This window comes from Pholcus phalangioides, unplaced genomic scaffold, assembly GCF_987345545.1.
Source record: "Pholcus phalangioides strain wild (caught in Gottingen) unplaced genomic scaffold, Ppha-v1.0 ptg000029l_1, whole genome shotgun sequence".
Classification (NCBI taxonomy): domain Eukaryota; kingdom Metazoa; phylum Arthropoda; class Arachnida; order Araneae; family Pholcidae; genus Pholcus; species Pholcus phalangioides.
Window position 1 is genome coordinate 4,905,299 of NW_028301619.1, and position 288,358 is coordinate 5,193,656.

Here is a 288,358-nt window from a genome sequence, read left to right on the forward strand (position 1 = left end):
AATCTCTGTAATGAAATACGTGTTTGATATTTTTTGTATAAAAATCAGTTAAATAAAATTGATAAATTTTTAATTAATGAGTTATTTTTTTGAATGGAATCATTTTATAGAAAAATAATTGCGGAAAATATTTTGTGATTTTATTGATTTTATTTGAATGGATTAATTATGTTTTCAAAATTTTATTGAAGGATTTATTCACAGATACGCGTTACGTTTACGGCAATTTCCTTGAAAATATTGATGTTGATTTTTCTTTTCATTTTCACTTAAATATCGTTTTAAATATCACTATGTTCATTAGAGCGTTATTTAATAAACATTCGTTTAGAAAATCGATTTAGAAAACAATCAAAATACATTGTCTTCCTGAGATTAGTGGATTCAGATGAAAATATGATTATAAAATTTAAAAAAAGGCATGGTGATTGAAATATCTAGTTATTGGTATCTTTCCCCATCACATCGTACCCCTGTTTATAATGCGATAAAACGCAATTGAAAATAATACGTAATCAACTAGAGCGATATTATATTATTTAGCATTGCTTTTGTTATCGTCGAAAACAAACAACTTATTGTTGTAGATACGTATACAGGCTATCCCAAATTGTTTGCATGCCAGATATTTCTGCAACCGTTGACTTTAGAAATATCTACTTTCAGTTATTCAATTCAAGTTTTTTCGAATGATGTGCAATTTCTTGATACCTCGAGTTTTGTTTGAGGGGTCGTATGCATGAAAAAAATAACGAAATTAACTTTTTACAAAGTCCCAGTATGCCGAAAACTTCTGATTATTGAACTGTAGATCCCGTTCTGAAAATTAATTCGCAAAAAAGTTTAATATTTTTAAATGCCACATTCATTGAGATATTGATTATATAAAATTACAAAGGTGTATATGTTAGCATATACAGTATATCGTAACATATAAATATATCATATATATGTTTTAACATTTTTTCACTGTGCTGGCAAGTTTTCATTGGCTCCAAAGTTGTAATTTTTGGGGCTGTATAGAAAAAATGAACTCAACAATTTCATTTTGTTATTAACAATGAATAGCAATTGAATTTTTTGACAATATATTTTGTCAATGACAAAACTTCCACATATTTGAATTTAATTTACTTTAAGCCATTTCTGAACCACACCCTCAATCATTGGCGACAAATGCTTGAAAGTCAAACATCTTCGTTAGCATTGCATTTCAAAATATGAAATTCTTTTGTAAATGATTTCTCAGAGCCGCGCTTACATTTCACTAATTGGAAGTTTTAGCACAAAGGGTCTACATAAAAAAATAATTTTTTCTATTGTTCTTATGTATACGACCTCTTGTAAAATTACAGACATTTTGAGTAACTGTGCGCATTTGAAAACATTTTTCAATTGAAAGTATGTTCCTAAAGTCAACTGTCGCTTTGCAAAGAGATATCCGCTTTGCAAACAATTTGGGACAACCTGTATAAATCTACTACATATTGTAATTACGAAAACCTTTCTGTCATCATCGAAGGGAAACGCTATGTATGTACATAATAGCTAGAACCGTTTTGACATAAACAGAAATGCACGTGTTGGATACAAACAGAATAATGTCATAGATACGACTGTTACACTACCATTTTTGAGTTGTGTCCCGTTGAGAGCATGGTATGACATATTTTTGTGATCTTTAATTTATAAATCACTCTTTGAATGTAAAATAGGGCAGGTTACAGAATTTTACTGCACGGTAAAACACTGTAGGTAATTAGAAATAGCGAAATGGGATATCAAAATCTCAATGATGCAGGGTTGTTATAAATAAACTGGCACTGCTCAGACATATGTAGTGCCCCGTTTTGATGAAACTTGATATACATGTTATTCAGATCATGGGGCGGGGTGAAGAAAGATTCATTAAAAAATAGTTTAGTTTTGGATCACCAGAGGTGACAAAGTGGCGCTTTTTTATCGCAGTTATCTTTTTCCATTTCCCATGGCCCAAATAACGTATATACCAAGTTAAAATGAAATATGTCCACGGCAACGGGAGTTATATAGATCACAGTAGTGTCAGTATAATTCACCTGATTCTACGCAGATTAATTATATTTATATAAAATTAAAAGAAAATGAAAAAAAACGAAGAAAATACAAAAATAAATGGAACAATGAGGAGGTCGTTCTCAATGGAACACCCTCCCCCCCCACATTTTCCCAAGAAGCAAAATTGTTTGTGATGATGGTAAGCCAAAGAAGGGCATAGAAGTTCAGTTCCCCGACATTTGTGCGAAAACAAGCTTTGGAAATCAAAAAAGCAAAAATGAGAAAATACAAAAATTGAAAAAAAAACTAGAAAGACACGAAAAGTACATTAGTAGCACAATATTAAATGAACACTTCCACAAAAGTATGTTCAAATAGTTGGTAATGATAGGAAATTAAAAAATGTAAAATCCTACCTGAAATTCAACTCTTTAATGGTAATGTCACAAATTGTGAGCCACGTGGCAAGTTTGAAACCCATAAAGGAAGACGGATTACCGTTGCCACTCAATAAATATATTTATATATATTGAGTGGCAACGGTTATATATATATATATACCAAGTTTCATCAAAATAGGGCGGCATCAGAATAGGCGATACATACGCCCGAGTCGTATAAGTTTATTTATAACCATCCTGTATTTGTTATAATTAATAATTCAACCTCAACCCTAACATAACGCACTTTTCTCCTATTTTATATCGGGTTTCGTTTTTCTCTGAAGCCAATTTCAAATTACGTTCAGCACTCGTTGTCGAAATTGTTCTATTTAGACAAAATAAGATTCCGCAAGAGAAAATTTCTATTACAATTCTACGTTCCGTGATTGGGATGCTGCTACACTGTGGTTTGTTTTCCTTAAAATGATTACCAAGCAACCAAGCAGTAACTAGCGATTTGTCTCTTACACGCATGTGGGCCATGACAATGATTGCCAAGTAAGCTAACTGAATTTATTCTTTACTTTCATGTGTAATTTTCCCAACGGGATTTTGCTTTAACCTATTTAAGGAAAATGTGATCATGAAGTACGATTACATACAACGCATCAAACAGTTGTGAGGGGCATCAGTTGGTTCGTCTGTCATTTTCAGTAGCAATGACAAACCGAACGATATCTCAGGTTCATATTTGGAGAAGCTTTTGATGGATGACTTGAAAGACTTTCGATGATAGCATCGATGGTCCGTATTGCATGGTTCGTTGATTGTTGCTTGGAAACATCTTCTCTGAAATGTTATTAAAGATATCTTCAGTGATATGTTTCGGTGATATGGAACATCCTCTTGTCCAAACGGAGAGACTTGCGGTAAAGGAAATTCACCTAACGTTTCTTTTTCATTTTTTTACTACGCCGAATGCGACAACTTTTTACCGTTTCTCTTCGTATTACAGCCAATTCGTCCATTTATCCCCAGTCTTCCAACGGAATCATTCATTTTGATTTATAACTTTCTAGGCCGCATCATTCGTGTGCCATTATATAGTGAAAATATCCTTTCTTTTGTGGGCTAGTATAGTTTTCTATAACACGTCATTGTATTTACTGTAGAAAAACAACATAAAACAGAAATCCGAGATATAGCAAAATATATGTTACGTTTAACTATTAAAATCCCTTATGTAAAAATCTCTTGAATATTTCATTCTCATTATAATTTTGCGCTTCAAGCTTTCATTTAAGAAATGCCATAAAAAATTGTGATATTCGTATCAATACTCGGTCTCATGTTTATTTTTATATGACGATCACCTTAGCTTGCTTACAACAGTACTCACCGACAGGGTTTGAACAATAATCTTAGGTTGCGAACATAGTGTAGGCAGATGTTCCGATTCTGACAGTCGTAGAGCTACGGATTGGTTAAAAACTTTAAATTCAGGTTTATTTTAACCAATTCGTAGCAGCTGACTGTGAAAATCAAAACATCTGCCTACACCATGTTTGTAACCTAAGATTATTGTTTAAACCCTGTCGATGAATACGGACGTTGGTTCAAGCTGTTTACGTGCATAGACAAATCGAAAATGGATGGCATTGGCAACAGACAGTATTTGAAAATGTTCCGGGAGACTGGCGCAAGTTTTGAACTTACTATTTGTAAAGCTTTAGGCTGAGCGCACACCGGCTAAAGAAGATAGCTTCAACAAGCTATCTTGTCTTGTCTAAGCCAAACTTTATACAAGCTAATTCATTATTGTACACGTTGATTTGTATGGTGCAACACACACCGGTTAGTCATAGAAATTGAAACGTTGCAATGTATAAATCAACGTGAAGAACAATGACTACGCTTGTATAAAGCTGTCTTCTATAATCTGTATACGCCCAGCCTTCACTCATATGATCTGATGAAGTGTCATAGGTGAAAAGAATAATCACTCTATTTGCTAAGTTTGAAAGGATGTGATCACACCGATTCAGACAAATTCATTCATTTTATTTGTTAGACATCAGTTTATGGTGACCTGATTCAAGTAATCAACTATTTTTTTTGCATACAGTAGTTTATTTGTTTTGAAAACTTGAGTTTGGATTCAAAGACAAAGTGAACGCTTCTTTTTTATTTATGTTTGACATCAGTTTAGGCACAAACCTATCGGGAACGTTTAACTTAACAAACACGATCGTAAGATATATTCGGGAGATGATGCTGATTTTTTCAAACTTTTCGTTGTTCTGTTACAGAAATAAACCAAAAATTGATTTACAGTGAAACCTCGCTACAACGAAACTCGATATAACGTTAAATCTCTCTACAACGATATTTTTTTCAAATTATGTTTGGCATGTCCAATGCTAAACCTCTCGCGATACACAATGATATCATCTACTACGATAAATCCTTCTATAACGATATTTTATAAGAGATTTTGATACAGCTCCGAAAACAGTGTTTTTTTTAGATTTCACTCAAAATTGTCTTGAATTCAATTTCAACTTCGTCACTTGTTTTCATTCTTCCGAGAGTGTCTAATGATTACCGAAAGCATTCTGAAAGTTGTTAGTATATTGATACTTTCTGTGTAAGATACGTAATTGCAATACAGTAAGCTTCCTTACAGGAGCAATGCATCTAAATAAATTATGGTTATGGGCATCTTTTTTCAGCCAACTCGTTAGGCATTTTGCCTGTTGTGGCGTTGTATTTGTATTTTTATTTATTAATCAACCAATCGATTCCAGTTTTTCACGGCGAATAAATACAGGGTGGGCAAAAAGTACATAGAAACTTTAAAAATTCATAAAAACCGGTAAAATAACCTAAATAAAAACGGTTTACAGGGTTAACATCGCTATGTCACGAAATTATTTTTTAAGACAGGAAAAAAAAACTAAAAACAGCCGATAGGCGGCGCTGACGTACACAAAAGGGTACGCAAATAACGAACAGAATGCCTCCAAATCGTTTATTACAGCAGTATGTGTTCCACATGACCACCACCACACACAGGGGATAACCCATTGCTGGTGAGTCACTAATCCAGCATCACAGTCCTGACAATGTCAGTTAGAAAATTTTTGTCCTGTCTCTCTAAAGGCTATCAAAAATATTTCACGTTTCTAAGTGCAATACACACAGAGATATTTCAATTTAAAAATTGGAAGAAAGTTGGGAAAAGAACAGCATAGATGAGGTAAAGAAGCGTTGTTCGTCAGTTTTTTCTCCAAATTTTCAATTCAAATATCTAACCGAATATTTTTTGTTGGCCTCAGGCGAGAGAGGGCAACAACTTTCTAATCGGGTTTTTGATTAATGCTTTATCTGAGGTTCACAAGTTATTTGGATAATTTTTCTGATTGGAAGCATGCCACCAGGATCAACGGTTCGCCAGTAAAATGTGGCAAGGGTAATTAAGTAATCACCCTGTATAATCTTCACGGATGGATCCAAATTGGATACTGATGATTAGAATGTACCTTTACTTATGTAAATACTGTACTTTTATTCTTTTTCAGTGAACAGAGAAAAAATTATGTAATGCATAGAATTGTGGAAGGCAGGTTTGCGTGCTCAAAGAAGAGAGTACGGAGTTTTCTAAGGCTTACTTCAACCCTGAGAGATGGGGAGTGTACGTGTTACAAACTCACTACATTCACCTACATTCGTTTTTTTTTTCCACCTAAATATAGCCCTGGCACATGTTGATATATTTTTTTAACACGCATACAAAAGTTAAGCTACAAGTATGAAAAAGAAAACCTCGTTGTTTCTAAAAGCTTTCGTCCATTCTCTTCTCACGGAAAATGATTTCTCGCCAAGCAACAAAAGGAATATTTGTGCGCAAAAACATGAACTGTAAAAAAAAATAAAAATGAATAAAGCTTCTATGTTTATCTGCGTAATGTTGTTTGGACTTGATTCAGAGGGATTCGTATTCGTGTTAATATATTGATCGCTTCCATGAAATAAGACTTGCGAGTTGCTGTCAAGTTATGAGTGTTACCGTAGAGCTGAAACACTTCACTAACTACTCGTAATATTCTTACCAAAGGAATATAATTTATTATTATTATGGGAAAGTACTTAAAAGCAAAAGTATTAGTATAGAAAATACAACTTAGTTTCGGTGAATTCTCATTTCGATATCGTGATATTGCAAAACTGCATGATAAGATCATAATAATTCACGATTTCTTTTTTCATATTACATAATTATGAATTTTTTTCTTAAACTTTGGTTTTTTTAGAACACGTTGCTACAAAATACAGTTAAACTTGATTAATTCAAAGCCAAAAGAGTCACTGAAAAAAAGTTAATCATTCAAAATTCGAATTATCCAATTAATCTATCCTGGATGACTACGAATTTCCACCATCAACAATCATATAGGATAATATTAATGAATTATTAAAGTTACGTGAACCCGTTACGGAACTGTTTCCCACAACTTTAATAATTTTTAATTATAATACAGGGTGGGAAAAAATCCGTAGAAACTTTAAAAATGCATAAAAACCGGAAAAATAACCGAAATAAAAAACGGTTCGCAGGGTTAGCATCGCTAGCTTTAGAGACAAGAAAAAAATAACTCAGAAAACAGACGATAGGTGGGGTGGGTACGAGCTTTGAAATCCCGGGTGTATCGGTCCAGTCCATCCAATGTCGGAACTTAAATATGTGATCCGTCGAGAATTGTCATGTATACATCCGGACCTGCTGCACTCGGCTGTTGCTGGATTTGTGACTCGCCTGCAATGTGTTATCCCCTGTGGTGATGGTTATGCGAACATATAGTGTTGTAATAAACGATTTAGAGGCATTCTGTTCGTTATTTGCGTATCTTTTCTTTGACTTGTGTACGTCAGCGCCACCTATCGGCTCTTCTTGAGTTATTTTTTTTTCCTGTTTTAAAAACTTCCCGTGACCTAGCGATGCTAACCCTGCAAAACCGTTTTTTATTTCGGTTATTTTTCCAGTTTCTACGCACTTTTTGCCCACCCTGTAATTGGTCTAAGCTGCTACGTTGTTCCACTGTTCTGGAATCAGCATCACTGCAGAATTTCTTGATCGCGTTCAAATCATGATTTACAGAAACACTTCATGATCATCCGTTATGAAACTTTCTCAAATTTTGATTATCATTCTTATTTATGAAAAAAAATACTTTCATTAACGTATTACAGTTTGTACTTTCCAGTAATTTTCATACTCATAATGACAACAGAAACATTTAGATTTTGAATGTTACACGTTGAGCTGTAGATTGAACAACATAATCAGTATCAAGTGGTAAAGTCTCGGTGCACTCCAGCTGAACAATGTTAAAATGAGCATTGAATTATCAAAAGCAAAAAAAAAGTGAGAAAAACCGAATTTTCGAACTTTTATTAGTCTTTTAAAAATTTGTTGTTCAACAACTTGATTGATAAAAGCGAAGTCTGGATTCTTATAGAATTTCTCAAAACTAAATTTGCTCGTACAAAAATCATGATTTTTTCCACAACTGCGAATTATCCAAAAAATTCGGAAAAAGTTCGAATTAAACAAGAAATTTTAACATTAAAATAATTAGAAAACTCAAGGATATAGTTCGTAAAATTTTGATCTATCTAAACTTCGAGTTAACCAGTTCTATTGTATTCTAACACATTTCGGAAAATATTTAATGAAAACCAAGATACTTCAATTTAAAATTACTCAAATATGAATTTTATACGGTCTCCAGTCCTCTAATTTCCAATTACAAAGTTGGTGCTCTGTCTCACCTGGGGCCAACAAAACACATAGCCACAGAAAATTCAAGTCACCCGTGACATATCTACAGATCACTTAAGTGGCCCGCAACATGCCGGGTGTTCTGTTAATGGACCGACAAACTCAAGGGGTTGTTGGGTTGTTAGTAGACATCAAGAGAAACGAAAATCGCAATGGAACATAGTGTCGCAAACCGCATGCAGGCTTCGACGTGAGCTGCAACCGCTCGTGTACTTGTCGACGGGGAATCGGAAAACCGATGCAGCACGGTTTCTGCCATTTGAGGAGTGCGTACATTGCGCGGTCTGGACCCGGCGGCTCTGCCAGCAGTGTTTTTCCAGCATGGCCCAGCCGCAAGATAATCTGCTCATATCCCGCAAGGGACAGAGCAGGGGTCATGTTTGGTTTGGTGGTGGTACATCCGTTGTGCCCTTAAGCGCACATTGCCATCTGCTCGACCGTAAATCAGATGCATATCAGCGTATTCCTCGTGCGTGGAGTCGAGGAATACGACGCAATAACGCTAATTAGCGCAATATCGCTAATTTATGTCGTCCGTAGAGCGTGAACCTACCCCAGCGCATGCGTTTCGCGACGCTGCTTACGTCAGATATAGTGAGCGAACCCACGAACGTATTCAGCGATCAACTGACATCCACCTTTCGTCTCCTCTTGACTCAGAGCCTGCATGCGTTTTTCGCGATTTTCACCCTCTCAACATGGTTTGCGACACCATGTTGCATTGTAATTTTTGTTCCTCTTGATGCCTACTAATAACCCTCTGAGTTTGTCGGTCCAATAAACAGAACACCCTGTATTTACAGATCACTTAAATACCGCATGCACAGTTGGAGATCTTTGAAGTGACCAAATGCGGTTTTCCAGATCAATTAAGTGATCTGCGGCAACTTTACAGATAACTAAGTATCCAGCTAAAGTTTTCAAACCAATAAAGTGGCTCACACTCTCCTGAAGTTTGAGCACCTCTGATTTTAGGGGTTTGATGCACGTAAATTTTTACAAAAAACCACATTTTAGAATTTTTTAATTTCAAATACTATGAAATTTTCTGCGTCTTACTGTGTCAAGTTTTTGGGCTCTACCCGTGCACTAGAAATAATTTTAAAATACTTCAATATAAACTGTTGACCAGCATTATACAGGGGGTTTACGGAAAATTCACCGCCAACAATTCACCGCCGGAAAATTCACCGACAACAATTCACCGCCATGCAATTCACCGCTAGGAAAATTCACCGCCATGCAATTCACCGCCAGGAAAATTCAACGACCAACAATTCACCGTCATGCAATTCACCGACCAACAATTCACCGACGACAGTTCGATGCGAGTCAGTTAGCGAGGGAATGGGCGATTGAGTTACTGAGTGAGTGAGTGACCCAGTGAGTGACTGAGTGACCGAGTGAGTAAGTGATTCAGTGAGCGAGTGGGTTACTGATTCAATGAGCGAGTAAGTCAGTCCGTGAGTGAGTGAGCGAGCTGCTAAGTGAGTGAGCGATCTAGTGAGTGAGTGATCTATTGAGTGAGTAAGTGCCATGTCCTAAAGATATGGCGGAAAGTTTAAATAATGACTTTATGAGAAGAAATTCAGATGATACGGATTCGGGTTGCTGTATTTTTGAAATATATGACATCCATATTTATGGTGGGCATCTTTTTCTCAGCCACCTCGCTGGGCATTTTGTCTGTTGTGGCCTTGTATTTGTATAAATTACAAATTGCTGTTGCCCAATACAAGATAGTATATTCAACAAAATTCCATTAACTCGGTTTTACTCAAAAACTTCTAATGAAATGTTAAAAGGGATAATAACAGAATTAAAAGATAATAAAGTAAGTGGATACGCGATGAATTAACTTCCTAAAAATGCTTAAAATCATCTCCTGTTATCACTTTGATGTTATAAAAAACATCGCTGATCATCAGTAACCAATGGATTTTTTTTATAATGAACTAGCTGTTACCCGCGATTTCACGTGATGAACTTTCAGAAATCCCGCCTTAGTGCGTATCTACTATATGTACTCTATATTTACTATATACGTGTATATATATACTTCCTATGTAACGGAAATTAGTGACGATTTTTTTATTACGGGAGTCGGTGACGTTTTTTGAGTGATGGAAATCTGTTACGTTTTTGTGTTACGGAAGTCGGTTACGATTTTGGGGTCAAGTTTTCATTTAACTCTTGCATATATCGGGACCCATTTGACACATCGGGACCAAGTAATGTGCACGTACCCCGAGTTTCCCACATCCTACAGCAGGCCCCCTAAGCTGAAATGGATGGCGGGCCCCCAAACCAGCTTTTTCACGGGCCCCTCTGTGCTTAATTTATAGTGTGAAAATATCAAAAAGCGATAAGAAACGTTCCGGCCCCTGTCAGCCCTGCCCTCGTGGGGGTCATGCCGAGAGGTATGTATACGTAAAATATACATATATCACCAGTGCTCCCAACATACAGGGTCGGGGTACCCGGGGCATTGCACATATACCTTCATGGGGAAATTAAAAGGTTTCATTTCCAGGGGTACTTGCGATAGTGGAAGCCCAAGGTATATCCAGTCTGGGACCCCATAAAATTTGCGAATTCGGTCAAGGGTAAATTCTTTAATCTCTGCGCAGAGTCCCGGTATTTCTTTCTCCTAATCAATGTGATGGTTTTGTCCACTTACAATTTCCTCCATCCGAACTTCATTCAAACTCTGTTCTCTTCTTATGACACTGATGAACTTCCATATATCTGGGTGGTGAACAGATAATTGCTGTTGGAACGCTCGATGCCATCCTTCTATAGAATTGTTGGTATTAGGGAAACCGTTACGTGTTCCTTGAAAGCAGTTCCAAATGTCGATGTCAAAGCGTGGCTGACGACGACCACCACGACGAAGAGGACTCCCGATCCAAGTGTCTTCAAATCTACACTTCATCATAAATACGTTTTCGGAACAATAGAATTTTTTAATCATTTGTGACACTACTAGGATAAAAACTAACTAACTAACCAATTCACTCACTCCCTCACTCACTTACTGACCAATTCACTCACTCCCTCACTCACATACTGACCAATTCACTCACTCCCTCACTCACTTACTGACCAATTCACTCACTCCCTCACTCACATACTGACCAATTCACTCACTCCCTCACTCACATACTGACCAATTCACTCACTCCCTCACTTACCAATTCACTCACTCCCTCACTCACATACTGACCAATTCACTCACTCCCTCACTTACCAATTCACTCACTCCCTCACTCACTTACTGACCAATTCACTCACTCCCTCACTCACATACTGACCAATTCACTCACTCCCTCACTTACCAATTCACTCACTCCCTCACTTACCAATTCACTCACTCCCTCACTCACTTACTGACCAATTCACTCACTCCCTCACTTACCAATTCACTCACTCCCTCACTCACTTACTGACCAATTCACTCACTCCCTCACTTACCAATTCACTCACTCCCTCACTCACATACTGACCAATTCACTCACTCCCTCACTTACCAATTCACTCACTCCCTCACTCACATACTGACCAATTCACTCACTCCCTCACTTACCAATTCACTCACTCCCTCACTTACCAATTCACTCACTCCCTCACTTACCAATTCACTCACTCCCTCACTTACCAATTCACTCACTCCCTCACTCACTTACTGACCAATTCACTCACTCCCTCACTCACATACTGACCAATTCACTCACTCCCTCACTCACTTACTGACCAATTCACTCACTCCCTCACTCACATACTGACCAATTCACTCACTCCCTCACTCACATACTGACCAATTCACTCACTCCCTCACTTACCAATTCACTCACTCCCTCACTCACTTACTGACCAATTCACTCACTCCCTCACTCACATACTGACCAATTCACTCACTCCCTCACTTACCAATTCACTCACTCCCTCACTTACCAATTCACTCACTCCCTCACTTACCAATTCACTCACTCCCTCACTCACATACTGACAAATTCACTCACTCCCTCACTTACCAATTCACTCACTCCCTCACTCACATACTGACCAATTCACTCACTCCCTCACTTACCAATTCACTCACTCCCTCACTTACCAATTCACTCACTCCCTCACTTACCAATTCACTCACTCCCTCACTTACCAATTCACTCACTCCCTCACTCACATACTGACCAATTCACTCACTCCCTCACTTACCAATTCACTCACTCCCTCACTCACTTACTGACCAATTCACTCACTCCCTCACTTACCAATTCACTCACTCCCTCACTCACATACTGACCAATTCACTCACTCCCTCACTCACATACTGACCAATTCACTCACTCCCTCACTTACCAATTCACTCACTCCCTCACTCACTTACTGACCAATTCACTCACTCCCTCACTTACCAATTCACTCACTCCCTCACTCACTTACTGACCAATTCACTCACTCCCTCACTTACCAATTCACTCACTCCCTCACTCACATACTGACCAATTCACTCACTCCCTCACTCACATACTGACCAATTCACTCACTCCCTCACTTACCAATTCACTCACTCCCTCACTCACATACTGACCAATTCACTCACTCCCTCACTCACATACTGACCAATTCACTCACTCCCTCACTTACCAATTCACTCACTCCCTCACTCACATACTGACCAATTCACTCACTCCCTCACTTACCAATTCACTCACTCCCTCACTCACTTACTGACCAATTCACTCACTCCCTCACTCACATACTGACCAATTCACTCACTCTCTCACTCACTTACTGACCAATTCACTCACTCCCTCACTCACATACTGACCAATTCACTCACTCCCTCACTTACCAATTCACTCACTCCCTCACTCACTTACTGACCAATTCACTCACTCCCTCACTCACATACTGACCAATTCACTCACTCCCTCACTTACCAATTCACTCACTCCCTCACTTACCAATTCACTCACTCCCTCACTCACATACTGACAAATTCACTCACTCCCTCACTTACCAATTCACTCACTCCCTCACTCACATACTGACCAATTCACTCACTCCCTCACTCACATACTGACCAATTCACTCACTCCCTCACTTACCAATTCACTCACTCCCTCACTCACTTACTGACCAATTCACTCACTCCCTCACTTACCAATTCACTCACTCCCTCACTCACTTACTGACCAATTCACTCACTCCCTCACTTACTAACCAATTTACTCGCTCGCTCAATCACTTACTCACTCGGTCACTCAGTCACTACTGGGTCACTCACTCACCCGCTCAATCACTGACTCGATCAATCACTTACTCACTCGGTCACTCAGTCACTACTGGATCACTCACTCACCCGCTCAATCACTTACTCACTCGGTCACTCAATCACTTACTTACTCGGTCACTCAGTCTCTCACTGGGTCACTCACTCACTCGGTCACTCAATCACTTACTTACTCGGTCACTCAGTCACTCACTCACTCGATCACTCAATAACTTACTTACTCGGTCACTCAGTCACTGGGTCACTCACTCACTCGGTCACTCAATCACTTACTTACTCGGTCACTCAGTCACTCACTGGGTCACTCAGTCACCCACTCAATCACTTACTCACTCGGTCACTCAATCACTTACTTACTCGGTTACTCAGTCACTCACTGGGTCACTCACTCACTCGGCCACTCAGTCACTCACTGGGTCACTCGGCCACTCAGTCACTCACTGGGTCACTCGGTCACTCAATCACTTACTTGCTCGGTCACTCAGTCACTTACTTGCTCGGTCACTCAGTCACTCACTGGGTCACTCACTCACTCGGTCACTGGATCAATCACTCCGTCACTCAATCACTTACTCACTCGGTCACTCAATCACTGACTCGGTCACTCAGTCACTCACTGGGTCACTCAGTAACTCAATCGCTCACTCCCTCGCATTGAACTGTTGTCGGTGAATTTTCCTAGTGGTGAATTGTTGGTCGGTGAATTTTCCGGCGGTGAATTAATGTCGGTGAATTGTTGTCGGTGAATTGCTGGCGGTGAATTTTCCGGACACGTATACAGGGTGGGTAAAAAGTCCGTAGAAACTTTAAAAATGAATAAAAACTGGAAAAATAACCAAAATAAAAAGCGGTTTCCAGGATTAGCATCGCTGGTTCACGGTAATTTGGTAATTTTTTAAGACAGGAAAAAACTCATAAAACAGCCGATAGGTAGCGCTGATACGAGCGTCTTCGGTGGAAATATACAAATGAGACGGTTATAAGAACTTGCGCTCCTAATCCACACCGTTGTAAACCGTGTATGTGGACCTGCTGCACTCTACCGTTGCTGAATTTGTGACTCGCATGCAATGTGTTACCCCCTGCGCGCGCGCGCGGTGGTGGTCATGTAGAACACATACTGCTGTAATAAACGATTTGGAGGCATTCTGTTCGTTATTTCCGTATCTTTTCTTTGACTTGTGTATGTCAGCGCCACCTATCGGCTGTTTTTATAGCCCGTGTGAAATTCCCGTGATTTCCGGTTTTTTTATGAATTTTTAAAGTTTTTACGGAGTTTTTACCCACCCTGTGGCATAATTTTTTTGTTAGATAAGAAACATATGTTTCTTCGAAGACCACCCATTGAAATATTTTGAAACGTACACGAGGATTTTTATTAAAATTATTTGAAAAATTTTATAGCAAAAAACATGGGTAAATTTTGGTGATTTTTGAAAAAGTTTCATGTTATTGAAATTAAAATCCGAGAAAAAAAAATAACCAACAATATATAAATCCTAAATATGCTCATGCTAAATTACATACAAATATATAATATTTGAAAGAAAAAAAAGAGCGCTTAAAAAGTGAATAGAAAAATTTTTTAGATGTTCCTTGTATAAAAACGAAGGAAATTTCTTCCACGGGAAGCCAAGTACGAACCCCCAATTTTGAGAGGACGGAATTTTCATCGAAACTATCCAACATACTTGTGGAACGAATCAGTTCCGAAACCTATCTCAGATGAAATAAAAAAAGAAGTCATTGAGAAAATTTGAAGAAAAAGTCACTATTCACGAAGCGGAAAATCACGGAGCACATATCGTGTCTGAAAAATCAGATCAAAAAGATACATATCTATCTCAACAATAAAAAAATAATGATAATGTGCACGCGCTAGACTTTACCGATGATTGAACACAAATTGATCACTGGAATCAAATGTACAAAAAAAAAAAAAAAAAAACAGGAATTTTTTACGGCCGTAAAGAAAGTTCAAAGACACTCATGATAAATTATAAAGAAAATTTTTTCCTTGCCTTCAATGAAATGTTGTTACGTGGGAGGAGAAGACATCAGTTGTATCTGTTGTCGTCCATCCGTCCAGTTGGGGTGTTTTTTCCTTTTTGGAAACAAGTTCTTTTTTAGCAAGAAGAAGCGTAGATGGTCGGTCGTGGTGCGAGTTCTTTTAGAAGAACTGCGCATGCTTCCGCTGCCGCCTGAATTCGAAATTTCAGTCAGAGACCGGCTCTCATCCTGAGCGGTTGGGAGTTTGTTCTCATCTCTTCATCACCATCATATATAATAACTCTTGCTTTCTCTATTCGACAAAAACACACTGAAATATATATACATACGCACACTCGTCTCTCATCAGAGTTTTTTTTTTTTTTTATATTACTCCCGTGAGGAAAAGCTTATGATTTCTTTCCAGACATTTTTATTAATTGATTACAATCTAGTGTGTTCGGTGTAGTTTTTATATTAAAAGACAGTGCATCGTGATTGTCACGTCAAACAATTGAAATCATGTGGATATTATCTCATTTACTTCTGTTTTGTGCCACGATGTGGGCAACAAGGGGTGAGTGGTCTTTAGTATTTAATGTCATTGTTTATATGTATGGAATGTTTCTTTTTTTTTATTTGGATTAATTTAAACACGTGCTATTTTTAATGAGTAGAAAAAAAATATTTTTAACATTTAAGCGGCAAATTAGAATTCCCTTAAGTCCCCTTCAAAATGCCATGCCTTTTTTAATGAAGTAGTCTTTCTTCTGATTTTCATCAGGTGCAGACCAATGACTATACAGGGAAAAGTTTTCAGTTAAGAGTTTACAAAATATCTGCGCTTGTCGATGCTAAAATAAGAGGCTTTTATCGAGGCGAGATATTTCGTCGTTGCCGCTTAGACGGTTGATAATACCGATTATTGTTGCTTCATTCCTTTGTCGTGTCTCGTCGAGAACGTCGTTTCTTTCTTGATCGAACGTAAACTTGAATAAAATAATTTATATTTACTTTGGGATAAGTGTCTTTGGAGCGTGAATTTCCGCTGCCGTCTGAATTCGAAATTTCAGTCAGAGTTCGGCTCTCATGCTCAGCGTTCGGGGGTTTGTTTTCATCTCTCCATCATCATATATGATAACTCTTGCTTTCTCTATTCAACAAAAACACGCTGAAATATACAGGGTGCGTTGGTAACAGGGCGTATGACATTCTACTGGCGAACCATTGATCCTAGAGACATACTTCCAAGTAGAAAAACCATCTAAATAACGTGTAGTACTCAGATACGTCATTCATGTTGCAAGGGGTTGTATAGTTATTAAAGTACAAATGCGAACTTTTTACACGGACACCCTGTGCTCAAAAACCCAATTATAAGCTTGTTACTTTGTCTTTCCTGATGTAAACTTAAAAACTTCCGCGTTTCTAAGTGCGATATTCCGATTCGAAAAACGAAGGACAGATAGAAAAAAAAAACAGCATTAAATGCTGATAAAATGGTTTTCCCGCATCTAGTAATGTTTTTTCCTATTTCCCTCCTTTTTTCGAAGTCAAATATCTCAGTGAATATTGCAGTTGGAAACGTGGAAATTTTTCGTTAGTCTCAGGACAGACAGGACAACAACTTTCTAATTTGGTCTTTGTGCACACGAGGACGGTATTAAAAGTTAATTTTTTTAATAACTATACAACCCCTTACAACATCAATGACGTATCTGGGTATTACACGTTATTTGGATACTTTTCTTGTTAGAAGTATGTCTCTAAGATCAACTGTTCACCAGTAAAATGTCATACGCCCTGCTACCTATGCACCCTGTATATATGTTACTGCGAAAGCCCGAAATTGCCCAATTCTCGTTAGGGCAGGCCACTTCGCGAATTGGCCAATTTCTTTAAATATTGACCGGACCAATGTCCGAAATTCGGACATTGGCCGGCCAGTTCACGAAGTGACCGGTGATTCCTGGACAAAGTCCGATAAAAGAAGACATGATTCGGGATCACCGTCAAGTTGTTGTATTTTTTCGCTATAATTATGTCCACACGCGCGTTAGCTATGGCAACCCATGAACCGCAGTCACGATGCGGAAATAATTTTTTCTCCAAAATTTGACCCAAAAAACTATATGTTTATACAATTATTTTTAAATGTTTTTTTTCTCAAATTTCACTTTTTTTCGTCTCGTCTCACATGGAGTTAATCCAATAACAGCTGCTATATATAGACATGCAAGACATTTTTTTTTTGCGATAAAAAATATGGATTTGGTTCCTTTCGGGCCGTATTACATCACGGTTTGGTTAAGGTTCTTTGGCCACTTCACGAAATGACCGGCCAAAGTCAGAGTCATTTTAGCAATTCGGACTTTAGCTAAAACGTTTGGCCAAATCGTGAAGTGGACGCACTTCGGGCTTTGGCAGTAACATAACACACACGGAAAGAAATCATCAGAGGTTTTGTTATATTCTTCCCCTGCGCAACAAGAAGATTATTATTTATTTTTCGACAATTTTATTCATTTATTATAATCTAGTGTGTTCAGTGTAGTTGTTATCATCGTGTTTGTCACATCAAACAATTGAAATCATGTGGATATTATTTCATTTACTTCAGTTTTGTGTGTCACGATATGGGCAACAAGGGGGTGAGTGGTCTTTAGTACTTGATGTCATTGTTATGAATGTAAATATTCCTTTTTGTTTGTTTGTTTGGATTTAAATTAAAGTGTTACGTGCTGTTTTTAATGAGTAGAAAATATATTTTTTAAAAACACCGATTATATAGTTGCTTCATTACTTTGTCTTGTCTCGTCATGAATGTCGTTTCTTTCATGATTGAACATAAACTTCTATGGATAAAAGAGTCTTTAAAGTGAGTTTTAGTTTCAAAAGTACAGATCATATATATTTTTCATTTTAATTATTTATTATTTATCTAGATTCTGATTAATTATCATACGAATCATGTTAACATCTTAAATATTTTGATTTTTTCTCGTTGCAACGTAGTATTTATTTTTTCAGTACTTACTCATTTAAAACTAACTCGAGTCCTATGGAATTAACTTTTCATTGATTTGGGTGATTATGATGTAACATATTGGGACATTTTGAAAAAAAACCCCAGAAAAACCATGTTTTGATAGCAATAAAAACAATTGACGTGAGTGAATTTGTTATCATAAAAAATTAAAATATTTCATTTATTTTGTTGAATTCTATCCGTTGAATTTTCTAGATCAATGCGTGTAATAAAAGCATCATCTCATATGAATGAAATATTGCTTTCTAGCTGATTCATTTCTCGAATGCCCCGCTGAAAATAACTCGACACATACAGCGATTTTGTGACACCTTTCACCAAACATTTTTAAAGATCTATCTATGCGTTCTTCCGATAATATATCGATGTCCACGTTTTTCTTCTTCTCGAAAGACTATCTTCATCCAATATATAGGCTATATCTGGAAGGAGGATATATTGGATATGATATATCGTGCAAGCTGTGTTAGGAAATACATCAATAAAGTTTATAGCTGTTTAACAGCTTCATAAGGCCATAAAAATGGCGATGTACTGGAAAGTAACAATACAAGGACTAGGTCTGCGACGCAGATGTTTAGTCAGTTCAGAGTACTTAAATTGATTGTATTTTTGGGAGAAAACGCTGCTTTCTAATGATATAATATTTATATAGGTGATAGAAAACTCTATGATATTCATTTTTATTTTATACGCACATAATATCATTTCTAATTATGTCTATCGGATTACTTCATGGAGTGAACGTAGGCATTGAATATAAAATCGTATAGAGAGTAGTTTCCATAGTGGGTGAGAAAAATACTGAAAAAACAATGTTCGTAACATAAGTATAATAAAATCCATCTTTTGCGAAAACCGGGCGGGTTAAAAAATTCGTCTGTAAAAATGTAATGACAGAAAAAGGGTGTTGTTTCGGAATCCTTTAAAATACGAATTGGTTTTTATTTGCCCATAAAAGAAAGGTTACCGTGCTTGCGGGGTGACCGCTGAAAGGGGTTTCACCATATTTGTAGGGATGCCCATAATACACCAACCAAATATGAATAAATAATAAATGATAAATTAACAAAGAAATTAAAAACTTTGAAGAAAGGGATAATATATATACACTGCCCAGAAAAAATAATTGTTTTCATCTATGTGTGTATTGTTTCTCAATTTTTGTCCCCATGAATATCGTGGTTCTTTCAAAACATGTCCATCGTGGTCGAATTTACAACTACAGAATGGTTAGCTGTTCCATTTATTTACAACCTTCTTGTAAAAAAAACAAACAAAACATCCTCATTTATCTCCTAATCAGCTGATACTAGTGTCGTGTTTATCACAAAGCACCAAATTGACGGTTCTTAGTATCTCATTGTCCATCATATCCATCCCATTGAAAATCTTGAATACTTCAATCATATCTCCCAGACACCAATGCTCTTCGAACGAAAACATATTAACCCTTAACTGGCACGGGTGGGGGGTCATCACGCGTTGTTCATCTTTGCCAAAGAAATGCATCTGGGACATCTTATTTTCAGTACCTTTCTAGCTAGTTGTTTACACGTGTTTGACAAATTTATGATGTTTTTCTACTTTTTTCTCCCAGTATATCATTGATCAAAGTTTCCATGAGTCAAAATGACCATGATACAAAATTATGATTTCCCCCCCCCCTCCAACTTCGAATTATTCAAAAAAAATCGAAAAAAGTTCGAATTAAAAAAGAAATGTTAACATTAAATTAGGTGGAAAAATTCAAGGGGAGTTCGTAAAAGTTCTAATTATCCAAGTTCTACTATATGTCTATAAGACGCGAAAAAAGAGCGTGGGACTTGGTCTTCCGATCTTGAATTTGTTGAAATCAGGCAGAAACATTGAGCACTGATAAATGCTTCAGTGAGCATTGTGAGCAATGGGTTTAAAATGCTTGCTTTATAGATTCACTATTATGAGTGGTTTATATAAAGTGATTCTAAATTCATGGGACAAACTTCAAGAGGTGGTATGAGACTCTTAAACATGCAATTTCGGTATTAGAATGTGTGATCGAATCGCAGTAGCAAAGGCGGCAGAGGGTGTTTTTACAGAATGTACTACAGCACTTCACCAAACGCAAATATCATATTTTTCTGTCGGATTTGCTGCAATAAATGTAGTCAACCATTCAAGATTGCATGGTATTGTAATGTGGTAGGCCTTCTCATGGTGCAACCTGGGAAATGCAAATTGTACCACTAGTCGTTATACCGCTTGGTCATCGTTTGGCGCAGCATAACTTTGATGGTCCTTGCAACAATAAATAGAAAACTCCAATCTAATCCGCAGGTGCAGATGAACCCTGGAATGAATGACACATATCATAGCACATATCGCAGCAAATCCGTCGGAAAAATATGATATTTGTTTTTGGGGGAGTGCGTGCATGCGTGTGTGAGTGCAGGCAACTTTAAAAATACACCGTCTACCGCCTTTGCTATTGCGATTCGACTGCATATTCTACGATCAAAAATGCTTGTTTAGAAGTCTTACATCTTCTTTTGAAGTTTGTCCGATGAATTTATAATCACCCTGTATACAAGCTACAACTCACCGTTGCCATACACTGACGATATATATTTTGAATTTCAATCTTCTAATTAGACACCTGACAGGGAACCAAAATAACTCAGTCACTAGAGAAACTGGTCAAGGCATAAAACAATGTTAATCAAGTTTTTTGTAGGTTTGAATCCAGTTTGAAAAGAAAAAATATATATATTTTCCAGAACAAAACAAGATGATATAAACCCCGGGGCAATAGTTAGTACCCACTCCCATACGTAGCGAAGGTGATTGCCATCAAAGAGAAGAAGTTTGAATTTATCAACACAACTCGTTTCTTCAGAGGAAAAACAGTAGTAAATAGTCCCATGGCAATAGGCCAGAGTTTGATATAGTCTAGAAAGATAAATAATTTCAATACAGAAGTTTTTAACAGCTGGCTGATGTGCGAAGATATATTTTTGGAAAGAGAGAAAATTCAACTGCTACTGCGGGGAATCGAACCCATCTCCTTTCACTTTCCGGGTGAACGCACTAGACTACAGAGGCAATGAATATCTCAATCTTTCCTTTGAGCTTGTATGCACTGAACGGGACCGTACATGGATGGTCGGACCTAACTCAGGCCAAAGCTCACAATTGCTGATAATGCCACCAGATGGCGACTTATCCGAGGATGATGTCACTCTTCGCTATCTATACAAAAGTTTTTAACAGCTGGCTGATGCGAAGATATATATCTTCACATAAGTCGCCATCTGGTGGCATTGTCAGCAATTGTGAGTTTTGGCCTGAGTTAGGTCCGACCGTCCATGTACGGTCCCGTTCAGTGCACACTAGCTCAAAGGAAAAATTGAGATATTCATTGCCTCTGTAGTCTAGTGCGTTCACCCGGAAAGTGAAAGGAGATGGGCTCGATTTCCCGCAGGGGCAGTTGAATTTTTCTCTCTTTTCAAAAATACATCTCCGCATCAGCCAGCTGTTAAAAACCTTTGTATGGATAGTGAAGAGTGATATCATCCTCGGAAAAAAGTTTTTCCATTCGATCTGAGAATATCATTTAAATCTTTATGCCCTCGATAATAAACCATGATGCCGATAAAAAATCGTTGCAGGTGTCATATTATCAGTACAGCGGGAGAAGATTTAAACATTCTAAAAAATATGAAATCAGCATTAATTGGTAGAAGTATGTATGAAGGAAAAATCGAAGCAAACAAATATATGTCGCAAGTTATAGTCTTAAGGTTCTCGTTTTCAATGTTTCCACATCAGAGATCAAAGAAACACTTCGTTAGGTTATATTCAGACCCTGCAAACACTCAAACCACTTAAAGAGATTTACCTCCAAAAGATCTGCGTTAATGCACTTCGTAATCCCTTCGGTAGCAAAAAAAGGCAGTTTTTTTTGTTTCATTTTTCTTTCCCTGGCATCCCTTCCAACACTTTCACCAATTTTTTTTTTCCTTTTTGATGGTGAACCCTTTCAGAATATTGACCAGTCTTGTCGGAAATGTCGTTTTTACTCTTAATTTCGTTGCAAATAGTAATGCGTTTTTCTTAAGGTAGAAAGAGAAGTGTTTCCTTTTGGAACGTACGATGTTTTTCCCCGGATATTTTGACCATCAATCGTATGAAAGTGCTTGAAATATAGAATCGTAGTATAAAAAAATTCACAGGTTTATATAGCACATGAATAGGCTCTCTGTTTAAACATTCCCCTTTTGGAAATCCAGCCAAATCTGAACTTGAATTCATTGCTGAAGAAAACTTTGTTGTATTCAAAAGCTGTCTAAAGTCCAGGACAGCTATGATTTTTTGCTTTGAAAAAAAACATTTTTTTTTTTTAAATTTTACACCATTAAATTGTTTGAAATCATTTAAGAGCAAAATCTTCTGGATGTAACACGTAATGCTACAAGTTCAAGAAACATACCAAGTTTCTAGACATTTGAACAAGTCGTGTTCGAAAAAATTTTCCTTATCTGACAAAATCATAGTTTTTACTCGAACCAGAAAATTTGAATGGAACACCTGTGGTAATCAATACATGCCAGCACCATACATATAGTGCAGAAAAAAATTAAACGCAGCTGGAGGCAGAATAGTTTAAAGTATCAGAAAATTGCAAAAACGAGTTTTTCGGTGAATTTTATGCGAAAAACCTTTTTGTGAAAAATTTTAGTGCACCAGAGTACATATACTGCCACTTGAAAATAAATCATTTTTTAAACAGTTTCTCTAATTGAAAGAATGCTTCCAGCTCCACAGTTTTGGGTCACAAAGTTAAGTGTCACAAAGTAGTGTTCACAAAGTATAGTCACAAAGTTAAACTGTGTATAAGGGACTTTAGTACGCACCATGTATCATAAATTATGATTCATTTCCTGCTATAAACAGTTTTGTTCAAATTTGTTCTGTGTGTGTGAGTGGGTTATGATATATTTGTTTTAAAGATATTAAAAAAAGCTGTCAGATTTCGTTCTTTGAAGAAATGGATCAAATTATAAAATTAAGCAAAAATTCGATATTATTCGGAACAACGGAAATTAGTAGTCTCCGTTATTCCAATTAAAATTTAGGAACAGATTTTTTTTTGGTCACCATCCAAGTATTCAAATAAAGAAATTACAAAGCTTGTGAAAGTCCGTGATGTATTAAACATTGATTTTGGAAATGTGGGGCTTGTAACGCGATTTGTGATTAATATTTTAAAACGAGGATTTCCATCAAAACGAAATACTGAATTCGGCTAGTTTTTTTGTGATTTGAAATAAAAAGAGGAATGACCCTTTTGAGGTATCGGGCTTTACGCAAAACAAAAAACGACGCAATCAATTAGAAGAATCGCCAAGGAATATCAGAGAAATAAATATCTGAAAATTTTCATTCGTTACAAGATCCAGTACATATGAAAATACATCGCAAATTTATTTCGTTTTAGACACCATTTTGTATTGCCATATACTTTCCATTTCCAGAGTTATTTTTAGTTTCAAATCACACGTACAGGGTGATTCAAAACTCAACGTACAAACTTTTAGAGGAGATAGAAAACACAAAAACAAAACACAATCGCATAAGAATGTCCGGAAACCCCAACCTGATCAGCTGGAGGATAAACAAAGATACAGAAATGACAAGCCAATAATTGACGGAAAAACTTTTTATTTAGCAGTACTTTACACGAGGACAGTACGTGCACACGTCAAGTTACACAACAAGTGCTCAAAGTTCTTACCATCCACACAGTTACGCACAAAAAAATAATTGAGACACATTCCTATATATATGTGTGCGACTCTGTTTTGGTTTTTGTGTTTTCTACCTCTCTCCCCGAAAAGTTTTTACGTTGAGTTTTGAAACGCCCTGTACATCCAAAGATTGTATACAGCGTAAGTATGTACGGTGTCCCGTATGCGCCGCTGTGGTGGTCGAGTGGTTATAGTGACGGACTCGCGATGCGAGGATCCGGGTTCGAACCCCACAGTGGTGGTCGGCTGAAGTTGGTTTTCTGTGGTTCCCAACTTCAAGGCGCAAATGCGAGCCGATCTTCCCATTAAAAAGTCTCGCCACAGAGAGCATCAGTCCTACAACGATAAATCATTCAATCATAACACTTCACTCATAGTTAGAAAAACTGGTGGCAGATGGCCGCACTACACATAACAAGCATCACAGAGAAACAAAAAAAACTTCACGTCAGGTTTCACTACACGTACACGCACATTCCCGCATGTTCGGGGATTCATGGATTCCATTAATGTCTTCAGTGACATGATCTAAATGAATTTTCCGTGGGTGACAGCTATTCGGTAACTTGAATTGCATGAGAAAAGTCAATGAATTGTCATTTTGTCATGTTGACCCCATGCAGTACGATTTTTCTCGCAACCATTTGTCTATAGACAATCTCCTCTATGAGTGCATAACTGGCGTTTTAACCTTGTTAAAAATATGATGCACCTACAGATATAAATATCATAAATGGCGCAGAAAATGTATTACAATAACAAGTCAAAACAATTTTTTGAACGTTGTAAATTCACTAACGTGAGGCTGGACGATCATGGAGTTTTTCTCATGGAGCATGCAGCACACAAGGTTTTAGAATAGCTTATACTGAACAAGCTACTAGCGTTAAATATTAGCCAGATAAAACGTCATTAGTTGGGAGATGATGTCACTATCATTTCCCGCTATTACTAAGTTTCGAAAGAGTGACATCATTTTCGGATAAGTCGTCATTTGGTGGCAGTGTCAGCAATGTGAGCTTTGGCCTGAGTTAGGTCTGGCTGTCCATGTACGGTCTCTTTCAGTACTCTAACGAGAGAGGATTCATTGTCTTTGTAGTCTAGTGGTCTAGGTCAGTGTTTCTCAACCGCCGGGCCCTGTCATCAAGCAAACCGGGCCATGAGTGGTTCGCCGTTTCATTTTTATTCGTTTACTTCTCATTAGTCTTGTAGATGAAAAGGCCTTCCACTCACAAGAAATAAATCAACTGGGCCGCGGCTTTCAAATGTTGAGAACCACTGGTCTAAGGTTCTCACCCGGCAAGCGAGAGGAGATGTGTTCAAATCAAGGGCAGTTGAATTTCCCTTCTTGGATTTATCTTCGCATCAGCCAGCTGTTGAATCCTTCTCATCAGTTGTATGAAAAATATGTATTCGAAAAGAGCCTGATGTCAAAAAAATCTCCCGAAAAAGTACTGCAATATTTTTCCTCGTTGTTCGAATATTGTTATTTAGCATGCTGCAACAAATGTTAATTATCTGTTACATAAATGGAAATACAGACTACAGAAATGGAAATACAAGGCCACAACAGACGAAATGCCCACCGAGTTGGCTGAGAAAGAGATGCCCATAACAAATATGAATGACATATATTTCTAAGACATAACTATAATTTAGTCAATTGATGCTTCTTGCTTCCAAATTTATATTTCATTGTATGTTAAGTTACTTACATTGTGTGAAATTGTAGACGAATACACTGTGTTGAACTGATTTAGACGCACACATCTGAATTCTCTAATTATTTCGAGCAAGGTATTTGCGAAGTTTAAATCTATGGAGGATAGTTCTGAAGACATATTATTACTTGGTGAGACGGCAACGTGTTTGCATCTTTCTGGACGAGTGGAATACAAAGGCGTGTCCGGCCTGCGCCAGAAGTGATTGATTAAGGAAGTGAAAGCAAACAAGCTATAGCGTCTACACTCTCTAATTCACTGTGTAAGCAGAAGCTGGCTTAGTTCTTGGGGGAAATTAATAGCAGAATCCCGATCCAGCCCACTGTAAACATTTGCTGCAGCAATTCAGATTAAAGTGTTAAAGTGAAATGATTATAATTTCGGTTCACAAACTCCAGCAATGTTAGCCTTTGAAATGCGTATAGACGATGAAACACTGGAATTAAGCTTAGTGAGCAAATGTTAGTATAGAGACATGCTGCATGTCAGGTAGAGTAACTTAACTATCTCTCCTACATGAATTCCATTGGAAATATATCTCCGTGCTTCCCAGCATTAACAAAAAAGATCAAATGCGTATAAAGCAGTAAAAGAACAGTTCGAAAATTCATAGGGTAAAATGAACAAACAATACACCAAATATATGAAGTATATACATATCAATTCACCAAAATATGCAACAATCAATTCTTTCAATTGTACCGTGAGGCATCTTGAAAACCCAAATACACACAAATCGCGATATTATCTCCCGCCGATAGTACAGTCAATAGCGTGAGGGTATGTTACATTATGGTTCTCGGGTTCGAATGTATGTATCGTTACATGTTGATTTTAGAATGACGGGCGTTTTTGGATTTGCGATATACGTAAGTGTTTATTATTACTCTAAACTTTTTTAAATTTTCATTGCGTATTTTTTCGACGATTTAAATTTTTTCTCTCGCTTCATTTAATTTTCATTGTACTTTCGCCAGATTTTCCTGTTGTCTTTTTGTCGATAGCCATTTTTTTTGCTAGGGGCTCGTATTAGGAGGGAATATCTGTTTCTTTGTTTACCGCCATTTGGCTGTTTTTCCGGCTTCATTGATGTAATTTCGTAGCTTTTTGGAGGTTAGTGTTAAGAAACGCTCTATTTTTTTCCCAGGCATTCTCAGTAATTTTTGTTAATTTGCTTTCGACCTAATTGTTTTGGTGTGAGGAAATAAGACAGCTAATAGTTATAAGCATAATTTGCATTTTGAACCTTAATATTTTTTAGGGGTGTGTGGTATTTTTTATACGTATATTTCTTCGTGGTTAAGTGTTGAGAATTTTATTTTACTTATTTTTTCGTGTAATCTTTTACGCGTTTTTTGCATTGTAATATATTATGTTGTTAATTTTAATTAATATTTTCTTTCAATTTTCTCGTATTGCAATGTATCTCCTGTTTTTTTTTTAATTTTTTATTAACGAGTGTCTTTTTCTTATTATCATAAGTGCTAGTAATTTCTCTCCTTATCTAGCTTTAGCATTAGTATGTCTCGACCTCGATTAGTGTTTTGTAGGGGTTGCGACGGGAGGTTTCCCTGAACTGGGGGGGGGGGAGTTAGTAGCCGATAGTTTCAGGTGTAAGGGTTGTTTGGAGAGGGCAAGATTGCAGCTCGAGGTCTAAGCGTTACGGGAGAGAGTTAGGGTTTTTTTGGGGGGGGGCGGGTATAACAGAGTCACCTGTAGTCAAAGAAGCAATCTTCACGAACAACGAAAGTTTAGAGAGGGAATGAGTAGTTGAGGATGAGGTAGAGGGGGATAGTGATAGATGTGAAATTATCAGTGATTATAGAGTTAGGGTACTTTGGAGCAGGGTGATTATGGATTTTCGGGGTTTTGAGCACTGTTGTCTTCTTATGGGGGGGGGGGGGAGAGGAAAGATTAGCAACGTTCGAGACGTTTTTCATCGTCGGATGTTCCCTGGGCGGATAAACCTGTGGGTGGGAACGAATCAGACAGGGGCGAATATTAGTGAGTCTCTGTCAGAGTACTGGGACTTACTATTATCCGCTCAGGGAGGGGGGGGGGGTTCAGATGTGGCAGTGATACCCGTACTGCCAAGGGGTAATAGGGCATTTAAAAGTTGGGTCCAGCATTTCCATTCAGGCCTGAAGGACTTTTGCTTATCACTAGAGGTCACGTTCTTGGAGCTTTCCACAATCACCGACAGGTGGCTTCACTGGGTTGGAATTCACCTGAATAAAAGTGGATTTTGGTTGGTTTACGATAGGTTTAGACCAAGTTTTTTAGTCCCATACCATGTAGACGAGAATGTGGGTTGGTTAATGATAACAACAACAGTATAGACGGGGAATTAGCCGCCTCTGACTTGTGTGGCTTCTCGATTGACACTAAATCACAGGGCAAATTAAAAGTATGCTAATAAATATCAAGAGTTCGGGAAATAAGAAATATTTTTAGAAACTATGATAGCTGTGGCGGGCCTGAATCTCATTTATAGTCATTACAGAATCTTGGGCTAATGATGAGGATGAATCTTTCTTACACATCTCAAGATACAATACTTTTTCCAAAACTACATCTGATAGGAAGAGGGGTGGAGTCTTGATTTTCGTGAAATCATGTTTGAAGGCTAGAGATTGTAACGTACAGAGATGTGATATTGAAACTACATGGATTGAGCTTGAAAACAAAAAGCACCATAAGATTATTGTAGGAGTTGGCTATAACCCACCGAAAAGGGATCCAAACTACATCTTCAAGCTTCATGAAGAAATTTCGTACATGTGCAAACGTAAGAAGGTAGTAATATTAAAGGATTTTATTTGTCCCGGTGTCGATTGGGAGAACCTATCTGCTAAGGGTCTTGTATTTCTTGTATCAGCAAGTATCAGAAGCTACTAGGGGGGGGGGGACTTCTATTTTGGATTTGATTCGCACTTGTTCTGAGGATCTTGTTGGACATGTTTCGGTTGGAGACAACTTTTCTTCTAGTGGTCATCGAGCTATTAACTTTTTCTGTGGCTTTTTCGCGGATAAACCGAACAATAAAAGAATGGTTCCTTGTTTCCAAAGAACCAGCTTCGAATTTTTGAAGGAAGGGTTGGGATTAGTTTTCAAAGAACAGTTATTATCAGTGGGTGTGGTAAGTTAGTGGGAAGAATTCAAAACAAAACTTTTCTCTGTTTCACAAAATGCCATGCCCTTTGTTAGTAAAAAAGCGGATTTGTCAATCGCAATCTCTCCGGTTTATGGATAACATACCTAATCTTCGTCAAAAAAATATAAGGGCATTCAGAGATTAGAAAAATGAAAGAAGTGTCCAGTCACCATTCACTGAAAAAAAGGCGTTGAAAGCAATAAGTGATAGTAAAAAGGAAGTTGAGTAAATGTTGGCAGATAACATTTGATCTAACCCAAAATCACTTTTCAGGTACGTCACTAATGGATAATGAGGAGGAGTAATAATAAGGAGACAGTTGGCCCTCTCTCGATAGAAGGATCTAGGGTAGTGAGCAATGTAGGCATCCGGGAGTCATGAATTCTAACAATTGACAAGTTTAAATAGAAATACGATAAACATATTGGGATAAATCGAGAAGCTATCCATACTTAGATGAGGCAACCATGATGATTTTTATGGGTGTATGTATATTTATATTTCATCATAATTATTAGTTTTTTATTGCTCTTATTGGGTTGCTGTATTTTTGATATAGGTTAGATATGTATTCGACATCCATGTTTTTTATGGGCTTCTTTTTTCAGCCCCCTCGTTAGGCGATTTGTCTGTTGTAGATTTTGTATTTGTTTAGTGCTTTCAATGAGTTTTTTTCATCAGTTCGTAATAGAGAAAGTGATATCCAAAGTACGGATGTGTCATGGGGTGGTAAAACCTTCAACAGTAATCATGTGGAAGATGTGGAAGTACAGAAATTTCTACAAAATGTGCGTATAAACAAAGCACCAAGACCAGATGATATTTATCCTAAGGCCCTCACGAAATGTGCTAACGAATTTATTGGGTCAGTCGCACAGATTTACAGGAGTAGTGTGGCTGAGCGTATCGTCCCAAGGGATCGGAAGCTTGCTAGTGTGCTTCTGATATTCAAAAAGAGTAGTAGAGAAGCCGTGTCTAGTGAGCTTGACAGGCGCCCTCTCGAAAATTTTAGAAATCATTATAAAAAGGCAATTGGTGAAGTGGATAGACGAGAACAATGTATTGTTGGATAATCAGCATGGGTTCAGAAAGAAGAAGTCATGTGTAACCGACTTTCTTTGCTTCTATGATCACGTAACTAAGGCTTTGGGTAAGGGCAAAATGTAAATGTTTTTTACCTTGATTTCCAGAAGGCATTCGATCGGATTGAACTTATTGAACTTTTCAAGCGTTTACACGAAATTGGGGAACTTGCGGAACTAGACAGAGTTGTGGTTAAGAGATAGGTCAGAACAGCTTATGGTGAACGGGGAATTCTCGAATGTGTCACAAATAGTCACAAAGAGAGTATAAAAGTAGACGAGGTGACCTATCATTGTTTACTGATAAAAGAAGACTGTTGAAGAAAGCGATAAGGGATAGTAAAAAGCAAGTTGAATCTAGGTTGGCAGATAACATTGGCTCTGACCCAAAATCATTTTTTCGATACGTCAATAATGGATGTAAGGGGGCAGTTGGCCCCCTCTCGATAGGAGGCTCAAAAGTAGAGAGCAATGTAGGCATGTGTAGTGCTTTCAATGACTTTTTCGCGTCGGTTTTTAATGGAGATAATGATATTCGATATACGGGTGTTGCATGGGGTAATAAAACCCTCAACGATATTCAAGTAGAAGACGTGGAGGTCCTAAATCTTCTCAGAAATGTATGTGCAAGCAAAGCACCAGGACCAGATGATATCTATCCCAGGGTTCTCAGGGAAAGTGCTAATGAATTGTTGGGGCCAGTCGCACAGATATACAGGAGTAGTGTTTCTGAGGGTATCGTCCCGAGAGATTGGAAACTGGCTAACGTTGTTCCGATATTTAAGAAGGGTAGTAGAGAAGTGGTGTCTAATTATCGTCCAGTGAGTTTGACGAGCTCCCTCTCGAAAATTTTGGAAATTATCATCAAAAGGCAGTTTGTGAAGTGGATAGACGAGAATAATGTATTGTCGGATAATCAGCATGGGTTCAGGAAGGGGAAGTCATGTGTAACTAACCTCCTTTGCTTCTATGATTATGTGACTAAGGCTTTGGGTAAGAGCAAAAATGTCGACGTTGTTTACCTTGATTTCCAGAAGGCATTCGATCGGGTCCAACATGGCAAACTCTTGAAGCGTTTACACGAGATTGGAATAGGGGGCAACTTGCTGAATTGGATAGAATCGTGGTTAAGAGATAGGTCGCAACGAGTTATGGTGAACGGGGAATTCTCTGGTTGGACAGACGTCACAAGTGGAGTTCCTCAGGGAAGTGTCCTTGGCCCCATACTTTTTTCACTTTTTATCGATAAACTCGATCAGGGTATCGATGGAATTACTAGCAAATTCGCAGATGATGTGAAGCTAATAGGGGTAATCGGGAATGAAAGCGATAGGGAGTTGCTCCAGACCAACTTAAACAAGATTGCAGCATGGGCAAATGAATGGAGCATGACGTTTAGCGTAGATAAGTGCATGGTCGCTCATTTTGGTTCGAACAACCCACGGTTCTCTTACGAGTTGAATGGTGTCACTATCCTGGATGCAACTAGAGTCACCGATTTGGGAATTCTCATTGACGAGCGACTTAAGTTTTCTGAACATTGTTCAGCGGTTGTCAAAAAATCGAATAGAATGCTTGGTCTCATTTTCAAAAAGGTCTCTTCGCGTTCTCCTAAAGTCATTCTTCCGCTTTTTCGAGGCTTAGTTCGTCCTGGACTGGAGTATGCTGTAAGGTTTTGGAGACCATACCTACAGAGGGACATAGACTTGGTTGAAGGGGTGCAGAGAAGAGCTACGCGTGTCCTTATTGGCACACAGGGCTTGAGTTATGAAGAAAGACTTCATTTTTTGAATATGTTTACATTGGATGAACACAGGTGTCGAGGAGATATGATCGAAGTGTTCAAAATTTTCAATGGGATGGATAGGATGGACCATGAAGTTTTAGTACACCGCCAATCGACTGCTTTTACAAGGGGACACCAGTATCGATTGGTGAGGGACAATGCAAGGTTATGGTGTCGCAGGGAATTTTTCTCCAATAGGGTTGTTAATAAATGGAATAGCTTACCCCCGGAGGTAGTAAATTGTAACACAATTGACACGTTTAAAAAGAAATACGATAAACATGTTGGGGTAAATCGAGAAGCTATCCATTCTTAGAATAAGACAACCATAAGTATTCTTTATGGGCATTGTATAATATTTTATCATGTGTATATATTGTTTGTAATTTGTGTTAATTGCATTTTTAATTGGGTTGCTGTATTTTTGAAATATATGACAACCATATTTTTATGGGCATCTTTTTATCAGCCACCTCGTTGGGCATTTTGCCTGTTGTGGCGTTGTATTTGTATTTGTATTTGTATTTGTATAAATGAAGTTTCTCAAGGATGTGTTTTTCGCCTCATACTTTTTTTTAACTTTATATCAATAAATTTATCAAGGTATCGATGACATTGTTAGCAAATTCGCAGATGACGGAAAGCTGAGGGGGGGTAGTCGGAAATCCGAGCGATAGGGAATTTCTCTAGACCAACTTAAACAGGATTGGAACATGGATAAATGAATGGAGCATGACGTTTAGCTCTGACAAGTGCATGGTCGCTCATTTTGGTTTGAACAAGTAAGAATGAAGTCTTCAAATATTCACACAAACCACTATATACGCCATCAAACCGTTAGGGACACACACACTCACACTTCCGGTACAACTCAATCAGTAGTAAATTTATCATGGTGATAGACCGGAGTTGTGCTCGGTTTGAAAGAAAATTAAAGCCAAATTGTCAGTTCGAACCCCACCGTCATCACAGTAGAGGGGATTTCTTCTTTAAAAAGTATCGATACACAGAGCAACAGGCCTACAACGGTATAATTATTTAATCATTGCACTTCACTCATGGTTTTAAAAATTGATGGCAGATGGCAGCACTACACATAACAAGCGTTAGACAGTAACGAACTTCACGTTAGGTTCACAACACATACACACACATTACAATGTGTACCAATTTCTTAGAAATTCTACAGAGGAATGTGGACGAGGTGCATGTGTGGTTTAGTAGTAGTTGTCAAATGATTAATAAAAAGGCTACTGTTACCTTGTGGAACTTTCTCGTACTGGTTGACTAATATAAGGTGTGTCCCAAAATGACATATCCACCTGTATTTTACCGTTTCTCCAAAATATAATTTTATCCCGATGAGAGCTGCTGTTAACACCCATAACTACCTTGTATATTAAATATTTTTCAGTGTTTCAAATATTTGTTGAAGTTTCAAAGGACAAAAAAAGTATTGAATATCATCTTTTAAAGAGTGTCCCAATGTTATAGAGACATCTAGGTTTACCGCGCAAATTTTTCCGCGTATGTGTGGTGAGTCATCGCTACTAGACTGGATGCAAAGAAAAAAAACCGGTTTTATTGTATCGGCAACTGCGTAGTTTTCGGTCTGAAATTTTATTTTGCGTGTTTTCATAATGGGGAGAGAAAAATTTTTAACAGCTCAGGAATGAAATAAAATTGATGAATTGTATTGGAATAAGCTGTCATTTCGAGCGATTGCAAAGTCAATTTGCCGATCCCGAGCAGTGGTTTCTAATTATTTGAAATTGAATGGACTGTATGGCACGAGAAAGACTAAAAATCATCCTCTTGTGTTGACGAAACTCTAGAAAGAGTGATTCTACGCAAAGTAAGTAACCCTCATATAAGTTTAAGGAAAATAGCATCTTTTCCTGACGTGAATGTATCTAAATCTACAGTTCATCGCGTTCTTCAGCGTTATAAATACATCTGTCATCGAAAAATGCTTACTCGTCTGAAACTAGGCGAGCAACTTAGTGAGGAAGAATCTCTGAGTGAATATCATATGTCATGGACTTTCAAGTGGCATAATGTCATTCGGGGTGATGAAAAAAAGTTTAATTTGGACGATTCAGATGGCTGGAAATATTATTAGCATGATATCAGAAAAAGCACTAAGCTACCTTTAGCGTCAACATGGAGGCAGAGGTGTAACAGTCTGGGGTGCGTTCAATGCTAGTGGAAAAGAGCAGTTAGCTGTTATATCTGATCATCTGAATGCTCAGACATATCAGGAAGCTTCCATTTTTTTTAAATCTCAAAATTGCTCCACAGCTCAATTTCAGCAGGACAGTCCCCCACACAATGCAAATTCGACCTGGGAATGGTTCTTTGCGAATGAGATTCCAGTGATGGACTGGCCCGCATGTTCTCCAGACCGATCCGATGGAAAACATGTGGGCTGCAGTGTCACGTAAAGTGTATAAGCATGGCAAGCAATATAACAGGGTTTCGGAACTTCAACGAGGGATCTTCAAAGTGTGGCAAGGTATTCCTCTGAATTATTGCCAAAAACTTGTTGAATTGATGCCAAGACGAGTGTTTGACATTATAAAGAACAATGGGAAATTTATTGTAGTTGGAAATATAATTGAACATGAGTTCCTTTTGAGTGGCTTTATCATTTTGGGACTGGTTTGCATTCTACTATTCGATCTATTTTTTATGTCATAAGAAATTCAGATATATGTTTGATTATTATTATAGTTTTAATCCTGTGCAGTCAGGGATTTCTAATTAAAAAATAATTTTCTCTTATGTTATGTTATTTTATAGAATATGTTATTTTATAGAATATGCTATTTTATATAATATGTTATATAGAATTATGTTATTTATAGAATATATATGTGGATAGATATTAGAATATATAGAATATATGTATGTGACTTTATCATTTTGGGCCACACATTAGAAAATTAACAAGTGACTATTCGAAAAATAATCTTTTCACAAAAAATGCATTCGATTTGAACAAAGAAAGACCCATTGAAATATTTCTTGCATTAATCCGAGGTTCGATAAATAACTTACAATTTTCTCTGCTTCCTACGCGATCGATCTAAACCGCATTGATGAATTTGAAAGAAATTGTTCATACGCTCTAAGCTAACTTGTATTTTGGTCATGATTAATGACTTCAAGCTTCAACATCATTGACGCCGGAATGAGATTTTGAGGTAGAAAAGTGAAACAATCTTGGAATTATTAAATAATTCACGCTAACGGGTGTAACATATTTACTACGTTCGTGTCGATTCTCGAGCTGACAATGCAAGTATATCCATCGCTGTCATCTGGTGAGCATGTTTCTAACAGTTTAGGAATACAATGGATATTGGACGCGTGATGGTAGCTGTTAACAGTTCTTTCTCCGATATCCTGTTTGTCTGAAAATATTTCACCAAAGCTACGTGACGATGTCTCAAAGGGAGTTCGTTCACACATTTCTATTTTTTATATATAATATATTATATTCTTTTTCAACTGGATTCGTTCATAAAAGTTTCTTTTGACTTTTTTTGTATTTCTTTGGTCATTCCATTACTTAAAATAAAAAAAAATGTGTTGTTTGACTGCGTGGGAAGTTTATAGTCAAAAGTCTCTATAAGATGTCATTTATTTATATCAGTTACTATGAGTCAAATATAACTAGAGCCCGGACGTTTAGGCATAAAAGTGGTCAAAATAGGCAGGCAAAAAAGCACTAAAAATGCTTAAAATATGCACTAAAAAGGCATTTATAATTAATGGAAGAGAAAGAAAAATAACTATATATATATATAAAATCCTCTTCTCATGGTGCAGCCTGTAAGTAGCCATGTTTAACACGTGGTGAACGGACGCGGATGGGCTTCCTCCAACCCGCACTGGCCAGCGTGGAAGATTACGGCCAAAAACCCTCTAAAAAAGAAATAATAAAAAAGGAATTAAAATAAATGGAGAATTTCTCAACCATTTGCATTTTGCCGACGACATTGTTACTATCAGCAGTAATCCAGACGAACTAGAAGAAATGATACAAGAACTGGCAAAAGCATTCAGGTGGGTTTGAAAATCAATCTACCCGAGAAGATCTTGCTCAACAACACAAAGATTGAAGAAGTAGAAAAAGCTACATATATACCTGGGATAAAAAATTACACCATGGACGAAGGAATCATTAATGAAATAAATAGAAAAATCAGGATCGGATGGAGCAATTTTGGGAAAAACTGTGTAATTCTGAAGAATCACATGTCATTATGTATGAAAAGAAAAGTGTTTAACCAGTGTGTGCTACCAGCACTGACTTAGGTTTAGACAACACAAAGGAGCATGGAAAGATGTATGCTAGGCATTACAAGGAGAGACAGAAAACGAATCACTTTGATAAGGAACCACACAGAGGTATATGATATAATGGAAAGAATCAAACGTTTGAAATGGAAATGAGCTGGACATATTGCAAGAAGACAGGACAACAGATGGACCACAAGTATTCTAGAGAGGTACCCCCGTGGTGTTAAACGTCCAAGAAGGCGTCCCCCCGCAAGGTGGATTGACGAGATCAGGAAAGTGGTGGGAGTCAACTGGATGGCTAAAGCATCAGACAGAGCAGAATGGAGAAATTTAGAGGAGATCTTCATTCAGCAGTGGTTTGAAAATGGTTGTTGTTGATGATGATGATATAAAATCCTAGATATTAAGTGTCCGAAAACTGGCTAAAACTTGGTTGCACTTACTCCGTCTACTGTTTCAATTTTATTGTTTCCAGATTACGATAAATGCATTATTTTCAAAATTAAATTGATTTCATGCCAGTCCCTCCAGGATTAGATAGATTCCAGGGCCGGCATTACCAGACGCGGAGCCCGTAGAGAAAATGATTGTGGGGCAGACAATTTCATAAGAAATTCAAACTAGTGGGCAACTTTGAAGAAAGGGCATTCAATGGTATGGCAGGAATCATAGCCATTGCCGGAAAAACAATAGTGGTCAATAAGGATTATACATTTTTACTCTTTACTGGTGGACCAACCCCCCAGTTAACGTATTAAAAAAAAACTTGTTGTGAGGCTCCTTCGAGTTAGGAACGGTTCTCATTTACTTGTTGCATTATTTGAAAAATTCATTATCATTTTTATAGTTGAAACACAATTACTATGTTTACTGTTGTAATTTTTTTTTCATCCATAGTAACATTTCACTACTACTATTACCACATATGCGGACATATACATCAAAGGCCGGTGTGGCCGCACCTGTCACAAGGCCCTGAGGAAGTCTAGTCAATTCAGTCGAATACTGAATGCGTTGTTTGCAGTGCATTTGCGGAAAAATAAATGAGCCAAGACGTCAACTGATGACCTCTATGGATAGCGATCGGTCAGCTATAGATATACAATGATGTCTAATGCATAAGTCAAGATATGTTATAAGGAGAAAAAACTTCCAAGCTCAAAACATCCAAGTTATATACAATCTCTGAAATTCACGAACAAACTTAAAACAATGTTAAAATAGGCATTTATGGCACGAAAAATTCAATAAAGGGGTTTTTACAAAAAAGTTCGAAAATAGACAAAAATAGGCGTTTATTGTTTTTTACCTGAATTTCCAAGCTCCAACTATAGCACTATAGCATTCCTTAGCACTTATCAAGTAAAAAAATCGGATAAAATATTCATAGAAATATTTATGCTGCTACAATTCATTTTAAACATTTACAGACTGACGTTTCCATCCAATCTTTTGTATTCAATAATTTTTACTCTTAGAAATTTTCTGAAACTTTGACAGGTTTCTCCATGAAAAAATTCTTATACATTATAGTCTTTAGTAAAAACTTTAACTAAGTTTCCAAGGGAATTGCCAATTTCCTCCGCTAAAATCTTTTCAACTGTGTTGAAACGTTATAAATACTTTTGAGTATAGAAATAAAAACAAACACATATGGAGAATAAATAATTTCAAACGTCAAATGTATTTTTAAACGACGAGATGGAAACATCGTGAAGAGAAATTTGCAGAATAACAACAACGGTGGTGAAATGTATTCTTGTTTCTATGATATCACGATGGAACCCGTCAAATCTTCTCACGAAACCGACTTACATTCGCATAAATAGATGGAGATTTACATATCAATGGGGAGAACACGTTCAGATATTGATGTCCATACCACCATTGGAATAATAACGAGTTTCATCAAAAGCGGAGAGGTTTCTAAAATATAAAAATAGGCATACAAGAAATGAAACAGACATTACACACTTAGATCTCGGAAATTCAACATGTAAAGAGATTCACTGAGATAATCAACAAGTCAAAAACAAATCAAACAGAAGTTACGTTAATTCTATCGATCAAAATAATAGCTGGGTTCGTCGAAAATAAGTTTTGTAGTTATTGTAGATTTCCTGAGATGCAATGCATTACATTGTTTTTGCTCATATCTTTCGTCACTCAAGATTCTCTTGAGATTAATCCAGAATTCAAGGATGATGTCACTCTTCGTTATACATTTGAAGGTTTCAACAGCTGGCGGGTGTGAAGATGAATTCAGGAAAGAAAGAAAATTCAACTGTTTATCCGGGGAAAATCCAACCTACGGCCTCTCACATACCGGATGAGCACGATAGACCAATACGCTACAAGGACAACGTTATCGTTCCTTTGAGCTCTTGTGAGCTGAACGAGCCCGTACATGGACGGTCAGACCTAATTCACAAGGAAAGGGTTCCAAGGTGTCGTCCTCAAAAAATTATGAAAAAAAAATTGAGTGCATCCATCTCACACTGAAACAAATAAAAACAAAAAAATTAGTGGCGGAATGCAAGCCGCAAAAAAAATTATTTAAAATGATAACAGTTGGCTACTCATCACTTCTTGTTGATATCTACAAAAAAAATTCTTTTCACTCTCCTTTTCTTTTGTTCCTCCAGCTTCTCTGTTCTAGAGAAACTAGTTATTACTCTTTTTTCATCTTTCTTTGTCTGTGCCGTACCTTATCATGTGTAGTTTGAATGACATCAGTCTAACACTTTAGGGTTGAAGGATTTTTAAATTCAGTCTTGGCCTCTATTCGCGTTCAAAATATAGAAATTTAAATTTTTTTCAATGGCCCATAATAATTCTGCTGCATTTTTTATATTTTTTGTACATTTAAATGAGCAAAATCAGTAGTAATTTTTTGAAAGACGTTTTCTTGGGATCGTTTCCTTCTCATGCCACTGCAACCAGACGGCGACTTATCCAAGGAAGATACAAGGCCATATAATAAGGGCTGTCCCATGACGCACAGGAGTCGGTACCAGCTGACGTGATTGCCCTGATAGATCGGTTAATTGGCTACCCTGACAGTTCAAGGTAGTTCTTTAGTTAAAAGTATTAGAGCAGTGACGTCACGCATCTCATGAAAGACTACGCCCACTTAGCCAAGGCGGCAAAATAAACTTCAAAGGGATGAGATAGCCCTTACTATATAGCTCTGGTATGATGCCACTTTCCGCTATCCATACGAAGGTTTTATCAGCTGGCTGATGCGAAGATGAATGCAGGAAAGAAAGAAAATTCTACTACCTTTGCAGGAAATCAAACCCATATATCCAATCGTATGGATAACGGAAAGTGACGTAATACTTGGATATGTTGCCATCTGGTGGCAGTATCAGCGATTTTAAGCTTTTGCCTGAGTTAGATATTCGTTCATGTACGGTCCCGTTCAGCCCACACGAGCTCTAAGGAAAGATTGAGGTTCACTTGTTCTTGTACGTAGTGGTCCAGCACGCCCCTCCTTATTTGTCCGCACATTCCGATCATTTTTGTCGCATCACGGAAATTTTGTGCACCCGAAGACAAATTAGACAGGGACCTGCATTTTTTTTTTGCCAGCGTTCGACATTTTCTTTACTCGCCGAGAGGTTGGTGCGTTAACCTTTCGATGTGCAACTCTCTGTGGTAGCAATATTTTCTACGGTCATGTTGTCACCGTTTCTGTTGTACCTCCACGTCAGAAACGTTTCTGACAAGGACGAATCGGCTATCGAACTCGCGACACCTCTAAACATCTTTTCGTACTTTAGACGAGTTTCTTATCGACTTGGGCTACCCACCCTCTTCTATTCCTAGAAAGGCACACCACTCCAGGCATTCAACAGAATAAACGTTTGCCCTGGGTAAAAATGGGGACATTATTTTCAAGTCAAAAAAGGAAATTTCACCTCTGAATATCCATATTATTTAAAGCTGCTATGTGCTATATATTTGATATTTGATATTTGAGGGGTTCATAACCATAGTAGACCAAGTCCATTTATCTTTATTATGGATAATAACATCTTAAAAATTTTGTAAAAGAAGGGCACTAAAAAATGATAGTTTTAATCGAACTTTGACGTATTTAATGCCTTCACATCACTCGAACTGAATTAATTATCTATCAAATACTTTAAGGTGTTATTATCCATAATATAGATAACTGGACTTGGTCTACTATGGTTGTGAATCCCTCATTTGATGAACCTATTGGCTGAAATCAAATTAAAATATAATTAATTTTCTAATTTCCGATGTATTTCATTTCATTTTTAGGGAAATAATTTTGGCATATTTTTACGTCTTACCGATTTTAATCTCAGAATAAGGAGTTTCATTATAGTAGGACATTTTCTGTACAATGCCTGCACGCAAGTAGATGTGAATTAAAACTTTTATGAATAAAAATATCTAAAAATATACTTGGTTTTTTTTTTATCCGAATATATTACATTGTTTTCTACCTCTTTCTCTCAAGAATCAGAATTCTTGAAATGAACCAAAATAGCATTTATATTTCTGTTGCTAAAAAGCTACAGAACTATGTTTACCCTGAACATAGATTGGGGCATTACTAGCCAAGTATATTAAAAACAGAAATTTCACGTCTGGATGTAAAGTCTTTATTATTTAGAACTGTCGTTATATCAATGTTGGTTATATCAGAATATGTTTGTTGTTTTCTACCGCTTTCTCTAATCAGAATTCTTGAGATTAATCCAAAATTGTTTTTATCCTTCTGTTGCTAGAATGTCACTTCACCCCCCCCCCCCCCAAGCGTTCTACGAAAACAAACTACGCGTGTTTACTCTGAACACAGATTGGGACATTATTAGCAACGTATATTTTTTTTTAACTTTTTTTAACAAATTTGGATTATCTCTATTTGACGAATCGGCGATAAATCTGTTAACCTCGTCCAAATATCTGAAAAGGAAGGGGCAAGAAATGAAATGGAAAAGGAAGAAATATAATGGATAAGGTAGATAAGAGAGTTTTTTAGTCTCATTCTGCATGTTCTCTTTCCCCTCTTACATGCATATAGTAGAAAGATACATCTAGTGTTTAGAAAAAAAATCATTAACAGGAATATAGAGAGAAAGAAAGGAAGGAAAAGGCAACTTCAATTGTTAGGGTTACAATAAAGCTTCACCATCGCGAAGAGAGAGGAAAAAAAACACAGAGGACTTGTTTGAATTTATTCCACTGGCGAAATATTACTTCCGTGATCGTAAAGGTGTTAAAAACAGAAATTTATTCTTAATATTAAAAACTGCCATATAAATTGTCAAAGCTGTTTTTTTTTTTTTGGTATGTGATGAACCTGAAATCGAATGAAATCCTATGTGATTGCTAAAATCGAATTATAAAATAGAATCATATCTTCTCCTTTTTGATGTATTTAATTTCATTTTTATGGAAATAATTTTTGACGTATTTTTCCGTCTTATCGATTTTAATCTCAGAATCAGAAGTTTCATTATTATAGCTCATTTTCTGTATGATAAATGCACGAATAGGTAGCCCATAAACTTATAAATGAATAAAAATATCTAAAAAAGTACTGATTTTATAGAAACTGTTTCCAATAGGGGGGAAAAGATCGAAAACCTCAGATTAGAAAGAAATCTATTGACTTATCTCGGTAAAATGGTTCATAATATATCTCCAGATAAGTCATTTCAGCAAGAAGGCGAAAATCTTGGCTATTCGATAGTTTCTTGATCGATTGGTTGCTATTGATCTGTACACTGACATTCAACATCTAGAAGCAGTTCCGAAATTTGGTCTTCATATAAATGCAATGACCTAAGAACGAGATGTTTCTTTTATAACCAAGAAGTTGTAATTTTCTTTCCGCCTCTTTATAACAAACGTCATAGCTTTCCTTTCTTTATGTTATGATGTTCACGTAATGTTGACCAGGACGGACACAATTGTTCGAATGAAAGTTCTCCCATCGATTCACGCAGCATTGCCCCAATGGACATTACTTGAGATTCATGGTTGGAAACTCCATTCAACCAACATTCATAACTTTCCCATCCTAAAGATATATTTTTTATGTACCAGTTCAGCCTTTTTATCCGTTGAACTTTTTTCGATACGTTGTGATATATTTTCCGTTTCTTTATCCAATAAGAATTGACAAATTTATCCAGAGCCTTCCTTAGGGAATGCGTGACAGGTGCGGTCCCACCGGGACCCTCACTCACGGTAAATTATTGGCAGGTTTCACCAATTCTTGAATGATCACTTGCATTATTCTGAATTTTCACCAATTCTGGAATTATTTCTTCTATTTTAATTGTGAATTTGCATAATTTATCTCCAATATAATTATTTATTCTGAATATTTTTCCGTTTCTGGAAGTATTTCTTCATTTATTATGAATTTGCGTGGGCATCAATTTTGGAATTATTTCTTTCATTTGTTAAGAATTTTCATTATTTTAATTTCTCAATTTCCCCCTTTCGCACAGAATACATATTCCAAATCGGCTGTAAGAGGATCCGAAATTATTAAAACACTTTTGACCCCGCTATTATTTTGCTCAACCGCCCCGCGTACGGTAAGAGCGGCCCCGAATTTATCTAGGAAAGCTAAAAAACTCAACACTTACGAGAAGTCAGTTACAGTGAAAATTTCCTATCTTTCTTCAAATAAAATATCTAGACGATTGACAAATTAATTTCAAATTTATGATAACTTTGAATTAGTTGAGTTATTTTTGAGAATTTCGGTTCGTTTATTAATATTAATAGACATTTTTATTGAAAGATCAAAGGGCAACTCTAATTATATGGTATAGTTTAAGGAAACTCTGAAGCTTTTAATAATTAATTAATTGAAAACAATTTTCTTTAACAGTGACAAGTATAGACTCTTCTAACTAATTGAATGGAATTAAGGATTATAGTAATTAAAAACGGGAAGTTTGAAACATTCTCGAGAAATGAGAATATTTAAGCTCTCCACTGGATGAAAAATAGGCCCAGTGGAGAGCTTATTAAAATATTATAATGATAGTTTATGTATATATGTGCGTACTGCTTATATGATGCCCTGGCTTCAATATAAGAGATACTTCAATCTTAGACAAGAGCTGTGTAATAAGCTGTTACTAAAAAAACCGGGGTATTTTCTTTCAAGATGCTCATTTTAAATGAAGGTTTTAAAGGTTTTGACAAACAAACCTTTAGATATTGATAACATACTGAAAATTATTATGCATTTACATTTAACTTCTCCGATCCATATGAATTGGAAATTTTAATCGAGTTATTTTGCGATTGTTAAATTGGAGTCAGAACCATAACAATTTGTCTCTACTTCGATTACAATGGGATAAGCTCATTAGGATGCGTTAAACGCTACTGGTCGGTTACTGAGGTGAATTGGTTTGAAGTGAAGCAACTCCTCGACATACGAATTTTTCGTGTTGCGAACCGGAATATTTAGCTTCGTGAATCCCAGATTGACTTTGGTTATGGGATTGATTTGACTTATATTCGTTCCGGAACTATGTGTTTTTATACAGTGTTTCTCAACCTTTTTAAGCCTATGGCCTCCCCCCTTTGGATCATATTTTCTTTTCGTGGCTTCCCTCCCCGGTCTTATCAAGGCCCCCCAACCCTCATCCAAGAGCGCGATCCTTTCTAGTTATAATCGAAGAAAGGATCGCGATGAAATGGTTTTTCGGAGGTCGGTATGAAATACTATTTATTTTTATTTCTCCTTTTATTTTTTCCCAGCCAACTTGTTGGGCAATTTGCCTGTTGTGGCTTCTAATTTTGTATTTGTATGTTGATTCCTGCACCTAGGATCACCGATCTGGGTATTCTTATTGATAAGCGGCTTAGGTTTTCTGAACATTGTTCAGTGGTGGTCAAAACATCGAATAGAATTCTCAGCTTCATTCTCAAAAGGGTCTCTTCGTGTTCTTTTAAAGTGATCTTTCAACATTTCCGGGGCTTATTTCGTCCTAAATTGGAGTATGTCAGTAGGTTTTGGAGACCATAGTTGCAGTGGGAAATTGAATTGGTCAAGGGGGTGCAGAGAAGAGCCACGCGTGTTCATGATGGCTCACAGGGCTAAGCTATGAAGAAAGACTTGATTTTTTGAAAATGTTGACATTGGATGAGCGCAGGTGTCGGGGGGATATTATTGAAGTGTTTAAAATTTTCAACGGGAATGGTAGAATGAACCATGAGTTATTAATACATCGTCAATCAACTGCTTCGACGATTGATAAGGGACAATTCTAGGTTGTGGTGTCGCAGGGAGTTTTTCTCTAATAAGATAATTGTGAATAAATGGAATAGCTTACCTACTGTGGTCGTGAATTCTAACAATTGATGCATTTAAAAAGAAATACAATGAACACATTGGGGTAAATCGAGAAGCTATTCATACTTAGATGAGGCAACCATAATTGTTATTATAGGCGGTATATATATTTATATTTTATCATAATTATTGGTTTTTCATTGCTCTTATTGGGTTGCTGTATTTTTGATATAAGTTAGATATGTATTCGACATCCGTGTTTTTATGGGCATATTTTTTCAGCCATCTCGTTGGGCATTTTGTCTGTTGTAGATTTTGTATTTGTTTAGTGCTTTCAATGAGTTTTTTTCAGAATTTTTTTTTCCGTCGCCTCCAACGCAAGCTAACCCATAGGATTTTATGTTATATACGTAGCTTCTACCACCGCCTTGGACCATTTTATTGGTGAATCTTACTGAATACTGCTGTAGAGAAAGTCATGATGAGGCTGTAACTCGTCTTGAGCATGGCAGGTATTCTGGGTGGGCAGATTGAGAAGGTGCCATCTATCGGTTGTCGCGCCAGTCCCAATAGTAGATGACCTTACATATATATGTCTTTCTCCTCCTAACCAGATCATGAGCACCGCTCTGTCTCAATGACGAGATATAAAAAGGTGGTCGAAAATGACCTGGGTGATCCTGGAAGCTATGCGTGTGTGTTGCGAACCTAACGTGAAGATTGCTTCTGCGTAATGCTTATTATAGTGCTGCCATCTACATTTGGAACTGTGAGTGAAGTGTGATGATTGAATATTTGTGCCGTTGTAATCCTGATACTCATTGTGGTGAGCCTTTTTAACGGGGTGAAGAGATCGGCTCACATTCGCGCCGGTCACATTTGATGTTGGAACCACAGAAAACAAACTTCATCCAGCCATCACTGAGAGTTACCAGGGAACTGACACGCATTGTGTGCATCATTAGAAGAGCTACAACGCATAAAATTGTAGCGTAATACAACTCAGGATCATCCCAAAGCATGTATGTTCGCGCTACAAGACGAATCATAAAACGATTTGGTTTTAATAGCCTGTGACCAACAAGAGTCTCTTTGATTTCGCTGCAAAACCGAAGAAAACGGCTTTTGTGGGCTAGAGACAGTCAAAATGGAACACTTCATAAATGTAAGGAGGTTTCAGGTCTCACGAGTCAAGATTTCTTCTTCATGACGTTGATGTCAAGAACCATGTTTTGCGCAAACAGCACGAAGCCATGGATTCGGCATGCAACATGACAACTGTTCAAGCGGGTGGCGGCGGAATCACCGTCTGGGGAGTATTTTTCTGGTATACTTGTGTCCGTTATTTGCATTGGAAGCATCCGTTAATTCCAGCACCTACCTATACATCATTGCTGCCCACGTGCACCCGTTTATGGCCACAAAGTTTCCTGATGATGATGGCTATATATTTCAGCAGGACAATGCACCCTCCGATGGGGCTAGAATTTTCTCAGATGGGTTTGAAGAACATGATTCAGAATTTTAATTAGTTCAATATCCCCTTTAGTCACCCGATCTCAACCCAATTTACCATTTGTGCGACGAGGTTGTAGGCCCTTTACTGGGCGTTTGAGTTTGCTCATGCCATGCGTAATATAACATCCGGATAGGACGAGGTGAAGGCCCTTGGACCAAAATCTTTGGTTCCCAACTCCCCCAGTGTATGAAAATTATTTGCAAAGAAAGTATTAAAAAAATACGAAAACAATTTTAAGGCTACTGACTATTGAAATGACGAATTTTTCGAAAATGGTTTTATAAATTTATTTGAAAAAATACTTTGCACAGAATACAAAACTGTATACATGCGGTAAATAAACACAAAGTTATTACTGATTAAAATCACCTGGAACAATGGCTTCAAAGGCAACAAATAATTTTCAAACTCTTTTTTGAAAATTAATTTTGTCGTTACTTTATTCCACGAGAAACTAAATTTTTCATAAACTATGCAAGATATTCTTGCATAGTCTGTTGATATGCTGTTGAAAGTTTTTCAACAGCATTTCAAATAACATTAGCTGTGCGATGAACTATGATCTCGGCTATATGTTCAGACTTTAATATTTAAGCTGTTTGAAAAAATTTATTGAATTTTTTCGTCAAAATTCACGTATTGTTTGACAAAAATTGCCATATCTCAGTTAATTTTCAGCGTACCTTAAAACTTTTAGTTTATTGTACAGATAACAGTCATAGCAACATACAGTACCAAAACTATTCGAATGTATGCTACTACTACTATTACTTTTTTAACCGTACATACACCTCGTACACATTCTGTTGTGGAATTTCCAACGAATCGGCACATGCTGGAACGTGTTGTGTGTGTATATGCGTGGCTCTAACGTATTTATGTTGTGTGCGTGTTTCGTGTTTGTGCTCGTACTGCCAACTGCCTTAAATATATTTTGGACTGCAGATGGTGAATGCTTGAATTTTCATGTTATGTAAGTGTGATGTTGAAGGTCTGCCTGCTGTCTGCCGGAAGACTTTTTAAATGGGATATATTCTTGCCTTCACGCCTCAAAGTCGGGTATATGCTGTAAATAACCTAATTTCGAGAACATCATGTAAAATATGTTAAAAAAGTTTTAGAAATATTTTTAAAAAAATCACTGGATTTCCTTGTGTAATACGGTATTATGATTAAAACCACATGTTTTGCAAAAAAAAAAAAAGGTTTTGAAAAAAAGTTGCCTTAAAGCTTCGACTTACGGAGGATTCTCGGAACGCAACCTGTTCGTAAGTCTGGAGTTATCTGTATTCAATCTCGCACGAAATCAGGAACGCGATAAATAACCCCACCAAAGATTAGTTCATAGTAAATAAGAAATTTATTATAATCAACTTATTATAAATTTAATAAGCAACTTCATTATTAATCTTCACTCTCTAATATTCGTGGGACAAAAGTTCTTCTGTTAAAGATAATCTTTCGTTTGTAATCAAAGAAAAATAAATATTTTAATAATCATTGCAATAATTTCCCCAAAATTACTTATGCTTACTTTTCCGACCTTTGAGTAATCGCTTTTTTTTGTTCAAGAATCGCGTTCTTTCGTGGAAAATTAGTGTTGGCAACTGAAGTAATGAACGGGCTGGCGGAGGAACTCGCACACTGATTACAACCACTCCCAAAGGAATTTTCCATACCCATGATGAAAAACAAATAGAACAAAAATGTGATTAGGTCAGCCTCATGGCTCCCGACTCACCCTCTAGTTAGTCTTTTGTTCGTGATGCTTGAATCCGTGGAAGTTAGAAAATTTCTGCGACTCAGAAAATGTGTCTGGACGATATTTTATGGAAGATTTTCCATCATAAACGAAATGAAAAATCTACTTCCAGATAATAAGGTTCCCACAATTTTATTATCAACTGTTATAGACGATAAATAATTATTGAAATAATATCTACAGATTTCCTGACTTGCCATACTTATAATACATCTAGTACGTAAGGGTCTTTACTTTTTGTTACGGTTTTGTCTTTTCCGCACGAACTTAAGGACACCGATGAGTTTTTCGTTCTGTTCATGTTCACATACAAGATGTCCAATAAATTCATAAATAGTTTAAAAATTCATAAAAATTGAAGGAATTGCTAAATTCGAATGAGGTTTGCGAAAAAGTTGTTCTCGCAAAGAATTTTTTTTTGTACAGTATAAAATTAGTTCAGTTTTTTGTCGATAAAGGGCCAGGGACACCAGTCTGGTACGAGTAATTGGACCTGAATCTTTTTCAATCTCTTTGTGTCCAAAACGTTCGTAAGGCTTCAACAGGCGATTCGTAAAAAAGTCTTCACCAATAGTGCTTTACCCTCCATAGTTAACATCACAATGAAAACCTTATGTAAGTGCAAGTAACCGGAAAATTCAGAAATGAGCTGTCATTCCTACACCCTGCATTTTATAGGACTCTAATTTGTATGTCTCTGGTCATTTGCTTCCGTGCAGCGTTCTCTATCTACAAAAATACGAATTAATTTTCCTTTTTTTTTTGTGTACCAAAATAAATCACCCTTCGTGAGAATGGCTTTTCGCAAATCGCCTTAAAATATACCAGTTTTTCTCAAAGTGTGCGTAGCTGCTCCTAGTACCGTCGCGACGAGATAGAGATATTCATTTATGTCCCTATTCACGCTTCGAATTTGTTATTTAATAACTGAAAATATCTACTAACCTATATTCTGGGAACCGTGGATGAACCATTAACTGAGCAAGGGAGTCGCGTGTGACAAAGTTTTGATAAAAACATTCAAATACACCAATTTCTTCAATTTTTATGAATACATTTTTTAAAATGTTGTTTTTGAACTAATTACGAATTTATGGGACACCCAATGCATTTACGATAAAAAAAGGAGAAATATCTTTATATATAACCTTGCAAAAAATATTTTCCCACACACATATACCTTTAGACCAGGAATCTTCAACTTGTTGTTCGCGAGCACCACGGTGCTCCCTGAAGTACCTAGAGTGCTCGATGCTCGTGTCCGATTTCGTACTCGCGAGCACTTGATCAACGTTCCAATTAAACATATTGGAAAAATCACATTTAAGGATTGGAATCATCGTCATTTTTCATGCATTCGTATGGAGCCGTTCAAGTATTACGTAAGCAAATTTTTAGGCATTTTTCACCCCCCCCCCCTTTGTCAGCAAAATTTCGTCATCAGCTCTGCCCCTCTGAATCCTAACGCATATTGGTGGGATCAGAGACGTACACGGGGGGGAGGAGCATAGGGTGTTCGCGCCCGCCCCCTGACGATCAAAATTTTATTTTTTCAATGGAAAAAAATAATTTTTTAATTGAAATTTCGGAAGAAAATACCTTTATATGTTATTATAATCAATTTCTGTTAATTTCAAAGCCATTTGGAGGCTATGAACTCAAAATTTATCTTTAATAAATTCATTGCAACCCTCCTGCAAGCTATATAATGATAAATCGCATAAGGTCCCTTGGCCCGAGGACCAAATATGGCCCTGGGGGTTATCTGATGCGGCCTGCTTTCATCAAACCTAATTTTGTGAAAATGAACTAAGCGGCACATTTTCAGATCACTTAAATGACCCGGGACTCGGTTGTTCCAGAACACTTAAACGACCAGAGACACATTTAGAGATCCCTTGAGTAACATGTGACTCATTTTTAAAGCACTTAAGTGGCCCCCAGTGCGGTTCTACATCATTCAAGTTACCCGCGGCACATTCTCAGATTATTTAAGTGATCCGCGGCATATAATTACGGATCACTTGAGTGATGCGTGGCACAGTTCCAGAGCACTTAAGCGGCACGGACACTTTTCCAGATTAATTGGATAAGCAAACATTTAGAGATCACCAAAGTGGCTCTGTAGGGCACTTATCAATAGGGGGAAATGTTACTTGAAGTGCCCACAAACTATCGAAAGGTTTTCTCGTTTTTGGCGCACCGAGTAAGATGTCATTAAAAGTATTTCATATTTTCATAAAGGATGATTGACGACGTAAGCATCATTCAACCCCCCCCCTTGTCATCAAAAGTCATCAAATCAGAACCCCTCCCCCCCCCCCCCATCGATGCTGACATAATACTTGAATGGCCCCTATGTTAAACTTGTCGTAAGGGTGCTCTTCTTTTTATGATGGGTACAGGCAGTGCTCGGGAAAAGTTGAAGACCCCTTCAAAAAAAGGGACGATATTTTACGTCAATAATTATTGCCTGTGAGTGGAAGGAGAATTTTTTTCTGTCGGCCTATACAAATAGAAATAGAAATACAACGCCACAACAATCAAAATGCCCAACGAAGTGGCTCAGAAAAAGATGGACATTCATAACAAACATGGATGTCATATATTTCAAAAATACAGCAACCCAATTAAAAGTACAATCGTAAAAACTACAAACTATATGTGTGTATACAAGATAAAATGATATAAAAATAAAATATTATGAAATGTCCATAAATGCATTTATGGTAACATAATGCCCCACATGTTTATCGTATTTCTTTTTAAACGTGTCAATTGTGTTACAATTTACTACGTCCGGGGGTACGCTATTCCATTTATTAACAAGCCTATTAGCGAAAAATTCCCTGCGATACCATAACCTGGCATTGTCCCTTACCAATCGATACTGGTGTCCCCATGTAAAAGCAGTCGATTGGCGGTGTACTAAAAGTTCATGGTCCATCCTATCCATCCCGTCGGAAATTTTGAACACTTCGATCATATCTCCTTGACACCTCCCCTCATCCAATTATCTGCGTTCATCCAATGATGCCATTCATCCAAAGATGTCAGCAAGGTTTCCATATTTTGACGAAATTTTGAAATAATGTAACTAACACACGTATTTTGCAAATAAATGGGTTGGGACACCCATCGTGTGTGTGTGTGTGTGTGTGTGTGGATTACATCGGAAAAGTTGTTTTTCTTCACTTTCGCGGTGTAAATCTGGGACATCAAGTATTTATGAATTCCTCAAATCTAATTATTCCACGTATAATATAATGTACTATAAAATACATTAAAGCGACACCCTGTTGCAGAGTTAGGCAGGTTGAAGCGCTTTTTTTCTTCCCCCATTGCCGAGATTGCCCACGATTCTTTTCAGTTCGGGACAAAGACGTCTAAAGATAATTTATACTAAAAAAAGAGTCTTCTTTAAATCGTGTTAATTTTGTGTCGCTACTTAACATGGTGGAAAGATGTCCATCCTTGTCAATGTTTTTCTTTGGGGGCGATCAGGAAAAGAAAAAAAAGGTGGCAAAGTAGAGAACTTTTCCTTTCACTCATTAGCGCTATTTTATGGGTTTTGTTGCTGCTGCGATTGCGTTTGGAGATCTTGTTTGCTTCTTTTAGCTTAATGGACAACATGAAGAATTTGTTCTCTCCACAGCTGCGTTACTCACTTCCATCCATCTTCTTTTGTAGTCGGCCTGCCCACCAACTCGCATCCAACTTGCTCTAATCGCGGCGCTTTTTCTTGCAAAGTTGCTTCTTCAGCGTTTAACTATATTGTTGTGGGTTATTTCGGATGTCGAACTTTTCCCTGCGCTGCCCTGTGCGATTGCGTCGTGTGTGTGCTTTCAAGCTTTGATGGATTTCTGGTTTAGTATTTGAAAATTAAAGGGTTCGACGATTAAATCCTTTGGAACAATTTGTTATGGTAAAAAGTCCGCGTCTGTCAATATTTTTTGTAGATTTTTTGCTGGGTGAAAGAAAATTAAATAATATATATATATATATATACAGGGCGATTACTTAATTCTCCCTGCCACATTTTACTGGTGAACCGTTGGTCCTTGAGGGATACTTTCAATTAGAAAAAATATCCAAATAAAGTGTATAGTACCTTACATATACCGTATACGTTGCAACGGGTTGTGTAGTTATTGAAATACAAAAACTAACTTTATATACGGGGGGACATCCTGTCCTCAAAATCCAATAAGAAAGTTGTTTCCCTGTCTCTTCTGGTGCCAACTAAAAAAATTGCATGTTTCTAAGTGCAATATTCGCTGATATATTTGAACTCAAATGTTGGGCAAAATTGCATAAACGAACAGATAAAGCTTCTTTCCCTCATTTATGCTGTTCTTTTTCGCTTTTTCCAATCAAACATTTTCTGTTTTTTTGGATCGAAATATCACAGGAAATATTGCACTTAGAAACGTGGAAGTTTTTTTTTTTTTGTTTTCCTCAGGAGAGACAGGACAACAACATTCTTATTGAGTTTTTGAGGACCAGGTATTAAAAGTTTTTATTTTCTTATTTCAATAACTATGCAATTCCCTTGAGACAAGGATGACTTACCTGAGTTCTACTCATTATTTGTATACTTTTTTCTGACCGGAAGAATGCCTCTAGGATCAACGGTCCACCAATAAAATATGTATATGTATGTAGGTATCTGAGTTTAAGGGTTGGCATCGATAGAAAATAGTTACATAGTAAATAGTCAATACAAAACATTTCAGGAAAATGACATCCATACAGTAATTTGGGTAGAGTAAACATGCAAACATCATTTCCTAATTTGCTGAAATTTGTGGCACATTCTGGTTTCTGCCACAAAAGGAACGACATCCTGTGAGAATAAAATGTTCTACATATCTCCAACAGTTTTAATTGGTTCAAAATTTTAATAGTTTAAATTTCCAAAATAAAAATTGAATTAACACCTTTAGTTTTATTACACAATTTTGACATCAGTTTCTTTTTTTTTCGAATACAAATTTTATTCAATTACATTCATGCCATGCTATTTTGCCATGCACGCAAGTTGTTAATAATGCATTTTTCGAAAATTTGCAAAAAATAACTATTGGAGATGATGTAAAATATTTTGGTAACATAGGATAGAATATACAATCAACAATATGTGTACTAAATTTAAAATAAATCAATGGTTAAATACTATGTTTAATGATATTTCTACTAGAGCTACAGTTTTTTATGGTATAAGGTAGTAGACCTTTAAGCTTCAAGTTCTAGCAAATTATAACATCATGTAAGTTATTGTGAGATAATTCTAAAAAACGTCACTAAAATACTTCGACCGTGTAGCCTACTGTTTTCTGTCGGAATAGCGAAAACAGATGAGATGATAAATACAGGGTGAGCAAAAAGTCCATAAAAACTTTAAAAATGAATAAAAACCGGAAAAATAACCAAAATAAAAAAGTGGTTTGCAGGGTTAGCATCACTAGGTCACGGGAATTCTTTCAAGACAGGAAAGAACCTCACAAACAGCCGGTAGATGGCGCTGGTACGAACGACTTCGGTGGAAATATGGTGAGACGGGTATAAGAATTTGCGCTCCTAATCCACTGGCAATTCACCGTTGTAAACCGTGTATACGGATCTGCTGCACTCTGCCGTTGCTGGATTTGTGACTCGCCTGCAATCTGCTATCCCCCGTGGTGGTGCTCATGTGGAACACATACTGCTGTAGTATTTTTGAAGTATATGACATCCCTATTTTTATGGGCATCTTTTTCTCAGCCACCTCGTTGGGCATTTTGCCTGTTGTGGCGTTGTATTTGTATTTGTATTGGATGCATTCTGTTCGTTATTTGAGTATCTTTTCTTTGACTTGTGTACGTCAGAGCCACCTATCGGCTGTTTTTGAGTTATTTTTTTCCTGTCTTAAAAAAAATCTCGTGACCGATGCTAATCCTGCAAACGGTTTTTTATTTCGGTTATTTTTCCGGTTTTTATTCATTTTTAAAGTTTCTACGGACTTTTCACCCACCCTGTACATAACAATTAAAAAGATGACTGAGTGATAAAGTATTTTCTCATTCAGATTTTAATTATGATTGAGCTTTGATGAACAATTTTTGACAATAAACGACGTAATTATAACTGGCTACTTACTCAGAGGAATCAAGACCGTTGTAGCAGTATCTGGTAGCCTAGAGTATAAAGACACAACACTATCGGACTTCCATTTTCCTTTACAAACTATGCCAGAAAGTTCCACCCTGTGCATAAGAGAAATACGTGTTCAGCGTAACATAATCTAACCGATTTCCCTGATTCTGAAAGTAAATGTAATTATCTTTTAATGAGATATAAAAGCAAACAATAGCATCAAAATTTCAATTAATGAGATAAAGTGAAAACGCGAATCTTCAGTATAAATGGATGAAATCCATTTTTATAAAGCATGCGGTTACGAGGGTTCAAATAAATATTATTCATTTACGATCACGGAAATCATTAGTTTCAAATTTGATACAGCATATCTCCATGACGGAGAGAGAGAGAGAGAGCAATGATTTTTAAAATATTTACGTTACCCACAAGGCTTGAGAAAAGTTCGTCGATCCCCAGCTGCGAAAGTCTGTGTTGGAGAGCCGAAGAACATATTTGTTTAAACATTCAAAATCCAAATTCAAACTGTACATCTTGGTACGTTGAATGCAGAAAATAATAATAGCCCTATAAAATGTTGACCATTTCTATTTTTTTATGTTTTCTGTTTCTATATTCAAATTTCTGTTTTTAATCCTAAAGAGAAATGGCTGATCATTGAATGAAATTTTATGTGAAAATATTCTATTGTCTTTTGGTGAAGGAAAATAACTAGGTATTCAAAGAAATCGATATTTTTTAATACAGTATTTATTATAGAAATCAATATGTTACAAGTATACAAATGCAAGGGCCACAGCAGGCAAAATTCCCAACGAGGTGGCTGAGAAAAAGATGTCGATAACAAATATGGATGTCACATATTTCTAAAATACAGCAATCTCCAATTGAAAGTGCAATTACAAAAACTAAAAACTATATATACAATGATGAAATATAATACAATGCCCATAAAGAATACTTATGGTTGTTTTATTCTAAGTATGGACAGTTTCTCGATTTACCCCAACATGGTTATCGTATTTCTTTCTAAACGTGTCAATTGTGTTAGAATTTACGACCCCCGGAGGTAAACTATTCCATTTATTAACAACCCTATTGGAGAAAAACTCCCAGCGACATCACAACCTAGAATTGAACCCTTACCAATCGCCGCTGGTGTCCCCTTGTCGAAGCAGTTGATTAACGATGTATGAATAACTCATGGTCCATCCTATCCATCCCGTTGAAAATTTTGAACACTTCGATCATATCCCCCGACACCTGCGTTCTTTTCCAATGTAAACATTCAGAAAATGAATACTCTCTCTTCATAACTGTGTGCCAGCAAGGACAGATGTAGCTTCTCTCTGCGCCCCTTTCAATCACGTCCTTCTGTAGGTATGGTCTCCAAAATTTTACAGCATACTCCAGGACGGACTAAAAATCGCAAAAGCGAAAAAATGACGTTACACTTTAGGAGAACGTTTTTGAAAATGAAACCAAGCATTCTATTCGCTTTTTTGACCACCGCTGAACAATGTTCAGAAAACCTAAGCAGCTCGTCAATGAGAATTCTCAAATCGGTGACCCTAGTGACACCATTCAACTCATGAGAAAAACGTCGGTTGTTCAAACCAAAATGAGCGACCATGCACTTGTCAGAGCTAAACGTCATGCTCCATTCATTTACCCATGTTCCAATCCTGTTTAAGTTGGTCTAGAGCAACTCCCTATCGCTCGAATTTCCGACTACTCCCATTAGCTTCCCGTCATCTGCGAATTTGCTAACAATGCCATCGATACCCTGATCAAATTTATTGACATAAAGTAAAAAAAAAAACATGAGGCGAAAAACATCCTTCAGAAAATCCACTTGTGACACCTGTCCAATCCCTGTTCACCGTAACCGCCAATCGCTTAGCAAAGCAATTTATTTGAACATGGAGAATATCATTGAAATGACATTATATGAATATTCATGAATGCCAAAATAAATTATTCCTATCCGTTTATATATTTTAATATTTCTAATTACAATATGCTCTGAAAAAAAAATATTTACCTTGAATTCAGAAAATGTAGCTGAAAATTCTACAATAATGAGTATAAGTACTGTTTACCGAATTCCAATCGTATTTAAAGTGCGATTTTTGACGAAGGCGATGTGCGTGTAGGTGGATGATTCTCTGCAAAACACGTATATTCCGAAATCAGAAGTAGAGAATTTCTTAATGTTTTTTTTAAAGAAATAAGAGCAGTTTAGCCTTCGAGATCAGTCAAAACGACTCTGAAAAGCGATTTCGATATCCGGAAAAATATGCATTAAAGTTACTGGTTTTCGATAAAGAAAAGTAATTTTGTTTTATTCCGAAACAACGAACGATCAGCTCAAAGTTATTGAAGTTTTGAATATGGAAGGTCATTTTTCTAAGATCTTGGCATATTCGTATTTTTTCACCTTAAGGAGACGGCTTTTCTGCCTTTTACTACAGAAATTAACGGAACACGAAAAATCAAGACGACCATGATAGGCATAATAGACTTTCTATTAACAAATCGATATAATTTGACAAGAAATGTAATTTTCCAATAAGACGTCAATGAACTGTATACTGCATCGAATTTACAGAGGTTTTAACAGCAATCGCAAAATCATACTTTTTTACGATCATCGTATCAGTGCTGTAGCTTGCCTTCTCGGGGCCACGGGCACTTTTCCTCGGAACCCTACTTGAAAAATGTATTATAAAGGTCAGTTTTGGTGTCCCCCATTTGGCTCGGGGCCATAAGGCAGTGCCTCGATCACCCCGGCCTAGTTGCGAGCCTGTGTGCGTTCAATTTTTTATTACAGTATATTTATTTACTCATATTTATGTGACTCTCCATATCATCATGAGTAGGGCCAGCACCTGCTGGTAGGGCTCGGATTTTTATGATGAGTGATAGAACTCCATGAAATAGATTACGCAGGTGTTCGATGAAAAAGTTTTCTCAAAAATAATTCGTGTTTAGCATTATATTTCAATAGCATATACAGTAACATATAAGCAGCTTACAAATCCCATTGAAAAATATTGTTAATCATTGTCGAAGATATTTCAGTGAGTTTAGGGAGATTTTAGGACCTGTCATTGTAATGACAATGCGCTGGGATATAAATGTAAAACATTTATTTATACGAGGTGATAAAATAAAAACGTCAAAGTATTTTGATTTGAGTTATTTCCCCCAAAATATGAAATCGTTTTATGAAAATAAAGTACCGAATATCGGCACTGCAAATAACTGAAGTCAGTAATCAAAACTAAAAAAAACTTTTCGAAAAGTTGATTTTTTGTAGACCTGTGTTATGCGTCAAGCGCTGACTTTTGTTCTAAATCGCTTGTTTTTGTTTTCTGGTTTGAGCAGGTGAAAATTTTTGATTGAAATGATAGATTTCACTTTCTATCAAGATTTCACCAATGCCCATCGGAGCTGCATAAAATTCGTGATTGAAGTAACACAAGTGATCATATTTTTTAGCATATATTAAAATAAATAAATAGTCAAACTACATTTCAGTTTTTAACAATTTCTAGCCGGACATCCTTTAACATTGTACGATATTAGATATCTCGATCAGCTAAATATTTGTTAGCTATATTTCCCAGCGGACTCGTATTCTTGGAAACTGAAAAAATTGCACACACGGATAGTGAAAGTCTTTTTCAACAGTTCTAGAGTTTCGTCGTTTTTACTTCAGACAAATAGTTGGTGAAGAAAAGAAAATCAAGAACTGTGCTCCAAGTTCTTCATTCGTGGGGATTTTCCATCGTACTTGTAGATATACTGCTTAGAATTTCTTCTTTGCTATCAGATTCTTTTCTCACATCATCGAGAATCTATCAACAGCCAAAGCCCGAGTTTTTCAAAGATTAAGAATGTCCTGTCCGTGTTGTAGACTTATTTTCAAGCTGCAGAGAAGAAAACACTCCGTGCACTAAGGATAACGCAGGAAAAATCTCAAACATTTTTGTTTCCTATTACTATAGGTGTTTTTTTTATTTCAAATAACATGGTGCGTGTATACAGGGTGTCCTGTAAGTGCTAATGTGGCCTTTATCAACTGCCTGCCGTAGAGATATGATGCCAATATAAAACTGCTCAAAATTACCCTGTATCAGTTCAAAGAGTGAGAATGCAATGCGTCACAAAATAAGGAATATAAATTTGTATACGGTTTCCTTGTCCTTTAACTTCCAATTAGAAAGTAGTTGCCCTGGCTCTTCTGAGCCTAACAAAAAAAACTCCCATGTATTTAACTGCAATATTCACCGAGATAATTCAATTAAAAAGTCAGAGAAAAGTTGCGATATATAACAGCATAAAGAGTTACGGACAACGCTCTTTTCCTTCATTCATGCTGTCCTTTCCCAACTTTTCTCCGATTTTTGAATTCGAATATCTGTGCGAATATTGCAGTTAAAACATAGGACCTCTTTTGTTTGACTTAGAAAAGACAGGGCAACAACTTTTTAATTGGAAGTTATGGACCGTATAAAAATTTAAATATTCCATTTTTTGTGACACTGTAGTTTCACTCTTAAAACTGGTAGAGACCTATTTTTGAAACCATTTTGAGCATTTTTTAAATTGAAACCATACCTCTACGACAAACGGTTGATTCGATAAAGGCCGCATTAGCTCTTACAGGACACCCTGTATAGTTTCAGACACAAATAAATATCAGAAAATTTCATGTCGTGTAACATATACCGTATGCAATTTTATTGAAATTCGAGAAGTTCATTAATTTCTTTCATGAAACGAGTTATCGTAAAGTCTTTACAATGATAGTTACATTTCTCAACCTATAGTCCACGACGATGGCATAAGTGATCCACAGGCAGACTTGATAAAATTATTCGAAATGAAGTAATCGATATTGTTAATATGCAAATGCGTTCAAAAAAATGATATTCTCTTTCATAAGCTGCTGTGGTGGTCGAGTGGTTATAGTGACGGACTCGCGATGCGAGGATCCGGGTTCGAACCCCACAGTGGTGGTCGGCTGAAGTTGGTTTTCTGTGGTTCCCAACTTCAAGGTGCAAATGCGAGCCGATCTCCCCGTTAAAAAGTCTGTCTCGCCACAGAGAGCAATAGTCCTACAACGAAAAATCATTAAATCATAAGACTTCACTCACAGTTTGAAAAACTGGTGGCAGATGGCAGCACTACACATAACAAGCATTACAGAGAAACAAAAAAAAAACTTCACGTCAGGTTTCACTACACGCACATTCCCGCATGTACCGATTCGTTGGGGGGTTCCGCGGGGGGTTGTGGGCGGGGTGCATGTGTGGTGTAGCAGTAGTAGGTAGGGCTCGTAGGTAGGATAAAAAAGGGCTCGGGGATCCATGATGTTCTTAAGACAGCCACCTCGTTGGGCAATTTGCCTGTTGTGGTGTTGTATTTGTATAACTCAGGTTCACCATACATCATCGAGGAGAATGCAGGAATTTGAGATCAGGTACGATCACTAAATTTTCTAAAAAAATTTCGATTCATTGCTTTATAAATGCAATTTCCGAATTACTTTTAAAATTACTGAAGTTGTTGAAATAAAAGGCTGCTACAAATTGCAGTAAACAAAAATGTATTTCACGAAAAAAATATTCAAATGATATGGTGACCATATTTCATTGAGAAAAATAAAATTCGGTTAACTGGGATCTTGCATAATGATCCACAAAATACGGGACATCGCCAAATGTCGTCATGTTCCTTGTGAAAAGTATTCACAATCCAATCACCAATCGTAATTAAAATTCCAAAAAAGTTTGAGGATAAAACATTAAACCTAACCAATATGCGAGATGAATATTATTTATAAATTTTGCCATAATTATCATAATACAATTTATATTATGAAAAGGATGTTTGTGTATTCACGACTTAGGAAACATTACAAATCCAAATAAATATCGCTGAAAAAACAAAACAAATGTATAAAAAAATTAGTGCTACGAAAATTACAGTAATGTCACGTAATCCGGGACACAAGTGGTCCGTCAAATAGTTTCAGACATTTTATTGGTCCTTGTTTTCAGAAAGATTAAGACATACTGAAATATGATAACTATGGAAGAGTAGGTAAATTTTGCCTAATAATACTCAGAAAAATCGCCAATGAAAAAGGCAAATACAAGGAAAATACAAAACTCTTTTGGTAGGAGTTTTGTATTTTCCTTGTATTCACTTTTTTAGTTGGTGATTTTTCTGAGTATATGATAACTAACATTTTCAAACATCCTGCTGTCTTCACATGGCTTTCTTAACTCTGGTTTTAGAAGAAGATTAGATTGATTCTCATAAGAAATTTCCGAAAAAAAGATGACTTTAGATTGATGGCTATTGTGTGTGCGCATGAAAGTCACCAAAATACGTAAAGGAACAGTAATCTTTTTCCATGGTCATCTTCTGAAATGAAAATTTTCAAAAAGGAATAATACTTTTTTTCTTCCTAAAACGTAGGTAATAACTGCCCGGGAAGTCATCAATATCGAAGAAGTGTTGAGCGATGACAGTAAGGCGGAAATGATTTTAGCTTCTTCCGTTCCTTGCACACATACACGGAAAAAATAGAGTATATACAGAACATATAAGAAATTTTTCAAAAAGGAAAAAAATCTCACAAATTACTGTCTACTTCTCTGATTTTGGAATCTGAAGTTTTGTAGAAACTATAGAAAAAGTAAGAGTAATTTTTAAAACTTTTCCTTATAGGTCGATAAAATTTCAAAACTTGGCTGATGCCGAAAGAAATATAATCATAGATGAAAATGAAATATTTCAAAAAAAACTTTATTTTAATATTTATTTTTCGTTGTAAAGCTGAAATAATCTACACCGTCTTTACAAAAACTTTTGATATGAATTTTTGTGATGGTCTGGTGTTTTTTGCGCGATTTGTTAAATGTCGATGGTGCGAATTATAGGAATGTTGTATAATTCCTCGAATATTCGCATTGTGTTAATTTTATTCAGTGATAAGTTATAATCGTTTTTCTCCATGGAATCTTTTAGCGTTGCAATTGTTTTTTCGTACATTTGAACAGAAATAGAGGCAGCGGCCCTTAAGCCTCGGTTTAAAACTTAAAATTTTCTCTACAAAATTGGAGGTGTCTGAGGCTTTCATGGCCAGCCTACAAATGGCCATGGCCTAGGGCATTTTCTTCTTGACTTTTCGCCCACATCTCTGGCAGGCATCTTCTGAGGTTAAACACACGGAGGCTTCTGCGACAAACGAGAAAGGCGTCGTACGGCCAGTGCCGTCCAGTTATTCTCTATATAGACTTCTGAGGCTTTATCGGCCAGAGAATAGCCGCATTGACTGGACGTGTCGTGCTCTGTTTGACTGTGCGTGGGATCTAGTCGGTTCAAGCTCAGAAATCTATATAGAGAATCGACACTCAGAGCACGTCAGATCACGACACATCCGCTCAAGCCAATCAATGCGGCTCTTCTGCGGCCGATTAAACCACAGAAGTCTGTGTAGAGAAGAACTCGACGAGAAACTAGAAGATGGCTGCCACAGATATGGGCGTAAAGTCAAGAAGAAAATGTCTTATACCATGACCTAACAGCCCGGGAAGTAGTTTGTAACTCAGAGCCCCCTGAGTTTGTAACTCAGAATTTTATTTTATCTCCATCATACGTATCTGATGTAATAAAACAATTTTTTTTTCAATGCGAATAAATACAGTAAAACCATCTCTCACGGTCACATCCAAACAACGATAATCTCTAAATAACGGCCACATTTCGTTGGAACCGAACACGTCCCGTAGACATGACATTACAGATAAGCACCGAAGAACAATTTCCTAATAACGGCCACTTTGAAAATTGAGACAGAAAAAAAATATACGCGCTTACGTTTAGGTATGAGAAAAATATTTTTCAAGCTGATTTCAAGCGAGTTTTTTCCCCCCGAACTCTATGGGGGGAAAAGTTATGTATGCTTTCTCTTCCTGGATACAAATGATAGATTGGTATATTGATGTCATTGGAGGGGAGAGGGAAGTGCCACTTAAATGATCTATAATTCTATTACGGGCCACTTAAGTGATCTAAGAGTGTACTACTTTGGTTCATTCCCACAAAATCAGGTTTGAGATTGCAAGCCACATCAGATGACTCCGAGGGCGACATCTGCCCCGCTTGTCATGGGTTGAACATGTATGGTCTAGTCCAGTGTTTCTTAATCGTTTTTTGCCCTTTGAACCATATTTTTTTTCTCGTGGCTCCCCTGTCTTACCCAGATTTTTTAACTCTCATTTAGAAGCAAGACACTTTATACGTATTGAAATGATTTTTTTCAGTGAATTTATACTGAACAAAAATTTTGCAAAGAAAATTGGCCTCCAGACCAGTAGCCTAGAATTTATTGATCTCCCCGCAAGTCCGAGTTCTATCAGGACCGTCTCAATATCATGGGGGGCCCCCTCCATAGGCAAAGTGATGCTTTGGTAGTCCCATACTTAAGCTGGAAATAAACAGCCCACATATTTCCTATTTATTTTCAAAATGAATTGTACTATACAAAATATCATAAGGTAGGGTCATTTATGGGCATGAGGCCCCTCACAAGAGTGGGACTGACAGAGCTACAGCCCGGGGCCTTTTCATCATTTTTTTTTGTTTTAGCCGGGGACTTGAGAAAAACCCCATCCTAGGGAACTTGTTGCAAAATGTAGGTGGTGAGGCCTGGGTGGGTCCATGCCCTAAAGAAGGCCCTGGTTTCATGGGTGGTTTTGTTGGATTCTCTCTCTCACTGTAAGTGTTAGTCACTAATATAAAAACTTTATTTCTTCACACCTTAATTTTTCTTCTCAGCTCTCCAAACCATGGCCCTGTCATGGCCCCCGGTTGAGAACCACTGGTCTAGTCGATCGTGGGTGGTAATAGAGAACTATTTGGGGGGGATTCTGGTACACCGTCTTGGTCTATGTGATTTCTTGTCAAGCCGTTTCTGTTGTGTTCTGTCTGAGCACTGCAAGCCTAAATTTTAGGATGCCAAAATAGCACTGTATATCGATTAACAGGGCCGCAACTAGATGCTTGGTCAGCCGAGGCAAACACACATTTTGACGCTCTTGTGATGCTGAACGAGAGTTTAAAAAGAGAGCGTTTAAAATTTTTATTCGCGCCTCTTCTGGTCCGGCTTCCGGGTTTTCCAGATCCACCTGATTTCCCTCTAGTTGTGGTCCTGTAGATTAATCAATTATCATATTATTACAATATATCAATATAATCACATATTCTAATATAATCAATTATATAATTACCGTAATCAATTACAGAACGGATTATCATATTACATGTATATAGATAGCAAATTTTAGTTGTTTTCTTTTCTTCAGAAGTAAAACGGTCATTCCAAATAACAACCACTTTTTCAGTCCCGTTAGTGGCCGTTGTTCAGAGGTTTTACTGCAAATGACTCAACTGAGCTAAGATGTTTAGTAAGTTGACTTTTAATGGTGAAACTGAACAAAACTCCTAGTTACATCACAGTATTGCCACTCTTAGCTGTTGATAAGGTTTCAGTAGAAATTTTGATTTTTTTTACGCAAAAATATTGGCTGTAGTTAAAATGCTTTTGGTGAATAATATTTTTGGGCGAACAAAAATTTAGTGCACCTTATATCTCTATATTATAACTGTTGTGGCTTATAAAAACCCAACTATATCTTCAGAACGTATCGGTGTATGAGACAAAACAGTTTAAACGTCTAAAGATTCATCTTATCCACTTTATAGCCATCCGGAGGACCCTATTTCTGAAACGTTGTTTAACGGGATGATCAGAGAGCTCCAAAGATTCCATTAACATCACGATGCTTGAACGTTAGAACATAAAAGCAGGGACCATCTCGTGCTCACAAATGATAAGAAACCCGATGCAGGAATGTGCGTACTTAAAGGCTAGCTCACGCCAGCCATTCAATTCATCCAGCACGTACCCTCTTAGTGAAACATTCAATAGTGGCATGAAAAGTAAATGTGTTCTAACACTCAAACAAATGCGTAATTATCCTGTGCGTAGGAAAATATTATGCAAAGTATCAATCACATTGTGGAGTTTATATCACTAATTTATAAACTTCCATACGTGTGTGATTCAAAACACGGCATTGACTATTTAAATCACTCGTTTAGCACGGAAGCACACGCATGTGGTGCAACAGACCCATTCGTTATAAAAATTGAACTCTTCCTCCACACACACGAGCTTCTTCATTCCTTCAGTGACTGCGTTTAAGATCGTTATCTTTACAGTACTGTTAAAAAACACGTGGCAGTTTGGTCATAAATTCGTGTTTTGATCAGGGAAACAATTCCGTGTGTGGCAACTCAAGGTACCAAGGAAACATTTTCTGGATATTATGCTAAGGTGAACTCAAAAAGAGAAGTCATCTTATCTCACTGAGACTCGAACCCAGGACCTCTTTCAAACCGGGCAAGTTCTGGATAAGTTTAAGTAGGGCGTTTTAAATAAAGAAAGTAGAACAAATGCACATTTCCCTGTACTTCAATAATATCCCCTAAAATGAACATCGGAGTCTGACAGACACCAATATACTCAACACGCGTGTTCTTCAGAGTTATTTCTCATACTAAACTTGTCGCGGCTGTGCCACGAACATATCATAATTAAAATTAAACAACACATGCAAAAACTTCAGGAAACATTAAACGTTGTAAGCCACAGATAAACTCTCTTTAATTCGGTCAGTCAAGTTTCAAAACAATTTAATTAAATTCAACATTAAACAATTCTACTAAGGTTATTGAAAATAATTCCTATACCGAAACATAGTTTATATCAAAAAAAATTTATGTACTTTCTTTGAAACCGAACACGGCCTAGACTGTATCGGCTTTAGCCAATTTTACCCATTGCCCCTGTGAAGGGGCGGGACCGTGTCGGAGAAAACTTTTTATTCACAGTCAAATTGTGTGTGTGTGACAGAATCACAAATAGAATAACAAATAGAAACACAAATAGACAATACATAGACAGAATCTTATGCACACAAAATATTACAGCACAAAAAAATGAAAAAAAAAACAATGAGTAAATAAAAAAACACAAAAAAAAATATATAAAAAGCATTGCAAAAATACAAAAAAACACACACACATATATATATATATATATGTTTATGTTGTAAGAGGGGATAGGTACAAAAAAATAATACAAAAATATATATACATAGAAATAGAATTTGCCATCGAGAGGGAAGCAAATTTGATAAGGAATGAGACAGCGCTGAACGATTAACTCCTAATCACTCAAGAGCCCCACGTCCTCAGACTCCTCTACATATGTAAGAACCGGTCGTCTGATTCTTGAGGATTTTTGGGGACTTATCGTGATAGTGCTTGGTTTGACTGTTATGGTCGATGGGTCTCTTCGTACCAGATTTGGATTTTCTTCCATAAATTTCACCAAGTTTATGATCATTATTAGAGCTTGCCTTTCTGGCATCTGTCTCCTCCAACTGTCAATATTTCTGATTGCTGGAGCATGTTGGTGGTATGGAGCAGTTGCCGGACATTTGGTGGCGTAATGCAAATCGTTCTCGATTTCTCTGCATCTTCAGTCAGGGCTTCTGAGGATTTCGAAGCGGTGGAGGTGCTCTGGAAAAGGACCATGTACTGTTAGGAACATTATGACTTCTACTTTTATGTACCGTACACATCTTACGTATAATTTTTTAAAACATAGATAAAACTTTGATGGGCAACTGCCCGACTGATCCTCACACATACAAAGAACACCACAGAGTGACATTATCAAGAACCCCACCTGAAGATATTTTCTATTCGGGGATGTGTATCGGATAGCGCAGCAAAACCAGACAATTTTTTCTGAGCCCCTTGATGTTGGCGTTATTCCATCTTTCATTTTTCCATCGAAATGCCAATTGAAGAATTTTGCTTTTATGGGAATATAAAGAGATGCAGAGAAAATGTGTTTTGATAAGTGAATTGTCCGAGTAGTCAACCTGTCACCAGAAGTGTGATTATAATCGCGTGCGTTTACAAATTACTATTAGTACCATTCTTCTTCGAACTTTCCAGGGACACATTCTCGCCCCACTCAACACATTCAGAAAATATAGTTAAAAAAGTCACCAGAATCACTCGCGAATAAACGTTTAATTATTAGTAAACATAGTAAACAAATTATAGTTTATAATTTGTGTTAATTTGTGTGTGCATTTTTAATTGGGTTGCTGTATTTTTGAAATATATGACATCCATATTTTTATGGGCATCTTTTTATCAGCCACCTCGTTGGGCATTTTGTCTGTTGTGGCGTTGTATTTGTATTTGTATAAAATGTTCGACTTTCACCCGATTTCCACTAATCGCCTATTGTCCAAAGGTTATCACACGGTGATTCTTTTCATAATTCGACTAGGCATCACAGAGAAACAATATATTGTGTCTGCAGTCAAACACAGTAAAACAAGGGTTTGGTAAACAGGACTCAAAAGGCTTCTGCCGAAGATAAGAAGCCAAGACAGGTCGTGGATCGGCAAAAGAGAGCAAAGGAAAAAATAAGTGTAAAATTCTAAGATTGATTGGAAGAAATTAAATGGTCTTACAGGAAAATGCTCTCACGACCGACTTGCAGTTGAAATATAAATTTCTGTGTGTGGAGTGTAGTTGTATGCATAAAGTGTCAATTTTCATAAAACCGTGGTAACGCTCCAACTATAAGGCTCCAACGTGTATATCATTCATCACGAATAGTTAACGAGACAGTGTGCGATCGAATGATTACGATGAATCGCATTCACGAATTTCATATTCAACGAGGACGGTGACTGGATACAATCCACGGTCCATTCGTATGCACAACCACGCTGAGAATAGCCATCCACGTCCGATATTGCTTCGAAATTGATCAACGCGTGTGAATTCGACTTGTCCCTGTCTCGAAATCTCGTTAGTTTCCACTTTCACAATATTGGATTCCTCCACGAGGTCGATTCTGTTTGACCTTGAGAGTGGAAATCTGATTTTAGTGCAACCAAGAAAATTTTCTAGATTTAGAAGCGGCATTGAACTCAATCCCTCGTTTCCTTTAGTACAAAGACAGCCGGACGACTGGTTGTCGAATCGATATTTCGCTCCATGTTAGGGGAATGAGAGTGAGAGAGAGAGAGAGAAATGTCTAGAAGAGAATGAGGATTCATCCTTTTCCCATGAAGTTTTTCATTGCAGCAGCAGGGAGAACATCGGGGTCACAGCATTTCCACTATCAATGTCTTGCTACAATTGATTGATGCAACACCTTCGGCTGTTAAAAGCCAAGTCTCGGTCTAAAAAACCGACCGAAAGTATTTTCTAAAGAAAGGAATTTTTCGGACAAAAAAATTTTTTAGTAAAAAGTTGGAACTTTATGATGTAAGAAAAAAAAATTGGGGTAGGCTGCGTCATAGAGCAGCAAGTTTTGACGTGAATACGTTTTTTGGGCCTACCTTTGCGTGGTAGGCAGGATACTGATATAATGGAATTGGTATAATCGGATTTGCCCTCGTAATAGCTAACAGCCGATACCAATGTTGTCTATTTGAGTAAATATAGTGTAAAACAATTTCGTCACGAATGCGGACCGAGTAGCTTGTGTCTATTCCGAACAAATTGAAACGAACGAACTGAGCATTGAAACCAGAAGTGTTTCAATGAGCATTAATTTTGTCTTGTCCCAGAGCATTAAATTTGTCTCAAAAATGCCCATCCGAAAACACTATTGGCTTTTATTTGCATTGCGAACCTCTCGAGATATAGCGTCAAGCAATTTCGTGAAGAAAGCGGGTCACAGTCATGGTGCCCAGACCCGAAGTGGGAGTAATACCAGAGTAGCAAGCACCAATGGATTTTTTTTCCAGAAATGCCCATCAAACCACACAATAGCTTCTGTTCGCGTTGCAAAACTTTCGAGATATTTTTTTAACTCTTTTACGATCATGGACGTAATATTACGTTAAAACGCCAGTGGAATAAATTCAAACAAGTTTTCTGTGTTTTCTTTCCTCTCTCTTCACCATCACGAAGCTTTATAGTAACCCCATCATCTAAAGTTGTTTTTACTTTTCCACTTTTCCTTCTGTATTCCTGTTATCGAAAATCCCCCACACATATAATCTAGAAAATATGCATGTAAGAGCGAAAGAAAACACGTAGGGTGAGAGTGAAAAGAAGACTATAAAACTCTTTCTTTTTTTCTACCTTATATATCAACCTTTTGTCTTATATGTATATTTTCTTTTCCTCTTCCTTTTTTCTAACGAGTGGTTAGGTGAGACGAGGTTACCAGATTTATCGCCGATTTGTCGAATAGAGATAATCCAAATTTCTTGTCAAAAGTTTGTACGGGAAGTGGTTAAGAAAGCGAACCGCGAGCCTACTGCCCATACCAGAAGGAGGGGTGTACGCAGGATCGACCTTTAGAGGGTAAATTTTGAGTTACCACCCTTCAATAAGCATTTAAATTAGCTTTGCTATTCTAGTATATTAACAATTTTAATTTGTTAATATAGCATATAAAGGGTATTCTGTTTAAATATTTTATTTTTTTCAACGAAATATAAATTTTTTCAAACAATTTTTTGTTGGTTTGAGAAGGGGGCATGGGCCCTCTGAGCAGCCTCTTGTGTACGCCTCTGACCAGAAGAGTTATTAAGTATCATTGGTTTTGTCTTAACGAGATCTACCTGCAGACATACAAAGAAAGTGATATATTCATTTATTTATTTGCTCATCTCTGCAGGCTGAGCCAGCACCTCCTAGAGATAGAATTCCTCCGCAGTCTGCTTGTGACGTCAGTAAGTAGTCCATTTTCCCTCAGAAATATTCAGGAGAGAACAAATTCCTTGCTCGTGCCAGTATCATCGTTGTGAGGAAAAGAAATGATCGGGCTCAAAATTGGCGATTTCTATGCCCCACATCCAATCACTATGCGGTATTTGTGAGCCAATCAGGAATTCTACGCCAAAATAAGAAGAAACGAAATAGGATGCTGTGTTTCAAAATGTGGCAAACTTGCTAGGTTGTCTGAATGACGTTCAATGGCAACCCTGGAGGCCTTCTGTCTCTAGGAGGTGCTGGCTGAGCCCAATTACACAGATGGAAAACCATCACGGTCATAACTAATACCAAAAATCCAATGAAGTAATGGAAATATAAAAGGGAAGCAAAATAATAACAATTTGATTGGCAACAACTAGAAGAGTGGTCGTGTATGATTAAGGTTTTCTCTGTAATTTATTTGTTGTTGTTTATTATACAGGGTGTCCTATAAGTGCTAGTACGGCCTTCATGTCATCAACCGTCCGTCGTAGAGGTATTATTCCAAATTGAAAAATGCTCAACAGACGTTCAAAAATCACGCTGTACCAGTTTTGAGAGTGAAAATACAGTGTGTAACAAAAAAAAAAAATCTAAATTTTCACGGTCCCCCTGTTCTCTAACTACCAATTAGTTAATCAACGAGTGATTAAATGATCGTGTAAGCAAGTGAACGAGTGAAACCGACTTATCACTAGAGATAGAGAGAGCTAGCTTGCTCTCACTCCCTCACAATGTCACTCAGTCAGTCACTAGGTAACTCATTCTATTACTCACTCACGGAGCCGCTCTCTGTATCACTCACTAGGTCGTTCATTATATCACTCACTCAATAGGTTGCTCATTATATCACTCACTAGGGCGTTCATTATATCACTCACTATATAGGTTGCTCATTATATCACTCGATCACTAGGTCACTCACACATTCCCTAGGTCACTCACTTGCTCACCAGGTTACTCCCTGGTGCTCCCTCACTAGTTTTCTCACTCATCACCACTAACCACTCGGTCACTCACTCACTAACTATTGTATGATTTACTGATTCACTACTCTGCCATTTCTATGTCACTGACTCATCTTGAACTGTTGTCGGTGAATTGCGTGGTGGTGGATTGTTGTCGGTGAATTTTCTTAGCGATGAATTGTTGCCGGTGAATTTTTCGTAAACCCTCGCAAAATGGGTGAAGTATCTAAAATGTTCGTGCGTGCTCGAGCTGAATAAAAAACATTGCGGGAACTATGAGCCCGTCGCTCACGAGATATCTCACGGAGATGTTAGGTTCGTCAAATAAGAGTCATCAATTCTGCCAGAAAAAAAAGTCTTACGTAGAACTGACGGTTCTTGCATTGTACGTCTGCTATGCGACAGATCCTAAGAAGGAAAGAGATCCTCAGTAGGTGTATCTGAAACATATACATACCAGAAACCTTCCGGAATTATATAATCGCAAAACTTTTTTCTGTACCCATTCAATACGCACGCCCATCGCTGTAGGAATATGGCTCTACATATTACACTGTGCCATACTCGATTGTGGGTGAGACATGTGCGAAATACAGTCGTACCATCGCTGGAACAGAGGTGAATGGTCTAGCCGATCTAACGATAAAACCAAGTGTCTTGTTGGACTTTGACATGAAAGACACTTTCCGCGTCAGCGCCGAAGTTCAAATCACACTTGAAAATTACCATGTCCACACATTACCATGTTCTTTCTTTCTATAACTGTTGCATCTACGATGATACATTCTGAATACTTCCTGAAATATAAGCGTTTAACCCTTTAAGCGGTTTTTAAAATTTTCCTGATCCGCATTATAACTGCCACATCTAAACATATAAAATTGATTTTCATGCTGTGCGTATCTTCTGTATACATATCTACAATTTCGGATCGATCATCGCCAAATTTTGCACATATACCAAACGTGGCTCGATTGGTACGAGTAGTCTATCGATTGAACGATAGACTACTTTAAAAGTTTGTCAGAGCTGGGCTGGGCAAATGCCCGAAATTGGCGAAAACTGTCGGGCAATAATGGTTCTTGGGTCCCAACAATCACTTTCAAAATGTTTACTTTGATTACCGTGGTTCCCTAGAAATGTATTTCAGACATGCATATGCCTTTAAAATGGTTCGTCACTTCTTTAATGCTGCCAGTATTATGTATAATAGTTTATTCCTTTATAATGGTTCGTCACTTTTTCAATCCTCCCAGTAATCGAAGAAAACATGGGCGGCGCCGGGTATTACAGCTAGTTGGAAATAAAAGCCTGTTAAACCTTTATATACTTTGTGTTTTTAACTGACTAATTGTTTGGAAAACGTTTTTTTTTGTCTTTAATTAGAACCAAAATGACCTACCAAATAATTTACATGATTTATGACGCCCCCTGGCAGTCGAGTGGTTAGGGAACTAGCTTCTCACTGTGCAGGTCTGGGTTCGGGCATGGATGTTTACTAACACTAACAAATTCCCTGGACGGATCATGCTGATCCCTTGGGAATACGTGCGGATCACGTTATTATTATTTATTATTATCATTACATTTATACTTTCATTTTAATTTATTATAAATTTGTTTAATTTCATTCTTCACAATGGCGGATATAAATTGTTAAGAAACCGAGTTATTCAAGTTTGACGAGATATCTCGGGATTGCCGCTGTAAGGGTTAAATTATTTCGTTACGGAACTTTTTGCGAATGTACCCAGCATTCACAGATGATTTAAAAGAGGTATTCACGTCAAAAAGTCTAGTGGGTTATCAAGTTTGAGAAAGTTATTTTCGTGCACTGCAGGTAGTGATTTATATAAAAATTGAGATAAGCATCTTTTTGTAATGTCTCGAGGGGGTGTAAAATAAAAATATGTATTTTTTATTATTATTTATTTACTGAACGAAGAAGGGGGAAAAATGTGAAAAATGTAAATCTCAAATGATTTTCTTCCCAGAAGCCGATCTATTTCCCATTAGCCGTTCGCCATTCCTTTATTTTTTGCTCGTTAAACGAGATGCTATAAAAGACGAAAGAAATATTGAAAAGTCGTTTGAAATGGAGCACACGCCCATTTCCTTACTTTTAAGGGCCCTTTGCAAAATTTTATGTATTTTAGTTTTTTACACTTTAATACTCGTTTCGATATTTGCAATGCATCTGTTTCTAAGGAAAAGATGGATTAAAAAGAATTTTTAAATCTCTCTCGATAGACTTTTAACAGATGTTTTAACTTTGACATAATTTATTGATTTCTCTGATTTTGTGTAAGTTTTTTTCATTTCTTATTTTCTCCAGGATTTCTGAACTTTTTCATTTTTTTTTGTTTCTCGGATGATTTTTTAATTAACTTAAAACATTTGTTTTGTTTTTGCTTCAATTACTTTTTCTCGCTCCATCAATTCCCTGGTGTTATTTAATGTGGCATTTATATGTGGCATACAAATGTATGGCATTAACATTTTTTTTTTTTTTAACAGTGATGATTTTATTGGGTATCGGTCACAGGATGGAACGTGTAAGGTTAGACTGTCGGGTGAATGTTACAGGCCTTTTCTTTTATTAGGAGATAGGTTTTTGAGGCATGTGTGGATTCACTTCTGCATAATAATGCAATTACCAGATGTTCTTTTTGCTTTATGGCAGGGATCTTCAGTATTTTTTAGGGTCACGAGCATGATGTATAACTAATATCAAAAAGACAAAAAAAAACAACTTTTTATGGTGACTTTGGCAGATGCTAAAACTGACTGAAATCAGCATAATTTTAATCCTTGGGTAGAACGTGAATAGTTTGTTTAAAAAGCGATGGTGATCGGTACCTCCTCACGAATGCGAAATGGGGCATAAACATCGAGTTTTCTTGGATGCTCACAAAAGAGTTTCCGTTCCATCAACTACCCCTTTCAGGCTGGGCCACAATGATGAGTAGAGCCCGAAATCTCATGCAAAATGCCATAAATGCCTCTTTTTGTCTATTTTTAAACTTTTTGTAAAACAATGATTTTTATTTTTCTTTTTCCTGCAGTAAATGCCTATTTCGACATTGTTTGTTTTTCTTTGAATATTAAAGACCATATTCTGTAAAACTCGGATAGTTCAGGCTTCGAGAACCTCAAAGGAATTGCTTTGTATGAAAATGTCAATTCTTAAGGCTCCAACGCGTTCATTAATTCTTATCAGAAAGCGTCCCCTCCCCCAGCTCCATTTAAACTCAAATAGGCGTTAATGCCTGAGAGATAGACATCTGACGGTCTTTATTTCATCAACCGTCCATCGTAGAGGTATGATTTCAATTTATAAAATGCTCAACAGGCGTTCAAAAATTACACTGTAGCAAATTTGAGAGTGCAAATATAGTGTGTCGCACAAAAAAAAAAAAAAAATCGGAATTTTTACATGGTCCCCGTGTGCTGAAGAACCCAATTACAAACTTGTTTCCCTGTCTCTCCTGATGCCATAAAAAAAGAATTCCATGTTTCTAAGTGCAATATTTTCAGAGATATATTCGAATTCGAAAAACGGAGGAAAGTTAGGAAAGAACAGGGTTAAACCGGAAAATCAGATTACTTATGTGACTCGCGGCACAGTTCCAAAACATTTAAGCGGTCCGTGGCACATTTAGATCCTTTAAGTGACATGTGACACCATTTTAGAGCACTTGAGCGGCCTGCAGTGCAGTTCTACATCACTCAAGTTAGCCGCGGTACGTTCTTAGATGTCTTACGTGATCCACAGCATAGTTATGGATCACTTGAGTGACGCGCGGCATAGTTATGGATCACTTGAGTGACGCGCAGCATAGTTCGAGAGCACTTCAGCTGTCCGCGACGCATTTCTAGAGCACTTGAATGATCCGCGGAAGATTTAGAGGTAATTAACGTAGCTCTATAGAGGACTTATCAATAGGGAGAATGTTAGTTCAGGTGCCCACGAACTAAAAAGGTTTTTCTCGTTTTTAGCAAACCGAGTAAGTTAAGGATATTTCATATTTTTATAAAGGATAGTTGATGACGTAAGCATCATTCAGACCCTCCTCCGCCCCCTCGTCATTAAAAATCAGCAAATCCGAACCCCTCCCCCATCGATGCTTGAGGTAATACTTGAATGACGCCTTACCTCGCTTAAAACCATTTATACGTACCGTTCCCTCTTATGTATAAGGGATCATTCAAGTATTACGTCAGCATCGAGGGGGGTGGGGGTTTCGGATTTGCTGACTTTTGATGACAGCTGGGGGGAGGGGGGTTTGAAGGTTGCTTACGTCATCAACCGCCCTTTTTGAAGATATGAATTATTCTAAGCTGCTGACGAAATTTTGCTGGCAAGGGGGAGGGGGGTCAGTGTTTTGCTGACTGTTGCTGACAAGGGGGGGAGGGGGGTCACAAATGGCTAAAAATATGCTTACGTAATACTTGAATGGCCCCTAACGTCTTTGACTACGACTGAGACTTATGTGTCCCAAGCTTGGTTCGAATACCACTTGGTGAAAAAATCCCAAACACTGAATTTGTTAAATTTCTGACGTATTTTGTTCATTTTTATAGTAAATGAGGTAAAAAAAAATGAAGCAAAGGATTAAAAATTTCTTTCTTTTTCCCTGAAAAAGAGATATTCTCCGCACAAGTTACATTTTTGTTTTCAAAAATTCTCCAAATACATACTGTTTTCCTTGTGACCAAAAATGTGAACAGTCAGCGATTTGCAACGATCCTTTTATAAGCATTAGGATAGATTAAGGTTATAGAAATGTCATAAACCGGATACCACTGTGGAAGTAAAAGTTCGCATTAAGGGAAAAAATTCACTGAAATTGAGCGAGTTAGTATTGCGTCCTTTCTAAGAGTTGGCTACTTTACGGACCGTTGTCGAACATTTGTCTGATGGTCACGTCCAGACGTCATATCCCACATACCGACCGACCAAAAGAAAAAGAGCTCTTTCCTAACCACCTCGACGCACATTTTCTCTCCTCTTATCCACAATTTTCTCCTACGTATTTTTTTTTTTCAACATTGCAAGAAAAATGTCTTCCTCAGATTTTCTTTGTCTGAAATTTCGTTTTCTGTTTGATATTTTGTTTCTTTTCGGTTTCTTATCTGCCAGTTTTTCACTTTTGATTTCTTTTGAAATTCCACAATTTCTGTGTTTCTATATTATCTCGATGTCGTTAGGAGGTGTCTGGAATTTCTTTTCGGCTTTTAACTTCAGTATCTATAAAAGTATATCCATTTTTGATATTTTTAACAAGTTTTTGGAAACCTCAAAAAACATCGAAAACTTGTTTTTTTTTTCCAGTATGTTTGTGAAACACGAGTTACACAAAATACTAAAGATATACCAATATAGGCGTTATCAGATAAATATGCATGTTACTATACGATGTATAGTAGATACAATGAATGCATTATAATATATAAAATATGATGGTGCAAGGATGTGATTCGTGGGTAAAAAGAAGGGGCTGCATTAAAACATACCATACCACGGAAAGCTTGTAGTGAATTTTGATGATAAACTCGTGGTTATGGTGTGCCAATTCAAAAACTTACGGAACGAGGTTCCATAGAAGGATGGGTTATTTCGAATTCATGAGGGAACGCATTATGGGAACCCGTTCTAAAAGTGATATTTTATGCGTACTGTATACATATTACCTAAATGTGAGGTAGCGATGGTTGTAAATTTCAATTTGAGTGCTAGGGACTCGTGAAATAAATTCCGCGCATGGAAACAAGTTAGAGTATATTCCTTTCTTTTTTTTACCTCCCCGTCATGTGACTCTGGCTATTTCTAAATTTCTAGTATAAGAATAACGACATTATGCATTATTTGTTTTATTTATAATAAAATAAGTTTGGAAAGATGATGAAAAATTTATATCTGTTATACATGCAAACAAAAATTTTGAGGTTATACACTGAGTGGTAATATAAGAAAGGAAAGCTTAGTTCCTGAGACGGTAGTATAGGTGAATTGTTTGTGAAGATATGGGGGAGATAAACGTGATTTTTACGGACTTTGAACGTGGAATGATTATAGGAGTTCGAGCCATGGAGTGAGTATCAGCAAAACCGTCGCATTTGTGAAAAGTTCAAGGGCGTTGTAGTTAAAGACTGGATTGCTGGGAAAAAAAACCTAGATGTCAATATGCAACTTGTGGTTGTCACCGACTGCTCGGGGCGAACGGAGAGTCTCAGACTTGTGAAGACAACAGAATGGTAACAGTGCAGCAAATTGCAGAAGATCTTAGTCAAGTATCTTCTCAAAAGGTCTCTGAACGCCCTGTTCGCCGTACAATGGGATATGGAATAGATTCGTCATCGATGGGATATGGAAGCCGAAGGTCAGCTCAAACACCGTTGCTGTCTGCAGCTAACTAGAAAAAAACGTCTCGATTTCACTTAGTAGCTCAAGGACTGGACAGTGGATAATTGGAAACAAATTATGTGGTCCGATGAATCACGTTTTCAGTTACACCATGCAGATGGGCGAGTGGGCGGAAACAGCACGAAAACATGGACGCCAAGTACATAGCTACAACCCTTCAAGCTGGTGGAGGCCAATGTGATTGTTTGAGGTATGTTTTCCTGGTGCTTTCGGTCCTTTAATTTTTGTTCATGAACGTGTCTGAATAAGATATATTATCATATCTAAACACCATTGCTGACCAAGTAATTGTGTTATGTTCATGGTCTATCCCATAGTGATGACTACTTGCAACAAGATAATGCGTCCTGCCACAGTGCTGATATTGTACGGGATTGGTTTGAGCAACATGAAGGAGAGCTTAATTTGCTCAGGCGGCCTCCACTCCACCCCTATTCTCACACTATTGGAAAGTGCTATTCATCAAGCATGTTCTCATATTTCACAAACGTCCTATCTAAATCTTCTATAGTCCATGCTAAGAAGAATCAACGCTGTATTAAAGGCAAAATGTGACCCAACGGAATATTGTCAAGGTGGTCATAATAAAGTGACCACTTAGTGCATAAATATAACCTCCTATCCAATGAGATTTTCACGGCCTTTGTCAATAGAATGCACGCAGTATACATTCAAAATGTTCATCGGTTAAAACTTCATGTGATTAGTAATATTATTTTTATTTTATCCATTTACATTCTGAACATTTTCAGTATAAATGACTAGCGTGGACAAATAATTGGATGGCAGTCGCATCAACTGAGTAGGCGAAAACGATGGGGTTCCGAAACTTACCAATTATTTATTAACTCTATTCTACACAGTAAAATAGGGGAACAACTTTTGAAATTTTACGATTAATCAATTTTTCAAGTAGATAAAACCACAGGCTTTCGAATTCAGTGACCGGTTGATTGGACAACACGCAAACTAACAAGTTCTATAGCTGTTAGGCCACACGACACTAATTCGACGTCCTATGACAGTGGTTCTGAAACTTTTGTCAACCGCTGCTCCTTTGCCCAATTCATGGCTCATCTGCGGCTATCCAAAATACTTCAGTAGATATTTTCACTAATAAAAGAACCACTTCAAAGCATAAATAGGCGTCCGAATGAATATCCCCAGCTCGCCTGATAAAGATTGGGGACGCTCGTAGGAGCCGCGACGTACGCTTTGAGAGACATTGTGTTATGAATATGAACTACCAGTCTCACGAGTATAGGAATTAACCTATGAATATAGCTATAGAAATAACTGAAAAAAATGCATACAGCGGAACCCCATGGATAGCGAACACTCATTGAACCAAAAATTTTGTCCGCTAATGAGGTGCGATAGCCGTTGGAACGTCATTTATACGACGTTTGGCTTCGGTCGTAATTGGTTCCTGTAGATTTTTATGTTAAAATGTATATGTGTGTTATTGTGTGTGAAACAGTGATACACCGGTAGTCACGCATAATCACCAATCTTTTCGATAAAGAATGTTTGAATAAATTTCACTACATTTATCACTTTTACCGGCGATTATGCATAATTCCCAAATGAAGTTGGGAAGTCTGATAAATATGAAAAAAATTTATAACCTTTCTTCTCTCCATTAAACTAATTAATTATTTTTACTCTCGCGCGCGCGTACATGATACGTGCACTACATATATTTTGCACTGCAAATTAAATTTAATTTAAACAAGTTTGAAGAAAAGAAACATTCGTAACAATATTTTTAATCTTGTAATGTTGACTATCCTCACATGAAACAACAAACAAAACCAATATTACCATTCGAATTTACCATCCTGGACCATAGTTATGTTCAGTTAATTAAGTGATTAATTGATGATTTATAATATTTACCAATACGAGCTCGGGATGGAACATAATCTAAGTTGAATATGATAAATTCTCGGTTTATGATAAAAAATGAATTAATAAGAGTTTCGAAAAAAAAACCCGATAGTTTGCCTGATTTTACTTCCCGTTGTCGAGAAATACAGGCCCGTAGCTACGCTATGGTAAACGGTGCCGTTCCTCGGGGTCCCGTGACGAATGGGGAAATGGGGACAAAAAATTTACATTTATTTTGCCCAATAATCTTTTCAAGGGGCGCTAAGAAAAAGGCCACCAGAAGGCACGCTACAGACCTGCCAAACTACTCCAAGCTTCTCAAGGCGGAAATTAGAGGAGTGTGAGGGGCTTCTGGGGCTTCAGACCCCCGGACAAGTGAGAACCTAAATTCTTTCTTTGCCTTTATTTTTTTTTTTTTGACAGCTCTTGAAAAATTACTGAGTGGGACTGACAGGGCTTCAGCCCGGGACGATTCTCATCAATTTTTTTTTTTTTTTTCACACTATAAATTCACGGTAAAGAGCCCCATGAAAAATTTTGACCCTGGGGGCGCACCAAAGATAAGCCGAGAGGGCCGACGGGTGCACCACACCCTCTTGCACTCTCGTTTAAACCACCCTGCTACTCTGTATTCACCGTTGATATTCGAAATAAATAACACGGGCGCGTTCACAGACAAATACAAAGGCCACAACAGACACATCATGGATTTAGGTAATTTTTTTGGCATTTTCCAGCGATAGACTTGAAGCAAATTTTAAGAACGGAGACACACGAGGGAGCCAATAAAGTAATAAAAAAAAATACTTTCTGAAATCTTATTATATGCTTAAAGGAAAGAAGTTAGAAGGATTAGGCAAACTGGAAATAGGAAAAGGCCTTTGCTTCAAATTAGGTTTGCTGTGGGAAAGCGAAGCACTAGAGGAAAACCTTGGTCTTGATGCTCAGGAAGAGACGGAAAATACAAGAAAACTAAAAATGATAAAAAAGTCATGCGAAACACTCTGTGAATTCTAATGACCTTTGCGTCGGAAAAAGGAAAAGCCTCTTCTAGGAAACGAGAAGCAAAAAAATAGAACTTTTGGTCACCGCAAAATAAAGGAAAAAACTCCAGTTTCTCTTTAAAAAACCTGAAAAAATATAGTCTCGATGAAATGAATTTTAAGAGTTCTATTTTTATTTCTATTTTAAATATTAGAGCTAATTAAAATGAAAATACTCAGTAAGTGTAAAAAATATTTTTCTATTCGCAATTAATTCTGTTTTTGGAATATATAAAGTAGCTGAAATATTTGTATCGCATTCCCCCGCATCAGCCGTCATGCCGTGAAAATCGGGGACACCAGCTTTCTAGATGTTGGAGTCTGGTACATTTTCGGTATACTGAAAAAAGTGAGGTTCAACAAAATCATCTAGAGAAATGTGCAATGAATTTATATTAAATACTGAATTAACACACGAATCGGAATAAAATAATAGTTTTCACTGTATCAAATGTGTTTTGTGAAGAAATTTGAAAATAATAATGGAAATTATGCGTTTTTACTTATAGCTCTAACCTAACTATCGCATTCGACGAAATACTGTACTGTATTAGCACGTTTTTTTTTACATGTTCAGAGATTGCAAAAATATGCTGTCGCTTTTGTATTACAATACAGCAGGGGTGGTTGATTTTGCGCTGGCCGTGACTAGGTAAAATTACTATGCATAAAATTGAATTTCTTATCGTTATTTAAGCCAGTGATGGGCAAACTTTTTTAGAAGTGGGCCAAAAAAGAAAAAGGAAAAAATTTGGCGGGCCGGACATATTCGGACACTGATTCATACCGTATTCCCCCGCATTAGCCGGCCTGCCGTAAAATTTGAGGGACATCAGCTTTGTGAATGTCGCGGTCTGGTCCGTTTGCGGCAAGCCCGGAAAAGCGAGTTTTAATAAGGGTCACAATTTGCATTTAGCCAATTGAATGGATTTTTAAAATAAAGATCAGTATTTATAAGAATTTTTTAGAATTTGTGACTCGAATTTTTGGTCATATGCTGGTCTCTCCCGCTGTTTCCTAGCATGCCGGATAAAGAGTGGGGGGATACGGTAGCTCGAATTTTATGATCAGAGATGAAGTGAGCAGAATGTGTAGTCTTTGAAGTGTAGCACGGTTTTATTGTAAATGAGACAATATGGGTTACACTTTACAACTGCGAAAAAATAAATACAGTAAGTACGTATATTTCAACAACTTTTATGCACATTTGTTGCATATTTGTGTCCCACTTTTTTGCTCATGTAAAAGTTTTTATAGATCAATTTCTATTTAAATTCTCAGAACTATGTTTTCCATATGCAAAAAGGGGATCATCCCATTTAATGAATTTCTTTAAAACACTAAAATTGGAAAACTGTTGTTTTGAAATTGGCGGCGGGCAGGATAGAACTTCTAAGCAGGCCGCATGTGGCCCGCTGACCGTACCTTGTCCATCTCTAATTTAAAGCCATCATTTTCCACAGCAGACCTGCTTAACAGAATACTTACATTCATTATTTCTAGTGACGATAGTAATTAGCTATGTTCTCATCATTGGCTTTTCGTACACACGTATTGCTCTTAAAGTTTGTTATGGGCATTTCGGTATCATTTCTTTACGCCACCTCTCGTTGGGTAACTTGCTTTTTTTGTGGCCTCTGTATTTGTAGCTTAAATGCATATTTGGTGCTCTGCTCACTGTGACGAAACCTTTTTGAAGTGGATTCCAATTCACACGTCGAAATTACAACCAACTAGGCTGCGCAGATACTGATAATTACAAAGAGCAAAAATGGCTCATATTGTATGGTCAGATTCATATTGCGCAGTTGAACAAAATTGTTTTATCCTTTCACATCTACGGATAGTCCGCCTGGTTCATGCGAAGCTAGTCCGTTTTATCTTAGTACCATCACGGATTTACTCATTCTGGATGATCAATACTATCCACAACATCAGCTTTTTGGCACGCTTTGCATCCCAGTAATAAAACTCCTCTCGAAGTCTACCGTCGCGTGAATCAATTTCTTGGGCGCTATTCAACCCGTGCGCCCCCAAAGGAGTTGCCAAATCAGGAGTAGGCTAAGGGATAAAAATAATTACAGAAAAAATGTTTTGTTTGTAAAATTTCAAACCACATATGTAATTAAATGGACTAATTTGCGAAAGAAACATTAATTTTTGATGCATTGGGGGCCAGATAAACAATGGAAATACATAATTTATGAAGAGGTGGTGCCCGGAAGAAAATTTTAATTGCCAAATTGCAGGTTTTACACAAATATTACTTATAGCGCAGACAAATCTGCGAGTTTTCTGGGTCATTTTACTGGTGCGGCTTGTACACCAAAGTGTTGTCCCTGGTGCAGCCCGCGACACTGAAGCTAACCCTTATGTGGTCTTGAACAGTGAGAAGTTGGCCAGCCGTACAGTGTCATGTGTTGCAGTGCAATTTAATTTTGCTCTGCTTATTCGAACTTTAAACACATGATCAAAGAATACAAAAATAGTTTGCAGTCTACTAATTTTTCCATTCATCACATCTAATCTACGAGAATGGCGAGAATTAGCATCCGGCATTTGCAATAAGATAATATTCATGTCAATAATAGTAAACGTAAAATTCGAACTATCTCCAACGCATTTCGTACAACACGAAGAATCCTAAGGTCGGGATTGCACTGTAAAAGTACTGGAAAAATTTTTATAAAACTGGAAAAATGCAACAAATAAGCGTATTGGTTGCATTCGAGCAAATGTAACCGAAAGGCATATCGGTTTTTTTTTTCAAGTTTTGTAAAACATATTTCATCAAACTTTTACTGCGTAATCCCGGCCTAAAATTCAGAGAAAACACACAAGTTTCAAATCAGCCAATTCGATTCATTCTTCGAATACAGATTTTGAGACCAGAATTTAAGAATTTTCTGGAATCTCTGATTCGAATTTCCCAGCATGCTGGAAAATACGGGTAATGCGGAGGAATACATTATTAGGTATGGTTAGACGTTAATTAGTAGTACATACTAGAAAATTTTGAATAGCGATATAATATTATTATTATATATCCACTATATCGACTATTGGTATAACTATTTATGTGCATTGTTGCGTGATAAGAGATAGGTAATGCCTACTTACAACTTTTTCTGTTTTCAATAAACTCAGAGTTATCTGTATTGATACAATGATAGCTTTCCCGATAATTGCTGAAACGAATATCCATGATTTGTTTAGTACCTCCAGAAATTAAATCAATTGATTTTTTTTTCAGTTACAACAACAAAACTCACCAGACTCTCTTTTCTCTTTTATTTATCAGTAATTCCAAACCATTTAGTACAACTAGTATCAATTTCAATGAAGAAAAATAGCTTATTAGATGAGTTTTTTATTGGTTTTTTTTCCTCTTCAATCTTCCGATAGACTCTTAATTAAATCTTACAACAGTAGGTAACCTATATGATGTTCCGTGTGCAATGAGTGTTTGTATTTTGTTTCGGTAAAACGATATCTTTTCGATTTGGTGATTAAAGATCAAGTTTCTCCTCAATTCCGTGGCGTAGATAAAATAGATTCTGGTTGAAGGAATATAGAAATATATTTTATTTTTGTGTGCTATTGTATTACTATGTAAGAAAGACTTTCGGTTGAAAGGAAACTTATTTTCCTTGTTTAAAGAGGGTCTCCTACCTTTTAACATGGTAAAAAACTTTCTTATGTTGAAATATTATTAAAAATATTACTTATGCATTGATTTATTTAAAATTTTTACCAAATATATTTGATTGTATATGCTATTCTATGCTACTGTAGTACAAAATTTTGCATATAATTAATACTTAATTTTTTTAAACAAATTTCAAAAAAATGTCACTTGGTTCTATTTAGATAAAAAATCCCACCTCTTTCAATAGTTCAGATGTCGGTATATCTCAAAAAATTTAAAAAAATAACGCTTTATTCCTTTTATATACACCGAAGTGTCAAAAGTCATGGGATACCTCTTAATATTGCTGCACTTCGCCGGGTAAAAGGAGGTCCTACACGATATTAAGAGCTATGCCATGACTTTTGGCACTTCAGCATTGAAGTCATGGGATACCTCTTAATATTGTGTGGGACCTCCTTTTACCCGCCGCAGCAATGTTAAGAGGTATCCCATGACTTTTGGCACTTCAGTCTAAAAGCCGTCCATATATAATATACCTATCGAATGAATGTATAAAGCAAAATCTGGTTTTCTTTTGTGGTAAAATAAATGAATATTTATGCAACCGTATTATTCATCATTTCTCAATTGTTTTTTTTGACATTAATTGTAAACGAATAGTGCTGACGGTCTTTCAAAGTACCTGGTCATTTAAATCGTTGTGTATTAAATAATGTTTTGAAGAAATTTTTTTTTTGTTTTTAGGGTTTAATTAGAACTGAAATGACCTACGAGAACATTTACATGATAACTATTTCATTTTTGCATAACGTCGTAGATAACTGGTTAAAAAAAGAAAGGTCATAATTAGGGAAAATACAGGAATATCTCGAGAAAACGGGATGTATGATCACTCCATACAGTCCCGCAAAAATCCCTATTTTCCCCTTTTATTTGTGACATGTTTTTTGGCAGTGAAATATTTCGTCACGCGAGAAACTACAGATTTTTCAAGTTTGGGAATTAGCACCTATGCATTATTTATTCATGAAAACGACAGAACATTACAGTTCTTTGAAACTGTGTATGCTTGCATCTTAATTCGTCTGCAGTAGAAATTTCCTCTACAGTAAAATTCAGTCTATTCATATAAATACCAGCGTATACTCTTAAACGTGTATGACAGCTTCTGTTTTAATATCGTTCGAATTGCTGACGAGGATACGCTCCCAGCTCACAGCTTGAAAAGGAGGCTCATTGAATAGCATTTGGATTCGGGATTTGAATTCTTGAACAAGCTTATTCAACCTTTCCGTTGAAATATCTGACTTCCGTATTCTGTCTTCCTCTTCTCTGGTAGAGAGAGTATTAGAGACATTTAATACTGACCGGAAGCAATTTAGCTCACTTCCATCCGAGACTATAATTACACGGCACGCAAACTTGGACTTCACAAAGCCTCTTCGGTGCCTCATAGAAGAGTTTCAGACTTATTAATTGCAAGATAAACAAGGTATTGTATGCTTTGAGCCAACTCAACGCCAACCACGTGCCAGTAATTTGTTAAAATTTTGCTGACCGCGGACATTCGGTGTTGTTAGTAATTCACTGTGAAATCTGGAGAAGGATTATAAAGGAGTTTAACGTTTATTGTGTATCTAAATGTTTGCCTGGTATAATAATTCTTACAGAATTGCTTAAAATGTTTCGATCATTTAAAAAGGACCACGTTTGATTTAATTTCAGAGAGTTTTCATGACTAAAAAACTTTTAGAAACTGTATACGTATATTTATGTGCGTATATAATTTAGAGAAATATAACAATTTTTCCCTTGGAAAATGTTCTTATGAATTTATGTAGGGTTTTCCATTGGATACGTGTTATATTTCCTCAGATCCCAATAAATATTATCATGACGATTATTTTGATATGCAGACAGGCACCACCAAATATACGTATCGCCATATTGCAATTTACTGTTATTAATGAGATGGGTTGGAAATGAAGGTGCTATCGATCGTGGTCGCCTCAATCTCGTTAGGAAAAACAACCTGGGAAAACAAACCCAGGTTTGAACCTGCGACCGTGACGGCAACCTTCACGGTGGTAGACGAGCATCTTACCACCACGCCACTCTGGCGATTATTTTGGCATGCAACAAGAGGGGTCTCTGAATATAACATCATAGTCTAAGTACAGTAAAATTAATCTAGACACGGATCTTCAACGCAAGTCCCGCAGGCCATATTTGGCTCAGAGCTTTTTGTCGTAGCCCGGGATCAGAAAATAGCTGAATACATTGAAAAACGATTAATTCTAGAATTAATGAAAGGAATAGTTTCGGAATTCATGAAAGAAATAATTCTAGAATAAATGAAAAAAAATAATTCAAGAATAAATGGAACAAATAATTATAAAATAAATTAAAGAAATTCTTTTCCGAAACAAATCAATGGAAATTCAGAATTACTGAAACAAATAATTTCAGAATTAGGGTAAAGCGTCGCGTGCAATACTGAAAAGGATTTGCGATTATAATTAATCAAAAACTTTTTCAGAATTGGTCAAAAAAATTATTACAGAACTCATCAAAATTGATAAACAAATGTAAGAAGATGAAACAAAAGTTATAAACAAAGTGATAAAATAAGTAATTTCAGAAGAAATGAAAGTCTTCAATTATTTTAGTCCGTGCTTATAACCCGGGACGTCATTGGTTCCTTCTATCAAGTGTCACTGAATTACATAAGTTGTTGGCCCGCGGGCTTCGTGAGAAGTTTCTATTTAGCCCGACGTGTCTGAAAGATTAAAGGCCCCACTATAGGCTATGACGCAATATTCAAAGATACACCATCTTAAACATCTAATCGCTGTTGAAATCCGATACTGCGTAAATATAAGGACACCCTGTATTGATATATAAGGTTTTCCATAAATTCTCGTAATTAGTTTAAAAACTCAGAAAAATTGAAGGAATTTGTTTAAAATATCAGTTATATTTAAATTCAGTGAGCGAAAAAGCTATTCTCATGAAGACGATTTCATATTTTTGTCGATAGAGGACGTTGCACGAAAGCAAATCACTGGAAATATGCAAATCAGTCCTATAAAATGCAACGTTTGCGATAGACAGTTTATTTCTGAATTTTCCTGTTACTGGCGCTTACATAAGGTCTTCATTGCGATGTTGGTGTTGGTGGATAAAGCAATATTGTGACGTTGCTTTACCCCAACCACGAATCACTGGCTGACTCTTTACGTACGTTTCGGACAGAGAAGAGGTTATAGGAAGGTTTCGTGAAGGTAGTCTGTTGATTTTTTTTCGTATAGCGCCCTCTGTTTACAAAAAATCGAACTGATTGTGTGCGACTAAACAAATCCCTTTTCGTGAAAACAAATTTTTCGCAAACTGCATTCACATATACTAATTCCTTCAATTCCTCCTCCATACTTTCATTTCGTGGCCCCCTGACTTATACACACCCGCCTATCATGAAGAAACTAGACCCTTTCTATTTATAGAATAACTTTTTCAGTAAACTTACAGAGAAAAAATTTTATCCCGTATAAGTCCATATACTGGCCCCTGGGCAACGTTTTGGTAAACTTACCTCCTGTGACGGGAAGGGGGGTTCCCATATTGGGCCGTCGCAAAATCGTAGGTCCCAGGGAAAAAAAAGGTGTTTTGGGGGCTTATTGCCTTATATATTAGATACTCAAGCTCGATAGTATCGGATATCATCGTATAGGCCTCCTATGGACATGAGGCTAAGACCGGCTGGGGCTCGTGGATTCATGGGGAAATTCTGATGGATTCTGAATATAGTCACAGCTTTTCCCACATTGTTTAACTTAAAATATTTATTTCTTCAGATATGATTCTTTTTTCGAAGCTCTCTGCGGCACCCTTGAACACCAGTCATGCCTCCTTTTCCACTCGATTTTCACCCGTTGCCCCCGTTAGAACATTCCAGTACCGCAAGGAGCCCAAATAAATAAATAAATAAATAAATAAATATATATATATATATATGACCTTAGATTAAGAACTACTACTATAGACTGTAACGCTATGTTCGAATACTCCACTACGTTGCATACCAAAATGCTCGTCTTAATGATCGCTGTCGAAATCAAACGCTACTTAACTAATGGAACACCCTGTATATTGAGGATATTAAGAAAAACAGATTTTAGGCCGTGGGTTTCTTTGTGCCTAGAAGGTGCAATCATAATTTTTTGCAAGGGCAGGACGCAAATATAAAAATTGATTCACGAAAATTATTTACATAATGCTTCTGTAACGTTCTTTCCAGGACATAATTCTAATGATAATTTCACAATATTTGAAAGTCGAAGAATACAAATACAGCAAAAGATCGCACGAATGAATAAAAACGAGATAAATAAAGGAAAAAAAATTAATTAATTTCAACAAACCGAATTGAAATGAAAAATATGTAAAAATAAACAATGCGTTGCTGGAAATATATCATTAATAACGGCACGACTTCATTATTCTTAAATGAAAAAATTCATATCTGAAATTCTTAGTTATAATTTAGTTTCAAATTTAATTTTCCGCAGAAATGCATGTTTTTTTTTTCATTTCAAATTTCTTTCTTCATTATATTCAAATAAAATAAATATAAAGAAAAATCTTCATTTTGAAAGCCTCCTATATACGTAGATTAATATCTTAACTCGCTGCTATATTCTTGGAAAATTAACAATATCGCGGAATTTCTTTGTTCCTAAGAGAATCTGTAAATTCCAAGTGACAAAATTAAAATACAGAAAACCGAATATATACTGAAATAAAATTAAAAAGAAAATTTTCTTTTTCCTCTTTTCAATGTTTATCGAATATCACAGGAAATTGAGAAAATTCACGAAAAGACTTCTCGTTGGGTTTTATTATTATTTTTCTATTTTTTTTCGATTATTTCCTTCATTTTACCTTTTTAATATTTCTCAAAGAATTCCATTAATAATTAGGAAAAAATATTTACTCACAAATGAAAAAAAAAAGGGTTTTTTTTTCCGTTTTTCTAAGAGAAAAAGGTTTGTAAAGAAACCGTTGCCAATCTTTTATGGATGTGCATAATCAATGGGATCACTCAACGTTGTGAAAGCAAGCTATGGATGGAAAATGTTAAATTTCTTAGTAGTCTCGTAGTAGAAATTGTTTGGTTTTTCTTCTTTTCTTGTAGATAAATGAAAAGGTATGCCATTCGAATATTCACGATTGCATCAAGTACAAATAATAATATAAAAAAAAATGTTTTTAAAGGCTCATATACCTCCAGCGTCTATCGATAAACTCAACTAGAAACGTCTCAAATAAATAAACAATGACTTGTGTGTGGAATTTTTGAAAGTTGTATGAAGAGAGAAGTAAATTTCTCGAGGAATGCTTCATACATTTTTTTTTTTGTTTTTCTGTGTGCAACATGAAAACATGTTTGAGAATAACACGGTTTTTCCACATCTAGAAAGGAGTTACAATTTTTTCAAAAAAAAAAAATATATATATATATGTATATATATATATTTCTATGAATAGCGCTATTTTATTTAAAAAAATTATACATCGTTTTTTCGAGAAATTCTACAAGTTTTTTGCTTCATTTAATACGTACGATTTAAATTTTTTATTATTATTTTATAAGAATAGTAAATGTCTAGTGTGAGAAGCTCTAGCATTTTCTCTCAAATGATGGTTATTTGACGAGAGTTCACCTTAACCTAGAGCATAATAATTTCATTACTTGTCTCATTCGTTGATGTATAACTTAATACTATCTTTAAATATTAGATTGAACTCGAATCCAGTTTTTACTTTCGTTAATTTGATTTGGAAGGTTTGCTCTCTCTTGTGTCTTCTTTTTCTCCGTCTCTTTTTTTTTAAACTTAATTAAGTAACTTTAATTATTTTCTCCCTTGAACCTTCTTTTAACTATTTTTGGAGGTATTTTCATCTCAATATATCGAGTTTAAAAAAAATGAAAAGTGTGTTTCGAGACGGTAGTTTTTTTGTGTTGTTTCGTGATTGAATGCGAGTATTGAGAAACTACCTTGAGATTAAAAATTTGAAGAAAATCTCACAAAATTATAAACCTTTTGATCTCTAACAATTCAAATAATCTTGTTTCAAATGGTATTAAATTTTTTTAATAATAACGGGATCTTCACGTATTCCCAAGGGATCAGCATGATCCGTCCAGGGAATTTGATTTATTTTCATTTTTTTAAATTTTGAAAAGTAAAATTCTGTTGAGAACTTTTTTGCGATATCAAGGGTAACATTATATTTATATGAAATTCGTCAAACATCTCTCTTTAATATATTTTCCTGCTCCGAGCTTGTGCCTCATGGGGTTGATGGTTGAGATTCATTTAAGGTGGTAGATCTTTTTAATATGGACCTTAAACGGCAAACTAGATAAGTTCATTTCATTTCATACGGTAAAGCCCAACGTCAAGACCACTGATTCCCAAGAAGTTAGCCGTGATATCAACCAGAGTTGTCAAGAGATATTTTGACGATAAAATCACAGAGTGCATCAAATTATAAGTTTAATTCGTTTCTGAAAGTTACTCGTATAATGAAAAATTCGTATATCTCGAAGCAGTTTTTCCATGTAAAGTGATGGATATCTATTTTATTTTCGTGCATTAGTCTCAGTAATATATTAGTACACAAATAAAAATCCCCACGGTGGTGGTAGTTTTCCTTACAAAACAGCACACGATCTTTCTATTTCTGAAATAATCTCGCTTCAATGTATTTTCCTGCTCCGAGCTTGTGCCTCATGGGGTTGATGGTTGAAAATTCATTTAAGGCGATACAACCTTAAATAAGGACAGCGGATCCTTAAAAACAGACCCTAAAATAACTTCTCTTATGGTAATGTCTAAGGAATTTTACTTTACTTCTCTGTAAATAGAGTTCCGTATTTGTAAATATTGAACACCGTATATAAAGGAACCTTACAACCACTCTAATACTTCAGTGCCTTCGTTTTGACATACTCACGTTTTTTGTGTACCAACAGATTTATGTATTTTTCAAAATATCCGTTTCATATTCCCTGCAAAAAACCAAGTAAGATTATTTTATGGAGGCGCTTCACGTCAAAAAGAATTTATTTTTACCTCAATGTCGGTAACATACGGGATGTATTCAGTTATTCGGAAGAAAAAAAGAACAATTCGTTCAACTAGAATCATTCTCTGAAAACCAGTTTTCTTTTCGAATAAATACTTCATGATACAATCCAATTGATACATTGAATGCAAATCTTGGTGCTTCAGCTATCTACCATTGATAAAATGCAAGCAATCTTTAAGGTTTGTTGAGAAGATAAGTTTGAACATCCCCATGCGATTGAGATATATTTTTATTTAAACTTACAAAAGTATTCCGTAAATCGAATCACTTTCTGTAAGAGAATATTGTACGGTGGACTGATTAATATATATGCATATTTGAAACAATGAATACAGTATTATGTCGGAATATATTGTTCACATTTAATTAAAATACCACAATCTCAATTCGATATCTACATAAAAAATTCACACACACACACACACTTATTGTCTATCATACTTATTTATTTATTTATTTATTTATTTTTATTTATTTATTTATTTAATACCACGCTACAGAAAACAATCCAATTACAGCAAGGTATGACCGAAACATTGTAAATATAATAAAATCAAACAGAATAGAATGCAATACACAGATATGAAACATATAAAAAAAACACAAACACTAGTCAATACCACATAAGTAAAATAAAGGTCTGTATAAAATCACCGGATCAATTAAAAATGAAAATAAATAAAAACACACGAGACGATTAAAAAAAAAAAGAAAAATGAATAAACAAAGAAAAGTAAATATTTAACAGTCAAATACAAGAAATCACTATTTAAATATATATATAAAAAAAAAAAAAAATCGCTGATCAATCGGAGAGAAGAAGCTGTTTGAATTTACCAATAGGAGTCGCAAATATATCAAATTCATCAGGTAAGCTATTATACAAAATACAAAATCTGTTAATAGCACAAGACATACCAATCAGTGTCCTAAAGTGAGCTACATAGAATAATTTATTTGACCTTGTGTTGTACCGTGTGACCAAGAATCCAATTTTTGATAACAGAAAAGAACAATCGACATTACCATTAACCAACTTCCAGAAAAATTTCAAAAGTATGAAATTTCTTCTCTTTTGGAGACTGGTAATTAAAAAAATTTGTCGGAGAAAAGTTGTCGAAATTGTAATGTCATATGCTCTAAATTTCTTAAAATACAAATATCGCATAAATGAGTTTTGTATAATTTCAACATCATCAATAGCATTACTGTAATGAGGATTCCAAACAATAGATGCATATTCAAGTTTAGATCGTATTATAGAATTGAAAAGAACAATCATTGTATCCAAATTGGTGAAATCTTTAGTTATTCTTTTAAGGCAACCGAGTTTGCGATACGAATTACTACAAATATCGTTAATATGGTCACGAAAGGAAAAATCAGAGGTGTAAATTACACCCAAGTCGGTAGCAGAATATCTTCTCTGTAAAATATCAGTTCCAATATAATAAGAGTATGTGATAGGATTTTTCCTACGGGTGTAAGACATAACAAAGCATTTGTTAATATTCAAGTGTAGATGATTTTCGATACACCAGTGGTAAATGTGGGTTAATTTATCTTGAACAATAGAACAAGATTCAAAATTTACAATAAAGTCAAATATTTTAAAATCATCAGCAAATAATAAGCAACTATGAAAAGCAGCGGCAAGGTCATTAATAAAAATAAGAAACAATAGCGGTCCAAGGACAGACCCCTGAGGGACTCCAGATGTTGCACAAAATCCATCACTAAGAGACGAGCCAAAAGATACAAAAATCAATCTGTTTTTTAGATACGAAGCAAAAAATTTACATGTATCATCGCAGAAACCAATTTTTTTTAATTTGTACATCAATATAGAGTGGTTAACACAATCAAATGCTTTAGCGAAATCTGTGTAAATTACATCGAGCTGGATTTTATTAGCTATGGCTTCAACAATATGAGTATTGAGGGAAGGAAGATTGGTAACCGTAGATCTATTTCTAACAAAACCATGCTGATTTGGGGAGATACAGGTGTTAATTTGCGCATAGATTTTATCATATAAAATAGACTCAAACATACATTTTTTTTTCAAATTATACTCAATTTATTCACCTCGAATAGCACGTTAGATAGGTTCCTATGATTAATTCAGAAAGTCAAGACCAGTAGTTCCAAAGAAATGTGCCGTGATATCAACCGTCGAGTCGCCGAGAATATCTCTCCGAGAATATTTTGACGTTGAAATCACAGAGTGCGTCGAATTATACGTTCAAATCGTTCCTGGAAGTTACTCGTACTGTGAAAAATTCCTATCTCGAAGCAAATTTTTCCACTTAAATTGATGGGTATCTATTTCATTTGTGCATTATTGTCAATAGAATTAATACACAATTAAAAATCAGTACAGTGTTAATTTGTTTCCCAGACATTCGATTTATTTCGGCTTCGACTATCTCTGAAATGTAATTAGTTTTTTCTCCTACTTTGTCAAACTCGTAAATAAAACATTTGCTGTCCAGCCAGCATCGAGATTGACCATTTCCCATAGTATCGTTGTTCTATGGCCCTTATCACTCTTTCACCATAGAAAAACGCTCGTATAAAACGTTTTAACGGTTAACAAGGTAATATCTTAAAGACAACAGAGGATAAAACTTTTTAATGGTGATATTCGTGTTTAGCCGGCCAAAATCATTCGGAATTTTATATTTTCATGTCGGACGCGATTCGATTGTTGTCCAGTGTAACATTTCCAACGATGACGCGAACGTAAAACAATTGAGAAAATTCTGTGGACAAATTGGTAAAAACACATTTATACCAAAAACTTAAACTCGAGTTGGCTCCACATTTCGTTTTATTTTGTCCATAGGCATAATCGCATTAAACATGAGTCATCCTCAACCAAAATTCGGGATACTTTGTGTGTCATATCCCACACCACCGTATTTTTTTCGACATTTGTTACATGCCATTATGCTTCCTACATTTTTATGACTTGGTTTCCACATTTTTTGGAACATTGTTTTTTTTTTTACTCTTCTCACGGATAACGAGATGAATTAATTTTTCTTCAACCTAATTTCCAAAAATACTAAAACTTAATAGATAATTTAAAGTACCAGCAAGGATGGTAAAACTATTTAATTCCGAAAGCAGTTTTTTTAATGCTTTTAATACCTTATGAGAGGCGCAAAAGAGCTTGAAATATTCGAATATCCAAGACGACAATGTTCTTCATTAACGAGGATGGTATAAGTTATTACTACGACCGTCCTTTTTATGAACTTCTAAAAAAAAATAGGATAAAAAAAAAAATTGCATGATGTGATCGGTATCTTTTAACGCCAGCATTGAAAGCACTCCTCCATCGTTCAAAAGTATTGGCGGCGTTATTAAGAAAAATGCCCGTCTATAAAGAAGTACAGTGAAGCTGAATAAAGGCAGTAATTAATACGAGGTAAAAATAAATCGGCAAGGCCACACAAGCAGGCTTTTCTCTCTCTCTCTCTCTCAAAGTATCAAGGTAGCTTTTGTGAAAATTTGTGATTAAGTAGTTAATGAGGTTTCTTTCTTTATTCTAGGTTCTGGTACTTAACATGTAGGGAGCGATTAATACATAACCTCCTACCTTTTTTTATTAGTACCGCACACGCTGATTGATCGCGAACTATTAAATAAACGAGAAAAATAAGAATATACGTAGAAAACTTATTTTTCTATAGAAAATTTCTAGCTAAATAATGTTCTAAAATTTACGAGATTTTTTTTTAGTGTTGGGTCATTTGCAGTTTATATAAAAAATTTAGTCTTTGTTCGTTTCAAACTGAATTGCGATTTGATCAATAAGATTCATAGATTTATGATAATAACACTGCTCAACAGTGATTTTGTTCTCAAAGGATATTTCAGTGATTTTGAGGCACTGATTCTGAATCTGGCATTGGTTTTGGCAGATTGGCTCTAGTTTTTGAGGTGATGTGTTGATATGTAAGCAGCACGCAAATCACAGTCGGACTGTGTGTTATAAATAAATACAGTAAATCATTGGTAAAGCTATTTTAATAATTTTAGGGTGATTTTGAGAGTGCTGGGTCCGAATCTGGCATTGGTTGTTTGAGATTGGTTCTAGTTTTTGAGATGAAATGAAAGTTAAATTTCAGTGGTAATACATAAGCAGCATACAAATCACATTCACAGTTTGCAAAATGTAAATCGATAATAAACTTAATATCATTAAATAAATACCACTGATATCTGATCATGAAATAAATGTAATAATATATTGAGTAAAATAGGAAAATAAATAAAAAATTGAAGGTAAGAATTGGACGCAAATATTAGTTGCTGCAAACTGTGTTTAAATGTTGAGATGTTGAATACATATGTATTATATCTCTCAAAAACTAGAGCTAATTTGGCAAAACCACCAAAAGTTTTGAAATCGTCATCTCCAAATATACCCTAAAACCACTAAAATTTCTTTAGGAGCATGAAATTTTGTTGTTGTTAAACAGTGTAATCATATTTTTTTATATATTACTTTAATGTTGATTTGAATTTTATTTTCCAGGTGAGAAGCCAGCAGTGAACTCCCAGATGTCTCAAGGTAAATTTTGATTACTTTTCTATAAATTTCACTAAATTTATTGCTTTGGTATTAAATTTGTATGAAAAACTCCTGGCTTTTAGGTTGAATATAAAATAGTAATACGAAATTCAAAAATATAATTTCTTATGCGAAAGTTTTTAACAGCTGGCTGATGCGAAGATATATTGAGGAAAGAGAAAAAATTCAACTGTCTTTGCGGGGAATCGAACCCACGTCCATTTACTTTCCGCGCGTTCACCCGGAATATGAGAATATATAAAAAAAAAGCTCCGCGTCTTCATTAAAATCACCTGCGGACCATACTGGTAGTTATATATAAAAATGTTACAATTCGTTCTCATGTACATAATTTGCATAGATATAAAAATGTATGCAATTCATCTTCATCAGATATAAATGAATCAGTTTTCATCAATATTATTCAAAGAGTTTTGATGAAAATTATCGTGTGTGGTATATATATAAATGGAAGTGTCAGTTTTTCAATAAATTATAATATCCGTCATATAATTATGTAGGGATTGCAGTAAAACAAAGATGACTACTTAAAAAAAGACTTCGGATACGATATTTTAGAACTATTCTTCAATAGTATTATTCCATTATGCATGTATTGTACAGGGTGTCCTGTAAGTCCGATTGCGGCCTTCATCTCATAAACCGCTCGTCGGTAGAGTTATGATTACGATTTAAAAACGGCTCAAAATGTGTTCAAAAATAATCTTGTACCAGTTTTGGGAGTGAAAATACAGCGTGTCACAAAATACGAATCTAAATTTCATACGGGTCCCCAGTCCTAAGAAACTGAATTACAAAGTGTTTGCCTTGTCTATCATGAATAATTGCATTTTTAATTGGGTTGATGTATTTTTGAAATATATGACATCCATATTTTTATGGGCATCTTTTTATCAGCCACCTCGTTGGGCATTTTGCCTGTTGTGGCGTTGTATTTGTATTTGTATTTGTATTTGTATGAGGTGAGGTCAACAAAATAATTCCACGTTTCTAAGTGCAATATTCGTTGAGATATTGGAATTGAAAAATCGGAGAAGAACAGCATAAACTAACGGAAAACTCTTCTTTTTCCTTATTTATTATGTTCTTTCCCAACTTTTATCAAATTTTTAATACAAATATATCAATGAATATTGCACTGAAAAACATGGAATTTTATTTTTGGTCTCAAAACAAAAACACAGGGCAACAACTTCCTAATTAGGTTATTTTAGGACAGGTTGTCCATATATAAACATTTAGATTTTTTTATTTTCCGACACCCCGTATTTTCACTCTCAAAATGGTACAGGATGATTTTTAAAAACATTTTGAGCAATTTTTAAGTTGGAACTATACCTCTACGACGAACGGTTGATAAGAAAAAGGCGGTATCAGGACTTACAGGACACTCCGTATATACATATATACAAATACAAATACAACGCCACAACAGGCAAATTGCCCAACGAGGTGGCTGACTTAAGAACATCATGGATCCCCGAGCCATTTTTTTTGGAGGCTCTACCTAATACTGCTACACCACACATGCACCCCGTCCACCCCCCCCCCCCGCGGAACCCCCCAACGAATTGGTACATGCGGGAATGTGCGTGTACGTGTAGTGAAACCTGACGTGTTCTTTTTTGTTTCTCTGTAATGCTTGTTATGTGTAGTGCTGTCATCTGCCACCAGTTTTTCTAACTATGAGTGAAGTGTTATGATTGAATGATTTATCGTTGTAGGACTGTTGCTGTCTGTGGCGAGACTTTTTAACGGGGAGATCAGCTCGCATTTGCGCCTTGAAGTTGGGAACCACAGAAAACCAACTTCAGCCCACCACAAATTCCCATACACTCATGTATGGACATTTATATGAGTGTATATATACACTCATATCCATAAATTAAGGGTAATGCCAGCTCCGGCAAATAAAGGTTCAGAAACGAAACAAACGTTAGTTATTCATAAAGCCCATTTATTAAACAAAAGATAAAGAACAAAAACGATGGTGTATGTATGATACCATTCATAAAAACTACGATTTCTGCTCCTTGGAGCAATTGTAAAAAATATCTCCTTTACAAAAACTTACTATTACATGGTTGGTATGATGGTAAATACATTGTATGTCTCCCATGCGATGAAATACAGTCCGTACAACGCCTAAGCTTGCTGAGTATCAAATTATCGATCTGATCTTGGGGAAGATCACTCCACTCAGCAAGCAATGCTCTCCGAAGTTCCGGTACACATGTAGGAGGTGGTTGACGAGCTGCAACTCGTCGGCCAAGCATGTCACACACATGCTCCATCGGATTCAAGTCAGGTGAGAATGCTGGCCATTCCATACGGGTTATATCCTCAGATTCAAGGCATTCGTTTTCGATGTTTGCTCGGTGAGGACGGGCGTTGTCATCCATAAACACAAATTCTGCGCCCATGGCACCCCTAGACAAAAGTACATGTTGTTCCAGAATGATGTCCCGATAAATTTGGGCTTTCATGGTTCCGGTTTGAACATGCAGATCTGTTCTGGAACCCAGTATAATTCCACCCCAAACGAGCAATGCTGCACCACCGTAACGGTGCCGTACAATGATGTTGTCTTGGTGGTAACGGGTACCTGGCGTTCTCCATATGAAAGTCCGACGTGAATCAGACTGCAAGCTAAACCTGGACTCGTCGGAAAACATCACACAAGCCCACTGTGACGATGTCCACATTGCATGTACTCTACTCCAGGCTAATCGCTGCCGACGGTGAGTTGCCGTGAGCGGAACACATCTGACAGGCCTGCGAGCATATAGACCAATATCCCCCAAACGTCTGTACACGATTTGCCTTGAAACTGTGGTACCCGTGGCTGCAGATAGCTGACGAGACAGGTCGGATGCTGTGCTCCGTCTGCTTCTTTTGGCAGTTACTGCCAAATACCAGTCTTCATTCGGCGTTGTAACTCGGGAGCGACCTGTACTGTAACGTCTACTGACATTTCCGTTATCTTGGAATCGTTGCCAAAGCCTAGAGATGACACTTTGGGCAATTCCAAGTTTCTTGGATACTTCCATCTGAGTACGCCCACATTCCAGGCGGCCGATAATTCTACCACGTAAAAAATCATCCACATGCGTCGTCTGTGTCATAACTATTCGCTTATGTGCACTGAGCGCCTTACAGAACTCTTGTGAACAATTTTACTTCTTTCCCACCATTTCTTATATACCCCCCTCTTACACTCTCGTCATTGTGACGTACTATCGGCATCATCTGGTGGCTTCCTGAAATTTGCATATCATTCTTGCAGATGTGTGTGATAATTCTACAGGTGAAATTTTTACTTTAGATTTCGATTTCCGTGTGATTCTGAATTATCCTTAATTTATGGACATGAGTGTACATACAATTATGTCGGTATTTTAAATATTACGATCCTCACGTATTCCCAAGAGATCGGTAACATCTGTCGAGGGAATTAATTGAAATGTTGTTGAATACCATTCAAGAATACGAATCTAATTTTTTAACAATTTTTTAAAAGGAATATTCATATTTTTCATTTTTGATTTCAATGGGTAAACTATTATACTGCTTTGGGGGAAAAGTAAATGAAATTTTTGTATAAAATATTTATATCCTGTTTAGGATTTAATTCTGTTGCATTCGATTATGAAATCAAGTTAAAAATGTTGGTTTCGGAAATAAAATTATTTTACACAAAATAAGATTCGGTCTAGATTTTGTGTTGAGTTTCCACAATAACAACGGTCATGAAAAGTTTCTGAATCACACGTGGGCGTGATTGGAATTGCCATTTTTCACGCCTACATGACGAAAGTGAAATGACTTTTATGCGTCATGAATAGGCTATAAGACCAAGAAGAAGTTCCCGACTTGCTCCACCAAGGTCAATGCCTCTCGGCGTGGTTGGTCGTTGCTTGCGAATTGCATAACTGATGACAGGATTGCACACCTAACAAGGCGAGCTACTTATTTTCTTAGCTGCCTACACTGGAGGTACAACGTGGGTGCTCGTCATGTAGGTTGAGCTGGTTTTCTTTTTCTACCTGCTGAATCTTCTCGTCCTGCCAGAGACTTCATCATCACTAAAAACGACTGAATGACGCATTTCTGGGTAGCGCCACATGATGAAATACAGGGTCTGTCTGTCTATTAGGATTTTTCGACTATTATATGCTGTACTGACAGACAGTGTAACGAACTTTTCTTTCTGCATGAAGCGGAAACTGTAACAACATGAAACAGGCTGTGATTATACTCAACTTCATTATACTTTCAAATGAGCATCCTGTTGCTCCTTTTTTTTTATTGGCAGAACTAAAATGAAGAATAATAATAATCAAATGCTTTACTGTCATCGAATAGCATTGGATTCGGAATTTGAAATTAATACACTATACAGGTTGTCCGAAATGCCTTGCCCAGTGGATATCTCTGCAAGCATTGACTTTAGAAACATACTTTTATTTGCAAAACATTTTCAAATTACCTGCGGTTACTCTTAAATTTTATAAGGGGTCGTATACATAAAAAATATAAAAATTAAATTTTATGTATACCCTGTGTGCTAAAATTTCCAATTAGTGAAATGTAAATGCTGCTCTGAGAAGTCATTAACAAAACAATTCATGTTTTTAAATGCAATATTAATGGAAAAATTTGTCTTGGAGGTTTTCAGCAATAATTGCCAATGATATACGGTGTTATTTACAAAGTGCGAAGCTTAAATTAAATTCAAATTTGTAAAAATTCTGTAGCTGTCAAACTTGATTGTCACAAAAATTAATTTTTATTTATTCATATATTATATATTGATTTTATTATTGTAAATAAAAAATGAAATGGTTGAGTACATTCTATTTGTGCACAGTCCCGAAAACTGGCAACTTTTGAGCCAATGAATACTTTCTTAAACAGTGATAAGGTGGCAAAACATAGAGGTTTTATGTATTGAATATCTCGATAACTACTGCATTTAAAAATATGAAATTTTTTACAAATGACGTTTTAAAACTGGATTTGCATTTCATATAATATAGAATTTTTAGTACACGAGAATTGCATAACATTTTATTTATTAATTGTATAAACATTTTATTTATTAATTGTATAAACATTTTATTTATTAATTGTATAAACATTTTATTTATTAATTGTATAAACATTTTATTTATTAATTGTATAAACATTTTATTTATTAATTGTATAAACATTTTATTTATTAATTGTATAAACATTTTATTTATTAATTGTATAAACATTTTATTTATTAATTGTATAAACATTTTATTTATTAATTGTATAAACATTTTATTTATTAATTGTATAAACATTTTATTTATTAATTGTATAAACATATTTTAATTTTTTCATGTATATGGCCCCTCAAACAAATTTTAAGTAATTGCACGTCATGTGAAAGCTTTTTATAATTGAATATATGGTTCTAAAGTCAACGGCTGCAGAAACACGTGCTGTGCGAAAGTTAGTGTTCACACACACTGTTGAGTTTGGATATTTTTCGAATTTCTAAAAAATATTTCACGAATTGTCCGGCACCTGCTATTTTCATATAAGTCTCCTATAAAGTTCGCTAACAAATTTTGAAAGAAAAATAAAATTGTATCGCTCGCACATGCGTACGTAAAAACTATTTTCTTCAAATTCTTATATCTCACTGAATTCAGAATGTTTTATTGCGAAATTTCCATGACCTAGCTATGCTAACCCTGCAAACCGTTTTTATTTTGGTTATTTGTCCGGTTTTTATGAATTTTTAAAGTTTCTACGGACTTCTTGCCCACCCTGTATATTTTTTATTTCTCACTACAGTAGAACCTCTCGATAACGGACATCCATAGGACCAAAAATTTTGTCCGCTGACGGGCAGTGCCCGCTAATAGGGATGTACGATATACAGTGCAACCTCGTTTATACGACTTTCACATTTATACGACGTTTGATTTCGGTCGTCATTGGTTCCCGTAGATTTTAATGTTAAAATGCATATGTTATTGTGTGTGCAAAAGTGATACACTGCAAGTCATGCATAATCACTAATCGTCTCGATATAAAGAATGTTTGAATAAATTTCACTACATTTATCGCTTTTACCGGCGATAATGCATAATTTTCAAATAAAGTTGGATAATCTGATAAATATGAAAAAAAAAATATAACCTTTCTTCTCTTGATTAAACCAATTAATTACTTTTATCCGTACATGATACGTGTACTACATATATTTTGGAATAAAAATTCAATTAAAATAAGTGTGACGAAGATAAAAACATTCATAATATTGAGAAATTGAATTTTCTGGATGTTATGCGGAAACCAATATTTGGAAAGAAAAGTGATTTGTCCCTTTGCATGCCGGGCAAGTGCACTAACCAATACACCAGAGACACACTTTGCAGTTCCTTAAAACACACATTAGTAGCGCGAAGCGCTGAATGGAGACATAGCAGCCTCCCTTAACTACAGCAATTTTCGCCCCAGTTGGCGTTTTTGTATTAAGAGAGTGTATTTTTTCGGCCCGAAATATATGAGAAATTGAATTTTCTGGATGTTATGCCTCTGGTGAGACCAGAGGTCTGGTACACCAGAGTCTCTGATGTATTGGTTAGCGCACTTGCCCCAGATATGCAAGTGGACTCGGGTTCGATTCCCAGAGGAAACAAATCACATTACTTTCGAAATATTAGTTTCGGTATAACATCCAGAAAATTAAATTTTTCAGTATATTTCGGGCCGAAAAAATACCATCCGTTAATTCACAACATGATCAGCCTTGTAAAGTTGGCGTTCTTCCCACGTATCAACAGACCAAACCACCATTACCATTCGAGTTTACCATCCTGGACCATAGTTATGTTCAGTTAATTAATTAACCAGTTGACGATTTATCATGTTTACCAACAAGAGCTTGGGATTACATATAATCTTAGTTGAATATGATAAATGCTTGGTTTATGACCAAAAATTAATAAATTAAAGTTTGCCTGATTTTACTGCCCGCTAACGGCAAGTGAAATACATTAAATCCCTATTCCACGGGACCGGGGATCAAAAAAGTGTCCGTTAACGGGGAGTATCCGCTAAGGGAGGTGCCACGGTAATGTGTCATGTAGAATTGGCTACATACATATCAAAACAGGTAAACATACACTGAGCATCATGAGAGTTTACTTCATAAGAGTATTTCTGTCATTAAAAACTATTTGTGATGAACAATCATAACAAAGAGGCTTCGAACTTGAGTGTTATCGTCTAAACTACTTATGTCAACATGTTAGTGGATGTAGAAGCTGAAGAACCTCTATCGAATAGCTCAAGAGTTAGCTGAATCGAATCTTGTTGGGAAAAAAAATCCATCAAGAGCTTCTTGGAGAATTAAGCTATTTATTCTTTCTACTCTTACCATAAGATGATTTTTCGTAGCAGATAAAAAAGGATTCCGTGGCTCATTTACTCGGTATGTTCGGAAGTCAGGTCTCAAGAAACCAGGTAATCGTAAGCTGTCAACCGCTCATTAATTGAATGGATAAGCTTCTGTTTCGAAAAAGAAAAAATAATGAAAAAAAAAAAACTAAACAAAAAATAACAAGACACGTTGTACGCCCCTTTAACCTTCCGCCATTATCAGGCTATAATCATCAGTTACCTTTCAGAACAAAATGGATGAATAAGAGCTACTTTTACAGCTGGTGACTCCTAAGTGCGTATTTTTATCAGTGTCACCCGCGATCTTCGCTGAGATAGAAATGGTTCTTCAAATAATCAGCTAAAAGCACACACTGCATTCCTTATTCAAAAAAGTACTTAGCTAAGAAACTTCTTCAAAAATACTTCGGCAATAGTTATACTGTTCCGAGATGTTTTATATTTTCCACATGCCGTGGATGTTTTAAGAGAGTATCTTTCTTCCCTTACAGTGATTCAAAGATGCGGTATTTTCTCAAAATTGAAATTAATGATTTAATTTCTCTTTAGCTACACACGTTGAAATGAGAAGTAGTTAACTAACTACATAGTCATTCATTTTTCAGGAAACAAAGCCCTTTAATATATTAACCCTTTCAGTTCTGACGGTAATTTAAAGCAGTGTTTTTCCACTTTTCAGCCCACGGCTCTCTTTGGACAATATTTCATTCTCGTGGCCAGTGGCGTATTTACAGGGATTCTTCTTAGTGGGCTATAGCCCAGGGTGGCAAGTTCAGAGGGATGAAAAATTTCAGGAATGAGGGGCCGAGAAAATTAATAGAATGGGAGAAGGGTGCAAAACTTGTATAACTAAATAAATCCGTCTCTGCGGGTAGTGCCATCGTAATGCATGAGGCTACCCGGGCACGGCCCGGGGTCCTCAAGAGCAAATACAAATACAACGCCACAACAGGCAAATTGCCCAACCTGGTGGCTGACTTAAGAACATCATGGATCCCCGAGCCATTATTTGGAGGCCCTACCTACTACTGCTACACCACACATGCACCCCGCCCCCGGCGGAACCCCCAACGAATCGGTACATGCGGGAATGTGCGTGTACGTGTAGTGAAACCTGGCGTGAAGTTTTTTGTTTCTCTGTAATGCCTGTTATGTGTAGTGCTGCCATCTGCCACCAGTTTTTCTAACTATGAGTGAAGTGTTATGATTGAATGATTTATCGTTGTAGGACTGTTGCTCTCTGTGGCGAGACTTTTTAACGGGGAGATCGGCTCGCATTTGCGCCTTGAAGTTGGGAACCGCAGAAAACCAACTTCAGCCGATCACCACTGTGGGGTTCGAACCCGGATCCTCGCATCGTGAGTCCGTCACTATAACCACTCGACCACCACAGCGGCAATACAAATACAATGCCACAACAGGCAAAATACCCAACGACGTGGCTGAGAAAAAGATTTCCATATCAATATGGATGCCATATATGAAAAGAGAGAAAAGGCCTTTTTATTTGTATGAATAAATTACATAAATGAACATAACGGAAAAACAACGCAACGCATAAACTACACACAAATCATCTCCCCAAGGTATCATCTCCCAAGGGACCTATGTCCGTCCAGGGCAGATCCACCAAAATGTCTTCTCGTGGCAACACATCGCTTTGTATGTGTGAACACATACACACACAATTATATATTGGTTTGCCCCCACGGTTTTTTAGTATGTGTTAATTGATTTCGCTTAAAACTTTATATACTATTTATGATATTCGTATTTTCCACATATGTTTTAATCAGACTTTTATATTTTTTAAGCATTTTCTAATTTTTTATGTGTGAATCCAAGATATTGTAAATTTTTGGTCCTAAATAGACATGAATTGTTTTTTTATTATTTTACAAGGAACAATGATTTGAAATTGGGTTCCATTATTCTGATTCCATTATTTCATTCCATTATTTCTGATATTTTTTTGAATTTTTCTTATTTTAAACCAATCTGTATCTGAATAAAAAGAGTAATAGTCTATAAACATAAGTTTTACGGATATTTGATCTATAGTAATTTATTTGGATATTTAATGGATGATGAGTATTAGGCGTGATTATATTTAAACTTTTTGTTATTGTTTCATTTAGTAATTGGATATTACAATCATAATCTCCTCCCCATACATAAATTCCATAATGAACAGTGAACTGGATCCATGCATTGTACATATTTGTTAAAAAATTTTCTGATACAATATTTCGTAGATTATACAGGGTGGGCAAAAAGTCCGTAGAAACTTGAAAAATTCATAAAAACCGAAATAAGAAATGGTTTGCATTCGTGCCTACCCTGGACTAGAGAAAACTGAGCATCCTTTTCATGTAGGTTTTATGCATGGCCGTCATTGGTCATGGCGAAGTGATGTTCTGGGGCCTCCACATTTAACTGGAAGTGAAAGCTTACATGTTAACATACTTACGAATATCATAGTACCAATCTTATCATGTAGGCGGAAATGAATATGAGCCCACGGGCCCGTGGATAAAAATGACCATAGTTCTATGAAATGCTCTGCTGGATTATCGTCCAGCAGACATATTATATAATACAATATAATATAATATAATAATATAACATTATCGTCCAGATATGTCACTTGACAGCTGCTTTAAACTACCACCAACGTTTAACCCCCGTAACACCCCTTATATACGTTGTTAGGAGTTGGGATTTTGATTATGAAAGCCGTATACAGTAAACCCTCGGTTTACGAACGTCTGTTTGCGATATAATTCGGTTTCCTAATTTGTCTTGGCTTACAAACATGCCAGTCGGAAAAAATTGGACTACATCCAAAGGAACAATACAGAAATTGAGATTTCTATGGCCACGTGGTGATTTTTTTTCAAGTTCCTTTCACTGAATACGACTCCTCTTGTACAGCTCATGGATGAACATATCTCATTTCAAACTTTGAGAAGAGGGGTTTACATTAAACAAATTTTTCAGAGATATTTTTCAACAATTCCTGACAAAGAATTAACACTCACTGACTCGTGGAAACATCATTTTAATGTCCTATATTAATCATAGTGCTTATTGACAAAGCTTAGCAGCAAGTGGCTTACAGAACCATGAATTTGGTTTAGATGGCATTGTGGCCAGATTGCTTTGCAGGCAGAAATTTCGAGGGCTTTGACACTGAGATTAATAGATCTAATCAATGAGAGCAGACATGGGCTCGGCTCTGCTCTCGAAGAACATCATAGAATATAATTCCGTTATCTCGTAATTTTGGGATTAATGCTCTCTAGGAAAAGTGTTTTCACAGTATCAGCATGATGATTTCAGTTTGTTTTATGTTAGCCCCTTGAGCGTAAAGCAATGTTGTAAAAATTGACACTAGAAATCTTTGGAGTCCCAAGTACATATGTAGCGCTCATTCTGATATAGGTGTTTTGATGAAACTTAATATATAGAATATATTAACTATGGGGGAAAAGAAAGATTCAATGAAAAAAATAGTTCAATTTTTGACCACCTGGTCGGTGAAAAAACTGATTTTTTTTTTATCACAGTTATCTTTTTGCTATTTTCTAGATAACGTATATACCAAGACTTAATGAAATGCCGTCCACCGCAACGGGTGCTACATTGGTTGGAGTAGTGTTATAATTTAAGTGACACTACTCGGCTCATACCAAAGCCTCTTAGATACTACTTCTAGGCGGCTTTGCTCATACTGACATTACTCCGACCTATGTAGCGCTCTTTGTGATGGCCATGGGCGGAGATACGGGGGAAGGGGCATTTCCCCAGCGTCAAATCAAAGGTGAAGTCGACTGATCTAATGTATATATGTATATATGAATTGGCATGTATCATCATCATCGTGCCCCCCCCCCAGCAATAATGACCGTGCCCCCACAGACTGCCAAGTCTATCTCCGCCTATGGTGGTGGACGTATTTCATTGGAACTTGGTATATATATTATTTGGACCATGGCAAAAAGACGACTGCGATAAAAAAGCGGATCTTTTCACCTGGTGGTCAAAAATTGAACTTTTGAATGAAATGAAAATGACAATGAAATATTTTCATTGAATCTTTCTTTTACCCCCCCCCCTTATGGCTCATATATCCTATATACTACGTTTCATCAAAATCATCAGAATTCGCGCTACATCCGTCTGAGTAGTGTCAGTTTATTTATAATCGCCCTGTACTAAGGAAATAATCGAGTTAATGCATAATATTATTTTTCCTCACTCTAGTAATTGATCCATATTTCGTTTCATGTCAGCATTTTTTCGTAAAATAATACCTATATGTTTCAAATACCAAGCACATTGACGTGACTGATACTTATACAAGTACCATCAGTGCATGGTGAGGTGTCGATTGTATGCAAACAATTGTGAACCCAAATTCAATTATAATTTGAATGTGCGTTTTTTTTAAATTTTAGAACTAATAAATGAGATTGAGGATACTTTGTGGGCTAAAAGAAAATCCTAAAAAAAAGATCTACAATATTGATTAACCTTGTATCGGGAGGCAGACCATCATCATAGTGCATTACTAGATTTATACGGTTTTTGATATATTTTATAAATCCAGTTTTCATAATGCGGTACTGAAATTGTTAATGTTGAACACGTTTCGACTAATACTGCTTCTGAATCCTTGTTATTCCAAAAGTTGGAAAAAAAAAATTACTAACTAATATTCAATATCCGAAGATGATGTCACTCTCCACCTTCCATATGAAGGTTTTTAACAACTAGTTGATGTGAAGATGAATTTAGGAAAGATAGAAAATTCAGCTCCCTGCAAGGGCAGTGAATTAGTGGCCCGAGTTAGGTCCGACCGTCAAAGGTACGTTCACGTTCAGTGTACACCAGCTCTAAGGAAAGATTAAAATTCGTTGCCTGTGTAGTCTAGTGCGCGCACTCGGCAAGTGAGAGGACATGGGTTCCATTCCCCGTATGGGCAGTTGAAAATTTGCTATCTTTCCAAAATTCATTTTCTCATCAACTAGTTGTTAAAATGTTTCGTAATTCTCCATAGATGATTCCAGAAAAATTACGATCGCCAGAAGCAACATTTTTGGGTTTATTTGACATTTTCAAATTTTCTCCGAGTAGTAATTAAACATAAACGTTTCTTGATGACAACAAAAATTTGCCTCTGGATAAGTACAGACAAATGCAGCCCACGTGAAATGAGTGAACGGATAAATAAAATAAACAGAGAAGTAGAAGGATAAGTTATTTTCATAATATTCCATTTGCCTGTGGAAAAATCGGGCTAATCGAACAGAAAATTAATTCTACGATTACTTACATCGATATACAACATATGCCCTTAGGCTTATTTATCCGATGCGAAAATGAGGAACAATTTTTATTATAAGACATTTCTGAGTTTTGCGAGAGTGGTTTCTATATTTTCCCTTCATCATCTTAATGGCGAAAATCAGATATAATTCAAAAACAAAAAATAATAATAATTCAAAGTTTTGAAGTTGTTTTAATGACCAATGAAGATTTATGAAAGGTAAATCTAACATGATCCAGACATGATAATCAAAATAATGTCTTATTGCAGATATTTATATCATTAATCTAATACCCCATTATATTACAGGAATGATAAGAACCATAACAGCTTCAATTGCTGTCGTTCTGTGTGTTGCGTTATGCAATATTTCATGGGAAAATTTTTTTTTTACGGTTTATATTATACAGAATGAACCAAAAGCATGTGTGCAGCTGTTATTTGTTGAGGCATTTACTGTCAAAACTCGTTAGCGGGTCACTCGGATAACAAGTCACTCCACTTGCTGTGTCACTTTTTAACAATTCCGGTCGTCTTGAATGACATTTTTATGTTATTAAACTTCCGATATGCGTTTTCACACTCCGCTTAACCCTTTATATCGACATTATGGAAAGTGGAATAAGAAGAAAATTATAATAAATTAAAATAAAAGTATAAATGTAATGATAATAATAAATAGTTATGTAAATTATTTGGTAGGTCATTTTTAGTCCTAATTACAGACAAAAAAAAAAACAATGCTTTTGAAACAATTAGTTTAAAACAAATTATCTAACCTGATATTTTAAAGTACTGTCAGGATAAAAAGGGTTAAGGGCAGTGGTTTTCAAACTTTTGTCACCCGCGGCGTCTCCCTTACCCAATTTATGACTCATGTATGGCTCCCCAAAATAGTGTCGTAGATATATTCACTTATAAAAGAACCACTTCAAAGCATAAATAAGCACACAAATAAATATCTTCAGCTCTTAGTGATGCCCCTGACCAAGGTTGGCAACAACCCTAGGAGCCGCGACGCACACTTCGAGAAACACTGGCTTAAGGTGTCTCCTACGGTTCAACATGGTAAAAAACTTTCTTATGTAGAAATATTTTATTAAAAATATTATTTATCTATTGATTTATTTCAAATTTTTACCACATATATTTTATTGTGTATGTTATCCTACGCCATTACAAAAATTCACATATTTTCAATACTTAATATTTTACAAATTACGAAATAATACATTAAAAACAACTTGCATGCATGACCTGAAATCAATGTAATTGAATAAAAAATGATTCAAAATAAAGAAACGTTTTCAGTTTATAAAAGGATGTGAGATTTTACTAACTCAATCTTATTCAAAATTAAATTTTAAATTTGAAAAATTGAAAAAAAAAGTTAAAATGAACACAAGTATTTATGAATGGATCTCAAATATTTGATTATGGATGGATCTCAAATATATAGCCATTTTATGAATATATATTGAACAGTATCCTTTATTTTGAACCAATTTCATTGATGCCATGTTATTTTCATGCGCTAAAGCTGTTTTTAATGATTTTTTTTGAAATGAAGTTGTTTTTTGAAAATTTGTAAAAAATTGAGTATTACAGTTACTCAATACAGTAATTAACAGTTACATGTTAAATTTTGTAGTGGCATATAGGCAAGCATACACAATCAAATATATTTAAATAAGAACACATAATGAAATATATTGAAATAAAAATACACAATGAAATATATTGAAATAAAAATACACAATCAAATAACATTTGAAATAAATCAATGGATAAATAACATTTTTAATAATAATTCTACATAAGAAAATCTTTTTATCATGTTAAAAGGTAGGCGACCCATCCAAGGGGGTTATGGAAATGACGTTCATAAATTTTCATAGAAATCAGATATTACAATGTACACGATAAGCTCGATGCGTTCTTGTCATGGTTAATCATAAATCATTTCACGGTAAAAAAAAATGCGAGATTGAGGAGACTAACACATTGAGAAACATATTTTTGTCGTGGAGTTATTATTGCAATAGGCGCATTGTACAGGCTGTGGAAAGTCTATTACTGTTTGGTATATTTAAATAGATATTTAATAGTGTTTAACAGAGTTTGCCGGTAATGAGCACTTTGGGAAGAGTATGAAGTGATTTGGGGGGGGGGGATTCTTTGTTTTTCTAAAATTTTACCCAAGAAAATTTATAGAAATTTGAGTAAAATACATAATATATAAATTTTGGGGCCCAGGGCAAATGCTGATGTTTCTCCATGTGAAATCGGGTCCTTCCCCACACGAGGTTTGACTGTACCAACATCTTAGAGACCAGAAACATTTTACAGGCTCTAGGAAAAGCCTCGGATAAAAAAATGCATTATTTCTCTCGTGTTTTTGCTATGCATCGTCTCATTGAGTATTCAGCAGCATTCAGCACGTACTGCGCGGAAGTTTTAAGAACGTCCAATGATTTTTCGCAGCCATTCCCTATTGAGACTGCTTCGGATCACACACTACCTTATGTGGCATAGTTATATTCTTTATTATTATTCTTATTATTCAGGGGTTCGAATCGTAGAGTTAAACTTGACCACGGGGATGCTAAAACTGCTCATGTTCCAAAACTATTCTTTTATTCATGAGTTGTAAAAAAAAGCGTGAAATGTGCGTGGCTCTTAAGGTTGATATTAACAAAGTTTTTCAACTAGATTTTTTTTTCATCTTTGTGTGTGTTACTTATTCATTTTTGCCTGTGGCACATTTCCAGATCACTTAAATTTCTCGTAACACATTTCCAATTGACTTAAACTTCCCATAGCACATTTCCCACAGCTCTGGAAAGATCACTTAAATTGCCACTGCACATTTTCAGATCACTTAAATTGCCCGTGGCACATTTCGAGATCACTTAAATTGCCCGTGGCACATTTCGAGATCACATAAATTGCCCTTGGCTAATTTCGAGATCACTTGAATTGCCCGTGGCACATTTCGAGATCACATAAATCTCCCTTGGCTCATTTCCAGATCACTTAAATTGCCCGTGGCACATTTTGAGATCACATAAATTGCCCGTGCCACTTTTCTATATCGCTTAAATTGCCTGTGGCTCATTTCGAGATCACTTAAATTGCCCAGGTACATCTCCAGATCACATAAATTGCCCGTGGCACTTTTCTATATCGCTTAAATTGCCCGTGGCTCATTTCGACATCACTTAAATTGCCCAGGCACATCTCCGACCTGCGGCACATTTACAGGTCATCTAAGTGAGGTACACATTTCTAGATAACTCAAGTGTGACCAGCGACCCACGTTCCAAACCAATAAAGTATCTCGCGCTCTCCAAAAAAGGTTGAGCACCCTCGTTCACACAGGATCAAAAAAGCCTCGACTCGAAAACAAAAAAAAGTGCATTACTATAACTATTATTATTTTTTTTTTGCATCATCTCATTGAGTATTCAGCAACATTCAGCACGTACTGCGCGAAAATTTTAAGAGCGTCCAATGATTTTCGCAGCCATTTCCTATTGAGACTGCTTCGGATCACAACCTGGCGGTGTGTGTGTGTGTGGTTATACTCTTTTCTCTTTATTATTCTTGTTTTATTCTTCGTATTATTATTCAGGGGTTCCAATCGTAGAGTTAAACTTGACCACGGGGATGCTAAAATTGCTTACGCTCCAAAACTATTCTTTTATTCATGAGTTCCAAAAAAAAAAAAAAAAGAAACGCTTGAAGTGTGCGCGGCTCTTAAAAAAGGTAGATATTCACTAGGTTTTTCAACTAGTTTTTTTTCATCTTTGTTATTTGTTATTTTTTAATATATATATATATATATATTTTTTTTTACAGCGAAACCAATTTTATGAGAGGAAATTGCCGACGTGTTGCCGGAGGCGAAGATCTCTCCTAACCTCTCCACCATTACTCTCACTATTCCCGATAAAGTCTACGTCTCATAAATTGTCAAGAATGAGTTAAAGTATTAAACCAACACAAAACTCGATCACGTCATTTCTTTTCATCAGGCACACTAGGATTTAAACCGAAAAAAAAAACTAAACTAAATTCTATAAGTTTTGTTAGGCGCATACGGTTGATTTAGACATCTTAATCAAATGGAAACTTTCATCTGAAATTTAGGCTGTTTCGGCAATTGAAATGTTTAGGATTTTTCATTTATTGTTAACAAGTTGTAGTCCGAGAGAAACGGTCAGAGCCAGTGATATACATCGCATGACATAGAAATTTGAAATTTAATACGGGATGATTCTGAAGTCATAGGTAAGAGGTGAAATAAAACTCCTAAACAATCATTTCTGGGGTCTTAGAATGAAGTGAGGCCGAATCGCTAATAGCAAAGGCGGTAGAGGGCGGTTTTTGAAGAGATGGCACAACAGCACTTCACCGAAAAGCAAATATAATATTTATCTGATGAATTTGCTGCGATACGTGCAATCAATCATTCGAGTATGAAGAGTAATGTATTGTCGTAGGCCTTCTCGTGGTGAAAACAGGGTAACGCAAATTCTACCGCAAGTCATTCTCAAGGGCGTACGCAGAATCGACTTTTGGAAGGGGCACAAAAATTTTCTCCCACAGAAATTTTGAGTTACCACCCTTCAAAAAGAATTTAAATTGTGTTTAAAATAGCATATAAAGAAAGGTATTTTCTTTCGATATTTCAATTATTTCACAGAAAAAAATTATTATTTCTCTAGTTTTTGGTTGGCTTGGGGCAGGGGCACGGGGAGAACACTCTGCGTATGCCTCTGGTCATAATACCGCTTGATCATTGTTTCGCGCAGCATAACCTCGATAGATTCCTTAATGGCACCCTTCCCAATCTCGTCCCTCCCTAAAAAAAAGCATTTTGTACACTATTTTAATTTTTTATTAGTCGACTCGTCCTGGGCAATCCGCTTAAATTTTGTAAGCGAAAGAGAATGCCCGTGTTCGGTGAGTAAGTAAGTAAGCATAACCTCTCTCTCTTGATGGTCCTCCAATCCAATCTGAATGCATATGTCTGCCCTCAACGGTTAATAGGTTGATAGCACATATCGCAGCAAATCCGTCGGAAGAATTATTTGTTTCTGGTGAAGTTCTGTTATGCAAAAAACTCTCTAAAAACACCCTTTATTGCCTTTGCTACTGCGATTCGACCACACATTCTATGATCAAAAATGTTTGTTTAGGTGTATTATATCCTATAGTTTGTCTCATGAATTTAGAATCACCCTGTGTAATTCCCAAGGGAAACGCGATTGCAAAACATTATAATCTATGCCGTAGTAGTAGCGAAGTCTTCTCAAGTGGTTGCACTATAGAATTAAGAACGGGGTAGCAGCGATGGTATATGAAAATATTTTTATATATACAGAGTGCAGAGCAAACAGGGGATTATGGTATTTTACTGGCGAACCGTTGATCCTAGAGGTGCACGTCCAATTAAAAAAAGTTTCCAAATAACGTGTAGTACTCAGATATATCATTCATGTTTCAAAGGATTGTATCGTTATTGATATGAAAAAAAAATGAAATTTTATACAGTTCCCTGTGCCCCAAAACCCAATTAATATGTTCTCTTGTCTCTCCTGATGCCAACAAAAACAAAATCCATGTTTCATACCAAGTGGATTCACTGGGATATTCGAATTCGAAAAACGGAAGAGATTTCAGAAAAAGCAGCGTTAAATGCGGATAAAAGTTTTTTCCGCATTTAACGCTGTTTTTTTTTCCAACTTCCCTGTTTTTCGAATTTGGAGAAAGAGAGAGTATCGCAGTGAATGTTGCACTTGGAAACATGGAATTTTTTTGTTGGCATCAGGAAAGACATCGCAACGACATATGAGTTTTGTTTTGGGGCATACGGATAAGTTAATTTTTTATTCCTTTGTCTCTCCCCTTTTACCTGATTTTCACCCGTTGCCTGGGGTGAAAATCATATTCTCCCAGGACCACAAGAGGGCGGGGGGGGGGGTGGCTCTAGATTAAGAATCACTGGTATAAATTGTTTTCCGCAATAATCTGAAAAACACATCCAAGTTCAATGTCTTATAAGTGAATAAATTCCATCAATTACAGTCGGCCCTGCTTAATCGGATATCAATGATTCTAGTGCAAAATAGCAGAGCAGGACGCAGCTCTTTGGACACGAGACACTTGGACGCGTGCCGTTTGGACGTTGGACAATAACAATCGTTAATTACGTCTTATTTATTTAATGTGTATTCTTTAATAATACATTTACGAACAATGAAATATAGCTGTAATTAATCACGTCTTATTTATTTGAGATGTTTATTCTAAATATACACATAATAAAATGAATATAAATGATAAAAATATTAGTACAATAAAACATTTCATATCTCATGATCAGTATTGCACATCACATTTACATATCAGGCTGCAGAGAGCTGAGAAGAAAAATTAAGGTGTGAAGACAAAGCTTTTATATTAGTGACTATACACTTGCAGAATCCAACAAAACCACCCATAAAACTAGGATCGTCTTAGGGCATGGAGCCACCCTGGCCTCACCGCCTACATTTTACAGCAGGTTCCCTAAACCCGATGGGGTTTCTTGCAGGCCCCCGGCTAGATTTTCACATAACCCCCCTCCCTATATTAAAATTACAGTGTGAAAAAACAAAAAAAAATGATGAAAATCATATCAGGCCGCGGGCTGCAGCTCTGTCAGTCCCACTCTTGTGAGAGGTCATGCCCTGGGGTCTCATGTCCATAAGTGACCCCACCCTTCATGATACTTTATATAGTATAATAAATTTTTTGTGTGAAAATAAGTAGGAATTATGTAGGCTCTTTATTTCCGGCTAAGTATGGGACTACCAACGCATCACTTTGCCTAAGGGGCCCATGATGTTGAGACGGTCCTGAATAGACCTCGGATTAGCGGGGAGCTCAATAAATTCTAGGCCAGTGGTCTGGAGGTAATATTATTTGCAAAATTTTCGTTCAATATAAATTCACTCAAAAAATCAATTATATACGTATAAAGGACCTTGCTTCTAGATGAAGGTTGAAGACTCTGGGTAAGACAGGGGAGCCACGAGAAAAAAAATATGCTTCAAAGGAGCTACGGGCAAAAAAAGGTTAAGAAACACTGGCCTAAAGTACCAAAGGATGTTTAGAGGTGTCGCGAGTTCGATACCCGATTCGCCCTTGTGAGAAAACTTTCCTGACACAGGGGTACAAGAGAAACGGCGACATGGCCGCAGAAAGAATCGCTACCGCAGGAAATTCCCCATTGAAGGGTTAGCGCACCAACCTCGCGATGAGTACAAAAAAAACAAGCCTGCCGTTCGAAATCGGCGATAAATTGTAGGTCCCGGTCTAATTAACCCTCGTATGCAGAAAATGACCGTGGTGCGACAAAAATGATCAAATGATAGAATACTTTTCGACCAAAGATTAAAATTCGATTTCGATCGCTTTCACCGGAATCAGTAATCAAGAATTTTTTAAGTTCCCTGGTAGATGCCCGTAGTTTGATAATATATTTAACGCGTTAGCAACATATCTATCGAACCAATAAAGCTGACCGTCATGTGCGAAAATTTCTTTGCTGCGTTTCGATAATACTGCTTCAGCCATGTTGAAATAAACAATGAAAGCACGTGCTACAATGGCCGATGCTTGTAATGAAATTAAGGGTACATGGCATTTAAGCCCCGTTCACATAGGAAATACAAAAAAATAGAATTAGAATTTTATACAAAAATACAACGTCACAACAGGCAAAATGCCCAAAGACTGCTCTCCGTTTCTTTCCTTACGAAGGAAAAAAGTCGTCAAGCGGGTGATAGAACTCCCAATGCTACAGCAATATTTGCACATGTGAACGGGGCTCTTGACTGCTGATTGGTGAAGCCGGTCGAAATCGAATTTTAATCTTTGGCCGAAAAGTATTCTAGAGCTTGATGATATTATTATTGTGATATGTAATACTGATCATGTGATATGAAATATTTTAATCAACTCAAAATTTATTATTTTATATTCATTTTATTATGCGTATATTTAGAATAAACATTAAATAAATAAGACATAATTAATTGCGGCTATATTTTATTGTTCGTAAATCTATTATTAAAGCATACACATTAAATGAGTAAGGCGTAATTAACGATTGTAATGATCCGGCCGATTATTCAGCGTCCAAGTGTCTCGCGTCCAAACGTCCTGTACCCGAATACTTGAGGCCAGAACCTACTCTCAAATGCATTTATCTTAACGTAATATTTTCCATTAATTCCAAATGTTTTCATTCAATAAAAACATTATATATATAAGTGTTGGATGTGCATTAATAGTTGACGTGTGAAGCGTAATATTGATTAAGCGGGAAAAATTCATTTAAATTATCATATTAAGCGGGGAACTTTAACAGTCTCTATGGAAGAAATTTAGATGCCGGAGGATTTTATCCATTTGAGCGGGGTATCTGTTAGCTGAATTACCGGGCCGACTGTATTACAAAAGTCAAGATTCATCAAGAACGCTCAAATATTTCTCTTCATACCTAGAAACGTCGGAGATAGACTGCGAAAACATCTCTCTCTCTCACACACACACACATATAAAAGAACGACATCTCATAAATAAATACATCAAAAATGTCGGATTAAATTATTTTGAGATATGCAAATTCCAATTAGTCCCCTTAAAAATCTATGATTTGACATCACGAACGTTTAAAAAAATGCAGATTATTAAAAAAAAGAAACGCACATATCGCACACATAAATTTACATAAGAATACAGTACATTAAGATATGATTTACATCTTAATTTATGCAAGCTAATTAACGATAAATGAAGGGAAAAATGAATGGTTTATACTACATATAAAGAATGAGACTGCGATCAAAAATCAACCAAAGCCCCTGAAGAATGTTGACTTAAGAATCCGATGACTTTCTTAACCTCAAGAAAGGCTTAAGTTTTAGCTCATAAAGGCGTGAAAAAAAAGCACCGTTGTTTGCTTTTAAGTGCATTATGAATCATGATAAATTAAGGAGACATTTTTATAGGCTTTTATGAGGTTATTAATCATTTAATATTTAAACGAGAAGAAATTACGGTGAATTATATTGTAGCCAAACTTTTGTTATTGTATGGTGGTTATTTGATAAGTAAGGTAGAAATGTTTGTTTTTTTTTTTTTTGAAATTTTCAATTTTATTTTTCAACATAGTCTCGTTCAAGCTTTGTACATACACTTTTTTCCGATGATTTTCAAATTCCTTTCTTCCGTAAAATAAATTTGCATTTTCTCTAGTTCTGTCATTTACAGCTGCAATGGACTCTCTTTATTTGATGAACAATTTTTTTCCCCACCAAGAGAAACTTTCAATATTCAATTCCAAATCCGAAGAATTTGGTCGATGAGAAATTTGTGTGGAGCCTAATTCGTGCAATTCGGCCATTTAAATGCGTGACATTGGCTTGGTGAGATAGGTCTTTTTTGAGGCTTCGTGGCGGTTTCATCTGCAGCTGTCCTTTTGAATTTTCCAGAAATATAGCATAACGTTCTCCAATAATTGACTCTTTTAGAAGTAGCCTGCCGGCGATTCCATAACTACTGACGAATCATTGTTACCCAACCGATAGTTACTGGCGAACCGTTGATCCCAGAGGAATACTTCCAATCAGAAAAAATATCCAAATAACGTGTAGACCTCAGATACGTCATTCATGTTGAAAAGGGTTGTATATTGATTAAAGTATAAATAATAACTTTTCATACAGACACCCTGTCCTCAAAAACTCAAAGTTCCTGTCTCTCCCGTGGTCAACAAAAAAAATTTCACGTTTCAAAGCTGAGGTATTTGAATTTAAAAACGGTTGAAAGAACAGCATTAATCAGGGAGAGAAACTTTGGGTCCGTAAGTTTTATGCTGTTCTATCATTTTGTGAATTAAAATATCTCTGTGAATTTAGCGCTTAGAAACGAAAATTTTTTCGCTGGGCTGAGGAGAGACAGGGAGACAACTTTCTAATTGGGTTTTTAAGGACAGGGTGCCCGTATAAAAAAGTTTTTGTTTTTTTTCTATTATGATAAATATACAACTCCTTGGAACATGAATGACATGTATCTGAGTTTTCCACTTATTTGTTTGGATATTTTTGCTAATTGGAAGTATGCCTCTAGGATCAACGTTTCTTTAGTAAAATGTGGCAATGGGAATTAAAGTTCTTTGTGCTCAAACATGTTGCCACATGTTTTGAAGAGTAATAATTATAAATACCATAATCTGAAAGCGATCGCGCTACTATGCCGCAGACATTTACCTTACTTATAAAACGACTGTCGTATCAGTACCTAAGATTTGTAGCATTTTCTTCCAGGTGTTCGATGACCCAAAAAATCGGTAATTTTCCATCCCATTCCCCCAATTATATGGGATTATATCATATATAATGTCATCGCTATTATTATATGATGCACCAGTGATACTGTTAATACTAATAACAAAAAAATATATACGTTCATATACCCCCTAATTAGTTATTTAATCCAAAATATACAATTAGTTTTGGTCTAAAATTTCTCCTAATTAGGAGAAAACTCAGAGCCGGGGTTTGGTTTTTTTTAAAGATAATTTTTTCTCGGAACTTAAAGACGTGCCACGTCTCAAATGACAAGAAAAAGTTTGCTATATTTAATTAACAAATCATCTATTGCTAATTAGTTTGAGACGCGATGTCTATTTCGTGTTTGTTATTTTTCCAAGCGAATCGGCAGATTCGCATCTTATACAGTTTTCTTTTTAGGGATAATTGATTTTTAGGTCACTAAAATAACGAAATATACTGCATAACAACAAATTCACGGTATTCTATACCACACTATTTTGATTCTTTTTGCAATTTTTCGTGATTATTAGGCACATTGATGAGTATTATTCGTTTGGTTGAAAATGCGTAGCATAATGTATTGTGTGTTATACATTATAATTAATTTGGCTTAAGTAATTGCAGCGTATGGTGCGCTATAAAAGTTATCTCTTTAAACAGGTGCATTATCCATAAAGCATAGGCATTAAGTCGGCTTGTAGTTCTTGAGCTATTGTGGATGCTTAAGTTAAGCTATGGCTACATTCGTGTCCAGCCCAGTCTAATAGCCATTCGGGAGTATTTGCTTCCAATGTCTGCCTCTCCCTGCTGCAATAAAGAACCAGCGGCATAGGCTAGCTACACACTGGTCCAGCCTGGTCCAATGTTCCTTGGTGAATAAATTGCTTTCTCAGAACAATTTAATACGCCAAGGCGCTTTTTGACCGTTGGTGTTCTTCGACCAATGTGTGGCCAGACGGATTGGAAGATCGGTAAAGGAAGGTTCCTCCTTTGATTTGTAGTGGCGGCTGGAAGATCCTGGTCGTTCTCTTCGACCAGCCTTCCGCATCTGACTATCATTGCGAATAGTGGAGCGACCACACTGCTTGCCCATGACCAATTTTTATTTTTCTCGTCTTCGCCGTCGTTGGGAACGGACGTGCTATTATCGCGCTCCGCTCACCGACCAATAGAAGAAGTTTTATCCGAAAACCGTTGCCGGGTGATTACCGAAGGATTATCCGTCACGCCAGTGCGCCATTTTGTGTCGTTCTTTGTGTTTTTCTTCCTTCTCGTGAGTTTTACTTAGCGTGTTGTTTATTTTTGGGTCATATTCTGCGGTGATTTTCTTTTTTTCAGCGCACGTTGGATTGTAAGATAAGTGGTTTCTTTTTTTTATTATTATATTGCTCTCATTTTTTGTTAATTTTCGTTGTGTATTTTCGATCGACTTAAATTTATTTTTCTCGTTCGCATTTCATTTTCGTTGTTTTTTCGCCAGGTTCCCTCGCTTCTTTGATATAAGTTCGTAGGTTTTTGGACGTTAGTGTTAGCAAACAGTGTATACTTTTTCCCGGGTACTCTCAATAATTTTGTTTTCCTTCCATTTGGGCCTATTGTTGTAGTGTTAGTGTTTTGAGATAGTTAGCTAATTCTAATAAGTATAAATTGTACTTCGTAGCTTAATACTTTTTTTTAGAGGGTGGTGTTGTATTCTTTATATACATATTTATTTTATTCTTCGTGATTTAGTGCTGAGCATTCTACTTTACGTAATTTTTTCGTATAATCTCAAATACAAATACAAATACAAATACAACGCCACAACAGGCAAAATGCCCAACGAGGTGGCTGATAAAAAGATGCCCATAAAAATATGGATGTCATATGTTTCAAAAATACAGCAACCCCATTAAAAATGCAATTAACACAAATTATAAACAATATATACACATGATAAAATATTATACAATGCCCATAAAGAATACTTATGGTTGTCTTATTCTAAGAATGGATAGCTTCTCGATTTACCCCAACATGTTTATCGTATTTCTTTTTAAACGTGTCAATTGTGTTACAATTTACTACCTCCGGGGGTAAGCTATTCCATTTATTAACAACCCTATTAGAGAAAAATTCCCTGCGACACCATAACCTTGCATTGTCCCTCACCAATCGATATTGGTGTCCCCTTGTAAAAGCAGTCGATTGGCGGTGTACTAAAAGTTCATGGTCCATCCTATCCATCCCATTGAAAATTTTGAACACTTCGATCATATCTCCTCGACACCTGCGTTCATCCAATGTGAACATATTCAAAAAATGAAGTCTCTCTTCATAACTCAAGCCCTGTGTGCCAATAAGAACACGCGTAGCTCTTCTCTGCACCCCTTCAATCAAGTCTATGTCCCTCTGTAGGTATGGTCTCCAAAACCTTACCGCATACTCCAGTCCAGGACGAACTAAGCCTCGAAAAAGCGGAAGAATGACTTTAGGAGAACGCGAAGAGACCTTTTTGAAAATGAGACCAAGCATTCTATTCGATTTTTTGACAACCGCTGAACAATGTTCAGAAAACCTAAGCCGCTCGTCAATGAGAATTCCCAAATCGGTGACCCTAGTTGCATCCGGGATAGTGACACCATTCAACTCGTAAGAGAACCGTGGGTTGTTCGAACCAAAATGAGCGACCATGCACTTATCTACGCTAAACGTCATGCTCCATTCATTTGCCCATGCTGCAATCTTGTCTAAGTTGGTCTGGAGCAACTCCCTATCGCTTTCATTCCCGATTACCCCCATTAGCTTCACATCATCTGCGAATTTGCTAGTAATTCCATCGATACCCTGATCGAGTTTGTCGATAAAAAGTGAAAAAAGTATGGGGCCAAGGACACTTCCCTGAGGAACTCCACTTGTGACGTCTGTCCAACCAGAGAATTCCCCGTTCACCATAACTCGCTGCGACCTATCTCTTAACCACGATTCTATCCAATTCAGCAAGTTGCCCCCTATTCCAATCTCGTGTAAACGCCTCAAGAGTTTGCCATGTTGTACCCGATCGAATGCCTTCTGGAAATCAAGGTAAACAACGTCGACATTTTTGATCTTACCCAAAGCCTTAGTCACGTAATCATAGAAGCAAAGGAGGTTAGTTACACATGACTTCCCCTTCCTGAACCCATGCTGATTATCCGACAATACATTATTCTCGTCTATCCACTTCACAAACTGCCTTTTGATGATAATTTCCAAAATTTTCGAGAGGGAGCTCGTCAAACTCACTGGACGATAATTAGACACCACTTCTCTACTACCCTTCTTAAATATCGGAACAACGTTAGCCAGTTTCCAATCTCTCGGGACGATACCCTCAGCAACACTACTCCTGTATATCTGTGCGACTGGCCCCAACAATTCATAAGCACCTTCCCTGAGAACCCTGGGATAGATATCATCTGGTCCTGGTGCTTTGCTTGCACATACATTTCTTAGAAGATTTAGGACCTCCACGTCTTCTACTTGAATATCGTTGAGGGTTCTATTACCCCATGCAACACCCGTATATCGAATATCATTATCTCCATTAAAAACCGACGCGAAAAAGTCATTGAAAGCACTACACATGCCTACATTGCTCTCTACCTTAGAGCCTCCTATCGAGAGGGGACCAACTGTCCCCTTACATCCATTATTGACGTATCGAAAAAATGATTTTGGGTCAGAGCCAATGTTATCTGCCAACCTAGATTCAACTTCCTTTTTACTATCCCTTATCGCTTTCTTCAACAGTCTTCTTTTATCAGTAAACAATGATAGGTCACCACGTCCACTTTTATACTCTCTGAATGCTCTTTTCTTTTCAAGATAAAGGTTCCGCACGCTATCCGTGAACCATAGAGGGTGTGATGTACAAACACGCTTTTTTCGAACAAAGGGTATGACGTCGTGCAAAACAGAGGACAGCTTCGTACTAAATTCTTCCCATTGACTTACCACCCCTACTGATTCCAACCGGTCTTTGAAAACTTCCGCTAACCTTCCTCTCAAAACATCAAAGTTAGTTCTCCGAAAACAAGGAACCAGTCTTTTGTTATCAACCTTACCCGAGGAAAAGTTACAGTGAAATCTGACGATACGATGATCACTGGAAGAAAACTCTTCCCCCACCGAAACATGTTCAACTAGATCCTCAGAACTAGTAAGAACTAAATCCAAAATAGCAGTACCCCTTGTGGCTTCTGATACATGCTGATACAAAAAATTATCGAGCACCAACTTAAGAAAGTCTCTTTCTTACTGATTTCCAGATGAAAGGTTCTCCCAATCAATACCCGGGTAATTGAAATCCCCTAGTATGAGAACCCTCTGTCGCTTACACATGTAGGAAATTTCATCATGCATTTTGGCAATGTAGCTTTGATCCCTATTCGGTGGATTGTAACAAACCCCAACAATAAGTTTATGACGTCTTTTGCTCTCAAGTTCAACCCATATGGTTTCAATATCACTTCTCTGCACGTTACACTCTCTAGCCTTCAAACAGGATTTCACGTATATCAACACTCCACCCCCTTTCCTATCAGATCTATTTCTCAAAAAAGTATCGTATCCTGAGATGTGTAAGAAAGATTCATCCCCATCGTTTGCCCAAGATTCTGTAATGGCTATAAGATCCAAGCCCTCCACAACTATCATAGTTTCAAAAAAATCTTTCTTATTACCCAAGCTCCTGGCATTTATTAACACACATTTTAATTTGCCCGGTGGTTTGTTGTCAATCGAGAAGCCATCCAAGTCAGAGGTGGGTAATTTCAAGTCAGTACTGTTGTGATTATCATTAACTAACCCGCATTCCCGACTACGTGGTCTGGGAGTAAAAAACCTGACCTAAGACTATCGTAAACCTCCCAGACCCCTCTCTTATTTAGATGGATCCCATCCGAACGAAGCCACCTATCGGTAAATGCGGGAAGCTCCAAGAACGTGACCCCAAGTGAGGAGCAAATGTCCTTCAGGCCTATATTAAATTGGTGGATCCTACTCCTATATCCCCTACTACCCCTTGGCAGCACTGGAATCACTGCCACATCTGAACCCCCCTCCCTAGCGGATAATAGTAAATCCCGGTATTCTGACAGAGACTCACTAATATTCGCTCCTACCTGATTTGTTCCCACCCACAGAATCACCCGCAAGGGCAGCTTTCGGCGATGAAAAACGGCTCGAACGTTGCCAATCTTCCCCCCAGGAAGACAACAGCGCTCGAAACCCCGAAAATCCCTACACACTCGGTTCCCAAGTTCCCTAACCATAGAATCGCCGATGATTAAACCCCTATCACTATCCCCCTCTACCTCATCCACGACCACCCATTCGCCCTCTAAAATGTCGTTGTTCGTGGAGATTGCTTCTTCATCAACAGGTGGCTCGACGACCAGAGGCTCCGTTATAACCGGGCCCTCTAGCACCCTAACTTTTTCCCGTAAAGCTTCGACCTCGAGTTCCAGGCTCTTCCTATACAAGCACCCTTTACAATTGAAACTATCAGCTACTATACCCCTAGACCAGGGAAACCTCCCGTCGCAAGCTCTACACAACACTAGCCGAGGTCGAGGCATACTAACACTATTGCTAAAGCTAGATAATAATAATAATACTTAAAAATAGGAAAATGAGAAACGTTAACTGGAAATTAAAATAATGTAAAATACATTACTATGCAAAATATACGTAAGAGATTATACGAAAAAATTACGTAAAGTAGAATGCTCAGCACTAAATCACGAAGAATAAAATAAATATGTATATAAAGAATACAACACCACCCTCTAAAAAAAAGTATTAAGCTACGAAGTACAATTTATACTTATTAGAATTAGCTAACTATCTCAAAACACTAACACTACAACAATAGGCCCAAATGGAAGGAAAACAAAATTATTGAGAGTACCCCGGAAAAAGTATACACTGTTTGCTAACACTAACGTCCAAAAACCTACGAACTTATATCAAAGAAGCGAGCGAACCTGGCGAAAAAACAACGAAAATGAAATGCGAACGAGAAAAATAAAATTAAGTCGATCGAAAATACACAACGAAAATTAACAAAAAATGAGAGCAATATAATAATAAAAAAAAAAACCACTTATCTTACAATCCAACGTGCGCTGAAAAAAAGAAAATCACCGCAGAATATGACCCAAAAATAAACAACACGCTAAGTAAAACTCACGAGAACGAAGAAAAACACACAGAAAGACACAAAATGGCGCACTGGCGTGACGGATAATCCTTCGGTAATCACCCGGCAACGGTTTCGGATAAAACTTCTTCTATTCGTCTCTTACGTATATTTTGCATAGTAATGTATTTTACATTATTTTAATTTCCAGTTAACGTTTCTCATTTTCCTATTTTTAAGTATTATTATTATTATCTAGCTTTAGCAATAGTGTTAGTATGCCTCGACCTCGACTAGTGTTGTGTAGAGCTTGCGACGGGAGGTTTCCCTGGTCTAGGGGTATAGTAGCTGATAGTTTCAATTGTAAAGGGTGCTTGTATAGGAAAAGGCTGGAACTCGAGGTCGAAGCTTTACGGGAAAAAGTTAGGGTGCTAGAGGGCCCGGTTACAACGGAGCCTCTGGTCGTCGAGCCACCTGTTGATGAAGAAGCAATCTCCACGAACAACGACATTTTAGAGGGCGAATGGGTGGTCGTGGATGAGGTAGAGGGGGATAGTGATAAGGGTTTAATCATCGGCGATTCTATGGTTAGGGAACTTGGGAACCGAGTGTGTAGGGATTTTCGGGGTTTCGAGCGCTGTTGTCTTCCTGGGGGGAAGATTGGCAACGTTCGAGCCGTTTTTCATCGCCGAAAGCTGCCCTTTCGGGTGATTCTGTGGGTGGGAACAAATCAGGTAGGAGCGAATATTAGTGAGTCTCTGTCAGAATACCGGGATTTACTATTATCCGCTAGGGAGGGGGTTCAGATGTGGCAGTGATTCCAGTGCTGCCAAGGGGTAGTAGGGGATATAGGAGTAGGATCCACCAATTTAATATAGGCCTGAAGGACATTTGCTCCTCACTTGGGGTCACGTTCTTGGAGCTTCCCGCATTTACCGATAGGTGGCTTCGTTCGGATGGGATCCATCTAAATAAGAGAGGGGTCTGGGAGGTTTACGATAGTCTTAGGTCAGGTTTTTTACTCCCAGACCACGTAGTCGGGAATGCGGGTTAGTTAATGATAATCACAACAGTACTGACTTGAAATTACCCACCTCTGACTTGGATGGCTTCTCGATTGACAACAAACCACCGGGCAAATTAAAATGTGTGTTAATAAATGCCAGGAGCTTGGGTAACAAGAAAGATTTTTTAGAAACTATGATAGTTGTGGAGGACTTGGATCTTATAGCCATTACAGAATCTTGGGCAAACGATGGGGATGAATCTTTCTTACACATCTCCGGATACGATACTTTTTTGAGAAATAGATCTGATAGGAAAGGGGGTGGAGTGTTGATATACGTGAAATCCTGTTTGAAGGCTAGAGAGTGTAACGTGCAGAGAAGTGATATTGAAACCATATGGGTTGAACTTGACAGCAAAAGACGTCATAAGCTTATTGTTGGGGTTTGTTACAATCCACCGAATAGGGATCAAAACTACATTGCCAAAATGCATGATGAAATTTCCTACATGTGTAAGCGAAAGAGGGTTCTCATACTAGGGGATTTCAATTACCCGGGTATTGATTGGGAGAACCTTTCATCTGGAAATCAGTATGAAAGAGACTTTCTTAAGTTGGTGCTCGAAAATTTTTTGTATCAGCATGTATCAGAAGCCACTAGGGGTATTGCTATTTTGGATTTAGTTCTTACTAGTTCTGAGGATCTAGTTGAACATGTTTCGGTGGGGGAAGAGTTTTCTTCCAGTGATCATCGTATCGTCAGATTTCACTGTAACTTTTCCTCGGGTAAGGTTGATAACAAAAGACTGGTTCCTTGTTTTCGGAGAACTAACTTTGATGTTTTGAGAAGAAGGTTAGCGGAAGTTTTCAAAGACCGGTTGGAATCAGTAGGGGTGGTAAGTCAATGGGAAGAATTTAGTACGAAGCTGTCCTCCGTTTTGCACGACGTCATACCCTTTGTTCGAAAAAAGCGTGTTTGTACATCACACCCTCTATGGTTCACGGATAGCGTGCGGAACCTTTATCTTGAAAAGAAAAGAGCATTCAGAGAGTATAAATGTGGACGTGGTGACCTATCATTGTTTACTGATAAAAGAAGACTGTTGAAGAAAGCGATAAGGGATAGTAAAAAGGAAGTTGAATCTAGGTTGGCAGATAACATTGGCTCTGACCCAAAATCATTTTTTCGATACGTCAATAATGGATGTAAGGGGACAGTTGGTCCCCTCTCGATAGGAGGCTCTAAGGTAGAGAGCAATGTAGGCATGTGTAGTGCTTTCAATGACTTTTTCGCGTCGGTTTTTAATGGAGATAATGATATTCGATATACGGGTGTTGCATGGGGTAATAAAACCCTCAACGATATTCAAGTAGAAGACGTGGAGGTCCTAAATCTTCTAAGAAATGTATGTGCAAGCAAAGCACCAGGACCAGATGATATCTATCCCAGGGTTCTCAGGGAAGGTGCTAATGAATTGTTGGGGCCAGTCGCACAGATATACAGGAGTAGTGTTGCTGAGGGTATCGTCCCGAGAGATTGGAAACTGGCTAACGTTGTTCCGATATTTAAGAAGGGTAGTAGAGAAGTGGTGTCTAATTATCGTCCAGTGAGTTTGACGAGCTCCCTCTCGAAAAGTTTGGAAATTATCATCAAAAGGCAGTTTGTGAAGTGGATAGACGAGAATAATGTATTGTCGGATAATCAGCATGGGTTCAGGAAGGGGAAGTCATGTGTAACTAACCTCCTTTGCTTCTATGATTACGTGACTAAGGCTTTGGGTAAGAGCAAAAATGTCGACGTTGTTTACCTTGATTTCCAGAAGGCATTCGATCGGGTACAACATGGCAAACTCTTGAAGCGTTTACACGAGATTGGAATAGGGGGCAACTTGCTGAATTGGATAGAATCGTGGTTAAGAGATAGGTCGCAACGAGTTATGGTGAACGGGGAATTCTCTGGTTGGACAGACGTCACAAGTGGAGTTCCTCAGGGAAGTGTCCTTGGCCCCATACTTTTTTCACTTTTTATCGACAAACTCGATCAGGGTATCGATGGAATTACTAGCAAATTCGCAGATGATGTGAAGCTAATGGGGGTAATCGGGAATGAAAGCGATAGGGAGTTGCTCCAGACCAACTTAAACAAGATTGCAGCATGGGCAAATGAATGGAGCATGACGTTTAGCGTAGATAAGTGCATGGTCGCTCATTTTGGTTCGAACAACCCACGGTTCTCTTACGAGTTGAATGGTGTCACTATCCCGGATGCAACTAGAGTCACCGATTTGGGAATTCTCATTGACGAGCGACTTAAGTTTTCTGAACATTGTTCAGCGGTTGTCAAAAAAGCGAATAGAATGCTTGGTCTCATTTTCAAAAAGGTCTCTTCGCGTTCTCCTAAAGTCATTCTTCCGCTTTTTCGAGGCTTAGTTCGTCCTGGACTGGAGTATGCGGTAAGGTTTTGGAGACCATACCTACAGAGGGACATAGACTTGATTGAAGGGGTGCAGAGAAGAGCTACGCGTGTCCTTATTGGCACACAGGGCTTGAGTTATGAAGAGAGACTTCATTTTTTGAATATGTTTACATTGGATGAACGCAGGTGTCGAGGAGATATGATCGAAATGTTCAAAATTTTCAATGGGATGGATAGGATGGACCATGAACTTTTAGTACACCGCCAATCAACTGCTTTTACAAGGGGACACCAGTATCGATTGGTGAGGGACAATGCAAGGTTATGGTGTCGCAGGGAATTTTTCTCTAATAGGGTTGTTAATAAATGGAATAGCTTACCCCCGGAGGTAGTAAATTGTAACACAATTGACACGTTTAAAAAGAAATACGATAAACGTGTTGGGGTAAATCGAGAAGCTATCCATTCTTAGAATGAGACAACCATAAGTATTCTTTATGGGCATTGTATAATATTTTATCATGTGTATATATTGTTTATAATTTGTATTAATTGCATTTTTAATGGGGTTGCTGTATTTTCGAAACATATGACATCCATATTTTTATGGGCATCTTTTTATCAGCCACCTCGTTGGGCATTTTGCCTGTTGTGGCGTTGTATTTGTATTTATTTGTATTTGTATAACCTTGGAACGTATTGGGCCAAACTGGACATGAGCGTGGACTCACTTTAAAATACTTATCTTCATTCTGAAGGTTTCTCGTCATTTGTATTGGTCCAAGTCTTGCTTAATCTTTTGGGATGTTTTGCCGCTTTCATCATGTTCTCTTTTCGGAGTTGTCAACGAAATACATTTGAAAATAGATTTTTCATGGTTGCCAACGGTAGAATTCCCCTTATTATTCAGGTGAAGCTGACTGGAGCAGCAAAAACAACAATGGAGAAATATATATTTTCCTCTATCAAGTAATGTTGTCATCGTAGATTGCCAATAGTACCAATATTCCATCAAAAAGAGAGCTATAATTCACTTTTATTGCACTCTTATTGATTGAGCTCAAGAATTCTTATTGATTGAGTTCTAGAATTCTTATATATTTATTATCTTACAACTCTTATATATTCTTACAATGTTACATATTTTCAGGAAAGAGCTGAAAAATTTTGATATTTTATAAAATAAAAGTTTTCAAGTCGATCAGTTACTCTGTCCAATCAAGAGTTACTCTGTCCGTTTTCTTGTCATCTGCATATTTTTCATAAATAATATACCTAATAGGGTGGATCGAAAAGTATAGGAAATTTTTTTTTTCGAAATTACTTTTGGCTTGGGGTGGGAAAGTTGCGTCTTGGGTGTATTAGTTTGCATAATTTTTTTTATTGAAATTCATTCATATCTTCCGGTGCCCCAAGCACCCCAAAAATAGTTAAAAATTCACACTTTTATGAAAATGTATTAAAAATTGTAAGTTAATGAAAAATGTTTATAAATTTTGCAGAGTATTCAGGTAATAAAGTATAAACTTATAAATAATAATAATTTTATAATAATACATGAAGTACATTCTCAGCCTCCTCGTTGGGCATTTTGCCTGTTGTGGCGTTGTATTTGTATTAAAAATCAAAGCAATAAATAATAAAACTTATAAAAGTTGAACTTATATAATGGCTTTTTTCAATTGTATTAATTTGAAGATTTACATATTTCTAAATGTTGTAATGCTTTTTTGTATTAAAATGTTTGATTATGGCTTCTTGATTTTATGCCATTCAATATGAAGCTGTGTCTCTTCTTTCTCCACACACAATTTCCGACGCCTCAGACACTAGGCGAATGCATCTTTTAACTGCTTGGGCTTGGCATGAATATTTTCACCATTCCTTCCAACTTTTACCATGGCTTCCAGCTTTTACTATACCAAGTAATTTTGTACATTTAATAATAAACAATAAATGATTTTTCATTCTCTGCCTATACTATTTACTCTGTGAAATCGATTATTTAACTCATTTTTTATTTTTTATTCAAAATTTGCATAAAAATCGATTTTTGGCAAATATTCAAGTGTCTTGGGGCACATGAATAAATTAATTGAAGTTGAAAAAAAAAATTACATTTATTCTAGTATGCTTAAAAGACAACTTTTGCACCCGAAGCCGATTCTTTCATCCACATTTCGTTTTTTCGATCCACCCTAATACCTAATGAATACAGCAATATCCCGAAGTTACGCAGTACGTGGCACCGATGATAACCGAGTAAGTTGAGTTTGCTTCAGTCGGACTACGAATTCACACACAAACAAATATTGATTGGGACTAAAATTTAGGAAGACTTTTTTTCCTTTTTGTTGTGCACACTATGGTACTTTCCTATGGCTTCATAAAATTTAATTTGCCGCGTGATTGCGATCTCATCCGGTAAAAAAAAACTGCATTCTCTAAAATCTGCACAAAATGAAAATCACGTGTTAAACGCTTTGAATGTTTTGTTAACACCTTGATCTATCGAAAAAAATGAACTGCTTGTGTTTGGAAGCAAAAAAAACAACTTTCACACCTGTAGGTTGAAATTATTTGAGAGATGCCGATAGTAGGAGCATCAACACATTAAATGAATTTTATTAATGTTGCCAAATAACGTCGGATTCCAGGGGAAAAACTGCTCAGTCTGCGAAAACCGAAGATGACATAAAAGCCTTGGAACCCCATTTCGAAATCACGGAAAAGTATTCATCTTTATACAGGTTGAAAACTTGAGTCCGTTTCCCCTGAAATAAGTCAAAGACCGTTGGCTATAGGAGCATACTTTCAACTTCAAAAAGTATCCATATAACGTGTCCATCTCAGATTTGTCATTTGTTTAACCAAGAGCGGTATATATGCAGAGATACAAAATCTAATTGTCTCTGCTGTCCCCGTCCTCTAATTTCCAATATATCTGTTGCAAAATATTGTTACTCAAACATTTGTTGCTCTGTCTCTCCTGCACTCAACAAAAAAATTCCGTGTTTCTAAATGCAATATTTGCTGAAATATTTTTTTGAATTGAAAAAATCACTGAAAATGAGGAGAAAAAACGGCATATTCATTTCGGCAATAAGTTCATTTTTCGCTTAATATGCTGTTCTTTCCCTCACCTTCAGATATTTTTGAATTCAAATATCTAAGCGGATATTGCACTTACAAATATAGATTTTTTCCTGTTGGGCTCAGAAATGTCAGGGCAACAACTCTAATTTAAAGGTAGAGGAGGGGGTATTGAAAATTAAATTTTGTATCTCGATACATATATACCGGCCCTAGTAAAATAAGTGACACATCTGGGTTGTGCACTTTGTTTATAATGTTTTCCTAATTGTAAGTATGCTTCTACAGGGTGTAACTATAGTGATGGTCACAACTGAAATGGGTGATGCAACTAGCCAAAACAAACAACTTTCACTTTACGATGTGGGGTCGAAAAGCAAGCGGACGTCTGCGTTGTGAAAATGAAGAACACAATAAAGACGAATAATAGAGGACAAAGAAGCTTTGTTATCGAAAACTTTACAACAAATGCTCAAATGAGCAACCACCGGCTGCAATACAGGCGTCACATCGGTAGCAAATAGCAGTTGAATGACGGATTCTGCGAAAGGTGACGTTTTATTCACTCCAAAAAAGTACTCTCGCGGCTCGCCACTTGCTTTCCGACCCTACATTGTATGGAAAAAGTTTTGTTTTGGCGAGTTCTATCACCCCTTACAGTTCTGACCATCAGTTTAGTTACACCCTGTATAGGAAACGATTTACGACTTATTTGAGGTGAAATGGCCCTGAGTTTTCACCCCGAATACTCAAATACTCTGAATACGTAGCCCCTCAAAAATCAGAAAGCAGTTTCATTACATATGATGTTCTGATCGAATAAATCAATTCGTAATTAACTATCACTTAATAGTATCTACTATTTCAGCAATAATTCCGTGATTATACTTCAATTTCAGAAATGTGCATTTCTCGTAGAAAAACATGTAACTCCGGAATCACGCAACTCGGGGTAGTGAAAACCGGGGTATTACTGCATATAATATAAAATCGTGCTATGTTAACTTCTACAACTAAATTACGAATTTTTAATTTGAATGAAATTCGTCTTAAACGTACTTTCGCACTGTATCTGTATGTAAGAGGAGAAACTCTTTCAAGAAACATATATTCAATTAGAAAACTCTTCATTCATTATTTACTTGCCTGAGTTCAGTCAGTTTTCATCGATTTAAGCTCGATACATCACTCGTTAAGATAGCTCACAAAACTAACCTGATTTGATGCTAAGAAATTTCGCTTCTTCCTCCGCTAATATAGCGCCCGAATTAATATTTCACTAGAACCAAAGGGGATTGAAAGTTGATGCCAAATTCATAACGGGCTTTTATTCTAGTAGCAAATTTGAAGTACGCTCAAGATCACAGATCTTAGAGAAAGGGAGCGGTTTGCGTACAACTATTGCCCTGTCTCCGATTCAGTTCGTGTCTCAATTTAGTCTGACTCTTTGGCGTTCTTTAATCCTAAAGAACTTCACAGAAAGACTGTGCAAATATTAAAAGAAACAAAAACTATCGAGTTCTTAATTACAAAACTTAACGAAGTCTGTCTTGATACCGGGGTTAAATTAACAAGAAGCGAAGAAACAAAGAGCGAAAATTATCAAGACAAAAGGAATATTTCAAAGATATCCCGGAGAGTACTTGAAGGTCAGCAGAATTCTCTTGAGAGATGCATTCTAATTAGAGAGTGGATCCGTTTCCTTATGTTATGAGAAAGACCCGTTTCTAAGTATGGAAACCGGGATTATGAGTAAAGAGTTTCGAGTTATTAGCGTTGCCAAATTTATACATTGTTCGAGCAACTGTTGTTCTAGAAAATTATCAACGTTCGAATTAATTGCGAAGCTGTTGCAAAATAAGGCGGAAGAAGCTTCCATAACACGAGGCTACGATGCATCGTTTTTGAGTGTTTATTAGGAAAAACTTATAGTAGACGTAGCATATCTGTAAAATGATGTTCATATATTCTACTATAAAATATGGGAACCATCGAAATTTTTTCTTAAATTTTTACTTTTTTTTTTTATTAATTGGTACAATATAACCCGTTTAGGAGCATGTTACTTTATACCTCTTTATACAGGGTGCACAGCAGATAGAAGTATGACATTTTACTAGCGAACCGTTGATCCTAAAGGTGTACTTCCAATGAGAAAAAAAATTGTTTTTCATTATTTTTTGAGTTTTTTTTCCCCAACTTTCCTCCGTTTTTCGAATTCGAATGTCTCAGTGAGTATTGCACTTAGAAACATGGAATTTTTTTTTGGCATCAACAGAGACAGAGCAACAACATTTTAACTGGGTTTTGGGGCACAAGGGGGCTGGGTAAAAAGTTAATTTCTATATTTTAATAAATATTCAACCCCTTGAGACATAAATAGCATTTCTGAGTACTACACGTTACTTGGAAACTTTTTCTAATTGAAAGTATATCTCTCGGATGAACGGTTGGTTAGTACCCCCTGTTTGCTAAGCACCCTGTTTATTGATTATTTCTTAGCAAGGCAATGTTTTGATGCACTGTCGACCCAATTAAAATTTATTGCGTTGCCACATAGTGCTGTGGTAAACTGACAGGAAATTAATTTCTTGGTCTTTAATGAAACATTTTATCGAAACTAGCAAATGCAACCGATATGAATGAAATTTGATATTATTTTATCAAAAAACAAAAGAGACAAGCAATATTAATTTTTGAACATATTACAAAATTGATATTGAGCCATATTAAGCCTAAAACGAAGTAAATAAAACTAATTTGGAGTTTGCTCTACATGACTATTCGAGTGGTGGAAAGTAGTTCCAATTTTACTTAGAATATTACCATCAAATATTACTACAAGCACATAATGATAAATAATCAGTGAATTACATCATTATAGGTATGATTTAAAAGACGATTAGTTTCTACATATAAGAAAACAGCATTTACTTTTTAATAAAATCGTTTTTTGACAGAAATGGGCAATTTTTTTCTCGACAAAAATCCCAGGTAAAATCAACTGGCACAGATGTTCAACAAATGATATCCAAAATAATGGATGCATCATTAACTCAAATACATGAGTTGTCCGATAATGTCTGCTGTCGAGAAAGATCAAAATCGTTGGTAAATTTTGATTAGAATAACCTCTAGACAACAATGAATCTATTTGTTTGAGATTTGTGCAATGTTATACTCCTCTAGGTGCAAAGTAGCCCGGGATTACGGTACTTCATATATATTAGGTAATAAATTCTCCAGTATGTTCATAACAAAATTTATAATTAAATAATCCATCATAGTCGGTCCATAATATATCACTTCTACTAATTTTTTTTATGAAAATGGACAGAAAAATGTTTTTACTGCTTTTTATAGCGTGACAGTGAAGAAATCACCAGAAACTTTTGTCCTTTGATTCAGTTAAAAAATTAATGCGATTTTAATGACCATCAACTGTAATGAGTTTTTAATGAGATTAAGGTCTGATATCTGATTTAATAATGGTGCGAACTCGAAAGGTTTATCCATCTTCACCAATAATCGATTACATGATATGTTCTGGATTGAATTAATTAGTTTTTTTATTAATTCATACTATAGTATTTGTAAAAAAACTGTTAGTTTTGTAAAAATATTAATGAAATAAACAACATACATAACATTTTCAATTCAATAGATTATTTTAACCCTCTATGGTTCATCCCCATAAAATCGTATTGAATTTTGTTTTTACAAAAGTGGATGTAAATGGGTTCTATTAGCATATTTCTAATTGAAATAATGCATCGACATAGCAATATATAGTTAATTAGTATGAATTTTTTAATTAGTTATAATGACCCATTAGGGAAAAATTCAGTTTCTCTTTATTTTGCTGCTATCTATAAACTGATAAAATTTTGTATTGAAATTGTATGGTTTTTACCTTGAATATCCTTTCCAATTCCCTCAATTTAGGGTGATTTTATAAACCTGTGAGGTCATGAAATTTCATCAGCTCTCAAGAAATGACATCGACGAGGATTCAGCTATTTCTAGATAAAAAATTTGTACTTATACAGCCGTATTTTGTACTGAAATGACACTAAAAAATTAACTTTCTAAAATACCAAAACGAAAAAAGAAATTGGTATAATTTGTTTTCTGGCCATGTATTTGCCATGTATATCCAAATATATACCAGACCATAGAGGGTCAAATATATAAATAGTATACTTTGTACTCACAGAAAAATCTCGCTACAACGATACTCGGTATAACGACAAATCTCTGTACAACCGTATTTTTTTAATCTTGCTTAGAATTGTCTGTTGTCTAATAATAAACTCCTCTCGATACAGCGGTATACTTTAGAGCGATAATTCCCTCTATAACAATATTTTTCTGAGATTTCGAAACTGTTACAACGATATCTGTTTTATTTCACTCAAAATCAGCTTGAATATAGTATTTTTAAATTCCTCACGTTTTTTTTTTCGAGGGTGTCTAACAGCGTAGGTATTTTCCCACTATCTACCCTTTCGGAGTGCTAATGAAGTTTCCGTAAAGCTACTTTTTGTGTTGTTCGAAAAAGTGTTGTGCGGGCGGTAAACTACTTTACACGCTGAAGCAACTAACTGAATTTCATTAATCAAACTAATAAATTAAAACATTGTACTGTGCATAAAACAATCATAAATGCATTTTATGATGGGATTAACAACGCGAATTCGGAAGAGATGCCCATAACAGCATAAATTTGAAGGAGTATGATGGAAATCCTATCGCTCGATATGACGATAACCTCTCTACAACGATAATTCTTCTTCGTCCGCAGAGTATCGTTATTTCGAGGTCTCGCTGTATGTTATTAAAAAATACATTTTATTCCGAGAAAAATTCGCAAATTTCTAATGGACTTCAATTTTTACAGTTATATTTATGCAGAAATAATACAGTACTTCAGAGTGAAAATCTCATTAAAACTGCATTGAGAAAAGACAGATTTAATGAACTTACGCAGATGAATTTTGCATTTAGATATGATGAGACATTCTTGAGTAAATTGAAGTGAAGTGTTCCAAAAGTATTTTAACCCTAGAGGTTAATTACACGTCGAAAATTAATACGACGCGACTGGAAACTTTAAATTTAAAACTTAAAATGGGTGATGGATCTCCACAAAGTCATTGCTTCGGTTCACTCACCTTCGCGTATACAAGGATTACATGTTTGCCCATAACCAAAGCAAATACGATTCTAAATCTGTGTAATAGGCACCATGTTGCTATTAAGATCGTCCCAAAAGAGTATTTCAAGTACACGCACCACTGGCTTTAACAGTGAAGCCACGGCCAATGATATTCCCAGCATTAAACCCGAGGAATATAAATAAATTGGTCGTAAATGGCATTTTAACGTTGATTTCTCGAAATCGGATCCCTTAGGAGTTCTCTAAAATATACGCTTCGACGCACGGCGAGAGGCTCTTCATTCTAATGATGACAACCAAATGAACAACTGTACAGTGTTTGCCATAATCACCGCAGTAGTGCAGTGGTAGTAGCTGTTGTTATTGAGCTGGTCGAGTATTTCAAATGGTTATAAAGTACTCTTGGGATGCTTGGAATATTAAACCATGGATTATTCGAGTTAGCTTGCAATACTAATACCGTATTTGGAGAAACTTTTGACAGTTGAGGATGTTGTAACGAGAAAATTGCGGTGAAAGACGACCAATGCTGATTCAAACTCCAAATGAGGAGTAGTGAATCGCGAAGATTTTGTAACATAATCATCAAAATATAATAATATCAAGTAATCGGCATAAGTAATTTTTAAACAGATTGTCCAGAAATTCCTTATCCTGGCCTATTTCTCCTAAACTATTGGTTTGTATGAAAAAACTTCCAAATGCAGAAATGTTTTAAGTACAGTAAATATTTACAGGGTGGCCCATAAATTCGTAAATAGTTTGAAAATTCACAAAAAAGGGGAACTGATCATTGATATTTGAATGCGGTTTGTGCGAAAAAGCTATTCTCACGAAAGGGTTTTTTTTTTTGGTTCAGAAAAATAGTTAAAATTTTCACCGATAGAGGGCGCTGCATGAAAGTCCAGCACGAGTGACTGGCCCTGGACGTTTCTCCAATCGCTTCTGTGCCCGAAAAGTTCGAAAAGCTTCAGCCGGCGATTCGTGGCTGCGGTAGAACTTCTTCACCAATACGGCTTTATCGTCTAATGTCAATACCTCCTCAGTAATGTGAACACATCACTAACAAGCCACCTCGTTGGGCGTTTTGCCTGTTGTGCCGTTGTTTTTGTATTTGTATTTGTAAGATTCAGAGAAATAAGCTGTTAATCGTACACTCTGCATTTTATAAGACTCCGATTTGCATACTTCCAGTGATTTGTTTTCGTTCATTGGCCTCAATCGTCAAAAATTTCAATCAAGTTATTTTCTGTACCAAAAAAAAAAAAAACCACAGCCTTCGTGCGAATTACTTTTTTACAAACCACATTCAAAAATACCAATTCCTTCAACTTTTATGAATTTTTTTTAACTATTTACGAATTTATGGGACACACTTTTACGTAAATGTGTGTACTGGAGTGGACTGGAGTATGCGGTAAGGTTTTGGAGACCATACCTACAGAGGGACATAGACTTGATTGAAGGGGTGCAGAGAAGAGCTACGCGTGTCCTTATTGGCACACAGGGCTTGAGTTATGAAGAGAGACTTCATTTTTTGAATATGTTTACATTGGATGAACGCAGGTGTCGAGGAGATATGATCGAAGTGTTCAAAATTTTCAATGGGATGGATAGGATGGACCATGAACTTTTAGTACACCGCCAATCAACTGCTTTTACAAGGGGACACCAGTATCGATTGGTGAGGGACAATGCAAGGTTATGGTGTCGCAGGGAATTTTTCTAATAGGGTTGTTAATAAATGGAATAGCTTACCCCCGGAGGTAGTAAATTGTAACACAATTGACACGTTTAAAAAGAAATACGATAAACATGTTGGGGTAAATCGAGAAGCTATCCATTCTTAGAATAAGACAACCATAAGTATTCTTTATGGGCATTGTATAATATTTTATGATGTGTATATATTGTTTATAATTTGTGTTAATTGCATTTTTAATGGGGTTGCTGTATTTTTGAAACATATGACATCCATATTTTTATGCGCATCTTTTTATCAGCCACCTCGTTGGGCATTTTGCCTGTTGTGGCGTTGTATTTGTATTTGTATTTGTATTTGTAAACGAATAATTTTTTTATAAATTAGTAAAAAAATCTAATTTTTTGTTTGTCCAGTTTCGGTAGCTATATTTGAGAAAAAATGTTTTTTCCCGGAAATATGTAAAACCATATAAGTTTCATTGCTATACGAAATACTGACCGAAATGATGTTACGTTTTAAAGTTGGAAAAGGAATTCAGGGGTCATTTCACAAATTCAACAGCAAAATAGTTATACTGTATTTGTAATTCCTCAAGTATAATAAGATATCGGTTTTATCCTTTTAATTGGCAAGCATTGAAATATCCGTACCAAAAAATTTTTGAGGGGTTATATTAAGCAAATAAGGTACCGTAAATGCTATTGCATGACAAAAAATGATTGTCAATATTTAAAACAATATGGTAAGTTGTGCTTCAGGGGGAAAAAATACACTATATATAATTTTCATAGATTTGAATAATTTAAAAATGATATTTACATTGTTTCCCTTAAATGATAACCAACTTCAATATCAAACCGAAGGAGCCCTCATTCTGAACTGACCACTTACCAGTTGCTTTGTTCTTTCATAAATAGTAGAAATTTACCCATCTTACCATAACCCATTACTGTGAATGTTCCTTGTCATACAATTACAATATCGAGATTTCTCGTTTCTACCAATGCTAGATTTACAACGATAAAAATGACGGACCTTCCTTGTGAATTGTGATAAAAAAAGTTTAATTTAGACCGATGGATCCATGGTTTCCAAGCAATTGGATGTACAATGGGTGGAAAAAGAGAGAAAGCGATTCAGAATCCTCAAGTAAATTAAAGAGAAATCGAAAGAATCAAAAATTATACCCGAAGAACAAAATTGTTTGATTCATTCCGTGGCCAAGGTTTCATTTTTATCACGAGAGTAAGATAATGAAGAACGAAATTGAAAATTATGTTCCCATTTCGCGTTCATTATAAAATTCCCAAAATCATCGGATACGAGACGAGGAGAAAAGGAGTGCCAGAAACAGCGATACGAGATGTCGAATCGATTGTTAAATTGGTAGGTTAGATTGCAGAGATATGCTAATGATTCCTCTGTCGTGGACCACGAATGAATATATAGATGAGTTGAGAAAATTTGGTGCGCTTATGGCTGCAACAGTAACAAAAATATTCTATTCCGAGGCAAAAAGAAAAAGAGAACTGTCTAAATGAATAAGAGATATCGCCGAGTATAATTTCACCTGACAAAAGATTAACTTGGTTTTCTGCTGTTGAATTGGTTTTTTTCCCACTATCATTTCAAAGATTCAAATAAAAGAGATAAACCGAAATTGTAGAGTTGATAGAAACTCCATAGATGAGGCGATTGGGATCTCTTTGTCGTGGTTATTTCTTTTAACTTGGATTGTTCATAGTTCAGGGTGGTTGTGGTACACAATCTTGGCTTCCCATGCTTTCCTATGGGGAAAATCTCCTGTCTTTAAGGAACATTTAAAAATTTTCTATTCGCTTTAGGCACTCAATTTTTTTCTCATATACTATGGATATTTTCTTATGAAATTTAACATGAGCATTTTTTTTAGGATTTTAATTGGTTATTTTTTCTTGAATTTTAACTTCAGCAACGTGCAACTTCTCAAAAATCACCAAAATTTACACATATTTTGTGCCATACAATTTTTAAAATAATTTTAATAAACAATCCTCATGTTAAAGTATATAAGACCATGTTGTTAAAAGACACATAAAGTTTCAAGATATTTTAATAGGTGTTGTTCGAGAAAATTTTCCTTATCTAACAAAAAACTTAGTTTTAAGGAAAGAGCATTTTAGTGGAAAACATTATCATGTATAATGCCTGCCAGCAGTTTGAATTAAAATATTTTAGAAATATTTCTAGTATAGTATAGGGTAGAACAAAAACTTGAGCACAGTTAGACGCAGAAAATTTCATAGTATTTGAAAATTGATTAATTTGAAAATGTGTTTTTTGGAAAATTTGCGTGCATCAACCCCCTTAAACTCATTTTGTAACCAATTTTTCGATGAATATTGAAGTTGCGAATAGGTTACGAATGAGTTTGTGGTTTTCGAATTGGACCACCGTGCACAGGAACATCTTTATTATGACTGAAATACAGAATATTACGTTCTATCAGACTCGCTAGAAAAGGCGAATACATGGCGAGATTTCTTAAATACTTTTTGAGTTATTTTCTGATATAGAAAAATTTACAGTATTTTTGACGTAAACACATCATTTAAGAATCGTATACGTTGTGTCCTGTGAGTCTACTTTCGGTCTTTATCTCATCAACCGTTCAAAATGTGTTCAAAAACAAATTTGCACTAATGTAAAATGAATAAAAACCGGAAAAATAACCAAAATAAAAAATGGTTTGCAGTTTAGGATCGGTAGGTCACGGAATTTTAAAACGTAAAAAAAAATAAAAATAAAAAACAGCCAATAGGTGGTGCTGGTACGAGCGATTTCGGTGGAAATATGCAAATGAGACGATTATAAGAACTTGCGCTCCTAATCCACAAGCAGTTCACCGTTGTAAACCGCGTATGCGGACCTGCTGCACTATGCCGTTGCTGGATTTGTGAACCGCCTGCAATGTGTTATTCCCTGTGGTGGTGGTGGTCATGTGGAACACATACTGCTGTAATAAACGATTTGGAGGCATTCTGTTCGTTATTTCCATATCTTTTCTTTGATTTGTGTACGTCAGCGCCACTTATCGGCTGTTTTTTTAGTTATTTTTTCCATGTCTTAAAAAACTTCCCGTGACTTAGCGATCCTAACCCTGCAAACCGTTTTTAATTTCGGTTATTTTTCCGGTTTTTACGAATTTTTAAAGTTACGCGCACTTTTTGCCCACCCTGTAGCTACAAGAGCATGCAGTGTGTTATAAAATGGAATAAAAGAAAATATACGGTTTCCCTGTCCTCTAACTTTTATAACACCCCATAAGAAAGTTGTTGCCCTGTCTCTCCTGAGGCCAACATTAAAAATTACAAGTTTCTAAGTGTAATATCTGCTTAGATATTCGAATTCAAAAATCGGAGAAAAACTGACAGCATAAATAAGATAAAAAGCATTGGCGTTGGTTTTTGCTGTTCTTCCGCAACTTTTCTTCGATTTTCGAACTCAATTATCTTAGCGAATATTGCACTTAGAATTAGGGATTTTTTTTTTGTTGGCCTACGGATAGACAGTGCAACAACTTTCTTATTGGGGTTTTCGAAGGCAGGCTGACCGTATAAAAAGTTAAACTTTTTACGTTAATAATATCTACACAACGCTTAGCAAATACGAATGACGTATCTGAAGTCTAGACGTTATTTGTATAGATTTTGTAACTGGAAGTTTGCTCTAGGATCAGCGGTTTGCTAATAATATGAGGTAATGGGAATTATGGAATTACCATGCATATGATGCTTGCTCAACCCATTACCCGCGGGCCAAATGGGGCCTTCGGAGTCGTCTGGTGTGGCCTGTGACGTTAAACCTAATTTTGTAAAATAATTAACCGGTACATAAAACGATCACTTAAATGACCTGCTGTGCAGTTCCACATCACTTGAGTGCCCCCCCCCCCAGCACATTCCCAGATCAAATGACTTTCGGCGCTATTTAAAATCACCTAAGTGTTCCGCAGCACATTTACAGATCACTTGTGTGATTTACTGCTCAGTTACGCATCCTTTAAGGAACCCGCGACATATTTTCGGATCATTTGAGTGACCCAGAACGCAGTCTTAGAGCACTTAACTGGCCAGCGGCACATTCACACATAGCTTAAATGACTTTAAGCATATTTACAGATCACTTAAGCGATCTGTGACACATTTACAGCTCTTTTGAAAGATCCGCGCCACATCTCTCTAGAACACTTAAATAACCCGCTGCTCATTTACAGATCGCTTGGGTGACCCACAACATATTTACAGATCGGTTGGGTGACCCACAACATATCTACAGATCGGTTGGGTGACCCACAACATATCTACAGATCGGTTGGGTGACCCCCTAGCATATTTACGGATCATTCGAGTGGCCCAACTCAGGCGGTCTGCTTTTAGGTTATTGATAATAACCGTCACTTAAATAACCCGCTAGAAATTTACAGATCACTTGAGTGACCCGCGCCACATTTGCACATCACTTAAATAACCTGCAGCGCTGTTCGTGGTCTTTTAATTAAGTGACCCGTGCTCTCTAGAAGGTTGAGCACCCTTGATGTATACAGGGTGTCCTGTAAGTGCTGATGCGGCTTCTATTTCACCAACCGTCGTAGAGGGGTATTATTTCAATTTAAAACATGCTTAAAAGGCGTTCAAAAATTACCCTTTTGCCAATTTCTTGAGTGAAACTACAATGTGCCCCAAATTGAGAAATCTAATTTTTTTATACGTTCTCCTCGTCCTTTAACTGCCAATGAGAAAGTTTTTGCCCTGTATCTCTTGAGACCAACAGAAAAAAATTCCATGTTTGTAAGTGCAATATTCAATAAGATACTTTAATTCAAAAATTGAAGAAAACTCACGAAAGAACAGCAAAACGAACGGACAACGCTCCTTTTCCGCATTTATGCTGTCCCCTTTCCGAACTTTTCTCAGCTTTCTGCATTCGAATATCTCAAGTAATACTGCACTCAGAAACTTAGAATTATTTTGGACAACTTCCTAAGTGGGAGTTACAGACTGGGGGACCGTATAAAAATTTGTATTTCTTATTTTGTGACACACTGCTTTTTCACTCTGAAATCTGGTGAACCCTTTTGAACATTTTTTTTAAATTGAAACAACCTCCATGACGGACGGTTGATGAGATAAAGGGCACATTAACACTTACATGAAACCCAGTATAGTTAAGAAAGTAAGTTTAAGGAATGATTTCAAACGCACTGAGCAGCCTCGAATGTGTTACCGGAATGGGCTACTGCGACTTCAAATTTTCTTGATCCATCATTTACATTTTATTATCGATACGTACATATCGCAACTCATCAAAGAATTTGAATTACATGGTAGCCCCTTCCCCAAATCAAATAAATTCCTGAGAATAAGAAACAGTCACATTTGATGATGAAATTCTCCGCCGAAAAACAATCGATTGTCATGAAGTTTCAAGGTTACTGTTCAAATTATTAAGACATCTCCATTTTTTTTTTTTTTGTAATAGTACAATTAAGGGAAATTGGCGAGTTCACACTAATGGACTCTCGAGAAGAATAAAAACCCTCTCGAATCTTTTTCAGTCACGAAATCGCTGTATTACGTAGATTTTTTTTTTCTCTCACCTTAAGCAAATTACCATCATAAAAATGATGATAATTGTAGCTGTGAATCTTGTTCTATATAGAGATGTTAGCAAGGTTTTCAATTCAGAGGATAGTCCTGTCGAGCCCATTTCGTGAGAGAAACAACGAATGGAAAAGATATGCTATGTATAATTTAGAGCCAATTTTCACATTACCGTTCGATAAAGGGGTTTTTTTTTCAAAAAAAGACGACTTTTTGGAACATTTTTTGATTCGGTATTAACATTGTTTCAATCGTGAACCAGTTTCTTGATTGCATTATTATACAGGGTGTCCTTCAAGTGCTAATGCGGCCTTTATCTTATCAATCGTCCGTCTCTCTCGTTGAGGTTTAAAAAATGCTCAAAAGGCGTTCGAAAATTACCCTGTACTAGTTTTGAGAGTGAAAAAAAAACCCATTGAGTAACCATATAAAAAAATCAAAATTTTTCTATGGCCCCTTTGTCTTCTAACTTCCAATTATAATCTGTTCATTGTAACTTGGGTCCTGATGTAAAATAAACCACTGTACCAATTTTTGATATCATTCCGCATGCTCTATCTCTATTGGTTGTAACTTTACCAGCCACCATTACGTGTTAAGGAACACGTACGATCAGATGTGAAAAAGGAAAATTCTTTTATTACAAATTTACAGAGATAATAAAATTTTCTCTGTTTTCCAAATTTCGTTGAAATAAAAACAGTTTATAACACTAATTAAAATAGGGAGAGCCGTTTCTCAAAATATTTTTAGCCCTGGTTTTATATATTCTGTGGGAGAAGGAAATCGGCATTCAAATATTAATACATAAAGTATACAGGAATGCTGCAAAATATCCATACACAAAAAAAATAAATTAAAATTTAAATTTAAAAAAAAAAAGAAATTATCTGAAATTCAATGAAAATTCAGAATCGAAATCAGAATTGAAAATAAGAAAAATAATTGACGCGATGATTTCTCCCCCCCCCCCATGAAAATAATAAATGACATAATTCCAGAATTGATGAAAATTAAGAATTCATGAAAAAAAAATTATTATTACTATAAGTACAGGGAGGGCCCCTCTCAAAACATGGGGCTCGGTGCGACCGTACCTGTCACGCACCCCTAATGGCGGCTCTGTTTATACGCAGATACAAAGAAATCATTTACGTCTTTTCTATTCTTATTTATTTTAGAAAGTTGTTCCCCGTCTCCCCCGAGGCTAACATAAATAATTACAAGTTTCTAAACGCAATATTTGCTTAGATATTCGAATTGAAAATATGGAGAAAGACTGGACAGCATAAATGTCCCTTTTAGTCCCTTTTTAGAATTAATGTCGAAATTCTTTTGTTACTGGTATTTCGTTATTGAGCAGCTACAACAAACTATCAATTAAAAATGCATATATAAAAATAACTAGAAGTTATTTGCGTATGCAGTATATACATACGCTGGGATTTTTTTTTTTTTTTTGTAAATGGATATGCACTAAGTAATAGAAAATATGCGTTTTAAAATATGATTTTTTAATGCATATATTTTCTCATCTTTGGTACATATTTCGTAATTTTAGTTTTATTTTGAGATTTTATGCATATTTTGGCATTTTTAGTGCATATTTTGACATTTTTAAATGTACATTTGCATATTATTTTAGCATGTTTTTTTACTGCATATATTCCGGGCTCTAATCATATAACACACGATATACCACACACACACATTATTCTTATCTTCGAAAATCCCAACAGAACTTCATTTCAGGTTAAAAGAAAACAATAATAATAACCTGTGATTATGTTCTTTGATGATGCTATATTTCTGAAAATGAATGCGAATTGAAATTCTAATAAACACATGTGCATGCATGGGATTTTCAATTTAAACTACATTATATTCGAGATACGAAATGAATTCGAAGTCGACAAAAACAAAGGAGAATAATACGAAGACACGAGAAAGTTCAATGTTGTTTGCTTTAGCTCTTTTAGTTTGTTGTCTTGGAGTTTTTGATAATGCTTCTAAAAGATAATTACGCTTCTATAGTTTCTTTTGGATTCACCGTTTGTTGTTTCCGATGTTTTCTTCTTATAAAACTTCTATGTATACTTATATTTTTTTGAGGGGGAGAGAGAGAGAAATGCAGATAAGTGAGTCGAAAGTAAAAATATTTCTCTTTCTTTATTCGTGGAGGAAACAAATAAACAAAAGATAAAAACAAGTCTCATAAATTGTTTATCCATTGTTGTTGCCAGTTCGTAAATCTTGTTTTTTTTTCTACTGTAAAGGGAGTATTCTTATTTTGTTCGTATGCAGCGTATTATGTGTAACCACGCAAATGCACTTGGAATGAGCAACAAAAATCGTCTATTGTTTTCTATTCCGTTCGATTCCGTTCTTTTTTTGCTGTTGTTTGAAATGAAGGAAAAACCTTATATTACTTTCATTTAGTTATATTTTTTGGATATTTTCTAAGTAATGTATTTCACGCGTGATTTGCTGCTGCTGTCGCTATTAAACAGTGATATCTTTTGTGAATAGAAGAAATAAATTAGAACTTTTATATGATAGCAATCAAGTAATTATCTTCCAAAATAAACGAAATATATTCGTTCGTTTTTTTTGTTTTTTTGCTTTTTTTTGTGGTTAAAAGTAGAGATAAGTAAGTTTATTTTGTTGTTATTGCTAACAATAAGAAATATTTGTTTAACGTGATCTCTTTCGTGTGTGGTCGATAGATTATTGAACGAAAGAGTATTTGTGTTTTATTCGAATAGGAATGTGATTATTATCCCTTTATTTTTTGACCGTGTTACGCTCAAAAGCAACAAATACAAATACAACGCCACAACAGGCAAATTGCCCAACGAGGTGGCTGCATCATGGATCCCCGAGCCCCTACCTACTACTGCTACACCACACCCCCCCGCGGAACCCCCCAACGAATCGTTACATGCGGGAATGTGCGTGTACGTGTAGTGCAACCTGACGTAAAGTTTTTGTTTTTCTGTGTAATGCTTGTTATGTGTAGTGCTGTCATCTGCCCCCAGTTTTACTAACTATGAGTGAAGTGTTATGGTTGAATGATTTACCGTTGTAGGACTGTTGCTCTCTGTGGCGAGACTTTTTAACGGGGAGATCGGCTCGCATTTGCGCCTTGAAGTTGGGAACCACAGAAAACCAACTTCAGCCGACCACCACTGTGGGGTTCGAACCCGGATCCTCGCATCACGAGTCCGGCACTATAACCACTCGACCACCACAGCGGCCAATTAAAATTTAGTCTGACACATCTAATGTTTTGTCCTGGAAGTTGATTCCAAGGTTTGATTGTTATCATTATACGACTAAATTATTTAAGGTTAACCGAATTAATATTTCAAAAATTAACAGTATTTTCTCAGTTTCAGAGTTAGCTGGTGGTGATGTGAAAATGCCTGTAAATATTTTTTTTCTATAGTCATTGAAATTTTCGCACAGTTTGATATCAATAATTGAACTTCAGTTTCTTGTTCGTTGATAAAAGTAATACCAAATTTTATTCATATTAGTAGCTTTACTTTACATTTTATTGAGACGAGTTGCTCTTTTGTGAATTTTGACAATTATTCTCCATCAAGACAAAAATATACAGTCAACAGTGCTGCAAAATATTGTCTTGCTTTGTGAAATAATCATTGCATAGTTGGTGTAAAGTAACGTGCTCCTATGTGCTTTTGACGCACCAATTTTAAAAAAATTTATAAAGATAAAAAAAAAAATTATGATTTCTGTTTATGGCTATAGAATCGTCTTTTCATATTCACATCGTCTTTGAATATGCCAACATCATACAAAGTTGCTATGAGTCCTTCTTAACAATTTTTCAAAAAAGGCGCAAAGTAGCTTCAGATTACAGTAATTTTATAATAACACAAGAATGTGTTTCCGCCGTTCCATATAGTTGATTTCTCCTTATCGATACGTTATATGAGGAGTTTATTTTCAAAAGAGAACATTTCCACTTTTGCTAAATTTACAGTAGAAGTGAAAAACGTAAGGAATACGTTCGCTTTTTACAAAAGTAGAAAATAGCACAACAGGTAGCATGTAGGAATGCTATAAGAATATTTAAATACTATGTATCTTGATAAACATTCAAGAGAGTTATTCACATTTTGAATTTTGGAATGTTCGTTTTAAAGAAAATTAGTGGAAATGTTATCTTTTGATTAAAATTTGAGCTGTTCACGTCTGAAAAAAATGGAAATTTTTAGGTTACTTCTTGATTTCAGAAAGTTTTAAATAGCCCAGGAAGGTAACCTTACTGCCCTTTTGTCATCAACATAAGAAATACTTCATTCTACAATATGGAATGGTGCGTGTTGTGGAACCTCCCATAACGCACACTCCCGCTAGCGGACACCTCCACTGACGGACACAATTTTGAATTACATCGACGGGACTAATTGTATCTCTCTATATAATGTATTAATAGACACTCCTCGTTAGCGGGCAAAGTTTACGCACGTATCCGTTATCAAGAGATGAAAATATCAAAGTAATGCAATGTAATGTTAGCCGTTTCAATTGAAAAAGGTGGATATGTTCCCCCTTTTGATTGGAACAACTAACATTATGTATATACATTGTAGTTTCTACCAAAAATATTCCCGTGTGAATAATCCCGGTCGCATAATCTGACAGAGCTTATCCCAAAGATTCATAAACCGTTGGAAAGTGCATTTCAGGGAAAAAAGTGAAAATGTTTCCTTTTGAAAATGAGCTCCAGGAATTTGAACCTGGAATATATGAAAGTTATTTTGGCTTCGCGAGCTCTTTAAAAATTCATCCGTAATACGATCAAAATTTGTGAAAGATTAAAAAATCGTGTCTGTTCTATATGAAATAAGACCTTTAGGCGATTGAAGCAAAGTTTATCACTTTTCCCATACCGGCTACCATAAAAAACAATTTTTCGTCCAGCAGGGGCACAATTTTTTTTTTCTCGATGAACGTCATTTCTCATTTTTATGCTGCAATATTCTCGAAGCGATATAAAAATATATATATTTGAAAACGTTCAAATGTTTTCCTCCGCCTAAATAAGATATTTCTTAGGTATTTTTCAATAAAACGTTTCTTGAGGTACCCTCTATTATTTACTCCAAGGAACAGTAGAAAAATATTGGCAAAACGAACGAGAGGGAATGGAAATTGCACACGGAAAAATAACACTGCTTCTCGAACGTACGTACACATTCTTTTTACCAAAGCCACTTTCGAAGTCGTTTAGAAAAATAAGAAAAATCGCAAAAAGCGTGAAGTATCATATATTATGTACTTGTTGAACTGACCATAGACATCGGGATTTCTATTTTTTTTTATTTTTTTTTGGCGAGGTATCTTGAAGAATCTTAAATAACCCTGAAGAAAATACGAGACACTTTAGTTCCGAGAAAAAACAATGAAAGAGAGTGATATCCTCAAATATCCAAGTGAGGGCGAAAGCGATCTCATCACTATATTTCCTGCTAAAAGCTTCGGAATTTTGCTCTCTTGGGAAAGTTCTAATATGAAATGAGAGACATTACTATAAAAAGGATATTGGTCAATATTTCTTTTCCTATCAATTTTATTCAGTCTAAAACTTATGAAATAAAATTCTTTCAGAAAAAAATTTCAAAAAAGGAAGAGAGCACAAGGATAATATACAAAAAACATTCAGCATATACAGGGTGCATACATAACTCCTATAACTGCAAATTACTGGCGAATCGTAGATCCTAGAAACATACTTCCAATTAGAAAAAAGTATTCAAATAACGTGTAGACCTTGGATATATACGTCATTCATATCGTGAGGGGTTTAGTTAATAAAATAAAAAGTGGAAGACCATGTAATTCTGTTTTTTTGATGAATTGTAATATGCACATATTAATAAAATTTACATGATGAATAAATAAAATTAAGAGTCATAGTAGTCCATTTCGATAACACATTTGAGGATGTTCTTCAGAGAATTGTTTCTTTACTATACACAGGGTGATTCCATAATTCCCATTGCCACATTTTACTGGCAAACCGTTGATCCTACAGGCATATTTTCAGTTAGAAAAAGTATCCAAATAACGTGTAGGCCTCGGATATACAGGGTGCATAGGTAACAGGAAGTATGACTTTTTGCTGGCGAACCGTCGGTCTTAGCGACATACTTTTAATTAGAAAAAGTGTCCAAATAATGTGCAGTACTCAGATATGTCATGCATATTGCAAGGAATTGTATAGTTATTAAAATAAAATAACTTTTTATACCATCCCTGTGTACCCAAAAACTGAATTAGGAAGTTGTTGCCCTGTCTCTCGACAAAAAAAAAAATCTACGTTTACAAATGCAATATTCACTGAGATATTTGATTTAAACTAGGAGAGAGAGAGAGAAAAGTTTGGTAAAAACAGCATATATATGAACGAGGGAAAGATCCGTTGTTTGTTATATATATAAATCATTTCCCAACTCTTCTCCGATTTTTGAATTCGAATATCTCAGCGAATATTGCACATTTAGAATCGTGATATTTTTTCGTTGGCCTCATGAAAGACAGTTACAACAGACAAATTCAAGATGCCTCGAAAGAGTGGTTATTTTTTTGAAAATGATGATTACAAGGAAGGAAATTCAACTCTGCCTCCACGGGGATTCGAACTGCGGTCTCTCGTTTGTCGGACAAGTACTTTACCAATCATCCTATGGAAACAGACAGACTATGTCTCCGTTGGAGCGTATATACAGGGTGGGCAAAAACTCCGTAGAAACTTTGAAAATTCATAAAAACCGGAAAAATAACCGAAATAAAAACGGTTTGCGGGGTTAGCATCGCTACGTCACGGGAATTTTTTTAAGACAGGAAAAAATGACTAAAAAACAGCCGTACGCTGACGTAAACAGGTGGCGCTGACGTACACAAGTCAAAGAAAAGATACGCAAATAACAAACAGAATGCCTCCAAATCGTTTATTACAGCAGCATGTGATCCACATGATCACCACCACAGGGGATAACATATTGCAGGCGAGTCACAAATCTAGCAACGGTAGAGTGCAGCAGATCCGGATGTATACATGGCACCTCTCGGCGGATGTCATCTTTCAGTTCCGGCAGATTGGATGGACCGGATTGGTACATTTTTCTTTGACTTGTGTACGTTAGCGCCACCTATCAGCTCTTTCTGAGGGGTTTTTTCCTGTCTTAAAAAATGTTCGTGACCTAAAAGCAATACTAACCTTGCAAACCATCTTTTATTTCGGTTATTTTTACGGTTTTTATGCATTCTTAAAGTTTTTACGGAGATTTTGTCCACCCTGTATATTTTGAAAAGCTCCGTACATGGACGGTGGCAGCAATCAACTAATAGCTCGTGAAATGACATAGGCCACCAGATGGCGAGCAGCGAGAACATTTTTACATACATGCCGCCATCTGGTGGCCTATGTCATTTCACGAGCTATTAGTTGATTGCTGCCGCCGTCCATATATGGAGCCTTTAACATATGCATACGCTCCAAGGAAGAAACATTCTATCTGTTTCCATAGCTTAGTTGGTAGAGCACTCCTCTGGCAAACGGGAGACCGCGGTTCGAGTCCCGTGAAGAGAGACGTGAATTTTCTTCCTTGTAATCATCATCTCCAAAGAAATTGCCAGTCTTTCGCGGAATCTGGCATTAACAATTTGAGAGGACAAATTGCCTAAAAAGTTGGTAAGTTGTGTAAAAACGAAGATAAAAAAATGTTCATTCGTTAGTCTTTGGTATCAATATAATGATTAAATTTTAATTCTCATCTTTAAATTAAAACTATCCGGGGAGAGAGAGAGAGAGATAAAAAGCATTCTTTTTTTAAATCTACACTTTGAAAAACATGGAATTTCAAACTTTGACAGAGGGAATGATTATTTCATAGTTCAGCCTAACATATTGAGTGTCTTTTATTACTATGCGTTCGTGTGGAGTTGAATGAATTCATTATCGGAGAAAGTGTACGCTTACAAAAGGGCTGAAACTGGGCCTTTGAGATGAGAGCGAGGGATTACCTTTGAAAGAGAATTTCCCTAACAAATCCCTGCAACGCCAAAGAAAAGTTTCGCAATTTTATTAACGCCGCTTTCAGGGGCAGCTTATGATCATTTTTCATGCTCTTGTAAAAGCAGTAATGAATTTATCTGTTAAACAGTAACAAGGAATGGACAATTTGTCACCTTTTATAAAGTGGAGACTCCGCTGACACAGTAATAATACCTGTCATTAAAAAGACATAAAATGGAGGAAAAAGCCACAGGAAAAATCAATTACTGCTAAAGAAAAGCGAGTTATTTTGCAAGAAATGAAAGGGCATCGATTGCAATTTAAACGAAAAGAAAATTGAAAAAAAAGGAATAAGTTCGTTCAAAAGGACAAGTACTGAAATTTAAAACGTTTTTCTTTTTTCAAACTATTGTATTATATTTCTGCAACTCGTGAAACTCATAAAAAATTGGTTTACGCTCATTTCTGTTAGATTTGATGTCATTAAATTAAAGTATCGTACCCTGGTGCATATCAGGTATTCGGAAAAATTCATTTTTCTTCCGTATTTTCTTAGTATTATTTTTTTCAAATGTATTTCGACATGAATCTAGGGAAGTGAGTTTTAAAATTATTCGGGAAAGTGTTTGACAGAAATTTGAACGAGACACCATACTCTACAAATTTGAATAAAATCCATCGCGTTGAATTGTTAGAAAATATTCTACCGAGATAACGTGTCAACAAAGTTTAACACATTCACACGTAATATTAACTTAATTATTCAATGTACTGTATTTCCTTAACGTGTTAAATATTTACGGACTGCGAAGAATAAATACCACACGAGAAACTGATTAAAGATTCTCGTCTAAAACAATATCTGTAGGGGCAATTAGTGCTAATGAATCTCAATTAGTATATTTTAGAAGGTCTAATGAGACTTAAAATACTATGTAATTATCCATTGGATATATGTTTCAAATTTTGACTCTACTCTAGTGAATTATTTGCGAATAATATATTAAGCTCAAAATTGACTAAAATATTTCTGCATATTTTTTTTTACTTTTGTTGTAGTTCGTTTTTTATCTTTAGTATGCAAAATTATATTTCTTCAGCGGGGAGAAAAAACAACCCATGCAGTTATACAGAGAGTATTGAATATTTTATTCCATCGATTGAGATGGATATTTGGCTTCATTGAGCAAGCATAGATTTTTTGTGAAATACAGGTTGACTAAACTGATGGTCAGAACTGTAAGGGCTGATAGAACTCGCCAAAACAAACAAATTTCACCATACGATGTGGGGTCGGGAAGCAAGGGGCGAGCTTCGAGAGGGCGCTTTCTCTGGAGTGTGGATGTAACGTCGCCTTTCACAGCATCCGTCACTCAGCTGATATCCGCCGACGTGATACCTGTATTGCAGCTGGCGGTCGCTCATTTGAGCATTTGTTGTAAAGTCTTCGATAATAAAGCTTCTTTGTCCCTTATCATTCGTCTTCGCTGTGTTCTTCATTTTCACGATGCAGGTGCCCTCTCGCAGCGCGCCGCTTGCTTTCAAACCCCACATCGTATGGTGAAAGTTGTTTGTTTTGGCGAGTTCTATCACCCCCTTACAGTTCTGACCATTAGTTTAGTTATACCCTGTATAATGTTTTCGAACGACAGTCGAGTTTCCAGAGTGATCGTGATGAGAAAGAGAGATTCATCTTATCTTTTGATTTGGGAGGAGATTTTTTTGTGTTGATCAAAGATCTCTCAATGAATAATTTTGTATTCACAAGTAATAGACATGGTCTTTCTTAATACGAATGTGAGATGTAGTCAGGGCGACTTTTAACAAAGGTACGAAGATGTGCACCCCGTTAGTAAATTATGTCAGTAGTTTATAGTAATTAATTCCTTGAATGGATTCGATACCAATTTAATGCCATCGAATCAAATAAATCAAACGGGTCTGAAAAAATTAGAAAAGAAATATTTTTTCCTGTCCCCGTAAATTACGGGTCATATGGTCATTAATATGCAGAACTCAATCTTTAAAATCAAACAGTTGTAATATGTTTCAGCATGCGGAGTCAAGTAGTGAAAGAAAGAGTCTGGAAATTGATCTTCGGGTGATCTCTATCAAATGCATAACTATATTATTCTTCCCTCCCCGTAGAATTGTTTTTCGACGAATCGCCACTAGCTATTACTATTCGGTCATAAAAGTATTCTGTCTACTAAATACTAATACAAACACCACAAGAGACAAAATTCTCAACGTGGTGGCTGAAAAAGATGCCCATAAAAATATGGATGTCAAATATGTAACCATAATACAGAAACCCAATATAAAAACATATATCACGAAAGAAAATTGCAAATATTATCAAATTATCATTTCCTACATCATTTTATTTATTGTACAATGAACTTCACAGCTTGTTCGAAAGCTTTTAGCATACGGCAGTGTTTCAAGCATTCTTTGAATCATTTCTCAGCATGAAATATCTATCGTGTATATAAGGTTATATCCAAGTATCGTCTAGAACCTCAACTAGGTCAGTTTCATTGGATAGTTTCAAGCCTTTAACGGGTCGGAAGCCTGCAGTCTCCGTAAGTGTTTATTGATTACGGCCATCGCTTTTACTCAGGGGAAAGACTAATAAGGTTTCTGAAGAACACAAATGGATGAATTCAATAGGCGAATAGACAAAGGAAATAACTTTGCGTGGCGTCCGTACTCTGCGGTATAAATGTTCCTGAGAACTTTCTCGGAGTAATACGTCAAAAATGAAAAGATAGTGATTAATTTCAAGTGGAACAGTTTCGAGTTTTAGCTACAAGGGTTTTAAAACGAGGGACTGTTATTCAGTCAACCACCATGTTCTATCGCTTAAAATCTTGTCGACTAACGTCAAAGAAATGGATGGCGTCTTGGGATTATGAAAGACATTAAAACGATTCGAAAAGTCTATCGTTCTTTGAATAAGTGGATTAAATCTCGACTCATTTTTGAAATAAATTATTGCAGAAAACCCTAATGTGAATACTTTTTTTTACTATACGAATATAATTACTCTAGCAATCTTATGAATTTCGAGCAATATTTTTACATATGTAAATATTGTAGCGCAATATATTCAACTCTTTTTTTTTGCAATAGTGTATTTAGTGTCTGGATAAATCTGGAATTAATTTTCAATTAGATGGGATTTCAGTAACGGAGTTATTTTGGAACTTCGAAATTCCTAGAAACAGTCAGTATAATCACTATCATTAGCAGAGGAAATATATAGGAAGAATTTCATAGTTTCGTATAAATTCACCACACTCTTTTTCTAATCACTAATCTCGAAATAATTATTAATAATGGAAATATTAATTAAGTCTCATTCATGGAAATATCAATTATAGATGAATATTTAAAAAAAATGCTAATGTAATAATATCTTTTCACGCGATACTGAGGGAGGATCTAAGTCAGCTCAATTACATAGAAAACTGTTGTTTCATCAAAAATGTTTCAAAAGTTTTCTTATTTCTTTTTATAAGTACTGCAAACTGAAGTCCTTATACATTGAGTGACCACTTTGTTCTGACCATCTTCCGGGAATTAAACATATGAGCTTTGGCGTCACAGCGTTGCCACTGGAGGGCTAGACTAGTATAAAAAAGGAAAGCTTATTTCTTGAGATATTTTTCCATGTCGTTCACGACTGCAGTCCTACCGCCATGGGCAATTTAGTACCGAATAGGTTGTGCTGGAAGTGTGAGTACGTATATCTAATAGTCTGGAGTGCATATCTGGTGCTGTACCTGATTTTTCAGTGATCTATATGCCAAATCTATATTTCAAATTGCAAATGAAATGCAATGATTGAATATTTGTATCTTTGTGCTCAATGGGATTGAGATGCCACCTTAGCGAGGTAAGCTCTCCTTCATGTTCCTTAAAACGAACCCCGTATAATACCAGCATATGGAAGGAAGCATTATCTTGTTGAAAGTAGCCATCGATATTGGGATAAACTATCAGCATAAATGGATGAACAATGTTTAGCAACAATTTTTAGATATGATGCCTCATTCAGACGTTCATGAACCCAAAATAAAGGGCAAAAAGAATGTCAGGAGAAACATTCCTGAAACCATCACAATTGCCTCTACCAGCTTGAATCACGTTCATCATTTTTAAGTTGTACAATGAAGATGGGCGAAAATTTGGCGGAAACAGCACGAAAGCATGGAAACCAAGTGCATAGCTACAACCCTTCAAGCTGGTAGAGGCAAATGTGATGGTTTCAGGAATGTTTCTCCTGACATTCTTTTTGCCCTTTATTTTGGGTTCATGAACGTCTGAATGAGGCATCATATCTAAAAATTGTTGCTAAACATTGTTCATCCATTTATGCTGATAGTTTATCCCAATATCGATGGCTACTTTCAACAAGATAATGCTTCCTTCCATAGTGCTGGTATTATACGGGGTTTGTTTCAAGGAACATGAAGGAGAGCTTACCTCGCTAAGGTGGCATCTCAATCCCATTGAGCATTTTGGGATGAGATTGAAAGAGCCATCAGATATCCAGATCCCCAACCAACCAATCTCACGCTAATGAAAAATGCTATTCATCAAGCATGGTCTCAGATTGCACAAACGACATATCAAAACATCTCGTAGAGTCCATGCCAATAATAATCAACGCTGTATTAAAGGCAAAAGGTGGCCCAAATAAATATTGACGACGTGGTCATAATAAAGTGGCCACCCAGTGTACAAATTCAGATGCGATATTTATTTTCCAAGGGACTGTGTATGGATTAAAATATAAATTCTATTTTTTATGCGCGCTCCCTTTTACTTACGACTTATATCCAGAAATGTTTAGCTAGTCAAACACAAAATAAGTTCTGTATGTTTAAGTGAAATAATTTTTGTAAACCAAGATTTTTAACCGCTTTCAGTACATATATTTTAGCTGGAGGATTACTAGACTAAAGGACCAGTTCCGAGATAAAGTTGAAAAACGGTCTCGTTTGTTTGAGATCTAAACACATTTTAAACCACGGAATAAATACAGTTCAGGGTTCAAAATATGAAGTCCACTAAAATATAATATATCGAACGTTAAATTTTTTTTTCAATATTTCAGCAATTGTTTTACTTAGAAACATGGAACTTCTTGATTAATCAAATTCAAGACAAAAAGTTTCTCGATATAAGTTTTAGGTAGTTGTGACAGTATAAAAAGGTATTTTAAATATGTTTTTGAAGAACAAATAATATATTTGAGATCCATGCGTTATGTGAAAACCTTTTCCGATGAGAAGCATATTTTTATGATCAAGGTTTAAAAGTTCAGGACTTTTGTTTGCACTTATGTTATATTATTTAATATCCATATTTCTGTCTAGTATGTGAAATTTGAACTTTCAAGTTTTTATGAGTAATGATTTTATTTCTTGCAGTTGATTATAACATCACTTGTTCCCCGACATTGATGACTGTCTCGGTTATGGTGAATTCTTCTTCGTCCGAAGTCTATTTAGATGGACTGAAAATGTATCCAGGTAAAAATATATATGTGCAACTTATTCTCCCATTAAAAATCTATCATACTTATTAAGAACCATGTATAGCCAAAAACCAGCGGCTTCATAACAGTAAAATTAGCATCGTCGTAGCATCATACCTTCTGATTATGTTGAGTTATAAAAAGGAGAAACTGGCAAATCAATTATTTTTTCTGTGGGAATAATTTTTTTATGGTTTGGTTCTGCTTCTTACTGTGGCAAGATTTTTTTCCAAAAGGAGAGAATGGATCGCGCTTGCTATTCGAAGTTTAAATACTAGATATGACTCAAACTTCAGCAGTATTAGATCACCATTGATTTCAACTGGCAATAATTGATTACTTCTTGATACTTTTCATTATTTCCTCTTACTACTAAAAGAACTTGTTTCTTTGTTCATATTTGAATTTATTTTTTAGTCAGGGAAATTTATTTCACCTCACTCACGTGGGTTAGTTTTACTGAATTCTACCACCGTGAGCTGTAGCAGTGTTCATTTCAAAAATTGGCGCTGTTACTGCTAAGAGGCATGCTAGTTAGGCATTTTGATTACATCCAACTATATCTGTGAAAATATTTAAGTTAAATTTCCCCTGTAGTATGGCAAAGATACTTCCAGTAAGAAAACAATTTATTCTTGACGAAATAATTCTGTCACGACCCAAAAAAGTTTGGTCGTGAACTTTTAGTCATATAAAATCAATAGTCCATGGGCACATGCTGCGAAGGGATAAAGTGACTTCGTGTAGGATATTTGCCATAGGACGAATGGAAATCACGTTGAACTATACAACCTTTGTGTGAAAAATTTATGATTCGTACTTGTACAAGCCCGGTTCATACTGACCACGCATTGTGAAGCTGGACGCCTTGCGAAGTAGCTCCGTACAGTATGCATAAACGAGCCAATTTTACTACTACTAACCGAACATGCACCTCATACGTATTCCTCTACGGAATTGGTTCATGCCGGACGAAATGTACGTGTACGTGTTGTGAACCTAACGTGAGTTTGTTTCCTGTGTAATGCTTGTTATGGGTCGTGCTGAAATCTGCAATTAATTTTTCTAACTATGAGTGAAGTGTAATGATTGAATAATTGTACGTTGTAGGCCGGTTGCTCTCTCTGAACGGGGAGATCGGCTCGCTTTGCACCTCGAATTTCACTGATGTATCGGGACCGAGTGGATCTTGTTCGTTTGAGAGAGATGCAAAATGTTGACCAGTTTAACTCCAGATTCCCCGAACTATGCTGAGCCTCTTTTAAATAGTTTTAAAACTGCATATGAGATTAAAAAAAATTTTATATTCTTGGCCAGACTGAATAATAATTTTATCCGAATTTTCCCATCTACCTTCGATAACTTGCTTCAATTCTACAACAGAACTGCAGCCGAAGTTAGTAAACTACAAAACATTTAGACTAATTCAAATCGTCTGTAAACAATGAGAACAGCTTAATACATTCTATATAATCGGAGGACAGATCTCAGTCCAACCTCGTCTGACTGGAGAATTTAAAACTTGTTTTTCAGTTGCAGAAAGTTTCCGAGTGTGTGTGGAATCCCTTGTTTGTCTCATTTTTTTAAACGTGGTAAAAGAAATGGTGTTCACACCCACAGATATCACATATATTTCTCCCTTTCTCTTCCCCTTGTCTGCTGATGAGAGAGGGGGGGGGAAGCAAGGGCGACAGGGTTGACACACAACGATAAAACACTTTTAACATTGCGGTTGAACATGGCCGGAGATACGGGTGGGGGTGGGTTAGGACATGTATAGACTCCGCCTATGCAGTTGAAAATCACCCAAAATAAGAAGTGCAAAGGATAAAATCCAGTTTCTAGTATATAATGAAGGCTGTTTCATGACGTGGCTGATTCGGTATAAGCTGACATATTGCTTGACGTCATTGCTCAAACAGAACCGAGTGCTCCTGCATTGCTAATCTGTTAATTATGATAGTTTGCAATCACTCTGTATTGCCAATTTCTCACTGCATTATTTCCAAAATTATCTTTTCGATAATGTAATTTGTATTTTTATATTTATTGGCTCGCTTCGTTCAACCATTTAAGCATTTAAAATAAGAAAATTTTGCATTTGATTATGAAGTCTTCTGAAAATATTTTTCTCGGATCCGTATTTCAGTTGAATCACGCATGCAATTTAATTGCTATTGGGTTGATTGGAAGCCAACTCAAAGCAGATAATTTCAATTATCTTGTGAAGTTTCAAATATTTTTTGATTGTCTTTTTTGTTTTCACTTTAATTAGGTGTAGCTTTTATAGAAGCCTTTTATAGACGACTTCGATATAACCAGTATACAACTGCAACATAAAAACATTGGCAGCAAATATAAAAAATATCCTAGTATAAAATATTTTAAGTTATTATTGCTATTTTGAATGCTAATATGAAAAGATATTATTACTTACCCCTATGGGTTAAATTTCTTGCATTTAACGCGTATTGATTACAAAAATACCACCAGCGCATACTTGTGACACTAAAACAAAACGGGAGATCAAGTACTTAAAATAGTAAAATAAGCAACTAAGATGCAAAAAATCAGCATGCGCTGATGCTATCCGCAGAAAAAATGTGTTTGAGGGGTCACATCAAGCAGTAACTCCGGGACCACGCCCACTGAGCCAAGGTGGCAAGCGTGACTTCAAAGGGATGAAACAGCCCTGGGTTGCAATACTGCCTACTGAGGGTACGAACATAGTGCATGCTGGTTTCCAATTCTGCGAGTCCGTGTCGTTACGGATTGGTTAAGAAACCTGACATTCAGGTTTTTAACCCATCAGCAACGGCGCCAGTTCGCCGATCATCCTGCACTATGCTTGTATCCCAAAGCCGGGTTCACGCTGGAAAGATACTACAACGATATCGTGGTTGTATCGCTTATCGTATTGCTCCAGTGGGAACCCGGTCTAACTCAACATTCGATATAAGATGTATTCCTCTGAAAACTGATAAGTCAATTTGATATTTTTTAGTTATAATATTATAGCTTCAATAGTTGTTTTTACGTCTGAACCCCCACGCTATTCCATTTTCTAAATAATTATGAGCGCCATCTATTGAACATGTTTTTTTTAACTCCAGAATGAAGAGCACAGATCTCATTAAACTACGTGGCACATAAATATAGAATAGAATAATGAGGTCCACAGACGATATCGACGTGATATAAGCTCTACACCGGTAACGAATACTCAGTCAATAGGATTGGGAAAAGCGTTGCGAGAAAAAGTCGAATACTTTTTCTGTCTCATTTCCATTCGCCAGCAGTTTGATGGTGATGCCGGAAGCTTTAAATCGATTTATTTTCTTTTTTTTTCCTTTTCGTCGAAAGAAATCTAGAAGAGCGATTCCAGATTAAAACCTTTGGAATTGAAACTGCGTAACTGTAATCGAAATCGAAAGCCGAATAATCGAGTTATCGATTAATTGCTCAAGGTTTTCGACGTTTATGGATAGAGAACAAACGGGACGGAAGGAAAATCTCAGTTAAGTGAATGAACTCGTTCTCTCTTACCCCGGACCAAAGACTAAAGAATTGTCTCAATGCATCAAGGAAATACCGTTTCGTGAAATTCTAAAGTTTCAGCAGAAATATCTTCCGATACTGCAACCGAGAATTCTAAATCATCTCGCATGTGTACCGAGATCCATTATCTTGTGAAATGGTCTTTTTCGTTGATAGTGATCAACCAGGTCAGGTCGCGAAATATTAGAAGCCGTAAATAAGAATTAAAAACCATTTACGACGTATTTCATTTTGATTTTGACTACTGAACAAAGCTCAGCTTAAAATTCAATCATTTTATAGAAAATCCATGTTAAAAATATTTTTTTTTAGTCTTACGCCTTGTTAATAAACGCAGACATACAACGGAACTTCTCGATATCGGAGACCCTTGAAACGGAATATTTTCTCCTCTAACGGGTAGTGTCCGTTAATAGGTAGTAAAATACATTAAAACCCATTGACGTGATTAAAAAGAATGCCCGTTGTGGGAGGTTTCACTGTGTATATATGTGGTTCAGAAATCACGCGAGCAAAACTTTAATGAGTGACAGAGAACACATTTAAACAGGCAATTTTAATCACACAATGCATGGACGCAAGCCGGTGGTGAACCGTCAGATGGCGCTATTCGTTGAACGTGTTGGAGCCATGAGGAACACAACGTGACAGTGCCAGCTCCCCCTCTTTTTTTACATTTACGGTCCAGCAAAAACCCAAACCACCAAATAACAGTCACGAGCCTCGATCACACAATCATTCAACTCAAAACGAGGCCACTAAAATATCCCGAGAATTCAACAAAGTTTATTCAACACAATTAACATCTATTTTTCAAGCCAAACACATTTAGTTTTATTATATCAGTTCTATAAGAAATATATTTAGCAATTTGCATAATCAATAAAAAAAACTTTAGACAAATAATTACCGAGCCAGCTCGGTACAGTCAATACAATACATTGTCCACCCACATCAAAGTGATTGTCCGAATTATCTGATCCGCGAAGACAAACCATAAGTAAACTCAATCAATTTCATCTAATTCGCGTAGAGCCCGCAAAATATAACTACGACATAGAATAAATCAAAGACCACTCATCACCTGCCGATCTGTAATCCACATCGAAGTTTCCCGTGAGCCTGTTGTTAAATTCACATCCAAACCAAAGCGTGATTCGCCCTTAATTCCGAACTCACTCTTTCATCGTTGGGTATCACTGCGAGCGGAGTCTTTACGCCAAAAAGGTTTTCTCGGCACTATGAACACGAGACAGCCATCCGACGAATCATTACGCCCACGTAGACTTAGACCACGTAGACCACGTAGATACTGCCGATGCGAAGCAATCTCGCAAATCGGCATTGTGAAAATTTCACTCTACTCCGGTGCATGTTTCGGCCGTCACTGTTACTGAATTGGAAAGGGAAAAGAAAATAAACACACACACAACCCGGTGAAAAAAGATCTGACCATCGGCTACAGCTATCTCGGCTTTTTTATCCCCAAAGTACAAAGCAATCGGACCAATTGAGAGTTAGGCATGGATGCCCCATAGACATACACAAACGGTTTTTTTTCTCTTTTTTTGTTTTGATTTGACGTTTTTAAACGCCACCATTATAGAGCTAGATGATCTAAAGTCGAGCATAACAAACGCATAAAGTGCTGGTTTCGCCATTTATCGTCATTTCTATTAATGAATTGCAGAAAGGATGGCTGATTTCATAAACCAGGATAAAAAAAAGACACGTATTTCATGTATGGTGCTGTGGACAGGAATGCTCTGGATGAAAGGAGTGATTTTCGACCTGGCGTGTGATGAATCGAAAGAACTTTTGAGAGATTTAACCGGTGTCTCTACAACACGGTCTTTTTGTGGTGTCCTCACACGCCTGTATCCCGCATGCTGCTGCAACAAAGCCTGTTTCGTTGGAGAACTCTCTCGGTTCAGTCTTTGGGCTTCCAGAGCATTCCCGTTCCCAGCACCATACATGGAAAGCAAGTTCGCTTCATCCTCATTCATGAAACTACTTATCTCTTCTTCGATCCATGATAGAAATGCCGGTACTTCGCAAAACCAACACTTCAATGACAACACCGTTTAACGATTCGTCGCTTACGTTACGACCATGAATCGTAAACCAATGACAAAAATTGCTTGTTTAAGGGGGGTCTCCTACCATTTAACTTGGTAAAAACTTTCTTATGTAGAAACGTTATTAAAAATATTATTTTCCATTGATTTATTTCAAATTATTACCACTTATATTTGATTGTCAATGATATCCTATGCTAGTATAAAAACCGTTAACGCGCGTGATAAAATAACATTATATCAAAGAAATTGGATAAAAATTGATTCAAAATACATAAAAGAAACTCTTTATTTCATAAAATAACGAAAAAGATTTGAGATCCATTTATCAACTTGAGTTATAAAAAATTTTAAAAATTTAAAATTAAAAAAAATTTAATTTTGAATAAGATTGAGTTGATGGTCTCGATTTTTTTATGAACTGAATAGTTTTCTTTATTTTGAATCATTTTTGTATTCAATTACATTGATTTCATGCAATTTTATCATGAGCGCAAGCTGTTTTGAATGCATTTTTTTGAAAATTTGTAAAAAAAATTGAGTATTAGAGATATGTGTAAAATTTTGTACTAGCATAGAATAACGTACACAATCAAATATATGTGGTAAATTTTAAATAAATCAATGATAAATACACTATATATATATTTCTACATAAGAAAGTTTTCACTATGTTAAAAGGTAGGAGACCCTCCCTTAAATGTGTACTATCACTTTTGCCATGAGTTATGATTTCCAAACCCTGAAATACAGACAGTGATAAATCACTTTTGCATCCTGCCACAAACTTCTTTAGCCTAACCCATAACGTTAACTATAATTATGCTTTGTATGATATAAGAATTTTCATTCACATTTTCCGTTTTAATCTGTAAATTAAGAATATATAATGAAGAGAGTATTTGAAACGATTTTTATGTACAAATTTCCTATTCTATTTTTATGTAACTTGTATATTTTATAGAATTTCAGCACACTTGAACTATTAAGAAAAGAATGAGATATAGTGTATATATAGACGATATTGATTTGTTTCTGTGAGGAAGACGAAATTAATTTCGGAGAGAAATAACTTTGTTACAGACAGTAAATAAATCAAAAAGAAGAATATCTCGATCACATACGTGTGTGAAGACGAATTGTTTGGCTAAGCTAAAGCTCCAAAACTCGTCAGAATACCAATCTATTCTTAGACGCTGAAGATCATGAATCTTGCTCGAGAGAATCCAATATCCTGATGTAGGATTTCCAAGAAAATATCGCTCAAAATATGATCGTTTTGATGTGAAACATTCATTTAATTTCCATGTATTATCTTTTTGGCAAATTCCACTGGATTTTATATTGCGTGACTGCAGATATGTTTTGATAGAATGATTTTCTGCTTCATTTCTCGGAGCACCTTTATAGTTTTAGAAATATTTGGTTAGATTCAAAATAGGCATAACATGGTATATTCTGGGGGCTTTTAAGACTACCTGCTGTTTTTAAAGAGTATTACTCTAGCACAGGGGTTTCGAACCCATGATCCACCAGCCGCTGATTCAAAAAGTTTTTTTGCCACCAAGTAGAGAAAGGGAAGAGCTTTGCTAATTTTAGAAGCTTCAAAGTTCTCTCATCAATTGTAATGTACATTGAGAGTGTGGCCGTAAATAATTTCTGATTTCAATACCCCTTGTAAATCAGCTGACCGAATCTGTTGTATTTCAGGAAACGTAGCAGGATAACTTGAAAGCTCGTATTAAAAGAAGTATATAAAATATCGCGAACTTCTTACACAAAGATCTTGTTGAGACAATGCATGGGACCTGCTCCACGACCCAGCCCTGAGTCCATGTGGGTTATAGTAAGTAAGCCATAAAGTAAGCCGGACGCTGCAATCCTGCAAGTAGAGCACTCTAAGGGTGAGACGGGTCATGGAGATCCCAAATCGAACATAGGCGTTTAGCGATTCAAGGAAGGTGCCGCTCTCTTAATTTTCTCGTTCGGCTTTTGTTATGGATACAGTTCCATAACTTTCAGATAGCCCAAGGACCAGGGGTGTTGAGACAAAGCATATGATACCTCAATGGTTTACTGCTTTGCTATGTTTTCTATTTTGTGTACCAGGCTTACAGCACACTTTCATAAAAAAACATTTTGCAGTATATCTCAGGAAGTGCAATATTCAGGCAGAAACCAAAGGTATCTGCATTTACATCTCGTTTAGAAAACTCTCACGATATACAATTTATGTGAGCGCATCTTCAGTTTTTGTACTTACCACACCACACAGGTGGCACTGTACCAAATTGTAAAAGACGTACTCATGGTAAAAGTTGCGGCAGAAAGTGCCAAGAGAGGCTAAAAATTTGCCAAAGTCCAATACATATCGGTTCAAAGAAGCATGATTATCCCGGTTCGTGCTATAAAACCATCGCTAAGATACACACATTCAAAATTTAACAAAAAATCAAAATTATATACTATTTCATTCCACTACGGCTCACACAAGCCTATTGCATATCATTTAACTGACCCGCGTCCGGTTCCCAAACCATATTTTCCACATATGAGTAGCTACATCTCTGGGAAACGTTGGATATTCCTGTTCTAGAAAATCTGAAGCAAAAAATGGCATACGAAATTAGTTTTAAAAATGAATAAATGGTGATTTGATCATTTTGCATATCTGAATATTGTAAATTTTTTGTATCAATTGTGTAGTAGCGATTTCTAACTAGAATTCCTCTTTGGTATACTTTGATGACACTAATTAGGAACAATAACTTTACACCAACGGCCCCAGTTCGAAAAGTCAACAACCCAAAATTCTATGTTTTGCGATATCTGCATTTTAAATATCACTTTGTATAAAACTGAATGGGAATCTACTCTCTCTCAAATTTAATTACAGAAGGGAGCGTATAAGCAAAGTTTTTGCCGTTTTGCAATATGCAGAGGCATTTTCCACAATTTTTATGGTGTGCATAACTGAAGAATGCAATTTTCTGAGTTGTTGCCTTTTTGAACAGGATTATCGATACATGTAGTTGTCCCAAATAATTCTTGAAGTTTCTAATTTGTCTCTTCAGGATGCCAACCCGATCGAAATGAAGGGAAAGTTATTTTCAAGTTGCCTCTCGATAATATATACGGATGCGGAACAACAAAAATGTTGAACAAGTTTACAGTAAGTGTAAAATTTACTCAACTCGTATTAATTTAGTCAACTTATTTTGTATTATAATGTATGAGAATGAGTCTCTATCACCAAAAAATGTTTCTGTTTGGATAAAAAAATGTTTATATATATCATGCAGAGTTTATGTTATATACTTTATTCCTTGATCGCACACTATATATATAACTCCGGTTACATATTGCTATAAGCCTATATACTACTAATTGAGGCGGACCGATGATAAAATTATTTTTCTCTAGAAGAAAGTATTTCTATTATGGCTGTTGGCAACATGCATGTGTAGGTACCATCAAAGCCTCCTAGATACTACCTATTCCTTTAGAGAGAGAAAAAAGCAGATCGTACAGACAAATCGAGTTTCAAACATGCCTTTTCACTTCTAGTTGGATTTTCATACAAATATGATATTTTAGCCAATTGCAGCTTCCATTTTCATCTTGCACATCTTTTTCCTTAGAACTCCACCCACAAGCCTAGTTTATCACCTTATGGTTATTTTACCCTAATACAGGACATCATAAATTATCACAAAAAATGTCAATTGCAAGGAAAACTGCCAATTGTTGCTGAAATTTCTAAAAACTTGTCAATTGGTGGATCACAGTCATACTTCAAATTACACCTGGCTGAAATGTATTTCAAGAAAATAAACGTTGAACATGACGAACATTCGAGATGAATATTTCTATTTATATACTCAATGGTTTTTGTAATGTAATTCATAAGTTATGTAAATTGTCTTAATCACCGATTTCAGGGAATATATCAGTTGCAAATTCGGGTAGGCTTTGTTGAAAAAAATGGAACATTTACATTTTGACCCTTAACTGACGTGGTGGGCTCATCTGGACCCCACGCATTGCTGCTCTTGCCACCTCAATAGAAAGAAATGCTTCTGGGCCATCCTATTCTCAGTACTTTTCAAGCTGGTTGTTTGCACATGTTTGACAAATTTATGTTGATATTTTGTTCTACATTTTCTTACCTCTATATTGATCAAAGTTTCCGTGGGGTCAAAATGACCTCACCACACCACTTGCGTAAGGCTTTTTTTGTCTGACGGCCTCGGAGTGTTCAAATCAAACTGGCGCCTCGGAAGAGCGTCAGTTTTGAGAGTCGATGAATCATATATACAGTATTTGTTTATATTTCTTATATTGATGTTGTTTCAATTTTACATAATTCACTTACCTATTGACATGAAAACAAGTTTAAAATATTGATTGTATTTTTTTTTTTTACTTTACACAGAACGTGAAAATATATTATCACCGCATTATCATAGAGGAACCACAGAAAGAGAAGCAAATCATATTGGTTACTTGCAATATTCCACCCTCTCACAATACGACAAGCCCCCCGATTTTCAGACGCAGGAGAGATATTTTGCCAGAAAATTTCGTTGAGCCAGAGTCAGTTATCAATTAATGCATTTTGATTGTTTTTCTAACGATTAATTCTTTTGTATGAGATATGACTTTAAAAATAACATTTATTGACTTATGATAAACTACAATGATAGTGAGCATGTTATGCTACGAAATACTGGGTATCCAGAATTAAAGTTGAAGCGTTCTGAGCTGTGTACAGCCTCAACTACTTACCTTGTTTGCTCTTAATTTGTTTTCATCTTTTGAATGAGACGTTCCTTCATTTTCTGATAGGTGGTTAACTGTAGAGGGAATGGCTCAGGATATGCGAACTTTAGTTACAGACATCCTGTACACCAAACGTTTATCAAATTTATCTCGATATTTTATTTCTTTTGAATTTTAATGTGATATTTTTATGTAAAAAATAAAATTTCAATACATATATATATATATATATATATAGAGTATGACTTTATGCAAACCTGAATTTTCTTCATTTAATTTAAAGTTTGTCTTTTTAGATATATCAATATAACTGACTATATCGTCGCAAGTGCTCCAATTCCTTATTTGAACCTGGTGTTACGCCAAAAAGGGAAAGTTCTGGATACTGCATTGAATGTTCAACCAGGCACACCCTTGGAAATGTTGATATATTTGGATAAAGAAAGCGCAGGTTAGTAATTTTAAGTAATGGTGGCATATAATAGCGTGAGATGTTGAGAACTATTTATAAAACAACAAAATTTGGTGGATCGTAGACAGGGGAGCACGCGATTTCGATCACCAAAGAAAAGAAATTAATGCTAAATGTCGCCAACCGGGAGTTTTTGGCTCTCTTCACCAACTAAAATGCAATGATATGCATATTCGTGTTTAAAAGTGGTCCAGTGACTTTTTCTAGTAATGTGGTTAGGTATTCCGATATTTTGCAGAACAAGGTGGTTCTATAACTGACAGCAAAGACGATGCTTCGATCCGACAACCACCAAATTGTTATCAGGTATATTCTTTCTATGGAAAAGTAAATAATCCTTTGCGTGACATAATCACTGAAGGAAACCAACGAAAAAAGCGAATAAAATAAAAATGACGAAATTCCTAACACGTTTCGACACAAGCAATGGGTGCCGTCTTCAGAGGATAAACATAACCACTTTCACACTGACTGAGGATCCCACTTGTGTTGGTTACCAAATCTTCACTCCATGACCATGACCATACTTGGTGGGCCGGGGTCCCAATCGCCGCTGTGATAGCGGCCCATACCCTCTTCATCTCTCTTCACCACCTGCTTAGCGAGTTTGCGTGAAGCCATTAGCGTGTGTGCAGATTATTCAGTTAGTTTTACTCTTCTTGTAAGAGCTAGCACCCATTACGGGTTTTAAATACTTTAATGGTTAAATGGATTGAGCTGCCGTCTCACTCTTTTCGCTTCATTCTCTCTTTTCTCAGTATATAGCTAGCGATGACAGCCTACTGCCCGAAGAATCTGTATGATGGGTTTGTACCCCTTATCATTTCTTATCTGATACCCGGGACCGCTGCTGGGTAGGAGTGGGGGGGGGACGAGCCCAGGGCGTGAAGTTGAGTGGGTCAGTTTAAAAACGGAATCGTCTAAGGGCCGGTCAGTATCTTCTTGAGTATACTGATGTCATATGCAAGGTTTATAAAATAATTTTACGTTCTTTCAATGTTAGAGAAGAAATTTTATCTATATACATTACTATTTACATCACTTATATGCGGTTATCTATATATATAATCTTCACTCCCGGTTGAAAAGTCCGTAAAAACTTTTAGGTCACGGGAATTATTTTAAGACAGGAAAAAAATAACTCAAAGAACAGCCGATAGGTGGCGCTGAAGTACGCACGTCAAAGAAAAGATACGCAAATAACGGACAGAATGCCTCCAAATCGTTTATTACAGCAGTTTTTGTTCCACGTCACCACCACCGCATGGGATAACACATTGCAGCCGAGTCACGAATCCAGCAACGGCAGAGTGCAGCAGGTTCGGATGTATACATAACACCTCTCGGTGGATCGCATCTTTAAGTTCGACAGATTGGATGGACCGGATCGATATACGCGGGATTTCAAATATCGCAAGGCAGCAAGGATTACTCGCTTGCTGATTCCTGGTTCGGGTAAAACAACTTCACCAACAAAGCTTTATTCTTCGCCCTCAGCAGCCTTGTTCACATACACGATTTACAACGGTGAACTGTTTGGGGATTAGGACCGCAAGTTCTTATAACCGTCTAATTTGTATATTTCCATCGAAGTTTCTCGTACCAGTGCCATCTATCGGCTGTTTTTGGGTTATTTTTTCCTGTCTTAAAAAAATTCCCGTGACTTAGCGATGCTGACCCTGCAAACTGTTTTTTATTTCCGTTATTTTTCAGTTTTTATGAAGTTTTAAAGTTTCTACGGACTTTTTGCCCACCCTGTATTTATCTTCTGCATCATCCATTTTTTTTGTCGGAACGCGTTAGGAATTTCATGATTCCGTTAGATGGCTCTAATCACCTGATGTTATTCTTTTTCCACCTGGTGTATAATTCTTCATATGGTTCATGAATGAGCTGGAAAAGCATCGTAAACGGGTGTGTTTTTACGTTTATATTATGATCACAATATAAAAATTTTAAGGCTCACAACTGTATAATATGCATACATAACAAGCCCCGTCTGCCTTTATTTTTAGCAATTTTGGTAATCAGACGAAAGTGGATTATAGCTAAATAAGAGTTATAGAGATAAATTGCCAAAGTTAAAAACAATAGTGAAAATGCACACTGGGGTTATTTGAAAAAATCTGATGTTAAACTAACAATGAGATTTTTCATCGCCGGAATTACACTCTAAAAGTTTCATAAAAGTTATTTTATCAAACTTCAAAAATACAACCAATAAGCTTATTGGTTGAATTTTCCTATTTTCATGAAAGAACTTTTATAAAACTTTTATTGTGTAATCTCGGCCTAAAACTGACATTACACTATAGAAGTTTAAAAAAAGCTGCTATAAAACTTAAAAATGCAAGCAATAAGCGTATCTGTTGAATTCGAGCAAATGTGACTAATCGGCTGTTATTGGTGCTTTCTTTCAAGTTTTGTAAAATATTTTTATCCACCTTTTACAAAAGTGAAAAACAATAAGCTAACAGCATTTGAGATTGGTTGAGTTTGAGTAATATTCGCTCAAATGCAACCGACACTCTTATTGGTTGCATTTTTCAGGTTTTTAAAAAAAATATTTTACCAAAATTTTATAGTGTAATCCGATCTAAGGAAGATAATCAAACCAATATAAAAAACCTCCATTCCTCTTCAATTCCAATATACAAATACAAATACAAATACAACGCCACAACAGGCAAAATGCCCAACGAGGTGGCTGATAAAAAGATGCCCATAAAAATATGGATGTCATTTGTTTCAAAAATACAGCAACCCCATTAAAAATGCAATTAACACAAATTATAAACAATATATACACATGATAAAATATTATACAATGCCCATAAAGAATACTTATGGTTGTCTTATTCTAAGAATGGATAGCTTCTCGATTTACCCCAACATGTTTATCGTATTTCTTTTTAAACGTGTCAATTGTGTTACAATTTACTACCTCCGGGGGTAAGCTATTCCATTTATTAACAACCCTATTAGAGAAAAATTCCCTGCGACACCATAACCTTGCATTGTCCCTCACCAATCGATACTGGTGTCCCCTTGTAAAAGCGGTTGATTGGCGGTGTACTAAAAGTTCATGGTCCATCCTATCCATCCCATTGAAAATTTTGAACACTTCGATCATATCTCCTCGACACCTGCGTTCATCCAATGTAAACATATTCAAAAAATGAAGTCTCTCTTCATAACTCAAGCCCTGTGTGCCAATAAGGACACGCGTAGCTCTTCTCTGCACCCCTTCAATCAAGTCTATGTCCCTCTGTAGGTATGGTCTCCAAAACCTTACCGCATACTCCAGTCCAGGACGAACTAAGCCTCGAAAAAGCGGAAGAATGACTTTAGGAGAACGCGAAGAGACCTTTTTGAAAATGAGACCAAGCATTCTATTCGATTTTTTGACAACCGCTGAACAATGTTCAGAAAACCTAAGCCGCTCGTCAATGAGAATTCCCAAATCGGTGACCCTAGTTGCATCCGGGATAGTGACACCATTCAACTCGTAAGAGAACCGTGGGTTGTTCGAACCAAAATGAGCGATCATGCACTTATCTACGCTAAACGTCATGCTCCATTCATTTGCCCATGCTGCAATCTTGTTTAAGTTGGTCTGGAGCAACTCCCTATCGCTTTCATTTCCGATTACCCCCATTAGCTTCACATCATCTGCGAATTTGCTAGTAATTCCATCGATACCCTGATCGAGTTTGTCGATAAAAAGTGAAAAAAGTATGGGGCCAAGGACACTTCCCTGAGGAACTCCACTTGTGACGTCTGTCCAACCAGAGAATTCCCCGTTCACCATAACTCGTTGCGACCTATCTCTTAACCACGATTCTATCCAATTCAGCAAGTTGCCCCCTATTCCAATCTCGTGTAAACGCTTCAAGAGTTTGCCATGTTGTACCCGATCGAATGCCTTCTGGAAATCAAGGTAAACAACGTCGACATTTTTGCTCTTACCCAAAGCCTTAGTCACGTAATCATAGAAGCAAAGGAGGTTAGTTACACATGACTTCCCCTTCCTGAACCCATGCTGATTATCCGACAATACATTATTCTCGTCTATCCACTTCACAAACTGCCTTTTGATGATAATTTCCAAAATTTTCGAGAGGGAGCTCGTCAAACTCACTGGACGATAATTAGACACCACTTCTCTACTACCCTTCTTAAATATCGGAACAACGTTAGCCAGTTTCCAATCTCTCGGGACGATACCCTCAGCAACACTACTCCTGTATATCTGTGCGACTGGCCCCAACAATTCATTAGCACCTTCCCTGAGAACCCTGGGATAGATATCATCTGGTCCTGGTGCTTTGCTTGCACATACATTTCTTAGAAGATTTAGGACCTCCACGTCTTCAACTTGAATATCGTTGAGCGTTTTATTACCCCATGCAACACCCGTATATCGAATATCATTATCTCCATTAAAAACCGACGCGAAAAAGTCATTGAAAGCACTACACATGCCTACATTGCTCTCTACTTTTGAGCCTCCTATCGAGAGGGGGCCAACTGTCCCCTTACATCCATTATTGACGTATCGAAAAAAAATATGCAAGGTAATCATAACCTCTATGATTATAAGTATAGTACTGTATTTTTAGTCGCAAAGAATAGAACATACACCCCATATAAAAAATACTCTCTCTCTCTCTCTAGTTTCCTAATAATATTTTCTATCATTATATTGAATAATAGAAATCGGAATTGAATTTTTCAGAAGTCTGTAATTTAGTAATTTAATAGAAGTCGTATATATAAATAACATTAGTTATTTATCTAAAAATTATAAATTCCCTTTACATTAAATGGAATAAGAAAGATGTAAAATGAAAATAATGTCTTATTTTGAGCTAAATCGAAAAACAAAACAGGTTTTCAAAAATAGTCAAGATAAGACAATAATATTCCGAAGCTTTCATGGTTTTACATTCCTTGGTCCTGAATAAAATCCTGAAAATTCCGGGACCCGAGAGACCACCATTTCCAAAGGTAACTAAAAGATTTTCGTGGAGATTCGGCATGAAAAATTTAAACCTCAAGAGCCCGTGCAAAGTAAACTCAGTATTTCACTTGAGAATGTCGAAACTTTCAAGTTTCCTTCCTAATGAACGAAATTTTGTTCTTTCGTTTGCGGACCAAGACACCGTACTCTTGTGATCGAGGAATTGTGAGGATACCCTTTGTTCCGTGAAAACGGTGATTAAACCACGATTAAAGGCTCTTTTCGAGTAGAATCCCTAGAACTTTTCACGCATGAAAATTGCGATATTTGCCGTCTCAAGTGTTGATATCCTCCTGGACTACCAAAACACCGGTTATAACTTTTGGTGATGAAATATTCGAGCTAAAACACTAGATCTACCGAACGGTAATTTTCACCACACAACATGGAAAAATTTCGTTTTTTATCCAGATTTTAAATGCACTGTGTGAATGCGTTTTTTAAGAAATAAAATTACTTCTTTTTCCTCTTCTAAAAAAAGAGTATAGAATCGCCCATGCGTCTTTACATTTGAGGCATAACATACAGGGTGTTTCAAAAAAAGATGGACTTATTTCTAAAAAGTGGTAGAGTACATTCAAATAATCTACGTGTGCATGTATATGTTACTGCCAAAGCCCGAAGTAGGCCACTTTGCGAACTGGGCAGACCAGATGACCCGGCCAATTTCCGATATTCGGACTTTCGCCGGACTTTTTTCTGGCCTCTATATATATTTATCCCCATATATCGCTATAAGTAGTAGGTTATAGGCGGAAATGTTGTAGAGCCGCACAAAAACCTACTACTGCTATATCGATCCCTGTGATTTGGAGTCATTGACGCGTTGGCTTATTTTTTTGTGATACTTATGGCCATTTATAATTAGTCACAGCTAATTATAATTATTATGATTAGCAATGGCAACCCTAATGATAGAAGGAATCTTGATATCGATATCTTAGTGGCCCATATATAGGAATGTATAGGGATCGACACATAGGAGATGGCAAAAGCCCGGCGAAAGCCCAAATTTCGGACATTGGCCAGATCAACTGGGCCAGCCAGTTCACGGAGTGGCCAACTTCGGGCGTTGGCAGCAACATATACAGTATAACACAACTATTTTGACATCATTACAATTATATAAGAAATGATGAAATTGTTTACCAATTGCGACAACACATTCTTTCTGCTACTAAATTGGGTATTTTAACATCGAACAAAAAATCTATCAACTGCTGCAGCTGGATGAGGCGGGGCTGGGCATAGGCGACGGAACCCTAAGGATTCAGGTCACTCGATCCCCAAGAATTTTGTGTGAAGTGTTCCCTCAATGTTTTCTCTCAAAGCGTTCCACTTTTTGTGTGTGTGAAATATATAACATCCATATTTGTTAAGGGCATCTTTTTTTCAGCCACTGGTTGGGAATTTTGCCTGATGTGGCGTTGTATTTGTATTAATCCATGAACATAGAAAGGAACGCACGTACCCCCCCCCCCCCCCGCGTGTTTTAATATTCCTTATATATTGTCGTGGGTTACTTACATTCCGAAATTTTGAAATCAATGAACAATAACGTTTTCACAGGATCGGGGGCCCCTGGACCCCCCATTTCCCTAAAAACCCATCATACGACAATATTTCAAAACTACACTTGGTATAATCTAAAAATACATCATTATTTAGCAGTATCACGATTTTTTGCAATAGCGGTAAAAAAAAAACGCTCCGGTAGCTAGATGTAATTGGGATGGAGAAGACATGCATCAATATCATTAAGAAAATATATGGCAAACCGATAGGGTGATGTGTATATCCCACCAAAACCGCTATTTCAAAAGAAGTATTCAGAAAACTGGTTTGGGAAGAGAAAGAAATTACAATAAATGGATAATTTCTCAACCATTTGCGTTTTGCCGACGACATTGTTACTATCAGCAGTAATCCAGACGAACTAGAAGAAATGATATAAGAACTGGCAAAGGCAAGTATTCAGGTGTGTTTGAAAATCAATCTACTAAAGATTAAAATTGTGTTGAACTCTTTTGCTTTGAAGAAGATCTTGCTCAACAACACAGAGATTGAAGTAGAAAGCTACGTATACCTGGCACAAGAAAGTACCATGGACGACGGAATCATTAATGAAATAAATAATAAATAGAAAAATGAGGATCGGATGGAACACTTTTGGCAAAAAACTGTGTAATTCTGAAGAATCACATGTCATTATGTCTGAAAAGAAAAGTGTTTAGCCAGTGTGTGCTACCAGCACTGACTTAGGAGCTGAAACATGAACACTCACAAACAAGAAGATGCAAAAGCTATAGACAACACAAAGGAGCATGGAGAGATGTATGTTAAGCTGGCATCCCACTATGACTGGGTCCTGATGAAGAGTCAGATAATTGAGGTAAAAGATAATAAATAGTCTTTGTTGGACATAAACCACAAATCCCAAAATGCTATCGGCAACAGCAGCCTGCGTCAAGAAAAGCCGTACTTTTTCGGAAATTTCAAAGAAAGACGCTTGGTGGTGGGAGAAAAACCCTCCCGTTCCATCATTATTCTATGGCATTTGTATTGAAAGCCATAAATTATTGCTTTCCCGAGGCTCGAGGACGATGCCTGGACCCAGTCATAGTGGGATGTTGGCTTTAGGTATCACAAGGTACTTCGAAACACATAACGAAGACAGAAAACGAAACACTGGATAAGAAGCCACACAAAGGCATATGATATCATGGGAAAAAATTAAACGTTTAAAATGGAAATAGGCTGAAAATATTTCAAGAAGACAGGACAACAGATGGCCAACAAGTATTCTGGATTGGTACCCCCGTGGTGTGAAACGTCCGAGAAGGCGTCCCCACGCATGATGGATCGACGTGATCAGAAAAGTGGCTGTAGTCAACTGGGTGGCTAAAGCATCAGACATACAATGAATGAATCAATCAATGAAGCATCAGACATACAGAGTAAAGTGGAAAAAATTTGAAGGAGACCTTCATTCAGCAGCGGATTGAAAATGGTTGATGAAGATGATGGCATGTCGTGAAGAAATCAGACAAGAAAAGGTACATTATGTACATTATTTGTTTGTTTCGAGAAATTCGATTTCCGTAAGTTTTGATACAAATTAATTTCTGAAATGCACGTTAATGCATGTACCTCTTATGTGTACATATTACAGTAAATGTGATAAATTGGTTATATATATATATATTATACACAATAACCGATTATTATGTATACTTGAGCCTTGTAAGGTTGATAAGTTTGTCACTTTTACCAGCAAATATGCATAATTTCCCAGTGTCGTTGGTAAATTTGATAAATACTATACATTCAGCAGCTTTATCTGTGATTATGTATAATACCCTAGTGTAATCGGTGAATTTGATAAGTATGAAAAAAATTACAAATGAGTTTAGTATGCGCGATGAGAACAGTCGGACCCAGATACAATGATAACAAATTTTATGATCGAGCCCCGATATAATGATACAATACATGTATCAATTGTCATGTATAGTATATCATATAGTACGAGTTATCATGCTTAAATACGACGCAATGCTTGGGTACTATTATATGCATAATCGCCAATCCTAGCTACCCCCGACTCGCCGCTGAGGGCATACGGAAAATAATGGCCGGTAAAAGTTATTAATTTCGGAAAATTTATCAAACTTACTAAAATGCTCGGCGATTATGCATAATAACTGATTTTAACACCTCTACCGTAACATATATATGTGTGTGAATGCCGGACAACACTCATACATGCATGCCATTTCTGAATCTGAGGTATATTTGTTTTGAAAATCATGGAAATCGAATTATTGTCACCAGATAGCTTGATGCTTCAAACATAGAATACGTCCATGCAAAGTGTTCAATTGCTGAATGAATAGCGTTGATTGTTCTCAATTATGAATATGTAAATTAATGCTACCCATGTGTGGATTTGCTTTATCGATTCTAGAACTCGGATTATTTGACCCCAACGGCTACGATATTCGCATTAATAGAGTGCTAACTTATTAGCGGCTTGATTTTCATGTCGGAAACGATGACCACAACTGGTATAGGATGATTCAACGCTGCCATATCTCATTATATTCTGATTGAAACTAAAATTGGGTTCGGAGAATGGTTATATTGCTGTTTCTGGGAAGGAATAAACTATAATTGTCATTATCTTCAGTTTTACATTTTGAATTTCACGAATCCATCACAAAATTTTGGTACCAATATAACAAGAATTTTTCCTTATACTTCGAGATGGAATAATTTAGAGAGGAACAGAAAGGAGATGTACAGGGTGTCCTGTAAGTCCTAATGCGGTCTTTATCTTATCAACCGTTCGTCGTAGAGGAATGATTGCAATTTAAAAATGCTGAAAATGTGTTTACAAATCACCCTGTACCAGTTTTGAGAGTGGAAATACAGTGTCACCAAATAAAAAAACCTAAATTTTTATATGGACACCTGTCCTAAAAACCGAATTAGAGAGTCGATGAGACTTGTGTCTTCTAAAACGAACAAAAACAATTACGTTTCTAAGTGCAATATCAGCAGAAATATTTAAATTGAAAAATCGAATAAAAGTTGAAAAAAAACAGCATAAATGATAAAAAGAAGCGTTTTCTCCTAGTTTATGCTGTTCTTTCCTAACGTTTCCGTGAAATTGAATTCAAATATCCCCGCCCATATCGCAATTAGATAAGTAATTTTTTTTTGATGGCCTCAATAACAGACAGGCCACCAATTTTCTAATTGATTTTCTATTTAGGACACTGTCCATTTACAATTTTAAATTTTCTATTTCGTGACACATTGTATTTTCATTCTCAAAACTGGTGCAAGGTGATTTCGGAACACATTTTTGAGCATTTCCGAAATTGCAAACATTCCTCCACGACGATCGGTTGATGCGATAAAGGCTTTATTAGGATTTATAGGGCACTCTGTATATATAGACAGGGTGTAACCAAACTGATGGTCAGAACTTTAAGAGGTGATAGAACTCGTCAAAACAAACAACTTTCACCACACAATATGGGATGGGAATGCAAGCAGCGAGATGCGAGAGGGCACGTTCTCTGGAGTGGATGAAACGCCTACTTTTGCAGAACCCGTCATTCAGCTGATATTCTTCCTTCAGCAGGTGATGCCTGATTTACTATGAAATATACCAGCAACGAAGCGCTAGCACATTTCCTCAGGATTGTAGAACTACCTAGACATTGCCTTTCCGAATAGATGGATTGGCTGTGGTGGACCCCATCGCTTGGCTTCCCAGATCTCTCGATCTGTCCTGCTTAACATTTTTTTCTTTGGTGACAGGCAAAAAGCATCGTTTACGAGACGATCACCGAGTTGCCAGAGAACCATAGGAGGAGATAGACATGGAAGTCTGGGGGGGGGGGCACGATGATGATGATGTCAATTCATATATGCATATATACATTAGATCAGTCAACTTCACCTTTGACGCTGGAGGGCAATGCCCCCACACGCCCCCCCCCCCCCGGTATCTCCGCCCATGCAGAGGATCCTGTTGCCCGAATTAGCGTCGCAGCTGCAGACATTCGTGAAATGCCAGGAATCTTCTAACGTGTACGTGATTTCCCTCCATCGCCGATGTGACGCCTGTATTGCAGCTGGTGGTCACTCTTTGACCATTTATTTTAAAGTTTTCGATAATAAAGATTCTTTATCCTTTATTATTCGCCTTTACTGTGTTCTCCATTTTCATCAGTCAGGTGCACTCTCGCAGCTCCCCGCTTGCTTTCCAACTCCACATTGCACGGTGAAAGTTGTTTGTTTTGGCGAATTCTACCACTCCTTACATTTCACGTTATGTTACACCCTGTATATACACTGCATAAATATGCGTTTAATTTTTAAGTATACTAATCGAAATTCTAAACCATTCAAAAATAAATTCAATTTTGTATATCTTATCAGCTACCTATGGTTTACTGGCAAGTTATCTGAAAGTCACAGACAGTTCGCCGTACCAGGAAGAGGTCATCATAATGAATGGGTACGTACATAACTTTTATGTTCACTTGTTATTTGCTAAATTTATTAAGCATATAGTGAAACATTTTTCTATTCGATTGATTGGCACATGAATTAACGTAAGTACTGGAAACACAAACACTAAAAAAAGAGCAGCAGTTTTCATTGTGAATCGCATATCGGTCTAACTGTACTCTTTGCAGTCTCTGCATCAGCTATTTAATATTTATCGATAGCGTGAGATTTTTTCGATAAATATCACTCCGCTTTAACTCGCGGCGTTTATCAATATAACAGTCGGTGAATGAATTATAAGGGAGCTTATCAATGAAAAATTGGTAAAATCACTCCTATGCGGAATTAGCTTAGAGAGAGAGATTGTGTTATAGGTAGTTTAATCTTAATTAGGTAGTTTAACTTCATGGCTTCGTAATAGATGTATGATGTGGTAGGATTATTTCCGATTGCAGTTTATTTTCGAGATTTTTATACACATTAATTAATTTTTATTTTATTTTATTTACTTTTGAAGATGAACTTACTGTATTTGCAGACAAACAATCAGAATGAATAGCTTCGCCCGAAACTATACAAGACCAAAAATATTAACTACGTGATAAGGAGAAATCATTGAGCTTGTTCATCTTTTTCTCTTGATATAATGCACAAAATTAAACGGAAGAACTTCCCTTTTTATGAATTTTTCCAAAGGATATTCCACAATTAAAGGGGTTAAATAGGTATAGTTATATTAGTCATTTCGAGCGCATCGTTAAATTACGAAAAGTAATCACTAAGGCCCAAATGTTGTTGCCCTAAAAACTCTTGAAAAATTACTTTAAAAAATACCCTAATTAATTGGCAAAAAAATGTCATCAAAATTATAAAACAAAGTTCTCTTGAATAACTAGTTATGTTCGAATGTCGAAGGAAAAAAGTTTTGACAGGATCCAAAAATCCTACGTAAATTTTTTTCTGAAAAAAAAAACCAGAAAAATAGAAAAGATTCAGGCCATCAATATTCAGGCCCTGCTAATGACGAAGGTTGTGAAATAGCTCAGTACTTGAAGAGCAAGAACAGCGGTAAGCAAAATATTAGTATTAAGTTCTCCCTTTCTTTTGCGAATGGAGCTTGATTCATTCGTGCGAAGTAAACGTGATTATATTTAGTCGAAATTATTCAAAAATGAATCAAATTACGTTGCTGTCTGCTATTTAAAATATTCTACATTTCAGCTATTTACCAAAACTTTTCCTAGCGTTTATTACTCAAGTATTACACAACGCTTATTTATGCACTACCATTAATTAACATATACAGTGGGGATTTTTCTGAGTACGTAACCCATGGGGGTTGATGCTGCATCCAATAAAGACAGATAATGATCGATCAGTTTACATCGACAGCGTATCATAAATTACTAATTGATTGATTGAAGACTTCGGTTAGTGAGGCTTGCAAAAACTGCTTGAATGACATTAAACGAACAAATAATTCATGCTAACAAGGTCAAAACCACTGAAGATATTAGCCGATAACCGTTTTCAATCTCAAGCTTTCTTCATTTCTCAAACAAATCACAACTAGAAGTAGATTCAATCATTTCTTTTGCCTTGCTTGCAAGAGTTAAAGGAAATAACTTTGATGTCTTCGTGAAGCAAACAAATGTTCCAGCTTCAAGTAAATACACAAAATTTCTATTATCATCAGACCAACATACCCTAGAAGTCAGAGAAGATACTGTCTCTAACTTCGATAACAACTTAATTTACTGCCACACCAGTACACAGATATTTGAAATGTTTGACCACTTTCTCCTTTGTCTTACTGAACTTCTAACTCGCGCTGAAACTTGACCGGGTAGATATCACTAAACAATAAAAATTAATGCCGTGAACTTAAGCAGTCAAAATTTATTCAGAATACTAATTAAAAATTTAAATTTACTTAGAATCAATTATTTTTGCTGGTGAATCAACATTGAGTATAGAAGAGCATAGTCTCTCACCACTATACTCTAGATCAGTCAGTGTTTCTTAACCTTTTTTTTGCACGCGGCCACCTTTGAACCCATGCTTTTTTGCCGTGGAATCTTTGTCCTAACCGAGACCCCTTCCTATTTATTAGATATATTCTTTGGGCAAATTTATCGTCTAAATAAATGTCACGAGCAAAATTGATCCCTGATACAGTGAGATTTCTTGTAAGGATTCCATATTGTGCCGTCTCAACTTCATGGAGTCCTCTTGAAAAATTACGTTTGGGTACCCCAGACTTTGCTGAAAATAATAGAGGGGGCCGGTTACCGCCCAGCGAAAGTCCGAATTTCGGTCATTGGCTGGGTCAGCTGTGCTTTGGCAGTAACATATATATAAAACGACGTCCTCACACACACACTCACTCACTGATTCACTGATACTGCTGAAGCTATAAATATGAAATTTGGTTAGTAGATTTAATTAATGACGTAAAGACTCGCTAGGAAGGGCTTTTCCGAAATTCGACCACTAAGGTGGTCATAAAGAAAAAGGTTATAAAGAGAAATCACGCCGAGCCGAAATCGCTGAAGCTATAAATATGAAATTTGTTCAGTATTTTATAATATAGACACCCATTAAGACGGGATTTCCTGAAAATTCATCCCTCAAGGGGATCACGAGGGGTTCAAATGTTATATGGGGAATCATCGTAGAGTAATTTTCAGATTAACAAATCCATGCAAGCGAAGCGGAGGGTAACAGCTATATATAGTATAAGTAAAATAAAATAATCATATATATTATTTTTTTGCATGAAATAAAACTTGGGAAATAAATATCGAACAATCCAGAGATAAGTAGCCTAAAGAAAATTCACAATTTTTTCCAGAACTTTTGATCAAATGTATCGGCAATTACTTGAGAATCTCTTGGTACTTTGTTTTTCTCAGTAAATTCTGCAGATAAAAACAGAACAAAAAGAAAACGCAGCAAACTATCAAGAGGTGTTTATGTCCCACAGTGTTCTTTCGAAGTTATTCTGTTTTCTTTAGTCAGTTCAAATTTCTGTCGGCAAGAAAATGCAAAGAGTAAGTGGATTTTTGTTCTACGCCATTTTTTTCCCCGTACAAATGTGTAATCTTATAAAGTCGGTGGCGAATGTTTGTGTTTCTCGTACTTATGGTAAGCTGATCTTTTTATCCTATATCTAGTTCTAGGAGAAATTCTACTTGCCCCCTTTTTTTTTAATTACTTAAGAAAAAAACGTAAGCCTATTATTCATGATAAGTTTGAAGTTTCTTTTTTTGTTGTAAGAATTTTTTTTACCCTTGATCTCTGAAATATATATATATTGTAAGATTCTGTAAGATATATATATGGAATCTTATGTTATGTGTGTGAAGCGATTACTATGCGGGAAAATAATTAAAACTTGATCGCGATGATTAATATTTCAGCTATAATATAGAACCGGGGTTCCTAAACTGCGCTCCGCCAAAGAGTTCTTGGTGTTCCTCGTAGAGATCGGAAAATAATTGAATAATTTTCAAGTACAGTGTGGGCAAAAAGTCCGTAGAAACTTTAAAAATTCATAAAAACCGGAGAAATAACCGAAATAAAAAACGGTTAGCATCACTAGGTCACGGGAATTCTTTTAAGACAGGAAAAAAAAACTTAACAGCCGGACTCGTTCACGACCTTCACGCGCAGAACCGTAAATAACGCTGCGCATTCACCGTAGCCGTTTTCCACCCATTTACTGGGCAGTGCGTTTCAAAGAAGAAATTTCCTATGATGAACGAACCTATGAGCCGACACCACACTGCCACTTTTGGGAAATGCAATGGTTTCTGCGTGTACTCACGTGGGTTAGACGTCGCCCAGATGCGACAGTTATGGATATTAACGTCGCCATTAAGCGAAAAATGAGTTTCACCTGTCCACAAGGTGTTAAAGACCTATGTGGGATTCTGTTCGATTTTGGAGAAAGCCCATCTCGCAAATGCTTCCCTCTGTATGGTATCCGCTGGTAAAAGTTCGTGGCACGACTGCAATCTGTATGGATACAGTTCAAGGATGCCATGAAGAATATTGCGTATCGAGGATGGTGGTAAGTCCAAGCGTCTGGCAGCTTTACGAGCACTACAGCTGATTCGGACGCTAACGCTTCCATTTCGGCTGAAAAACGCGGCGAACGTGCCTTTCTTAAACATGGTTGTCCGGCTCTCGTACACGATCTACCAGCGTTCCAGTTTCCTCAAACCGCTAAGCAAGTTTTATGAGGCCTGTCGCTGTTAAAGGCCCTTTTCCAGTCCTCACATTCTTCTGAACTCGGAATTTACGCAAGGCAATCATCGCTGATTCCAGGTTCACGTAAAACAACTCCACCAACAAAGTTTTATCTTTTCCACTCAGCATCCTTGTTCACATATACGGTTTACAACGGTGAACTGATTGTGGATTAGGAGCGCAAGTTCTTATAACCGTCCCATTTGCATATTTCCACCGAAGTCGCTTGTACCAGCGCCACCTATCGGCCTATTTTCCTGTCTTAAAAAAATTCCCGTCACCTAGCGATGCTAACCCTGCAAACCGTTTTTTATTTCTGTTATTTTTCCGGTTTTTACGAATTTTTAAAGTTTCTACGCGGACTTTTTCCCACCTTGTACTTGAAAAATTTACATTTATTTCATGTTAAAATTGGGAACTATCTTCTTTTAGAATTAACAAAAGCAAATGTTTGTAATATGTTAAAATATACCGGAGCAAACATTGGAGGTTTTGGTTTTTTGAACTAAACTGCATTAGTACACAACCTGCGGTCAAAAAATTCTCAGAGTTATTTCTTCGTGATTTGACCCCATGAGTTAAGACGGTTCTGTATCATGTCATCATCAAATCATGATGGCGTGTAAGATTGCAATCTGGCATACCGGATCATAGTTTCATTTGGGTCCCACCATATTTTCAGCCGTGAAACATCATAGTACACTTGGAAATGGTACTAGTCATTCCTTGCTATTTGCTCCTAATTTAAAAAATAATTTGTTATTTTTAAAAATATCTTCCCTCAGATGATATACAATGGTCCCATCGTTCAATCCTCTTTTCAAAGAATGTAATGAAGTATTTTTCTGGAAGCTGCCTCATTAATTATTGAAACCTGCACTGCTGAGATAATCTTAGCATCTTTTCAATGAGTTTTTTTTGCCAGGGAATTTCTTCTTTAACATCGGAAACAGCGAGAAATCACATAGTGCGAGATTTGAACTGTAAGGAGGTTGTGACATGATTTTATTATTGAATTTACCAAGATATTACTGAACGAAAGTAACGACACGCGATCAGACGTTATCGTTAAGTAGCGTCCGATTTCCAACAAGTTTCTGACGCTTTCTCTATATGCGTTTTTTATCACAAATTTTTCAGTAGAATTTCAAACTTTTCGAAATTCAATATTGTAAAATAAAGATATAAACCCTGATCTCGCACGATGTGATTTCTGACTGTTTCCACCGTTGAAGGAGAAGCTCTCTACGGGAGAAAATTCAATGAAGATACAGGAGTTATTCAGCTGTGTAGGGTTCACTGTGGTAGCTTCCAGAAAGAACTTTCTCTAATGGACAATGTGACCATTGAAAATCATCTGAGGGGAAATATTTTGAAAAAGAATAAATTATTTTTTTTTGTGTGCCTATATTTCTTGATTTTTCATGATATTACTCTCAGTTCTTATGTGGAACGTACCTTGTATTTATTATCAACGCATTTTTCTTCACATTTTCCAAACCACTTCCTGAAACAATTCTGAAGCTCTTCAACAGAAAAATTGCTCAGAATGCCAGTCATTCCATCTACCACTATTGCTGCATTTGCAAACCATACTTGCCATAAAAGTCTCTATAGATTTTGCCAAAAAATTAGATTCTGATACAATTTCAGCAAAGCATATAGACCCCCACATCATTACTTCGTCCGGGGATAGGGCCTGACGTTTAAATGAACTCTGAGCAGGGATTAAAGCCCCCCCCCCCGTGCCTATACAAATACAAATACAAATACAAATACAACGCCACAACAGGCAAAATGCCCAACGAGGTGGCTGATAAAAAGATGCCCATAAAAATATGGTTGTCATATGTTTCAAAAATACAGCAACCCAATTAAAAATGCAATTAACACAAATTACAAACAATATATACACATGATAAAATATTATACAATGCCCATAAAGAATACTTATGGTTGTCTTATTCTAAGAATGGATAGCTTCTCGATTTACCCCAACATGTTTATCGTATTTCTTTTTAAACGTGTCAATTGTGTTACAATTTACTACCTCCGGGGGTAAGCTATTCCATTTATTAACAACCCTATTGGAGAAAAATTCCCTGCGACACCATAACCTTGCATTGTCCCTCACCAATCGATACTGGTGTCCCCTTGTAAAAGCAGTCGATTGGCGGTGTACTAAAAGTTCATGGTCCATCCTATCCATCCCATTGAAAATTTTGAACACTTCGATCATATCTCCTCGACACCTGCGTTCATCCAATGTAAACATATTCAAAAAATGAAGTCTTTCTTCATAACTCAAGCCCTGTGTGCCAATAAGGACACGCGTAGCTCTTCTCTGCACCCCTTCAACCAAGTCTATGTCCCTCTGTAGGTATGGTCTCCAAAACCTTACAGCATACTCCAGTCCAGGACGAACTAAGCCTCGAAAAAGCGGAAGAATGACTTTAGGAGAACGCGAAGAGACCTTTTTGAAAATGAGACCAAGCATTCTATTCGATTTTTTGACAACCGCTGAACAATGTTGAGAAAACTTAAGTCGCTCGTCAATGAGAATTCCCAAATCGGTGACTCTAGTTGCATCCAGGATAGTGACACCATTCAACTCGTAAGAGAACCGTGGGTTGTTCGAACCAAAATGAGCGACCATGCACTTATCTACGCTAAACGTCATGCTCCATTCATTTGCCCATGCTGCAATCTTGTTTAAGTTGGTCTGGAGCAACTCCCTATCGCTTTCATTCCCGATTACCCCCATTAGCTTCACATCATCTGCGAATTTGCTAGTAATTCCATCGATACCCTGATCGAGTTTGTCGATAAAAAGTGAAAAAAGTATGGGGCCAAGAACACTTCCCTGAGGAACTCCACTTGTGACGTTTGCCCAACCAGAGAATTCCCCGTTCACCATAACTCGTTGCGACCTATCTCTTAACCACGATTCTATCCAATTCAGCAAGTTGCCCCCTATTCCAATCTCGTGTAAACGCTTCAAGAGTTTGCCATGTTGGACCCGGCTATGGCCAAAGATGTTTGGTTAGTAGGGCCCTACTATTTTAGCCATAGATTGACACAGGGATTGGAGATCAACCTTATTTATAACGATTTTGCTCAATATAAATTTATTCAAAAAATCGATCCAATAAGTAAGAAAGAATGATGAGAAGACGAGATCATGATAAGAAAATATGATCCAAAGGGGGCCACGGGAGAAAAAATGTCAAGAAACACTGCCCTACATTTCATCTGTTGTTATACATATAGCTATCAGTTACATCAGGCATCTTCAACTCATTGCTCGCAAGCACCATGGTACTTCTTGAAGTACTTAGAGCACTCGATCTAGTGTCCGATTTCATTCCAAAACATTAATTATGCGCTGTTTGTGTGTTGCATTTTTGGCAACACAAACAGCGCATAATTAATGTTTTTGACAAAATCATATTTTATCTCATAAGCACCCTATCACTTGTAGTCCGATCTAAGAAGCGCGTTCGTATTGAAATCTGATAGTTTCATGGGCTATGTCGAGTTTTTCGTTTTACAGTGCCACCTGTGAGTGAAATTTGAAGTTTTTAATTTATCAAAAACAAAACTCTTGAGGTGACTCCACAGTACATGTATTCAGTAACGTACTTGTGACCGACTCTTGCACCTGCTTCTCGTTTGCACCTGGCTAGTCCAGCAAGTCAAGAAAGAATAAGAAAAGAAAAGATAAAGCACACGCACACTCTCTCTTAACTGCCGCGAGACCAGACGGTCACATGAACCAGATCTCTATATTACATTTTAAATGTTTAATGTACATACAAATAAGTTGTATTAAAACATTTAACTTCAAAGTACGCTATTAATGCGTCACTCTAGACTATGATAAGTATTTAAGCGCTGACCGCATCTCTTTATGCCAATTGGTTGATTATCAACTTTCAAAATGTGTCCATGACTTCTCGTCCACCCTGTATAACTCAACTGAAGAAATCCGGCAGGATGAAAACTATAAATAAGATTTTCAATAGAAATAACTGCCGATTATAGAACCAAAACAAGAAAAACAGACATATTTTGATGAAACCGAAAACAAAAATAAAACAGTTACATAGTATATAAAAAAATAAATTTTCCCTGCAGGTAACGGCTCACCATTGAAAAATGATATTCAATCACCCTTTAGGATAAAAGATAATTTTGTTCAACGCCTACAGTATGGTCGATCAATTTATATATTTCAAAATACGACACTTGAGAAGAGAGATTGGATGAAAAAAATTTCAATGTTATTTATCTCTCACTCTCTCTGAATAAAATTTTTCATAAGATGGTTAACTCATATTCCATTTTAATATAAAAACATTTATGAATAATAAGCCTGGAAGGAAAAAAAAAACCATTGGATATAAAATACATTTATCATTAAAACTAAATTTTAAAAATATATATATAATCTATATTTTTTTATTCGTTCTCCTTTGAAAAATACATGTTTCGATTTGCAATAGGTCTTTAAATACAATGCATTTTTTTTCACGTTATTTATCTACAGTTGGGATATTTTTTTTTGTATCTAACACTGGAAACTGACAGAAAAATTTATATGAAAATTAAAAATAGGGTTGTCCCGTAATCTTTACTTTAACCTTTAGTAGTATTGTTGATGTGGGAGGAAAAACATTAGGAAATTGAACACGAACAAAGCTCAATCGAAAAATTTCGGAAAAAGAAATGGGAAAACCAAAGTTTTGACACGTTTTTCAAACAAGACCACTTCCAGATTTCTCTACTGGGAAATATCCGATAGCGAATACCACTGATTATCTCTGTCAAAAGCAAACACTTCAACGCAAACTCATTCACTTTTCCAAAAATTTTATTTTTGTATTTTTCAATAGAGAGATAAATGCTTTTTCGCTTAAATACTAATAAAAATTGCTGTGGCTAAACATAAAGGAAATATGTCTAGCTGTGTTACCAAAACGTTTATCGTAAAAAGATGGAAATATGTATATTTTTTTTTATTTTCAGAAACAAGAATATATATAAATAACAAGAAAAATAAGTGCTGGGATTTAATAACAAAAGCAATTAAGCGGTATAGAAAATATTTTGCGTTTGTGTTATTCGATGTTTTGAAGATCAAAAAAACAGATTAGAGAAAAGACTTAAATGGCAGACTTAAAAAGACTGACATTAGAAAAGACTATAATGATTCGTATTATCTTATTATTTATCGTCGAGAATATTCTTACTAATAGAGTGGTTGAGCTTATGATGTTGTGTATTTAATGTAAAATGTTTACTTGCCGAGTTTTAAATCTCTTCAAAATACATTTTCGATGGCTCTATAAATGTTTTAATACTTTGATTTCATCATTCCTAAATTAATACTTGTGATAGCAATAGATTGTTTATTTGGCCTAAACCGTGTGTCCCGTGGGAAATCGCACAGACTCCATAGAAAAATGCGTCTCGTTCCGAGTAGATAAAGTGTTAAAAATTATAACTCTATGACGCACAGTTTTCGAACGAAACGAGAAATTTTTTCAAGATATCGTGGAATTAGAACCAATGTCCTACTAATTTATAACGCCTACTAATAGTCATCGAACTAATTTGCAGAGCACCTAGAACCAATTCGGACGAGTCATAAGTGTTATCAATTAGCAGGACGCGAATTTATAAATTCGTGATAACATGAATTTTGTCTATTTTATTCGGATACTATTGTTTTTGACGTAGGATTCTTTGATTGCTCTTTATTTACTTAGACTGAGATTTTCCAGAGTTTGGTTGTTTCCCAGAGTTTATGCGGTATTTACGGGATAATCTGTGTAATATCAAATATACACGAAATAAAAATACAAGGCCACAATAGACAAATTGCCCAACAAGATGACTGAAAAAAGAAGCGCATAAAAATATGGGCAATAAAGTTTTTAAGATTTCAACGTTCACAAAGGCAATATGCATTTGTGAAATGCTCCTCAGATTCACGTGAGGTGATCATTGTTCATTACCCATACCCATAGCTACTTGAAACCCCAGGCTGACTTATCCACCCATCTTTGTGTAAAGTATGACGTCAATATTATCACTAGAGTCAAGTGCATATAGCCACTGGAAACCCAGGCCGCCACATCATCAGCTTTAACTGTGCAGTGTGACATCTTAGTTACAACCAATAGCTGCGCCTATGCTGTTTTTTTAACAATTAGATGTCGCTTTAACGTCACATTGCACAAAAAACTAGTTTCTCCACTTTTGATGAGCCCGCCAGGATAACTAACTAATTTTCGGAGAACTAACTTTGATGTTTTGCGAAGAAGGTTAGCGGAAGTTTTCAAAGACCGGTTGGAATCAGTAGGGGTGGTAAGTCAATGGGAAGAATTTAGTACGAAGCTGTCCTCTGTTTTGCACGACGTCATACCCTTTGTTCGAAAAAAGCGTGTTTGTACATCACACCCTCTATGGTTCACGGATAGCGTGCGGAACCTTTATCTTGAAAAGAAAAGAGCATTCAGAGAGTATAAATGTGGACGTGGAGACCTATCATTGTTTACTGATAAAAGAAGACTGTTGAAGAAAGCGATAAGGGATAGTAAAAAGCAAGTTGAATCTAGGTTGGCAGATAACATTGGCTCTGACCCAAAATCATTTTTTCGATACGTCAATAATGGATGTAAGGGGACAGTTGGCCCCCTCTCGATAGGAGGCTCAAAAGTAGAGAGCAATGTAGGCATGTGTAGTGCTTTCAATGACTTTTTCGCGTCGGTTTTTAATGGAGATAATGATATTCGATATACGGGTGTTGCATGGGGTAATAAAACGCTCAACGATATTCAAGTGGAAGACGTGGAGGTCCTAAATCTTCTAAGAAATGTATGTGCAAGCAAAGCACCAGGACCAGATGATATCTATCCCAGGGTTCTCAGGGAAGGTGCTAATGAATTGTTGGGGCCAGTCGCACAGATATACAGGAGTAGTGTTGCTGAGGGTATCGTCCCGAGAGATTGGAAACTGGCTAACGTTGTTCCGATATTTAAGAAGGGTAGTAGAGAAGTGGTGTCTAATTATCGTCCAGTGAGTTTGACGAGCTCCCTCTCGAAAATTTTGGAAATTATCATCAAAAGGCAGTTTGTGAAGTGGATAGACGAGAATGATGTATTGTCGGATAATCAGCATGGGTTCAGGAAGGGGAAGTCATGTGTAACTAACCTCCTTTGCTTCTATGATTACGTGACTAAGGCTTTGGGTAAGAGCAAAAATGTCGACGTTGTTTACCTTGATTTCCAGAAGGCATTCGATCGGGTCCAACATGGCAAACTCTTGAAGCGTTTACACGAGATTGGAATAGGGGGCAACTTGCTGAATTGGATAGAATCGTGGTTAAGAGATAGGTCGCAACGAGTTATGGTGAACGGGGAATTCTCTGGTTGGACAGACGTCACAAGTGGAGTTCCTCAGGGAAGTGTCCTTGGCCCCATACTTTTTTCACTTTTTATCGATAAACTCGATCAGGGTATGGATAGGATAACTAGCAAATTCGCAGATGATGTGAAGCTAATGGGGGTAATCGGGAATCAAAGCGATAGGGAGTTGCTCCAGACCAACTTAAACAGGATTGCAGCATGGGCAAATGAATGGAGCATGACGTTTAGCGTTGATAAGTGCATGGTCGCTCATTTTGGTTCGAACAACCCATGGTTCCCTTACGAGTTGAATGGTGTCACTCTCCCGGATGCAACTAGGGTCACCGATTTGGGAATTCTCATTGACGAGCGACTTAAGTTTTCTCAACATTGTTCAGCGGTTGTCAAAAAATCGAATAGAATGCTTGGTCTCATTTTCAAAAAGGTCTCTTCGCGTTCTCCTAAAGTCATTCTTCCGCTTTTTCGAGGCTTAGTTCGTCCTGGACTGGAGTATGCTGTAAGGTTTTGGAGACCATACCTACAGAGGGACATAGACTTGGTTGAAGGGGTGCAGAGAAGAGCTACGCGTGTCCTTATTGGCACACAGGGCTTGAGTTATGAAGAAAGACTTCATTTTTTGAATATGTTTACATTGGATGAACGCAGGTGTCGAGGAGATATGATCGAAGTGTTCAAAATTTTCAATGGGATGGATAGGATGGACCATGAACTTTTAGTACACCGCCAATCGACTGCTTTTACAAGGGGACACCAGTATCGATTGGTGAGGGACAATGCAAGGTTATGGTGTCGCAGGGAATTTTTCTCCAATAGGGTTGTTAATAAATGGAATAGCTTACCCCCGGAGGTAGTAAATTGTAACACAATTGACACGTTTAAAAAGAAATACGATAAACATGTTGGGGTAAATCGAGAAGCTACCCATTCTTAGAATAAGACAACCATAAGTATTCTTTATGGGCATTGTATAATATTTTATCATGTGTATATATTGTTTGTAATTTGTGTTAATTGCATTTTTAATTGGGTTGCTGTATTTTTGAAACATATGACAACCATATTTTTATGGGCATCTTTTTATCAGCCACCTCGTTGGGCATTTTGCCTGTTGTGGCGTTGTATTTGTATTTGTATTTGTATTTGTATTTGGTCAATAGCTGTTCCCCAAGCCGTTCTTTTTAACGATTAGCATTTTCCAGTCGCCTTACCCATATCGATATCATTTGCCGGTATTTCTTCCAGTTCAGTGTCGTTTATAATCAGTGCGACGTGACAGTCCAATATGAATCGAAGAATAATGTTTTGCCTCGATATATGAAAAATGGATGCACAACATTGTAAAGACAAAATAATTAACAACAAGCGCACAGAATGAACATTAAGAGAGAATCTTTAAATTTTTTTAGGGGGAGCAACTAGTTAATCAGAGCCGATCTTCTTCAGACCCATCGCTTCATTCGGGTTCTTCAGTGGTCATCTGATCTTTTTGTTTAGTTTTGACAATGGAACCCATTAAGTTACCGAAACGCATCAGGTGTTGCTTATTCTTATATTTTTAATGACATGATGCCTAAATTTTTCCCAATACGAGTCACTAATGATTGTCATGAAAAATTAATCGCAAACTTTACTTCGGCATAAATATGACCTTAAGCAGCTTTGATTATGTATATGCGCGCTATTTTAGTCAGCTCGTGAGGAAAATTCTTTGTGTTATTTCTCAGTGTTTGGTCCGTTTTTTTTTCTCCACAATCTTCATTTTAAATTTTTCTTGCAACCCAAGGATGCATAATACACTGACTTATTAGTGGAAAAACTTGTACGTGACATACAGGATGATTATTTGACGCAGCATTTAACCTTGATGATCCTCACACGAATAAAAACCCAACTCCAATCTTAGCCGAAGATGTATACCTCGTATGCACCAATAAAAAACAAACTTTTTGTTAAACCAAAGTTTGGTTTGTTTTTATTCGTGCGTGGACAGCCAAGGTGATGCTTCCTGCGCCAAAAGAATGAGAAGCCAGGAGTGGATCCAGAGAAATGTGTTGGGAGGCAATACATTGTGGAAGTTCGTTTAATTGCTCTGGAAAATACACAGCAATGTTATATACAATGTGAAATACCCAACAATTTTTCCCCACATTATTCAACGCTCCTCTCTGCATCCTTGCTGTGACAAGCGGTGCAATTACTTGTGATAAATTTTGTGTCACCTAGGTAGCGCCATGAAACTTACCACATAACAACCCCCTGCACCTTCGAATGGTTGATATTACATTGTATATATATATATGTACGATATCTTGTAATCTATATCGCAGCAAATACGTCGGAAAAATATATTTTCCTTTGATGAAGTGTTATCGTACACTCCCTAAAAACACCCTCTATTGTGTTTGATATTGCGATTTAACCACACATTCTATGACCAAAAATTGGGTGTCTTTAATCACCTCTGAAAGTTCATCCCATGAATTTATAATCATCCTGTATAATAAAGTCCGTTCACATACATTATATTTCAGTCATTAAGAAAAAATGATTTGAATGAAAGGACTGCTTCTAGACTACACATGCACTATGTAAACATTCGTCTGAAGAATTTCTAATTATTTTGTGAATGTGTCGTGTATATGTTGCGTACATGCATATGTTGTTTCGGAGCAATTTATGATAAGTGTTCAAAAAGTGCTGCCATCATGATATTCAGAAGCAAAAACGCTGCAGGTTATTGGAATGGAAGGACTGCAATTTTCTAACGGAACTGGAGGTTCAGCTGTTAAATCAACACTCATCCCGTTCCATGGTACGGAACGTAAAAAAAAATGTCCAACCTATTCACTAAAATCGGAGACACAGATTTATTCATGCAGATTTTCGTGACCAAGAAACGGGTGTTACTTGTGGTTAAACTATGAACATACATTTCCACAGCTAATAACTAATTGCACGGAGAAGCCGCTCAATTGTATTTACTCTCTTATAGTGTTGCGATCCATTTTCGACAAGTAATCTAAGTCATAGAAACCTGTTGCACACATTTCTCCATAGTTATTAGAAACTGGTCATTTCATTTGCAATTTGAACAGTCGTTAATTGTTTTGGAGCGAGGGATCTATTAATTCCGAGAATATGTTAGACGTCTGTCACTGAGGTGTCGCATTGTTCTGAGACAAGCACAGTATATTGGTCGACGTCGGTGACCAAATTACTAAACGGAGTTGAGGTGTACTGTGCCCTGCGGATAATTATTTAAATCCGAGATTAAACTTTCAAATCTTTTGGAAGATTTAGCAATGATTGAAATTATTCTGAAATGACTATAATTAAATATAATGCTATGAAACTTGAATATAAGATGCTCTTTTCTTTAATAATAACATTAGAATGAATATACGAGCTTGGTAAACGACATAGGTTTCTGTGATGTAGGAATACTGCCTAACAGAGCTTCAGTTATCCGGTCTTTACGGTTATAACGACCTTAGCTGTAACGCTAATGATTGGCAGTCAGGGTGAACTCCCATAAGGAAAATGTTAATTAACCTTGCCGGAACATCGATAAAAACGTTACGACCTTGGATATGATGACGTATTTACCATAACGACATATTTTTCATCGCTTTTGCTTTCTGTTTTTGTAGCGTTTTACCAAGAAATTCATAGTTCATCACTTTTAGACAATGTTTGTCTGTTTCACATACCTAAGTTTCAGGATAATATTGGGTTTAAGATACATGGTTTACGTTTCAACTTCTTCATTGACAGGACACTTAGGTTATTCACGTATTTTTCAGTAATTTAGTGATTTCCTAAATTTCTTATAAAATGTCGAATTTTCCGAAGAATTCATAGTCTTTACTGAAACAATGTACTGATATAGTAAATTGTCTCACTGATAACGCGCGGTGAATTGTGAAGCCACTCACAAATACAACTGAAGTAAATGAAAATAAACTCCATTATTTTCTATGGATGTATCATCAACTTAGCTTTAGGGTGACTCTACAAAAGAGCTACAAAACTAGGCCTTTACTTCCAAATATACAGTAAAACTCGGTTATGACAACATCAAACATTTTGTCGTTATAACCGAGGTCTAATTACATTAATTTCCAAGTTTTTAAATATGAAAAATATGAGCAGATGCAGTAAAAAAAGCGGAAAAGACACATTTTTTTTTCACAAAATGTTCTGTGTTTTTGTCATATTATCACCCTAAATGTGATAAATAATACGGTATAACGACCAAAAACGTGTAGTTATATCCGAAGTCATTGCGTTTCATTCACGTTATAAGTAAGGTTCACCTTAAATATTAGCCGGAGTCATTATAACCTAGTTAAACCGTATTAGCAGAAAAAAATGGTATTACTATAAAACAAGAGATCAAATACAGAATCATATCAAGAAGAAAAGTTTCGCCATCAGAACTAACTCATTTTAATTTATACACGCGCATAAAATATGAATTCTCTGTATAAACATTTGTTTATTCATACAGACAGTTGCTTTCGTATAAGAATGGCATTCTTTGCCATATTCAGTCACATTCAAGGAATTTTGGTGAGAAAATAAAAATCAAGATATAAAACAATTTTGCTTTGCATTCAGCATTTGTTCCTCACCTCAAAGGAAAGTTCGGAAATTGTCTCGAGTCCTAAAAGGCGATCCATATCATTCTACGCTCGGAATTCTTGAAAGCAGTGAATAATACAGGTCCATGCTTTTCACGAGTTATTTGAAATGGAGTCGAAATCCAGATTTAAGGAATAAATAGCGCAGCAAATGGAAATTCCAAAGGAGCGAGCGACACATTTGCTCTGCATTTTCTGTTTCTTTTTTACTCTTTCTCTTTCTCCTTTTTTTTTCTCAATCGTTATTATTCCGGGTCAACTTTATCATCTCTGGAATGATTAAAGGACTTATTCAGAAAGCTGAATGGACTCTGGGGTGGAATAAAGCGTTCTGAGCTAGTCGGATATTCAAAGTCAATGGGAGCAGAATACAAAGATAAGCTGCTGTGATGAATTGATTTGGAATTTCGCCAAGGCAAGGGAGACCTTTTATACTACGACAAGGCAATCGAAGGCGTAAAGCGGAATGCGTTTGACAACCAAGTTTGTTAAACTTATGCGACATCATTCAGTTCTGGTTACAGGCGAAGTTTTGTCCATGTTTGGTCATGTGCAAAATTCCTGAACGCACCTTCCAATCGGTAATACCCCGAGGCACTGCCAGGCGATGCTACGGGATCATAAACAAGTATCACTAATATCTTATTAATTAGATCCGTTTTGAACGGAAAACCTTTTATACACAGTTTGTAATAATGGAATTACATTTTGACACTTGGGAAATTTAATAACACAGAATTCGTGGAGTAGTGTTTTGATATTAAAATCAAACATCAGTATCGATTTTATGTCACCGAGAACTGCTGCATATAGGTTGACATTATGAATCAGAATATATTTTCTATATAATCGTCAATTTTTCAAAATATTTCATGTTTGGAAAATATATTTATTTTGTGTATTTAAATCATGTTTATCTTCACTTTGTAAAATAATTTGTATTTTAGTAATTATTACAAAAATTTATCTTTCAACTTTTACAGATGTTCAATAGATCCTTATATATTTGGAAATTTCCAATCATTAGAAAACGGTGACGCTCTGACAGCCAAATTCCGAGCTTTCAAATTCCCTGAAGCAAGTTACGTTTTATTCGTGGGAACTGTTTCTGTTTGCCTTCAGCAATGCAGAGGAGTAAGAGTAATAATTTAACTCTAACGAATTCATAAACTGATGTTGCGAATGGACGTTATTATTCTGTTAATAATTTTTCATTTTGATCGCCTCTTAAAATTCCTACTAAGCTGCGTATTCCGCTTGCAAATTGTCATACCTGAAGCTTTTCAATATCCTCTTGATGAAACTATAAATGTATTGCTTCATTTTATCGGAAGAATTCTTGCGTAGTTTTTTACAGAAGTTTTTAGTGATTGTGGGAAATGGTTGAGCCCAAAATCATGCCTGCAAATTCATTGTCGTTATCAAGAGCTCTTCTACCTTTTAACATAATGAATAACTTTCTTATGTAGACATATTACTACAAATATTATTTATCCATTAATTTATTTTAAATTTTTACCACATATATTTGATTGTGTATGCTATCCTACGCCAGTGGAAACTTTTACATATCTATAATACCTAATTTTTACAAACTTTAAAAGAAAATGCATTAGAAACAGCTTGGGCACGTGACATCAATAAAATTTAACAAAAATTTGTTCAAAAAAAAGAAGCAGTTCAGTTTATATAAAATGACGAAAATTATTTGAGATACATTCATTAAATACTTGGGTTATAATTTGTTTTAAAAAATGACCTTTTTTATGTTTTTCAAATTTAAAATTCAATTTCGAGAGAATTGAGTAGACAAAAAAATGTCGATCTCTTTATTTTGAATCATTTTTATTCAGTTACATAAATTTCATGCAATTTCATCATGCGTGCAACCTATTTTTAATGCATTTTTTTTTGGAAATTTGTAAAAAATTAAGTATAGGAAATATGAAAATTTTTGTACTGGCATAGGATAGCATACACAAATGCACGTGGTAAACATTTGAAATAAGTCAATGGATAAATAATACGTATTTTTAATGGTAATGTCGATTACTGGTGTCTTTAACGATGATGAACCATGACTCATAGTTCTATTGAAGTATGAGTGATGTTTTTTTCAGTAAGTGTATATATATATATATATATATATATATATATATATATGGCGTGATTTCTGGGTATAATTTTCAAAATATGCGACTAAATTTTGTTAAATTATCCGATCATGCAAAATGATTCAACTAGTATATGATTTATTGTGTTCTAGATACCCTGCGGTAATGGGCAAACTGGATTTGGTCGAAGGAGACGTCGTCGTGCAGTACCGACTGATTTACCACCAGATCCTAATAAAATCTTTGAAGTTGAGATGACTACATTTCTTCAAGTTCAATACTCGGCAGATCATTTCAAGTTAAATAAAGGTATGACAGTTTTACTAAAATCTAAAAATATATTTATGAGTTATCTCGTTAGTTTTTGGCGTGGAGTAGGACAAGTTTCTGTTATATTTTTTTTACCAGGGGTGGCTCAAGCGAGGGTGCACCCAAGCACTAGGTTGCAAGGGACGGCAACTTAGGCTTTAGTTGAATCGATGAGAAGAAGAAGAGTACAAGTCCCCAAATTTCCGTCCTTTTTTATGAATCGGTTTGATAAATGTAGATCTAAATATTAAGTGTAAGAGAATAGTATTACACCAGCCTTCCTTCATTGGCTTCAGGCGTGTTTTAAATTTGAATTAGTAAAATAACAGTACCTATTTTTTTTTTCTTTTGAAACTTGAAAGTTGATTATCTGCAATTAAGAATTTTGGACTATAGTACTGTTTTAATTCTCACCGATTCAGTTAGACATCAAAATTTTAAAATGTATACAATAGTAAAAATACACGTGACATCACACACGCGTTTGAGGCATACCTTGACGATGAAGATGATGAGCACACGTAAGGAAGCAGACAGAGCTTGGAACCATGATACATGAAATTAGAATGTACTCTGTCACAAAGGGCAAGTGTGAATTTTGGTGTATCAACCCAGTATTTATTCCAGAATGGTCAAACAATCGCCAAGGACAAATTCGGCTTCTCACTTGTCGGGTCTCTGGAGCGCCAGAAACGTCTTTGAAAGAATTTTTTTTATAAAAGTCATCTCGTTCAACCAGATAGATAGCAACGCCATAGCAGATATATCTGCTATGGTGTTGCTTCGTTATATTTGCTCTTCACGGGATAAGTGTTAGCAATGATGGCTCATCAACAAGAGCTGTAATATGGATTAGGTTATCTAATAATTAAGATAACTTAATCAAATAACATAATATGAACTTAAGCTAATAACTAAGAACGATAAAATAATCCTGCATCAAAAGTGAAAGTTACTTTTCGAAAGCGGGGTGTATAGTCATGCACATTTTGCGCAGTAAAAATGTCTGTGGCTTTCCACAAGAAACAATCAGGTTTATCCCAGGGTCCCCTAGGCTAAAGCCGTGTCAGTCTCTCGTAAAAATCGGTTTTAAGCATAGACATAAGATTGGTTATATTATATCTGTGGTTTTAGGTGCGGCAAGGCTTTGCACTCGAGCGGCAGGTAAACTCGAGCCGCCCATAGTTTTTACATATATGTTTCAATAAATTATTATTTCTCAATTATTTTGAATGTTGCAATTAAGCTAACAATGTCATTTGCAACTCAATTTTCAGGGTCAATTGAAAGTGGTCTCGAGAACAAAGAAACAAACACGGATGCTGCAAACCAAGTTGCTGCGTACGTTCAAAACAGCGCGTACTTGTCGACCTACAGTACACTGGCATTACAAATAACAACATCCATAACGGTTCTTCTCAGCCTAGTGTATCGTGCAAACATTGATCGTTAAGAAGCCGTATCTGATACATGGACCAACGATACACAGCTGGGAACGGTACGAAATTAACAGAAGTGAGCAAACAAACGAAACATAAAAAAAATAATAATAATGAATAAAACCACCATTAACAACAAGGAGCCAGATAAAAATAAAACGACGATTTATTTTTCTCCGGTTTAGCGATAGAATCTGGCGAATGGATTAAACATTTGTGGCTTCTGGGTACGAATGAATAATATCTTTTGAGGATCACGTGCTTCATTCACGTAATAATGATGCTATGAGAACTATTAATTAACAAAAAACAGATTTCTATGAAGTCATTTTCAAAGATCTTGTAATTAATACTGTAAATAATACTGTAAATTTCACTGGTCACAAAAATGCTGATGCCACATCCGCAGTTGTTGAATGGTGCGTGGAAATTCTATCAATTAAATATTGGTAATTATTGCTTATAAACATGGTTTAAAGAGCGTCTCAATGCACCATGTGATATGAAAGGTGTTGGAAATAAACAAGCAGAATACAAGAATACTCTTAATTAATTAACAATTCTAATTTAAGTTATTTATTTATTTCAGTTTTGGAAATAATTATTTTGTAGTTCCTGAATTTGACGTAGTGGTTGATGTATTATAACTTTTTTCCCTGACTATTCCTTGTGAATGGAATGCATTTTCTTGAAAATCAGAATTTTTATGTCTTATAACTTTATTTAGTTTTCAAAATTTTAAACCAAACTTCACACCATTGCTTACGAAACCCGAGTTTCGTTAGTTTCACCAAACTCTTTACCCATAAAATTGGTGAAATTAATATCTTATTTCAAACAATATTCGACTTGTGTTTCAGTTTTAGATAAATAATGATTAAACTAATGACTTGTTAAATAGATTACATGCTGAAATTTTCCTTATAAGTACAGAATCCGATATAATATAAATATGAGTGTTGAAAATTTATTCTGGTTTCACATTTTTATCTGATTCATACCGTCCAAAATCAAAAGACATACGCCGTCTGTACAAAAAGTTCCCATACTCAAGGAAAGTCCTTTCTAGAGTCCAGGGGCCTTTTTGTACGGATGGCGTACACATACAAATAGTGATAAAAGATTAAATATACAATCCTAGAAATTTTTCATTTCAAGATGTAAGCGTCATACTATCCAAAATTACATTTATTTTTCTAGTCAATCTTTTGTCTGATGTATAATTTCACCCGAGATTTCCATTAAATGTTCCATTATTAAACAAGTTTTAATAATGTCTCAGAAATATATCAATCAAGTCTAAACAAATTTAAAAAGCTGAACCAGTTAATTATCTGCAATATATCGATATAAATGAGATATTCCGCATTTTCACTTAAAATACATGGGAAATGGTGTCAAATTCTTCATTCCCCAAAGAAAGAAACCCTACCTTTACACATGACAGTGTACCCATATCTGCAACAATGTTTAGTGGCATGAATTATACGACGAACATTTTTATCTCATCAATCATTAAATTCCTGTCTTTTTTTACATGGTTGGTATTTTTGTAGAAGAATTTACGCTTACCAAAGGATATACATTATTTTTTTTTAAATTTTGATTGATAAAAGTCACATGTTAATCTCATGAGGTAGTTCCAAGACCACACATATGATAGACAATATGATATACACAAGAGAAAATTAAAATGCAACATTCCTAAATGTTCGTTATTTGTAAAAGCTTCAAGTGATGAGTTGCTTGCATTAATTTATTACTTGTGCAACTGATAAAGCTATTGATGTTATTTGAAGAAATATGTGAAAATAAACCGTATATCCGTGTGTTTTGTTCATTCCGAAAAAATAAAAATATTGAACTCATTGAAAAACTTCATCATTTTCACAAGAGTTTTTAATGTGAGTGGCCAAATACAAGATTCTCATCTCGCGTGTTGTGTGTGTGAAACGGAATTAGATGTCTAATATATGTATTGAAAATTTAATAAAGTGCTTACTAACAAATATATCTCTTTTACTTTTGATTTGTATTGTGAATACACTAAGGCTTTCACAGTGCTTGTATTGAAAAATTTTGGAAAACATTTTGCAATTCTTCTGTACATTTAAAATTTTGTTTCTGCTCTCAGAACATGCACCTATTCAATTTTGTTGGAATTGTTAGAAACGTTTTTTATGTGGATGGATGGCGATGAAACGTTAGGTAACGTTTGAAGACGTTGTTGCGTTCAAAAGACAATTTCGTCGGAAATCATTCTACTTGAAGTTGGTTTGATAATGCAGTAGTTGTTGAGTTTTCCCGCTTTATATTCAATGAAACATTCCAGGCATAAAAAAGTGTTTTGTTCAGTCGTTTAAGCTGAACTATGGAAAAGAACATATGCAGCATTATTGGATACTAACTTTATATATACGGAACTATTTCTGGGTAAAATTTCAAAAAAATATGATGTAATCTTATGTGATTCCTGGACAGTTTTTTCCTTGTTGACAAATATACCGTTTATAAACTGAGTGGCCACTTTATTAGGACCACCTGACAGTTTCAGGCAAATGTACTATAAGGCAGCACGCTGTTGCCGCAAGAGAGCTAGGCTAGCATAAAAATGAAAAACTTAGTTCCTGGAACAGCATGGAGAGAGCGAGTATCAGGAAAATTGCCAAATTTTGAAATATTCAAGATCAGCTACGGGTCAAGTGTTTACAGACTGGACTGTCAGGCAAACAAACTGGATCTCAAGGTGCAACCTGTGGTAGTCACCGACTGGTGAATGCTTGGGTGGAACGGAGAGGCTCCAGATACTTAAAAGACAACGGAACGGTAACAATGCAGCACATTGCAGCAAATCTTAATCAAGGTTCGTCTCAAATTGTCTCTGAGCGCTCTGTTTTCCGTACAATGCACCCTGTGGGATATGGAAACAGTTCGAACACCGTTGCTGTCTGAGTGCCATACTGAGAAACAATGCGTCGAAGCCGGGGGTGCTCGAGCACTCACAGTATTTTGTAGTTCCGCTGTGGTGCTCGAGTGGTCATAGTGACGGTCTCGCATCGCGGAGAGCCAGGTTCAAGCCCAAACCGACACCACAGTGATGGTCGGATGAATTTGGGTTTCTGTGGTTCCCAACTTCAAGGAGCAAATGCGAGCCGATCTCCCCGTTAAAAAATCTCACCACAGAGAGCAATAGGCTTACAAACAGTGCAAATATTCAATCATTACACTTCACTTCTGATATATAGATGGCAGCACTAAAAAATCAGACATAACACTAGATAGGCACTCAGACTGTTAGGTACACACACTTACACTTCCGGTACAACTCCCTAGGTAGTAAATTGCCTATAGCGATAGATCTGTGGTCGGTTTGAAAATAAAGTATTTTGTAGCACCGGTCTGAGCACCCACAGTTCTGAAACACTTATGACGCCTCTGCTGAGAAAAAGATTATATTATACAAAATTAGAAAGATTGAGAACACATTCTGCATGTTTTAAACTAGCACTCGCACAGTCACTTTCCAGCTGCTCCTGCCATGTGTTACGCATGTGCGCACTGTACTCTGACATCCCTGTATAAAGAAACTAACTCGAGATAGAAAAAATCCTTGTAATGCACATGAGCTCCAGGAAAGTCTACAAGTAGCCGTCTGTGGGACTAGACACTTGTAGAGGTTTTCTCTCTTAGGGGTTTTAGGCGCATCTGTGTGCACGTCAATCCTTTTTTTTTATTATAAATAATTCATTTTAAGTAAAAAAAGTACAGAAAATCATCAATTCATCATCAATCAAACCATCAATTACAAAAGCCAACTTCTCATTAACATCACCGTAACACGCCGGATCTGACATGCAAAACAGTGCTCTCTAGGACATTATGATTGTGTGACATTTTTACAAGAAAGATTTTGATTCGACTCGGAAATTTATTGCAGTTGAACTTGGTCATTTTTTCAGAAGAATTTCTATCTTGGGACGTATTTATAAGGGGGCGGTTGCGCCGGGCTCCTCTTATCAGTGACGGACTCCCGACTCCCACCACACTAGAAACTAATAATTTTGCCACCACTTTGAGATGTTCTTACATTTCATTTCTTAATTGTTTACCCGAAAAATCATGCCCCCCTCAAGTTTTCAATTTTCAAAATGAAAGAAATATCTTCGCTGTTTGTTTTTCTAAATATGGTTTTGAATATTGTATCATAACATGAATGAGATGCCGTAAAAATTGCAAACTAAACTGAAGAGCCAAAAAACTGGTACAGGCATGCATATGCAAATAAAGAGATATGGAACCAATCAGAGTACGGCGCTGCGCTCGGCAATGCCTATATAACACAACAAGTGTCTGGCATAGTTGTTAGATCGGTTACTGCTGCTACAATGGCAGGTTATCAAGATTTAAGTGAGTTTGAACGTGGTGTTATAGTCGGTGCACGAGTGATGGGACATAGCATCTCCAAGGTAGCGATGAAATTTGGATTTTCACGTACGACCATTTCACGAGTGTACCGTGAATATCGGGGATCCGGTAAAAAATTAAATTTACGACATCGCTGCGGCCGGAAAAATATCATGCAAGAACGGGACCAACGACGACTGACAAGAATCATTAAACGTGACAGACGTGCAACCCTTCCGCAAATTGCCGCAGATTTCAATGCTGGGCCATCAAAAAGTGTCAGCGTGCGAACCATTCAACGAAACATAATCGATATGGGCTTTCGGAGCCGAAGGCCCACTCGTGTACCCTTGATGACTGCACGACACAAAGCTTTACGCTTCGCCTGGACCCGACAACACCGACATTGGACTGTTGGGGACTGGAAATACGTTGCCTGGTCTGACGAGTCTCGGTTCCAATTGCTTCGAGCTGATAGACGTGTACGGGTATGGAGACAGCCTCATGAATCCATGGACCCTACATGTCAACTGGGGACTGTTCAAGCTGGTGGAGGCTCTGTGATGGTATGGGGCGTGTGCAGTTGGCGTGATATGGGACCCCTGATACGTCTAGATACGACTCTGACAGGTGACAGGTATCCTGTCTGATCACCTGCACCCATTCATGTCCATTGTGCATTCTGACGGACTTGGACAATTTCAGCAGGACAATGCGACACCCCACACGTCCAGAATTGCTACAAAGTGGCTCCAGGAACACTCTTCTGACTTTAGACACTTCCGCTGGCCACCTAAATCCCCAGACATGAACATTATTGAACATATCTGGGATGCCTTGCAACGTGCTGTTCAGAAGAGATCTCCACCCCCTCTTACTCCTACGGATTTATGGACAGCCCTGCAGGATTCATGGTGTCAATTACCTCCAGCACTACTTCAGACATTAGTCGAGTCCATGCCACGCCATGTTGCGGCACTTCTGCGTGCTCGCGGGGGCCCTACACGATATTAGGCAGGTGTACCAGTTTTTTTGGCTCTTCAGTGTATAATTCTTTGTTAACAAGTCACCAACGAATAAGGCAAATATACGAAAAATTACAAATACTCCTAATGCATTTCGATACACAGTGGGTGTCGTTTTTAGACTAACCACTAATCACGCTGACCGAGGATCCCCTTGGGTCGGATACCAAATCTTAACTCTCGGTTGCTCAGCGGAAAACGTACGTCTCTTCACTTCGAACGTCGTAGTCAAAATGAAGCGGTGATTATTTTTTTATGTTAGGACAAATGAGCCCTTCAGAATAAGAAATTATACGTGTAATTATACATATATTAAAATAATTTTTCGCTTATAAATATTTTTTTGTCTGTATAAACAACCATTAAATTCAATAACACTTTCTCGGCATAACTTAAAATTATATTTTTACTCCCCGTTGTACTTTCATCAACTTAAACATAAACAAGAAAATTATCAAATTAAGGAGCATCTCGGAGACAAATGACAGTTTTTATACTAAGATACACATGCGAAACAAAGTATTCATGCTCCTGTATCAACATAATCTTCGGAATTAATTTCCGTCATAAAATTAATTCCATCGCAGTTTTCTGAGATATTCTTTAATACTCCATCAAAGTCGATGTGTTTATCTGGAGCTATTTGCTTGGATGCTTATATTGTTCGAGAACCCGTAAAATTACGCAGATGAGACTTCGCGTGCTGTGCAACCGATTTTTATACAAAGAACGAAATTGCAACAGAGTGGGGGAAAAAAACGCCGGATTAACTCGCATTTTATTTTATTTTTTTTAATATTGTATCGAAAAAGTATTAAGTGAGATTAAAAATATTTTTTCACTACAAAATAATAAAATTTCTTTCCGTTTTTTTTTTAATTTATTTTTATTTATAGTCTCTAAATTCCAGACGTTTCCGTAAAAATGCAGTTAAAATTAATTATAATGACCTCGGTTGTGACGACACATCTGCTATAAAGTTAATAATTGGCTGGTCGGACTGTTGCCTATAGAGTAATGGTTCCCAAAGTGTAGGTTGCTACCCCACTAGGGTTCTCGTTGATGACCTAAGGGGGTCGCGAGAGATTTTTCAAAACTCAAATCTGCTTTTACTCAGCTGAGCTCTCTTACACAATGCAGTTTTATCAAATACTGCTTATGTGTGTGTGTACAATAATTAATATAATACAGTGAAAACTCAATATAACGATACTCTGCAGACCAAGGAAAAATACCATTGTCGAGGGATTATCTGTTTATATGAAGAAACAGCACACACAGTATAACATTAGGCTTTTCCAAACAAGGATTGAATCGTTGTAGAGGGAATCGTCATTATATCGAGTATCGTTGTAGCGACGTTTCATTGTATATCAAAATATGACTTATACAGGGTGAATCAGAGAGAATCATCCGATTTCAAAATTTTATACAGTATTTTACAAAATTAAAAACACAGAATGTGCTAAGTAATATGTAAATATGAAGGGGTAAATGTCTACGTATTAGGAACAATATTTATCAATGGTCGATTTCACGTGAAGAATCATTTTGAGAAATCCGATGATTCTTTTTGAATTGACCTTTATATGAATATCATGGAAAACATACACCTCGATAAACTTCCATCTTGCATAAAGAGAACACCACTGAACAGTAAATTAAAAAGATAATAAATATTTATTTAATATTTCAAAAAAAAATTCAGTACTGTTAAAAGCCAATATCGCTTGATTAAAACCGAGAGAAACAGGCACCCCTAAAAGTACTTTAAGGACAGCACGTTTACTAGCAAAATATCGGGACGCATGGTCACTTTACGTATTGGGGTCTCCGATAAATTTCTTGTCAAAAGGGGGTCTAGTGTCAACAAGTTTCGGAGTCACTGTCATGGTGAATAATGTTAATAAACCTTGCTTATAACGTCGATGAAAAGCAACCACTTTTTATATATCCAGACCGACCTAAAAAAGATTGCAGCGTGGGCAAATGAATGGAGCATGTCTTTTGGCGTTGACAAGTGCACGGTCGCTCATTTTGGTTCGAGCAACCCACGTTTCACTTATAAGTTGAATGGTGTTATTATTCCGGATGCTGCTGGGGTCACTGATCTGGGTGTTCTTATTGATAAGCGGCTTAGGTTTTCTGAACATTGCTCAGCGGTTGTCAAAAAATTGAATGGAATGCTCAGTTTCATTCTCAAAAAGTTCTCTTCGTGTTCTCCTAAAGTAATCCTTTTAGTATTCCGGGTTTAGTTAGTCCTGAACTGAAGTTATGCCGTCGGGTTTTGGAGATCATACTTGCAGAGAGAGGCATTGACATAGTCGAGGGGGTGCAGAGAAGAGCAACACGTGCTCTTGATGGAACACGTGGTTCAAATTATGAAATGAGACAAAATTAACATTTTTGAAAATGTTTACATTGGAAGAACGCTGATGTCGGGGATATATGATTGAGGTGTTTGAGGTTTTCAACGGGATGGAGGCATTCAATTCTAGGTTTTAGTGCCACACAGGGAGTTCTTCTGTAATAGGGTTGTCAATGAATGGAACAGCTTACCGCCTTGGGTCGTGAATTCCAGTTCAATTAACATGTTTAAAAAGAAATACGATAAACTTAGAGGGATAAATCGAGAAGATTTTTATGGGCAGAAAGTATATTTATATTTTATCATAATTATTAGTGTTTTACTACTCTTATTACGTTACTGCATTTCTGATATAGTTTAGATGTATATTCGACATCCATATTTTTTATGGGCATCTTTTTCACCCACCTCGTTAGGCATTTTGTCTGTTGCGGCCTTCGTATTTGTATTTGATAAAACGACAAATTTTCTGTCACTTTTGTTTCCGTTTCAATGACGTTCACAAGAAATTCTTAAGATAATAGAGCTCATCGCATTCAGAGGATTTTCGTGTATTTTATACTTATACCTAAGGATGAATAAAAGATTTATTAAATGTTCGACACTTCGACTGGCTCATGAGCATGACCAATATACAAAACATTCCCATGTTTTCCCCTTTTCTACCGACTTTTTCGTATAAAAATACCCCGTGTTTTCAACGAAGCTTGCTTGAATTCCTTATCTTTAGTAGAATCAGAAATCGAAATAATTAGCATATAGTAACCCATTTATGACCGCTGTTCCGATTAGTGACCGAATTTCACGTTTTTTATACATGATGAATGGTTATTTGAATAGCATATTTCAGAAGTTTAAAAAGAATTGGACATCGATTTAGTATGTTTTAATCAGAAATTAGTGTAATTTTGAGTTCACTACATTTAATGAATGTAAATTAATTAACTTAATTTAATCAAAATAATTAGTGATTATATAGGAGTTTGGAAAACACCTCATGTGTCATATAACAAAAATAATTTGGAAAAAACTTCTTTTTTTTTGAAAAATTTATTTCTGTCCGTGGTCATGAAAAAAAAAATTCCAGATCGAAATTCAAGATAAAGTTTCTGAAAGTTTCATTTTCAAGTCATAAAAAATCAAATCATTTGTAAACAAATTTTACATAGTAACATGACAATCACTACACCTTTAAATTTCCAAAAATGTTTATTTTATACAAAAATTTGCACGAAAATTAATTGTAAAATTTTTTTTAACAAAGCGTTGTGCGAATGCAACGTCAGTTAGAAATTGGGAAATTTATAAATTATGTTATAAAAAAAATTACAATGAATATTCATCTCACATATTATATATCTGCCAACTTTTAATATTTTTCCTATGAAATACATTTTAGCAGACTGGCAAATTTAGCAATTTCACTGACATTTGGCAACACTTTTGGCGAGAATCAGTGATGTCCCGTCCCGTATTAGAGCGGATTCACATCTACAGACACTCACCGTGCCGTGTCAGACACGGCCAACATTCTTTAACATAAAACCAATGAACGTACTGTATTCATATTTATTGCATCGTTCAGGCGTGCACAGGCAAAGTTAAAGAATGATTGCTATGTCTGACACGAAATGGTGGGTGCTTGTACATGTCAATCCACCCTTAAGTATATCGATTTCCCGTATTTTCCTTGATCAAATATGGTCATCCTTGTCGTAAAGAAATAAAAACTCCATGCACTGTATTAGGTGGATTAAATTTTCCGTCAAACAGGGTCTTAAAAACATCACCCTTGGTTGTAACGACACCTTGGTTATAACGACAAAATTTCGCGGAATCTTCGATGTCGTTATAATCGAGTTTGACTGTATTTTATCATCGTAGAAAATTCTCGAAAACCTTTACCAAAGGTTTCTATTTGAAATTTCGAGAGAATATCATTCATACACATTAGAATAGATTATGGGGTATTGAAACGAAAATTTTCACAAACCGCGGTCGTTCTTTCTTTTTTTAAAAATTATAATGGCAACCTTCTTGCCATTTTGCAAGTAATTTTAAATTCTTCCACATACTATTAAGTACATTTTGGAGAAGAACTTACGGTAACAAAGATATTCATTTTTTTCTTCAAGAAACTCAGAATTTCGAATGCGAGGAAGGTAATTATAATTTAGATAAGAGGCTGCTGTACAATAGTGACTATCACAGAGCGTAAAAAGCACTTACGGGAATCACCATCTTGCTAATCTTAAGTTTTCTGCGAACAGATCTTAAAGAAATTTTTGTTGGTTTTATTTTTTTCCCAGAGAAAATTCCATCAACTTCCACGGAAAGAGGACATTTAAGACCATTCGGTTGCTTTCTTAATGAATACAATTAGTTTCATCAGTGATATATCTCAGCAAAACGGATCAAAAGAAATCTTTAGAGAAATTCATTCCAAAGAAAGACTCCGTAAATTAATTAAAACCATTTTTTTTCCGTCTAGAGACTTATTTTTTCAAATGTTACAAAGAAAACATTGCGGATGTTCTTTTTGATTTCGTCTTTCTCTGATGCTGCTATAGAAACTATTCGGAACCAGTTCAATTTTGAAATTGAATAAATGTGTTTTTCTCTTTTTCTATACATACACATACGTAGATAAATAAATAGTATTATATTGAATTACATTTCGGAATTGAATTGAACTAAATATCATCGAAATCAGACTAATTTCCTTGATACAACATACATCCGTGTAACATCAATCACAAATTCAATTTTTGAGTTTGAATCGGAGAAAAAAAGGGTTTTCGTGCTTGGGATGTTCGATTTTGTTAACGATAATGATTGATGATTGATATTTTTTTCCTATACGAGGTATAGTTACAAAAGCGAACTATAAAATAGCATTTCTGTTGAAAAAAACTATAAAATAAGTTAATTCTGTGTTAGAACTACGAGTGTATAAAGTAACGTATTTCTGTTTTATACGACATCGAAAAACTGGATACCTAGCGGAGATGAAGCTAAAGTTCGAAAAGAAAATTCACATGCCTCTACGGGGAATCGAACCACCAACCAGAGTTGATATTTTCAGTCCGGCCGTTAAAGGGGCCCCTGCTCCCGGTCTGAAAAAATATCAACTCTTTTTTCACCAGAAACAATGCAGAACTGATAAGTTCAAACAAAATGTTCCAAAAACCGGCCACGGGCAATGAATTCCGGCTACGCGGCCGGAAATGTTCCGAAGTTTCAATTTTTACTAAAAATATCAGAACCAGAGCAATTAAAATTAATTTAAGCCGCTGTGATGGTCGAGTGGTTGTACTGACGGACTCGCCATGCGAGGATCCGGGTTCGAACCCCACAGTGGTGGTCGGCTGAAGTTGGTTTTCTGTGGTTCCCAACTTCAAGGCACAAATGCGAGCCGATCTCCCCGTTAAAAAGTCTCGCCATAGAGAGCAACAGTCCTACAACGATAAATCATTCAATCATAACACTTCACTCATAGTTAGAAAAACTGGTGGCAGATGGCAGCACTACACATAACAAGCATTACAGAGAAACAAAAAACTTCACGTCAGGTTTCACTACACGTACACGCACATCAACGATTCGTTGGGGGTTCGCGGGGGGGGGGGTGCAGGTGTGGTGTAGCAGAAGTAGGTAGGGCCTCCAAAAAATGGCTCGGGGATCCATGATGTTCAGCCACCTCGTTGGGCAATTTGCCTGTTGTGGCGTTGTATTTGTATAAGCAATGAAGATGGAAGGGAGGAAGAAAAAAAGCAATGATCTCTCTGAATGGGATTCGAACCTACAACCCCTGCGATTCTAGAACCTCTTACGTTAACCACTATACCAATTGCGGTTCTGTGTTCCGCGAAAAGTTAAGTAAATATTGAATTAAACGTAGCCAGGTAATATATGTTGGCACCAACCACCAGTCACTCTTCACCAATGTTAAGCGCCAATTTTAAAGCAACCTTGTTCATGCATTGCGCTGTCGTGAGAAACTATATGTTCTACCAACCAAGACTATGAAGACAGATAGAATATTTCTTTCTTGGAGAGTATACATGCTTAACGGCACTGTGCGATGGTTAGTGGCATCCATCAGATAACTGCATGTGAATGACATCGGGTCCACGAGATGGCGACATATTATGTAGAGAAAGGTGACGAGAGACCGGGGTTCAAGTTCCCATAGGGGCAGAGAAGCATTTTTCTTTCCAAAATATCAACATCTCTACACAGCACCAGTTTCCGTATATCTTGTACTTAATTACTTAAGTACTGCTGAATTAACGGGACGTATTTCTGGTCCACAAAAACGGTGGGTACATTGAACGTGAACTTCAATGTTCTAAAGTTTATGTTGCAATTCCGTTTCTTCAATATAATTGCTTTTACTGTGCATTACAATACTTTAAGAATTCTAAAGCACCATACTTTCCCTATTGTCGAATTTTGGAACTTTTTCTGAGAACCCTACTTCCCATGTTATCAGTAGTCCCCATACGAAAGTATATTCATATTAGCTCAGATAATTTTTTTTATGTTACCATCATGTGTCGAATCAAATATCTATATATAGATAATTTTACGGAAAAACAAATATATTTCCAGTTCAAAGTAAACTTCATTCAATTCATAAAAAATTTATAGTTTATAATCACGAATTGAGAGACAATTTCTTATTCTCTTGAGTAAGCGATGCGAAATAAATAGAATTCGTTATTAGCTATTTATCAATCCAAAGACAAACAGTACTATTTCGATAAAAATATTTTAGTAGTTTCACCTGGAAATATATAGAATACAATTTACAATTCAAACGAGGGAATGTTTTTCGTTGTTGACAGAAGAAATGTTCAAATACAAAAGATTGCGTTTTCCAATCTCTGATAAATTTCTTTTCAACAATTTTTTTTTCAAATGTGTTCTTATATTGATAAGTATTAGCAAAATACAGGTTGAGCATACAGAGGCTTTGTTGGTGATTGGGAACATGCTTACTAATACTAAATTCTAATAGGAATGTCAAAAAAATTCTTGTTGCCCAAAGAAGTTGTATATATTTTAAGTATTATTTTTTGATTTTTAACGACTCGTGAATTTTTAGTCTATGCTCTAATCGTTTTCAATAATGATGTTTTCTCATCGAAAATATTTTTATTAAGTTACTATGAGTTAATATGAAATGGAACTGTTCTATCCAATGTTTTTCTCGCTTGTGATTATTGGATCTGATAATTCAATAAACTTGAATTAAATTAGTATACAAAAGCTCAAGAATGATTTATCTATTAGGAAGTTGAAATTAGTATAAACTAATTTGCATTTGAATTTAAAATGAGTGCAAGTAATTTTATTTGTATTTAGTCTGGGGAAATAAGACTCGAAATAACGAATAAATATTTGCTGTATCAATCGTTTTCAAACGATGGTTGTGTTATTTCTGTTGGAATGAGTTGAAAAAATAATGTTGCCTTTGATAATTAGAGAAATTTTACGCGTTTGCGTATTTTTAGTCATTTAGACAAACATATCTTGAAATAGTTCCAATTTGTTCTTGTTGAAATGAAAAGTTTATTTCGTAATGGAAGTATGGTTACTAACTTAATTGGTAATTACATATTTTTTTCAATTTTTCTCAATAAAAATACGGTAATTTCTTGCCTACAATTCGCACATGCAAATTTCGTAACATAAGAACATATAAATTTATGGTATATATGGTTATCTGAATCTCCACTAATTATATTTTAAAGAAAAGGAAAGAGTTATTGGTCCCGTTTTTATTTCCAAAATTCTGATCCTTCTACGCGCATCTATACACCATATAATAATAATTTCAAAATTTTTTTTGTTAATTGTTGTAGAAAATATTAATTTTCATTAAATCCTCTCTCAGATATATACCTCCAGATAATACGCAGCTATATCTCACATTCGTGATAAAAAAATAATTTTTTCCACTTATAACACTGCTAAACACTCATTTTGTTCTCAAAGATTTTTCATTAATATTAAGGTAATTTTGGGGCTCTGATTTTGAATCTGGCGTTGGTTTTGTCAGGTCGGTTCCACTTTTTAGGATGAAGTGAAAGTTATAAATAAATAAGTGAATCATTGGTAAAAAGATATTTCAATGATTTTAGTCCGGGATTATACTATAAAAGTTTCATAAAATATCTTTTACAAACCTGAAAAAAACAACCAATAAACCTGTAGGTTACATTCGCTCAAATGTAACCGAAACGCTTATTGGTTGCATTTTTCGAGTTTAATAAAAGATCCTTTATCAAACGTTTATAGTGTAATCCCGGCCTTAGAGTGATTTTAGAGCATCGATTTGGAATCTGGCATTGGTTTTGTCAGATTGGCTCTAGTTTTTGAGATAAAGTGAAAGTTAAATTTCAATGGTAATGCGTAAGCATCATACAAACATGAGCAAAGATACGGGGGGCATGGGGCATCCCCCCAGCCTCAAAGGCAGAGCCGAATGATCTAATATATATGCGTATATATGAATTTGCATAATCATCATCATTATCATCATCATGCCCCCCCCCCTCCAAACTGCGAAATGTAAATCAATAATAAAATTAATGTCATTGAATGAAGACCATTGGTGTCTGATAATGATATAAATGTAATAATACAGCAATATTAATAAATAAAAATTGTAAGCAAAACTTCCACGCAAAAATTAGTGGCCGTAGACTATATTGAAATGTTGAGAGTATGCATTATCACAAAAACTAGAGTCAATTCGACAAAACCCGGACACGAGTTTTAAAATCAGCAGCTCCAATATACCAAAAACCGTTAAAATTTACTTGGAAACAATGGTTTTTTTAGCAGTGTAATCATCATTGAATTGTACGCAGGAAATTACGTTAGTTAAGTTCAAACACTATTAATATTTGCATAAAAATATTTAAAACGTTCTCTTTATTTTCAAGAGAAGTCGATAAACGAGATTGTTGAACATATTTTTAACTCCGGGGCATCCATCTACCCAACGTAATTTTCAATTAATGCCGCAGGGAAGCCATTCAAAATGGTTAGCTTTAGAGATTTCTTGGTCTTCTTTCGTGTGTTCCATTAACTCTGTCTCTAAGCCAATCTAGCGATAAGACTCCATCACTAATCATGGAGACGACAACAACGCGCCACGCTAAGTAGAAGAATAAGTATATTACTTTGCGAGGGAAGATAATAGAGAAAAGCTGCGTTAGTAATGGATAAAACAGAACATCAAACACGAGGCTTGATACTCTCAATTGCATCAATGCATCTTGGCAGCCATCAGGCTGTGCTATATCAACTGCGTAATTACTGCTATCTGCCTTTAAGCACTCGCATTCTGTATATCGGTCGGGTGGGAATCCTTCATCAACAAAAATGAACAGAATCAGCCGAGAAACAGCGTCGAGACTCATAACGAACTGATAAAAACACAAAAAAGAGATATACATATACTGTATATATACGGGGAAAAGAAAGGGAAGAGATGAAAGTGAAAGCACACGGACGAGGTAAAAGGCAAACGCTATCTCCAAGAACAAATAAAGCCAAGTATTTGCGCGATGCGTTGCAGTGATTCGGTATTTTATCCGTTCGTGAGGAATCCCTATGTCCACATCAGAGGAGAACCGACCGACGTCATTTGCGGACGTGTTGCAGCAAAAATAAACTCGAATTTTCCGGAGCTGGAGTCAGCAACATCCTACAGGAAAGATGATTCATCGATGCGGTACGGGTACTACGAGGCAAAATCAAATACAAAACGCAATTATGTTATAATAATTTTTTTTTTCAAAGGAGCAAACGAAACAAAAAAAAAAATTACATTGCTTTAAATTACACACATAATGTCTAGATTTTGAAATGCAGTCACAGCGCCGCTTATTACAATCAGAGATAATGTTATCATTCGGGTATTGTTGTCACTATTGCAAAGAACGGAACAGATCTGTATCGTAGCATGGGGAAAAATATTTGTTTTTCGTTATATCGGGTTTTGATCATTGATATTTTTTTTTTCGCAGCATGGGTCATTTTCTGTACACAAGGGCTAATTAGACCAGGAGCTGCAATTTATTGCTGATTCCGAACGGCAGCGTTCGAACATTTTCCTTTCTTTTTATATTCACCGAGAAGTTTGTGCGCTTTTCCCTCGATGCGGGACTCCCTATTGTAGCAATCTTTTTCTGTGGTCATGTCACCGTTTCTGTTGTACCCCGTTGCCAGGAAAGTTTCTGGTTCGTTTTTGTTATAGGGACGGGGGGATAACAGTGCCGTATTAACGCATGGGCACGGCCCGGGGATCTCAAGAGAAGAGGTGCCTCACAAAAAATTAGATCCGGTTGAAATTTTCTAGGATTTACCAAGTAGGGCCTTCGAAAAACCACTTGGCCCGCGAGCCCATGATACTCTTAAGACGGCCCTGGGGGATGATGTTATCAATTTTTTTGTGTCGGAAGTTTTTTTTGCACATTCAGAAGCTAAGGTTTAAACAAACTTATTTTTTTGCATGTAAGTTATTCTTATCACGCTGTAAGAATATGTAGGGGGCTAGAAGGTGTTCTCCTACACCTCCTTGTTTATTAGATTCATTTCGACCCATGCACGTGTGGAACGGAACTTTTTGGATGTAGTTATCATTCGGTTATTGTTATCAGAAACCCCGAGTTCTGATGTGATCACATTAAGCAACGTGGGTTGTACATTTTTTCCCAACCAATTGACAGTTTCGTAATTTCTTCATCGAACTAAAAAGAGGACTGTGTGTGCAGCCAGTTATTCACCTGCTCCTTCACTCCTATACCACCATTTTCGAATCACCGTCCTCGCAACGTCTCTTTAAGCAGTCCAAACAAATGGTAGTCGCAGGTTGATAAATCCGGACTGTAAGGAGGGTGTTCCAGAGCTGAACAACTGACCGCCTTCAGCTTTTCAGTTGTCAATGCGCCACGAATTGTCAATGAGAAAAATAGCGCGAGGGACCTACCTAGCGGACGCTTTTTGGTTCTTCAGGGTCCAGCCCATTCTCAATGATGGATTTCCTTCTTCCCATAGCCAATACTGTACCAATTGTTGATGCTATTTCTGATGTTTCTATATGTGGCCATAATTTCACGAAGGTAACAATGCATTACTTTTTCTCATAATCTTTAGATTTTGAAACATCGTCTAGATACGACTCTGACAGGTGACACGTACGTAAGCATCCTGTCTGATCACCTGCACCCATTCATGTCCATTGTGCATTCCGACGGACTTGGGCAATTTCAGCAGGACAATGCGACACCCTACACGTCCAGAATTGCTACAAAGTGGCTCCAGGAACACTCTTCTGACTTTAGACACTTCCGCTGACCACCTAAATCCCCAGACATGAACATTATTGAACATATCTGGGGTGCCTTGCAACGTGCTGTTCAGAAGAGATCCCCACCCCCTCTTACTCCTACGGATTTATGGACAGCCCTGCAGGATTCATGGTGTCAATTACCTCCAGCACTACTTCAGACATTAGTCGAGTCCATGCCACGTCGTGTTGCGGCACTTCTGCGTGCTCCCGGGGGCCCTACACGATATTAGGCAGGTGCACCAGTTTTTTTGGCTCTTCAGTGTATAATTCTTTGTTAACAAGTCACCAACGAATAAGGCAAATATACGAAAAATTACAAATACTCCTAATGCATTTCGATACACAGTGGGTGTCGTTTTTAGACTAACCACTAATCACGCTGACCGAGGATCCCCTTGGGTCGGATACCAAATCTTAACTCTCGGTTGCTCAGCGGAAAACGTTAGTTTTCCCAACCAATTGCCAGTTTTTCAATCCTTTACACAACTAAAATTAGGACTGTGTGTAGGAGCACGAGTGTAACTGGCTACACACAGTTACACTCGTGCTCCTCCACTCCTGTCCATTGTCGAACCGCTATCCTCGCAAGTCCCTTTTAAGCATTTCAAACAAATGGTAATCGCAGGTTGGTAAATCCGGACTGTAGGGAGGGCGTTTCAGAACCGTTCTATCTTTTCAGTTGTCAATGCAGACATGCATTTTCGTTGAAAAGAGTGACACCCACCCATCAGACACTTTTCGATACTCCAGGGTCAAGGCCACCCTCAATAATAGATTGCATCCTTCCATAGTTAATACCGTACCAACTGATGACGCTGTTTCTGATGTTTTTATGTGAGGCAATAATATCATGAAAGTAACAAATTTTTTGCTGCAGTAACGTGCATTCGTGGTGGAGCCCATTTTCAACCTCATTGCGTCCTGCGCGATGCTAATTGCACGATACAAAAATGTATGTCAATCCTACACTTTTGATTTACAATTACAGTATTTCTTCCCTGAACCTTGCACAGACCGACCTAGGATTGTACGCCTTTTTAGCAATGAATTCTATGCGCTGCACAATGGATAAATGTACCTATTGCTCGCTTGTGCTACTGAGTACATCCAAACCACCTATAACCATCAGAGAGTCACCTACCAACACTTCACTCTTCTAGAAAAAAATTCCGGTTCACATTTGATATCCACCAGCGTAGAAAATAATTGAAATTATTCCATCTAAGGTACAACTCATTGTGCTATGATTGCACAATTCGAAATCGATATCAGGGAAAAATTACTCTCGATATTCGTGTTTCAACAATTAAATCTGTTGTAAATTTAACATCCAAGAAAGATAGCGTAAAAACATTTGCTTCCAGCTATGTCGAGGAAAAAATTATCTTCATTATTTATTAACTTTTTAATATTTTATTCCGTTCACATTTGTGCAATGTTATTTTCCCCTCCAGTGCTATTGCCACTGTTTTTGAATCGATATAAACGATCAAATAATTTGTGTTCAAAATGTATTTCATAATTAAAAACGAAGAAATGGTTATTACGTGTATAAAAATCACACACACATTTTAATCTAGGTATTAAAAATAGATGAGATGAGAGAGATTTCGTTCGGAGTCGTGCTATTTTTTGCACCATGAGATCAATTTCTGGTGAAATGTTTTCTACCATGAAAAATATTACTATTAAGTCCTATTATTCAATGCATGAAACCACTTTCCATTTTTTTTGTCCCTGAAAATGCGATGACATGAAGATTCTGTCAACTGTCATTTTCTATTTCATAGTCTAGCAGCAGAAAATGATATAAAATATGTTTCTACTTATCATTTTCTTTTTAAGAATTGTGATTTGTTGTCTTTATTTTTTTCGTATCTGTCGAAAGCCATGTCACGTTCGACGGTAATGTAAAAAATAACACGTGGAAAACAAATAACGAGAGAAAGAGGAGAATATAAATAAAAACTCTTCTTGTGAATAATGTTGTTGAAATCTCAGATGGGAAAAGAAGCGTATGTTCTGAATGAAAAGTATTGAGGAGTCCTGGTAGTAGGTTTTTCGGATATTCATGTTGTTTGTCAGGAGTTAAGAATGTTTCGTTAAATGTTGTTGTTGTAATATTTAGGGAATGCTCAGAAGTTGCCATGTTTTATGAATGTGTGTTAGTTTCTGCTTGGCGCATTCTCAAAGTGTTCAGTCAGTTAACTTCGATTCCATTTTCTTCCGACACTTTAAAACGTTTGAATCTAAAGAAAAATTGTAATGATGGATGACGGACTATTTCTTTTTCATCAAAACTAGAAGATGTTTATCGTCGAAATAAACGACTATTATTGCTGAACGAACGATGTTGGTTATCTATTCAATAGACACCCGATTAACGGACAAGGTTGAATCAAGGTAATGTAGGATAATCGAAATCGTCGGGTAAATGGGAGAACATAATATCGATAACGCTTTTCAAGTGCACGAACATAAAACTATATATATATATATATAAGTATAAATTTTATAAATAAATGTACAGTATTACGTAGGTACAGCAATTTCTTAAAGTATGTGAATTCTATGAATAACATAAATAAATATACTAGCTTAAGTACTGCATGTAATTCCCGGGGAGTATAATCCTCACATGTAAATTTTTGGTACCACCAAGAAATAAATCTTAAGCAAAGTGAGGGTCTGATGAGTTTTTTTTAGAAAAAATATTAATCTCATTCTACTCGTAGATATTGATACTATAGATATTATATATTCTACTCGTAAACTCTTGAAAAGTATAATACTTTTTCTTATCTACAGAGAGTTCATTCTTTGCCGTTGTCATTTTTCGAGAGTTGCTTAAATTTTACGTGTTTAGAGGTTTATAAAAGTGCACTAAATTGAAAGAGCGAGAGATACGGAGATTTGAAATAAAATTCAAGTAAAAACTATTCAACTTTGCTAAGCAAAATTTTATCTACTTATAGATAACATTCAAATCATGTCAAAATGTATATTTTACCGTTAATTAACCATTTTTTAGCTTCACAAAAAATCCACTCCAATTAATTAAATTTTTGTGTTGATGTATTGTTTCAATTACAAATATGCTAATGGCATCAATTTACATCCGTTTTTGTAAAGAAGAAAAAATTCCGATATGTTTTTAAATGGGGGTGAACCATAGAGCTTTGAATCTTGAGTATTCTTATAATATTCTGTTAACCCTTTGATTGGCAAGCAATGAAAAAGCTTCAGAGGCAAGAAATGAGGTACCTTAAATGCTATTATATGGCAAAGAAAATTATTGTCAATATTTAAAAAAAATATGGGATGTTGCACTTTGGGGTACAGCACAGTGTGTTTATATGATTTACATAGATTTGAATACTATAAAAATTGCATTTATTGTTTGTTAACTTACTATTCTATCATTGTTAAACAACGCACAGCAATATGTGTCCTCCACACTTTTTTGGTATTTCTTTCCAAAAAGCAAAGGTTAAAAATCGTTCTTGCTTGGCTTGTCGAGAAATAGGAGACGCGTGAACCTTTAAGCCATTTTGGTGGTAATTACAGAAACTTCGTGAACAGCTCGCAAGTAAATATCGAATTTTTTTGGAGTTGCTTAGAAGCATCAATGCCAAAATGAGCTCAAAATATAAAATGTATTTTCTGGATTTTATGCTGAGGTGTGTGAACTCAGATAGAAAAGTCATCTCGTCTTCGCCGGTAGAGTGCGTGAAATAAGGAAAATAGGGTCATGTCTTCAGTGGTGTAGATAGTGCTATGCTTTGCCGGTACGCAAGAGGGCCTGGGTTTGTGTTCCGGCGGAGACGACTTTTCTTTCCGAGTTCATCTGAGCATAAATCCAGAAAATATCTGTTTCCTTGATATATTGGGCTGAGAAAAAGCCGTATATATCTCTCTATATAAAATGCCTTTAATTGAAAAGTGTAAGAAACTCACGTTACTTGATAGCAAGGCCGCCAAATAAAGAGTTAAAGTAAAATTTAAAAACGTAATTTCTAACTTTTTAGGAAGTCTTTTATCATCGTTTGTTTTGCAGATTAGATCTTATACTTAAACATAGCTGATTGAATCTTAGAGTTCTTTGAAATATTTTAAAAAAGAAAGAGAAATCTAATATCGTACATATTTCGTATTAGCAGACCTTATACACTTTCAAATATTTTGAACAGACTTTCGTATCCTCCAGGGATAACGCTGGAAGCATCGACTGGAATCGAGACCAACCTATATTCTTGATATCTAGTTTCAAAATACCAAATACAATAGTAATTCCGTCGTCTATAGGATATATTTCAACCCTTTCAGTTTCGGATTTTGACGATGATTGGATGTTTAGATAAGAAAAGCAGGTGTTCTGAACACAAACATTTTTATCAAAAAGACAATGTTCCGGCTTATGACATTCAGTCTCGGAACGTTCCATGCTTAGTTTATTAATAGAAGTATAAAAAGGCAATATGATTGAATTTCTAAAAGTGAAAGAGAATAATATACCAAAACGGAACTCAAAAAATAAGGGGAAACAATAGCATCAGAGGCATATGTTTTTTACAGAAACTTGACATTTTCAAAAATAGTTTTATAAATCGAAGTTGAGTTTACGACATAGAAACTGAAACTAGCTAATATTTATACTAATTACTATTATACAGTACTATTTAATTTTCTGAAAGACACTCTATAACAAAGATAAGTCTCAACAATATTAAATTCTGCCTAGAAATTTATATATTTGATTTGAAACTTCCGTTACAATGGTGCAAGTCTAAGCACGATTGTTGTTACATGGAAATAAGAGGAACGCAAATCCCGTAATGATATTCATTAGAGTTTGTGATATTTTTCCTATCTATTTCAAAATATATCTTGATCACCTCCAGAATAATTTGATATTAGAATGTTTGTGAGCTGATAGAGTTTGGTTTCGAGATTTCTCATTTCTCTCTCGCGTTTCTACGCTGGCTGCTGCAAAGATGTTTTAAGGCATGCAACACTTATTCATGCTATTTAAACTGTGTCTCGGTTTTTCCAAATTCAACAACGAAAAGGAATTGAAAAGGGAAATGCTTGAAATGTGTTCGGAATAGATACTATCAAGTACTGATATCTGAAAAAAAAATCAAAATGAATAATGAGTAATACAGGCTGTCCAAAATTATTTGCACAACAGATACCCCAGCAACCGTTGACTTCAGAAAAATACTTTCAATTACAAAAAGTTTTTAAATGACGTGTAGTTACTTAAAAATCTCAACATTTGTGCGTGCGCGTGTGTGTATGTGTGTGTTTGAGGGGTCGTATTCACAAAGAAATAAAGAAATAAACTTTTATACAACCCCCATATTCTAAAAGATCTAATTATTGAAATGTCGATCGCTCTCTGGAAATTCATTTGCAAAAAAATTCATATTTTTGTATAAAATATTTATCGAGATATTAAGTACATAAAATCACTACGTTTTGGCAACTTATCGCTATGATGGCAGTTTTCATTGGCTTAAAAGTTGTCTTTTTAACACACTGTACACAAGTAGAATGAACTCAACCATTTTATTTTTCATTCACAATCTTTTAGATAATTATTTTGGCAATTACGGAATTTTTAAACTTTGAATTTATTTTACGTTTCGCAATTTATGATCGGCACCCGAAATCATTGCTGAGATAAATGCTGAAAACTTCAAAGTCAAATCTCTCCGTTAATATTAGAGAGCCATTAACATTTTCCGAGACGCATTTACATTTCACTAAATGGAAGTTTTAGCACACGGGGTCTACATAAAAAAGTTAATTTTTTTTATGTATACGACCCCTATGTAAGAAAATTTAAGACATTTTGAGCAACCACGTGCTATTTAAAAACTTTTTGTAATTGAGAGTATGCTTCTAAAGTCTATGATTGCAGAGATATACGCTGTGCAAACAATTTGGACAGCCTGTGTAATATCACACGCGTTACCTAAATTATTATAAATTGTAGTTAACGCAATTTATTATAGTTGCTCAAAACCCTTTGTAGTAAATTTTTGCCACTAAGCCAACTTCAGCTTGATAAATCGGTGAAAAAAGAATTCTGTAGTCTTTTCGGTTATTTACAATCCTTTCAGAGAGATAACGTATTTCTCCCGGAGAGTACTTTGTTGTTTTCACTTACAGCAGTCCTTCAACGGAACGACATCGACCCTCTTCATCGAACGAGGAGTGAAGATCAATGCTGTAAGTTACTGCGAGGACATGTTGCTATTAGCCATCAAAAAGAAACTATTTAGTCCATCCAGATTCTCTGCAAAAAAGTAGTATTCCCGAAGTCTAATTTTTGTACAATAGGATAGTAGCTGATGTCCTTGTTATCGCGATAGGAATCTATTTGGTTTAAAAATAAAGATTTTCATAACCTCCAAAAAGCTCTAAAATATTCTGGAAATTATTCAAAAATGTGACAAATTTGGTTTTTGGTTTTTTCGAAAATGAACCGGGTTCGATTAGGGTGGATCCGATTAATTCCTCAAATTCAATTGCAGTTAAAAAGTTTAGTTCAATTTAATCGACTTTATTAATACGATTGATATTTTAGTCTAAAGTTTGTAAACTAACTTGATTTGTTTGACGAAACCGATTACATGTCTTAGCTATGTATATAAAATGACTTCTGACTGATTCATCATCGCAGAGCCAAAACGGCTGGAATTATAAATATGAAATGCAGTCAGCAGAGTTCCACTTCAGATGTAAAGACTCACTAAGACGGAGTTTATTTTTCGAAATTCTACCCCCTAAAAAGTGATAAGGTGGTCTAAAAGTTACATAGAGAAATTACGACGAGCCGAAACCGCTGAAGCTATAAATACAAAATTTAGTCAGTAATTTTATTTTGTAATGCAAGAGTTCGACTCACTAAGAAGGTATTTTTCAAAATTCAATCCCGTAACGGGGGTTCTAAGGCTCTATGGAGCAATCATTGCTGAGCCGAAATCTCTGAAGCCATGAATATGAAATTTAGTCAGTATTATATTTTATAATGTAGATACCCACTAAGACGGGATTTCTGAAAGTTCATCCCCAAACGGGATGATGAGGGGTTCAAATATTATATGGGGGGAATCATCGCCGAGTAATTTACAGATTCCTGAATCCACGCGAGCGAAAAGCGGCAGGTAACAGCTAGTAATTTATATTCCTATAACGTAACATTTTAGACAGTGACCATATTTAAAAATATATGACTCGATATTTTAATAAAATTTATCGACAATATTTTAGTTAAAAATTTTCAAACATATCATTTTGGATAAAAGTAATGTGGTTTTGGATTGGATGATATGAAATTAAGAAAATATAAATGTTATTTCATAAGTACTCTTTGGCAAAAAATATTATATAGTTAGTATTATATATACTTGGGCGCGGTAGCCCAGGTTGATAAGATTCTCGCCTAAAGTACCGAAAGATGTTTAGAGGTGTCGCGAGTTCGATACCCGGTTCGTCCTTGTTAGAAACTTTCCCCACAGGGATACAAACACACAACAGAAATGGCGACATCCACAACAGAAAAAAATTGCTACAGTAGAGAGTCCCACACCGAGGGGTTAGCGCAGCAACCTCTCGGTGAGTATAAAAAGGGCTGCCGTTTGGAATCGGCAATAAATTGTAGTTCCCGGTTTAATTAGCCCTCGTGTGAAGAAAAATGTTCAATTAAAATTCAATTAATCAGCCGATTACTCGATTAAAATTTTTTGATTAACCAGTTAAAAATTTCATTCTATTCCTAGCCCTGGTTCGGTACAGGATATAGGATTTTCGCGAAGGCCACTGTTGCAGTTGTAGAGCATTAAGTATACAATTTTTTATTTCGTGTCACACATGGGTTTTTCTTGGTGATAATGCCAAATGATCAGCCATCTCTGTGGCTTAAATTCTGAAAGAAATAAAGTTTACAAAGAAACTGATAAAAGATTGTACAATTATTGCTGCACAGGGGGTCTTCACATTTATTCTTGAATCAAACATGGTTCATTTTTGAAAAAAAATTAAGTGTTACACTGTTATACCTCTCGCAGCACTCTTTTCCATTTTTTCAGTCAGTTTTCACCGTAAAAATTCACCAAATTAATTTTTAGTATTTGTATACTGTATAATAAATCATATGAATTTAAATTAACTTTTTTCATTATCGTAATCATGAAATATGAGTTTTTAGAAAGACAAAAATATGATCCAAAATACAACATGGATCTGATGATGAAATGATTATTTTACCTTTAAACGACAAACTTATAAAGAAAAAAATACAAACATTACAGGACAAAAATTTAATGAATATTTTTAATATAAATCATATATTGAAATGGAAAAATATATAAATAATGACACAAATATAATTATTAATACACGCAAAAGTAACAATAATGGAGGTATAGGAACGTATTTATATTAATGAAATGCGTAATTATTCTACATTACACTTGTAGAAAAGGAAAATTAAATGTTTTTAGTTCTGTCAGTTCCTTTGCTGCTAGTTTATTGCATTAGAAATATGAAATCCATTATGTGAGTATTGCTATATCTGTCCTGATGGATAATGAAATATTTTCTCACCTCTTCTCTTAAAAAAAATTTATTTCAAATTTACTTGATAGGAGTTTTTGTTTGACACAGACACACACATTGGGAACTATAACTTTTTTCCCAACAAATTTAACTTGGAGAACCAAATGCGGATAAAAGTGAGTGTAGCTGTGATTTTTGTGGGAGAAAGGTAAGAACTAAAATTTATAAAATATGAAATATATAAAAAAAAAGGGAAAAATTCTACATCAAAGAAAGAGTTAAACATTAGTAAATGTAAAAATTCCAAGGTATTACTGGGGACAAATTCAAGTTTTATAATGTTTCAATATACACGATGTTACACCATTTGTGAAAAAAATATCTCAATAACTTTATTCACATTGCTTAGTATGATTGAGCACTTGGTATGATTTATAAAGGGACTGAATATACATTATAATTACTAAGATAAAAATATAACAACTGTAAGGTTATGTATTTCTAATCTGTTGCATTCAAAAACATAATCTAGAATGCAATACTGTTAGAACTATTTCAGACGTTTCACGATTCACTATGCTCAAAGTATAACAGTTTCTCCTATTTAAACAACTTTAGAATATTTCGAATATAATACTCCCGTAAGAAACTTCTCATTTGGGAAAAATATACTTCTGAAAAACAATAATGACACATCAGGTTCCATTTATTTGTATGAAAGCTAGACTTGAGGAATGCTACCTTTTTTTTGGCAAAGAAGCTGAATTAACTTAATCGTTGCATCGCTGCATATTAGCTGTATAGCTTTCTCTTTTTCTGAGATGCTGGGATGGAAAATAAATATTTGAAGACAATTTGTGTAAAAAAATATATTTTCAAAGATTTATAGTCAGTGTTAAGATGTGACTAGAGAAACGACAATTTTTTCTACAAAATCGGAGAAACAGCCTTTAAATTACTTACACATGTAGGCTAGTTATTACGTGTATTGCATACTTAGTCTAACTTGTTGAAAATCTAAAAAAAAATAATGCATCAGATGAACCATAAATACATTCTCTGAATCATCACTACATTCTCCATTAGACCCCAAGGAAAAAATTTCATATTTTTACCATCTAAACATCGCATATTTATCACAAGAAAATTCAACTGAGATTAATGAAAAGTGAAATGTTAAAGTATACAAATCAGCATGAATGAAGGAACGCCAGAACTTTTCCACTGGGCTCCTCCCGTTGACGAGCTCTCTTCTAGCCCAGCTTCTTGTATATGTACAAATTAGCAGAATCTTCGCCGATGTAAAGAAAATTCAGTATTTCGAAATCTTTCAAAAAAAAAAAACCTTACTTTTTTAGGGAAGAAAACTGATTTTCGCCTTCTTTTCTGTCTAAATAATCAAGGATGGTTCATTTTTTGTGAATAATGACAGCAACGTGATTGTTGTCATTCAGATGTGAAAGAAATATTTAAAAAAAAACACAAACAAAAACAAATACTGAAATTTTGTCTTGCCCCATTAGAACCCACTTTCCCGTTATGTGCAGGAAATTAGAGTAGTTACTTTTTATAATTTGGGTTAGTTTTCTTTCGAAATTCAGAGTAAACTCATATTAAATGTTAGCTTTCTTTCACATATATTCCTACTACGAAGTAAACATTTCATACCTCAAAACAACATCAAATAATAGTATCGTGTTTCTGGGCCTATCCGCCGAAGTGCTCCGATTTTATAAACATAATTTTAGAGACACTTGCGGGGCTTACACTGATGCCTATTCTTTTTTTTCCTAAACTTACTAAGAAATTGATTCAGCAACCTGTTTGTAGAATAAAAAGAAAACAGTAACTGCATGGAGGATAAGTTTCATGAATTATTAGAAATGTGTGACGCTTTTTGTTTTACTGTGGCACTTACGAGAAGAAAAGTATTTTTAACTTCAGAACAAAACGTTGATAAAAAAACCTCCAATACAATTTCGAAACTATTCCTTCAAACTGAACAAAGGCTGAGCTTCTACTGTAGTAAGTCCGGAGTTGTTTCCGTTGTATATTGATTGTTTTTGTTTTGATGTTATAAATCTTCCGACATTTCCATTTCAAAGCAACGTGAAAATTCAATGAATCAGACTCTGTTTAAAGTAATACTTTCTCTTTTTCCACCGTCTATATCTCAAGCCGATATTTATTTATTTGCATTCGATTTAACTCTTATTTTGGTCCTGTAAGTAAGCGATTATATATTCATTAGAGAATTATCATAATTCTTACTAATTCGAATTTTATTCCTGAAACATGAATTTAGTAATTTGTTGCGATTAGCGACAACAAGTATAACGCGGATTTTCAATTGAAAATTCTGTTTATTAGTCGAGTGATTTCCCTTTTGTGTTACGTCGATGTTTGAATTTCTTTGTTTTCCTTCTCTCTCTCTCTCTCGTATCCTTTCCATTAATTTTTCATATAAGAGAGAAATCTGTATTATACATTAGCTGAAAACATGCTTTGAATCATTTATCTTTACATTTCGGCTATTGTATTTTATTTCGTATATGCAACATGCTTGAAACAGAAATTGCATTTCGTTGAATATGTAATAGACATTTTTGGTGCTGAATTTTTTTAAGAGATACATAAATTTTGAATGCAAAAAATAAATATTCAAATACCTCTCGAGATAAAATAAGAGAGAACTGAATTATTCATGAGTATTTTTAGTTAGAGGATCGACACTGTATATTCTTCTAGGATCCCAATGATTACAAGTCAACAAATTCTAAGTAGTAAACGTTACGTTACTAGCAAAATTATTTGCTAGAAAACTAAAAACAAATGACTTAGCTACAGATATTGCGTTTTCACTGTTTAAGTAGATACTAGATTATTTTTACGTCCCCCCTTATAGTTAATTAATATTTGTTTATTTATTTATTTAAAGTTTAAGACTTTTTTCCAGAAATCTTGGAGATGAATATTTTACATAATTTGCATTTGATCCTATTAGTTTAGAGCAATCCAAAAAGTTTGTTCTGAAATGAAATAGTATAAAGAAACTTGATTCGAATTTCAACTATTAAAATCCTGAGTAATTAAGTTTTAAGATGTAATTCGTATTACATCTTAGAAGTTTATTCATTTTTTTTTTGTAAGATGAAACTGAATGTACGTGTTGTTTTTCTTTCCATTAAAGCAACTGATTACTTTCAAATGACAATCTTCTTTTAAATTTTTGAAAATGGTTTTATAAATTTATTTTAAAGAGTTTTCCACATAAAATCCAAAATTGTTTTACTCTTTATGCATGCAATACGGAAAAGCGAAGTTAAATCATTTGGAACACTGGTTCAAAGACAGCAAACAATTTTCAAATGCGTTTGTTTTTGAAAATTCATTTCTTCGTTAATTTAATTCATGCGAAACTAATTTTCTCAAAAACTATGCAAGGAAATCTCGTGAAATTTTTCAACAGCATTTCAGATATCAACTATGCATTAAACTAAGATCTTGGTCCTATGTTTGGGATTTGACATTTTACAGCTGTTGGAAAATAAATTATTGAATTTTTTTTGTCAAATTCATGTATTATTTAACGAAAACAGAATATTTTGTGCACCTTAAAACTTTTAATTCATTGCGCAAATAACAACTATAGCAACATACAGTACATACACCCTTCGGATATATATGCTTTATTTTTCAGTGTACAATTTCTGCCGTAACTACTGTGAATAAGCTAATTTTGAGAACATAATATAAAATATCCCAAAAAAGTCAAATACGGGGTGTTCGAGAAGTACTACGGATTTAAAAATTAATAACAACTCAACTTATTTGCATAAAAGGGTGCAGTTTGCACCAAAATACTTATGATGTCAAGTTTTTTTTTAAAAGTAAATAATTAAAAAAATTCCACACAGAAAAACCACAGATGGCACTGCATTACATAAAAAACCAACATAACACATGGGAAATGCGACACAACCAGTGAATAATTAATATTTATTAAGATTTACGTTACATGCTTTGCAGCAGCGCCCTCTTTGAGCTAGAGCTATATTTAAACGATTGAAAGGGTACTCATATTGAAATGTTGTAGTTTCATGCAACGCAAATTGTAATAAATATTAGTTATGCGCTGTTTGTGGCGCATTTCATTTCTTATATCGTGTTTTAATGATGCAGCGCCACCTATAGTGAAATTTTCAACATTTTACTGTTTATAAAAAAAAAAAAAACTCGACACCCCTTGATAAGTATTTTTGTGTCATCCGCATCTTTTCATGTCAATTAGTTGATTTTTTATTAATTTTTAAAATAGGTTCAAAACTTCTCGTTCACCCTGTATTCAGAAATTTCACTAGATTTTACTTATTTTAGTAGTATATAAATGATCACACATATCTGGGCCCCGTGGGCATGATCATGATCATGTATATACTACTTATTTTATACAGTATTATGATTGAAACCATACAGTTTTGTAAAAACCGCGCTGTTTAAAAGAAAAAAATGCCCCGCATGTGCAGCTTCCTTTTAAGGGGTCTCCTACTTTTTTTTAACATGATAAAAACTTTCTTATGTGTGTAGAAATATTATTTATATCCATTGATTTATTTAAAGTGTTTACCACATATATATAATTGTATATGCTATACTACGTATGTGTGTGCTAGTACAAAATTTTACATATCTCCAATACTTTAGTTTATACAAATTTTTAAAGATATGCATTAAAAACAGTTTGCACGCGTGATAAAATTCCATGAAATTAATATAAATAAGAAATGATTCGAAATAAAGACAACTTATCAGTGTTCATTAAATTACGAAAAATATTAAGATTTTATCGACTCAATTTCATTCAAAATTAAATTTTAAAATTTAAAAATTTTGAAATTTCTTTCATAACGAAAGTATTTATAAATGGATCTCAAATCATTTTTGTCATTTTGTGAACCGAACATTTTCCATATTTTCAATCAAGTTTTATTCAATTACGTACTATTTTATCATGCGTGCAAGCTGTTTTTAATGAGGTTTTTTTTTTGAAAATGTGTATAAACTTCACAAAATAATTAATGGAGACATTAAAATAAGTAATGGAGATATGAGAAAAATTTTGTACTGGCACAATAACATACACAGGGTGTTCTGTTAATGGACCGACAAACTCAGAGTTGTTAGTAGACATCAAGAGGAACAAAACTTGCATTGGGATATGATGTCGCAAACCACGTGAGAGGGTGAAAATCACGAAAAACGCATGCAGGTTGCGATGTCACGCTGGAACGACAAAAAGTACAATAATAACTACAAAAATACTTATTTGATTAATTATTACAAGAATTGTTGGAAGTGGGGCCGCTGAGGAGACGAAAGGTGGATGTCAGTTGATCACTGAATACGTTTGTGGGTTCGCTCACCATATCTGACGTAAGCAGCGTCGCGAAACGCATGCGCTGGTGTAGGATCACGCGCTGCGGACGATGGAAATTAGCGCTATTGCGGTAATAAGCACGTGTAGCAGTTAGTTTTCTGTTTCAATGAGTATCGTGATGGCTAACTACACGAAAGAGGAATACGCTGATATGAATCTGATTTAAGGTCGAGCAGTGGGCGCTTAGCACAGCGGATGTACGATTTCCGCGGGGTGCGTAATCACCTCGATGTTATTTATCCAAGGAAGTGGATTGGACGCGAGGACCCGTTGCTTGGCTTGGGTCACCTTACATCACTCGTTTATGCGACACCTGTGGGCACACCGGAGGATCTCATAGCGCAGATTGTCGTCGCTGCGGCAGACATCAAAGGAATACGTGGTATCGTCGAGCGCGTCCTGGAATCGTTTTTACGTCGTTGTAGACTACGCAATGACGTCAGTGGCCGCCACTTCCAACAACTCTTGTAATAATTAATCAAATAAATCGTTTTGTAGTTATTCTTGTACTTTTTGTCGTTCCAGCGTGACGTCGAAACCTGCATGCGATTTTCGCGATTTTCACCCTCTCAACATGGTTTGCGACAGCATGTTCCATTGCAATTTTTGTTCCTCTTGATGTCTACTAACAACCCTCTGAGTTTGCCGGTCCATTAACGGAACACCCTGTTTGTGGTGAAAATTTTAAATAAATCAATGGATATAAATAATATTTTTAATAATGTTTTCTACATATGAAAGTTTTAACATTTTAAGGCCGGGATTACACGATAAACGTTTGATAAAATTCCTTTTATGAAACTGAAAATAAAGTTTTATAAAATGACTTTTATCAAAATTTTATACTGTAATCCCGGCCTTAGAAGATACGGAATGTTCAAATCATGAAAATGACAATTTTTTTTTATCACACAAAAGAAATTGTAAAATTTGCGTAAAATATTTTTTAACAAACCACATTAAAAGCTGGTTTTTGTTGGGTATTTGTCTACTTCAATTTTTATTATTAAAATATCATGGTTGTCTACAGGAAATAATATCTTCATTTCTAGTTTTCTCCGTGTTTGTTTTACGTCACAAAGTGGTATTCAAAATGTCCCTTGCGAACCAAATTTACTCAAAATTTTACACGCTTGTTTCTATACCTATCTTGTATCTATTTTAGATGACTAAACATTCATTTCGAATCCATAAATATTTGCTGCTAAATATATGAATTAACAGTCAAAAAGACCCAAAAAGTTGTCGTTTCTTACGATTATTTTTGGCATATTTTTCCTCGCATACCGTTAGACACACCCTAAAATGCATGCTTATAAATGTTTGTGTATGTCTTTGAAAGCATTAAAAAAAATATGTATGGTTTTCACCGAAATAGGAAAAGCAGGTGACAAATGTAGCTCATTCCAGTTTTGCAATTTTTTAATTGCAAAACGACACACACAAATACATGAATAGAAATAATTTGTAACATGAAAACAAAACATACACTATGCAGCTTTTAAGCTTTTAAGGATATATATATATATATATATTGTGTGTAACACTGTAAATACATTTCAGACTTTTTTCCTTTTTTTTAAATTCAAAACTTTTTTTGAACATTTATTCTGTATTTTCAATGAATGTTTCGAAATTTGAGATAGAATTTGCAAATGTAAAAGTTTCTTCCTTGAGATGTTTATTAATTTTTACGTTAGACGATTTTTTTCTGAATTTGTTACAAATGGCTGGTCCCAGTTAATTTAGTTTTCTAGATATTTATATATTTTTTTGGTGTCAAATAAAAGAAACATACATAACATACATATTTGGAGTTCTAATGTTATTATTTACAAGAATAGAATAAAATGTTGATATTTTACCATGAAAATTATCAATTTATCCACATAGACTTGCCTCAGTTCAAGTGTTGAAACTTCTGAATTAAGTAGGTTTCAATTATTAAATGTTAAAAAGTTTTATACGATTATAAATGTTATTTAAATTTTTTATGTTATCGTGATAAGCATTCCCCACACTGTTATTGCGTAAGTAATTCTTGTTTGAATCCATGCATGGAAGACTGTCTTAAGGAGTTCCTGACTCTTATGATGTTTCGCAATCTGTATAAAACTGCTATTTGTTTTCTAATTTTACTACATTGTTTGTGTGACGATTGTATTTAGGATCGTCTTGTATAATAATTTCTATGCATGGGCATATATAATTTATGCATATTCTCTTATTCTTTCTATATGATTGGAGGAACAGCTTTTGGAGCACAAATGTGTTATTTTATTGATACTGGGGTTTCAGATTTTATAGCTCTAGTGTTTAGACATACGAATTTAGTTTTTTCAATGTTTGGGAGCAATTAGTTTTTTCTTAGCCACATGTTACTCTGTTTAAGGCCATCTTCAACCTTAGAAATCAAATGGGAAATATTATTATCTTCGACATATATAACAGTATCATCTGCAAGACACAATTCCTTTGTATCTACAACACAAACACACAATTCATTAAACATAATTTTTTAAATGTTCTTTTCAGTCTCTTTTAATGTTTTTTTCAGTCTCTTTTAATGTTTTTTTCAGTCTCTTTTAATGTTTTTTTCAGTCTTTTTTAATGTTTTTTTATAGTCTTTTTACATAAGTTTTCGGTGAATTATTCATTAAACAATGAATGAATGAACGCCAAAACTTTGCAACTGCACTTATCACGTTGCCAAGATCTCTTCCAGCCCAGCTTCGTGGCAGAGTCCGGAATACTTTATTTTGTGACAAAAAAAACATGCAAAATTTTTACAACATATTTTCCCCGGACAATTGGGTACTGTCGCGATTAACAAATTCTGTGGTGATTTCAGACCAGATGGGATTAGACGGTGGAGAAAAGTTTCTGGGTTTCGTTAAGACGGATGAATGTACACATATTAAGATGGAGGTATATTTTAGAAGGAATTGATGGTTGGCCTCATGCCATCTCATCTGTTATCTTACACTTGCCATATTATATACACAGGATACAAAAAAAACGAAATGAGAATCTTATTGTGAAATATAAAATATCCATCGGAGCGAGCCATCTCGCTTAACACCTTATCGGTGAGCAAATGGGTTTGATAACTTGCGGACCAGAAGCCAGCATCAGTTTTATTGCGTTGAGTTCACTCGCTCCGGTGGTATAGAATACTATAGTAAATAGAAGTATTGTGTGGGTTAATATATACAATTAGGGATCATCCGTGCCATCTCGCTTAGCACCCTATTCGGTGAGCAACATGAATACGACAATATGAGTACGCACGTGTGTTGTGGACACGAAATGCATGAAAAACTTGAATAGAAGAAAGAGGGGAAAAATACACATATACATAATACAGTAAAGACCACGTTAACATCCATATTTTTAAGGGCATCTTTTTATCAGCCACCTCGCTGGGCATTTTGCCTGTTGTGGCGTTGTATTTGTATTTGTTACGTTTTCACCCTAATAAGTCGTCACTCCGGTTAAGTCGTCATTTTTCTTCAGGCCCTTCCACCTCTCATAGACAGCAATGTTATTAAACCCTCGTTTACTCGTGGCTAATTTCGGTTAACTCGTCACTATGAAAATGTTTGAGAAAGAGGAACAGACTATTTTTTATGGCTCCCACCAAAAAAAAGAGCTTGTTAACAGCATCGCTATATGCTTAAAAAAAGTTACCATAAAACCCTACATACCCAAACGGAACAGTTTAAGTAACGAAAGTTACGCTGGAAAGTTCATTTGCCGACTAAGGTTTTTTGAAACATTAGGGGCTGTTCGAGCTAGATCTCATTTCTGCATGGGGCCTATTAATTTACGGCGTCAAATTTAAACAAAATATCTTTGTTAAAAAAATCAGACATTATTTCCCAAAATGAGGTCTTCTGTTTACTTTTCCCTACCCAGGGTCCCCCACCTCAAGTCAAAAGTGTTCGAGATCCTGTGTTCGAGATTATCTTGTAGTTGTATCATAAACTACTGATGAAGAATTAAAACTCTAAAATTTTAAATTTCATGTATATGTAAAATTAATGTTCAATAGTTTTGTTGTGAAGAAAAGCTGCATATTCTAACAGTTGCTGCTAGTCTAAATGAAAAATTACTAGTATAAATCAAAGTGTACCACTACATTTTATCGCAATAAGCTAAGTAATAAGAGATCAAAAAATGTAAAAAATTGCTGTCATTTTTTTTCTTTTGAAATGTATAAATTTTATTAGTATTGTTATTTTGATTCATACTTTAATAAATGTCACATTACTTCAAATGTATACGATTTTCACAAGATTGCACATTAAAACTGATGGCACCCAGCTTAAGTCGTCATAATTTTTCGCTAACATGAGGTGACGACTTATCGAGGTTTTACTGATTATAACTGTCATGCCGAGTCGTCTCGCCCCATACACCTATTTTGGTCAGCAATGTGGGATTAGTTTAAATGGGGGATTGTCTGTGGAGAGAGCCTTAGATATGGATAAGCTTCGGTCTTGTTGTTTTGGTTGACTCGCTCTGGCTTGTTGTATTTATTAAAGAAAAAAAATGAAGATATATGTAAAATAAAAACTATATGTAATGTGGTTATTATGAAACCGTGCGTGTCTTGCCGTCTAGCACCCCCACAAGAGTAACTGAATGGAGGACACTTGCGGTTATCAAATTTACATCATTGTTACGGGAATGTCATAAAAATTCTTGTTCGGGTCCCCTTAGTACATGCTATATCTTGTACATGTAGTGGTTATGTATTAGTAGTGGCAGTCATGTGGATATGATTTGTGTTGTTTTTTCATCTATTTCTGTTTTTCTCTTATTTTTGCAAAACTTGAATTATTTTATAAATCTGGTGGACAGATTTTTGTTTTTAGCTGGTGTGTATATATCTGACAAGGCTTGTAATCCTTACTGTTTTTGTTTTTGATTATTTGAGTGAACCATTATTTTTTATTGTTTTCGGAATATTTGTACATGTGTAGATGCTTTGTAAGTCTCCATTCTGTGGCATAGTGAACTGGAGTACCCACCTTACCGCAGGCGCATTTGTCTGTTCGGCAGCGTTTCCGTTCGTGTAGATATATGGGGAATAGGCCGTGTCCTGTTATAGTGACCTCCCTATTCCAGTTTAGTGTGTTGTATGTGACTCGAGGGACAATTTCGTGCACTTTCCTAGCTGTTGTTCCTTGGTCACAAATTTGCTGCCATTTCGGGAGGGTTGCTTGTTCTTATTTAAGTTGCCGCTTCATGAGCGTTAATGGGAAAGACTTCGGCTAGAGAGTCTGCTCTCTCCTTTCAATACACGTACTATTGTTTCTATTTGTTGGACCTAGAAGTGCTTGAAGGGAGGAGCGGCTATCAGTTATTATTAAAACTCGTTCTTGTGTTCCCGTTGCGTATTGTGTAGCTGCTTCTATTGCTAACAATTTTGCTTGAAAGTTACTATTGTTTTTATCTAGCGCCTCTTGCCACGTTTGTTTAACTCGTCATTATCGTTTATTGTTTGTGTATACACAATAGGCTGCCCGATGCCTTCATAGGTTTTTGAGCCATCTGTGTATATGTAAGTGTTTGCTATTTTTATACGTGACATTATTCATTAAACATAAAAATTTTCCAAATAATTTGATTAGACTCACCGAAATTCATTTATTGTGTGTGTGTTTATGCTATTTATATAAAAACGCATTAGCTAAAAACATTAAAGAAATTCAATCTTATTATTTTGAACGTCCCTTGTCGCCTTAAAAGGTAGGAAACTTCTCGAATGCTTTCACGGGAGAAAAATAAATCGGATTCCAAAAAACAAAGCGTTGCGAAAAAAAGGAAATATTGTACAACATGTAGTCAGCAAAATGCCACCGACGAAACAACGCCTACGTGTCAGGTCGTTTTGAAGTCCATTTGGCCATCGTGGTCGGATTAAAGCTTCCGCTTGGTGATTTAGTTGAGCCAATGACTCGGCATAACGGCACCGGAGACAGCTCATAATATGGCTACGTTGACAGCAATTTGGAAGGAACTATAGTACTCTATAGTTCACAAGGGCTTTCATTCCAGCAAACGTGCTATCCTAAAAGTAGGCATTTAGATTCTCCTGAAATATATATACAATCCTCGTTATTCTCATAATTCGTCAGTTGATGCGTGATTTTCGGAGTATAAAAGGATAATATCAAGGAAAGAGCAACAAGTTTTAGAGCAATTTAAACCTCAAATTTTGAACATTCATGCTTCCATAAAAGTCTTTAATTTTTTTTTTCCTTTCAGATTCTGTATGGGGCGCTGAATAGCTACACAAATATTTAGTCTCCCGTTGCAAATAAAAACACGCGTACAAAATTCTCAACCACCTCGTTGGGCATTTTGCCTGTTGTGGCGTTGTATTTGTATTAGTATTATAAAAGAAATAAAAATAAAATATCCTCAACAAACTTATGATTATTATTTTATTTGATATTTATTTTCACTATTGAGACCATATATGACTCTCGTAGTCATGTGCATCTGTAAAAACAAGTTCAAGTGACTAGATAAGAGCTGGGAATTCTAATTTCTACAGTGAAACCTCGTTACATCGATACTCTGCGGACCAAAAAAAATTTCCTTGTAGACGGATGATCGTTATATCGAAAACCAATGATGCTATCAAATTTTACTGCTACCAAAATTTTTGTTTTGTTGACATCTTTTCTGAATCAGCGTTGTTAGTATCACTAGAAAATGAGTTTTAAATATTTATCCACTGCGAAATTGTAATTGATTGGATGATTAATAAAGTTAAGTTAGGCCAGGATTACACTATAAAAGTTTTGTAAAAGCCATTTGATAAAATTTGAAAATTTCCACCAATAAGATCACCGGTTGCATTTACTAGAATGTAACCGATGCGTTTATTGGTTGAATTTTTCAAGTTTTATAAAAGATCTTTTATCAAACTTTTGTAGTGTAACCCCGGCCTTAGATACATTGCCCCTGTAAAGTTATTTACCACATTGCACTTTCGTGTTTTACGCAGAAAAAAGCAATATCAACAAGTTTGTCGACACTTGGTGATCAGGTGGTGCAAAATGATTTTATTAGAAACGATTGTAAAAAATAACATAAAAAAAGAATGGAAACAAGCTGCGAAGTTGACATTGAATTCAAGACAATTTTGAGCGAACTATAAAAGGATATCGTTGTAGAGCTTGCAAAATTCCTTGAAAAATATCGCTATAGAGGGATTTATTGTAGTAAGGATATCTATCTATATATTGATACGAGAAAAACATTAGACCATAGGCAATTGCAAACAAGATTTGAAAAAATATCGTTGTAGAGGGATTTATCGTTACATCGAGTATCGTTGTAGCATTGTAGCAAGGTTTCACTGTACTTAGAACATTTCATGTTTTAATGTTGTAGACTTGGCTGACAATATCCGTATTTCCCGATACATTCCCGTATTTTCACGTAATTTTAACCATCCCGACATTTTTGTGAGAGGGTCCTTTTTCCCACGTAATTTTCAACGAAGCCAACTTGAATTTTCATTCTTTACCGAAATCAAGGATTAAAATAATCTTCCCAACCCCTAAATTGTATTATAATAAATGCGACAGTATAAATAATAATATTCATCTCATATTTGTCATGTTACACGTTTTATTTCGTAGAACTAATATTAATTCACTGCAATTTGTAGTAGTGCTTCATTTACCGCCATTCGCGATTTTCCAATGATTTTATCAATAGTTGGCAACTTTGCTTACTTTTCGCATGGTTTCTGGCGCTAACATGAGATGTCTCGAACTTATCCGTATTGGAAACCCAATATCCCGTATTTTTCTTGAGGAAATATGGTCAGACTAGTATAAATATAAAATTCAAATTCAAGTCGAGCTGTTGACAGCTTTATTAAATTTGGCCGTAATTATCACTGCGCATATAATCTTAATTATTTTGTTTTGCTTCACATGTCTAATCTAGGGTTTCCAACGTGAAAGCTCGCGCGGAACCCTTGATGAACACGAGGCTATTCCGCGAAACCCCCTTAACAAATTTTGAATATTTCTTCAATAAACAGGGTGTTCCAAAAGTCCACATTCACTCTACGGAACAAGAATCCTCACTTGTAGTAGATAAAAAGTATCTAAAAATATATTTGTGAGTAACTCAGTATGTGATCGTATGACTCATATTTTACGGGACAGAATTATTTTTTCATATTATTCAGCTATTTCATCGTTTTAGTAAAAATGTTGATTTTGTCAAGCTTGCTGAAAAACTCACTTTTAAATTTTTAAATCACGAATTCGTTATTTTAACATGAGCTATAGGCTAGATCAGTGATTCCCAACGTGGGCGTTAACGTCCCCTGGGGGGCGGTAGAAGCTACAGGTATAACGTCCCCTGGGGGGCGGTAGAAGCTACAGGTATAGGATCCTATGGGCTGGATTGTGTTGGGGGGCGATGGGAGAAGCGATGGGGTTGGGTAACTGGGCTAGATCAATGAAAATGCCCGTTTTGTTTTTCTCATTTGGTCATCCTAGTTATACGCATAGCTTCAGGCACGAAAAACATGCTCATTTAATCATTTTTTGCCCACCACTTTCATTTTCTGCACAATAGGACCAATTAGACCATTACTTATACAGTTCACAGCCGATTTCGAACGGCTTTTTTATGTTTCTCATACAAATACAAATACAAATACAAATACAAATACAAATACAACGCCACAACAGGCAAACTGCCCAACGAGGTGGCTGATAAAAAGATGCCCATAAAAATATGGATGTCATATGTTTCAAAAATACAGCAACCCCATTAAAAATGCAATTAACACAAATTATAAACAATATATACACATGATAAAATATTATACAATGCCCATAAAGAATACTTATGGTTGTCTTATTCTAAGAATGGATAGCTTCTCGATTTACCCCAACACGTTTATCGTATTTCTTTTTAAACGTGTCAATTGTGTTACAATTTACTACCTCCGGGGGTAAGCTATTCCATTTATTAACAACCCTATTAGAGAAAAATTCCCTGCGACACCATAACCTTGCATTGTCCCTCACCAATCGATACTGGTGTCCCCTTGTAAAAGCGGTTGATTGGCGGTGTACTAAAAGTTCATGGTCCATCCTATCCATCCCATTGAAAATTTTGAACACTTCGATCATATCTCCTCGACACCTGCGTTCATCCAATGTAAACATATTCAAAAAATGAAGTCTCTCTTCATAACTCAAGCCCTGTGTGCCAATAAGGACACGCGTAGCTCTTCTCTGCACCCCTTCAATCAAGTCTATGTCCCTCTGTAGGTATGGTCTCCAAAACCTTACCGCATACTCCAGTCCAGGACGAACTAAGCCTCGAAAAAGCGGAAGAATGACTTTAGGAGAACGCGAAGAGACCTTTTTGAAAATGAGACCAAGCATTCTATTCGCTTTTTTGACAACCGCTGAACAATGTTCAGAAAACTTAAGTCGCTCGTCAATGAGAATTCCCAAATCGGTGACTCTAGTTGCATCCGGGATAGTGACACCATTCAACTCGTAAGAGAACCGTGGGTTGTTCGAACCAAAATGAGCGACCATGCACTTATCTACGCTAAACGTCATGCTCCATTCATTTGCCCATGCTGCAATCTTGTCTAAGTTGGTCTGGAGCAACTCCCTATCGCTTTCATTCCCGATTACCCCCATTAGCTTCACATCATCTGCGAATTTGCTAGTAATTCCATCGATACCCTGATCGAGTTTGTCGATAAAAAGTGAAAAAAGTATGGGGCCAAGGACACTTCCCTGAGGAACTCCACTTGTGACGTCTGTCCAACCAGAGAATTCCCCGTTCACCATAACTCGTTGCGACCTATCTCTTAACCACGATTCTATCCAATTCAGCAAGTTGCCCCCTATTCCAACTTGCTGAATGAAGAGGTTCGTACACCAAACGTTTGCTGTGCAGACTTTCCTCAATAGCAACGTGCTGTTTGATCATCATGACGCTATTTCTGTAATAGTTCTTGTATCAGAATGAGCAATGGCAAGGACAAAAGAGGGTATCGAACACACGATACCTCTGAGCATCTTGTTGCACAGTTTGCGAGTATCTTATCGACCTGGGCTACCCTATTCCACTGCTATGTAAGTGGTATTACACAAATATCCACGTTTTTTTAATCATGACACCTAATACACAGTATCACTGATTCATCGTTCAAGTATTCTCATTATAATTCACGAGATGAAGAAACTGTCAAGAAAATAGGGAAAAAAATGTTTGATGAAATGGTCTTAAAAATGATAAATGAATAATAATAGTAACAAAATACAAAAAAAAATTACTACTCACTGTACTTGGTCAGTCGGGTAAATGTGAGTTTTTGCATACACCATTCTCATCTGAAATGAAGAATGAGTGGTCGTCGAGAGAGAATTCGCCCCTTCCCGGTCCAGTGTGCCAAACCAACACTATCTGTAGTAAATAAGAAGATTAAATTATTCAGATTTTTCAGCATAAACTGGAATCGTGATCTCAGAAGAGCGAAAAATTCCAACTTGAGCAAGACCATAAACCCTGAAGTGAAAGGACGATCAATTTTTAGCAACTGACCATGTATAGGTTTTCTTTCCTGGAACATGCTAAATGTTTGCTTGTCACGTGATGTTACATGACCTGCACTGATTGGACATTGAGAGTGATTATGTGTTACTGTTGCGCGGAATCTTGGAATTTTTGGTGGATTCACCCACATACAATGACGGTCACTCGTGGGAACTCGTATTTCCCTTTTACACTTCCCTATTACGCTTTTCTTTCGACATTAAACAAAAGAATAATTGATAGGAAAAAAATGCAGTTAAATGTCAATACCTTTCTGGAGTTCTTCTCATGTTTCAAATGATCCGAGTCTCTTACAGATGAGGACGGGAGCAAAAAAGGAGACGACACGACATTTATGAGTAGCAAAAATTTAATTACTTGCCTTTTTTACTTCAACTTGAACTCCGAATGTTTGGAAAATTATCACTTCTACAATATACATTGAATCTATAGGATTTCAAAAATGTGTCGCTGTAATAGTTTTCTATTGCGTATTGTCATCTCGAAAGCCTTAAATTTGGATGATCGATTAATCAACAGATTATTGACAGAGATACGGTATCAAGGACGCTACTCGATACTTGATCACCCGAGCTAAGCATGCATTTTGGCGCCCCTTTCACTTTCAATGTTGAAGGAGAAGTTAAAAAGTGAAATTCACTCCCCCTCTGGACCGGCTCCTGGGTCAACAGCCCCCCCTAGTTGAAACCCCTAGCTTTCTGACCTCCAATTGCGCCCCTGCCCACCATAGTCTAAAAAAATTCCCCTTCAAAGCACTGAACAGGCAATCAGCAATGTCGACAAATAACCGCAATGCCCTTGGAAAGGTTGGCGATGCCCCTAAGAGCATGGTTTGAGAAGCATTGATGTCCAGTATTTCGGTTCTTTTCTTTTAGACAACTTTGAAAGAGCTGGGCTCGATGCATAGAAAACGAAAAAAAAATTGAAAAAGTAAAAATTTCCTTTTTTTCTTTCAAATCTTCAGGAGAATAATATAAGAATACTTAAGATTTAAGCAACGATGACGTAATGCGAATTACATGTTATTTAAGTAATTTATATGAATTTTTATGGGCATCTTTTTATCAGCCACCTCGTTGGGCATTTTGCCTGTTGTGGCGTTGTATTTGTATTTGTATAATATGATTTTGAAAAGTTTGTTCTTTTGGGTAATTTTTCTCGTGAATCCAATTATATGCAATTGAAACCATTGCATGTTTGTGATGTTTTCTTTGAAGTACGATTTTCACCCTTATAAGACGTTTTGACGTAGCCTCTGGAACGTCGTATGACTGTCTTAATGACTTGTGCGTACGAGTAGGAAGAAAGAAAGGAGTAACACACAAATATATTGTTTGTCTCCTACTGGTCGATTATCCGAATAAATTGTCTGAATTTTTTTATAGTACATATTCTGAACAAAAATCAAATAAAAAATTGCTTCAGGTAACAAGGATATTTTAAAGCTATCAGATTTCCGTGATTTTTAGGGGTTCCATCACTTTGATTCCATGGAACCCCACCAAAAAAAAAAATTCTCGCGGAACACCAGTTGGAAAACCCTGGTTCAACTTATTTATTGAAAATTTTATTATAAAGTTGTAAAGGTATGAACAAGTTATAACTTCTAAAATAACATGTAATTTTTTTGCTTATGGCTTGTGTGTATATGGAGCCGTGTTTTATGGTCTGAAAAATAATAGAGCCCGTGGCAGGGTCCGATTTTAGAGAATTCGAAGTTAGTAGTTGTGAACGGAACTGTCTTGAGGCTTTGAAAAGATTGGGCGGTTTTTTTTTTATTATAGCCGTTGGTGAAAGGAAACATTTCACAGTCTCTTTCAGAAGTTCAGATAAAGCAATTCGTTTCGGTTCTGTGCAATTGCCTTCAGCAACCGAATATTTTAAGCATAATATCGGAAGAAGGATTCATTTGCAATTCTACATATGTGATGACTTCAGAAAAGCGAGGAATGCATTTACCAAAACGTTTCTTGTTTTTCTTCTAATGCTAAAAAGGTGAAACTTCGATTTATCGTATAGTAAGTGTCTTACAATGGTGAAGGAAAAGTTTCAGATTCTTTCAGAGACGATCTTCTTCCATTCCATTTCTAGTTTAAAGAAATTGACGTTTATATTAATTGTATATAGCCAATACTTTTTCATTTGAATATGTTATTTCTCCAAACAATTTTAAATTACTTGAGCCTAAATCATTGGAAACTTTTAGGTTCACCTGATGTACAGGGTGTTCGTAAATTGTTTAGAAAAAATTGGAGGGAGTGATAGTACCCACAAGACGAACAATATTTACGATGCAACCTAATTATGATCGCAATGCATTCAAGGTGCCAAAAAAAGCACAAAGTAAATTTTCCACGTTGAAGTTTCAATAGTGTAAAAAAAAAGGAGACATAATGAAATCATAAGTTTCACAATCCCATGCAGATCAGCGGAGAAGACTCAAAGGAGATGCTCAAAGTGGCATCCCAGGGTGCCGTTGCACAGTTCATATAGGCCAGCGTTTCTCAACCTGTGGTCCGTGACGATGTTAGGATCAAAATAGTTTATTAGTTATGAAAATTTTCTGCAATTACAATTTTAGTGAAGATAACAGATTAAAATTATCTTCATTGAAAAAAACGAGACGATTGTATAAAAAAGTTGGTCTAACAAATATTACAGGAACGTTCCGTAAATTAAGGGGTATGTATGTAGTCACGCTGCTCACATATAAATGGATATAGCCTCACCTAAAGGGCAGGCGGATGACTGAGAGTGACCGCATACAGTGAGGGTAGCAATTTCCCAGCTCCATCCTTCCACCTATGCAAATAATACAATTTTTTCGGGGAACAGGGAGAGAGATCAACACCTCCGCCCCCTCTCTGTATCTGCCTGTGGGCTTACAGTGGTCTGTCGAAATCTTTCAGAGATTTTAATGGTCCTTGGGTATGAAAAAGATTGAGGAACGCTGATATAGGCACACTTTGCACAAAGACTGACGCATTCTCTCGCTGCCGGTACGTTCCAAATTTGGGGGAAAACAAGTGGCTTTCGACCCCAGGTTCCTTGTAAATATTGCTCGTCTTGATCGGTACCATCATCTCTCCAATTTTTTCTAAACAGTTCACGATCACCCTTTTGTATTTAGAAGACACATTGTAATTGCGCAGTTGTAGCTTGACTCGACTCAACGAAATTAATCCATTCCTGAAAGTTAATAAACTTGTTAAGTGTCTCGGACAAAACTTTCTGCATGTAAAAGAATGAAGATCACATAAATGTAGTTCCAAGCTCCCAAAATATTAAATATGAATGGTCGCGATACGGTCACTCTATGCATCATGTATGTCTTGTAAGTGTTACTTGCAGTACACAGACTTCGACATCACTGACGGCATTGACTCAATCACAATACCCAGGATATCATATGCAAAACTATGCATTTTTATCGAATATGTTTTGCTCATAACTTGGATTACTTGCTAACCGAGACACTCGTACATCGAGGCAACAATGAATTCTGTTGAAAGAAGATTTGAATTGCTAGAATGAGAAAAGTGTTCAACGCACACAGACACTCTCAGTAAGCAATCTTCAGTTTTAAGGATGTTTTCTTAGGATTATTTTTTGCTCTTGAAAAACACCTGTGTGTGCTTGGGTTTAGCTCTTTTTATAATCTTATGAAGGTCCCGAATTCAAAGCATGAAACACTCCATAACCCTTTGATACACAAAAATTCACTTTTGGTAATTTTCAAGTTGTTTTTGCATTTTTGATACTCAAAAATATATTAAAAATATAAGTTCGTCAGCAAATATTTATCAATTTTCAAATTTTTTTGTCAAATTTTGTAGCTTTATAAGTAAAGAAGTAAGTCACCGCATTCAACATATTTTTCAGCCAAGATGATGCAAAATATATTTATATTCACGATTATATATTATAGGATTTTTTTCCCACAGTTTTACCGCTAAATTTTATGTAATACATGGCACTTTCCCCAGAGGTATACTTTCTCCTGGAATTCATTTTGAAAACACAAAGTTCAAGTTTGAGTGCTACCCCTTATGGAAGCCTAAAGTTCATATTCACCATATTTCTAATTGGAAACACACAAAATCCTTCAAGTCAAGACTTAACTCCCTAAGGATAAAAAGTATATATCTACAGTGAGAAAAAAACAACCACCAAGTTTGTGGCACCAGGGTCTGAAAAAGATAAACTTATAAAGTTCACTCAAATTCATTAAATCTCATTGAAATCCATGCGTATAAAGTTATATTGAGCCCATTGACTTCGAGCCGACCCCACCTAATTATTTGCTATCATCTCCATAATACTTACCTATAAAAACTGTAGAAATATTGAGTTTGTGAGCCCCCTCCCCTCCAATATATATATTTGAGCTCTCCTATTTTTCCAATAACTTCACGCCAATGCGCTATAGTGCGTATTTGTAATCGGCAGTCGTTTTGTCGATCACTATTATTCGAAATGCTTCGTTTGGACAGGTGAAAGATTGATTCACAAAATGGCAAATTATCATTTGTCTTCCAGACTGTTGAATTGGCATGTTGAAGCATGATTATGACGGCAATGCGTGGCGTTTGAAATGAATGTGTAGTGCGTTCTTGTCCGCATAGATGGCGCACCCCACCCTTCTTGAGCGTAATTGTAAAAAAATTAATTCGACTTATACCACCGATATGTAAACACGTCTTCCTTCTCGTTATACTTCTTTCTCAATATACAGGGTGTCCTGTAAGTGCTAATGTGCTCCTTGTCTCTTCAACCGTCCGTCGTAAAGGTATGATTCAAATTTAAAAATTTTCAAAAGTCGTTCAAAAATTTCCCTGTACCAGTTTTAAGAGTGAAAATGCAGTGTGTCACAAAATAATAAATCTAAATTTTTAAACGGTATCCTCTGTTTTAACTTCCAATTAGAGAATTTCCCAGTCTCTCCTGAGGCTAACAAAACAATTCCAAGTTTCTGAGTGCATAGTATCAGCTGAGATATTCGATTCGAATTCAGAAATCTGAGAAAAGTTCTGAAAGGGGACAGCATAAATGAAGAAAACGAGCGTTTCCGTTCATTTAATTGTTCTTTCGTGAATTTTCCCCATTTTTTGAATTCGAATATCTCAGAGAATATTACGATTAAAAACGTGTATAATGTGTAATTTTTTGTTAGCCCAAAGAGAGACAGGGCAGCACCTTTTTAATTGAGAGTTAGAGAATAGGAGGACCATATAACAATTTAGATTTTATATTTCTTACACACTGTATTTTCACTCTCAAAACTGGTACAGGGTAATTTTCGAACGCCTTTTGAGAGTTTTCCGAATTGAAAGTATACCTCTACGACGGACGGTTGATAACATAAAGGCCGTTTTAGCACTTACAGGACACCCTGTATATTAATAAATTGTTGAGTTTTCAATTTGTTTTATCTTGTGACTGCAAGCGTCGGGTTAAATAAAAGTGGACTGAATAAGGACTCCATGGTAATTTTGTTAGATGATTTTGGTTGGACTGTAGTAATGAAAAAAAAAACTTAACCTGTTGTTTTTTTGATAGGTTAGAAAGCAGGCGCAGTGTCGCATTTTTAATATAAGGCACATTAATTTGCAATTTTTCTTAGCCAATTTCAAGAAATTTTCGTCAATAAAAACAGTCAACTTCCATTTCATTTGGCTGATTTTTGTCTGACACACACAGGCCAATGGCCTATTGACCTGTATTATATAACTTTAAAAAAAACAAGCAAAAAATCTTGATTGCCATAACCTTTTTATCGAGTTTTCCGCTCGGAAAATCCATAAACCCCCAACTTTTGCTTTATGTCCAACTTTTTTGCGACTGTATTTGTATTAAACAACTTTATACAGGAAACGGCGAGGTTGCTGCCGTGGCGCCAAATCTTTAGGTTTGCCGTATGGCCGTAGGTGCCAGGTCGGACAGCCCATGTTTTATAACACAAAAATATTTTTATTTACATTTTCAAACACAAAAATAGAAAACCGAAATATTTATTTCTCTAAAGATAGCGAATGTTTACCGAATTCATACGCATTATTACTTTTTGTTCTCAATGATTATTCCATACATTCCATGAAAATTACGGGAAAATGTCGGTATCCTCCTCTTCTTAATGCACTAAAACTAAAATAAAAGCAGGAAAGGTATTTTTGCTTCAAAAATGGAAAGTACCAAGAAAGAATGCTTGTTCGGCCTAAGAAAAAGTTGTCAATTTTTTTGCTTTTTATATTTATCAACAAAGCAGCTGTGTTAGTGTTGTTTTTTTTTTTTTTCGTAATGGTTCCAACAATATATTTCCTGTGTTCCATTGCTATCTCCGTTTGCAAGGCTGTTCCGGTCTTTTGGGGATACTTTCGTTCACCGTAAAGGGGATGATGGTATTTTGTTGCTAATGTTTCCGCTGTTATTTTTTTCCCCCCATTCAATACTAGCGCATACGAAGTTTATGCTTTGGACATCTCACTGAATTTATTTCTCCTTATGTATTACATTTGTCATACATTATGTCTTTACCGCTGGCAAAAAAAAAGTAAATAAATATAATACCTCAGAAATTTTTTTTTACCAGTTTAGCTCATTGCGAATTCTTTTCCAACGTGAAGTTTTCTATCTTGCAAATTAGAGATGAATATTCATCTATTCCGTTCCAACGTTGAATAATCAAGTCATATTTCACTTTTAAGATGCTATAGCAATTAGCGATTCATCTTGGAATCTTTTCTTATAAAACCCCTCGGGCATAACAGCTGTTTGTTTCTCGTGAAACAATGTATTTATCTCACACGTGAGATTCACTTTCTACTACTAGAATGTAGCAATATTCTTTTGTGGATAGTATTTTTTTTAATGTGCTTTTGATAGCAAATATCTGCTGTTATATAAAAATCCGGTGTACCGAGTGGTGGTGCCGCTGTGGTGGTCGAGTGGTTATAGTGCCGGACTCGTGATGCGAGGATCCGGGTTCGAACCCCACAGTGGTGGTCGGCTGAAGTTGGTTTTCTGTGGTTCCCAACTTCAAGGCGCAAATGCGAGCCGATCTCCCCGTTAAAAAGTCTCGCCACAGAGAGCAACAGTCCTACAACGGTAAATCATTCAACCATAACACTTCACTCATAGTTAATAAAACTGGGGGCAGATGACAGCACTACACATAACAAGCATTACACAGAAACAAAACTTTACGTCAGGTTGCACTACACGTACACGCACATTCCCGCATGCACCGATTCGTTGGGGGGTTCCGCGGGGCGGGGGGGGGGGTGCATGTGTGGTGTAGCAGTAGTAGGTAGGGGCTCGGGGATCCATGATGTTCTTAGGGCGGCCGCCTCGTTGGGCAATTTGCCTGTTGTGGCGTTGTATTTGTATATTTGTATTCACAAAGTGAGACCAAAAGGATTCTAAAAATAAGATATGGAAAATTATCAGCAAAAGTGAAAAATCTAGCTCCAAGTTAGTTTTTAGTTGGGGAAAATAAAACATGCCAATAAAAGAATGTCAATTAATGAAATTTGCGTTTAACTGTATTGTACTACAAGAATTATTTCATAACATTTGAATAAAAACTCGTTGAGATATTGGTGATTAAACTCTCGATTTCCGCCACTTCTTCATGTTCGTCTCTTTCAGTCATTTTTCATTTTCTTCTCAATGAAGCGTCTTTTCAGTCTTCTTCATTCAGACTCGGTCGTACAGACATAGTGTAGACAGATTTTCCGATTCCGGCAGTCTGTGCGCTACGGATTTGTTTAAAAAAACCTGAAAATTGACATTTTCAGGTTTTTTCAACCAATTCGTAGAATGCAGACTGTCGGAATCGGAGAATCTTCAGGAGCCATACTGTGATAGATTGTCTGATTCTGAAAGTCAGCGTCGTACGTGTTCGTACCCCTAGGTATTTTAGCTGGTAAAAAGTGTGTAGGAAATTCAAGATTTCGACAACCGATAAATCGACGGATTTTTATTTAAGTAATATGGAATGAATTTCTTTTAGTACATTGAAAAAAAAAGACAAAAATTTTACTATTCAACATGTTTTCTTACCTGGGCGATGAATTCAAATTTTCACGGTTTCATAGTAAAATAAACATTGCTCACAAAAAGTGGCTTTTAGAAAACAACAGGGAAACTGTCCAAGACAGCCTTTCCTGTATAAATTGTGAAACCTTTGCTATGGTTTTTAGTCTTTACAGAATGATATCTTTTTGACATAAAAACACGTAAAAGTACATACTGAACTGAAAAATGCTGAAAAATAAATTTCCCCAAAAAAATCGTACTTTTTTGCATGAAGCGATTCATAACATAGTCATATGACCTCCAATTATATCAATATACATAAATTCCAAAAACACAAGCTAAATTTACAGCATTTGCTGATCATTTTGTGATTGACATTGAAAATAGAAACCGGTTATTTGGCAAATTTCTTTATTTACTTGCCAAATGAAATATTTCATTCTGATTTAGTGCAGTCTATCAATAGTGTAACTTTGATTGAAATGTATATTTTTTGCACAGATTCGAGTTTTTCGAGGGCATCAAGTGATTTATAGTTATCAGATCTCGGTAGGGGATGTCCGCTTTGAGAACACAATCATTATCAGATTCAATCTTGAGAACTAATGTTAAAAGAACTGCATAATTCTTGTAGAAAAAAATCCACAAAAATTCACAAGAGAAATCCGATACCCTAGGTAAATAGATCTTCCGTGTTTTAACTCAATATTCAGAGCCAAAAAGAACATCTCGATGACTAGATGCACACATGTGGCAACTGACATTTTGCTGATTTTTCAGGAGAGTATTTTCGAAGTTTGGGGTTTCACAAAAATACATTCTCATACCCCATCAGTGAATGGTGTAACTCAGCTTTCCTGTCAGCTTATCACTTACCACATTTGTGCATTTCAATATCTGGAACTATGGCTTTCAACTACTTTACACTTACTCCATTTTTGCAAAAATATCATTTTTCACATTTGTGCACACTGAACCATCCATCTATTAATCTTCTATGATTCAACTCCATAGAAACATATTTTAAAAATAAAATAGCTAAAACAAAAAGGGGGTGTGAGTTGGTGAGCATATTTTTAATTGAAACAATACATCGACACAACGATTTAGTTAATTAGGGTAAGGGGGGTTTTAATTAGCTATAAAATGGTGAAATGTACTGTTTGCCTTTAATTCACTGTATAAACAGATAAAATATTACTCAATAAAGTTGAATAGTTATTTCAAAATTGAATTATTGAATTTTATTTCCAATTTTCTCAATTTGGTATCCGTCGATTTTTTTAAATCTCTGAATTTTAGCAGCTCTCGAATGACACCGACAAGGAATTGACTCGTTCTAGATATAAAAAAGCATTGCACTCATATAGCCGCATTTTGTACGGAAATGGCACTAAAAGATGTACTTTTTAAAGTGCCAAAGAAATTAAAATAAGAAATTGGTGTAGTGTTTTTTTTTATCTGCATTTACCATGTATACTCAAGTATACACAGAACCAGAGGGTTAAGGAAGCATATTGAATTTTAAATTTTACTTTTAAAACATCGTGCCTAAGATTGACTAAGACAGCGTTTCTGAACCTATACGGTCCGCGGACCAGAGTAGGTCTGCAATGATGGCATGGGTGGTCTGCCGGCAGACTTGATAAAATTATCCACCCGTTGTTATTGATATTAGTAATATCCATGTGGGTTCAAAAACATTATACTTTCATACATGGGTTCACCACACATCATCAAGAAATTGAGATATTAAATACGGGATATTACTAAGTTTCGCCAAAAATTGCAATTTATTGCTTCAAATGCGATTTACTAATTGGTGCTAAAATTGCTGAAGTGTGTGGAATAAAGGACTTCTACGAAAATCGCAGTTAACGAAAATGTACAGTATTTGACGAAAGAAATATTTAAGTGATGTGATGACCATATTTCTATGAGAAAAATAAAATTCAGTAAACTGGGATTTTAAATAATAAGGGTGGATTCTTATCTACAGACACTCACTGTGTCGTGTCAAACACGGCAGACATTCTTTAACATAAAACGAATGAGCGTATTCATATCTATCGTATCATTTCTGCGCCTGCGCAGCCAGGTTAAAGAATGGTTGCCGTGTCCGTAGATGTAATCCACCCTTATCCGTCAAATATGGGAAATCACCAATTGTCACCATAACATTCTCAGAAGTATTTCCAATCGCCAATCGTAATTAAAATTCCAAAAAAATTAAGGACAAAACGTTAAACCTTACAAATATATATATGAGATAAAAATTATAATTTTTTCCATAATTATCATTATGTGATTTATATTATAAAAATGCTGCGTGTGTGTGCGTGTCGTTTAATCGTTGAAAAAACGGGACAAATATGAGTAAAAAAAATCGGAACAACTAAAATTACAGGTATGTCTCGTAATACGGGACACGAGTTGTCCGTCAAATTTCTTCAGCCGTTTTACTAGACCTTGTCTTCAGAAAGGTTAAGAAACACTGGACTAAAACATCCACGGGAAGTGAGTTATCCTTATTTTCCGGGATAGACCACTGACATCTAGTTCGTTCAGATCGGAAGACTGAAAAATTTTAACACATCAAAAGTGGCATTCAATAAGACGGAATATTATTGATTATAACTTTTTTTCCTTGTGTGCTTCGACGAAAACCTTTGCTTCACGAATTATTCTACAGTGACATGTCTTTTTTGATGAAAGGAACCGAAGCATTTCCTTGATTTTCTAAAGAAGTTACAAGAGGAAAAGAAAATAATATATATATATATATATATATAAACTTTATTTTTTCCTCCTTTTACTTTGAGCAGGCTTAAAGGAAATGGGAAACATTGGAAACAAGAAAATATAAAGAAGATTCCAAAAAAAAAGTAGGTGAGAAAGATAAAAAGAAAATGGCGAACGAACGCGCTTAACTCTGGAAAATCTTGTGTGGTGTTTTCTGGAATGCGATGAAAACTCCAGAAAAAAAAAGGAAAAGAAAAAAAGGAAGAGGAAGAGAAATGAAATCACGAAGAAAAATCTGTAGCTCGGGAAATGAAATACGACTTGAATCTGGGAAATAGATGATGACTTCGGGAGAATGGCATAAAGTTCAAATTGATGTAAGGCACAACGTGAAATTTAAGACAAGGTTGGTGGAGGAAGGCTCTCTCTCTCTCTCTTGAAAAATGTTATATTCCCCGCATGCAGGTGTTACTAGGCTTACGAGTTGGTTGGCCCGTTAAACTATATTATAAAAAAGTATTTTCGAGATCACTAAAGGGTAACTTTTAAAAAGCACTTTAATGGAAAAACCTCAACATTTATCAAAATATAATTGTGTTTTTGCCTTTTTGTTCTAATAATTTATCTTTTACACGAATCTTTGTAGAAAATGTTCACCTGTAAAATTATGAAATCATACTACAGTGGGACCTTTCCTAACGGACACTCCCCGTTAATGGACACCTCCCGTTAGCGGACACTTTTCGGATTCCCGGTCCCGTAGAATAGGGCTTTAATGTATCTCAAATCCCGTTAGTGAACAGTAAAACATCAGGTAAACTCTATTTTTTTTTTCCAAACTATTATTTATTAATACTTGGCCATAAACCGAGAATTTACTATATTTAGCAGAGATTATGTAGAACGTTAATTAATTACTTAATTAACTCAACATAACTATGATCCAGGATGGTGAATTCGAATGGCATTGTTGGTTTTGTTTAGTGATACGTGTGAAGAAAGCCAACATTTACAAGACTGAAATGTTGTTATGAAAATGTTTTTATCTTTTTCGTTCACACTTATTTTAATTTAATTTTTATTGCGAAATATATGTAGTGCACGTATCATGTACGGGTAAAAATAATTATTTGGTTTAATTAAGCGAGAAGAAAAATTACATTTTTCCATATTTATCAAGCTTTCCAAGTTTATTTCTGAATTATAAAATCATATTACAGTGGGACCTTTCCTAACGGACACTCCCCGTTAATGGACACCTCCCGTTAGCGGACACTTTTCGGATTCCCGGTCTCGTAGAATAGGGCTTTAATGTATCTCAATCCCCGTTAGCGGACAGTAAAATCAGGTAAACTCTATATTTTATGCATAATCGCCGGTAAAAGTGATAAATGTAATAAAATTTAATCAAAATTTTTTTATCGAGACGATTGGTGATTATTCGTAATCACAGGTTTATCACTTTTACATTATGACTAATACACTTCATCACTCAAATTTTTGGGAAATAATTTTGACCGAAGCCAAACGCCGTATAAAAGAAGTTTCACTACATACCCCACATTAGCGGACACTCCCCGTTAGCGGGCAAAATTTTTGGTCCAATGGGTGTCCTTTATCGAGATATTATACTGTATCCTATTATTTTTTTCGTTTTAAACAAAAGCATCGCAGTTGTTTCACCCATTTGTATGAGTTCAAATTCACCCATTTTGTATGAGTAAGAAAATTTATGTCCACAAATAATACATTATGGTCCAATAGTGGTACTAAAAAAATTAAAAGTAGGCTAGCTTTTTAGGCATATTTCACGCAGGGCTATATAGTAAGGGCTGTTTCATCTCTTCGATGTTGCGCTTGCCGCCTTGACTAAGTGGGCGTGGTCTCGGAGATGTGTGACATCACGACCCTGCTAGTCTTTTATAGCAGAAAACTTCGGCATGCGATTGAGAGAGGTTTCTCTTTTGTGCTGTTGTTTTAGAGTCCCGGGTATTGCGCACATGTATTTTCATAACATTTTATCTACCGTAAGTTAAGAAATGGACTAAATCCAAACAATAGTCGGTGAGTTATAATGTCTTTTGATGTTAGCATCGCTTCCCGCAGGGAATCGGAAGTGTTTGGAAGTTGTGGGTTATCGTCTTGATCTTCACATAGGAAATTTGGATTACTGTATCAATTTACTTGGGTGCTCAGACCCATACTATAAATTTATCACAGCACGCCCGACTCCACCGCCACTGGATTTCCATGTTTTTACGCTGCAGTTATATTGGTAATAACGAAGTCTCCAAGTCTTCTAAAAGCTACACCTAATTCAAATGAAAACAAAAGGATAATCAAAAAATAGAGAAAGTTCAAAAGATAATTGAGATAATCTTCGTTGTGGTTTTTAATTAAACCAATAAAAGTTATTCAACTCAAATTGACCCCGAGAAAAATATTCTTAGTGAAAGTTACCTCTAAGCATATACGAAATTTCTTATTTCAAATGTTCAAATGGTTGAACGAAGCAAGCCACAAATACTAATGGCAATAATCAAAAAAATAATTTCGGAAAGAATTCAGTACAGCGATTATGCAAACTACCGTAGTTAACAAGGTAGCAAAGCCGGTTCTAGCAGCACCTCCTGGAGATAGAAGGCCTCCGCAGTCTGCTTGAGACGCCAGTAAGTAGTTAATTTTCCCTCAGAATATTCAGGGGAAAAAAATCCCTGCTTCTCCCAGTATCATCGTTGTGAGGAAAATAAATGGACTCGGGCTCAGAATTGGCGATTTCTATGCCCCACATTCAATCACTATGTGGTATTTGTAAGCCAATCGGAAAGATTCTACGCCAAAATAAGAAGAAACGAAATATAATGCGGTGTGTTTCAAAATGTGGCAAACTTGCTAGGTAGTCTCAATGACGTTCATGACAAACAGTGCAGAGGCTTTCTATCTCTAGGAGGTACTGGTTCTAGCTTTCTGTGTTTTTGTCTTCAAACCACGAGGTTCTGAAGAAGGTTCGCCATTGTAAGTGCACAAACCAGTGAAAAAAGTTTTGAAATCTATTGTCGGAAGCAATTCTACGTGTCTGAAATATAAGTGTTGCAGTATTCAAAAAACGATATGATATTGTTACTGTCAGGGCCGTAACTAGAGGAGAGCGGGGGAGTTCACTGTTGCTTCGTTCAAAATCACAGGGTGCATTAAAACGGCCCCTGGTGACAGAGTAAATTTTTGTTTCTAGTTGTGGCCCAGGTTGCTACGTAGACCAATGGTGCTCAACCTTTAGGAGAATGTAGGCCGCTTCATTGATTCGAATACGTGTTGCGGGTCAATTAAGGGATTCTTAAATAACCCACGGATCCCTTAAGTGATCTGTGAATGTGCCGTGGGTTACTAAAATGATCTGAAAATGTGCCGAGAGCCACTTAAGTAATTTATAAATGTGCCGTGGGTTGCTTAAGTCATCTGGAAATACGTCAAGGGATCAAACGTACTCAATAAGGGATCTGTAAATATGCCGCGAATCACTTAATAGGAATATGCCGCGGGACCCTGAAATGATCCGAAAATGTGCTGCAGGCCACTTAAGTGTTCTGCAACTGTGCCGCGGTTCACTTAAGTTATCTGAGAATGTACCACTTAGCTGATTTTACAAAAATAGGTTTGAGGTCGAGGAGCACATGAGATGACTTCGATAGTTACATTTGTTTTGTGGGCCATGGGTTGAGCACGTTTGGCGTAGACCCATATTTTTCAAATATTTAATCATTTTTTTGTAATTCATGGTAAGTTCATTAATATTATTATTTTTTTGGGAGGGGGGGGGAGAATTGCTTACTACTTAAATAGAATCCGTCCTTCATCGTGTTCCATTGTTATAATTATATTCCCGTTTCCTAAGTTCGCATACGTTGTTGTGATTCGTTTTTCGATCCCATTCTCACATTCGGTTGCAATAGGAATAAATAAATTCAAGATGTGTTGAAGAATCCTTGATGGGATACCAATAAAATTCATTCCCGGAGAAGTTTCGTAGATATTCACGAATGAGATCGGAGAGAAAGTTCAATATTCTATCCCTCCTTTGAAGGATAAAACGACTCTTGAGAAGTTCGTACCTTATTTCCAAATCGAAAGTTAAAAATAAACATGCATTTTAATGCACTACTTCACTTCGAATGATATCTTCTCTCAAAGTATTCCGTCTGGAGTTTGGAGATTTCATAGAAATTCGTTTAAAGTTTGATACGTTTTTTTTTTTTTGCCACGACCACACCAGTTATTTTGTGGGGTTTTTTCCTTCCTAAAGTATTTTCGTCTCTGTAAAATCAGATTACTTTCCTTTTTAACCCCGGATCTCTTTTCACAGATTTTCACGCTTAATTTAAGGGTGTCCAAATATAATATATTTGTACGCGGAATGATGCGGAATAAGTTCGACTCGAGGGATATCCCATAAGTCATTTCTTTGCTCGGTTTCCTATCTGGTTCGCTTTTTTTTTATGAAAGCAGATTCTTTGCTATACATTATGAATTTTTCAGTCACCCATGTAGAGGTCAATGCAGTCGTTTCTTAGATGGAAGATGCCATACATCTTCTATTCGTTGACATCACCTCCCAAACCTCAAATGGAAATGCGCGAGATTGAATTACTACTACTGCTAAAGAAGTTTCTGAGTTGATGGAGCATTCATCTTCTCTAGAGGAACAGGAAAAGATGTAATTTCAGCCATTCTTATTTATTTTATTTTTCGCTCTTCACGCTCTGGAAATGTGTTTGCAGGCAAATGCTATAAATTTGCTGCTTCTCGCAATTCAAACGAGATAGTGGTTGAAGTTCACGAATTTGTTATGCGTTTTTATCGTTTTAGTGAACGTTTAGGGAAGAGTAAAAATTTGCGTTTATATACAGAACGCCACAATGACGGGCTTTTATACAGGATGTAAGTGCTGTAAGTGCTAGCACGGCCTTTATCTCATCAACCGTCCGTTGTAGAGGTATAATTCCGATTAAAAAATCCTCAAAAGCCGTTCAAAAATTAGCCTGGAGTAGTTGTTTTGAGAGTGGAAATAGTGTTACAAAATAAAAAAAAATCTAAATTTTTATACGGTCCCTATGCGCTCTAGCTTCCAGTTAGAAAGTTGTTGTCCTGTCTCTACTGATGCCAACAAAAAGAATTGCATGTTTCTAAGTGCAACCAGAGATATTCGAATTCGGAAAACGGAGGAAATTTGGGAATGAACAGCGTTATATATATATAAATGTGGGTAAAACGGTTTTTCCGTTTTACTGCAAGCACCGCGTGATTTCATGTCCTTAAACCAAAAACCCAATGGCAGACAACGGAAAAGCTTAACCTATCCTCGCTTGTAAAGTGAGCAGACAGTCCTTTGTACTCAAGGAAACAGTTTTTTTCTGGATATTATGAAGTGAACCGATGCGAACTCGGAAAGAGAGGTCATTTGGTCTACGACAAGAATCGAACCCAGGCTTCTAAGCCAACCGGTGCCTGGGTTCCGGTCCCAGCCGAGACCAGATGACTTAAATTTTCGAGTTCACTTTGGCATAATATCCAGAATATATCTGTTTCCTTGATATCTTGGGCTGAGGAAAAAGTCGTGTATCGCTCTCTAGAGTCCCACATAAGGGCCACTTGTTGAAGTGAAGGGAGGTACTAATGCCTCTACTTCAATGCGTCACGCCACAGTGCGTGAAATAATTAAGGCAGGGTCGTATCTCTCCTGTGGTATAGATGGTAGCATGCTTGTCCGGTTTGCGAGAGGGCCTGGGTTTGAGCCCCGGCAGAGACCAGATAATTTTTCTTTCCGAATTCACCTCTGCAAAAAAAAATATCTGTTTTTCTTGATAACTTGGGCTGAGAAAAAAAACCGTCATTCTTTTGTCCTCCTGAGTTTAATTGCCCCGTTCTACCCTCACTCATTTACATTTCCCGAAGAGTACAGCGCCGGAGTTATTACTAGGCAATTAGTCAATTATATAGTTTCCTCTCATATCAATGATGTAGCCCTTTCAATCTCTGTTAGCTGGGGACATCCCCTTTAACTATGCCTTAGACCGGGATTGCACTATAAAAGTTTTACAAAAGTTCATTTATAAAGCTTGAAAAATGCAACCAAGTTCATCGGCTACATTCGAGAGAACGTAACCAATAGGCTCATTGGTGTTTTTTTCGAGTTTTGTGTAAAAGAAACCTTTTATCGTGTAATCTCAGCCTACACATCCTTTCACAATAACTAAAATACAGACAAAAAGCTACTGATACCTTTTTAACAGGGCAAAAGAGCAGCACTTTTATGTCATCTGGTGCAAACCATATTCTATAATCGCATCTAATTTCTAATTATTTGCCTATCTGCTTGTCACATAACTGTATACCGGGTTTTATAGCAAAGTCAGAGCTCTTTCTAGGAGTATGATTGTTTCTGTTTAGTGAGGTTACGTTTTTATTTCAAGTCAGAATAAGTCTGACTTTGCAAGAAAATTTAAGATTATCTCATACTAATTTTGATTTTAAAAAAAATTCATATTTCTTCTGAAATGCATTCCCGTGATCCCGATCTATGACACACAAAAGACTCAGGAAAACTAGTTTTTGTCAAATTATACACAATTTAAAGTTCTTTCTCACCTTCATTGAAATATTTTTTTAAAATGTATCTTCGTTTAGCAATACTAATTTCCATTCGATAATAATTTCCAGACATTGTAGTATTAAATGTTTTTTCTATAAAAAGGAGGTTTGATTTGCACCTCATTTCTCTCAATTAGCATTTTCAATGCCTAATTAAGAAATTTGCATTTTGTTTTTAGACTGGCTTAGTTCTGGTTTTAGTTAGCAATTGGTCCATTTCTCTTACTTTCATGGGAAAGATGAAAGATTTGATTAAGGTGTCAGAAGATGGGATTTTTTTATTAATATTATGCAGTGTCATAATTTTTTAAAGACATTTTATTGATATAATTATCTGTACCTTAGACATATGTCAATGTCTCTGGCTTATACGCCATGGTCATCTATCACTGCCGAAGACTGAACGTTAGCGACAATCTCAAACGTTTGAACGGAGATAACAATAGATTTGACGGGATTTAAAGGTAGGCCTGATTGAACCGAAAACTCGCGTGCTTATAACTCGACCGAAAGGCAAATTAATGTTGCAATAACATCCGCGCACGTGCATATCTGGGAATTACCAACCCCTATCACTTGACGACTCGCCATTTTAATCTAACGATCGTATTTGAAGCTGTTAGAAGTTTAGGTTGGAAGCGCATTCGGACACTTACGTTGATGGAATTTAATAATGAGTGTCTGCTTCGTCAACAACTTCCATTGCTACTCTTTACATGCTTGTCGGAAATTGAAACTGGGCCTTCATTACAATTCATTCAATTCATCACTGACTGAACAGTTTTGTGCCGGTAATACCGCTTTTGAGAAACTGCTTATGGTCATTAGAGTGCATAGCTACTCTGCTGCATTTCTCACGGGATTATTGCGATAATTGAATCATTTGTCTCATTGTGAAAACATTGTGTTACATAAACACCTGGACTAATATGACACATCACCGATTAGCAATTCTCTAAAAGAATTAAAGTGACACTTTTATCATAATCTATGCCAACATTTGTCAATAAAGAATATTGATTTCATACATTTGATACATTGAAATGACATTACAATTCATTATACTATTATGATCTCTACTGTAATGGCTGTAATATGTGATTTCGCTATTAATACCACATATGAGAATTTGATACATTTATACTGTATTTTAGCTGTCTCATTATACTCACATGCTACCTCATACTGTAACAATCACGAATATCCGGCCGGATGGCCAATTAGTTAACACAACAGCCCTCGGGTTCAGAGAATCGAGATTCGGTTTCCGGTATGGGATATACATGATCGTTTTGAATCGAAATGGAAGGGCATGTTCCGGCCTAGAAAATCCTCTTAGGCGAAGTGATTTCAGCCTCGCAATACAACAAACAATCATGATTCTTAATTGAATAAATATTTTTCAATTTAATCATGTTGTCCACTGGTGGCAAAACTGTAAATTCACGTCAGATCAAATCACAAAACGTTTTACCAAATTAAATATTTTTTAAATACTGTAATACAAATATTTCGTATTCGCAGTGTGCTTCAGTCGTATTTCTTGAGAGCTGTAGGAAAATATTTCTTATATATGATATATGAATGACATGGGCATGACATTCTACTTGTGTCAAGCTGTCTTATACTTTCAATCCAGTTTGACTGAAGTTCAACCTGTTGATGACCAATATCGATAAGGTTTTGACGTCGCTGCTGAACTGCATAGAATACCGTTATCATTTTCAGAGCTATATCACGGATGCACATTTATTTTATTGTTATTTTGGCCTGTGATTATTGAAGAAGTATTAAGACACATTATTAATGTGTTCAGGACGGGAAAGTCATGTGTAACAATCTCCTTTGATTTTATGATCATGTGACTGAGGCTTTGGGCAGAGACTTTGACGTTGTCTATATTCATTTCCAAATTCATTTCCAAAGGCATTCTTTCGGGTTCAACATGGTAAAACTCCCGAAGCGTTTGCGTATAATTGGCATTGGAGGCAACTTGTTGAATTGGATATAATATTGGTTAGAGAATGTGAATATATTCACAGCGGGTTATGGTGAAGAGGAAATTTTCTGATTCTACAGATGTCACAAGCTTCCTTGAATACCTCAAGGAAGTGCACTTTGTTCCGTACTCTTCTCTCTTTATATCGATAAACTTGATCAGGAATTTGATGGGATCGCCTCATATTCACAGATGACGTTGATCTCAGTAAGATCTATCTACGGATACCCATTTTATCTTTTTTTGTTGAGATTATTTTCAAAATACTTCTATATACAGTGGAACTTCGGTTAACGAACAATTTTTAAAATGAGCAAAAATTTTGAACAAATTTTGACTCGGTTAACGAGCGCTATGTTTCGCATTGCGACCAAACATTTCGCGTTTTATTTATTCATTTTCACGTTATCACAACAGAGCTGATGCTTTTTCGCTGTCGTCCACACGACAGCAAAAAATTTTAATTTTCTGCTTGGAGAAAACTACGGAGTTGATTGCCGTATTGAACGTGACTTTGAAGGGCTAGCTCATGAATAGGGTCCACCACTTTTTTTATTTTATTTATTTTTTATTTATTTATAAAACAAAGCTACAGGTTTAAACCCAATTACAGCTTGCAGTAAAAATAAAAATTTGCACAGAATAGAAAAAAACGACATGATAAAGTACACAAAAGACAAATAAAAAGTAACAAAGAATTACGCAAAATACAAAAATTCTATACAAAGATATATACAACGCAATCACAGCAAAAATCTTCTAAAGTCGGTAACAGACGAATGAAAAATATCCAGATGTTGAGGAAGCGCATTATAAAATTCGGAAAATCTGTTTACTGCACAGAAATTACCAATATTCGTATTATATGATTTGATGGCAAATAAACAATTAGATCTTGTATTGTGACACTTAATATTGAAACAGATTTCATTAAGAATTGGTATACAATCAATTTGGTTAGTCAACAGTTTCTTGAAAAAGATAACGAGCAAGTACTCTCTGCGTTTTTGTAAGCTACTGACATTGAAACTGTTTCGTAGATGAGTGGCAGATAGAATATTGTTACAAGGACCATATTTTTTGAAATATAAATACCTTAGAAAATTGTTTTGAATAATTTCAAGACTCAAAATATGGCAAGCGTGAAATGGGTTCCAGATAATTGAAGCATATTCAAGTTTAGATCTTATAAGCGTATTAAAAAGGGATATTAATGTATTACTATCCTTGAAATCTCTCGACATTCTTTTAAGCAAACCAAGTTTTTTATATGACACAGAGCAAAGATTTTTAATGTGATCAGCAAAGTTAAAATTGGTACTATAAATAACTCCCAAATCGGTCGCAGAGGTTCTTCTAAGCAATTGGCTATTATTAATGTTATACGTGAAAAAAATTGGATTCTTTTTGTGAGTGAATGAAAGAACAAAACATTTATCAATATTGAGATTAAGTCTATTAAGTAAACACCATTCGCGAAGTAAAGACAGCTCATTTTGAAGGCTATAACATACATCAATACAATCAATACTTTTAAAAATCTTCAAATCATCAGCAAAGAGTAGACAATTTTTGAAAAGTGCGGATAAATCATTGATAAAAATGGTAAATAACAACGGGCCTCGCACAGATCCCTGAGGGACACCAGAACTAGCAACAAAACCTTGGCTTAAATTGGATTTATAGGAAACATACAACATTCTGTTGGATAAGTAGGAAATGAACCAATTCACTAAGTCAGAGTTAAAACCGATTTTACTAATTTTGCTGATAAGAATTCCATGATCGATATGATCAAAAGCTTTTGAAAAATCAGTATATATTACATCAAGTTGTCGTTTTTTGTCGTTACTTGTCGATGAGAGCGTGTCCTTAGGGGAAGAACATGAAACTAGGGGTTCATAAGGACGGCTTCAAGAACTAGTTGGGAGAACATGGTTGGGAGTTGACCGTAGATGGATCGTCTTTTCACGCAACAGCAAGAGTTTATGGACGGTATCTCGTCTGACGACGAGAGAAGTAAGGAGAAGTCCCCTCCCCCCCCCCCCACACTCTCTCTCACCCACTTTTCAAATAAGATTAAAGAAATGTATAGAATGTGTGTGGTAATCTTTGCGAAATTTTGTGAAAAGGCGGAACCAATCAAATAAAGCTGTAGCAAAGTGAACAATAAATTTGTCCAACGACAATTCAATTTCTCATTTACGAGAAATTCTAAAAAGGAGGCAAAGCAATTGTCATTGAATAGGTTCTTTTTCAAAGACACAAAAAGAATAAGTTTGCAAACAACCGAGAGTCCGTAAATCGTCCGAAACAATATAGTTCCCCCCTCTCTTGACTCGTTTAGAGTAAGTTAATTTATACACACACACACACACACACATTATCGTATCATATGTTTATTTATGGCGTTATTTATAATATATATATTTTATTGTAATATTTATTATATTAGTATTGTGTTGTATTATTGATTGAATGCCGTTTCTGTCAGTCATTTTTATGTAAAAGAATAATTGTAGAACGAATTATCCGAGTTTACATTATTTCATATAGGTAAGTTTGATTCGATATACGAGCGATTGGGATAACGAGCACGTTCGTGGAACGAATTAAACTCGTTAACCGAAGCTCCACTGTATTAAGAATTGTCGCTGAAAAAATTCACTTGAATGGTCTTGAAAGATTTTCTTTCTCTATGCGTCTATATTTTTGTTTCTCTATGAAAAAACATTTTAAAAGGAAGGCCTGCCCATACACTTATGCTTTGAAGTAGAAAAACTTGAGGAAAAACAGTCATAGAACTGAATTTAATTTTTTTTTACTGCTATGGGGGGAACGCCTAAATAAAAACATCGGGACCAGCTTCGAAAGCACCAATAAGATATTGTAGAATTTAAAACCTACAAATAACTATAAAATATCACACGTGTTTCCAGATAGGAAAATTTTTTCTTTTTCACGCTTCGAACGTATTTTGGCAAGGAGCTTACGAATCCTCTTTGGAGAGAGACAAAACAATTTTTTGTTATCGATATATTTCAGACGAACGGGTCTATTGGAATCCCAACATTAGACACATAACAGTTTCTTGGAGACGAAATGCGAAGTGTAAAAGATATAGTTCTTATAAGAAGAAAGTGGGTGCTAGAAGAGTGAGACAATCCTCGCAAATTCTCAGAAAATAGGAAATGCCCAGCAATCCCCGCAGCGACAGGTCAATTTAGAACCCGGGTCCCCGTTGAGAGTAAGGAATCTCCGTAGCGAAGGAGGTCTGATCTCAAAAGAAAGACAATACTATAAGGTGGTCTCACATTTCCCAAAAAATAAAACGAAATTGTTTTCGTTATGAAATACCAGAAGAAATGAAAAGACGTTAGAATGTGAAAGAATGTGAAAAAAAACGTAAAAAACTAAATTTAAGGTGAAAAAGACACTATTACTTCGAGACGAAAAAAAAATTATTTTTTTTCAAAATCAAATTTGCTTTGTCTTCGTAAGAGACAAATAACTATTAAAAATATCATTAAGTTATCTGACTCCCTTTCTTAGCACTTTTCTATAAAATGATACTGGAGCGAACTTTAATAACATTTTTTTGATCATTTGATCATTGTTGTCACATCACTCTCATTTTCTGCACAAGAGGGTAAATTGGATCGGGACGGACCCGCAATTTTTTGCTGATTCCAGCAGCGTTCGATATGTTACCTTTTGTATGCTCACCGAGAGATTGGTGCGCTAACTCCTCGGTGTGGAACGACTCCCTGTGGTAATGTGGTAACAATCGTTTTCTGTAGTCATGTTGTCAATGTTTCTGTTGTAAGCCCACGTCGGGAAAGAACGAAATGGGTATCGAACCAGCACCTCCTAGAGATAGAAAGCCTCTGCACTGTTTGCCACAAACGTCATTCAGACTACCTAGCAAGTTTGCCACATTTTGAAACACAGCATCTTATTTCGTTTCTTCTTATTTTGACGTAGAATCTTCATGATTGGCTCACAAATACCGCATAGTCATTGGATGTGGGGCATAGAAATCGCCAATTCTGAGCCCGATCATTTCTTTTCCTCACAACGATGATACTGGCACAAGCAGAGAATTTTTTTCTCTGAATATTCTGAGGGAAAATGGACTACTTACTTACGTCACAAGCTGAGTGCGGAAGCCTTCTATCTCTAGGAGGTGCTGACCGAACTCGTGATACCTCTAAATATCCTTTGGTAATTTAGGCTATTGTTCTTATTCTTTGGATTCCCACGGCCGGTCATATACACGACTAATGGGAGATAAATGCAGAAAAATGATATAACGAGACTCTCACAGCGCATTGGACTGGAGTCGCGGCCCACAGTGAGAAACATTGCTTTAGGTGAGGGGGGGGGACATATCTTAGGCGCCAGGCCACCATGGGTTCTAAAACATTGTTATTGGCACCTAAAATTTTCTTTCTTAGCTATCTATGCCTTGTGTAGTTACTAAATTTCTGGCTGAGAGCAGCACAAAATGTTTGGAATTTATAGCAGCATACTCCTGCCAACATGAACAGGCTAACTGCTCTGAAAAGTCAAAAGATGCATTATTTTCGAGTCGGGTAAAGAGAATTTTGGTGCCTGGATTTTTTTGTGATTCGTCTAGCCCTGGCTTAAGGCGAGTATCTTTCCCACCTGGGCTACCACACCTCACATTTTTTTCTTTTGGTAGAAAGTGTCTCAAACCGGTGAAAACCAGGCCTGGGCAAATAAAAACATATATAGGTGTTTGAAAATAACTTTCAAGAGCCAAAAAAAATTTACCCGAAGAAAAATGTCCAAAATAATGCTTCTTTTGACTTTTTAGGTCATAGTGACCCTCTTTCATGTTGTCAGATATGCTGCTATAAATACTAAACATTTTGTGCTGCTCTGAGAATGTAAATTTGAAACTACACAAAGAAAATTTCAGATGTCAATACCAATTTCTTAGTCGCCATGGTAACCTGGTGCCTTGGATTTGTTCGGCCCTGGTGAGAACAATAATAAATGTAGAACTATTTATGCCATTTTTTGTGAAAAAATCATATTTATATCATACTTATATTAAGCAAAATTCATGTTATATTCGAAACACGATTGCAAACATTTCTATGAATGAAATGTTTCGTTGTTTTCACAACACATTCGGCTAGCTAGTGATGATGCAAGTTATGAACCAAAATGTAAAGGATTGTATGGCATGCTCATAAGTTACACTTAAATCTGTTATACAAGCACAAATACAAGGCCACAACAGACAAAATGTCCAACGAGGTGACTGAGAAAAGGGTGCCCGTAACAAATATAGATTTCATATATTTCTAAAATGCAGCAACCCCCAATTAAAAATGCAATGCAATTATAAAAACGAAAAACTATATATACATGATAAATTGTTATACAATACCTATGTTAATGTACATATGAATTTTTTGAAATCTCATTTAACATATCGTGTATAAAACAATGTAATTAGAAATTCTTAGCTTTTCCGTATGTGATAGACCTTAGATCTCGGTACAAAACCTTAGTAATATATGACAAAATATCATAGTAAAATTTCGTAATGATGCAATCAATAGATTTTTAGACATTACGTTTCAAACTCAAGAGAGTAAAATGTCAAAAATAGCATTCTTCGTAAAAACACGTGAAAAGTTTTCATTCACAAATTACTTGAAGCAAAAACGCAACACAAAAGTGAGTAAAATTTCAGTTCTAAGCGTCATATAAATAAAACAAGGACTGTTTTGGAATTATAAAAAATAGGGCTTTCATAAAAAAATGAAAATTAAAATGAAATCGATATTCTCTTTTAAAATGACGTTTCGAACGCAGTCGCGAATACCTAAAAAGCCATAATTTAACCATCGCGAAAGAACTTCGAAACATTTTTTTTTCTAACTGTTATACGGCTAATTCATCATACTCATTAATCAGTTAATCAAAACTAATTATTTTAATTATCTATCACCGATATCGGATAAAGCTTTGAAATGATAAATGAGTGAAAAACGACCGCTAGATAATTATTACTTTTATACATTAGAATCATTCCAATGGGGAATATTATCAAAAAAATATTTCGATTATTTTTTTTCAAATAATTTCTTTTTTGAGTATCATTAAGTAATGAAAGATTTGTTATTATACGAATGTAATTAATGTTACTGAATCCTCTTAGATTAATGATAGGATCAGGTATGAATATGCATTAATTGACCAAAATGAAAGCTACTCGTTGTGTGGCTAGAATGAATTCCCAGCCTCGTATTTTCTCGAATATCTCTTTTTGTTTCATCGATATTTTGATAATTAATATCGAAATACATTTTTTAGAAGGGTTAAATATAGTTTTTTGGAATAACTAAAAGCGTATTTAGTTATTTCTCTGCTCAGGAATAAGAAATTGGCTGTTAGTCTCTATTTTTTCAACGTTAGTGGGATTTGCTATTACCAGGAAATTAAGTTCAACAGTGATACGAGTTTAGCCCGAACGTTCAGGAAAAATGTCATAAATGCTTTTTCTCAGCAATTGTGAGTTTTGGCCTGTGGTAGGTCCGACCCTCCATGTACGGTCCAGTCAAGTGCACACGAGCTCTAAGGAAAGATTGAGATATTTGGTTTTCGTAGTCTAGTCTCTAGTGCACTCACCCGGAATCTGACAGGACGTGGGTTTGTTGCCTCCAAGGGCAGTTGAACTTTCTCTCCTCTTTTCTAAATTTATCTCCGCTTCGGCCAGTTGTTAAAAATCTGCAAATGCTTCTTGGCCTATTTTCATTTTTTTGTTATTGTAAAAATGTCTTTTTTTTGGTTTTTTCCTGTCTTAAATGCCTATTTCGACATTTTATTCTGTTTATCCGTGAATTTTAGAGGTCATATTTTGTAAAAAAATATAGTTTATATACGGACAACACTTCTTTGCGAATAAGTGCACATAGTCATTCTTAATTTCAACTTTACCTATTTTTAGCTTTAATTAATTGTAATTAATTTTGACTTCAGCTTTAATTAATTTTGACTTCAGCTTTAATCAATTTTAATTTCAGTTTTAATTAATTTAATTTCAGTTTTAATTAATTTTAATTTCAGTGTAATTAATTTTTACTTTAATTAACTTAAAAATTTTAGCTTTATGTAATTTTAATTTCAATTTACTTCAATTTTAGCTTTAATTTTAGGTGGTTGTGTATTTTGCATGTCAGGTAATTACGTATCTATCATTAGATTAAATTCACCTCTGACATAACCTTAAGGGGCTGCAAACACTTGTTTAGCATGACAATATCAACAGCCCAGTTCAAAAACGCAAGAACTCAAAATATCAATCTTTTGAGAAATCTGCATTTAAAGATTATCTGTATTTTAAAGATTCACGTGTCTGTTGTATGAGAGTCTTCTCTGATCAAATTATAGTAGAGGCCGTATAAGCCGAGTTGAAATTTGTTGCTCTTTTGTAGTATGTAGAGGCATTTTTCATCGCTCTCATGGCGTGCATAACTCAAAAATGCAATTTTCTGAGTTGTTGCCTTTTTGAACTGAGCCATCGATATCAGCTTAGCTCGGCTAAAAAATATTGCGTTTATTATAAACTATTACTGAAATAGTAGGCGAAGTAAGTGCAGCCAATTTTTCAGCCAGTTTTCCAACCCTTAATACAGTGTAGTTTCCAGTTATTTTTCGTTATTTTCCATTAATTATAAATGCCTTTATTTTGTACTTATTTTAAGCTTTTTTAGTGTCATTTTACTTGCCTATTTTCAAAATTTCGATGTTTAAACTTCTGGGCTCTAGAAATGAATAAAAAACAAGGTTTTATGAACAAGCACGTCTTTCCAAAATCAGTACAAACATGAAAAATAGAGTAAGACACGTAACAACTTCTTTAGAACAAAATGTTTCCCAGTAGTCTGTAATCTTATCAGAAAATAAAGTAAACTTTTTTTTTTTTCAAGTACCTCTTCAGGGAAGATAGTGTCAGTTCTTTGGGGTATATCCGTTTTTTGTGTTAACTGGAAAAGAAACATCAATCAGAGCTACTCTAGAACCTGTACTTTTTTTGTTGGGACTGCAATCAATATATAGCGTGCTGCAAGTGCCAAAGCTTAAAAGAACGATGGATAATCTTACTTCTCTTGCTGTCAAGATTCCCGTAACCACTCGATACCTTTATTTTCCACACAAACGATAAGGTTGGCACTCTAAGATTAAGCGATTGCTTTACAGACACTTCGGGGAAATTCTTATTATAGCCTCCAGTGGGAAACTCCATATCGTTGCCCATCTTAGATATTGCAGATCTCTTGTTAAAAGTTCAGTATGTCATAGTAAATGTATTTATAAAAATATAATCTCTGCTCTACGTAGAAAACTATGTTATTCCCATATTTGCGATTTCTCTTACACAAACTTAACACACAGATGAAGTCAATCAAATATCAGATCATCAAGTCAATTATTAAACTTAATTTCTAAAAATGCAATGTAGGTACCAAAAACTGAAACACGAAACAACCGTTTCAAGGCTAATATAGCCCCTTCTTCAGTTGAAAATGGTCTGATATAGCACAGACCACTCGCTAAAAACCGCTCGCTTTCTACTGAAGAAGGGAATGTATTAACCTTGAAATTTGTTTTTGTGTTGTTCCAATTTATTTTTTATTTTGTGTCATCATTGTGTCATCTGCACTGAGCTCAAAAGGTATTTACTTTAATTTCTATATTTCAGCAACAATTCTACTATCATCGCACAAACCTTTGTTCCGATAACTTCAAAGATGAATTCATATGTAAGTTGAGGAATGCTTAGCATTTTTTCATTATATTTTTCACAAAATTTTGTTACCATTTGTAACTCCCAACTCTGCTTATACGGTCCTATTGTAATTAAATCTGAGTTAATTCGCATTCGATTTCATACAAAGTTAATCTTTAAATTGCAGAATAATTCTCAAAATATAGAATTTTCAGTTGTTGCCTTTTGAACTGGACCATCGCTATCAACAGGCCTATATCTCAGTTTTTACATTAGGTGACCAAAAGAATGATGTTACTTTACACTCTTAATGAGCAAGAGGATTCTAAAATTATCTCATGTCTCTGATGAGATAATATGAGTAGATAACATAACAAATAAAGCTTCTACTGCGAAAACGTTCTTTGCTAAATTTGAAGAGTATTACTCTTCAACAGTGAAAGATAAGGTGTCAGAAATAGTGCACTTTTCTTTTACCAGTTGAACTATCAAACAATGAATTATAACTCTAACCAATTTTAAAACAAAAAAAGGAATAAGTAATCTTTTCTGCAAAGGCTAGAACATACGTAGTGAACACTTCGTTCAAATTCATTTCAACTCTTCTCAAACAAATTTCCTGAGGTTATGAACTTTCAGGTTTGTTTCACAGAAGATGGAAAACTTGGAATCATCGCAAAGTTATTCTGGACTTTTACAAAATTCCACGCGCGCGCGATTAATTCAAGAAAGACTTCTGCATAAATAATTCCAAAGGAGACCCCATGATGCAAACAACGAAAGATGTATGAAATATTCCTTTACTCTAAGATTCATCTTAGAATTCATTTGGAGTTCAGATTTTCCATCTAGGAAACAAGAACAAATGGTTTCCTACTCATTTTGCTTAGCTACAGAAACACGCAAGTTTTCAGTTTAATGAAGGATTCACTAAAGCACGTGAACAGTAGCGTCTTACATGCAATAAAATACTTTGTGAGGTAAACCGTTGTACGAAATCAGGAGTCCTTCATCTTTCTGATATTGCACCGTTCGTGAAAAGTTGGCAGGTATTTAATCCCAGGAGCTATATTCACGCAAATGAAAAAGCAAACGCAATCACAAAATATTTAACCAATATTAGTTTTTCACATTTAATGCATATTGTAAGATTTTTAGACAATTTTTTTAACGTTGATTTCCATTGTTATTGACCGATTCTTATTGAGAAAATGGAATGCTAGATAGCCATAATGGGAAATCAAAGTAAGAAAAAAAGTTAAAATGTAACTTTTTAAAATTAATGTTTAAAAATTGAGAAAATATATGTTTTTTAGGTAAAATATAGTAAAACCCCTGTTTTGCAGACACTCGCGGATAAAAATAATTCGTCCGTTAAAGACAGGTCACCGTATCACAGGGGGTTTCTGTTGAAACTGTAAAATACAGTATACCTACAATAACTTAAATGGTTCTTTATTTGAAAATGAACGAAATTCTCGCAATATAAGATGCGTTTAAGTCATGAAGTTTCTTAATTATTGCACAGATACTCAATAAAAATAATAAAAGAAACATTATGCAAAGTTTGTTAAGTGAATTTACATCTTTTGGGAAAAACTAATCAATCGATGTTCGGTGGGTTTGCTCAGAATTCCAACTCCTTCAAAATGTATTTTAAGCTGAGAGAGATTAAATCCAAAGCCTTCCCGTCATTTTGTGTACAGTAAAATGTATTTAATCCGTCCGATACTTTTAAAAAATGCCCGAATAGTGTTAGATGTTGCTTTCTTGCTGCTCACATTCTACTTTCTACGAGTACATATCGTCTCCTTTTTCAAAGGACTAACATTGCTGATATTTTGATAATATCGCATAATTCCGTGGTATGATCTTCAATTCCCACATTATCATCTATAGGAGCATTCTAAACTGACACCAGAGTTTCCTATTATTAGCAAACCAAAATTTCATTCAAAAGCAGCCAAAAGTGTATCGAATATTGGAATGTTTGTTTCCAAAATTGTAACTATTTGTTTCTACACTGGGGTTTTAGTCCAATGGAACGTATGAGAAAATGATGTCCGTGACCGTATCTGATGGTGACTGTTAAGCAGGGATTCGAAATGCATTATTAAATAGGCTCTTTGCCGGAAAATTTTTATTTGGCAGTAAAACAGGGATGACCGCATCTGAGGGGTGGCTCGTTAAGAAAGGTTTTACTGTACATCTTTTCTGTCTTAAAAACGCTTTTGAAGTCGGCCTGAATTACATGTAGATGATTGATCGTATTAAATACCCTTTCGGGAATTGTAAACTCACATGTTTGAGTATTTACATTCGTTTACATAATTCAGTATGTTTTGAGTGTAAAATAGTTTCTTCAAAAAATGGGAGGAAGCTGAAAATAATGAGAGTAGCAATGACCTTCGTTTCAATCCCTCAACTATCATGTGGTAATTTTCTATGAATTCCAAATAAAAGGATTTTAAAAAATTGTGCACCACCAAACTGTAATTCAAATCATAATATTTTCGTTTTTCCAACATCTTATACATAAAAACATTTGATTAAAAAATGCAATCTACTTCATTCTTTGCATACAATGGCATGAAGTCTCAATTTCTATGCTTGTAACTCACAGAGAGATAATAATATTTATGCTGGATGCAATCGTAATGGGTATGCAAATTTTTCAAGAAACATATTCCGAAATTTCAGTTTTTTTCCATCTTATGTTTTTTTTAAAGCTGAAAGACTAATTTCCAGACCAAAAAAGAGGATTAGTTTTGCGTGATGGTTGAGAAACAATTCCCTGTAAGTCCGTAGGGAATCAGCATTGTTGAAATGAAAGACCAATTCAGAGGAAAATATTTTCTTTTGGTCTGCTAAAAAGCAAGCGTTACATAAAACTCACAACATTAAGTGATTGGATTCACTACAGAAGAAAGCAAATTTTGCACACAGTTTTATTCAAACTATTCAAAAAAATATACTTTATATACGTGATGATCACGTTATTTATTTAAATATGCATCACATTTGTATTTTCTGGGAAAAATATTCGTGTATGATATCTGTTTTGCTTCAAAAAACTTCAAATACAAATACAAAGTCCACCCTCCCTAGGTCACATCACTGAAATTGCCCAACGAGGGGCTTAAAAAGCCCTTAAATTATTAATAACATTTGGATATCTTGATTAACTTTTGATTTATTTCTTACCATCCCAATTTATGAAATTTTAATGAATTTTTTGGTTAAATCCTACAATCCTTTCGATCCTACTGGCTCCGGCCGTAAACTTGGATTTTTACTGAATTTTTTCAAGTTTCCGGACTCTTGGTGGAGTTTTGTATTTATCGCCGTATTACGTCGGTGTAACGTCACCTCACCTTGTATTTTTTGAAGTTACGTCACCGCAAATGGTGTATAAAAATGCGGTTGACGACTCGCTCTTCCCACATTCACCTTTTTACTTTTAATGCATATACCTGTTATCTGTTTTAAGTTATATAATTTTTTAAACCATATTCTGCTAACCAGTTTTTTCTGAAGTTATGTTTTCAATGAATTTTAATCGTTCAATTTATATATCTATATATATGTACCAAGAACTGGAGTAATAGTAATTTATTGAGTCAGACAATATTAAAATGTTATCCACATGCTGTTCTAAATACTGATAACTTCTAATGCCTCATTCATGGTGGTACAGTATCAGCTAAAAATACTTTTCTTTTGGTCTGCCAAAGCAAGCCTCATTACATAAAACTCTCCTCATTAAGTTATTGGATTTCACATTGGACACACAATTTGTAGCATTTATTCAATTTGTTTTTAATATTCCTATACGACATCCAATTTTATTTAAATTTTACCTGGATCATTTTTTAAGTGCAAACACCACGTGCCCCCGGCCACAACAGTCAAAACGCAAACGAGGAAGCTTAAAAATCCTTAAATTTTTAATAATATTTGTATATTTTGATTGATTAACTTTTGATTTATTTCTTATCGTCCCAATTTATGAAATTTATATGATTATTCTGGTTAAATATTTCCTCAAATCAATCATACTGTCACCAAGATAGGTAAACAGACAGATATTTGAATGCCAAGTATGGGTTAAAGGACGATATATCAATTTCTCTGGTTTAATCATTAACTGGGTTCGCAGCAGATATAATTTGGTCCACTGGATATATTGAATGTTGAAAGTCGGTGTTCACGCACTGTGTTATTTAAGTTCCGGAGTTTGCGGCCAGCAAAGAGAAAATCGAATGAATTCATTTGGAGAGAAGGCTTCTCACTCATTAGTGACCAAACTTCAGTGTATTGCACGTAGCATTTTAACCGGGCGTATTTCGAGCGCTAACTATTCAAAGACACGAAGAGCAACTTTCAAACTTTCCTGTGCTTGTTTGCAACTAGCGTGGAAATCCATGGAAGCAATTAGTCACCATCTCGATAGTGTCAAGCAGTGAACGCATCAGTTGGCAAGTTCGGAGCCACGAGACTGCAGTTCAACTCGACTCAAAAATTTTCCATAGGTTTATATCAATTTGTTTCTGGAACGACCGACATATCTCGCTCCCGGCGACAAAATGCGGAAAACAAAAGAGAGTAAAAAGCATAGATTATGATACGAAACGGATGTGCTAAAATTTTTAAGATATAAATAAAATAAAAATCATGCTTTTATCGCATTAGGATCATTAACACATAGCAAGCGGGTGACTAAGTCCAACTGAAATTTAAGGATTCTCATACCTTTTAACATGGTGAAAAAACTATGTGTTTTAATAGAAATACCATTAAAATAAGTACTATTTAACCATTAATTTATTTCAAACTTTTTACACATGTTTTTGATTGTATATGCTATCCTATGCCAGTATAAAGTTATATATATTTGATATTTAATTTTTTTGTAAATTTCAAAAAAAACATTAAAATCAACTTGCACATGATAAAATACCATGACATCAATATAATTGAATAAAACTCTTGATTCAAAATATATAACGGACACTGTTCAGTTCATGGGATGAAACAAGAGTTTGAGAGATTACATTGACTCAATCTCATCTAAAATTAAGTTTGAAATTTAATTTTTTTTTAAATTTAAAATTTAATTTTAAATAAGATTGAATCAATGAAAATAACCTTTTGCTTCATTTCATGGACTGAATGGTCTCCTTTATATATTAGCCACCTTATTTATGTAAGTCAATGGTGGTAAGTCAATGGGAAGAATTTAGTACGAAGCTGTCCTCTGTTTTGCACGACGTCATACCCTTTGTTCGAAAAAAGCGTGTTTGTACATCACACCCTCTATGGTTCACGGATAGCGTGCGGAACCTTTATCTTGAAAAGAAAAGAGCATTCAGAGAGTATAAAAGTGGACGTGGTGACCTATCATTGTTTACTGATAAAAGAAGACTGTTGAAGAAAGCGATAAGGGATAGTAAAAAGGAAGTTGAATCTAGGTTGGCAGATAACATTGGCTCTGACCCAAAATCATTTTTTCGATACGTCAATAATGGATGTAAGGGGACAGTTGGTCCCCTCTCGATAGGAGGCTCTAAGGTAGAGAACAATGTAGGCATGTGTAGTGCTTTCAATGACTTTTTCTTTGCGTCGGTTTTTAATGGAGATAATGATATTCGATATACGGGTGTTGCATGGGGTAATAGAACCCTCAACGATATTCAAGTAGAAGACGTGGAGGTCCTAAATCTTCTAAGAAATGTATGTGCAAGCAAAGCGCCAGGACCAGATGATATCTATCCCAGGGTTCTCAGGGAAGGTGCTAATGAATTGTTGGGGCCAGTCGCACAGATATACAGGAGTAGTGTTGCTGAGGGTATCGTCCCGAGAGATTGGAAACTGGCTAACGTTGTTCCGATATTTAAGAAGGGTAGTAGAGAAGTGGTGTCTAATTATCGTCCAGTGAGTTTGACGAGCTCCCTCTCGAAAATTTTGGAAATTATCATCAAAAGGCAGTTTGTGAAGTGGATAGACGAGAATAATGTATTGTCGGATAATCAGCATGGGTTCAGGAAGGGGAAGTCATGTGTAACTAACCTCCTTTGCTTCTATGATTACGTGACTAAGGCTTTGGGTAAGAGCAAAAATGTCGACGTTGTTTACCTTGATTTCCAGAAGGCATTCGATCGGGTACAACATGGCAAACTCTTGAAGCGTTTACACGAGATTGGAATAGGGGGCAACTTGCTGAATTGGATAGAATCGTGGTTAAGAGATAGGTCGCAACGAGTTATGGTGAACGGGGAATTCGCTGGTTGGACAGACGTCACAAGTGGAGTTCCTCAGGGAAGTGTCCTTGGCCCCATACTTTTTTCACTTTTTATCGACAAACTCGATCAGGGTATCGATGGAATTACTAGCAAATTCGCAGATGATGTGAAGCTAATGGGGGTAATCGGGAATGAAAGCGATAGGGAGTTGCTCCAGACCAACTTAAACAAGATTGCAGCATGGGCAAATGAATGGAGCATGACGTTTAGCGTAGATAAGTGCATGGTCGCTCATTTTGGTTCGAACAACCCACGGTTCTCTTACGAGTTGAATGGTGTCACTATCCCGGATGCAACTAGAGTCACCGATTTGGGAATTCTCATTGACGAGCGACTTAAGTTTTCTGAACATTGTTCAGCGGTTGTCAAAAAAGCGAATAGAATGCTTGGTCTCATTTTCAGAAAGGTCTCTTCGCGTTCTCCTAAAGTCATTCTTCCGCTTTTTCGAGGCTTAGTTCGTCCTGGACTGGAGTATGCGGTAAGGTTTTGGAGACCATACCTACAGAGGGACATAGACTTGATTGAAGGGGTGCAGAGAAGAGCTACGCGTGTCCTTATTGGCACACAGGGCTTGAGTTATGAAGAGAGACTTCATTTTTTGAATATGTTTACATTGGATGAACGCAGGTGTCGAGGAGATATGATCGAAGTGTTCAAAATTTTCAATGGGATGGATAGGATGGACCATGAACTTTTAGTACACCGCCAATCAACCGCTTTTACAAGGGGACACCAGTATCGATTGGTGAGGGACAATGCAAGGTTATGGTGTCGCAGGGAATTTTTCTCTAATAGGGTTGTTAATAAATGGAATAGCTTACCCCCGGAGGTAGTAAATTGTAACACAATTGACACGTTTAAAAAGAAATACGATAAACGTGTTGGGGTAAATCGAGAAGCTATCCATTCTTAGAATAAGACAACCATAAGTATTCTTTATGGGCATTGTATAATATTTTATCATGTGTATATATTGTTTATAATTTGTGTTAATTGCATTTTTAATGGGGTTGCTGTATTTTTGAAACATATGACATCCATATTTTTATGGGCATCTTTTTATCAGCCACCTCGTTGGGCATTTTGCCTGTTGTGGCGTTGTATTTGTATTTGTATTTGTATAATTTTTTAATGAATTTTTATTCAATTACATTGATGTATCATCTGCAAAGCTATCTGTTCCAGCCTCTGCCACGAAGCTGGGTTGTAAGAGAACTCGGCAACGGGATAAGTCCAGTGGCAAAGTTCTGGCGTTCATTCATTCATGTGCAAAGCTATTTTTAATGCATTTTTTTGAAAATTTACAAAAAATTAAGTATCAGAGATATGTGATATTTTTTACTATAGCATAGGATAACACATACAATCAAAAACATGAGTAAAAAATTTGAAATAAATCAATGGTCAAATAGTATTTTTAATGATATTTGTATTAGAGCATAGTTTTTCACCATGTTAGAAGGTGAGACCCATTAAAACTCGTTTGTCAGCTGCAGAAAAGTGCTGATTGCAGACGTCTTTGTCTCTCATTGGAACGGGGGGAAAATAGTGTTTAGATTAGACCTTCTTAACCGTCCCTTAACTAATAAAGTTAGTGGAGAAAATATAGTACAGAGTATGATATAAACAACAATCTGAGGGGAGAAAAAAAGTAAAAAAGACATGAGGGTGTGTGTTGTTTTGTTGCGGTATGAAATCACCTTGCCCTGAACATGGTTGCAATATCACACCAGTGTTGCACTTAAAAGAAACTATAAAACACTTTTACCATTGCAGCTAAAATTTGCCCGCATAAGAAATGTTAATAAACAGACCCAAACATTCATTTTTTGGAATTTCAAGATGTTTTTGCATTTTTGATGCTCAAAAAACACATTAAAAACATAAAAAAAATGGCATTCTTATTTTTTTACAAATTTTCATTTTTTTTAAAAATTTCTTTTTGTGAAAAAATAATTCTCTTCGTTAAAAAACTTTCAGCCAATACGATGCAGGGTATATTCATCTCTTCACATACAATTTTTGTAGAGTTTTATTGCTAAATTGATGTAATAAATCACACCTTTCCCGGATGTACTTTCTCCGGTCTTCTTCTCTGGAAGCGGTCTTAAAAAACCCTGAAAGCTGAACTTTGAGTGCTTCCATTCTGATGAAAGCCCCCAAAGTTAATATTCACCATATTCTAACTCAAAACTTACACAATCCTTTAGGTCAGAGCTCAACTCCCTGACGTAAAAAAAAATTCTGCAGTGAGATAAAGCAACCCCACCCCCATTTGTGCATGCAGGGGCTGAAAGAGTTAAAAAGAAAAAATAATAATTCATTAATTTATATATTGCCTATAAATTAATTAAATTAATTAATTGATTTGGACCGATATCTTTACTAGGAACATTTGTGTTAGGCACACATATATATATATGTGTATCTCAGGTCTTAACTTGTGAAAAGTATCATTAAAAACCATTTAAAACCAAAAAAAAAAATGGGTAAAGAGGTTGAAGATACACCCGTGGACAAAAAATTAGGAATACTCTGCTACTCGCCACTAATATCGTGTGGATCCTCCTCTGGCTTTGATGACAGCAGATAGTGTTCTAAGCATGGGCTCTACAAGTTGCTGAAACCATTGAGGAGGAATATTAGCCCATGCTAACGAAATGGCAGCTCTTAATTCCTCAGAATAGAAAAGGTGATGTTTCGGAGCTTTTTTAAACAGACCTTTTAACCTCGTCCCACGAATGCTCAATTGGGTAGAGATCGGATGACTGAGTGTGCCATATTGAAGCAATTGAAACTCTGAATCATGTAGAGAGAAAGAAACGACGTCACTCTCCGCTGTTCATACGAAGTACGAAAGCCTGGATAACCAAGCGGAGATCGAGATGTATAGTTCGGAAAGAAAATTAACATTCCTCTATGGAGAATCGAACCACCAATCTCTCATTGTCCGGGCGAGTGTTCTAACCATTGGCTAGAACAACGGGGGCTAACGTCGTAAGAGCTATTACCTGAGCTAGGCTGTCCATGCGCAGTCCCGTTCAGCATTCATACATATGCTCTAAGGCAGCGGTTCTCAACCTTTTTGACTCGCGGAGCCGCGTAGGCCAATTTTTTAATTATTCATCAAAGTTACCGATTTATTTTTACTATTTAAAAATATTTATAATTATTTTTTTTAATTTTACTGTTTTTTTTCTATTTTCCTCGAGCCCCTGGAGAGTGCCCAAGGACTCCGCGGAGCACCGGTTGAGAACCGCTGGTCTAATATACGTAATCAATCGTATGATTATCATTTTATAGATCACGAATGCTAGCTGTTATTTTTTGGCAGAAATAACCACGGCCTCGTCAGTCTTAATGGGAGATTTTCACATCCATACTTGTAACGGGCATCTTTATCCAAGATTGTCTACAACAGCAATATTGCGAATCCAAGAGTTAAGTTTATTAGCATTTTCATAACAAAATAATGTGAAAATAAATTAACCGATATTTGACATCATCAAATTTTTCTATAATTTGGTTCAACTGTAATAAATTTTATTCAAATAATAACTTTTGCAACATAGTTTTTTTTCTAAAAAGTAGATAAAAATATCCCTATAATATGAATCAATTCAGAGATTAATGTTTCAAATCAACAGCAGAGGACGTTAGTAAAAATGTTTCTTCTCTGGCACACGCCCATTAACAATTTTTTTGAGATCGCGATCTTCCGATTTCTTAACCAAATTGCACATAATTTTTACACATGATTACTGATGACTAGAGCACGGATTGTATGCAAATGCATATGTGCATATGAATTCGCATATTTTGGCCTTTTTTGGCATTAATGCATATGAATGCATAAAATCAAAGAATTTTCAGTATAAGTGCTTTTTCATATAATTTTTTAAATAAATATTGTTCATAATATTTTCATAACATCGGCTTTTTTTCCCCGCAGGTGAAAATTTGGTGAATTAATACATATTTATAAAGTATTTTATGAATATTAACCGTTTTATTGTAATGGCTATTTCTTTAGATATTATCAGTGTTAAATTTTTTTTAGAAATAGTGCCGAAATTCTTTTGTTACTGGTATTTTCGTTATTGAGCAACTTCCACAAACTGAAAATTAAAAACTGCCTGAATAAAAAATATGTAGAAGTTATTTGCATTTGCGGTATATATATATATGAGGGGATATTTTTTTTTTGTAAATGAATACATAATACACGAAGAAATAGGAAAAGATGCATTTTAAAAACATCTTTTTTTGCGTGGTAATTTTTTTATCCATATTTTCTCATTTTTTGCACATATTTCGGAAATTTTGACTTTTTAAGATTTTTAGTGCATATTATGGGGTGTCTAATGTATATTTTGGCATTTTCAGTGCATATTTTGGCATTTTCAGTGCATATTTTGGCATTTTAAGTGATTAAGTGCACATTTTGGTATTTTAAGTGCACTATTTGTATTTTAAGTGCACTATTTGTATTTTAAGTGCACTATTTGTATTTTAAGTGCACTATTTGTATTTTAAGTGCATATTTTTGCATTATTAAGTGCATATTTTTGCATTATTAAGTGCATATTTTTGCATTATTAAGTGCATATTTTTGCATTATTAAGTGCATATTTTTGCATTATTAAGTGCATATTTTTGCATTATTAAGTGCATATTTTTGCATTATTAAGTGCATATTTGCATATTTTTAGAGCGTATTTTGCCCCTTTTTTAGTGCATATAATCCGGGCTCTACTGATTACTTAAACATTTCTGAAGTTTCGGATTCCCCCCCCCCCGCCTTCCTCTATACCCTACAACAGCGATTATCAACCTTTTCTGACTCACGGAGCCCTTTTCAGTGTATAATTTCTATGGCTGAGCCCTGTTTAACTCGGGCAGCCCTTTTTAGTATATTATTTATATGGCGGTATCCTTTAGGCCTCTTTTTTTTGTTTGTTTATCAAATTTACTGATTTATTTTATTATCTTCGTGTGGCCGCGGAGCCCCTGGGAAGCTCTAAGGAAAGAAAACGTCGGTCCTCTGTAGTTAAATGGTTAGAACACTCGCCCGGACAGTGAGAGATTGGTGGTTCGATTCTTCACAGAGGAATGTGAATTTTCTTTCCGAACTATACATCTCGATCTCCGTTTGGTTATCCAGGCTTTCGTACTTCGTCTGTGAATCATGTTCCTCAAACAAATCTGAGATAATTCCAGTCCCGTCGGAGGGTGTATCTTACTGCTGGAAATAGTCTTCATCAGCAAATCTGATTTATTACGTCATCGCACATGCTGCACGGACGAGTCGAAGTTTGAGTGAGGGGTGTTCCAATTTTTGGCCACTGAATTTATATACAGGGTGGGAAAAAAGCCTGTAGAAACTTTAAAAATATGTAAAAACCGGAAAAATAACCGAAATAAAAAACAGTTTGCAGGGTTAGCATCGCTAGGTCACGGGACTTTTTTAAGGCAGGAAAAAATAACTAAAAAACAGCCGATAGGTAGCGCTAGTAAGAGCGATTTCGGTGGAAATATGCAAATGAGAAGGTTAAAATATGCAACTTGCGCTCCTAATCCACAATCAGTTCACCGTTGTAAACCGCGTATGTGGACCTGCTGCACTCTGCCGTTGCTGGATTTGTGACTCGCCTGCAATGTGTTATCTCCTGTGGTGGTGGTCATGTGGAACACATACTGCTGTAATAAACGATTTGGTGGCATTCTGTTCGTTATTTGCGTATCTTTTCTTTGACTTGTGTACGTCAGCACGCTCTATTGGCTGTTTTTGAGATATTTTTTTCTTATCTTAAAAAAATTCCCGTAACCTAGCGATGCTAACCCTGCAAACCGTTTTTTATTTTGGTCAATTTTCCGGTTTTTATGTATTTTTAACTTTCTACGGACTTTTTGCCGACCCTGTATATAATGTCGATTTATATTAGTTCCGTTAATCCGTCAATGGGATCCGATTTTCCCATAATTTATTTTTTGCAACATCAGCCCATGACACAAGCAAGTAGTGATTAAATTCTTATATGGGGAAATATTCCAGAAAATGCATTATTCATTGATATTAAACATCACTACTGGTGAATATGGTCCACCTCCTTTTTCATTCCCAAATTTTGCAATTCTCTCTATAAAAAAAAATATTAACATATAATCAATTGTAGTGAGAAATAGACAATCGAAGGACCGTGTTTTAGAAATACGCCCAAGTACGAGTGAATTGAGCCTCTAAGCAAATCGCCACCAATCCTCTCAATCTTCCGGTGCCTGCAGCTTTGGGGCGCTTACCTGGTTGATACGACGGACAGCGAAATTCAATATCCCGAGTTCCTGGGCTCATTAAGATCAATGTTACAAATCACCGAACATATCATCCCTGGTTCACGTCGAGTCGAGCAAATTACTAATAGATGTTTGACGAGGGGTCACCGAGTGGTTTCAATCTATTAATAGTGAAGCTTTCCAACTGTTGACCCTCAGAACAATACGTACACGAGTTTATGTCATGAGGGAACATATCAAACTAGTTATCATGATCATGAAACTATTAAGAAGGAAGTCTGAAAGGACAATGCAACATTTACCCGGTGCTCAGATGGCAAAATGTTACAAGTCACCTTTTTTGAAAATTTCACGATGGTGAATTTGTAAATATTACAGGCTGTGTCCGAAATTGTTTGCACAGCAGATATCTCTGTAACCGTTGATTTTCGAAATATACTTTCAATTACAAAAAGTTTTCCAATGCCGTTAAAGAAATTAACATTCTATACAGTTCCCGAGTGCCCAAAAAACCGAATTAGAAAGTTGTTACCCTGTCTCTTTTGAGGCCAACAAAAAAATTGAATGTTTTTAAGTTTAATACTAATTGAGATATTTGAATTCGAAAAACGGAGGAAATTTGAAAGTGTTAAATGCGAGTAAAACGGTTGCTCTACATTAAGAGCTGTTTCTTTTCAAATTTTCTCTCCGAATTCAAATATGTTAGTAAATATTGCACTTAGAAACATGGCATTTTTTTTTTGTGTGTGCCTCAAAAGAGACAGAGTAACAACTTTCTAATTCGAACTTCCTCGTTTTTGAGCACACGGGGACTGTATAAAAAGTTAGATTCTCTATGTTTTCATGTACACGATCCCCTTTACAAGAGGGATACCAGAATCGATTGATAAGGAACAATTCTAGATTACGGTGTCGAAGGGAAATTCTCAAATAAAGTTGTTAATAAATGGAATAGCTTACTCCCGGGGGTATTAAATTCTAACACAATTGACACGTTTAAAAAGACATACTATAAACATGTTGGTGTAAATCGAGAAGCTATCCATACTTAGAATAAGACAACCATATATACATTTTATGGGCCACACGGGGACTAAAAAAAAGGTAATTTATTTTTTTATGTATACGATTCGTTAAAAAAAAAAATTATTTTAAGTAATTGCATGTCATTTGACAACTTTTTACAATCAAATGCGTGTTTCTAAAGTCAACGGTTGCAGAGTATCTGCTGTGCAAACAAATTTGGGACAGGCTGTATTGTATTTTTGTCTAACATCCATTAGTAAATATGTTAACGAATGATTGCCCCCATGTATTTTGCAATTTATTTTATGGGGAACCTTTCTTTTACTCGCCAGTCAACTTACTCATGTACCAAAAATTACGTCAATTTTGTTGCGCTTTCAAAACAAGAATGCAGTTTAACTGTTCATATCAACGCGTCTAAATTCTGATAGGATAGTATTGGATACAGTCAACAAAAAATATCTTGGTTTATATGAACTGGTCTCGGTTTACATACACGCAAAACGGACTAAATCCTGGGGGAAATATATGCCCAAAGTCTGCAGCCACATGTGGTGATCTTCTATTCATTTACTTTTTCAGCAGAAGAGAATTGGTTAGAAAATTAGACTTGTTTAAATAAAGTTCCAACCCTCAAATTTCACTTCTCGTATCCCCCAGCCCGTAGATCAGTATTTCGTTTCAAACTTCATGAAGCTTTAAACCATAGAAATTTTCCAAGAACGTTTTCATAATAATATTTGACGCAGTCAATGTTGACAGCTCGAGATATTATTTCAATATCCGACATTGTATAGTTCTTGTTGCCGAAGCTTGTAGCTAGTGATTTACAGAACCGTAAATTTGGCTTGGTGTATATTGTTGCCAGATTATGTTGCTGGCAGAGATTTTTAAGGCTTTGACACTGAGATAAAATATTATATTAACAAAATCAGACATGGCCCTCTCTGGCATCGTTTTCATTTCATTTACATTTCATCTATTCCATTTTTGTGGTTATTTTTTTTTCCAGTGTTTTATAATGTCCATTATTTTTACATTATATAGGAACAGTTGTAAAAGTTCACATTAAAAATTTTCGGGGTCCCAGGAACGGATTAATTCATTTTACATTGATTCCTATGGGAAACATTACTTCGGTTTGCGAACAATTCAGTTTATGAATGGTAATCTGAAACGAATTAAGTTCGTAAACCGAGGGTCGATTACAGTCGGACCTCGGTAATTGCGGTTTTCGTATTCGCGGTCTCATTCCCAGCATTTATGGAAAACACTGTTGAGAGAGGTACTAATTCTCGTATCGGAACAAAATATAAGTTGCACGGGCTATACATACACTGGTGTAAGAAATTAAGAGAATTTGCAGACTTGGTCGATTATCTCTAGAACTACTGTACCGATTTTAATGAAATTTGATATGTACATACATTGATACAAAACAAAACAAATAACCATTCAATATAATTGTGATACACGCGCATGATCGTGCGTAACACTCGTTGGAGTCGGAAGGTATGAAACAGCGGTTGCAGAATAAACAAAAAAAATGGGTTAATAGGGGACATGGTCCCCTCTTACAGATATACAGGTCTCGCAGCGTGATTTCATACTTGAAATGAGGCAGTTTATCATTTCCTGTGGCAATTGGTCCCACTCGTTCAGCAACGCTGTTTTTATTCCCTGAATGGTTCCTGGAGGGGGGTTGCGAGTTGCAATTGCCCTCCCCAGAGCGTCCCAGACATGCTCTATAGGGTTAAGGTCTGGAGATCTGGCTGGCAAATACATCCGGCGAATATCCTCACTTTCTAGAAAATCGTCGAGCAGAAGAGCTCTATGTGCCTCGCGTTATCGTCCATTAAAATGAACTCAGGGCCAAATGCACCCCTGAAAAGGCGAACATAGGGCTCCAAGACCTCATCCCTATATACCTCACACCAGTCACAGTGCCTCTTTCAAAGACATGGAGAGGTGTGCGGCCATCCAACATGATGCCTGCCCAGACCATTAAACCTCCTCCGCCATAATGGTCGATTTCGCGGACATTGGTGGGTAGGTAGCGGGTCCCTGGTTCTCTCAATATGAACGTACGGCAAGAATCGGTGCTTAGGCTGAACCGGGACTCATCAGTGAAGAGAACGGTCGCCCATTGATCCATACTCCAATCTCTATGCTCTCTGCACTATGATAAACGGATTCTCCTGTCCGTAGAAGTGAGCGGGAAGCAAACAGCAGGTCTTCTTGCAAACAACCCTCTCTCATGAAGTCTTTTGGAAACAGTTTCCCTTGATACACGGGTTCCTGTGGCTGCATACAAGTCACGAGAGAGCTGAGAAGCTGCAGCACTCCTGTTACGCCTCGCTATAATCGACAAATGGCGATCTTCTCTGGCCGTCATGGCTCTTGGACGACCTTGCCCAGGCTTTCTCTCGATGGATCCGGTATCCTGGAACTGTTTCCATAAGTTACACGCGACGCTGGGCGTTAAATTGAACTCTCTACAAATCTGGACTTGGCATTGTCCTGCTTCTAGCCTCCCCACAATTCGCCACCTCATTCCATCATCTAAACGTTGGTGGTTACTCATTTTTACTGTTACAATTTGAAATTAACCGATTGCTGCAAAATAACACCAAGAAATTCGCCGAGGTGTGCTAGCGAACGAAATGCGTCTTAACTTACGCGCGCTTATAAAGCCTGTTTCGCTACTGGCTCCGCCTACACACACGCGTGTACGCTTACGTATTTGACGTACAAGATTTGCATTTTCGTCTAGAAGCAGTGGTTTTACATTTAGTTCAGTTCTTTTCATGAAATTCGATAAAATATGCGAATTCTCTTAATTTATTTCACCAGTGTATATATGCAAGCGTTTAAAAAAATCTCTTAAAGTTTTTACTGATATGCTTCTGAAAATATTTATAGAAGATTTGTTTGAATGCTTATAAAAAAGTGAAAAACTTGCAAAATAATTTGAAATATTGACAAAGGTTAGCTTCATTGCTTCGGTTTCCCGTTAATACGGTATCAATGAGAGTCTACAGTCAAATATATCAAGGAATAAGAACTTAAAATTTGATCAGCCGTTGCTGTCACTACACCCAGTGGTATCGAAGCCAGGGGTGCTGTGGGTGCTCTAGCACCCACAGCACCCACTGCTCTAGCACCCACTGGAATCTGGGAAGCCGGTCCGAGCACCAGAATTAATTAAGCGAAATCAAAATTTCTCCCACATGAAGCTGAAGACGAGCACCTACAGATTCGAAACACTTCCGAAGCCCCTGGCTATACCTGCGACAATATAGCCCTGAATCCACGTGTCTCTCATGTAGGAAGTACTGTTTTTCTGTGGGTGCGATGAAAAAAAAGGTATGTTGCATAACTTGCGCACTATAAGACGTCATTATTTAATCTTCAAATACGTGACGTATTGATGAAAGGAATAAGTCACATCTCTTAGTATTTTGTGTGAACAACGGAAAAGCTCGAACTACAAAAACACTTTTTCTGGATTGTTAATGGAGAACTGTTCCACTGATGTAGAGATAAAAAAAAGAAATTAGAAAATTAATTAGTAACAATTTAGAAATCCACAGGAGAGGGATTAATCGAGCTTATTGCTTCTGAAACCGAAGCGATACCATATGAAGATGATCAAGATTGAGAATCAGAAGATGATCAAGATTGAGAATCAGAAGATGATCAAGATTGAGAATCAGAAGACAAGTTCATTATGAGCAACATAGCAAAGGCTTCACAAATCGCTCATCTGAGGTACGTTTTACACATGTAGAAAAATTGATAAAGGAAGCCTCGTTACAATTCTCCAACAAAATTAACTGGAATTTAGAAGAAACGACACTAACAGACATTATGTTGTTCTTTCCTTGAATCACTGAACCCCCTACACTTCTTCCACACAAAGCAGATACTGTAAAAATGAGATGTCCAAAGAACAATTTTGGGTTATTCGTGGATTTTCCGTATTCACGGTCACCCCTGGAACGTAACCCCCGCGAATACGGAGGGACGACTTGTGGTTCAATAAAATACCACTGACAATCATCCTTGAAACTCGTTTTCACTATTTATGGTCGAACACTGTATAAAATAGAACATATAAATAAGAAGTGATCGAAAGTGTTGGAAATAATGTTAAAAAAATATATAATAAAAAAGCATCTGAAAAACGTGATATCGTTAAACAGGAATAAATAAAAGAAACTTTGTCCAAGGAGTATATATCAGAAATAAAAAAAATAAATAAATAAAGTCCTTCTGTCGGAATTTATCCCTACAGGGATCTTGTGAAAATACTTCATGAAAGTTTCATGAAAAATCTGCTCAGACGGTGTAAACCACTGCTTGGGCATCATATCGATACGTTGATGTGAGCTAACGATACAGATTTCGTGTTTCGGAATCCGATTTTGTCCAAATATTTTTCATTCGTTCTGGTAAATCTGTCTCTACAAACAGTGGTAGTGATTTCATTACCGACGTTCAAACAATAAGACTAAAAAGCGAGCGAGACGTCAATTCCTTACCGGATATGACTCGAGTATTACATTTTAGATTCTCGTCGAGAAAATTGAAAAGTAAAGCGCAAAATATTTTTTAAGGTATTAGAAATTCGGATAAAACAATACCTGCTTTTCCGTTGATATAAGCCGATTAAATTCTATTCGCTTTCTATAAAAATAAAAAAATTTTCTACCCAACCGTCTTTAGTTAATCTACTTTGTATAAGTAAAAATGAATTATTAATAAACTATTTCCTTCGTCTTTTTAGCTTTAAAATAAAAGGAATTCTTATCTTTTATTTAAGGAAAATGAAGAAATTTTCATTGTTTATCTAAATTCAAAACACATTCCATTTGTTTTTATTTTCAAATAACATTGTCTTTCAAAACTCGTGGCTTTAGTTCCTTGCGTATGTAATAGACGGGGATTATTGTTATGGTTTATAAAAATTTACTATGCGATTCGATGTATTCGGGTGATAACGAGGTATATTTGAGAATGAACTCGATAATCATACAGTAGAACATCCCCTAACGGACACTTTTCTGGTCTCCGGTTGCGTGTAATAGGGCTTTAATGTATTTCACTTCCCGTTAGCGGACACTCTCGACAGCGGACAGTAAAACTCTGATTTACTAATTTTCGGTCATAAACCCAGAATTTATTATATTCCACTAAGATTATGTTTAATCCCCCAAGCTTGTGTTAGTAAGAATGGTCCAGGATGTGAATTCGGGTGGTAATGTGGGTTTGTTTGTTTGTTGGTACGTGTGAAAAGAAAGCCACATTCACAAGACTGATAATGTTGTTTTGAATGTTCTTATCTTGACACACACACTTATTTTCATTTAATTTAATTTCTCGAAATATACGTGTTGTGCAAGTATCGTGTACGGGCAAAAATAATAAATTGGTTAAATGAAGTTAAATGGAGAAAAGAAATGTTATACATTTTTCCATATTTATCAGACTTTCCAACTTTATTTGGGAATTAAGCATAGTCGCCGGTGAAAGTGATAAATGTAGTGAAATTTAATCAAACTTTCTTTATCGAGACGATTTTTAATTATTGCATAACCACTGGTGTATCACTTTTACAGTCATTTTACCATTAAAATATATTGGAACCGATCGCAACCACAGTCAAACGTCGTATAAATGTGAAAGTCATACACGGGATCCCACTGTATATCCTACTTCCCCTTTAGTGGACAAAATTTTCGGTCCCATGGATGTCCATTATCCATATGTCTTGCTGTACTCTGCATTGCATTTGTTTTTCTTTTGCTTCTTTGTGGCACAACTTTTATCTTGTATTT

At 36.0% G+C, this 288,358-nt stretch overlaps 1 protein-coding gene across 1 annotated transcript; it reads left to right on the top strand.

The window, feature by feature from the left end:
• The first annotated feature begins 15,778 nt into the window (after positions 1 to 15,778).
• Positions 15,779 to 200,911, top strand: LOC149067605 (uncharacterized). The gene is made up of 10 exons (XM_089252482.1): positions 15,779 to 16,127; positions 94,743 to 94,778; positions 156,664 to 156,765; positions 165,481 to 165,578; positions 166,842 to 167,002; positions 167,485 to 167,639; positions 178,639 to 178,717; positions 196,024 to 196,174; positions 197,307 to 197,463; positions 198,741 to 200,911. Exons 1-10 carry the CDS (start codon positions 16,073 to 16,075, stop codon positions 198,914 to 198,916), a joined length of 1,170 nt encoding a protein of 389 aa, XP_089108608.1. The 5' UTR covers positions 15,779 to 16,072; the 3' UTR covers positions 198,917 to 200,911.
• The last annotated feature ends 87,447 nt before the right edge of the window (positions 200,912 to 288,358 follow it).

Excerpts from the sequence above, each read along its gene's own strand:
- LOC149067605 (XM_089252482.1), top strand. The coding sequence starts at position 16,073 with ATGTGGATATTATCTCATTTACTTCTGTTTTGTGCCACGATGTGGGCA. Across the intron at positions 165,579-166,841 it reads AAATGTTGAACAAGTTTACA|AACGTGAAAATATATTATCA; the intron begins GTAAGTGTAAAA and ends TACTTTACACAG. Across the intron at positions 167,640-178,638 it reads TTTGGATAAAGAAAGCGCAG|CTACCTATGGTTTACTGGCA; the intron begins GTTAGTAATTTT and ends ATATCTTATCAG.